This window comes from Loxodonta africana, chromosome 23 (genome assembly GCF_030014295.1).
Source record: "Loxodonta africana isolate mLoxAfr1 chromosome 23, mLoxAfr1.hap2, whole genome shotgun sequence".
Classification (NCBI taxonomy): domain Eukaryota; kingdom Metazoa; phylum Chordata; class Mammalia; order Proboscidea; family Elephantidae; genus Loxodonta; species Loxodonta africana.
In genome coordinates this window covers 26,442,453-26,730,810 of record NC_087364.1, presented here as the reverse complement: position 1 = coordinate 26,730,810, position 288,358 = coordinate 26,442,453, and positions in this window count along the sequence as shown.

Here is a 288,358-nt window from a genome sequence, read left to right as displayed (position 1 = left end):
GGCATAACAACCCAGATTAGTTAATGAAAGGATTAGCCCAGAAAAAAATAGCTTAGCCAAAACAATGGAAAGAACATTTTATACAGATTGCTGTACTGTGTACTATACAATTTACTATTCAGTAAATCCCTGGGTTATGAACATCTGATTTAAGGACAACTCGTGCTTGCTCCTTTTTTGTTTTATTTTTATTTATTGTATTTTAAGTGAAAGTTTACAAATCAAGTCAGTCTCTCATACAAAAACTTATACACACCTTACTATGTAACCCTAGCTGCTCTCCCTACAGACTCCTCTTCTTCACCCTGTATTTCTTGTGTCCATTCAACCAGCTCCTGTCCCCCTCTGCCTTTTCATCTCGCCTCCAGACAGGAGCTGCCCACATAGTCTCATGTGTCTACCTGAGCCAAGAAGCTCAGTCCTCATCAGTATCATTTCCTCTTATAAAAAGAAAAAAAATAGCCCAGTCAAATCCTTATCTGAAGAGGTGGCATTGGGAATGGTTTCCAGTCCTTGGGCTAACAGAGGGTCCAGGGGTCATGACCTCTGGGGTCCCTCCAGTCTCAGTCAGACCATTAACTCTGGTCTTCTTATGAGAATTTAAGGTCTCCATCCCAGTGTTCTCCAACTCCATCAGGGATTCTTTGTTGTGTTCCCTTTCAGGGCAGTCATTGGTGGTAGCCAGGCACCATATAGTTCTTTCAGTCTCAGGCTGATGTAGTCTCTGGTTTATGTGGCCTTTTCTGTCTCTTGGGCTCATATTTTCCTTGCGTCTTTGGTGTTCTTCATTCTCCTTTGCTCCAGGTGGATTGAGACCAATGGTACTTGCTCCTTAATGTTATGAAAATTTGCCCTCACTTTGAACTAATTGAACCAACCCCTATTTGCAACAAACTCTTCATTATAGCCTTCACTTGCTGCACATGCAACTTTTAAATCATTGAAAAAGCTTCAAGCCTTTTCTGACACTAAAGTAAGGCTAAGTAAGAACTGTATGCACCAGTTCTGACTTACCTACAAATTTGACTTAAAGACAAACTTAGGACTGGATCTCATTCTTAACCCGGGGACTGCCTGTACTGTTAACTTGGATATAATGAGGCAGTTTCAACATTAATTTTGATTTCTTTAGCCTCAACAAGCACATTATGAACACTCTTAGCTGGGTTTGGTTAAGGAATTAGACTTCTGATTTGGTCAAAGTTGTGAACCTTGGGTGGCCTGACTTTTGCTGAAATTATTTTTCTCCCATTCTTGTGTTATTTTCTTGTTTCAAAGCCCTTGTTACTCTCTGTGACTATCTCTAATCTTTCTAAATCCACTTCAATTCCAAATCTTTATCAATAGTATAGACTTCTTCTCTATAATACATGCTGCTTAGTGTTGTTAAAAAAAAAAAAAATTTTTTTTTTTTTTAGTTGCTATCAAATCAGATCCAACTTCTGGCAACCATGTGAATAACAGAGTGAAAAACGTTGCCTGGTTCTATGCCATCTTCACGATTGTTGGTATGTTTGAGTCAAATGTTGTAGCTATTATGTCAACTCCTCTCATTTAGGATCTCCCTCATTTTCACTGACCCTCCATGTTGTCAAACGTGATGTCCTTCTCTAGCGATTGATCTTTCCTGATGACATGTCCCAAGTAAGTGAGCCAAAGTCCCACTATCCTCACTTTTAAGGAGCATTATGGTTGTATTTCTTCTAAGATTGATTTGCTTGTTCTTTTGGCAATTCACAGCATATTGAGTTTTCTTCACCAATACCACAGTGCTCAAGGCCTGACGCTAATGTGTACTTCTGACAATAAGGCCTTAGCTGATCTGTGCTGCTCACCTCTCAGGCTCTGGGCTTAGTGCAAGCAGCCTCAGCCACAGTGCATTTTGCTTTCCATGTCTTTGCCTGTCTGAGAAATAGGAGGAGGACTCTTTCTCCCTTTTTTTTTCATATGGTTTTTGATCAGAAATGTAGCTTCCTGAATGGGGTAGACAGGTGTGCATTAACCATTGAGCATGGTATGCACTGGCTTACGGTAAGCAAGGTAGGCACCAGCTTAATTTTGTTTACTTACTTATTTGTAGTGAACAATTTCAGATGTGGTGAAAACCATGTGAAATTGTTCACTATGGATTAGTAATTAAACACAATTAAGCCCTCACTTATTGGGTAATCCATTCCAGGACTCAGTAGAAAGAGATATAAACAAGGACACTAGAACACCTCCCTTGTGATGCTGTGAAACATCCTCAGTGATGCTGAGAGCCTGACTGTTGATTGATTCTGTCTTCATCCCCAGTGTCCTGTGACTCTGACTTTATTCAGTTTCCAAAAACCAAACCCATTGCCGTCAAATCGATTTTGACTCATAGCAACGCTATTGGACAGAGTAGAACTGCCCCCATAGGGTTTCCAAAGCTATATATCTTTATGGAAGGAGACTGCCACATGTTTCTCCTGAGGAGCAGCTGAAGGGTTCCAACCGCCTACCTTTCAGTTAGCAGCCAAGCTCATTAACTACTGCACCACTAAAAAAAAAAAAAAAAAACAGTTTAAGAGCTATTTATTCTGTTTCAGACCTGTCTCACAAAGTTCCCTCAGTTCTGCCAGTTGTTTAGCCTCCTGGGTCCTACCTATTTCTGACCCAGTTTCTCCCACTTTGCTTTCAGTTGGTTTCTGTGCTCAAGCCAGGCTGTGCCCCGTTGCCATCCAAGGGTATGTACTGATACATACTACTCGACTCATATGCAGGCATTTGTGGTTCAGTGGTAGAATTTTCATCTTGCATGCAGGAGACCTGATTCCATTTACAGTCAATGCACCTCAAGCACAGGGGCCACACATCTGTCATTGGAGGCTTGTGTGTTGCTATGACACTGACTAGGTTTCAGTGGAGCTTCGAGGCTGAGATGGACTAGGAAGAAGGACCTGCTGATCTACTTTAGAAAATCAGTCAATGAAATCTTTATGGATCTCAACGTTCAATCTGCAACTGATCGTGGCAACGGCACAGGACCAGGCAGCATTTCGTTCCATTGTGCCTGGGGTTACCATGAGTTGGGGCCAACTCGACAGCAGCTAATAATAACAACAACCATTTGGCTTCCAGCTAAAAACCCTTTTGTGCTGTCTTTATTTTGCCTAGAGCTTATTCTCTGTGGCCTCATATCCTCTGAAGTGGAAAAGAGCCATGGATGACTCTCTCGTTAGTCTTCCATGGAGAGTTATATGCTTAAGTACATGTAATGGGTACTGGGCCCCGATATTTTCATTTGGTTTGAGATATTTCTCAAAAATGCTCTCTTAATGAACTATGTGGGAAAATAGATGTAATCACACCAGAATGTACCCAATGGCCTTATTTCCTTCAATTTTAAAGTAGATAGATAAAAAGGAAAAACAAGCTAAAAACAACTGTGGATTGAAATCTCCACTAACTGTGACTCAGGGCAAATTACTGAAACTTGCCTGTCCCTCTATTTCCCATATGGTAAATGGAGGTAATACCACCTTCTACTTTTCAATGAGGGGCTGATGGGCTAAAAACACTTTCGTACTAAAAAATGTGAGCCCACTATTAATTTTATTATTTGTTAAAGCATGCAATTAAGTTTTTCTCTGGGACTGGACACAACCTACAAGTTAAATTTTTAAAGTAGTTGTATATTTTATTAAGTATGTGCTATCTAGGTTCATGCTTCATTGAAATCATATACTTGCCATTTTTTTTTAATAAGTTTAAACTATTTTATTCAGATCTAAATGGCCAATTATAAAATGCTGGCCTGTTCTCTAGATATGATGCATTGAACACTAATGACCGAAGACCAGACGAGCTGTGGAATGATATCAAGGACATCATACATGAAGAAAGCGAGAGGTCATTAAAAACATAGGCAAGAAAGAAAAGACCAAAATGGATGTCAGAAGAGACTCTGAAATTTGCTCTTGAACATCAAGTAGCTAAAGTGGAAGGAAGAAATGAAATAAAAGCTGAACAGAATATTTCAAAGGGTGCTGGAGAAGACAAAGTAAATTATTATAATGACATGTGCAAAGATGTGGAGTTAGAAAATCAAAAGGGAAGAACACACTCAGCATTTCTCAAGCTAAAAGAACCGAAGAAAAAATTAAGACTCCAGTTGCAATAGTGAAGGATTCTATGGGCAAAATACTGATTGATGCAGGAAGCATCAAAAGAAGATGGAAGGAATACACAGAGTCACCATACCAAAAAGAACTGGTTGACATTCAATCATTTCAGGAGGTAGCATATGACCAAGAACTGATGGCACTGAAGGAAGAAGTCCAAGTTGCACTGAAGACATTGGAGAAAAACAAGGCTCCAAAACTGGCAGAATACCAATTTTGATATTTCAACAAATGGATATAGTGCTGGAAATGGTCACTCATCTATGCCAGGAGATTTGAAAGACAGCTACCTGGCCAACTGACTGGAAGAGATCCATATTTATGCCTATTCCAAAGAAAGGTGATCCGACAGAATGTGAACATTATCAAACAATATTGTTAATATCACATGCAAGTGAAATTTTGCTGAAGATCGTTCAAAAGCGGTTGGAACAGTACATCAACAGGGAACTGCCAAAAATTCCAGCCAGATTCAGAAGACGATGTGGATCCAGGGATATCATAGCCAATGTCAGATGGATCCTGCCTGAAAGCAGAGAATACCAGAAAGATGTTTACCTGGGTTTTATTGACTATGCATAGTGTGGATCATAACAAATTATGGATAACATTGCAAAGAATAGGAATTCCAGCACACTTAATTGTGCTCATGAGGAACCTGTACATAGATCAAGAGGCAGTCATTGAACAGCATATGCGTACACTGCATGGTTTAAAGTCAAGAAAGGTGTGCATCAGGGTTGGATCCTTTCACCATACTTATTCCCTCTATATGCTGAGAAAATAATCCAAGAAGCTGGACTATATGAAGAAGAACAGGGTATCAGGAGTGGAGGGAGACTCAATAACAACCTGTGCTATGCAGACGACACAACTTTGTTTGCTGAAAGTGAAGAGGACTTGAAGCACTCACTGATGAAGATCAAAGACCACAGCCTTCAGTATGGATAACATAAAGAAACATAAAGAAAACAGAAATCCTCACAACTGGACCAATAAGCAACATCATGATAAATGCAGAAAAGATTGACGTTGTCAAGGAATTCATCTTACTTAGATCCACATCAACACCCATGGAAGCAACAGTCAAGAAATCAAACAGTAATCATAAATCTTCCATATGGAAAGGAAGATATGGCGAAACAAAGAAATAAAAGTTAGGTTTAATTTTACAAAAATAAGCATAGATAATAAGGTAACCTCAAAGGAGACAAACTATTCTACTCATCAAAATACTATACAAGAAAAAATAGAGACTCAACAGAAACAAAATCAAGAACAACGAATATGAGGAAAGGACAATACATAAAGATAATATATTCAACACATAAAATTAAGTGGGAAAAAGAAACTGTCAACAACACACAAAAAAAAGACATCAAAATGATAGCACTAAATTCATGCCTACCATAATTACACTGAATGTAAACGGGTTAAATGCACCAATAAAGAGACAGAGAGTAACAGAACGGATTAAAAAATAAGATCCATCTATATGCTGCCTAGAAGAGACACGCCTTAAACTTAGAGACACAAACTAAAACTCAAAAAAAAAGGATGGAAAAAATATATCAAGCAAACAACAATCAAAAAACAGCAGCAGTGGCAATATTAATTTCTGATAAAATAGACTTTAAATATAAATCCATCATAAAGGATAAGGAGGACACTGTAAATGATTAAAAGAACAATATGCCAAGAACATATAACCATATTAAATATTTATGCACCCAATGACAGGGCTGCAAGGTACATAATACGAACTCTATCAGCATTGAAAGGTGAGATAGACAGCTTTACAATAATAGTAGGAGACTTCAACACACCACTTTCAGTGAAGGACAGGGCGTCCAGAAAGAAGCTCAATGAAGACACGGAAGATCTAAATGCCACAATCAACCAACCTGACCTCGTAGACATATACAGACCACTCCACCCAACAACAACTAAGTATACTTTGTTTTCTGGTGAACATGGAACATTCTCTAGAATAGAACACATATTAGGTCATAAAGCAAGCCTTGGCAGAATGCAAAACACTGAAATATTACAAAGCATCTTCTCTGACCATAAGGCCATAAAAGTGGAAATCAATAACAGGAAAAGCAGGGAAAAGAAATCAAACACTTGGATACTGAACAATACCCTGCTCAAAAAAGCCTGGATTATAGAAGACATTAAGGATGGAATAAAGAAATTCATAGAATCCAATGAGAATGAAAACACTTCCCATCAGAACCTTTGGAACACAGCGGAAGCAGTGCTCAGAGGTCAATTTATATCAAGAAATGCACACATGCAAAAAGAAGAAAGGGTCAAAATCAAAGAATTATCCCTACAACTTGAACAAATAGAAAGAGAGCAACAATAGAAACGCTCAGGCAACAGAGGAAAACAAATAATAAAAATTAGAGCAGAACTAAATGAAATGGAAAACAGAAAAACAATTGAAAGAATTAACAAGACCAAAAGGTGGTTCTTTGAAAAAATTAACAAAATTGATAAACCATTGGCTAAACTGACAAAAGAAAAACAGGAAAAGAAATAAATAACCTGAATAAGAAATGAGATGGGTGATATGACAACAGACCCAAATGAAATTAAAAGGTCCATATCAGATTACTATGAAAAATTGTACTCAAACAAATTTGAAAACCTAGAAGAAATGGATGAGTTCCTAGAAACACACTACCTACCTAAACTAACACAAACAGAGGTAGAACAACTAAATAGACCCATAACAAAAGAAAAGATTGAAAAGGTAATCAAAAAACTCCCAACAAAAAAAAGCCCTGGCCCAAAGGGCTTCACTGCAGAGTTCTACCAATCTTTAAGAGAAACCACTACGACTAAAGGTATTTCAGAGCATAGAAAAGGATGGAATACTACCAAACTCATTCTATGAAGCCACCATATCCCTGATACCAAAACCAGTAAAGATACCACAAAAAAAGAAAATTACAGACCTATATCACTCACAAACTTAGAGATGCAAAAATTCTCAACAAAATTGTGGCCAATAGATTTCAACATCATCAAAAAAATGATTCACCATGACTGAGTGGGATTCATACCAGGTATGCAGGGGTGGTTCAACCTTAGAAAAACAATTAATGTAATCCACCACATAAATAAAACAAAAGACAAGAATCACATGATTTTATCAATTGATACAGAAAAGGCATTTGACAAAGTCCAACACCCACTCATAATAAAAACTCCCAGCAAACTAGGAATAGAAGGAAAGTTCCCAGACATAATAAAGGACATTTATACAAAGCCAACATCATCCTAAATGGAGAAAGCCTGAAAGCATTCCCGTTGAGATCGGGAACCAGACAAAGATACCCTTTATCACCACTCTTATTCAACATTGTGCTGGAGGTCCTAGTCAGAGCAATTAGGCTAGGTAAAGAAATAAAGGGCATACAGATTGGCAAGGAAGAAGTAAAAGTGTCTCTACTTGCAGATGACATGATCTTATACACAGAAAACCCTAAGGAATCCTCAAGAAAACTACTGAAACTAATAGAAGAGTTCAGCAGAGTATTGGAATACAAGATAAACATACAAAAATCAGTTGGATTCCTCTACAGCAACAAAAAGAACATCGAAGAAGAAATCACCAAATAAATACCATTTACAGTAGCCCCCAAGAAGATAAAATAGTTAGGAATAAATCTTACCAGAGATGTAAAGGACTTATGCAAAGAAAACTAAAATAACCTTCTGCAAGAGACCAAAAGACACCTACATAAGTGAAAAAACATACCTTGCTCATGGATAGGAAGACTTAACATTACAAAAATATCTATTCTACCAAAAGCACCCTATACATTTATTGCAATTCCGATCCAAATTCCAACAGCATTCTTTAATGAGGTGGAGAAACAAATCACCAACTTCATATGGAAGGGAAAGAGGCCCCAGATAAGTAAAGCATTACTGAAAAAGAAGGAGAAAGTGGGAGGCCTTACTCTACCTGATTTTAGAACCTATTATACTGCCACAGTAGTCAAAACACCCTGGTACCGGTACAACAACAGATACATAGACCAATGGAACAGAATTGAGAATCCAGGCATAAATCCATCCACATATGAGCAGTTGATATTTGGCAAAGGCCCCCAAACAGTTAAATGGGGAAAAGACAGTCTTTTTAACAAGTGGTGCTGGCATAACTGGATATCCATCTGCAAAAAAATGAAACAAGACTCATACCTCAATCCATGCACAAAAACTAACTCAAAATGGATCAAAGACCTCAATATAAAATCTAAAATGATAAAGATCATGGTGAAAAAATAGGAACAAGGTTAGGAGCCCTAATACATGGCATAAACAGTATACAAAACATTGCTAACAATGCAGAAGTAAAACTAGATAACTTGGAGCTCCTAAAAATCAAACACCTACACTCATCCAAAGACTTCACTGCAAGAGTAAAAAGACTACCTACAGACTGGGAAAAAGTTTTTAGCTATGACATTTCAGATCAGCACCTCATCTCTAAAATCTACATGATACTGTAAAAACTCAACTGCAAAAAGACAAATAACCCAATTAGAAAATGGGCAAAAGATATGAACAGACACTTCACTAAAGAAGACATTCAGATAGCTAACAGATACATGAGGAAATGCTCTTGATCATTAGCCATTAGAGAAATGCAATTCAAAACTACAATGAGATTCATTTCACTCCAACAAGGCTGGCATTAATCAAAACAACACAAAACAATAAATGTTGGAGAGGCTGTGGAGAGATTGGAACACTTATACACTGCTGGTGGGAATGTCAAATGGTACAACCACTTTGGAAATCAATTTGGCACTTCCTTAAAAAGCTAGAAATAGAACTACCATACCATCCAGCAAACCCACTCCTTGGAATATATCCTAGAGAAATCAAAGTCTTTACATGAACAGATATATGCACACCCATGTATATTGCAGCACTGTTTACAATAGCAAAAAGATGGAAGCAGCCAAGGTGCCCATCAATGGAAGAATAGATATATAAATTATGGTATATTTGCACACTGGAATACTATGCATCGATAAAGAACAGTGATGAATCTGTGAAACATTTCATAACATGGAGGAATCTGGAAGGCATTATGCTGAGTGAAATTAGTCAGTTGCAAAAGGACAAATATTGTATAAGACCACTATTATTAAGAACTCAAGAAATAGTTTAAACACGGAAGATATTCTTTGAAGGTTACGAGAGTGTGGAGGGAGGGAGGGTGCGAGGGGGGTATTCACTAATTACATAGTAGATAAGGACTACTTTAGGTGATGGGAAAGACAGCACACAATACAGGTGAGGTCAACACAACTAGACTAAACCAAAGGCAAAAAAGTTTCTGGAATAAACTGAATGCTTCAAAGGCCAGTGTAGCAGGGGTGGGGGTTTGGGGGCCATGGTTTCAGGTGACTTCTAAGTCAACTGGCATAATAAAATCTATTAAAAAAAATTCTGTACCCCAGCTTGGAGAGAGGCATCTGGGGTCTTAAATGCTAACAAGCGACCATCTAAGATGCATCAATTGGTCTCAGTCCTACTGGATCCAAGGAGAATGAAGAACCCCAAGGACACAAGGTAATTACAAGCCCAAGAGACAGAAAGGGCCACGTAAACCAGAGACTACATCAGCCTGAGACCAGAAGAACTAGATGGTGCCTGGCTACAACTGATGACTGCCCTGACAGGGAACACAACAGAGACCCCCTGAGGGAGCAGGAGGGCAGTGGGATGCAGACCCCAAATTCTCATAAAAAGACCAGTCTTAATGGTCTGACTGAGACTGAAAGGACACCAGTGGTCATGGCCCCCAGACCTTCTGTTGGCCCAGGACAGGAACCATTCCCAAAGCCAACTCTTCAGACAGGGATTGGACTGGACAATGGGTTGGAGAGGGATGCTGGTGAGGAGTGAGCTTCTTGGATCAGGTGGACACTTGAGACTATGTTGGCATCTCCTGCCTAGAGGGGAGATGAGAGGGTAGAGGGCGTTAGAAGCTGGTGAAATGGACACGAAAATAAAGAGTGGAGGGAGGGAGCGGGCTGTCTCATTAAGGGGAGAGCAATTGGGAGTATGTAGCAAAGTGTATATAAGTTTTTGTGGGAAAGACTGACTTGATTTGTAAACTTCCACTTAAAGGACAATAAAATTTTTTAAAAAATGAAATCAAACGATGTACTGCATTGGGCAAATCTGCTGCAAAAGACCCCTTTAGAGTGTTAAAACGTAAAGATTTTTCTTTAAGGACTAAGGTATGCCTGACCCAAGCCATGGTATTTACAATCACTTCATATGCATGTGAAAGCTGGGCAAGGAATAAGGAAGACAGAAGAAGAATTGATGCCTTTGTGTTATGGTGTTGGCAAAGCTTATTGAATACACAATGGACTGCCAGAAGAATGAACAAATCTGTCTTGGAAGAAGTACAACCAGAAGTGAGGATGGCAAGATTTCATCTCATGTACTTTGGACATGTTTTCAGGATGGACCAGTTCCTGGAGAAGGACATCATACTTGGTAACATAAGAAGGTCAGAGAAAGAAAGGAAAGCCCTCAACTAGATGGACTGACACAGTGGCTGCAAAACAATAGGCTCAAGCATAACAATGATCATGAGGATGGCACAGAAGGGGGCAGTGTTTCCTTCTGTCGTAGGTAGGGTCCCAATGAGTTGGAATCAGCTTGACAGCATCTAACAACGGCAAGAGTTTCTAAAATTATCCAAGAAAGCTTGACCTTATTCAGCTTCAAACAAACAAAAAGAGCAAGAAGGAACAAACTAGTTTCCTTTGTATCGTCTGTTGCTTCCTGTCACACACTTTGGGTACCTGCACATAACTGCACGAAATTAAATAGCAATGTTGAAAAATGAAGCCTTTAAAATACTAAGACAAACTAGGAAGACAGGCCTAGCAATCTGCTTTAGAAAATCAGCCAATGAAAAGCTATAGATCACAACAGAGCATTGTCCAATATATTGCTAGAACATGAGCCACCTATGTTGGCAGGAACTTAAAATACACAGTGGCTGCAACCATGGACTTAAGCACACCAACAATCATGAAGATGTTACAGGACTGGGCAATGTTTTGTTGTATTGTAGCTGGGGTTGTCATAAGTCAGAGCTTTAAAATAACTATGAAGATAGACCCCAGAATATCTCTGCCTGCCCAAAGATTTCCTCATTTAAAAAATCTGTACGTCTTCATGCTCTATATAAGTAAGCTTTAAAAATGAATGTAAGGGTCAATAAAAAAATTAATAAACATCTTTACACACCTAAATTCCATCCAAACTCAAAACCTTGGCATGTATACAGTGCTTTCAGTTTTTAGTATCTTTTTCATTTGATCCTCACAATAGACCTGAGAGGAAGTCTGTTGTTTTAATACCCGTTTTATAGATGAAGATGCTGAGATTTATATAAACTTATTCAAGGTCACATAACTATGTGGAGGGAAGCTCGGACAAGGACCCAAATATCTATCTTGAGTTCTTCCACTCCTTTTATTATAGCCCAAAAGAGAATCACATTATGAACTTTCTCTATAGCCTGATACTTAGAAGTCTTCAGGTTCAGCCTGATTTCTAGGCATATACTGAGTTATCCTAAATTAATCAGAAGCGATTCTATTATAGCTGAATCTTTTTAAGGGTGATATCAGGTTCTGGAATGATTCTGTCTGGTTGCTTCTATTAGGCTTCAGCTTCGGCCTCTCTTTACAGAAGCTACAGACACGGAGTTGAGTATTTTGGTGTTACAGGAACAGGGTTGCTCCGGAGGATCTGTTCATTTTAACAACTGAGGATTAGAGTGTGGTAATTTATGCTTTGGTGCTTAGAAAGTTTATTTTCTGTTCTGCTATGCTCCGTTTACAACTAGCCACCTGAACGCTGAGGAGAGCTGTCGGGATGTTTTTAGAGCTTCGGTTTGGCACTTACTCTAAAGACTTTGGACAGACAGCAGCAAGGACTTGATTCACAGCAAATTTAGTGCAGTATTTTCTGGTCATAAAAAAAAATAACAACTTCTGAATACTCAGTTACTTTATTAGGTGATTTCAGAATCTTTACCAGGCATCATTAAGGTTCATGTGAACACATCTTTTATTAAACGCCCATTCACATGAACTGTAGACAAGAGACACGTAATCAGTGTATACGATTTCGATGTCTTCAGCTCTTGGGTTTCCTCATGACTGTGTGATAGTCAGAAATAAATCTTTCTCTTCTTTTTATGTACATGGTCATTGTGGAAGGAGGGTGTAATTATTCCTCTCCTGGGCTGCCTGAAATGCGGTCAGCAGCCTTCTTTAGGTTTCCAGTGCGTATTCCACACACTGTGGTATTTTATTTCTGAATGGACCCAGTGTTTGTTTTTGTTGAATTATGCAATTCATTTTCATTACACATTTGAATATGTTTCTTATTGTCTTCATTCACAACACATTTTTTGTTTTTTCAGTTCTCCCTCCAAATTTTACCTCTGTGTTCTTCTTCCTCCTCTTTCATTTGAACCTTTCCCTGTGAAATACTTGGGATTTTACACGTGTGAATTCTGGTGCCGCCATATCCCTTTAACCACTCAACCAGAAGCCAGCAAAGCTTCCTACAGTTGAGAGTTGCTTTAAAGGAGTCAGATGCAGGCTGAGGGTGTAGAGGGGGAGCTTTCCAATTACTGGTTCTCATCAACCTGACCACCCTAAGCCATTAAGCCACTGTAATCGTTTTGCTGATTTGATTTCCTGCACATAAACAACCTTTGCTGTGCTTTGAAGTCCTCAAGAAAGGTATGAGGAGTTTCGAATTGCAATAATTCAACTCCAAGCATAAGGCTAATTCATCTTTTTTTTCTTTAATAAATCAGTAAAACAGAAGTTAATTAAAGTGTAAACAATGGTCAGCATTGTGGCTGAGAGGCTCAGAAAAAGAACCTTTGAAATTCTTTGTGTAATGGATATTACCTGATTCTGCTCAGTGCAGGGTGGAGTTTACTGAAGGATCGCGTTACTGAGCTCCTTCTCTTCTTCCTCTTAAAAAAGAGTCACAAAAACAACAACAGATGCTTTTATTTTTTACTCACCGAGCTAGGTACTGGCTTTGTAAGCCCAAGCCTCCTAAGCAGTGGCGCCCATTCCTGGGGTGGCCTGTCCCTTGCCAGCCCCAGTGAGAGCAGACTCAATAGGTACCAGTGGGGAAGGAGTGTGGGTGGCAGGAGAAGTGGGCTTTCCCAGCAGCTCAGAGAGGACGTGCCTACAGTGTGATTAGCACCAGGGCAGGTTACACAGAGGGCAGGCTCCCTTCGTCCCTACTGTAGCTGTTCTCTTGGCCCCTGCTGAGGAAGGCAGGGCTCTGCCCTCAGCAACAGAGTGACAGAGCTCTCCCTCACTGAAGGCTTGGCTGAGAAGGGGCAGAGGGGGGAGATGTGAACAAAAGAACTGCAAAAACAGCGTGTCTCCAGACCAACCCTATTATTTTTGATCTTGAGAGAATACAAAGAAGTGTGCTAGGAGACAAGACAAAGCTTCTTCCAGCATTCCTGAGAGGGAACTCACACCAACCTCCTCCTCTGCCTGGAAGGGGAGATTGTCTCCTACGTAGAGCCTTGCAACTTCACTCATGTTCTCTTTGCAGAGCTGGTGCTGGCAGAAAATTAAATATTTTGCTTCAGATACAAAAATCCAAAGTTTAGTAATGTGATGTTGCATCATCACCTACCACACACTAAGCAGTGGTATCTGGTGGTCATTCAACAGTGTCATTACCTGTGTGTGTGGTGTGTGACGTGTTTGGTGGTGTGTGTGGTATGACAAGTGTGTGTGTGTCTGGTGTGGTAAGTGTGTGTGGTGTGTATGGGATGATGTATGTGTTGTGTGTGGTGTGTTTGTATGTATGTGTGTGTATATGTATATGTATATGTATATGTATATGTATATGTATATGTATATGTATATGTATATGTATATGTATATGTATATGTATATGTATATGTATATGTATATGTATATGTATATGTATATGTATATGTATATGTATATGTATATGTATATGTATATGTATATGTATATGTATATGTATATGTATATGTATATGTATGTGTGTGAGGAGTTTGTAAGGTTCCTGGGTGATGCAAACAGTTTGTGCTCAACTACTAAGGCTTTCAAGATGCAATTATTTTCTCCTCTGAATTTTTTGTTGATACTATATATTTTCACGGATGAAGGCATGCCGATTAAAGGACCAATTCAGAATTTTTGTTACGTGTTATGGATTTTGATACCCATTAACCCACCCACTGCAGTCGAGTCGATTCCAACTCATAGCGACCCTCTAGGACAGAGTAGAACTGCCCCATTATCTGGGATCATATTTGCCCCAGCAGATCCTGAACGATATAAATCCTGACAATATGAGACAATGATAAAAATCAGTTTATTTTATTTATTTTGCTTTATTTCTTGAAAATTTGCAAAACATGAAGTAAAACATGAAGGCACTTGGCAATGGCTGCACATACATTTTATCCCAGTCTCCTTTTTTCTTATGCTTTTAATTTTTTTCATGAAATATTTCAAAACATGGTAATATGCATTCTTCCCTACTGCAAAAGCAGTACTTATAGCCCAAATAAATAAAGCCAAAACACTTTTTGTCTCAGGAAAATTACCATTACTATGTATTCTGCATTACTAACAGCTAAGTAGAAACAGCTACCCTGGAATACTGCGGAATTGCTCACAGTGGTGCATTCCACCTGCTACACGTGAAGTCATTGTTTGGGTCCTAAGATTGAATTCAGGGTAAGAATAACTTATAGGAGTTCCAGTCTCTTGAAAAATATCACTGCAATGCAGTATTCTTTATTAAAAAAGCATTTTTTACTGTTCAGAAGCTAGAAAAGCAGAGAGCCAATAACACGTGGAAGCAATGAATGGCATCAAGGAGAAAATGGCCACTATGACTGAATGAAGACTGGCAATAGCTTATTTTCACAATAAGTGTATTTTCATGAGAGCATAGTAACCGGGAAACATATTGAGGAGACTTATCTCACAGAAATAAAAGATAATCTGTCAAAAATTTAGAAAATTCATACATCTGGGAGAAGAGTCATCACCTAAGACAATGCTCAATCTACACAAAAATGAGACTCCAACTGAGGGTTCTTGAGTTTCACTCATTTCAAAAGGCTCCCACCTTGAGGCTAAACACATTAAAATCAGTCAACCTCCATTCCAAAGAACCCCAGAGGCATTAAAGTGGGTGGAATATTGTATATCCCATGAGTCTTGTGAAAGGACTAACCTAAAGGTTGGCAGTTTGAACCGGCCCAGTGGTGCTGCAGAGGAAAGGTCTAGCAATAAGCTTCCATAAAAATTATAACCAAGAAAACCATATGGAATGCTTCTACTCTGTAAGATAGTGGGTCAACAGGTGTCAGAATTGACTTGATAGCAACAGGTTTTTAATGGTGTGTGTGTGAGTGTGGTGCATGTGTGTGTATACGTATGTGTGTATGGTTCATGTACATGGTGTATGAGGTGTGGTGTGGTGTGGTATGTGTGGTCTGTGTGTGTGATGTATCTGTGGTATGTGTATTCCTGGGAGTATATATGTAAATATTCATGTGTGGGTGCAAGTGTGTGTACATGTGTGTGTGTTTCTACATGCATGTATCTGCTGGGGGGACCTGACAGTGGGGAGAAGAGACTGCAGTGCTAGAAGCAGCCGAGACAAGCAGAGGAGTCAGTAGTCCCCCATGTGGTGTGCCTTAAGAGGTTCCAAGAAGCCTCCCAGCAAAACAATCCATTCCAGATTGTCCAAAAACTTTTAATTTCTCTACCGTCACTGATATAATTTTATGAATAACAAGAATCTCTTTTAATAGGAAGGGACTCCTCTTAAGTGGCTATAAGCCATTCATATCTTAGTATCAATTAGTCTAATGAAAAGCTTATCACATCAAGCTAAAAACATCAGTTTAATGGAGAAAATAAGCATCGGGTGTGAGAGGGATACAAGCCTAGAATAAAGGGCTCTGGGCACCTGCTCAGATGATGACCACCTGAGAAAGAAGGGGAGGAGGGGGTGAAAGCTGTGAACTAGGGTGATTTGGAGGACATGTGTCACTCAATCCCTATGTTTATTAAGGGTTCACATGGAAATTGGGCAATGGAGCCCAAGAAGAGCTCCCATAGGGAAGGCTACACAAGAAGGGGATGTCTCCCAATCAGGCGGGGGCCTGCCCTGTGCCTTCATCCACCTGAACAACTGCCAGGTGTCATGGAACTGGTAGGATTTTCTGTACAGTTGCTGGAGCAAACAGAGCTCCCTCCAGCTTTGTGCCTCCCTTTTCTGACATGATCTCTCACAGACCAGCCTTCTCAATGACCCAGACAAAAGCCCTGACACAGGCAGGATCTCTCACAGATCAAGCCTGACAACAAGAACACAAGCCTGCGTCCCAGATAAGATTGCCCACAGACCAACCTTCTTAATGAACCAGATACAGGCCCTATCCCAGACAGAATCTCCTACAGACCAGTCTTCCTGATAACTCAGACAAAGGCCCCATCCCAGACAGGATCTCCCACAGACCAAGCCTGATGACCCTGACACAAGTCCCTGTCCTGATAGGATCTCCTATCAACTGGGCATGATGACCCAAACACCAGGCCCCTTCCCAGACAGGATCTTCCACAGAACAGGCCTGACGACCCAAACTCAAGGCCTGGTGCCATTCAGCTATATGCATCCCCTCCTAATGGAGTCAGCTTTGCTCTTCCCCGAAGCATGCGAGGAATGAACTTAGGCTAAGGTACAAGGCCAGGAGTGGTGTGACTGGGCCAGTGGACAAGGCTGAGAAGCGCCTTAGCAACAAGAAGAAAAACATCTGGGCCTGGACATGAAGTCCCTGGGAATGCTGGCTGCCCAAGTACTTGGGAGGAAAAACAATAAGCCTTAGCCCCAGCTGTAACCATATATAGGCTTGTGTCCCCTGCCAGGCAGTTACGAAGTGCTAAACTGGTCCAGTCACCGCCCTGGTCCATCCTGTAAACAAGCTTCCCTGGTAAACCGTATGTCAGGGTCACTGGTTCCGGAGTCTTTCATTGGTCCCTTGGAGATACAGCCAACCTTGGGCCCAGACACCACTGGGTTGTTACTCAACAGCCCTATCCCAGACAGGATCTCCCATAGACCAGGCCTGACAACCAAAACACAAGGCCCCATCTTAGACAGAATCTCCCAGAGAGCAGTCTGCTCCAGGTCTGATGACCCAAACACAAGGCTGCATCCCAGACAGGATGTCTCACAGACTAGCCTTCCCCAGGCCAGAAGGCCAGAATATAAGTCTCTTTTCTGACTGGATCCCCCATAGACTAGGCCTGAGGCCCTGAGCACAAGGCCCCATCCTAATAGGCCTGTCATAGTCCAGGCCTGATGAACTGGACACAAGGGTCTGCCCTGGCAGGATCTCTTACAGACCAGCCTGCCCCAGGCTTGATGACATGGACACAAGTCCCCATACTAACAGGATTTCCCATAGACCTGGCCTGATGACCGGAACACAAGGCCCCATCCTGACAGGACCTCTCACAGACCAGGTCTGATGACCCAAACACAAGGGCTAGTTCCTGACAGAATCTTTCATAAACCAGCCTACCTCATGCCTGACAACCAGGACACAAGGCCTCTTCCTGGCAGGATCACCTATAGACCATCCTGCCCCAAGACTGATGGCCTGAACACAAGGCTCTGTCCCGACAGGATTTCCCACAGACCATTCTGCTCTGGGCCTAATGACTTTGAGGGAGCTCTGCAAATAGAAGTCACCTAAATGTCCAAGCTCTGGACTCTGTATTCTCCAGGGGTGAGAACCATCGACTTCTATACTTAAAAGTGTCTTTTAAAATATTCTAAACTTTAAAAACATATTTGTGGGTCTAAAAGCTTATCCATCAGCAAGTTTTTTCTTCTTTTTTTATATTTATCCTTAGCTATGAAATTTACTGTCTCTGGAAGAAAGTAGAACTGCATTTTTTGAAGTTAAAGGCCTATTATATCCTAAGTATGTCACAAATAGCATTTCATTCAATTTAATTAGTAACCTCTCCCAGTAAGTGCCATCGGTCCCATTTTATACATGAGGAAAACATGCAGCAGAACCGGTAAGAGTCAGAGCTGGAATTCAAACACAGATTGTCTGACTCCAGGGCTAGTGTTCTTTCAATATACTATACTGGCCATCTGAGAATTAATGCCTCAAACATTGTGCATACACCTCAAAGCTGTTGTCCACAGTTTAGAAACGTACTGACCTTTCTCAACAACATATGTAACAGAAGTACATTCTTTTCACGACCCTTTTCTCAATGTACGAATTGAAAACTGACATCGCTTTATAACCTTATGGGATTATAGAGGCATAGCTGAGAAGTGTGTTTCTCTGTTTGATTATTCACCATTGCCTGGGTAGATCAATGGCACATCCACATTTCAGGAACCCCAGCAAAACTTCTCACACTTCTCATGTGCAAACTAAACCTACGCACCTGCCCTTTCTCCTCATGATGAATCTGTCAGTAGTGTATCTGCCTGTGGTGACAGATACAAGAATGCTTTAGATTTTTCTCATGATGACTAGAGACCCTCAAGTAATCAACCTTTAAAAGACAGAAGAGCTAATCTTCAACAAGTAGGTTCTGTCTGTGGGACTGGAAACGAGGTCATGGGAACAGGCTTTGTAGCAGCTCCAATTGGTCCAGAGTGCCCAACCCTGCTGTGCTAAACCACAGCATATACTTGTGGGCACATCTGACCTGGTCTCTCCCTGCATGCAGCTTATAGTTCAGTGGGAGAGAAAGACAGTGCACTAGTATATAATTAAATGAACAACTTCGATGCTGTGGTACTGTGGCAAAGAACTGCAGTGGGTGATGGTGGCAATGGTATCATGATGGAGAGCATGTTCTGGAGTAAGCCTGCCTGACTTCAAATCTGAGCTCTGCCATGTGCTCGCTACATGACCTTAAGAAAACTCCTTAATGTTTTTGTGCTTCAGTTTCCTTACCCGTAAAATGAGAATAATGACAGTAACTGATTCATAGAATTGTTACAACAATTAAATAACTTAGTAATAAAGCTCTTAGAACAGTACTTGGCACACAGTGGTTGCTACATAAATGTTAATTAAGGAGACCTAAATGTTAAGAAGAACATGGCCATGGGAAAAGTGGAGGAAAGACAGTGTGAAGCAGTCAGAAGAGTATATGCAAAGGGCTTGGTGTGGAAAGGGCCACTATGGGAACAGAATCTTTTGTATGAGATTCTTTTTTTTCTTTTTAACGGATAGATAAAGCTTAGCCATTTAAGTACCAAAACTTTAATCATATTGAAAATGTTAATTTTTTTTAATTCTTATCTTAATAAATGTCATATGGATCATTTTAAGCTGTTTCTTAACTAGTCATTATGAATATCTTTGATTTACTGTAATACCAGTTAGATTGGAAGAACTGTTGTTCCCTGAACTACACAGCCCTGCAGTTTTTGCATTAGCAGCTAATTACCTTACTTTCTTGTTTTCCTGTCTGTGTCCACATGGGCAAACTCTAAGCTGCCCCTTTTTTGCACTGTAGCAATCTAAAGCCTTTCTGATATACTGTTTGTAAACTTGTTAGAGATGATAAAGCATGTAGCTCCACTTATATTTACATGGAAGAGACGGTAAAGAGAATCTGAGTGGGTTTGGGGGACCGGGCACTCTTTCCAGAGAAAAGTGCTCCCACTTAGTGAATAAATTCTGATGCTTCTATTTCTCTTACTAAGAAACACTGTTTACTTATTTTGGGGTCTCTTTTAAGTTCTGAACTATCTAAGAATGATGACTTTCAGGCAATTGGAACATTATTATGTGGATTCAATGTTTTATGGAGGTTAAAGTACTCCAATACGATGGGTTAAATATCCCTTACTGAATGTGCAGAATCTTGATTTGGGAAAGTAGCATTCCCTTTGGGGAATCATAGAAATGTAGAGAAATGCAATGTTAAGACAGAGGCTGGTGACTTGTCCAAGGTGCCAATATGACCGTGACCTTCAACTTCTGGCCTGTTCTGCCTAGCTGGGATGGCTTGATCAGTAATCTCTCATGACATTTGTGTCTAAAAATCTTTCTCCTCCTCCCCAGTGGGAATAAGTCCTGGTGGTTGTTAGGATGGGTCCCTGAGCTCCCTCACAGCCTCAGGAGTACTTCTTCCCATTTACCTTCCTGGCAAGGATGGAGTACTCAATAAGCAAGGTATGCACAGGCTTATTTGTGCTTACTTACTAATCTGTAGCACACAATTTCACCTGTTTTTCACCACATCAAAGATGCATGAAACCACGTGAAATTGTGCATTCCAGATTAGTAAATAAACACAATTAAGCCTGTGAGTACCTTGCTTACTAGTTAATCCACCCTTGCTTCCCAGTTTCTAAAACAGAAGATAAAACAATAGAAGGCAACAAAAGGCTGTGGCTTTGGAGTTTAAATAAACAAAGAGGTTAACTATAAAGCTGGTTTCAATAGAGCAGAGGCAAAATGGATTCCTCCAGCTGGAGGCAATTAAATGAAACCAGAAATGATTCTCACCCTCATACTACTAGACACGTTCCAGACACAAAAGGAGGCAGTTGTTGAAGGGGACACATCCTCGCAATGGCCCAAGACTAAGAGGAATAGGCCTTTCTCAGCACACCTTCTGAGATGAGCTTTTTTTTTTTTTTTCCCCTTGGTTGCCTTTCTTGTTACTACAATGGTGAAAATTCCCAGAGAAAATATTAACTCTCTGACTAGGATCAAACGATGCCAAATCTCAGCAGTACGGAGTTGCAAGTGACCTTAATATCAGCAGAATGCTGGCAAATGTTTAACAACAGCCTGTCCTTAAAAAAATGAAATAAAATAAAAACTCTTGCAGCATTTGCCAATTTCTGTGGTGTAAATACTCCACTAACGCTAATTTTAGCCCAAGTCCCTGATCTACTGATTAAGAAGTTGGGAAGAAGTTGTAACACTGAGCTTTTGTGCACAGGTGCAAGCCAGCTCAGCACATCATTGCTGACCATCTGAAAGTGATGGGAAAATGCTCACATCTTATTGTTGAGTGAGAAGAATTAGATGCAAACCCCTGTATATAGTGTGGTTTGAACTCTATTCATTTATTAATCTCCCTCCCTTCTTCAGTGTCCTCAGTTGTAAAATTAAGTGCTAAACTATACAAACAGTAAGAGTTTTTCCAGTTTTAACGTACTGTGGTTCTATTCATGGTATTTCATGGTATAGAGTTCCAAAGAAACACTTGATTCATGTCTCACTTAGGAATGTTTGTTTATTTGTGTTGGCGCAAGTGACCTTATTTATTTGTTATCGTAACACTCATCACCTCTCAAAATCTGGGGTATTCACCTGTTTATTGTGTGTTTTCCCCAGCCTGTGAGCTCCCTGAGAGCAGGGCCTTGCTTTATTTTGATCCCTGCTATGTCCCAACACCTAAAACAGTGCCTGGCACATGGCAGGTGCCTAGTAGATGTGCGGTGAGTGGGCAACCCAAACTCTTCCTTATGTACATAAGAAAATTGAGGCCTTAAGAAATGAAGTTACTGTCTTGAAGTCACACAGGAAGTTTGTGGCAGAGCTGAATATAGAACCTACATGTTGCAGTTTGGTTGTTTTCCCTAAATCCTTCTTTGGCTCGTCTCACAAAGTCTAAGGCCTGAGAAGAGACATGCACATGTTTTGAGATTGTAAATTGCGCTTTGCTGAGTTTCCGTGGCGTAAAGAGAGTCCTGATCTGCTTTTCCTGCTCCACGTGCTATCACACTTTCACCTCACAAGCCTTTTCCCTCTTCTAGTTCTGATGGGAAGGGTGGGAAAGGTGGCATCACTTCGCCCTGCTTTAAGTGATCAGATGGATTTATGGTCTGTGTATATCTCAGTGGACATGGAATCCTGGGGCATTTTTATTGATTGCTACTCTAGGGACCTTTTTCTTTAGGTCTCAGGAGAAAAGAGCACTGTGATCAGAAGACCTGGTCTTTTGCTTGTTTGTTCCAGCCCAAGTTCTCTTCAGTAAATATTGATACCAGGCACCATTTTAGGATCTGGAGACATAATAATGAATAATACAGGGCCCCTGATCTTCAGGAGTCTCCTGGGGGAGACTGATAAATAAAAGGGTAATTTCAGTACTAGGGCAGTGACATTACAGTGGTAGAATTCTCACCTTTCATGTCAGAAACCTGGCTTCAATTCCTGGCCAATGTACCTCATGCATAGCCACCACTTGTTTGCCAGTGGAAGCAGGTGTTGCTTGGTGTGTTGCTAGGAGCTGGTGATCTACTTCCAAAAATTCATCAGTGAAAACTCCATGGACTACAACGGTCCAAACCACAACCAATCATGGGGATGGCACAGGACTGGGCAGGCTGTTCAGTTGTGCATGGTGAGGTCGCCATGCTTCGTAGGCCAATTTGACAGCAGCTAACAATGGGTAAGGGCAAAGAGAAGTTTCAGTGCTGTGGGGTCCAGGGGAGACTTTTAAAAGAAATATTTGGATAATCACTAATCTGTCTGCTTAATAGTTTTTTTTTTTTAATCTCCGAAATGGGTAGTAGTTGTGAAAGTGGAGGTGCTTGCCTTCATATGGGGAAACCAAAAACAAGAGTGTCAAGTCCTATAGGAATGCCTCCTTATCATGATTCTTCTTCCAGATATATATAACACTGTTATGGATTGAAGTGTATCCTCAAAAATATGTGTTGGAATCCTAACCACTATTAAAAAAAAAACCACTATACCTGTGGATATAATCCCATTTTCAAATAGGGCGTTCTTTGTTATGTTAATGAGGACATACCAGTGTCGGGCAAGTCTTAAATCACATGACTTTTGAGACAAAGAAAGAACAGATTAGACACAGAGAGAAACAAGCAAGCACAAATGGGGGGAAGATGGATGCCACATGAAGATTGCCCAGGAACACAGGACTTTGGTGTTACAGAAGCTGAGACAAGGACCTTCCCCCAGAGCCAACAGAGAGAGAGCTTTCCCCAGACCCAGTGCCCTGAATTCGGACATCTAGCCTCCTGAACTGTGAGAAAATAAATTTCTGTTCTTTAAAGCCACCCACTTAGGGTTTTTCTGTTAAACTAGTGCTAGGAAACTAAGACAGACATTGTAGTCAGATGGTGGATCATATGGCCTGAATGTAAAGTGCCACTTGATGACTTAAAGGTACTATCTTGTGGCTGCTCCGATGTACCTCAGGAATGACTCCATACTTGTGTAATTAGTGAAAGATGGCAGTGACTCTTTAAAACAGCTCAGATTGATTAAAAAAAAAATTTACTGGATGGAACTTCAACCGACTGAGTCACCAAAACTATTCAGTCCCAATTAAATTACTTTAAGCATGGTGTTGTTACAAAGAGCTGCCGGTTTTACAAATTGCTGAGGGTCCACAGGTCCAGTGCTTTAAGTAAATTAGGGCTGGCTTAAAAGAACCTTAGCTATGGGCAAGTGTAAACTTTAATTAGATGTTAGAGTCAAGCATTAAACATCTTGAGAAATTGTCACTGAGTAGCTTCCTCTCTCTATTGCTTTTAGTCCTTTGAACTTTAAACAAATCCACAAAAAAGTCACTAAAAATAAAAGCGGTTCTGTGCTTCATGAGTCCTAAGTCATCTCAGGTAATGGTATGGTAGGAAAATGGTTTTTGTTTCAGCCCATTGATAATGGATTGAAGTTGCGCCCTGTGATGTCTGCCTCTGTGTTTTCCCTGGTGACAATTGAAAGGGAACACATCAACATTTACTTATCTCACTTAATGAATGTTATCGTGTGGAAAAGGTAAATCAATAACAGTGGAGATCAAACATACCAATCTCCTTTTGAACACACAATGCCCTCGTTTATATAAATCTTAGCAACTTGACGGGTTCCCCCATTTGAGCATATGAACTACTGCCTGGCTGAGAGGCCTTCCCTCCCTCTCCGGGTGCTGGTGTCAGCATTTCAGAAACTTAACTGTGAGCAGACTGACGTGCTAAGTAAAGCTACAATTCCATTTGTTCCCTAATTAATGGCTTAATTGAAACCTAGAACGGACTTGGGTTATTTGAGTTTTTAGCTCCTATTCCCTCCCCTCCTCCACAGCTCCCCACCTCATTTAAAGAAAGGTTAGAAGTGTCCTACTGGTGACCCCGAGGCAAAGGAGGCTGGGCAGAAAGGAACAGATTGTGATCTGCTTAATTAGGCTGCTCTGTCTTATTCTTACACCTTCAGCTTCAACATTTTTTCCCCCGAGGGTATGTTTCTGTGTGACGTTGTGAACAGTTTTCAAGAGAGTTTTAGAGCAACTTGGATAAGTTTCCAGCTTTCAGATGGTTCTGATAGATGGTCCCCCCTGCACTAAGTGCTCATTCATTTTCCACTTCCTTCTTTCTTGATCATTTTTCTCTCTCCCTTGTCAGCCCTTTATCAGATAGAAATGATTGTCTTTAGCTGGGGGACAGAGAGGACCAGTGAGCCTGTCTGAGGGAGCTGACTCGGGTGAGCCCCAAGCACAGTGCATGGTCTGGGTTTATTCACTCATTCAGAGGCTCCTTGTATTTGCTTATGTCCTCACCCCACTAGCAGAATTTCCAAGCCTGGCAGTTCTCCCAGCAGCTCCTCTTTGGGTTAGGTGGTCTTGATCAGTTGCTGATTCTTTTTGCCGTAACTCTTAATTGCCTTGGTGTTGTTCCTCATCCTGAAACCGTTAAACAGGGCTTCAGACTGGTTTGTTCTGGTTCCAGCTCCTGCTGATAATTTGCATTTCTAGCAAGTTCCCAGGAAGTTATACAGAAAAGTCATCTGGGGGTCTCCTTAAAATGGAGATTCTGATTCAATGTATCTCTGGAGTGGAAATGCAAATTCTCAGCATGGAACTTGTTAGAAACACAAATTATCAGCAGGAGTTTGAACAAGTACAAACCAGTTTGAAACCCTGACTTTAAAAAGTATCTCTGGACCACTTTTTACCTGCTTTTTTTCCTCGAAGGCACACAATGAGAGTTGGCCTGGTTATAAGGTCCTCAACTAGGCATGTGAGTAAATTTGAAAAGTCAGTATTGGCAAATAATTTTGCCTTAACCTCCTAGGAGAGTCCCTAGGTGGTGAAATGGTTAACACATTTGGCTGCTAGTCAAAAGGCTGAAGGTTTGAGTTTACCCAGAGGCACTAGGAAGAAAGGCTTGTAATCTCCTTCTGAAAAATCAGCCACTGAAAACTCTGTAGAGCATAGTTTTTCTCTGACACACATGGGGTTGCCGTGAGTTGGGGTCAGTTTGATGGCAACTGTTTTGGTGTTTTGGGTTTTAACCTTTCAGGATTTTAATAAACACCGAGCTTGAATTGGTGGCGCAGTGGTTAAGAGCTCAGCTATAAACCAAAATGTCAGCAGCTGGAATCTACCAGCTGCTCCTTGGAAACACCATGGGGCAGTTCTACTTTGTCCTATAGGGTTGATGTGAGTTGGAACTGACTGGATGGCAACAGGAGCTTGAATTATCAAAATTTAGGTAGGTTGGATTGCTTTTATCTCTGAATACAAGAAATTGATACATTCAGAAAGCAAAATGGTTATTTTAAGGGTTTTCTGTGTTTCTGAGGCAAAAACTCAAGAAATAAGGTATGTGCTTTCAGATTTGATACACCTATTAATTCAATTGCCTTGTACTGCTATGGTCCTCAACCAATTGTCCCTGCCCTATGAGTATTGTTAGTTGCTATTCAGTCGATTCCAACTCATGGGGACCCCATGTGTGTATGATGGCTTCACAATACTTTAAAACAAACAAAAAGATTTCTTGACTTAGAGTTTGAAAATATACCAGTAAATCTCAAAGATGCCCTGGTGAATCTTAGTTCAACAAAATGACAGATGGGTAGTGGTCACAGACTTTAGTGTTCCGAAACTAAAATGTTGATATTGGGGTCAAATTCCAGAAACTCCACTCATTTGGTATGGAGTAAGTTCTCAGAATTGCCTTATAAATCAACTCTAAATTCTGGTAGAAGGAGCCCTCGTGGTGCAGTGGTTTAAGTGCTCTACTGTTAACCGAAAGGTCAGCGGTTTGAACCCACCAGCTGCTCCGTGGGAGTAAGATGTAGGAATCTGCTTCCGTAAAGAATACAGCCTTAGAAACCCTGAGGGGCAGTTCTACTCTGTCCTAGTGGGTCACTGTGAGCTGGAATTGACTTGATGGCAGTGGTTTTTGTTTTCATTGTTGTACAGTCTCAGGGCCATACTGCTTTGACACTAAAAGAGAAAATAGCTTCCTATAAAAATTCGGACACTCTTCAAAGGAAATTTTATTTGTTTTTTTTTAGCAGTATTTAGAACTCCATCATAGGAAACAATGAATACAAATACCCTTATATGTATAGTATCACCTTTACAAATAGTCATTGACGCAAATAGTGATGCACAGTTGAGAAGTCAATCTCAGGGCTTCAAAATGCTCTGTGCAGGACCTGTGAAGGGGTGGTGCCAATTTGTCCACTCACATACTGCTGTATTCCCTGTCTAGGAGTCATGTTTGGCAGGACTGACTTGGTGAAGGAAGTCAACAATTGGTAATTGACACAGGGACATTTGATGTGGGAGCATTTTCACCTCATCACTGGCAGGATAAACTCCCTGTGCCTATCCTGGGTTCTCTGTGATTCGTCCCGTGCTTGCCTCATATACATATTCCTGTTCCTGAAAACTGTCATGCTTTCAAACACTGGCCTGTCTTTACACATGGTGTACCCCTCCCCTGGGCACTCCCGCCCGCCTGCCTACCTGACAGTTCTTCTACAGTCCCTGGACTCATTTCCAGCCTTGCATTGCTCCATCTCTCTCCTCCTACCCCAAGCAGATGTAGTTCCTCCTCCTCTGCACGATAATAGAGCACAGGCACTATGCAGGCTTCCAACCTTTATCCCCACTAGGCTGTCAGTTCTCTGAGGACCAGGACCATGCGGGTAGTTTTGTGTCTCAGCAACTAGATGGGGTCTGGCAATCAGTATGTGTTCCATGAGAATTTGTTGAAAGAAAGGATTTATTGAAGAGACTCAGAATGTGTTGGGGTTCACAGCCCTTCTCTGTTTACAGAACTCAGGGACCCCACCTTGGATATTTTATCTAAAATTCCATACAAAAAAAACTGAACTCAGAAGGGTCATCAGTTAACAAGCACGTCAATTATAAGGCAGAAAGAAAACTCAGATATTCACCAGTTGGGCCCTGAATCATATTGGGTGGGACATTTTAATGGTGAGACCAATATTAAATCGAGTGACTGTGATCTAGCTTCTGAGTGTAACTTATTTTGTAGGGTGTCACTTACTTTGTAGGGACACAGAGCTGTTTCATATGCCTTCCCGTTCTCATTCAGGTAGGTGAGCAAAGGACTCCAAAAGTCCTTTCTTAGTTTATTCCTCAATTCCTTGGATTCATAGTACCCTTTTATGAAAGAAAGAAGCCTGGTTGCCTAATGAGGTACACACATATATATATACATATATATGTGTGTATATATATATATTTTCTTTTTAAGGGAACAGCTATTTCTAAAATGATATCTGATTCATATCAACCATGTCATTAAGGACATTTTTTTTTTATTGTCATTGTTGTTAGTTACCACCAAGTCAGCTCTGACTCATAGTGACCCTATGTATAACAGAACGAAACACTGCCCAGTCCTGTGCCATCCCCACAATCATTGTTATGCTTAACCCCATTGTTGCAGCCACTGTATCAATCCATCTCATTGAGGGTCTACTTCTTTTTCACTGACCCTCTACTTTACCAAGCATGTTGTCGTTCTCTAGGGACAAATCCCTCCTGATAACATGTCCAAATTATGTGAGACATAGTCTCACTGCCCTTGCTTCTGAGGAGCATTCTGGCTGTGCTTCTTCCAAGACAGCTTTGTTCATTCTTTTTGGCAGTCCATGGTATATTCAATATTCTTTGCCAGCACCACAATTCAAAGGTGTCAGTTCTTCTTTGGTCTTCCTTATTCATCGTCCAGCTTTCACATGCATATGATGCAATTGAAAATACCATGGCTTGGGTCAGGTGCACCCTAGTCTTCAAGGTGACATCTTTGCTTTTCAGCACTTTAAAGAGGTCTTTTGCAGCAGATTTGCCCAATGAAATGCATCTTTTGATTTCTTGACTGCTGCTTCCATGGGTGTTGATTGTAGATTCAAGTAAAATGAAATTCTTGACAACTTCAACCTTTTCTCCATTTATCGTGATGTTTGCTTATTGGTCTAGTTGTGAGGATTTTTGTTTTCTTTATGTTGAGGTGTAATCCATACTGAAGGCTATGGTCTTTGATCTTCATCAGTAAGTGCTTCAAGTTCTCTTTACTTCCAGTAAGCAAGGTTGTGTTATCTGCATAACATAGGTTGTTAATGAGTCTTCTCCCATTCTCAATACCCCATTCTTCTTCACATAGTCCAGCTTCTCAGATTATTTGCTGAGCATACAGATTGAATAAGTATGGTGAAATGATCCAACCTTGAGGCACATCTCTCCTGGCTTTAAACCGTGCAGTATACCCTTGTGCTGTTCAATGACTGCCTCTTGATCTATGTACAGGTTCCTCATGAGCACAATTAAGTGTTCTGGAATTCCCATTCTTTGCAATGTTACCCATAATTTGTTATGATCCACACAGTTGAATGCCTTTGCATAGTCAAAAAAACACAGGTAAACATCTTTCTGGTATTCTCTGCTTTCAGGCAGGATCCATCTGACATCAGCAATGATATCCCTGGTTCCACATCCTCTTCTGAATCTGGCTTGAATTTCTGGCAGTTCCTTGTAGGTGTACTGCTGCATCTGCCTTGAATGATCTTCAGCAAAATTTTACTTGCGTGTGATATTAATGATATTGTTCAATAATTTCCACATTTGGTTGGATACCTTTCTTGGGAATAGGCATAAATATGGATCTCGAGTTGCAACATTGAAGGATTCCACAGGGAAAATATTAAATGACACAGGAAGCATCAAGAGAGGATGGAAGGAATATACAGAGTCACTACACCAAAAAGTATTGGTCAACGTTCAGCCATTTCAGGAGGTAACGTATGGTCTGAAACCGATGGTACTGAAGGAAGAAGTCGAAGCTGCACTAAAGGCATTAGAGGAGAACAAGGTTCCAAGAATTGATGGAATACAGATTGAAACATTTCAACAAATAGATGCAGCACTGGAAGTGCTCACATGTCTATGCCAAGAAATTTGGAAGACAGCTACCTTGGCAAATGACTGGAATAGACACATATTTATGCCTGCTCCCAAGAAAAGTATCTAACCGAATGTGGACACTGATACCACATGCAAGCAAAATTTTGCTTAAGATCATTCAAGGGCAGATGCAGCAGTACACCTACAGGAAACTGCCGGAAATTCAAGCCAGATTCAGAAGAGGATGTAGATCCAGGGACATCATTGCTGATGTCAGATGGATCCTGCCTGAAAGCAGAGAATACCAGAAAGATGTTTACTTTTGTTTTTTTGACTATGCAAAGGCATTCAACTGTGTGGATCATAACAAATTATGGGTAACATTGCAAAGAATGGGAATTCCAGAACACTTAATTGTGCTCATGAGGAACATGTACATAGATCATGAGGCAGTCGTTGAACAGCACAAGGGTATACTGGATGGTTTAAAGTCAGGAAATATGTGCCTTAGGGTTGGATCCTTTCACCATACTTATTCAATCTGTATGCTGAGCAAATAATCCAAGAAGCTGAACTATATGAAGAATGGATTACCAGCAGTGGAGGAAGACTCATTAACAACCTATGTTATGCAGATAACACAACCTTGCTTGCTGGAAGTGAAGAGGACTTGAAGTACTTACTAAAGAAGATCAAAGACCACAGCCTTCAGTATGGATTACACCTCAACATAAAGAAAACAAAAACCCTCACAACTGGACCAATGAGCAACATCATGATAAACAGAGAAAAGATTGAAGTTGTCAAGAATTTCATTTTACTTGGATCTACAATCAACACCCATGGAAGCAGCAGTCAAGAAATCAAAAGATGCATTTCATTGGGCAAATCTGCTGCAAAAGACCTCTTTAAAGTGCTGAAAAGCAAAGATGTCACCTTGAAGACTAGGGTGCACCTGACCCAAGCCATGGTATTTTCAATTACCTCCTATGCATGTGAAAGCTGGACGATGAATAAGGAAGACCAAAGAAGAACTGACACCTTTGAATTGTGGTGCTGGCAAAGAATATTGAATGGACTGCCAAAAAGAATGAACAAAGCTGTCTTGGAAGAAGCACAGCCAGAATGCTCCTCAGAAGCAAGGATGGTGAGACTATGTCTCACATACTTTGGACATGTTATCAGGAGGGATCTGTTCTTAGAGAAGGACATCATGCTTGGTAAAGTAGAGGGTCAGTGAAAAAGAGGAAGACCTTCAATGAGATGGATTGATACAGTGGCTGCAACAATGGGGTTAAACATAACAATGATTGTGCGGATGGCACAGGACTGGGCAGTGTTTTGTTCTGTTATACATGGGGTCGCTGAGTCAGAGCTGACTCGAGGACACCTAACAGCAACAACAACATGGATCTCTTCCAGTCAATTGGCTAGGTATCTCTCTTCCAAAGTTTTTGGCATAGAGTGAGCACTTCCAGTGCTGCATCCGTTTGTTGAAACATCTCAGTATTCCGTCAATTCCTGGAGTCTTATTCTTCGCCAATGCCTTCTGTGTAATACGGACTCTTCCTTCAATATCAGCAGTTTCTGATATTGTACCTCCTGAAATGGTTGAACATCGACCAGTTATTTTTGATACAGTGACTGTATATTCCTTCCACCTTTTTTTGATGATTCCTTCATTGTTTAGTATTTTCCCTGTAGAACACTTCACTATTGCAACTCAGGCTTGAATTTTTAATTCAGTTCTGTCAGCTTGAGAAATGCTGAGCGTGTTCTTCCCTTTTTGTTTTCTAACTCCAGGTCGTTATGGTACTTCACTTTGTCTTCTTGAGCATCCCTTGGAAATCTTATGTTCATCTTTTTTACTTCATCATTTCTTCCTTTTGCTTTAGCTACTCAACGTTCAAGTGCAAGTTTCAGAGTCTCTTCTGACATCCATTTTGGTCTTTTCTCTCTTTTTTTTTTATAATTTTTATTGTGCTTTAAGTGAAAGTTTACAAATCAAGTCAGTCTCTCACCTAAAAACTTATATACACCTTGCTACATGCTCCCAATTACTCTCCCCCTAACGAGACAGCCCATTCGTCCCTCCTCTTTCTCTTTTCATGTCCATTTTGCCAGCTTCCAACCCCCTTTATCCTCTCATCTCTCCTCCAGGCAGGAGATGCCAACATAGTCTCAAGTGTCCACCTGATCCAAGAAGCTCACTCCTCACCAGGATCCCTCTCCAACCCATTATCCAGTTCAATCCATGTCTGAAGAGTTGGCTTCGGGAACGGTTCCTGTCCTGGGCCAACAGAAGGTCCTTCTAGTCTCAGTCAGACTATTAAGTCTGGTCTTTTTACGTGAATTTGGGGTCTGCATCCCACTGCTCTCCTGCTCCCTCAGGGGTTCTCTGTTGTGTTCCTTGTCAGGGCAGTCATCAGTTGTAGCCGGGCACCATCTAGTTCTTCTGGTCTCAGGCAGATGTAGTCTCTGGTTCATGCGGCCCTTTCTGTCTCTTGGGCTCATAATAGGGTTATCTGTCTTTTTGTAGTTGAGTTTTTGCAGTATCATGTAGATTTTAGAGATCAGGTGCTGATCAGACATGTCACAGCTAAAAACTTTTTCCCAGGCTGTAAAAAAAATAGTCTTTTTACTCTTTTTGTGAAATCTTTGGTTAAGCATACGTGTTTGATTTTTAGGAGCTCCCAATTATCTAGTTTCTCTTCCTCATTGTTGGTAACACTGTGTATACTGTTTTTGCCATGTATTAGGGCTCCTAGTGTTGTCCCTTCCATGATCTTTTTTTTTTAATTAACTTTTATTAAGCTTCAAGTGGACATTTACAATTCCAATCAGTCTGTCACATGTAAGTTTACATACATCTTACTCCCTTCTCCCACTTGCTCTCCCCCTATTCAGTCAGCCCTTTCAGTCTCTCGTTTCGTGCCAATTTTGCCGTCTTCCCTCTCTCTCTATCTTCCCATCCCCCCTCCAGTCAAGAGTTGCCAACACACTCTCCAGTGTCCACCTGATACAAGTAGCTCACTCTTCATCAGCATCTCTCTCCCCCGCCGCTGACCAGTCCCTTTCATGTCTGATGAGTTGTCTTTGGGGATGGTTCCTGTCCTGGGCCAACAGAAGGTCTGGGGAGCATTGCCGCCGGGATTCCTGTAGTCGCAGTCAGAACATTAAGTATGGTCTTTTTATGAGAATTTGGGGTCTGCATCCCACTGATCTCCTGCTCCCTCAGGAGTTCTCTGTTGTGCTCCCTGACAGGGCAGTCATTGATTGTGGCCGGGCACCAACTAGTTCTTCTGGTCTCAGGATGATGTAGGTCTCTGGTTCATGTGGCCCTTTCTGTCTCTTGGGTTCTTAGTTGTCGTGTGGCCTTGGTGTTCTTCATTTTCCTTTGCTCCAGGTGGGTTGAGACCAATTGATGCATCTTAGATGGCCGCTTGTTAGCATTTAAGACCCCAGACGCCACATTTCAAAGTGGGATGCAGAATGTTTTCATAATAGAATTATTTTGCCAGTTAACTTAGAAGTCCCCTCAAACCATGTTCCCCAGACCCCCGCCCCTGCTCCGCTGACCTTTGAAGCATTCATTTTATCCCGGAAACCTCTTTGCTTTTAGTCCAGTCCAATTAGGCTGACCTTCCTTGTAATGAGTGTTGTCCTTCCCTTCACCCAAAGCAGTTCTTATCTACTGATTGATCAATAAAAAAACCTCTCCCTCCCTCCCTCATTCCCCCCTTCGTAACCACAAAAGTATGTGTTCTTCTCAGTTTTTTCTATTTCTCAAGATCTTATAATAGTGGTCTTATACAATATTTGTCCTTTTTCCTCTGACTCATTTCGCTCAGCATAATGCCTTCCAGATTCCTCCATGTTATGAAATGTTTCAGAGATTCGTCACTGTTCTTTATCGATGTGTAGTAGTCCATTGTGTGAATATACCACAATTTATTTACCCATTCATCCATTGACGGACATCTTGGTTGTTTCCAGCTTTTTGCTATTGTAAACAGAGCTGCAATAAACATGGGTGTGCATATATCTGTTTGTGTGAAGGCTCTTGTATCTCTAGGGTATATTTCGAAGAGTGGGATTTCTGGGTTGTATGGTAGTTCTATTTCTAACTGTTTAAGATAACGCCAGATGGATTTCCAAAGTGGTTGTACCATTTTACATTCCCACCAGCAGTGTATGAGAGTTCCAATCTCTCTGCAGCCTCTCCAACATTTATTATTTTGTGTTTTTTGGATTAATGCCAGTCTAGTTGGTGTGAGATGGAATCTCATCGTAGTTTTAATTTGCATTTCTCTAATGGCTAATGATCGGGAGCATTTTCTCATGTATCTGTTGGCTGCCTGAATATCTTCTTTAGTGACATGTGTGTTCATATCCTTTGCCCACTTCTTGATTGGGTTGTTTGTTTTTTTATGGTTGAGTTTTGACAGAATCATGTAGATTTTAGAGATCAGGTGCTGGTCGGAGATGTCATAGCTGAATATTCTTTCCCAGTCTGTAGGTGGTCTTTTTACTCTTTTGGTGAAGTCTTTAGATGAGCATAGGTGTTTGATTTTTAGGAGCTCCCAGTTATCTGATTTCTCTTCATCATTTTTGGTAATGTTTTGTATTCTGTTTATGCCCTGTGTTAGGGCTCCCAGAGTTGTCCCTATTTTTTCTTCCATGATCTTTATCGTTTTAGTCTTTATGTTTAGGTCTTTGATCCACTTGGAGTTAGTTTTTGTGCATGGTGTGAGGTATGGGTCCTGTTTCATTCTTTTGCAAACGGATATCCAGTTACGCCAGCACCATTTGTTAAAAAGACTATCTTTTCCCCAATTAACTGACACTGGGCCTTTGTCAAATATCAGCTGCTCATACATGGATGGATTTATATCTGGGTTCTCAATTCTGTTCCATTGGTCTATGTGCCTGTTGTTGTACCAGTACCAGGCTGTTTTGACTACTGTAGCTGTATAATAGGTTCTGAAATCAGGTAGAGTGAGGCCTCCCACTTTCTTCTTCTTTTTCAGTAATGCTTTGCTTATCTGGGGGTTCTTTCCCTTCCATATGAAAATGGTGATTTGTTTCTCTATCCCCTTAAAATAGGACATTGGAATTTGGATCGGAAGTGCGTTATATGTATAGATGGCTTTTGGTAGAATAGACATTTTTACTATGTTAAGTCTTCCTATCCATGAGCAGGGTATGTTTTTCCACTTAAGTATGTCCTTTTGAATTTCTTGTAGTAGAGCTTTGTAGTTTTCTTTGTATAGGTCTTTTACGTCCTTGGTAAGATTAATTCCTAAGTATTTTATCTTCTTGGGGGCTACTGTGAATGGTATTGATTTGGCGATTTCCTCTTCAGTGTTCTTTTTGTTGATGTAGAGGAATCCAAGTGATTTTTGTATGTTTATTTTATAACCTGAGACTCTGCGAAACTCTTCTATTAGTTTCAGTAGTTTTCTGGAGGATTCCTTAGGGTTTTCCATGTATACGATCATGTCATGTGCAAATAGTGATAGCTTTACTTCCTCCTTGCCAATCCGGATACCCCTTATTTCTTTGTCTAGCCTAATTGCCCTGGCTAGGACTTCAGGTACGATGTTGAATAAGAGCGGTGATAAAGGGCGTCCTTGTCTGGTTCCCGTTCTCAAGGGAAATGCTTTCAGGTTCTCTCCATTTAGAGTGATATTGGCTGTTGGCTTTGCATAGATGCCCTTTATTATGTTGAGGAATTTTCCTTCAATTCCTATTTTGATAAGAGTTTTTATCATAAATGGGTGTTGAACTTTGTCAAATGCCTTTTCTGCATCAATTGATAAGATCATGTGGTTTTTATGTTTTGTTTTATTTATGTGATGGATTACATTAATGGTTTTTCTGATATTAAACTAGCCTTGCATACCTGGTATAAATCCCACTTGATCAGGGTGAATTATTTTTTTGATGTGTTGTTGGATTCTATTGGCTAGAATTTTGTTGAGGATTTTTGCATCTATGTTCATGAGGGATATAGGTCTATAATTTTCTTTTTTTGTAATGTCTTTACCTGGTTTTGGTATCAGGGAGATGGTAGCTTCATAGAATGAGTTGGGTAGTGTTCCGTCTTTTTCTATGCTTTGAAATACCTTCAGTAGTAATGGTGTTAAGTCTTCTCTGAAGGTTTGGTAGAATTCTGCAGTGAAGCCGTCCGGGCCAGGACTTTTTTTTGTTGGAAGTTTTTTGATTACCGTTTCAATCTCTTTTTTTGTTATGGGTTATTTAGTTGTTCTACTTCTGAATGTGTTAGTTTAGGTAGGTAGTGTTTTTCCAAGAATTTGTCCATTTCTTCTAGGTTTTCAAATTTGTTAGAGTACAATTTTTTGTAGTAATCGGATATGATTCTTTTAATTTCATTTGGTTCTGTTGTGATATGGTCCTTCTCGTTTCTTATTCAGGTTATTTGATTCCTTTCCTGTGTTTCTTTAGTCAGTCTAGCCAATGGTTTATCAATTTTGTTAATTTTTTCAAAGAACCAGCTTTTGGCTTTGTTAATTCTTTCCATTGTTTTTCTGTTCTCTAGTTCATTTAGCTCAGCTCTAATTATTATTTGTTTTCTTCTGGTGCCTGATGGGTTCTTTTGTTGCTCACTTTCTATTTGTTCAAGTTGTCAGGACAGTTCTCTGATTTTGGCTCTTTCTTCTTTTTGTATGTGTGCATTTATCGATATAAATTGGCCTCTGAGCACTGCTTTTGCTGTGTCCCAGAGGTTTTGATAGGAAGTATTTTCATTCTCATTGCTTTCTAAGAATTTCCTTATTCCCTCCTTGATGTCTTCTATCACCCAGTCTTTTTTCAGGAGGGTATTGTTCATTTTCCAAGTATTTGATTTCTTTTCCCTAGTTTTTCTGTTATTGATTTCTAGTTTCATTGCCTTGTGGTCTGAGAAGATGCTTTGTAATATTTCGATGTTTTGGACTCTGCAAAGATTTGTTTTATGACCTAATATGTGGTCTATTCTAGAGAATGTTCCATGTGCACTAGAAAAAAAAGTATATTTTTCAGCAGTTGGGTGGAGAGTTCTGTATAAGACAATGAGGTCAAGTTGGTTGATTGTTGTAAGTAAGTCTTCCGTGTCTCTATTGAGCTTCTTACTGGATGTCCTGTCCTTCTCCGAAAGTGGGGTGTTGAAGTCTCCTACTATAAATGTGGAGGTGTCTATCTCACTTTTCAATTCTGTTAAAATTTGATTTATGTATCTTGCAGCCCTGTCATTGGGTGCATAAATATTTAATATGGTTATGTCTTCCTGATCAATTGTCCCTTTTATCATTATATAGTGTCCTTCTTTATCCTTTGTGGTGGATTTAAGTCTAAAGTCTATTTTGTCAGAAATTAATATTGCTACTCCTCTTCTTTTTTGCTTATTGTTTGCTTGATATATTTTTTCCATCCTTTGAGTTTTAGTTTGTTTGTGTCTGTAAGTCTAAGGTGTGTCTCTTGTAGGCAGCATATAGATGGATCGTGTTTCTTTACCCAGTCCGTGACTCTCTGTCTCTTTATTGGTGCATTTAGTCCATTTACATTAAGCGTAATTATAGATAAATAAGTTTTTAGTGCTGTCATTTTGATGCCTGTTCATGTGTGTTGTTGGCCATTTCATTTTTCCACTTACTTTTTTGTGCTGAGACGTTTTTCTTAGTAGATTGTGTGATCCTCATTTTCATAATGTTTAACTTTGTGTTAGTTGAGTCATTATGTTTTTCTTGACTTATGGAGTTGATATTCCTTTTTGTGGTTACCTTATTATTTACCCCTATTTTTCTAAGTAAAAACCTAACTTGTATTGTTCTATATCGCCTTGTATCACTCTCCATCTGGCAGTTCAATGCCTCCTATATTTAGTCCCTCTTTTTGATTATTGTGATCTTTTATCTATTGATTTCCATGATTCCCTGTTATGTGTATTATTTTGTTTATTTATTTATTTTTTAAATTAATCTTAATTTGTTTGTTTTTGTGATTTCCCTATTTGAGTTGATATCAGGACTTTCTGTTTTGTGACCTTGTATTGTGCTGGTATCTGATATTATTGGTCATCTGACCAAACAATCTCCTTTAGCATTTCTTGTAACCTTGGTTTGGTTTTTGCAAATTCTCTAAACTTGTGTTTATCTGTAAATATCTTTTTTTCTCCTTCATATTTCAGAGAGAGTTTTGCTGGATATATGATCCTTGGTTGGCAGTTTTTCTCCTTCAGTGCTCTGTATACGTCATCCCATTGCCTTCTTGCCTGCATGGTTTCTGCTGAGTAGTCTGAACTTACTCTTATTGATTCTCCCTTGAAGGAAACCTTTCTTTTCTCCCTGGCTGCTTTTAAAATTTTCTGTTTGTCTTTGGTTTTGGCAAGTTTGATGATAATATGTCTTGGTGTTTTTCTTTTTGGATCAGTCTTGAATGGGGTTCGATGAGCATCTTGGATAGATATCCTTTTGTCTTTCATGATGTCAGGGAAGTTTTGTGTCAGGAGTTCTTCGACTATTTTCTCTGTGTTTTCTGTCCCCCCTCCCTGTTCTGGGACTCCAATCACTCGCAAGTTATCCTTCTTGATAGAGTCCCACATGATTCTTAGGGTTTCTTCATTTTTTTAAATTCTTTTATCTGATTTTTTTTCAGCTATGTTGGTGTTGATTCCCTGGTCCTCCAGATGTCCCAGTCTGCATTCTAATTGCTCGAGTCTGCTCTTCTGACTTCCTATTGCGTTGTCTAATTCTGTAATTTTATTGTTAATCTCTTGGATTTCTACATGCTGTCTCTCTATGGATTCTTGCAACTTATTAATTTTTCCCCTATGTTCTTGAATAATCTTTTTGAGTTCTTCAACAGTTTTATCAGTGTGTTCCTTGGCTTTTTCTGCAGTTAGCCTAATTTCATTTGTGATGTCTTTAAGCATTCTGTAAATTAGTTTTTTATATTCTCTATCTGATAATTCCAGGATTGTATCTTCATTTGGGAAAGATTTTGATTCTTTTGTTTGGGGGGTTGGAGAAGCTGTCATGGTCTGCTTCTTTTTGTGGTTTGATATGGACTGCTGTCTCCGAGCCATCACTGGGAAACTAGTTTTTCCAGAAAATCCGCTAAAAAAAAATGCAGTCAGATCCCTATCAGAGTTCTCCCTCTGGCTCAGGCTATTCAGATGTTAATGGAGCCGCCTGGGGAGGGTGGGGGAGGGATCAGAGAGCTAGGAGTGTAGCACCTCAGAATATAGCCAGAGTTGTTTGTCTTACTTGGAATGACTCTTATATCTGAGATTTCCACGGGGCGTGTCGCCTATATGTACTGGCTGTGTGGAGATTGCCCCCTGGGGGGTCTGGCCTGCTGGAGTCATGGTCAGATCCTCCGCTGTCAGCCCCACCCCCAAGGTTAAGGCTCCCCTACTGGGACGGTGCACTCCCGTCTCCAAAATCAGTCACTGCCTCCTGGGGACTCCCAGTCCCGCCAGCCGTGTCGCGTGCCGCTCCCGCGAACTGGATGGGCTTCCCCCCCGGGGTCAGCTCAGGAGAGCGGAGCAGGTCCCAGCGCCTGAGTAGCGACTGCGCGTCCTAGTTGGGGCGCCGCTCTCCCTGCTCCAAGACCAGCCACTGCCTCTCGGTGATTTCTTCCACTGGCTGTTCAGCCACACCGCCCGCGCTAACTGGCTGGGTCCGCGCGAACCAGTTGGGACCGCCCTGGGGTCAATTCAGGGGAATGTAGCTGATCCCCGTGCTCACGCCCCGCCCGCGCCTGCCAAAATCCCGGCGGGACGGCTCCCCAGCTGGGACGCTGCTCTCCCCACTCCAAGACCAGTCACTTCTTCCTGGTAACTTCTCCCTCCGGCGCGCCGCGCTGCTCGCGTGAACTGGGTGGGTGCCACCCACACGAACGGCTGGCCCCCCCCTGGGGTCAATTCAAGGGAATGTAGCTGGTCCCCATGCTCACGCCCCTCCCGCGCCCACCAAAATCCCGGTGGGACAGCTCCCCGGCTGGGACGCTGCTCTCCCCACTCCAAGACCAGTCACTGCCTCCCGGGGACTTCTCCCACCGGCTGCGCCGCCACTCTGCCCGCGCCAACCGGCTGGGCTCCCTCCCGGGATGAGTTTGGGGGCTAGGGCTGGGCCCCTTGTCTGTGCCGTCTGCCCCCCTGGGCTCTGCCCCAAATCGGGCTCCGAAGGTCACCTGCCTGGTACGCTGGCTCCTGGCTCTGAAAACAATCGCTGTCTCCCCGTATTTGTTCGTTCTCCGTCTCTAAATCTGTGTTTGTTGTTCAGAGTTCGTAGATTGTTATGTATGTGATCAATTCACTTGTTTTTCCGAGTCTTTGTTGCAAGAGGGATCCGCGGTAGAGTCCACCTAGTCCGCCATCTTGGCCCCGCCTCCTCTTTTTTGTCTTTTTAATGACCTCTTGCTTTCTTAGTATATGATGTCTTTGATGTCATTCCACAGCTTATTCGGTCTTTGGTCATTAGTGTTCAATGAGTCGAATCTATTCTTAAGATTGTCTCTAAATTCAGGTGGGATATGCTCAAGGTAGTACTTTGGCTCTCATGGACTTGTTCTAATTTTCTTCAGTTTCAACTTGAACTTGCATATAAACAATTGATATTCTGTTCCACAGTCAGCTTCTGGCCTTGTTCTGACTGATGATATTGAGCTTTTCCATTATCCCTTTCTACAGATGCAATCAATTTGATTCCTGTGTATTCTATCTGGCAAGGTCCATGTGTCTAGTTGCTGTTTATGTTATGAAAAAAGATATTTGTAATGAAGAAGCGTTAGTCTTACAAAATCCTATCATTCGATCCCTGGCACCATTTCTGTCACCAAGGCCATATTTTCCAACTACCTGTCCTTCTTGTTTCCAACGTTTGCATCCCAATTGCCAGTAATTATCAGTGCATCCTGATTGCATGTTTGATCAATTTGAGACCTCAGAAGTTGGTAAAAATCTTCAGTTTCTTCATCTTTGGCCTTAGTGGTTGGTCCATAAATTTGAATAATAGTCATATTAACTAGTCCTTCCTGTAGGCATATGGGTATTATCGTATCACGGACAGCTGTACTTCAGGATAGATCTTGAAATGTTCTTTTTGACCTTAAGTGCAATGTCATTCCTCTTCAATTTGTCATTCCCGGCATAGTAGGCCATATGATTGCCTGTTTTAAAATGGCCAATACCTTTCCATTTCAGCTCACTAATGCTTAGGATATTATGCATTCCATTTCATTTTTGATGGTTTCCAGTTTTCCTAGATTCATACTTTGTACGCTCAACATTCTGATTATTAATGGATGTTTTCAGCTGTTACTTCTCATTTTGAGTCATGCCACATCAGCAAATGAAGGTCCCAAAACCTTGACTCCATCCACATCCTTAAGGTCAACTCTAATTTGAGGAGGCAGCTCTTCCCCAGTCATCTTTTGACAGCCTTCCAACCAGAGGCACTGAACTTCTGTCACTATATCAGACAGTGTTCCACTGCTCTTCATAAAGTTTTCACTGGCTAATTCTTTTCAGAAGTAGGCTCCTGGGTCCTTCTTCCTAGTCTGTCTTATTCTGGAAGCTCAGCTGAAATTTGTCTGCCTTGAGTGACCCTGCTGGTATCTGAATACTGGTGGGATAGCTTCCAACATCACAGTAACATGCAAGCCCACACACTATGTCAAAGACACAGACACATGGGGTTTTATGTGTGTATATATATATATATATATATATATATATATATATATATATATATATATATATATATATATATATATATATTCTACTTTTGGGATATAGGCTGGAAGTGGTCCTTGCCCTCTAGGAACTCAAGTTTTAGAGGGGTAATCTGAGCCTTTGTCAGCTTTTTTAGCTTTTGAGATAAGGAAAGTGAATCGAAGAGATTTCTGCACAAAGAAATTATTCCTTGTATCCTCTCCTTTTGCGGTAATAATCTCATCAGCAATATGTCACACCAGGATTGCAGTAATTTTAATGAGAACATTCTGTGATGCTGCCCTCTAGTAGTATTGATGATGAGGAGGGCAATGTATCAGGATTTAAGAGTACTTCTTTCTTCATTGAGATTTTACATAATGAGTATCAATCAGCAAACCTTTCTAGATGAAATATTCTATATATTTTCTTGTACCTCATAAGCTGTAACCATTTAGATAATGAGATAGCAAGGCTGTCACATACAACCACGTGGTTGTGCACTGCACTAATGCTGGAACCTCCTTCATAGGGACATGACTATAAGCTGTCAGCCTGTGGTTGTTCACTGCACGATCTCTACAGTCATCAATGGCAGCTCTGTGTTTTGGCATTTATCACTTGCATGGGGTAGAAGGAAACCCTTGTGACATACTGGTTAAATACTACAGCTGCTAATCAAAAGGTCGGCAGTTCAAATCTGCCAGACCCTCCTTGGAAACTGTATGGGGCAGTTCTACTCTGTCCTATAGGGTAGCTATGAGTCAGAATTGACTTGACGGCAGTGGCTTTTTTTTTTTTAAAATAGGGTAGAAACTATCGATTTTTGCCCGTGTATCTTCTAATCAAAGGATGGTACAGGCTGACATACAAGGTAATGTGTCTAGCCAATGTCAGTGCCCACAGTTGGCTTTTATCTCCCTGCCCCCAGTTAATATCCAAGAATGACCAGTTGACTGATTGCTCCTAACCTCTGCTTTGAGTCTTTCTGTCAGCATCCCCTGTGTTAGTCACTCTCCATCTGCCATTGGAGATTTATTCTCAGCTCTTCTCTGACATGCCCAGGAGGCTGACTTCTCACACCATGTCACCTATGCTCCTTTGTCCTTTGGCTCCTGGATGGGTTTGGTCAAGAGGGACACTGGCAGAGACTGGCAAGCTGGAGGAGAGACTTGGGATATTCATCTCTGTTGCTCTGTCCCTGCTGGGCTGTGGTTTTGGTGGTAGGTACTGCTCTCAAATTGTCTGCAGCTCCTACAGGGCAGTCCTTTTCCTGGGGCTTTTATGGGATTCCAGTAGCTCTGCCCTCTCACTCTTCCTGTACAGACCGAGTTGGTAATGGATTATCATTTTTGTTGTCCTTGGGTGCTTCACCTTGTTAGTCCCCTTAATCCTTCATAGAAAGCCCAAAATCAAATCAGCTGCTGTCAAGCTGACTCCAACTCATGGCAAGCCCATGGATGTCGGAGTAGAGCCATATTCCATAGTGTTTTCAATGGCTGATTTTTCAGAACTAGATCACCAGGTCTTTCTTCCAAGGCACCCCTGGGTAGATTCAAACCTCCAGCGTTTTGGTCAGCAAGAGAGTGCATTAAATGTTTGCACCATGCAGGGACTCCTTCCTATAGAACTATTAATGATCACTTTCTAAACCTCTTCCCAATTCCACCTTTGAAAGGGTCAGAATCATGACTGATGCAAACTATTTTATTTTTCTTCCTATTACCCACCTACGTCCTTAACATTGATTGCACCAAAATCAGATCTTACATCATCATTTCGTTTTGGACATCTTGGGTACTGTCTGTAGTCCTCGGGACAGGCCTACAGCCAGATAAGTTCTCCTTATCCCACAATTACGTAATTTTGAAAACCTTTTCTCCCCCACTGGTCTACTGCTGAGGTTCCATCACTGCCAAACCTGGTATTTCATTCAACCCTTTTATTAGAGTTTAAACCTCACAAATGAAGAGATCCTATATATCCATGCTTGTATTTTCCACAGCACTTAAAAGAATACTTTGTGTGTTAAATTTGCTCAACATGCATTCATAGCATTAAGTGGCTTTTGGGAGCAGTATTAGCCAGTATGACACATCTGTCATTGAACATCCTGATGGGCACGTATGTCTTCTTTCACGTGTATGAGTTAAAAATATTGATTTAGGTGAAATTGTACTATTCATGCTTATCTGACCTTGTTTTCATTAACAATGTATCTTTGAGAGCTGTCTTTGTCAGCGTGAAATTTTTAGTCTCTTTATTATATTGGTCTCTTTATTCTGAAATAGGAAATATTTATATATTTTTTAAAAAACCTATCTTTTGTAATAAAGTATTTCAGCATACAGAAAATACATGGAATAATATAAAATGCTTTCATCCAGATTTTAAGTGTAAACATTTTACTATTTTTGTTTCAATCTTTCTTTTAAATTAAAGGTAGTCTGTGACTTTCCCTATTTTTCTCTTTCTTCATTCCCTTCCTTTCTCTCTCCCTTCCTCCCTCCTCAGAAATAATCATTTTTCTGAAGTTAGTGAATCTTTCTTACCCATGATTTTATACTTTTACTACCTATGAATGTGGCCACAAATAGTATTACAGAGTTTTCTCATATGTTTAAAATTATCGTAAACTATAGTAAACTTGGAAACCCTGGTGGCGTAGTGTTTAAGAACTACGGCTGTTAACCAAAAGGTTGGCAGTTCGAACCCAGCAGGTGCTCCTTGGAAGCCATATGGGGCAGTTCCACTCTGTCCTGTAGCGTTGCTATGAGTTGAAATTGACAGCAATGGGTTTGGTTTTTGGGTTTATAGTAAACTTGCTTTTAGCATTTACCTTTTTGCTTGGAAATAATTTCAAACTTACAGAAAAGCTAAATGGATAGTACAATTAATTCCTATATACACTTAGCCCAGATTCACCAATTTTTAACATGTTGCCACCTTAATTTACCATTCTCTTCTGCACACACTTATGTGTGTGCACACCCCCACACACATATATTTGAGAGCAGGTTATATACATCATACTTCCTTACCCTTCCTTTTTAAGGATAAAAGCAAGGCTATTATCAAATTTAGAAAATTTAACATTGATACAGCATTTTTATCTAATCTGTACTTAATATACCAATTTCAGCACTTGTCCCAATAGTATCTTTTATAATACTTTTTTCTTGTACACAATCTAGTCCAAGTCAGGCATTGTATTTAATTAGCATGTCTCTTTTTCACCTTTGTATGCAATATTCCTCAGTCATTTGTCATTTTTATGATGTTGACATTTTTTAAAGAATACAGATCAGCTGTTTTCAGAAGTCTCTAAATTGGAGTTCTCTGATATTTCATAATAAATCTACTCAGGTTATGCATTTTGGGCAGCATAATCCACATGACTGATGGTGTGGATAAACTTCTCAGTTTATGCCATCTGCAAGCACGTCATCTCTGTTATGATTACAAATAGATCTAAATGTACTACCAGCATCCTTTCTCTCTTTCTTTCTGTAATCTATCTACCTATCTATCATCTGTCTACCTACCTATCTTTCTATTACTTTTTATTTAGCAAGCCTTCTCTTTTTGTTTTCTTCTCTAATGCATATTATTAGATATTAATCAGATTCTCTTTTTCCTCCTTTCCTCTATATTGGTTAATGTTACAGTCATTTTAAAATATATTTTTAGTAATCTTCAAAATTAGTCTTAATATCTTAACATAGTTGTCTAATATTTTTGTTCCTTTTTTTTATGCCATTCATTTATCACTCATTTGTAGGATGAAATACATATGCTCCATTCCTGATATTTCCTTCAATGAAGGAGCTGACATTTGTAACACCTGTGGCCTGTCTTTGACCTTTAACAGTCCACATCAGGTAAGGAGGCAAAACTCATATGACAAGTAACTGAAGAGAAATTGAACAGATAGAACAGATTCATCTTATATTTCTTCTCTGTGGGGTCTGGCTTCCCACAGAAGGATCATTCTCTCCTCCATTCTATACATTCTTCAAGGAAGCAGTGCCTGCAATGGAGCAGATGAGCACAATTAGGGAGTTCGGCCCAATGTTGCCATCATCTCACCCACTTTCTCAAATATCAGCCTTTTTAAGCAATAAAGGTTACATTTGATCTCCATCTGCTACTCTTTTGTCTTATCTGTTAACTACTTCAGTACTCAGGTGCAGGAAGTGAATGTAATTTATTTAGCTTCCTCAAACCTCACTTAATAGTAATTATTATTATTGATATTGTTACTACTACTTATAGTAACTTATTGTTACATGGTTATCTTTGTTTCATTATTATTATTATTAGCTTAATTTTGCTTTTTGAGCCATAACATTTCTTCTGGGGTCAATTTTCCATGTTACTGCAATATGCCCTTTAATCATTTTAAATGTTTTTAGTTTATAGTCTCTTTTAAGATTTTTCTATTATCTCAGGTTCTTGGAGTGTTCATTTCTTCTATTTGTTATTTTGTCCTTTTGTCTGTCATACTCTTTTGTTTCTTTTTCTGGTATGTAATGTCTTATGAGCCCATTCAAAGTAGCGATTGTTTTTCCATGAGAGTCTTGTGTGGTTGCCTCTAAAGGGCAGTTTTGCATTTATTTTTGTATGTTCCCTAGGAGCCCTGATGGCCCAGTGGTTAAGAGCTTGGCTGCCAATGAAAAGGTCGGCAGTTTCAATCCACCAGCTGCTCCCTGGAAACCCTATGGGACAGTTCTACTCTGTCCTATAGGGTCACGATGAGTTGGAATTAACTCGGTAGCAATGGGTTTGTTTTTTCGGGGTTTTTTTTAGGGGAGGTGTGGTTTGTAGTGGTTTCTAGGGAGCCCTGGTGGCACAATTGTTAAGCGTTCTACTGCTAACCAAAAGGTTGGCTGTTCGAATCCACCAGCCACCCTGTGAGAGAAAGATGGGGCAGTCTTCTGTAAAGATTTATAGCCTTGGAAACTTTTGGGGCAGTTCTTCTCTGTCTTATGGAGTAGCTATGAGTTGGAATTGCCTCAACTGCAGTGGGTTTAGGGTTTTCTAGAGGTTTCTTTACTTTTATGTTGTGTTCTCATATTGTAGTTCCTGTTACACACAGGTAGCATAAATATTGTTCCCCCAACACCCATGACTCATGCCTGGGGTTTAACTTCTCCCTTTTCTCTAACCTACTCTTTAATCAGACAGAAAGTTTCCTTTAATCTTTCTTGAGGAGTGGGTGGAGTTTTTCTAGTCACCTTTATGGACTAGCGAGCCCCTCAGTTACAGTTAGGTGCTGCTGTCTTGGCTTGTCCTAAACTGCCAGCACTTTGACCTGCCACTGTTTTGTACCATTGGTGTACACGTCAATACAGTGAAAAAGGCATATAGAGTCCTCATATCATTATAAAAACTAGCTTTAACCTCTCAGACCTGGTGTCAGGACCACACTTTGAGAACTGCTGTTCTAGTTGTGTGTAGAATGCTGCCCAAGTAGGTTCAGCAGTGAGTGAAGCATACTGCTTTGTTTCTCTGTTGATTTTTATACCAGCAAGGAACTCTCCAGGAACCTCTAAAAAGTTGGGCAGGTGGTTTTCTGCCAGGCTGGGAGACCTCTGGTGCCATTGTGACTTTACACATGCAGTAGAAAATAGAATCCATGATTGTTGCTGCAAACATTCAGTGAAATAATGGAATAATGACTCTCCCCCACCATCCCCAATCTCTAGAACTGTATGATCATGTCAAAACTCTACATTGATTTCTACCAAGCTGGGTTTGATTGACTGTGGCTGAATTTATTCAGTATGAACTTCTAAATTACATCAAACTTTTAATATACCTAAGATTTATTGAAAAAGCATCCACTGGAGTAGATTTAGATGTTTGACTTGATGCATTGTTGGATCATCTGTTCATTCAGCAAATAGGTAATATGTACCTCTCATAAAGACACCATAATTATTAAAACGAATAAGATAATTCCTGGCATCTAGTAGCTTACAGCCTACTAGATATTTTAATAAATATGTAAATAAATAAAGGCTCCTCAAGAAGTATAAGAGAAGTAGATACAATGCAGAGTGAAAATTCAAGGGAGAAAGTGTTCAATTCTGCCTGGAAAAAGGTGGGATCCAGAAAGGTCTCTTAGAGGAGATAATGCTTTAAACAGAATCTTAAAGAAGAGTAGATATTCACCAGGCAGTCAAGTGTGGGAAACAAAAGGTATTATAAGCATAGCAACAGTTTGTGAAAAGGCAAGAATGGCATAACCACATAACTCAGTATGGCTGGAGCTTTGCCATTTGTAAGAAAGTATTAGAAGCAACGAACATGGAAAGTAGGCAGAAGTCAGGTTACACAGGAATTTGTGTGTTACATAAGGACTATGGAGTTTATCCTGAAAACGATGAGGAGCCACTGGAATGCTTTAGGTAGAGGGTAAAATGGTGAGGTTGCATTTTAGAAAAGTCACTTCACCCTGGAGTATCATGATGGGGAGGGGAACAGCACTTCAAACAGAGGTGTGGGTTGGGAATCCATCACGGTAGTCTAAGAAGGAGATAATTTGGAAGGAAGTTGTGGGGAATGAAGAAAAGGACAGAGCTATTTTTCAAAAAATTGAGGGAGTTGTCTGTGCGGTCAGTTCATTATATGTGGCAAAATTGGTCAAAAGAATAATTAGAATGATGAAATCATTCATGCAAACTAATTTTCTGACACCATGTATGTTGGTTTTGACTCATTAACAGCCCAAGTTGGAGTTGACCTATTAGAATTTGTGGCTAGAATCCATGGGTTTCTGTTACCATAATTGTTTACATTATTTAAGTAATTTCTTGAACCTTAGAATGTAGAAATGACAGGTGTACTTTATTCTTTGTGGCTTATGACTGATCTGTACAACGCGCTCTACAGTATACGCCAAGAAATGTAACTAAAGACCTTTATAGTCTAGGCATTTTGTTCCTTTTATTATGTCACACTAGAACCTATAATCACAAAATTTATTTTAAATCACTAATTTCTGAATTAAGAATTTACCGTGATCTTGAAACCTAAGTTCCACTCCCATAATGCATTTTCATGAATGACACTTGGATTTTATTTCTCATATTTTTCTCCAACCTTGGAATTGTAACCTTAGGATTGTTAAATAATGTATGTACATGAATGTATAGTGTAATTAACATAGGCTTCTACTTCTTGAAAACTCTTGGTGACTTAGGCAGCAATAGCATAGTTTCCCCTGGCCTTCTAGTCAACACTGTCTATGAAGCTGGTTGACCTTGGTCTTTTTACATCCTGTGTTCATGCTAATTAAATTTCAGAGAATTGAACTTCTCTGATCAGAAAGTTGGGTAAATGGTTTACTTTTCATCACTTTCATCTAAATGTGGTATGATGTATGGGAAGATAATCTTTTATCACTCTGCATATAGAAACAACCAGGTATTTTCAGAGCAGTGTCTTTTCTTTCAAGGTTTGCAAATGGTGCAAACAGTTTGTGCTCAACCGTTAACCTAATGGTTGGGGGTTTGAACCCATTCAGTGTTGCATGGAATATAGGCCTGGTGATCTGTTTCCATTAAAATTACAGCCAAGAAAACCCTATAGGAAAGTCCTACTCTGTAACACATGGGGTTGCCATGAGTCTGAATTGACTCAATGGCAATGAGCTATTGGGTCTTTTCTTTCATTGCGGTACAGTTTGACCCTCATGCTGCTCAGCCAGTATGAACAAGTCAATAGAATCCCATGCACAAAGCTGCCTTATTATCTTCAAATATTCTTCAAAGCCTATCTTCTTCATCTTTGGGAAAAACCAAATGTGGTGGGAATTCTTGATTTCCCCAAACACTGGTGTTTTTATTTAACTTTTTAGTCCCTTAAAGTAGAAAAGAGGAAATTGTTACAGTGGAAACAGTCATCTATTCATTCCTCATGTATTTATTGTGTGCCCACTCTGGCACAGGCTCTGTGCACAGCTTTGGGGAGATAAGTATGAATAAAGTGTCATTCCTATCTTCAACATTCTTCTGTCTAAGGGGAAAGAAAGCCACCTCTCTACTTAACTGGACTGTGACAAGTACTACCAAACAGGTAGAAGAAATGTGGAGGTGAAAATGAAGGTTAGGGTTAGCACTGAAAAGAGTACAAATTGTGTCAGGTTAAGTTACAAGTTATTTGTACATCATGACAGTTTAAACTATTTTAGGACTGCTACAGAAACTACTATTATTTGATGATAAATGTAGGTCTTGGCTCATTTCAGGAAGCAATTGGGATGTTATAATAATAATAACAATAATAATGTTAATACTAATAGTCAAAAAGGACAAAATCATTCATAGTGGGCTTTTCCTCTGTGCCAGGCACTTGTGAGGTGTTTTATGGATGTATCACATTTGGTCCTTGAAATAAAATGAAGTCTTAGGAAAGCAGTATAGCACTGTGGTCAGTGAAAAGGTTGTAAATCTGACCTCCTAGGTTCAAATCCCTAAACTACCCATGGGACCATACACAAGTTACTTAACCACTCCAAGTCTCAGTTCTTTTCATGGGGAGAAAGTCAATGACTTACATAGAGGGTCGTTATGAATATAAAATGAATTAATTCACTTAGCACAATGAATTAACATTAGTTACTTGTGTTATTACTATTATTTTTTAACAGATGAGATGGTCTTGGCTTAGAGCAATTATATGTTTTCACATTGCACAGGCCAGGTTAGCAGCAGAGCTGAGTTTCGACCCAGACCTTCCCACTCCAAAGCCTGGATTCTGTTTTCACTTTATAGCACAAATCTTTGTTTAACAATAGTCTTGTTGATCATGTTCTAAATATAAAAACTTCTAGCTTCAACCACCACAATCTCTAGAAATAAAAGTTGGTTTACAGCCTCATTTTAGATTATAACTTTATTTATGCACTTTTCTAATAAGTCAAATTTTAGCTTTAATTAAATGACATAATTTTATGTGGTATTAAAAATGGCATGTCTAATATCCCATTAGCTGATATCAGATTAGATTTAGACAACTTTATGTTACTATTAAGATGTGTAAACACTTATCCACTAAGACATACAGAGTTCCCCTTCCTACCAGCTGCATGAGTGATGCTATCTTTAGTTTTATTAGTTTTGGAACAATTTGGAGAATGTGATATTACAGCTGAAGAGTGAAACGAATATTTAAGTAATGCTGACAGAGGAAAAACTCCACACACATGAAAAGCCTGTATGTTATTCTGTGTGCTGTCATCATTAATGTACAAAAAAGGAGCACATTAATAAGGGAGAGCTTGGCAGTCAAGGTGGAATGGCAAGGTTGGCAGCCACAAGGTGTGTGCTTCATGCTGCAAAATTTACAAAATTGCATTCCTGCCTCATATGCCTCATTTTTCTTGGAGTTCTGTTCTCCCATCTTAATGTGCAGCCTCATAATATTAAATAAGCCATAAATATTCTCAGACTTTCTTATAAGCTTTGGGGAAGGGAATCAGATTTGTATTTTATCATGTGCCACCACAACTTTCGTCCATGAAGGATGGTGTCTTAGTTAGCTAGTGGTGCTAGAGCAGGAATCCCACCAGTGAATGGCTTTAACAAAGGGAAATTCATTCTCTCACAGTCTAGTGGGCTAGAAGTCTGAATTCAGAGAGCCTGCTCCAGGGGAAGGCTTTCTCTCTCTGTCGGCTCTGAGGACGGTCCTTGTCATCAGTCTTCCTCTGGTTTAGGAGCTTCTCAGCACAGGCAACTCTTGTCCAAAGGATGTGCTCTGCTCCTGGCACTACTCTCTTGTTGGTATGAAGTCCCCAGCAAAATTGTCTTTTATGTTCACAATTCTACCAACAGTGTCTTCAAGGTAATCTAGGCCTTTACCATTAGACACTTTAAAACTCTTCCAATTTCTACCTGTTGCTCAATTCCAAAACTTCTTCCACATTGTAGGTATCTGTTAGAGCAGCACTTCACTCTCTTGGTATCAAATTCTGTCTAAGTATATCTAAAAAAAAGTATACCTAGTGCTGCTATAATGAAATACCACAAGTGGATGGCTTTAGTGAACAGAAGTTTATTCTCTCACAGTCCAGGAAGCTAAAAGTCCAAATTCAGGGTGCCAACCCCAGGGGAAGGCTTTCTTTCCCTGTTGGCTCTGGGAGAAAGCCCTTGTCACCAATCTTCCCCAGTCTAGGAGCTTCTCAGTACAGGGACCTTGGGTCCAGAGGACACAGTACTCTTCTGGCTGTTGTTTCTTTGTGGTATGAGGTCCCCATATATCTCTGCTCGCTTTTCTCTTTTATATCTCAAAAGAGATTGGCTTAAGACACAACCCAATATTGTAGATTGAGTCCTGCCTCATTAAGGTAACTACTGTTAATCCCACCTCATTAACATCATAGACGTAGAACTTACAAAGCATAGGAAAATCACATCTGATGACAAAATGGTGGACAATCACACAATACTGGGGGACACAATTCAATCCATAACACTTGTCATCAATTTTCCTCTGGTCTAGTTGTTTCTCAGAGCAGGGTTCCTGAGTCCAAAGGATGCATGGGCTCCTGGTTCTTTTTCTTGGCCATATGAGGTTCCTCTCCTCTCTGCTCGATTCTATTTTTTATATCTCAGAATAGATTGACTCAACACACAACCCAATGCTGTAGATTGAGTCTTGCCTCATTAATATAACTATCACTAAAAAAAAAAAAAAAAAAAATCACTAGTCCTGCCTTATTAAGATCGTATAGTAGGTAGGATTTACAACACATGGGAAAATCACATCAGATCACAAAATGGTGGACAACCACACAATACTGGGAATCATGGCCCAGCCAAGTTGATACATATTTTGGGGGGACACAGTTCAATCCATGACAGATGATGTAGATTTAATTTTCAGAATTTCTTTTTCTGTCTTGTGTCAGCTCAATCCAGGAGACTCTGAGGGCAGGTGTACGTAATTGGAAGATCCATTAAAGGAATAGCTCCAAGTTACCTTTTCTTTTTTCATGCGATGGTGAATGGAAACTTCTCTAAACTATACACAGAGGGAAGGATCCTAGCTCACCTAAAGGCATTATATAGACACTCACACCATGACCTCCTTTTTGCCTCTCTTTATCCTTAATATTGCTAGAGCAGAAGGAAGGTCATGATTGGACTAATCCATGACGTAGATTCAGTAGCTACTTATGGCTGAATCCACCTCAACTCCAGGAGTTATATCACCTAATTTAACCTCTATTGGATTTCTGTTTTCAATTTCTTTGGTTTCTGCTCTTTATTTTTTTCTTCCTTTTGCTTACTTTGGGGTTTTTTTGCTCTTCTTTCTCTAGGTTCTTAGAGTGAGAGGTTAGATTATTTATCTGGAACTTTTCTTATTCACTGATGAAAACATTGAGTGTTTTAAATGTTTCTCTCAGTACTGCTTTAACTGTGCCCTACACATTTTGAGGGAGCCCTGGTGGCACAGTGGTTAAGAGCTATGGCTGCTAACCAAAAAATCTGCAGTTCAAATCCATCAGCTGCTCCTTGGAAACCTTATGGGGAAGTTCTACTCTGTCCTGCAGGGCTGCTACAAGTTGGAATCAACTCGACGGCAACAGGTACACATTTTGATATGTTGTTTTCATTTGCATTCACTTCAACATATTTTTTAATTTTCCTTGAAATTTCTGAGACCCATGGATTGTTTAGAAATTCGTTGTTTAATTTCCAAATGTTTGGAGGTTTTCCTGTGATGTTTCTGTTACTGATTTCTAGTTTGATTCCATTGTGCTCATAGAGCACACTCTGTATAATCTCAGCCCTTTTAAGTTTGTCAAGGTTTGTTTAATGACCCAGGATATAGTCTATCTTGGTGTATGTTCTGTCCATGCTTGTAAAGAATGCTCATGGGAGGAATGTTTTACAAATGTCGATTAGATATTATTGTTTCATGCATTGTTGAGATCTTACAGAGCCTTTCTTATTTTTTGTCTGGTTCTATCAATTGTGGAGAGAAGGGTGTCAAAGTGTCTAACCTTCAATTTGTGTTTAACCATGTCTCCTTTCAGTTCTGTTAATTTTTGCTTCACATACTTTTAGCTTTGATTTGTGCATACGCATTTAGGATTGCTATGTGTAATAGATGGTTCTTTTTTTTTTTTAATACTATCTTAACCCAGTTTTGAGGCCTTGGCTAGAGGATGGTTGGCTCCTTTTCTTGAGCAGTTGGTTAAGTCCACATTGTAACCTCTTCCCTTATCAGGCTTGTGGCCACTATACACTTACTTTAGTCGCCCCAGGGCCAGCCTCTATGCCCTGGAACCCATGAAATCCACAGTGAACCTGCAAAACTTGGCTTGCCATACATAAGCCACTTCCTACAGCCCCAGCTTACTGTTACTCTGTCCCTGGGTACAACCTTTTGTGTAAACCTGTGTGGCATCTCTCATTTGGAGCTGTAAGTAACAAAAAGTTCTGCCTTTTATCAACCTGTCTTTTTGTTACATCCTACCAACAAAGAACTTCTGATCCTACCTAATTTCATTATGAAACATTATGCCTTGGTGTATTGACCCTTCTATGATTAGGTAATCTCCCTCTCTACCTCTGATAATTTCTTTGATCTGTATTCTACTTTATTTGGTATTAGTATAGCTACTCTGGCTTTGTATTAATAGTTACCTGATATAACTTTTCTCATCATTTTATTTTCAACCTACCAATTATGTTATACATGAATTGAGTTTCTTGTAGCCAACATATTCACTCTGCCATCTGTCTTTTATTTGGTGTATTTAGATCATTTATATTTAATGTAATTATTGATATGCTAAAGTTTAAGTCTGGTATTTTTTTCTTGTTTTCCATTTACTCTCCCTGTTTTTTGTTTCTCTGTTTTCTTTTTCCTGCTTTCCAGTGGGTTACTTGTACATTTTTTAGAATTCCATTGTGACTTGTTTATTATGTTTTTGAGTATAACCCCTTTGTATATTTTTTTTTTAGTAATTGTTCTAAGTATTATGTTATATATATATATAACTCATCACATTCTACTGATGTTGACATTTTAGTTCAGATGAAGTGTGAAGACTTCTTTTTGCATTCCTTTATCTTATCCCATTTATAGTATAATTGTGTTAAATTTCTCTACAGATATTTAGAAGCACATCAGACAGTATTATCATTTTTTTTCCTTGAGAATAAAACATAATTTAGAAACTCAAGAAGAGAAAGAAAATCTATTTTTATGTATTTTTACTTTTTTTGTTTGTTCTTTGTTCATGATATTCTAAGATTCCTTCTTTTATCATTTCCTTTCTGTTTAAAGAATTTCCTTTAAGAATTTTTAAGCTGTAAAAATGGTGTGGGGCAATGTCTGACCTTCTCTAACCTCATAAGGGGGGAGGAAAATCAAGATTAACAGCCCAAGACTAATTCCCATGAGGTGGAGGTCAAACATGCCTTCTGTTTCTGCTATTTTTGCCAACTCTGATACCAACTGTCCCTCCCACGATACTCTCTACTTCTCTGCTGGGTTTGATAATTCATTGCAATGGTCATACAGAACTCATAGACCCTACTCACAATTATGAGGTTTGTTGGAGAACAGGTTGTAATTTAGGCTCAGGAACACTCAAGGATACAGTTCTATCAGGACAGCCTCTTTAAAGCCATGCTTACAAGCATACCTCTCCCTAGCCCTATGCCTTTGCCCAAAGGCACACGGCTTTCTCTTTCTACGGGCCAGGAAGCCCACCAAGCTATCTCTCTGGTGCTGAGTCTCTGCTGCTGGGTCTCTGCTGCCTTTAGTGTTACAGTTCTCTCTCTCTCTGTCTCCTGGTTCCAAGACCTTCTCAGTACAGGGATCCTGGGTCTAGAGAATATACTGGTTCTTCTTTATTGGTGGTGGTGGAAATCCTCTCTCTCCTGCTTCTGGGGTGGCTTGTTTCAAGCCTAGCAGGGTGGCAAAACTAACCAATCCCCTTTGGTGGGCCAAAATTACCATATCTGCACAGTCTTGCCTAATCACTTGGGTGGGAATTACAAGACTATGGCTAAAAAGGTGATCTATGGCACCACACAAGCCACTGTTTGCTGGTGACAAATCCTATTAGTTTTCTTCATCTGAGAATGGCTTGATATCCCATTTATGTGTAAAGGATATTTTCACTGTATACAGAATTTGTGGGTGTCTTTTTTTTTTTTTCCTGCATTCGAAAAATGTTGTGCCTCTTCCTTCTGTCCTCTGTGATTTCTGATGAAAAAGCTGTCATTATTCAAAGTTTTTCCTTGTAGGTAATGTGTGATTTCTCTTTTTTTTTTTTTTTTCAAAAAAAATTCTGCATCTTTAGTTTTTAGAAATTTAACTATGCTGTGTATTGGGTGGATTTCTTTTAACTCTTAGCTTTTTTCAATCTGTATTATGACATCTTGTACCATATTTGGAAGGTTTCAGCTATTGTTTTTTTGAATGATTTTTCAGCCCTGCCCTCTTTCCCCTTTTCCTTCTAAGATTCCAATGATGTGATTGCTAGATCTTTTTATTAGAGTCCCATCGGTCCCTCATGCCCTGTTCGTTTTTATTATTATTATTGTTATTCGGTTTTCTCCCTGCTGTTTAGATTGGGTCACTTTTGTTGTTCTGTCTCCCAGTTTACTGATTCTTTCTTCTGTTCCCTTTTGTTGTTGAGCTAATCCATTGAAGTTTTTTTTCCCCCTCCAATTACTGCATTTTTTAGATCTACAGCTTCTTTGGTTCTTTAATAGCTTCTATCTCTTTATTGAGACTTCCTATTTTTTCATTTGTTTCAAATATGTTCATAATTGCTCGTTCAAGCATTTTTATGATGGCTGCTTTAAAGTCTTTGACAGATAATTCTAACATCTCTGTATCCTTTGATTGTTGTCTGCTGATCTTTTTTTTTATTGAAGTTGAGATTTTCCTGGTTCTTGGTATGATGAATGATTTTTTATTAAAACCTAGACATTTTGGGTATTATGTTTTGAGACTCTGGATCTTATTTAAACCTGTTTATCTGGTTTCCTTTGACATCACTTTTGGTAGGGGGGTGGGTTGCCTCATTATTGCCAGGTGAGAGTAAAAGTCCAGGTACTTGACCTCCACTGATACCTGAGGTAGCGAGGGCCTTTTTGTTACCGCTCAAAGGTTGTGGGAGTTCTGGCCCCATTAGGCCTCTGCTGATACCACCCTGGATGGGAGGGCAAGAGTGCCCCAATAACACTCCCAATATGGCCTCCACTGATACCACGGGGTGGCATCATGATCACTGGGTGATCGTAAAAGACCTGGCTTTTCACTAGGCTTTCTCTGTCACCACCACAACATAGTGGGGTTGGGAGCCTCACTACTGCTGGGTAGGGGTAGAAGTCCAGGCTCCCCATAAGGTCTCTACTGAAACTGTGGTGGGGGCCTCATTACTGTTTGGCAGGGATGAAAGTCCAAGCCTCCTACTCTGCCTTCTCTCACATCACCCCATTGGGGCAGGGAGGTTTTAATGTGTCATTAAGGCCTGCAGAAAGTGGAAGTCTAGGATCCCTTTCCATCTTTGGAGTCTTTTTTCTTCAGCTGGAGTATAGAAGTTATTTTCTAAAAGTTTTCTGTCTTACTAAGCTGACATTTTTCTGGCTCTTTGGCTAAAAAGGGCAAGTTTTTGTTAGGGCTTACTTTTGTCTGCAACTGTTGCCTGTTTTGGGCTGTGAGCTTCTCCATCTCCCAGTATAAGATATATGAGGCAAAAAAAGAAAAATCACAAAACCAAAAAACAACACGAGAACTCACCCCGGTGTTGTTCCTTCTCCTTCCAACTTCAGATGTTTGTTTTATAGCTAATGTCCAGAGTTTTTAGGTGTACTTAGCAGGAAGAATAAGAAAAGCACTTCTAGTCCATCTCTCTGTAAGCAGAAGTCCGAATTTGTTGATTTTTTACCCTTTGAGGATAATTCTTTGGTAAATAATAGGTTCCATATTTCTGTGACACTTGGGACACTGCACCAGAGGCAACTCTTGGTAAGGCAACTCTGTTAGTCATCTAGTATTGCTGTAACAGAAATACCACAAGTAGACGACTTTAACAAACAGAAGTTTATTCTCTCACAGTCTAGTAGGCTAGAAATCCAAATTCAAAGTGTCAGCTCCAGGGGAAGGCTTTCTCTGTTGGCTCTGGAACAAGGTCTTTGTCATTAATCTTTCCCTGGACTAGGAGTTTCTCTGTGCAGTAACCCTGGGTCCAAAGGATGCACTCTGCTCCTGGCACTGCTTTCTTGGTGGTCTGAGGTCTCCCTGTCTCTCTGTTCACTTCTCTCTTTTATATTTCAAAAGAGATTGGCTTAAGACACTATCTAATCTTGTAGATCTCATTAATATAATTGCTGTTAATCCATCTCATTAATATCATAGTGTTAGGATTTACAACACATGAGGAAATCATATTAGATGACAAAACAGTAGACTATCATACAATACTGGGAATTATGACCTAGCCAAATTGACAGATATTTTGGGGGGATACAATTCAATCCATAACCGCAACCTTCTATGGGTACAGTACATCTCGATGATCTACTTCAGACAACAATGCAGCAGTCAGTCAGGGCCTATGTGGTGAGAATGTAACTCTACACTAAGTCCATGAGAGGTGCTTTCATTTTATTGTGACAGCAAAATTTATTTAATCAGAAAAAAATAAGTAAACATTATGAGAACTATTTCTAATGCTATTGGGAAATTTTAGTATAATTTTATGTTGTTGTTATTTGCTGTTTGGTCACTTCGTATTCATGGTGGCCTTATGTACAACAAAACAAAATGTTGCCCAGCCCTGCATCATCTTCATGATTTTTGGTATGTTGCAACAATTGTGTACATCCACCTCATTGAGGGTTTTCCTCATTTTTCTTGGCCCTCTGCTTTACCTTTTATAGTGATTGGTCTTTCCTGATGATGTCTCCAGAGTAAGTGAGTCTAAGTCTCGCCATCTTTGCTTCTAAGGAGCATTCTGGAGGTACTTCTTCTAAAACTGTTTTGTTCATTCTTTTGGCAGTCTACTATATATTTGCTATTCTTGCATTAGTTCCTCATATGTGTTGAGGGAATAAGATTGGTAACAATTATTGCATCGTTTTGGGAATTAAATGACAATTTATGTTGAAAGAACTATATAATGGTACTCTATTGCTCCTGCTACTACTACTACTTCCACTGCTACTACTAACAAAGAACTGGTCTTTGGTCATTAGTGTTCAATGTGTGAAACCTATTCTGAGATAATCTCTAAATTCGGGTGGTATATGCTTAAGATCATACTTTGACTCTCATGGACTTATTTTAATTTTCTTCAGCTTCATCTTGGACTCACATATGAACAGTTGACTCTGTTCCACAGTCAGCCCATGGTCTTATTCTGACTGATGATTTTGAGCTTTTCCATTATCTCTTTCCATATATGGAGTTGACTTGATTCTTGTGTATCCATCTGGCTAAGTCCACATTTATAGTGACCATTTATGTTGTTGAAAAAAGGTCTTTGCAATGAGGAAGTCATTGGTCTTCAAAATTCTATCATGCGGCCTCCAGCCTCATTTCTGTCGCCAAGGCCATATTTTCCAACTACTGTTTCTTCTTCTTGTTTCCATCTTTCACATTCCAATCACCAGTAGTTATCAATGCTTTTTGATTGCATATTTGATCAATTTCAGACTGCAGAAGTTAGTAAAAATATTCAATTTCTTCATTTTGGCCTTAGTGGTTGGTATGTAAATTTGAATAATAGTTGTATTAACTGGTCTTTCATGTAGGCATATGGATGCTATCGTGTCACCAACAGTATTGTACTTCAGAATAGATTTTGAAATGTTCTTTTTGACGATGAATGGAATGTCATTTTTCTTCAACTTGTCGTTCCTGGAATAGTATACCATATGATTGTCTGATTGAAAATGGCCAAAACCGGTCTGTTTCAGTTCACTAATACCTAGGATATCGATGTTTATATGTGACATTTCATTTTTGATGATTTCCAGTTTTCCTAAATTCATATTCATACATTCCACATTCCAATTACTAATGGATGTTTGTGGCTATTTATTCTCATTTTGAGTCGTTCCACATCAGCAAAAGAAGATCCTGAAGGCTTGACTCTGTGTCATTATGGTTGACTCTACTTTCAGGAGGCTGCTCTTCCCCAGTTGTCTTTTGAGTGCTTTCCACCCGAGCGGGTTATCTTCCGGCACTATATCAAACAATGTTCCACTGGTAATCATAAAGTTTTCACTGGCTAATGTTTTCAGAAGTGGACCACAGGTCCTTCTTCCTAGTCTGCCTTAGTCTGGAGGTTCAGCTTAAACCTCTCCACCATGAGTGACCCTACTGGTATTCGAAACACCAGTGGCATAGCTTCCAGCATCACAGCAACACACAATCTACCACAGTATGACAAGCTGACAGACGTGTGGGTATCACTCATTATCATTATCAATAACATACACTGAATATGAACTATAAAAACATACATTTAATAGAGCCAGGTCAATGAAAGAAGATAAATACATACAGAAATTAGAGCAGATTTGGTTTTCTTAAGGATTTCTTAAGGATTTCACCAACTCCTGGTGTGTTTGAATTAGAAATTAATATCAGAATCTAGTGTTTATTATATTTAGTTTGGTATATAACACAGCCTTGCTTGTTGAAAATGAAGACAACTTGAAACACTTATTGATGAAGGTCAAAGACTACAGCCTTCTATGTATTACACCTAAATGTGAAGAAAATTAAAATCCTCACAACTATATCGATAAACGTCATGATAAATGGTAAAGAAATTGAAGTTGTCAAGGATTGCATTCTACTTGGATCAACAATCAATGCCCACAGCCACAGCAGTCAAAAAATCAAATGCTGCATTACATTGAGCAAATCTGCTGCAAAAAAAGACCTCTTTAAACATCTAAAAAGCAAAAATACCATTTTGATGGTTAATGTATGCCTGACCCAAAGAATGATCTTTTCAGTCACCTAGTATGCATATGAAAGTTGGAGAATGAAAAGGAAGATAGAAGAAGTGGTGTGTTAGAATTGTGGTGTTGGGAAAGAATATGGAATATATGGTGGACCGCCAAAAGAACCAATCAGTCTTAGAAGAAATACTAGCAGAATGCTCCTTAAAAGTGAGGATAGCAACACTTAGCCTCACTTACTTTGGAAACTTCATTAGGAAAGACAAATCACTAAAAAAGGTAAAGTAGTGGGCCAACGAAAGTGAGGAAAACCCTCAGTGAGGTGGGTTGACACAATAGTTGAAACAAATAGAATAAAACATACCGACGATCATGAAGATGGTGCAGAACTGGGCAACATTTCGTTTTGTTGTACATAAGGTCACCGTGAATAGGCAGTGACTCGGCCGCAACTGACAACATATAACTATACTGAAATTTCCCAATAGCACTAGAAATAGCTCCCATATCATAACGTTCAATTATTTTATTCTGATTAAATAAGTTTCATTGTTGCAATAAAGGGATATTAAGCAGCTTGCCCAAGTCCCATCAGCTATTAAGGGGTAGAGCTGGTGTTTAAACAAAGGTGGACGTGCTCACTTTCTGTTCCAGAGAATTTAGGAAAATTGCAGAAAATTCTTACTAAGTCTTTGAATTCTTCAGATTCTAACTGGAAGCACAATCTTTACCACTAACTATATTTCTAAAATGACTTCGATTTCTTCAAAATGTTTTTCAAAATGTCTTCCACCTGTTATTAATTATCCTGGAAATTGCCTCTCTATTTGAAGGGTACTTGTTGGGAGACACTGATTCAGGGATTTCTCATGCTCACCCACGTCTCACTGTGTATGTCAACGACACAAGTCTCTAACTTCTCTTTACGCAGGCCATCCTCAGGTTTTGGTTGCAGTAAGAGCAACCTTGAGGGATAAGGTAATGTAAAAAAGACCAGGCTTGCTTCTGTTAAATATTAAACAGTGAATCCCCCACACTCAGTTACTTGTCCTATATCTTGTGGTACAACATACCATGGTGGGTGCCAATGTCATCTGGCCTCCCATTCTCCTGTGGGAATTGACAGATTATGCTGACATTCTGACTACAGCTTTTGCTGTGAGTAGTAAAGTTTTTTTTTTTTTTTTGTCTCTGACTTGGAAAACTCATGTTTTCTGCCCGCATCCATGAAACTGTGGCAGGATAACTTGGTAAAAAAAAAAAAAATGGTAGGTAGGGTAAAATCTCAGACCCTTCACAGTTTGGACAATGTAGCAGGTCCACTCCTGCTTTTTAATCTGAATGTTCTGTAAGTGAGCTTAGCAAACTTAGTGGGATTTATTCTCTGACTCTTTATGCAGTAAGTTAAACATCGAGTCTTTACCATTCACAAGTGCAGACTTTCTGATTTTTCCCACGTAGCAGTATTATAAATCCTTCCTGATTATAGCACTTTACCATTCCATGCGCACAGCCACATAGACTAAATTGACCAAATGGTAATTTGCTATCTTATAGTAATAGCTCCATCTAACTACCCTAGGGGTAAATTCTAGCAGATACTGAGTAATGGCATGTGTGTTTTTTTGGTCAAGACAAAAAATAAAGTGAAGTTAGAGAAATGTGGTGAAAATAAAAGAGTTTATAAGTGAGAGAAGATAAAGTTCCAGTAAGAGATACATAAAAGAGATGAAATAAAAGTGGAGTATACTCAGTTGAAATTTATCATTTCAGACATAATGAATGGGAATATTTGCTTTTATTTCATTTAAATTTGTATTTTGCATCCCAAATCTGAAGCTTTTGAATGCTAATCTAAGATCATGGATTTCTTACCTGCAAGAGACATAGCCCAAATTGGGCTCCACTAAGTTAGTGTCTCCATAAATTGTATTTAACACTAAATGCCAGACACGATGGCAGTAATAAGATACTAGAACATAGCCCATCTCTAACCCCTGATGCAAGATTTGTGCAAACCATTTAGCTTATCTTTTGTGGAGAATGACTAGTACAGAAGCCTTGAAAGTTGTAGAGGATTTGCTATATAATAAGGCTTTTCTAATGATCTAAATAAGGTCTCAGACTGTTGGGAAATATTAGCAAATTAATGGTGCTATTCCTCTTCCATCACGGCTTTCCAGTCATTGCAGCAATACATACACACACACTCACACACGTACACTCACACACATATACAGATGTATCAACATGCACATCACCAAAGACATATACACATGTACAACACACGCATCACACATAGCAACACACACATGTACATAATGCACATATATGAACACACTCACACGTATATCAACACACACACAATTTCCACATGCACCAAAAGGTGAAGGGGGGAAATGTTTCTTCTAACAACTTAAGCCCAAGGGGCAACCTGGACAAGACAGTAATGAAAACAGTCCTGGATCTTAAGCTTTTTAGCTTGATTCCTCCCTTCTTAGTTTACTACTTATTTGAGTGGTATTTCCTAAGGTGGGAGCACTGTGGGGAAAGAAAGGCATTTTAGTGTTTTACTGTTCTACTGCTTCTCCTGTCTTCTGTTCTTTCTTTCCCCTGCCAATCCCATTTTCTAAATATGCCCATGCTGATTTTTTTCATAGTTTTCTAAATATGTCTTATATATGTTCTTTTTTCTTTAATTTTCTCTTTTTCCTCAGTTTTGTCGTTGTCTGATTGTCTGGACAATAGGCCCAGTTTTGTTTTCATTTCTTTTTGTGTCTATACTATCTTCAAAATGGTTCCTTCCTTTATAATTATTATTCTAATTCATTTATTTTCTCATCAGAGAATTGAATGATGTATAAGGGATCTCCCAGTTGATACTTCATGGTGATTGTTTCCTTCTGCCTCTATAAAAATATTCTCTTATGATGAAAGATGGGGCTTAATGTCTTCCTCACACACTTTACTGCTGAATAAAATGACTTTTTTTGGACAAACGTTCACTTCATTTTTCTTTCTCCTACTGAATCAGAGAGAAATTGCTCAGCATTATTCCGTGTGTGTGTGTGTATGCCTGCGTGTGGTACGGTTGTGAAGAAGAATGGTCTCTGTGTGTTTGTGTGTCTGTGAGTCTGTGTTCTTGAGTGTCATGTGGTATGTATGTGTAGAGGGATGCTGTGTCTGAGCGTTGGTGTGTTTGTATATTCGTGTGTCTGTAATTTTGTGTGACTGAGTGTGTCACTTGCTAAATGATTGTGTCACAAGTGTTGCTCCTTGTGTGACACCATGTTGTGTCGATGCATAAAAGAATGGTCTCCTGTGCTTTGGCATGTTTATTTTGGAATGTCATTTCCAATCAAATCTAACATTTATAACCTGCCTCCATTCATGGCTTTCTGTGCCACACTTTAAATGCCCAAGAATAAACATGTCAGGTCTAAATGGAAGATTATGGCAGCAACTAAGACAGATTTCTGTCTCATCAGCTGCTTAAAAATTAAAATTTTCTTCTGTGGTTAGGCTTACTTAAAACTATATCTATGGGCTGTGAAGAAAGTAGAAATTTAGTGAAATTAATGGGCTATAGGCCATGAGATGTTAAAATTGTGCAAAGTACATTGTCTCTCAGTAAAATATTGCCACAAAGAATACCAAGTGGAGCCAGAACACTTTTAAAGAAATTTCTCCCAAGCCACCAGAATCTAGTGTAGGAAGATTACATTTTGTAGTGAGATATGTATTAAATAGATATTAAAACCAAGAGTCACATATTCACATGTAAGCTAGTAAGTTTTAAAGATGCCTGGTTGCAAAGATAAGTGCAACTGAAGTTCTATCTTTCTATTTGAAAGTAGAGAATTTTTCACAAATAACTCTACTCAGCTTGCTGACACACTGGATTTATTGAGTAAAATAGCACAGTGTCAGAAGTAATCTGTGTGTGTCTTTGGCAGGTATGAACTTAATACATTTTTCACATTTAAGAAGCCAGCAGAAGCTGTCATCTGGCCAAAGGAGGGGGCAGCCCACTAAGTTGGGTTAACACCGTCAAATGAATGCTACATCAGTGGCGATGGCATATTGTGACTCTATCAGAGGCTTCCATTATGAAAGCTATGTACTTACCATGGTGCTTTCCTGGTTTCATATAAAATATATTGATTCCTACCCTCTGCCCTAGCAAATGAATATGCCTGAGAAGTTTCGTCAACAACTCAAAGGATTTCTTTATTGTGTAATTCTGGCCTTTACTGCTACTGCAAGTATGGGCCTTTTCAGTGAGATGAAACAATTTGCTAGATCCTCTCACAAACAAATAATAAGTTAGCAGTTTATTCTTTTTAAAAAGCAAACTGTGGCATTGGGGGTAGTGTTCGTGAGTAGAGCAATGACAGATCCATTACTGGTTGGAACTTTAATCTGAGAGGCCAGCAGAGAAGCAGCTGCTGACCTAGAAAGGTAGATCAATGCTCAGACCCATAGCCTGTACTAGTTTCCTTATCTTTGTCAGTTGAGTCCTATTGAGTTTCAAATCCGGCAACCTTTAATAGTTAGAACACTCCGGATCGTGGCACATGAAGAAGTCACTCAGTATTGCTTCCCTCTGTTTTGCTCACTAATGGGAAGCAGGGATGGAGATGAGCTAAGATTGATGTGTGCAGCCAACATAAGAAAGAGGACTCAACCCATGGTCATTTTTTAAGGAGCACTCACTTGCTAAATGATTGTGTCACAAGTGTTGCTCCTTGAATTACGTATGAATTGTTTGTAGACGAATAGCAAGAACTTATGTCCAGTTTTTCTTTAATATCATGCCTATGGTCACACAAACAAAATGAACTTAAGCAATACAGTCTTATCTGTATAATTCAAGTCCCCAACTTGTCTTTATCTGACTATTACAAGAGAGAAGTCTTGGTGGAGGTGAATAAAAAAAAAACATAACCTACGGGACGCAAGCTTTAGAAAAATAAACAAATAGAGGCATTTTATTATTTAATACAGATTACAAATTTGATAGTATAAACTGCAACATGAGCTATTCATAGGATTAAATGGTCCTCCTTAACCTCAACTGTCATCATTAGGCATAATTGTTTATATCTATAAGATTTTGACTCTTTGATTTCTATGATCTCTAAAAGCTAGAAAATTTTACAGTTTACTACTCTGTTGTCTTTAAATTTAAGTAATGCATTTGCAGGAGAAAGATGCACCAGTCTGCTTCCGTAAAGATTACAGCCTTAAAAACTCTGTGGGGCAGTTCTGTTCTGTTGTATAGGATAGCTATGAGTTGGAATCGACTGGACAGCAATTGGTTTGTTTTGGAATATATTTACAGATAATTTCTAACATCTGTGATTGTATCTAGAGTTTTCTGTGTCCATTACAAATGCACAAATATTTTTTTCTTCCATGATAACTGTAAAATAAAATTAGCCAATGCCTATCTAATGATATATATCTGGCAATCCTCTGGTTCCAGTAAATTTCACACATACAATACTTCGAGAAAACTCATTTGAATATCTCCTTCACCCCAGGAGAATGGCTTTACTATCTCAGTAATGCCCAGCAGATCAAGATATGGGTCAGCTGGTGAGCACATGTAGAATTATAAAGAAAATTGGTCTGGAACAACTCAAATTCACAAGTAAGCCATACCATGCAAGGTATTTTATTTACCAGGAATCTTAACAAACGCTTCCATCATAATTCTCTTCAAAGTACTCCTGGCACAGCTTGGATTTCCTCTTTCTTATAATCTTTATAGGAAACCCTGGTGGCATAGTGATTAAGAGCTACAGCTGCTACCAAAAGGTTGGTAGTTCAAATCCACCAGGCTCTCACTGGAAACTCTCTGGGGCTGTTCTACTCTGTCCTATAGGGTTGTTATGGATTGAAATTGACTCGACAGCAATGGATAATCTTTATAACTCTGAAGGCACAAACTGTGATATAGCAACAGGTTACTAACAGAAGGTAAATAATTTGGTAACTCTAAATAACCATGGCTAGGATCTGGATGAATAGCTAGTGAAATATTTGCTGTTAAATAGTGGATTAGCTCCAAGTCTAATGTCTTTAATACAGGAAATTCTTCCATTAAGTGGGTTGAGGCTTCCCTTATCCTTAAATGGCTCCTGAAAGGTCTACACATAGAGAATTAGGAAGACAATTCTGGAATCCTGGTATTTCTTGGTTGTTGTTAGCTGCAGTAGAACTGAGTTGTCCTCTGACTCATGAGTAGAGTTGGCCCCATGCATAACAGAAGTAAACAGTGTCCAGTCCTGTACGATACCTATGGGGGATTTGTTCAACATCATAGCAACATGCAAGCCTCCACTGACAGATGGGTGGTGGCAGTACTTGAGGTACTTTGGCCAGGAATGGAACTTGGGTCTCACTCATGGAAGATGAGAATTTTATCACTGAACCACCAATATCCTGTGGTGTTTCTTAGCAGTGTAGAAAGACCACTGTGTTTCCTTTATTAGTACCTAACATTTATCACACCCTTACTTTATGCCAGGTGCTTGGGCAGGTTCTGTGTTTTCAAAATAGTGAATACAAGGAGTAGTTCTCTTACAGTGAAAGGCAGTGGATAGAGATCTTAGTATGGCAACTAGCTAGTTTGAGTGTATCTCTGACACACAGCAAGAAAGAAGTAGTAAGTCACATATGTGTACTTGAGACCAAGTCAAGGGCACCAGAAATAGTGTGGAATTTATCTGAAGTTATTGAGAGACAATTTTGTTTTCTATCAAGCCAAAGCTTCTGTTTTTATGCTAATATATATATATATATATATATACCCCCACACATCTGTCAGTTTGTCTTAATGCATATTGTTGTGATGCTGGAAGCTATACCACCAGTATTCAAGCACCAGCAGGGACACCTATGGTGAACAGGTTTCAGCTGAACTTCCAGACTAACAAAAACTAAGAAGAAAGACCTGGTAGCCTACTTCTGAAAAAAATTAGGCAGTGAAAACCTTATAAATAGCAGCAGCACACTGTCTGATATAGTGCTGGAAGATCAGCCTAGGTTGGAAGACACTCAAAAGATGACTGTTGAAGAGCTGTCTTTTCAAAGTAGAGTTGGCCTTAATGACATGGATGGAGTCAAGCCTTCAGGACCTTCATTTGATGATGTGGCACAACTCAAAATGAGAAGAAACAGCTGAAAACATCCATCAATAATAGGAAATTGGGATGTACAAAGTAGGAATCTAGGAAAATTGGAAATAGTCTAAATTGAAACGGAATGCATAAACATTGATTATCCTAGCCATTAGTGAGCTGAAGCCGACTAGTACCGGCCATTTTGAATAAGACAATCATATCGTCTACTATGCTAGGAACAACAAATTGAAGAGGAATGGCTTTGCATTCATAGTCAAAAAGAACATTTCAAAATCTATCCTGAAGTACAACACTGTCAGTGATAGGATAATATCTATACGCCCAAAAGGAGACCAGTTAATACAACTATTATTCAAATTTACACACCCACGACTGAGGCCAAAGATGAAGGAAATTGAAGATTTTTACCAACTTCTGCAGTCTGAAATTGATTGATCATGCAATCAGGATGCACAGAAAATTGCTGATGATTGGAATGTGAAAGTTGGAAACAAAGAAAAAAGATCGGTAATTGGAAACTATGGCCTTGGTGATAGGAACTGTGCCACAGATCGCATGACAGAATTTTGTAAGACCAATGACTTCTTCATTGCAAATACCTTTTTCCACCAACATAAATAGTAACTACACATACAAATGGACCTCACCAGATGAAATACACAGGAATCAAATTGACTACATTTGTAGAAAGAGACAATGCAAAAAAAAAGCTCAATATCATGAGTCAGAACAAGGCCAGGGGCTGACTGTGGAACAGACCACCAGTTGCTCATAGGTAAGTTCAAGATGAAGCTGAAGAAAATTAGAACAAGTCCATGAGATTCAAAGTATGACCTTGAGTATATCCCACCTGAATTTAGAGACCATCTGAAGAAGAGATCTGATGCATTGAACACTAATAACTGAAGACCAGACAAGTTGTGGAATGATATCAAGGACATCATACATGAAGAAAGCAAAAGGTCATTAAAAAAACAGAAAAGAAAGAAAAGACCAAAACATATGTCAGAAAAGACTCTGAAATCTGCTCTTGAATGTTGAGTAGCTAAAGCAAAAGGAAGAAATAATGAAGTAAAAAAACTGAACAGAAGATTTCAAAGGACTGCTGAAGAAGATAAAATATTATAATGACATGTGCAAAGACCTGGAAATAGAAAACCAAAAGAGAAGAAGATGCTCAGCATTGCTCAAGTTAAAAGAACTGAAAAAGGAATTCAAGTCTTGAGTTGCAGCAATGGAGGACTGTATGGGCAAAATACTGGAGACACAGGAAGCATCGAAAGAAGATGGAAGGAATACATAGAATCACTGTACTGAAAAGAACTGGTCGAAGTTCAGCCTTTTCAGGAGGTAGCATGTGATCAAGAACCAATGGTACTGAAGAAAGAAGTCTAAGGTACACTGAAGAGATTGGTGAAAAACAAAGCTCCAGGAATTGACGGAATACCAATTGAGATGTTTCAACAAACAGATGCAGCTCTGGAAGTGCTCACTGGTCTATGCCAAGAAATTTGGAAGACAGCTATCTGGCCAAGTGACTGGAAGTGGAAATTATCAAACAGTATGATTAATATCACAAACAAGTGTGCTGAAGATCATTCAAAAGCAGTTGCAGAGGTACATTAATAAAGAGCAGCCAGAAATTCACCCCACATTTAGAAGAGGATGTGGAATGAAGGATATCATTGCTGATATCAGATGAATCTTGGCTGAAAGCAGAGAATACCAGAAAGATGTTTACCTGTGTTTTATGGACTATGCAAAGACATTTAACTGTGTGGATCATAACAAATTATAGATAAAATTGTGAAGAATGGAAATTCCAAAGCACTTAATTGTGCCCATGTAGAACCTGTGCATAGATCAGGAGGCAATAGTTCAAAGAGAACAAGGGGATACCATGTGGTTTAAAATCAGGAAGTTATACATCAGCATTGTATCTTTCACCATATTATCCAATCTGTACGCTGAGCAAATGATCCAAGAAGATGGACTGTATGGAGAAGAATGGGGCATCAGGACTGGAGAAAGACCCACTAACAATCTGTGATATGCAGATGATGTAATCTTGCTTGCTCAAAGTAAAGAGGACTTTGTACACTTATTGACGTAGATCAAAGACTACAGCCTTCAGTATGGATTGCACCTCAACATAAAGAAAACAAAAGTCCTCACCGCTGGGCCAATAAGCAACATCATGATAAACAGAGAAAAGTTTGAAGTTGCCAGGAAATTCATTGTACTTGGATCCACAGTCAATGCCCACAGAAGCAACAGTCAAGAAATCAAAGGACACATTACATTGGCAAATCTGCTGCAAGAGACCTCTTTAAAGTGTTACAAAGCAAAGAGGTCACTTTAAAGAGTAAGGCCATGGTGTTTTCAATCGCTTAATATGCATGCAAAAACTGGGCAATGAATAAGGAAGACCAAAGAAACACTGATACCTTTGAATTATGGTATTGGTGAAGAATATTGAATATACTATGGACTTCCAAAAGAATGAAAAACCTGTCTTGGAGGAAGTACAGCCTGAATGCTCCTTAGAAGCAAGGATGGGGAGACTTTGTCTCACATACTTTGGACATGTTATCAGGAGGGATCAGTCCCTGTAGTAGGACATCATACTTGGTAAAATAGAGGATCAGCGAAAAAGAGGAAGACTCTCAATGAGATGGATTGACATGGTGGCCACAACAATGGGCTCAAGCACAACAATGATTGTGAGGATAGGGGAGGACCAGGCAGGGTTTTGTTCTGTTATGCATAGGGTGGCTATGAGTCAGAACCAACTTGATGGCACCTAACAACAACAAGTATATCAGAACCAACTGGACAGCACCTAACAACAACTATATATATTTGGAAACCCTGGAGACGTAGTGGTTAAGTATTATACATATATATACACATATAAACCCATTGTATGTATATAAATATATATATATACATGGTCCTGGTTGCCCAGAGGTTAAGTGCTATGGCTGCTAACCAAAAGGTCAGCAGTTTGAATCCACCAGAGACTCCTTGGAAACCCTATGGGGGCAGTTTTACTCTGTCGTGTATATATATATATATTTTTTTTTTTTGATAGGGTCACTATGAGTCAAAATTGACTCCATGACAATGGATTTGGCTATGTATACATAAAAACCAAAAAAACCAAACCCAGTGCTGTCGAGTCGATTCCAACTCATAGCAACCCTATAGGACACAGTAGAACTGCCCCATAGAACATATATATATATATATATTTTTTTTTTTTTTCCATTCCAGGTGCCAATGCCCTGCTCTTCTCTTTCCTCCATTAGAGACAGAGGCTAAGCAAAAACATGAAGATCAATCTGTTCTTGGGAGTTGGCCTGACTGTTGACAGGAGAACAGGCCCCAATTTTATTTATCACAGACCAAAGATGTTGACATACTACCCACATCCAGACCAAAATTAAGAATATAACATTACATCATTACCATTATGAAAAGCAACATATAACTTGAGGCAAAGTATCTAAAATGCTATTAAGTAACACTTAATCATTTAATTTTTTCTTCTAGTTTAAACACAGTGATCGCTAGTTACTAGGCTCTACACTCCAAAACTCCAGTAGAGCCTTCCAGCTAGCTCCCATCCCTTCACTTTTTGCACATAACTTTTCTATTTTACTGAGATAAGGTTATATACATAAGATGTGAACCAACTCAGCATCCTCCCATACTGCTCTCCATGCTCAACCAACTTTCTCTTCTCTTTAGGTCTCTAGGTTTTTCCCAAGACTTCAGTGTCCTTAGTAGTAAACTTTTGTTCCATTATTGTGTATATGAAATTTATTCCCTGATTACTGATTTCTTTTCCTCAATCTATACAGATGGTCAAATAACCTATTCTTAAAGAAATTATTCCTTGATCCTGAATCATGCTCTATTTACTGTCCCTTCTCCTTTCTTTCTCATCCTCTGTCATTCATTCATTCAATAGAGATTTATCAAAAACCTATTACATGCCTGCCACTGTGCTGAACTTTTTTATTCTGTAATAAAAATAACAATTATTCTTTTTCAGATTAAAAATATACACTTTTTTAATTAGAAAAATATAGAAATTAATAAAGAATAAAATAGAAATCACAAGTAATCCTACTCCACACTCTAAACACTATTGGCATTAAAAAAAAAAAAGTTACCTTTGAGTCAGTTACAACTCATAGCAACCCTATAGGACAGAGTAAAACTCCCCATAGGGTCTCCAAGGAGCAGCTGGTGAATTCAAACACCCAACCTTTTGGTTAGCAGCCAAGATTTAACCACTGTGCAACCAGGGCTCCTTTAATATATAGTCAACCATTTATATATAGCTTCATATTGATAATATGTACTTTAGATACAGATAAACAGAAATAAAAAATGCTATTTATAATGTAGATATTGTTCCTTTTTATTTGTTTATATAATGAGATGGTTCTCATACTCCTGAATAGTCTTTGAAAGCACGATTACAATAGTTGACCAGGTTCCAAGTGGCCACCAAAGATTCATACTTTTATTCCATTCTATATAGTTGTTTCTGGGATGTGGCTACCCACCAAGGAATATGTTTCTCAACCCGTCTTCACTGAGTCAGGGTCATGGGACTAGTTCTCAGTGATACAAGTGATCTGTGTCACTTCTTTGCTGAAGTATTTAAGAAGTAGATACTTCTTCTCCAAGCTCTCTGACCTTCCTCATCTGTTGACTGAATATCAATGACCAAGGTTACTTTGGAAACCATGCTGAAGATTGGCAGAGCTTCTACTAAACTAGGTTACTGACTGACTCCACAGAGTAGAGCACATCTCAGCTTTCCCTACTGCCAGCTAAATATTATGTAGTGAGAAATAAAGTTCTTTGGAAACAAGCCATTGAGATATGGAATTTATCTTATAATAATTAGTGTGTGACTTCAGCTAATATGCAAACTATTACCTTGCATGGGTGCTGCCATGATAAAAACTTTAAAACATGTGACATTGCTTTATAAATCAGGTAGGAGACAATACAAACCTAACATTGAAGGTTGGGAAGATAGAGGCCCAACTTATGGGTTGACAAAACATTTGGTACAATTGTCTCTAGGAATAAGTTTAAAGACAATCAGTTTGCCTAAGGGAAAGGGATGAAAAATAGAATATTGGTAGTATAGGTTGGTTCAACAGGGACTGTATTAGTTTCCTAGGGCTGCTATAACAAATTGCCACAGATTGGGTCACTTAAAACAACAGAAATTGATTATCTCACAGTTCTAGAAGCTAGAAGCCCAAGATCAAGGTGCTAGCAGGGCCATGCACCTTTTGAAGGCTCTAGGAAAGAATTCTCCCTTGACTCTTCTAGCTTCTCGTGGTTGCCAGCAGTCCTTGGCATTGTTTGTCTTGTAGCTTCATCACTCCAATTTCTGCTTCCATTTTCACATGATCATCTTTCCTGTGTGTCTGTGTCTGTCTCCAAATCTCTCCTTGTAAGGGCACCAGTCATTGGATATAGGGACCACCCTAATGCAGAATGACTTCATCTTAGCTTGACTACATCTGCAAAGACCCTATTTCCAAATAAAGTCACATGCTCAGGTATTAAGGGGTTAGGATTTCAACATACTTTTTGGGGAATCACAATTCAACCCATAACATGGACCTCCAAAAATCATAAGAAGCAGGCAAACTTTACTTGTTTGCAGGCAAAAATGAAAGCAAATAGAATGAGTCCAGATGTTTGGAGTCTTGCATGTTGGAAAAGGTAGGGCTGTACTCCATTTGGTCATTTAGGGACCCAGACTGACCAGAGTATCTAACATCTTCATTGTATAGCTTCCAGGGTCATCGGGATGGAAATAATATACTCTGTATGTAGGAATAAGGAAAGACACAGAAGAGTGAATTGTGGCGGGGATGGCTAGCTGCTCACAAGCAATCATGCTCCCCTTTCACAACGTAAAACTGCCTATTCAGGGACCATATTTTTCATCTCTATTCATACCAAGGTGGGAATGGAATGGATGTGTTTCACCTCTACTTGGTTAACAAGTGGGTATGTTTCTCTATCCTTTCTTTCTTCTTCCATCTTCTGAGTAGGTGTCAATATTCAGGATGACTTTGGGATCCACAAAATGAATAGAGCCTCCTTCAGCCTGGATCATCATTAACGATGGGGAAATAAACTCATATTTCATTAAGCCACTGATATTGCAGGTTTTATCTCTTATGGCAATAAAAAGTTTTACATTAACCAACACATAGATGTTCCATAATTTATTTGAAATATCTTCTGTGGTTTGACATTTTAGATGTTTTTAGTTTTCCAATGTTAAAATAAGATTTATATAAGATGTTTTATATTCATCCCTGCTTATTTCTTTAGGATACATTACTGAATGTGAAACTTCCGAGTTATGAAAAGCTATGGATATCTGTTGCCTTCCAGAAACAATATTTCAATTTATGGTTATTTCTACTAGAATAGTATGGTCGTACCATATTTTTACATTCCTGCCAACAATACTTTACAAAAATTTGCCAGATTAACAGGAGAAAAAAACATATCTTGACTAAGCTTTCTAAGTGTAAATTGTGTGTGCTGTCATCATTTTGCTAACTTCCATTCATTTCTGAATCTATTACAGTTTGTCTCCCATCCCCACTAAGCAAATGAAAATCGACTTCTTTATAGGATCTGATGACTTCCTAGCTATCATATCAAATGGACACATTTAATTCCTCATCTTTATCTCTTTGTAGCGCTTGGAAAAAATTGAAGAGACCTTTTCTTCCTTTTTTCTAGTTTTCTCCTTATTTTACCATTTCTTTTCATTATGATGATGATTCTGTCTTTGTGACCATTGCCTCTTAGTTCGTTTTCTGAACACTTTTTCTTTGCCCAGTCCCTGAATGTTAGAGCTCCTTGATATCCCATCCTTGTTTTCTGCCCTCATATTTTCTACTTTTGCCCATGTCCCAAACCTGCCTCTTGTATGCTAATGGCTTTCATACCTATGTGTTTAGCCTTGACCTCTGTATCAGACTGCGTTAGGGCATGCCCACCTGGGTGACCTACAGAAACTCCAAACCAAACATGCCCAGAATTAAACTCCCCCCTCTTCCTTTCCCAAACATGTGCTATTTTCTCTATTCCCTGTACAAATGGGTAGTGCCACTATCCACTCATTCCCATATGTTGTTGGAAACATAGAATCTTCTTAGTCACACTCAAGTTGCCTCCAGTTACCAATATTCTTGATCTGCATTTTATAACTAAGTTTAGGTAGACATTCCATATAGAATGAACCTCCTTAGGTCTAGCTGTTTTCAGGTTCTCCTTTCCACATTGTCTCGCAATTATATTCTCTACAATAGCCCCATAATGATCCTTCTAAAATATAGCGTGATAAACTTTATCTTAATAAAGTTCTATTTTCACCTCTTAGCATAAAGGATCTTCTTAGCCCCATCTTCTTAACAAAGGCAAGGTCCTATCTAGGTTTCTGGCTTCATTGCCACAATTCCTGCCACCTCATAGTCCAGGGATGTCAAGCTACTCATTTTCCCACTTCAAATGATGCTTCATAATATTGCACTTAATGTGTTTTCCCTTTGGATAGAAGGCCATTCCTCAGTTATTATTATTATTATTTTCAGACTCCTAGTTATTCAAGTTACTTCTCGCTTGAATTGTAAAGGCTCCCTTCACATGACACTCTTCTCAGTATCACCGGTACTTTGTGCATATTGTGCTTCTATTACTGCTTATATCACATTGTACTATTCTGCTGCTTGGCATTTTGTCTGTCCTAGGAAACTCTGGTGATGTAGTGGTTAAGCACTACAGCTGCTAGCCAAAAAGATCAGCAGTTCGAATCTACCAGGCACTCCTTGGAAAGCCTATGGGGCAGTTCTACTCTGTCCTAGAGGGTTGCTATGAGTCGGAATCGACTCGATGGCAATGGGTTTTTTTGGTTACTAACCTTTGAGGCAAGATCTTGTATCCAAAGTATCCCAGCCCAGTGTCTGGCATAGAATTGACATGTTATAAATGTCTGTTGAAGTAACAAAAGCTCAGATCAAGAAAAATTAAAAGATGAATACTCTGATACATACAGCTTTCTTTTGCTTATAGGTCTCATAATTATCTTGTGAATCAAAGTTTCTTCCCAATTCTTAGACCAGAATACTTTTTAAATTGTAGGAAATTTATGCTTAAAGAGAAGGTAGAAACAGTTCAGTCAATTTTATTTTTATTTAATCAGATTAATCTCTATATACCAGGCATGTGGGAGGCAAAGAGGATACAATAATGGACATCATACAGTCAAGTCAAAATGGCAGCATTTATGGGGAAACTCTGTCACAGAGCAGCTTATTAACTTACCTAACTCATCCACCTGGCAAGTGATTAAGCCTAGTTTAGAATTCATGCAGTCAGATTCTAGAGCATTGCTCCTAACTACTGCACTGCATTGCCTTTATAAAGAAAGAACAATGGTGGAAATAATGTTTAGAGGCTGTCACAGAGGTCCAAAGCAGAATCAAAAATTGGAAATGAGATGGTGGAAGTGTAGACAGAAAGAGAAGATTTAAGTTGCCTTTGAGGTATAATTAATAGAAGATGGTGACTAGTATTTAGGGAACTTGGCTGGCATCTTCTGCCATGGTTTATAGTGATCTGATATTCACACCCTTATGTTATTCACTCCCCTAGAGTAAAGGCTGAACCTGGTGACTTGCTTCTAATGAACAGATTAGGCGCAAGATGAGATATCACTTCCAAGATTAGGTTACGAAAGACATTGACTTCTATCTTGCTGGTACCCACTTCCTGGCTCTTCCCCTGGGCTTACTCTGATGGAGACATGGGCATCCGGATAGACTCTAGGGCAGCCTCTGGCCAACAGCCAACAAAGAGCTAAGGCCCTCAGTCTAACAGCCTGCAAGGCATGAAAGTTGGCCAACAATTATTGAGAGAGCTTGAAGACAGAGTCTGCCCCAATTGAACCCTGAGATGACTATGGACCTGGGTGACACCTTGATTTCAGCCTCGAAAGAGACCCTGGATTGAAGGACACAACAAAGCTATGCTCAGCTTTCTGACCCACAGAAACTATGAGAAAATAAATGTGTGTTTTTTTTCAGGTACTAAAAAAAAATAAAAAATAATTTTTTTTTTTTTTAATTTTAGAGTTACATTATATTGCAATAGATAATTAATACAGTGGTTAAGAACATGACAAAAAAGTATTATTATACTAAAATTACTGAATTTTAACCTTTCAAATTTATGAACATTAATGAGGGACATACATGGCGATAATATTTGAATACCTCTTATTATGCATGTGTTAAAATGTCATAATTTAATTTTTATTGACCTCTTTGATGTGCCAACAATATTTTTCTTAAGCATGTTCATTCATTACTGGTATTTAACTATATGAAAGTCATAAATACATATCTAAAGCTACTTTGAAATGGTTAAAGAATTATTTAAATTTTGATTAATCATAAATGAATTAGAATACATGATAAAATCATCCTCTGTTATTTAGTCAATAGCTATAGAGAGTAAAAGCAAGGGCCCTTGACCTTTCCTTGTATTAACCTTTCCTACATAACGAAAAGCCCCAAATTCCTTGGGAATATGCAGTCTTGGTTCTTCCTAGGAAAATTTATGTTATCACTTAACACACAGACCAATATGGCGAATGGTTACAGTTCCCAGTACATTGGATAATTGTGTCTGTGTGTGACTTAATTTAAATAGCTGTCTTGCTTAATTCATTATCTTAATACCTTTACCTCCATCCCCCCCATACTTTAAATTACCTCCAGAATGAAATAGAATGCTATAATTCTAAGGATAGAAAAGCATTACTTGTGAGCAATTTTTCAGTCACAGGTCAATAATCTTGATAGCTGGTGTTTCATTTGCCTCATCTAGTGGATATAGTCATTCTGGGAGCTCAGAGAGACTCGCCAAAGTACTAAATACCACCCATAGGACAAAGACAAGCATCATTAAGAAGGGCAAGTATTGCAGCACATTTTATTGTGTGCTATGGCTTCATGATGAAGTTTGGTGCCCTGACAGGCATAAATCACATTCACAGATTAAACTCATTTTCTATGGCCTAAAGGAGCTTTTCTAGATTCAGTCATTAATTTTTTAGTCTAACCATTTTCATATGTGGAAAAAATTATATTTTCTTCAGAGATATAATCATTATCCCTACTCCTGAGAAATTTACTGCGTTCTATTGCTGAGGCTTAATAGAGATTTAGGTTTCATGTGGGGAATATACTGAAGATAAAATTTAATGGTGCATAGAAACCACAAAGGTAGACTGTCACCATAAGTCACACAAAAAAGCTGCAAGTGATGAGACTGGCTATCTTCTCACTGAAATAAAAATACGAAAAGCCAAATTTGAAATAATGCCATGTACCATAAATTTTTATTTCTATGTACCTTTGCCTGTCGCCAAGTATAGTAGAAGATCCTCCATTCTGAGGTATGTTGACTTTAAGTCTATATTTAACATGAAAAATGACAACAAACTAGTGTCCTGCTAACCTAAAATTTAAGAAGGCACATTTTTACCTCCTTGTACTTTGCCTCACTAGAAAATAAGCAGATGATTTAAATTATTTAGTACTGTGTCTCTCAGACTTGGGTCTCAAAACAAATCTACAGATATCCTGTATGTCCCCATAGAAATACATTTTTTCTCCTCATTTTCACACTGATAATTAACTAGCCTTTCTAGACAGCACCTTTTGCTTGTTACCTTTTCTGCATATTCTTTCCATAAAAAAATTTCAGCCCTCTGTTCTGTTCCTTCATGCTTTCCAGTTAATTTTTTAGAGCAGAGCTATCAAGTAAAACTTTTTGTGATGATAAAAAATCATCTATATCTGAGCTGGAATCCTTGGGTAGTACAAATGATTAAACATTCAGCTATTAATCAAAAGGTTGGAGGTTCATGTCTACCCAGAGGCAACTTGGAAGAAAGGCCTGGTGATCTACTTCAGAAAACTCAGCCATTGAGAACCCTATGGAACACAGTTTATTCTGACATACACAGGGTCGCCATGAGTTAGAGTTACTCCACAGCAATGGGTTTAGCTTTGGTTTACATCTAAGCAATCTGATATGGGTGCCACTGGGGCCCTGTTGGCACAGTGATTAAGAGCTCAGTGACCTATCAAAAGGTCAGTTGTTTGAATCCACCAGTTACTTCTTGGAAACTATATGGGGCAGGAGTACCCTGTCCTATGAGATGGAATTGACTTGACAGCAATGGGTTTGGGATTTTTTTTTTTTTAAGTCATTGATGCCTTTGAATGTGGCGTTGGTGAAGAATATTGAACATACATACCATGGACTGCCGGAAGAATGAACAAATCTGTCTTGGAAGAAGTACAGCCAGAATGCTCCTTAGAAGCAGGGATGACAAGACTTCGTCTCACATACTTTGGACATGTTATCAGGAGGGACCAGTCCCTGGAGAAGGACATCATTCTTGGTAAAGTAGAGGGTAAGCAAAAAAGAGGAAGATCCTCAACGAGATGGATTGACACAGTGGCTGCAACAATGTGCTCAAGCATAACAAAGATTGTGAGGATGGCACAGGACTGGGCAGTGTTTTGTTCTGTTGTACATAAGATCTCTGAGTCAGAACCAACTGGACGGCATCTAACAACAATTCATGTGTGGCTACTAGTCATCTGAAATTTGACTAGGGTAACTAAGGAGCTGATTTTTAATTTTCATAAATTTTTATTAATTAAAATTTAAGTAACCACATGTCCATATCACGGATAACCTAATCAAATGATAACACACTTATTTCAAATGTGTCATTCCTCTCATTATAAAGTTCATTGTGTTCCCTTAGCATTTTAGTTTGTTTTTCTGAATGCTTCTTATGTGCCAGACACTGTGCAATTTTTATTAACTTGGATGCTTTCCTGTATCTAAAGTCAATGTATTTCTAAACTCTAGTTGGCTACTGAGCTGCATAGGAAACTACCTTTGGCCCCAGAGTGGCCTGGGGAAGGTTCCTTTTCTTGGGGCTTCCACATAGAACACCAAGAGCTTCTCAGCAATAAAGCCGGGTGCTTTGTTTTATCTACCTCTTTATCAATCAGATGTCACTAGAATTATACATGTGATTCCATGAAAAATAAGTTAATAAAAGGGCCTTTCTCTCTTTCTCCCTCTCTTTGTCTTTTTCCAAAGTTCTTTTTGAGATTTTATGTTGAAAGAGTGAAATTTTCTTTTAATATAATAAGAACCTTATAGTGTAATGACTGTGGCATTTTCATAGATTCTCTGCAAACCAGATCCCAAATTCCTAAATACAAAAAGACACTGTTGAAAGCATTTTACTTTAAAGCATTCAGGTATTATAATAACCATTACGTAAATGTTTCAGAACATTTCTGCCTGATTGGATTAAGATCAAATTTATTAAAATATGTCTGAACCAATTAAGTAAATTGTGATATAATGTAAAGTACAAAACACCCAGCAATGATAATAATTTCTATCAACATTTCACATCTGCAGTTAACTTGAAGCAGATGCCATGAAACATGGCCCATTGTTTTATATTTGCATGGGACAACATGTTTTGATGCTTTCTTTTTAATTGTAACATCATGTAATATAGCTTTTTTAAAAGTACATGTGTGGTAAGTGTCAAAGCCAGAGTTAAATTTTTATTTCTAAACTCTTGTAGCATTTCTAGTGATCCTATGTTTTTCCACAGACTCCACAGGGATCAGCAGATTTGGATGGCTGCAAATGAAGGGATGGATTCCATACCTCAGTTCCCTGGTACACACACACTTTGCTTTTTGCTGTTTCCTGTAGACTAGATGGTGAATCAACACTGTCATTTTTTTTTTTTTTCCCCACAGAGGGAACTTCTCTATAAATCCTAAGAGGTGGTCTGCGGAGATCTGGCCTTTCAATGATGCTCCTGTGATTAATAAATCCAGAGATTATCTCTGATAAAATGTGACCAACTTTTACCACTAGAGAACAATTAGAAAAATTAGGAGAATCCTCACTTTAGGATTTTTTGCTTTCAAAAGTAGCTGGACATGGAGAAGAGAGAGAAGCTTTTAGAAAGATCTTCCAAGTGAGGTTGCCATGATCAACTCCATGGCAACAAGTTTCATTAATAAAAGTATTTATTTTCGTAAGGATTTATTAGTACAGAATTTGTTAAAATATAATGGTTTCCTTGAGAAAATTGAATGAGAAGCAAATTAGGAGAGAAGGATGCACAAACATTTGGCTAACATTTTTTTTAAAACCTTATCAAACTAAATACATACAGAAAAAAAAAAGTTGTCAAATCAACTCTGACTCTGGGTGGCCTGATGACTACGTGCTCCAGAGGGTTTTCATGGCTGATTTTTTGGAAGTAGATCATCAGGTCTTTCTTCAGAGGCACTTCTGCGTGAACTCGAACTTCCAACTTTTTGGTAGCAGTCAAATGTCTTAACCATTTTCACCACCCAGGAGAAACCATAATCTAAATAAGAAGTGGAAACAGAGAACAGGAAATGTGTGGACATGCAAATCTGGTGCCTTCTAGCCCATTTGTTTCCAATCTCTCTATAAATACTGTAATGTGCTGGCATTAATCCCAGGTGTGCTAGAGTACATACACAATTTCCTTTCTCATACCTTCCCCTCCCTCTTCCCCTCCCTCTTTCCTTCCTTGCTTTCTTCCTTTTTTCATCCAGCCCTTTTGAGACTCTTATGTGCAGTTACTTAGTAGCTGCTGTATGAAGGTCCATATTCTTCTCCTATCCACTCTTCCATTTGGGCAAGCAGCAGCTTGTGCCTGGATTCCAGGAGTGTTGCAGGTTCCCAGAGAGACAGAAACCACAGACAATGCTTAGTGTCAAAAGCAGAGGCACGACCCAAACACAGAGTCCAAAACCAGAGGTTCTCCGTAGATAGTTAAAGTGGTTCCCAGCAAAGGGATTGGAAGTAGGATCAGCAGGACAGTAGAAGATATTAGTTCAGAAAGCGCATAAAGAGAAGCGGGTGATACATCCAAAGGCTAACTTTGACTTCCATACTGTGTCCGCAAATTTACCTATGAGTAAGGAGGGATCTGTTAAGAGAACCTGAACCAGTCTGGAAAATAGGAAAACTGTAATACATTAATAGCCTCTATCATCAAGAAGCCTTTGGTCTAGAAATATACTGCTTGTTGCTAAGAAAAAAAAAAAAAACATTACATGTTAAAAAGATAATGACTAGATAGGATCTAGTTGAGGGAGGAATGATTATTAAGCCATTTTGTTGTTGTTGTCTGTCATTGAGTCAATTCTTACATATAATGACCACATATGACAAAGTAGAACTGCCCCATAGGGTTTCCTAGGTTGATTTCTTTCCAGGAGCAGATCTCCAGGTCTTTCTTCCACAGAACTACTGGGTGGGTTCCAACCACCAACCTTTCAGTTAGCAGCTGAGTGTTTAACCATTGCACCACCAAGGCTCCTCATTAAGCCATGGGGTGTAATTTCTTACAGAGTCTGATCACTAGTTCTTGACATTAATGTATTTTGTTCCTTGTTTTTCTCACAGAAGCAACTCCTGCATCAGTATTGAACTGCTATGTGGTTGATCCATTTGGAGTGTTTTTATAGTATTGGATGGTGTTGTAGTTTGGTCCTTCCAGCTCTTTTAACAAACGAATCCGATTGATTGGGCAACAAAGCATTTATGTGTACTGGCTTCTGTCATCACTACAGTTCACACACACGCACATGCACACACACACAGAGACACTGGCTGTGGTCTCATTAAGCCATAGTCTTATTAAATAGACTGATGGCAACCTTCTGAAATATACCTCCAAAAAAAAACAAACAAAAACCAAACCCAGTGCCATCGAGTCGATTCCGACTCATAGCAACCCTGTAGGATAGAGTAGAACTGCCCCATAGAGTTTCCAAAGAGCACCTGGTGGATTCAAACTGCCAACCCTTTGGTTAGCAGCAGTAGCACTTAACCACTATACCACCAAATTTTCCGAAATATGCCTCAGGAGTAAGGAAAAGGACTCTTCATCGCCACAGGGAGCTTATTAACAATATGAAGGAGAGAGTCTACTGGCATTCTTGTAAAAATACTCTAGGTTATTTCTACACTGTACAGGGGAAAGGACAGTTAGAAACTGGTTTGTGATTAAAAATCAAACTGGAGAAGGAGAATCCACCCTGTTTCACACGTGGAAATTAAAACTACCAACTTTCCCCAAATATATGTATGCTTCGTATATAAAGCTACTACACACACATATATATATTCTATAACATATGTGTGTGTATCATATATCATGTATTTTTGGCTTTCTTTCTCTAGCAATAATAGAGACACAGAATCATGCCAGAGAATTTTCTACTTTTTCTTTCCTTGTTTTCAATTAAAATGTATTAAGAATAATATTGTATTGAAATACAACAGGATGTGTGGCAGATTAAGATGGATTCTTTCTTGGTCACCCACTTTAAAAACTAAAAAAACAAACAAACAAACCCATTGTCGTCGAGTTGATTCCAACTCACAGCGACCTTGTAGGACAGGGTAGAACTGCCCAATAAGGTTTCCAAGAAGCAGCTGGTGGATTCCAATTGCTGGCTTTTGGTTAGCAGCCAAGCTCTTAACCACTGCACCCACTTTAGGAACAAGTTTTTGACACTTGTCAGCTAACTGCATTAGTTTTTAACTACTGGAGGCTCAGTGCCCTTTGAAAACTTAAAAATATGGACATGCCTCCTAGAAATATGTACATAAACCCACTTGAAACCTGGCTCTCGTATACCAAACCACACAACTTAGATCAGTTGTTCTCAAAGCGTGGTCCCCAGATTGGCAGCATCAGTCTCAACCGGGAACTTGTGAGAAAGGTACATTCTTGGGCCCCACCACAGGCCCAGCAATCTGTGCTTTAATAATGCGGCACTGGGTTTTCTGGGTAATGCATCCTAAAGCTTGGAACTGTTGTCTTCAGGGAAATGGTGGAGAGGAGCTAGGAGTAAAGCACTATCACTTCTCGACCAAGCCAGTGCCCCTAGACGGCATAACCTCTGGCCTCCCCTTGGGTTATAATTTCAGATGGATCAGGAGAAAGAATGCTGTTTTTGATGGAAAGAGAGAAACATACCTCTCTCTTATGACATCATTGTAGGCTATTAGAGATCAACTTTTGCTCCATACAGGAGGATCATCAGTTTAATATTCCTCACCTACTTCATACCGCATGTTAGACAATGCATTAAACATTTTTATCTTACATGGTCCTCCGAATGTTCTTATGAAGTAGACAATGTTACCTCCATTTTACAAATAAGGAAACTGAGGTCAGCAACATTGGCCACTCTTGGGAGCTTGTTAGAAGTACAGAATCCCAGGCCCCGACCCAGACCTACAAAATCAAAATCTGCATTTTAACAGAATCTTTAAGTGATTTATAATCTTATTAAAATTGAAGAAGCACTAATCTAGGATACTGCCTAACTCAAAACGACCACTTAAATATTTAACAAATTTGATCGTTATATAGCTATGTGTTTATGTATTCTTAAATTCAATCTAATGCTACAAAAATCTATGCCAAAAAGAACAGTACTATTTGAAATGTGTGGAAATAAAAACATTGGGACTCTTGAAATATAATCTAGATAATTATCAAAGCCCTGTAAGTTGTCTGATCTTAATATGTTGGAGTACCTTGACCATGAGTGTGGATTTCCACACTCTTTAGGTAGAGAGAGAAAAGCACAGAATTTAGAATATAAAGAGATTGGCTTAAACTCCAGCTCTACAACTCACTCTAGTTGTGTTACCTTGGACAATTTAAGCCTCAGTTTCCTTATTTGTAAAATGAAGGTAACGTTGTCTACTTCGTAAGAATGTTAGGAGGACCACGTAAGATAAAAATGTTTAATGCATTGTCTAACACGTGGTACGTATTGCTCAATAAACATGTTTTCTTCCTCCTTCCTCATCCAGAACATTTTTCTTCCCTTCATCTCCATCCTCTGCCCTTAGTCCAAAATATCAATTCTACTGTTCAGTGTTGATCTGATTGTTTCATTACATTAATTCACATTGATCGTTGGTATAACACTTCCAATGGTTCATTTGCACATTGTTATGGATAACTGAGGAGCCCTGGTGGCACAGTGGTTAAAGCACTTGGCTGCTAACCAAAAGGTCGGCAGTTTGAACTCACCAGCCTCTCCACAGAAGAAAGATGTGGCAGTTTGCTTCCATAAAGATTTACAGCCTTGGAAACCCTATGGGGTAGTTCTACTCTGTCCTATAGGGTCATTATGAGTCAGAATCGACTTAATGGCAATGGGTTTGTTCTGGATTGAATGATGTCCCCTAGAAATATGTATTGTAAAATCCTAAACCCCTATACATGTGTATACAATTCCATTTAGGAACAGGGCTTTCTTTGTTATGTTAATGAAACCATAACAATGTAGGATGTGTCTTACTGACCTTTGAAATGTAAAAGAAGCAGATTAGGTACACAGAAGGAAGTACGAATGGAGGGGAAGATACACACCATGTGAAGATCACCAAGGAACTGAGGTACAGAAGCTGAAAACAGATAAGAACCTTCCCCAAAGCCAACAGAGAGAGAAAGCCTTCCCCAATAGCTGGTGCCCTGAATTCAGACTTCTAGCATCCTAACTGTGAGCAAATTTCTGTTCATTAAAGCCATCCACTTGTGGCATATTTGTTGTGGCAGCACTAGATAACTGTGATTGTTAAGGCTGTGTGTCAACTTGGCTGGGCCATGATTCTCAGCAGTTTAGTAGTTAGCAGTTGTATGATGATGCGATCACTTCTGTGATGAGATTTAATATAATGTGATCACCTCCAAGATAGGGTCTGCTATGAGTATACAATCAATTGAAAGGGATTTTCCTTGGAGGTGTGTCCCGCATCAAATACAAGTGGACTTTCTGGAAAGCCTTGCGGGCCTTTGCTGGCTCTGGATCCTGCAGCTAGCTCCTGTTCGTCTGGCCTCTGGTTCTTGGAAGTTCAGCTTACCCTCTGTCTTGCCTGTCGATCTTGGGATTCGTTGATCTTTGCAGCCTGTGAGCAATAGCCCTGCTGTCTGACCTGCCGGATCTTGGGTTTGCCAGCCCCTGCAGCTACATGAATTAGAAGAAGCCTCTATCCTGACCCACAGACTTAGGAGGTTCCTGCCTCTGCAATGGTGTAAGACATTTCCTTGATGTAAATCTCTCTGCCTGTACATTTACGAGTTTTATTGGTTTTGCTTCTGTAGAGAATCCAGGCTAAGACAATAACTAAGACACATATTTATATGAGGAGCTTATTCAGAGTCAACTTTCCAGTAAGGCTCTGAGTCAGCTTGGTGCAATGCAATATTTGAGGGATATTTCTATTATTAATCCTTTAAAATAAAATAAATGCCAAATGTCTGCTCTATTTCTTTTCTAAATTCAAAAGTAGAGGCCTCAACTTTTTGCTTGCTGGTCTTACTGGGAGGAAAAGTAAGGACTTTATAATGCATTATCTTTATATCTCTACAAACTTTGTTCTTCCCTTATTCCTAGACAAACCAGGATTAACTCACTCCTTGGACATTACCTTTCAGTTGGAGTTGAAAACTTAGATCATTAAATCATTTTGCTGATATTAGATCTCTTTTGAAAATTGCTGTGGATAGAGAAAGAGAGAAGGTATCTGGACAATTTCTAGAATGCTTCTCAACACAATATGTCTATGAAAGTCTGAGATAATGGATCCTATTTTCTTTCTGGAGGGTTTTGTCATCTAGAATCTTGTAACTTAATACATGGTTCACAGGGACCAGCAACATTGGCCACTCTTGTGAGCTTGTTAGAAGTGCAGAATCCCAGGCCCCGACCCAGACCTACAAAATCAAAATCTGCATTTTAACAGAATCTTTAAGTGATTTGTAATCTTATTAAAGCTGAAGAAGTGCTAATCTAGTGTTTGTTTTTGACACTGAGTGAGTTCGTTGCATCTGGTTAGCTACTTGTGATAAATTTGGTATAATCTTCCTGGGCTATTTGAATTCACCTTCCATTTAATGGAAGGATGGAAAAGTCAAATATCATTGAGTACTTCCTGCAGCCTCATGACAGATCCAGGATTTGAAGTCCGCTTTGCTTAAGCTCCTATCATTAAAACATATGACCTGAGGGATATAAAGAGGCAAGATTTTTGAACTCAACGCATATAGAAGATATAACTCTAAGATGTGAAGCAGGTAGTTGGTTTAGGGTGTCCCTGCATCACCTTCTTGTAGACCTACTTTCCTATCCCATGGCCACACACTTTTCCTCCTTTAGGCTTTGCTCCCATCTAGCAAGTCTCTAAGCACTCACAGCAGCATATCCACTAATGCAGTTACTTTTTCTAGGAATTTTTTTAGAGGCTCTTTTTAATGAGACCTCCAAAGTCTTAAAATCCAAAGAAATGAAACTTTAACTGTGAGATCTTAGGCATCATCATGGGTTGAGTTTTGGGGGCGAGAACACCTGTCTTATACTCTTCAAAACACACTAAGGAAGGTGGCTGTTGTAAAGTCCATTTAAAACCCAAAAACTATATTCTGAGTCTTAGCTGTAGGGGAAGGCTGCCACATCAATGCCACTGAGAAGTATATTTTCTTCTTGGGTATACCATCTTGTAAGATTTTCCACCAACAGAGAGCTAAGGCATACCCAAATTTGCAATGTAGCTAGTGCCCCCTGCTGGAATAGGATCGCTTAAATTTACATCTTTTGGGTGTCTGTGCCAGCAACCCTGTTAATACACAGCCTTGCCAACATAGCCTACGGGTATCAGGGTAAGTCATTTAATTAACCTCCCTGCTTCAGTTCCCTGACATGTAAGAATGGGATAACAAGAGCAGCCAATCCTAAATTTCTTGTTGAAAGGTAGAATTAATTAGGGATGAGAGTAAACACTTTGTGGAAAACTCAGTACTGAATATTGATAAATGTTTGAACATGCCTCCAGTGTTACTACGGCAGGAAAATGACAGTGTTGTATGTATTATTATTAAGACTGTTGTTGCCAATTTTAACTCCTTTTTAATACTTCTCTTAAAGTTTAGATGCATATATACACCTTCACACACTCTAGTCAATATTATGTAAACTAAAGAATTTTGTTGAGAGTGCATGGGGTGTGGCAAAGAAAGTGATTCAGATGCAAAGCACAAAATAAATCAGAAAAGGCATAGATATATCATAGGTACAAAACTTTGGAAATATCTTCGGATGTGTACTCCTTTCTTGACAAGCAGGTTTCTCCCCACACACTAATGCCATTAAAAAAAAAAAAAATGCCATTAGAGTCCCAAAGAATGAATTCTACTTGAGAAAGAAAGATAGCACAAGGCTGAGAATAGCCCTTCCTGACAGAAGGAGAGTGAAGAGTCCCCTCTTTTTCTGGCAAGGTAGCTGAAGGGAGTGAGAAAAAAGAAAGAATTAGGGTGGAAAGGTCAATGTGTGTCCTCATTTTTCCCTTATTCAACTAAAACCCCAGAGGGGTGGTGGGTTTGCAGAAAGAGGTAGGGCAAAAACCCAAGAATATTTCCGGTTGGGGGGGTGGGGTATGCTATAGCTAGTAGGCTGTTCCTCTCCAGGAGAAGCTATGCTCACGCCTGCCCAGCCCGACACATTATTGGCACAGACACTGAGGGAAATAGGTAAGTGTGAGGTCAGTTTCCTGTTCCCACTGCCTGTGTGTTCAGGAGATACAAAAACCCCTGAAGGAAATCAGGGACTGATTGAGAGTAAAGTTCCAGCTTGCTAAATCTTCATGACATGGGGCAGGTGGCTAGGACCATGGATTTCATGAAAGGTACCTTCACAATGCCTAGATGGACGTGGGATCAGGCATACCACCCTGTCATTGGCACAGCGAATGGGCCAGATTGCCCACTCCACAGCAGAGACTGGAGAATATTATGGTATCCCAGGCCGCCGACCTGCAGCTCCTCAGGCCACATCAAGTGTACAAAGATTCTGCCTGAAAATGCCTAGACATTATCTTGGAGAAGAGCAGGAGGAGAAGGAGATATAAAAACAAAAAAATACCCTGTTGTCTAAGTCAATTCTGACTCATGGCAAACCCATATGTTACAGAGTAGAACTTCTCCATAGGGTTTCTTGGCTATAACCTTTATGGAAGCATATTTTCAGGCCTTTTCTTCTGAGGTGCCATTTGGTGGGTTTGAACCACCAACCTTTGGATTAGTAGTAGAGCACAAACCATTTGCACTACCCAGGGACCCAAGGAGATATAAAACACTGAAAATTTATCTAAAGAAATATTTAAATTTTTGGATCAGACCAAACTCACCAGATCGAAAAATCAGAGGAACTCCAAGAAATAAACAAGTACTATTTGCCTCTGCACATCCCACTTCAGTGTATACATTTGTGAACCATCTATATGACTCACAAATCATACCCCAAAAGACCCTTACTTCCACTGAAAGTCTAGTTATTTTAAGTACCAAAAAATTTTAGGAGTAGTAAAGCCAGCATTTTAGACCTTGTTACAAAGCATCTTGGCTATATCAACCTAATGGATTTTTAGGATCTCAGTGTAGTGAAGGGGCAATTATTGTGTGACATCATTTTAACAAAATTATTACAGGACAATATGAATAGAAGGGATATACCCATATAAGGCATAGGGATAAGAGATGGAGAAATCTTGGCTGTTTATTAGAAGAGAAACAATCCAAAAGCCAAATTTGTTCACCGTAAAAAAAACAGGTCTTAAGAACAAAAGAGAAGCCAGACTTACCAACGTTTAGACTAATAAGTGGGAGCTGTGTAATTCTCTGATCACTTTGTTGATGCTCACTTTACTATTGGCCCACTTTCAAATAAACTTAGAGAAGGAAAATGTGTCTTCTTACTTAAATCCATTGTCACTGAGATTGATATGAATGGCATCCCTATTGTGAGTGTTGTAATTTCATTTAATATTCACTCAGTTAACAAAACAACAGTGCAATGAAAGTATGGATTGTGACATAGAATTCTCCCAGGGCTTCTGGTCTGGACTAGATGGCGTGGACTTGGCTCTTCTGGCTCCTCCCTGCCAAGTACAACTATAGACTTTGAAAGAAAGCAACAGAATGCCAAAAGGAGGAACGCTAGGGACCTCAGAATTTGAGGAACAGCCTGGAGGGCTGATGTCTTAGGACCCTTCATTCAACAAATGAAGGCAACTCAGGCCTGGAGTCTCCTGCCACCAACCTAGCCACAGAAGACAGCATAGGTATGCTCATTCCTCCCTTGGATCTGATGCAAGTCCCACTGAAAACACAAAGTGGCCTGGCGGCACCAGCAAGGGGGAGGGTCCCTCTGACTGCAGCCACCAGGCCAGCGCTCCTTGTCTCTGCAGGCACCTGGAACACGGGTTGGCCTGTTGGCAGGGGGTCCTGCTATAACCAGACTTCCTCATCACCCTGAAACAAACGAAAAAACCCAACAATGATTAAAAATGGACAAAAGACTGATATTATTATGAATATCAATGCAAAAACTTTAAAAAATTAACAAGTAGGATCTAGGTGCATATTAAAAGGATAATATGCCATGATCAGTAGTTTTATTTCAGGAATGCAAGCTTGTTTAAATATTAATGAATCTATTAATGTCACATCCAGATAAATAAGTCTGAGCAGGAATATCATATGAAAATGTCTGTAGATATTAAAAAATATAAACAAATGCAATAGCCAATCTTGATAAAAAGAAAATTCTTAATGAAACAAATATAAATGGGTTCTTCATTGACATGATAAAATATATTTACAATAACACCAAAGCTAACCTCATAATTAATAAGGGAAAATATTAGAACTTTCCCATTAAATTAAGAAACAAGACCACGTTTATTGTCACTGTAATTTATCATTTTACTAAAGGTATAAGCCAATGAAGTTTGACAAGATAATGAAGTTAAAAAAATTATCATTAGAAAAATGCAAGGTACAATTTTATTTTTTGTCAGATTGGATAATATCCTGGAGAATTAACTAAAAACCTGTTACAACAATAGGTAGTTGCATTTGAAATCCACATACAGAGATTTACAGAATCTATATAGAACTCGCAATATAATACCAACACAGAAGATAAAATAATCTGAAGTAAATTTAATAAGAAACATACTCAAAACACCAAGGCTTATGTTTGGACTTAATATTCTGTTCCATTGATTTCTTTATCAATTCTCATGTCAGTTTTAATCATTGTAGATTTATATAATGTTTTAGTATCTCAGAGACCTACCTGCTACTACTGCCCATTGCCGTCGAGTCGATTCTGACTCATAGCGACCCTGTAGGACAGAGTAGAACTCCCCATAGAGTTTCCAAAGAGTGCCTGGTGGATTTGAACTGCTGACCTTTTGATTAGCAGCCATAGCTCTTAACCACTACTTTCCCTCACAGTCCTAGTTCTGCCTAAATATCCATCAATAGTAGGTTTGCTTTATTTATAACATACACTATACTCTTCTGCATTCATAAAAACCAATTATATTTTTGAAGTACTGATGTAAGAATATTTCTCTTCTGTTGTTGAGTGAAAGAAGGTGCACAATATTGTGAGCATTTGTGCAAAAACAAAAATAAAATGTACACATATTTTTATAATGGACAGAATATCTCCGGAACAATTAGCAAGAAATTGGTTAGCATTGGTTGCCTCTGGGGAGGGAACTTCGCGGCTGGGAGACGGGGCCAGGAGGGGGACTTTTCACCATACAAAGTTTTGGTTCTCTTGATTTATGAACTGTATGAATGCATCACTTATCCAAAAATAAGTAAATGCAAATTTTGAAAAATGGTAATAGTCTCTACATATGAAATCTTTAGCAATACATTTTAAATATATCTTCATCAAAATATTTTAATTCCATTATGCTTATTTGGATATTGCTTTATCCCTTCATATCTTTTCAGGGAAAATGACATAAACATTTTAAGAATTCAGACAGTAACTTTCTGCAGCACTATATTGCATTTTATTTTTCTAAATTAAATTAAAAAAAATTAATTCTTGCTTTGCCTTGTTTATATACAGATACCATTTTTAGTGAGGCAAGAGCAGTAATTGTCGTGCTGTTATTAGTCAGAAACTCCAGCCCCTATCAAGGAATTATCCCGTTGAGAAAATGAGATGCAACCTATCTCTCACACCTCCCTGGTCTGCATTCTCATTCTTTTCCTCTGCCCCAGGAGTCTCAGGTGAATACAGTATCTTATGCCACATTTTTCCCCATGTTACTTTTTATTTACATAGTGGCTGTTCATGGTGCAATCCCTCTAATTCACAGGACTTGTCCTTATGGCATCCGTATTGTTTTACCCCAGGTTATGAAGTTTCTGAGCACAAAATAAGCCCTACTGAAATTGTGACTTATACTTGTGTGATATTTACAAAGGAGCCCTTGGCCGGCCGTTAGAAGAAAGGCCAACATTTCAAACCCACCAGCTGCTCTGAGAGAGAAACATTTACCATTCTGCTTCCGTAAAGAATACAGCCTTTGAAACCCTGTGGGCGGTTCTACCCTGTTCTGTAGGGTCGCTCTGAGTCGAAATCTACTCGAGGGTATTTCGAGGGATGAAATTTACTCTTGTGATTTGTTTCAAATAATCTCGGAATATAATATATTCTTTTAATTAACAAGACTGATACGATTCTCAGGATGTAATATGTGAATTTTACACAGGAAAGTTAATATCACGATGCCTAAACGTTTTGTTGAATTTTTTGCCACACTGGGAAACTAGCTGAACTGTGGGTGGTCTTCCTTCTAGATCAGTCTCAGATAGCCTGCTCAACCCTAAATGCTCGGCTATGTTCTTTGGCCTGTCCATTAATTTAGATGTAAATTTTAAATCTTGAAAACTGATATTTTAATTTTAAAAGCTGTAATTTGATACTTTGTTCTTCTGTTTCCTTTTGTGTCTGTTACTCGCCTGTACACAATCCATAGAATCCCTGGGTGGCCTAAATGGTAAGCACTTCACTACTGACTGAAAAGTTGGTGGTTCAAACCCACACAGAGGCTACTCAAAAGACAATTGTGGAGATCTGCTCCCAAAAGGTCACAGCCACTGAAAACCTTACGGAGCGTAATTCTACTCTGATACACACGGGATCGTCATGAGCCAGAATCAACTTGACAGTGACTGGTTTGGTTTCTGGTTTTACCCAATTCAGTTTTCCCAATTCATACACCAGCCAGACACTATCTCTCCCGTTCCTGGAACAGGTCAGGGTGTCCCACACCCCCATGCAGGGAGCATCTAGGTTTTCCAGTGCTCTTTTCAAGAATGAAATATAAAAGAACATAAAGTTACAAATATAACAATTAGTACAAAAGTAAATACTTGTTCAAGAGAGAGGATTGACACAACAAATTAAAAAAAAAGCTACAAACATAAAATGCAGAAAAGTAAGATTCATCAGTTGCCTAACACACCTTTATAACATTTTGTTCTATAAATTGTTTGGCTTTTTTGTCTTTGTTTCATTATATGACAACTATTTTGTAAAATCACTGTCTAAAAAGAAAATAAAAAATAATAGTTTAGTATATTTTTCCAACGTGGTTGACTGAAATAATTCAGAAAAGTTAGTTTTAGCTTCGTTGTCATCACTGGTGATGTAAATTTTTAGGATTGCTGTCAAATTTGGGTGTCTATTTTATGAAGTTTCTTTCATATGTGAGCTGTAAGGGTTCCAGTCCTTGTAAGGGTTCTTGGATAGTGACTCACATTATATACGGTTTGAACTGTGGACACCCATGTGCTCATAGAGGTGGTGTCTTAAGAGTTTTTATTGTATCTGTCAACGTCAGCAAGAAATTTAAATATTGTTCCAGTATGCTCATATGATTTACTCTTTATCAAGTGGATTACCATGCAGCCCAAGAACCTATTCATTATCTCTTTTTGACATTGTCTCTTTCTCTAAATGAGTTGCAGTTTTTGGTATGTTCTGAATTTTTCCGTTGTTCTCACGCTTTGATGTCAGAATAATTTTTGCTAATTTCACTGCTGATCTTTATTGCTTTTGTTTTGTATTTCACTTTTTTTTTCCTGAATGTTCTTTCAATTCTTTAATAATAACTTTGCTGCTGTTGTTGTCAGTTACCGTTGGGTTGATTCTAACTCATGGCATCCCCCTGTGCACAGAGTAGAACTGGTCCAGAGAGTTTTCAAAGCTGTGATAATTCGGAAGCAGGTCACCAGGTCTGCCTCCCAAGATGTCTCCAGGTGGGTTCAAACCTTCAACCCTTCAGCTAGTAGTCGAGAACTTAACCATTCATGCCACCCAGAAGTAGATAATAATAACTTTAAAGATGTCAAAAGAAGTTATCAGAACAATATTTAAAAACACTATTCATATCATATAACCCATGCTTAAGACCTTTCAATAGCTTCGCAATTTAGTATTACCTTGTATTACCTCTTTTGTTTCCTCTCAGGGTACTACAACAGCTAATGCGTTTGGCTGCTAACTGAAAGGTTGGTGGCTTGAGTCCACCCAGGGGCACCTCGGAAGAAAGGCCTGGTGATCAAACTTTGAAAAATCAGCCATCGAAAACCCAAAGTAGCAGGGTTCATTAGTCAGTGTCTACTACAACTGGTTTCTTCTCAGACCTTACTCATTTCTTATCAATCCCCTTTCATTTCTCTCAGACTTCAGCTCCTTTGGACTTTCTTTCTGACTTTCTGTTCTTTAATACACTGGACTTGATCTCCTGTCAGGACCATTATACCTGCTCTGCCTTATATCCTGGAATGCTCTTTCTTCAGGTCTTTGCATTATGGACTTTTTTTTTTTTATGTACCTGTTGAGAGAGTGTTCCCTGATCGCTCTTTCTAAAGAAGCCAGCCCTTCCAATCAGTACTTCATTGAGCATTTTCTTTTCTGCACAGCACTGATCAAGAGTTTGTTGAATTTTTTGTTTGTTTACTGACTGTCTCCCCTGACTGGAAAGCCTGTTCTTTGAGGATAGGGCCTTGTCTGCTCAAGGCCTGTCTCCTCAGGGCCGTGGACAGTGCCTGCAACATGGCAGGAAATCCATGAGGACTTGTTGAATAAGTGTGTATGTTATGAAAGGCTTCTTTGGCCCAAATAAGCTTGGGTGATTCTTCACAAAGCTCCCTTTTAGAGATTGCCATTGAATGCTACTATATGAAGGTTCTGAGCATTTTACAGTAAATAAATCTGTTTCATTTTGTTTAACCCAGGTTTCATAAAATTATAGGATTCCTAAGACCAAAGAAACTCTACACTATTCCATAAAACTATTTAGGCAAGCATTCAGAGTAAGCAGACATTGGGTAATAACTTCTTCATAACTCTTATCTATTTATTCACTCATTCTATATTTTTTGATTGCCTCGTATGTACCAGACATGATGTAATATCCCAGAGATACCCTGCTCTCATAGAGCCCAGCTGATATGAAGTGGTGGGAGAAGCACGTTGTTCTGAGGGAGCACTCTGGAGGAAGGCCTATCTCAGTTCTGGGGGGTCTGGGAAGGCTTCTTTGATGAAGTGTCATCTCAGCTGAGACCTAAAGGATAAATAGATATTTGCCAGATGAAAAGCTGGGAAGAGCACTCCAGGGTTCAAGTACAGTGTATGCCTAAGGCTGGAGGCAAAAGCAGCATTGTCATATCTGAGCAAATTGGAGAAGTCCAGCATGGCTGAGCATTAACAGTGACAGAGAAAAGGTGGGATATGATGATGGAGGGGTAAGCAATGGCCAGGTCACACCGAAGTGTCCTGAAATTGTCGATTTGTTTATCTGTCATGCCAACCTGAGTATAGATTCATGGGGGTTGTTTTGTTTTTGACTTTGTATTTCTAGGGCTTTCCAGATCACTTGGCACTTGGTAAAGTTCTGTTAAATGGATGAAGTAAAACATATTCAAGACTAGAAGAATCTTTCAGCAATATTGCCAGTGGGAGAAATAGCTGCTATTGGATGTACTGTGATCAATTACTACTCACCAGTCGAACAACCTTCTAAGAGAACTAGGAAAACACAACACAGAAATGATAGCAATTGCAGGTTTTTCTGAGGGAGCAATTGGCAAGAGTTACTGTCTCAGCGAAAAGGAGCCATTCCTGACAGAGTTGGGAATATCCTCTTAGCTTTTGAGTAATTCTAAGTGTCAGGGTCATTTAACTTCTCAGAGTGTGCAATGTAAAACAAGTGGTGAAATTGGGGGAAAAGTCCAAGAGGAGAAAAAAAGTCGATTCTGCAGATTTGTTTCCACTAGTCGGTGGCCAATAAATGATGTCTAGACTCTATCCCATGCTGCCATCTGGAGAGTTCTGCTTTTCGCATGTAGTAATAAACAACTCGAGGGATAATGGTCACAGGTGGGAGAAACAGCAGGGTCTTCACATGGCTTCCCTTATGACTTCTTTGCCAACAGGAAGGCGACTGTTCTTACCGAGCCAATGAATACTTCATGAACAGTGCCTTTCTTATCCCAGTGACTAGCCAAGTCATTTTGGGTAGCTCAATACCCCTTATTTTGGCCCAGGCCCAGGACTTTCTTATACCCTGAAAATTCATAAGAAGTATATTATATGCACTTTCTGTGGCTATTCGTTTTTTCAAAGCTTGAAACCAAAGAAATATTTAACATTTTATTATCTCTTTATGGTGAGTATGTCTGGGTAACTGGTAGGACTTTTCTAGGAGGAGGAAAAATATAGGTTGTGGTGGGGAAAGGGCAGTACAGAAAGAGCTTCTTCTGGGAATCTACATCTGTGAGTACGTGAGACAAGCATGATGGTTTTGAAGAGAATGCCTGACTTCTTCCCGGATCCTGGACGGTTCCTTGTCTTCTGGTTAGATGACAGTATTTCAATGTTTTACAGAATTTTTTTGATACTCCGTTTTTGCCTAAAACAAAAATGGATCTTTTGGTTCTTGAATCCTTCATAGGAGAGAGGGCATGGTCGATGAGTCAAGGCACCTGGCAGCAAACTGGAACCTGGTTCTTTACACTAATCAAGAACAGATGCTTCTGGCATTTTCAACAGTTTTCTATGATTCCCTTCAACCCCTCCCACCTTCTGCATATTTAGATGGTTGGAAAGAGGGCAGCTATTGGAGGGTCTGAGAATCGTCCTTGGGTAGATGTGACAGGTTGTGGAGCTGTACTGTGTACCTAGGGTTGGCCTTGAGCCCTGGAGAGTGTAGTTGGAGTTTGTATTTATAAAGTATCTTATCTATAATACATCTAGGCTTCATCTGTCAAAAGACTACCTTGCCTTATGTTTTTATAACTCGGGGTTAATGGAGATTTATTTTCTCTGAATTGTACTCCAAAGCTTCATCAACATTCAGACACTTATTTCATGTCTATCAAGGAAAAAATAGCCAGCTTTCTTGCTACCCTAACTGAGGTCTCACTCCCTGGAAGCTATATGGCTACTTTGGTGATATGTGCTATAATTTGGAGGGGTGTGACAAAAAGCATAAAGCCCATACTCAGTTCTGTTCAAGTCACAAAACAGTAGGGCTCACTCTTCAGGTCCACAGACTTTGTTTCCAATTTGTATGTTTCTATGTTTGTTTGATGCTGGTATTTCCTCCGATGAGTCTAGAATAAGAAAGTATTTGTTGTTCAGAATTACCTGATCCTCTGAATTCTGGGTCATAATGCAAGTGTAAGTCCAGATGCTTCAGTTCACCACATCGCATTCCTGTTTTATAATATCCATCATCTCCAAAATCTTAGTATATTTAATAAGATCAACACCTATGATAATACTAAAATGTGTTGTGAGCTCACAAGTATGGACAGGGTTCCAGTCATCACTGAATTCCTGATATTTAGCCTGGAACCTTGCATTAAATAGAACTCAATAAAAAGTCATTGAAAGAATAAACAAATTGTGGTAGAGGAATACAATGGAATATTATTCAGTCATATAAAAAATAAGCTATCAAGCTATGAAAAGACATGGAAGAACCTTAAATACATATTGCTAAGTGAAAGAAACCAGTCTGAAAAAGCTACGTACTGTATGATTCCAAACATATAACATTCTGGAAAAGGCAAAACTATATAGAGACAGTAAAAAGATAGAGACAGTAAAAAGATCAGTAGTCACCAGGAGTTCATGGGGAAGAATGGAGAGACGAATATGTGGAACACAGGGCATTTTTAAGGCAGTGAATGGTGGACACATGATATCATACATTTGTCAAAACCCATAGGACTGTGTGATACAAAGAGGGAATCACGAGGTAAACTATGGACATCAGTTGTAACAAATGTACCACAGGAATGCAAGATGTTAATAAATGGAGAAACTACACAGAAGGAGAAACAGGGTGTAGGGGAACTCTATGTACTTTCTGCACATTTCTCTATAAACCTCGAACTGCTCTAAAAAATAAAATCTATTTTCAAAAAGTTATTGTTGTCATTGTTGTTTACTTTGTGTCTTCATTTAGGTTCCCCCAGAATCAGACACTGAGATAAGGATTTGATGTGTATAGTTTATTGGCAGGTGGGGGGTTTCATGGTCACAAGAAGGGGGATGGGGAAGTGATAAGGCAATGGAAGTTGACCAATAAAAGGTGCATTATCACAGTGGGAAATTGGAGTTTAAGCCCACAGGGAAACTCTGTGATGTGTTACAAAACATGGAGCTCAGAATATTTCCTCCCGACAGACGACAAAGCTGCTGTATTTAAACACTAAATTCTGAAAGTTGGTTCAGGGCTACTCATGGAGGGTTCCTTCCCTGTCCTTGGCAGCCTGCATTACCTATGCCCAGAGCAGCCTTCCATTGTCAGGAACTGGACACCCTTAGGAACAGATACAGATGTGAGCAGGTGGAAGTCCACCAGCCACATGGACAGTCTGAGGCATATGGGCAGGGCACTGGCAGTGTTTGCTCAAATTAACTTTTTTTTTTAATAAAGTAATTTTTATTAATTCCAATTCCCTTGGATGTAGTTTAAAAGATATTGACATTTTAATCAGTCATTTCAGTAACATAAAAAAAAATGGCATTTAGGAGATGGAGCCAAGATGGCGAAATAGACAGACGCTTCCGCAGAACCAACTTCACAACAAAGACCCCCAAAAACAAGTAAAACGAGTATATTTGTGATAAGCTGGGAGCCCTGAGGATCAAAGCCAAGCTTAGACAATGAACTGAGGGGCAAGGGGAGGAAGAGACAGTTCAGAAATGGAGAGGAGTTACCAGACCTGAATCATGGGGAGCCCTCAGGCACCATTCCCAGAACGGTGGCAGCGGGCCGGTACTAGCATTTGGCCACAGTTTCCTCAGGGAGAAGAAGCCAGCCACGCAGACTACTCACACCTCCGGAACCTGAGGAGAACGTCGCTCTCAGCAAAAGATAAGTACTTGAGTATATTTTACTGTGCCCCCCCCCCACCCCCAAGGTGGCTTCAGCGGCTGAATCCCTGGGCCTGAGATAGACCCTGGTGAGCACCTAGAGCCATCCTCCCAGACTTGGGGAAGGAAAAAATTTGCAACTGGGGGGAAAAATCATTGGCTAGCTCCATTAACTAGGGGAGCTCAGGACAGAAGTGGCTCCTATCCAGGCATAAACCATCAATGGACTTTGAGCACCTTTCTCTTCTGCATGGACCTGTGTGGGCCTAATTTGGGAGAATAGGCCCTTGTTGGCAAACTCTAACCATTTCAGCTGTGCGGTGGAGAGGTGGGTGTTTGACATTTGACATTGCTTTGCTTATTAAACAAGGTCCTCACCTACCCACATCAGGGACCTAAGGACTGGTAGCTCCACTCAGGTCAACCACCACCCGTGACAGGGGTCCAAAGATAACTGGTACCTCCCAATCCTTACAACCAAAAACTTTGGGTGCCCATGGTCCCCCTGCAGAAACCACCAACTGGTGTGCCCTAGGGAACAGAGATGCATTTTCCTCAGAGACACTTGGGGGTCGGTTCTCAGCTCCTGCCTTGTTCAGAGTGTGACCCCCTGCTGCAATCAGATACTGGTATATATGCCAATCATCTCTGCCCCTCTAAGACGGTAGGACAGAGCCTGTGCCACACACTTGATGATCAGCTACCTGGAAACCTCAGCTGAATTCATACAAGAAAACCGAATGGACTCCTACACTGATATACCTGATAACAGCTCTAGCCAGCTAGGGACAGGACGCCAGAGCTCCAAAAGTGAAAATAATCAAGCTAGCTCACTCAAGCAACCCATAGGGGTATACCAAAACAAAACAAAGCAAGCAGCTACGACACAGTAAGCAAACATAAACTAATACAATAACTTATAGATGGCTCGGAGACAACAGTCAATATAAAGTCACATAAAGAAACAGACCATGATAGCCTCAACAGGCTCTCAAAACAAAGAATCCAGGGATCTTCTAGATGAAAGTGCATTCCTGGAATTACCAGAGCCAGAATACAAAAGTTTAATATACAGAACCCTTCAAGACATCAGGAAGGAAATGGGGCAATACACAGAACAAGCCAAGGAACACACAGATAAAGCAACTGAAGAAATTAGAAAGATTATTCCGGAACATAATGAAAAGTTTAATAAGCTGGAAAAATCCATAGACAGACAGCAATCAGGAATTCAGAAGATTAAAAATAAAATTGATAAACCACCCTCCAAACTGACAAAAGAAAAACAGCAGAGGAAGAAAATAACCCAAATAAGAAATGAGAGGGGCGATATTACAACAGACCCAACTGGAATTAAAAGAATCATATCAGATTACTATGAAAAAATATACTCCAACAAATTTGGAAACCTAGAAGAAATGGATGAATTCCTAGAAACACACTACCTACCTAAACTAAAACAGAGGTAAAACAACTAAATAGACCCATAGCAAAAGAAGAGATTGAAAAGGTAATCAAAAAACTCCCAACAACAACAAAAAAAGCCCTGGCCCGGACAGCTTCACTGCAGAGTTCTAGCAAACTTTCAGAGAAGACTTAACACCACTACTACTAAAGGTATTTCAGAGCATAGAAAAGGACAGAATACTACCAAACTCATTCTATGAAGCCACCATAACCCTGATACAAAAACCAGGTAAAGACACCACAAGAAAAGAAAATCGTAGACCTATATCCCTCATGAACGTAGATGCAAAAATCCTCAACAAAATTCTAGCCAATAGAATTCAACAACATATCAAAAAAGTAATTCACCATGACCAAGTATGCAGGGATGGTTCAACATTAGAAAAACAATTAATGTAATCCACCACATAAATAAAACAAAAGACAAGAATCACATGATTTTATCAATTGATGCAGAAAAAGCATTTGACAAAGTTCAACATTCATTGATGATAAAAACTCGCAGCAAAATAGGAATAGAAGGAAAATTCCTCAACATAATAAAGGGCATTTATACAAAGCCAACAGCCAGCATCACCCTAAATGGAGAGAGCCTGAAAACATTTCCATTGAGATCGGGAAACAGAAAAGGATGCCCTTTATCACCACTCTTATTCAGCATTGTGCTGGAAGCCCTAGCCAGAGCAATTAGGCTAGATAAAGAAATAAAGGGCATCCATATTGGCAAGGAAGAAGTAAAAGTATCTCTATTTGCAGATGACATGATCTTATACACAGAAAACCCTAAGGAATCCTCCAGAAAACTACTGAAACTAATAGAAGAGTTCAGCAGAGTATCGGGATACTAGATAAACATACAAAAATCAGTTGGGTTCCTCTACACCAACAAAAATAACATTGAAGGGGAAATCAGCAAATCAATGCCATTTACAGTAGCCCCCAAGAAGATAAAATACTTAAGAATAAATCTTACTAGAGATGTAAAAGACTGATGCAAAGAAAACTACAGTATGCTTCTGCAAGAAACCAAAAGACACTTACATAAGTGGAAGAACATACCTTGCTCATGGATGGGAAGACTTAACATTATAAAAATGTCTAATCTACCAAAAGCGATCTATACATTTAATGCGATTCTGATCCAAATCCCAATGACATTCTTTAAAGAGATGGAGAAACATTTACCAACTTCATATGGAAGGGAAAGAGGCCCTGGATAAATAAGGCATTACTGAAAAAGAAGAACAAAGTGGGAGGCCTTACTTTACCTGATTTTAGAACCTATTATACCACCACAGTAGTCAAAACAGCCTGGTACTGGTACAACAACAGATACATAGACCAATGGAACAGAATTGAGAATCCAGCCATAAATCCATCCATATATGAGCAGTTGATATTTGACAAAGGCTCCAAAACAGTTAAATGGGGAAAAGACAGTCTTTTTAAAAAATGGTGCTGGCATAACTGGATATTCAACTGCAAAAAAAAGAAACAAGACCCATACCTCACTCCATGCACAAAAATTAGCTCAAAATGGATCAAAGGCCTAAATCTGAAACGATAAAGATCATGGAAGAAAATATAGGGACAATGTTAGGAGCCCTAATACATGTCATAAAGAGCATATAAAATATTATTAAGAATGCAGAAGAAAAACTAGATAACTGGGAGCTCCTAAAAATCAAACACCTATTCTCATCCAAAGACTTCACCAAAAGAGGAAAAAGACTACCTACAGACTGGGAAAAAGCTTTTAGCTATGACATTTCCAGTCAGCGCCTGATCTCTAAAATCTACGTGATACTGCAAAAACTCAACTACAAAAAGACAAATAACCCAATTAAAAAATGGGCAAAAGATATGAATAGACACTTCACTAAAGAAGGCATTCAGGTAGCTAACAGATACATAAGGAAGTGTTCACGATCATTAGCCATTACAGAAGTGCAGATCAAAACTACAATGAGATTTCATCTCACTCCAGCAAGGCTGGCATTAATCCAAGAAACACAAAATAATAAATGTTGGAGAAGATGTGGAGAGATTGGAACACTTCTACGCTGCCGGTGGGAATGTCAAATGGTACAACCACTTTGGAAATCGATTTGGTGCTTTTTTAAAAAAAGCTAGAAATAGAACTACCATACGATCCAGCAGTCCCACTCCTTGGAATATATCCTAGAAAAATAAGAGCCTTTACACGAACAGATATATGCACACCTATGTTTACTGCAGCATTGTTTACAATAGCAAAAACATGGAAGCAACCAAGGTGCCCATCAATGGATGAATGGATAAATAAAATATGGTATATTCACACAATGGAATACTACACATCGATAAAGATCAGTGATGAATCTGTGAAACATTTCATAACATGGAGGAACCTGGAAGGCATTAGACTGAGTGAAATTAGTTGCAAAAGGAGAAATATTGTAGAAGACCACTATTATAAGAACTTGAGAAACAGTTTAAACTGAGAATAAAACATTCCTTTGTGGTTACGAGAGAGGGGAGGGAGAGAGGGTGGGAGAGGGGCATTCACTAATTAGATAGTAGATAAGAACTACTTTAGGTGAAGGGAAAGAGCACACAGTACAGGGGAGGTCAGCACAGTTGGACTAAACCAAAAGCAATGAAATTTCCTGAATAAACTGACTGCTTCGAAGGCCAGCATAGCAGGGGCAGGGGTCTGGGGGCCATGATTTCAGGGGACATCTAAGTCAATTGGCATAATAACATCTATTAAGAAAACATTCTGCATCCCACTTTGAAGAGTGGCGCCTGAGGTCTTAAACGCTAGCAAGCAGCCATTTAAGATGTATCCATGGGTCTCAACCCACCTGGATCAAAGGAGAATGAAGAACACCAAGGACACAGAGTTATTACAGCCCAAGAAACAGAAAGGGCCACATGAACCAGAGACTACATCATCCTGAGACCAGAAGAACTAGATGGTGCCCGGCTACAACCAATGACTGCCCTGACAGGGAACACAACATAGAACCCCTGAGGGAACAGGAGAGCAGTGGAATGCAGACCCCAAATTCTCGTTAGACCAGACTTAATGGTCTGACTGAGACTGGAAGGACCCCAGTGGTCATGGTCCCCAGACCTTCTGTTGGGCCAGGACAGGAACCATTCCCGAAGCCAACTCTTCACACATGGATTGGACTGGACAATGGGTTGGAGAGGGATGCTGGTGAGGAGTGAGCTTCTTGGATAGGGTGGGCACTTGAGACTATGTTGGCATCTCCTGCCTGGAGGGGAGATGAGAGGGTGGAGGGGGTTAGAAGCTGGTGAAATGGACATGAAAAGAGAGAGTAGAGGGAGACAGCGGCTGTCTCATTAGGGGGAGAGTAATTGGAAGTGTGTAGCAAGGTGTATATGTGTGAGAGACTGACTTGATTTGTAAACTTTCACTTAAAGCTCAACAAAAAAAAATTTTAAACGGTATTTATTATGATGATTAGTCATCTTATCCATGGTCTTTTCAATTGCCTCATATGCATTTAAAAGCAGGACAATGAAAAAAAGAAGAAAGAAGAATTAATGCCTTCAAATTGTGGTGTGAGCAAAGAATACACCATAGATTGCCAGAAGAACAAACAAATCAATCTCAGAGGAAATATGATGAGAATGCTCCTTAGAAGTGAGGATGGGAGGCAGGACAAAATGGGAGAGTAGTCAGATGCATCCAGAGATCCCTCTTACAACAAAGACCAAAAAAAAAAAAAAAGTGAAACAATTATATTTATGACAAGCTAGGAACCCTGAACATCACAGGCAAAGTTAGAAAATGGACTGAGTGGCAGGGGGAGGGAGAGATGGTTCAGAAGCAGAGAGGAGTTACTGGACCTGAATCACTGGGATCCCTCAGGTACCACTCCTGGGAGCTGCTATCGCAGGCTGCTGGTAGCTTTCAGCCGCAGTTTCCTCAGGGAGAAACAGCCTACTCACAGCCTTCTCACACCTCTGGAACCAGAAAAGAATGGCGATCTTGGCAAAAGCTAAGTACTTGTGGATATTTTACTGTGCCCCCAGCCCTGAAGCCTGCTTCAGTGGCTGTCGATTTCTCTGGGCTTGATATAGGTTCTGTTGTGTGTCCTGAGTCATTCTCCCAGCCTTGGAGAAGGAATAAATTCAGAACTATGGGAAAAGATAATCTGCCAGCTCCACTAACCTGGGGAGCTCAGGACAGAAATGGTTCCTGTCCAGGCATAAATGGTCTGTAGCTTTTGAAAACCTTTCCCCCCTGGACGAGCTTGTGTGTGTCTATTTCAGGAGAATAGGCCCTTGTTGGCAGACTGCAACTGTTCCAGCTGTGTGGTGGAGAGGTGGATGTTTGTTGTGTGACACCACTTTGCTTATTAAACAGGGTCCTCACCTACCCACATCAGGGGCCTAAGGACTGGTGGCTCCACTCACATCACCCAACCACCTGTGACAGAGGTCCAAGGATAACTGGTACCTCCCAGTCCTTACAACCAAAAGCTTTGGGTGTCCATGGTCCGTCTACAGAACTCACCCACCTTTCCACTCTAGGGAACAGGGACATGCTTTCCTCACAGACACTTGGGGGACAGTTGTCAGCCCCCTGCCTTGTTCAGAGTATGACTCCCTACTGCAACCAGATACCTGTACCTACACCAATCATCCCTGCCCCTCTAAGACTGTAGGACAGCCCGTACCACACACTTGATGAACAACTACCTGGACACCTGAGCTGAATCCATACAAGAAAAGTGAATGGGTTCATAAACTCATATACCTGATAACAGCTTTAGCCATCTGGTGACAGGAAGTTAGAGCTCCAAAGGCAAAAATAATGAAGCTAGCTCACTCAAGCAACCTATTTGGGCATATCAAAACAAAGCAAAGCAAGAAGCTAGGATATGGTAAGCAAACATAAGATAAACTAATACAATAACTTATAGATGGCTCGGAGACAACAGTCAATATCAAATCACATAAAGAAGCAGACCATGATCACTTTAACAAGCTCTCAAAACAAAGAATCAAGGGATCTTCTGGATGAAGGTGTATTCCTGGAATTACCAGATGCAGAATACAGAAGATTAATGTACAGAACTCTTCAAGACATTAGGAATGAGATCAGGAAGGAGATCAGGCAATACGCAGAACAAGCCAAGGAACACACAGATAAAGCAGTTGAAGAAATTAAAAATGTTATTCAAGAAGTGAGGATGATGAGACTTCTGCTTGCTTACTTTGGACACATAATCAGGAAAGAGCAATCATGAGAAAAAGTCCAAGATGGACTCAAATATATCAAAAAACATGAAGATGGCACAGGACTGGGCAACTTTTTGTTCTGTTGTACGTAAGATCACCATGAATCGGTGCCAACAACTAGCAATAGCAGCAACAACGACATTCTGATGTTTCATGTATCCTGCCTTTTTATATTGGTTGGCATCCTTGTAGCTGTGATGATCCAATTAGATTTCATGTTTCAGTACCAAAAACAAGTACAATATTAACACTTGGATATAGCTAATGTTCTAAGTGAATTTGAGTTAACCATTATTTTCATGCATATTTTTGTAATGGTTTTGGTAATTACTAAAGAAGCAAAATAAATGTGTAGATTGGATAGCATTGCTAAACAGGAATGCCATATTAGTCCAGATCCCAATAATAATAATAATAAACCCAAAACAAAACAAAAAAGAACATATTCTTGATTAGTTCCTATGACAAATTACATAGGCATATTTTAGAAGAATTTTTTTTCTCCTGCAATAACCATTTTGAGAGTTGTTCTGATAATGTTTTTTACTAATTAGCTGTTGTGGCTGAGGTTTTTGCAGGGGTAAGTATGCTCTTCCAATTAAGTGTTTTAGTCCATTATAGGCTGTGGGGCATCAGAGGGCTGGGCTGGCAGAGTACTGTTGGCTTATACTGGGCATATGATGCTTTCAAAGCTGTGAAAGTTAAAAAGGAAAGTAGGATTAAAAAGTGAATGGTTTTCCTGTGTATATCATTTCAGTGTTACTAATTATCATTAGGTTTCACTGAACCAATGTTAACTTTGCATTCAAGGACACTTACTTGCACCCGGTTTTAGCATTAAGAAATTTAGTAAGGAATAGGATGCTTAAGTGAATTTAGATCAGTTGTGACCAGCCTACAGAAGGTTTAGGAGTATCCCTAGGTCCACTTCAAGCCCACCTGGTCAAAAGTGATACTTATTAAGTCACTTTATTCCAGGGCTTTGAACTAGTTCTTCTGGTTCAAACCCTGATGAAAAATTGCATTTCTATCCCAGATATACTGAATCAGAATCTACAGTTTAACAAGACCACCAGGTGGTTGTTACGCATAATAAATTTTGAGAACTACTGCTCTATTAGTAAGAAGCCTGGAGGTGCAGTGGTGAAAGCAATCAACTGCTAGCGAAATGTTGGCAGTTTGAAACCACCAGTGGCTCTGTGGGAGAAAGATTTGGAAGTCTTTTTGCTTAGATTTTTACAGCCTTGGAAACCCTATGGGGTTGCTATGAGTCAGAATTGACGGCAGTGGAGTTGGGGCTGGCTTTACTAAGTGTTTCTCAAAATTGATTCCTAACCAGAAGCATTAGCATAGCCTGGAAACTCGTTAGAGATGCAAATTCTCAGCAGGCATTTGAACCTGAAGGAACTGGTCAGAAAAAGCCCTGCTTTATTAATTAGGAAGCTGCCAATCTCATTTCTATTCATCAAAAGCCAGCTGTCTGATGCATCTCTGCTGTAAAAGTAAGGGTATTTGATCTTCTTGATGAAACCCACTAGGCGAACCAAGGGTGAAGGGGATAACCACCAATCAGTATCCTCAGCTTGTGTGGAACCCCAAATTCCTGGATCTGTACATGTGAGAGACTGCACTCTGACACTGTGATGATCTGAAAGCAATTCCCTGTGCTCTTTATATGAGGGAGAATGTTCCCTTCTATGAATCAAGCTCCAGTTATTGGAATTGTATTTATGGCTTTCAACTTGGCAGAGATGCTTTTAATAACTTTTTAATGTTTTACCTTGGCATATGGATTCCTGTCTGCCATTAAGACAAATTTTCCTTTTCTATCCAACTTTGTATTGATAGTGATTTCAGGATTTTTATCAATCTTCTTATTTACTGTTACCAGTGAAGAATGATGGCCAAATGATGCTGGACTATACTGACCCACATTAATACTGTATGTGGGATTTCATATTTGAATTAAAAAAAAAAAAAAAGAATTAGGTAGGTTTTTGTGTGTTTGCATATGTCATGTACAAATATTTTTAGACAGCTTAGAAACACAGAAATGAACATGGGAGAAAATTAGAATCAGTCATTGCTCTATTACCCAGATACAACAGCTGTTAAATTTTTTAAAATTTTCTGTCTACATAATTATACATTTTATTTATTTATTTTTTTATATACATATACATTAGAAACTTAGGTTCATGTTGTATGTGTAGTTTTGTATCTCACTTTTTTATTTAACAACAACAGTGAAGAAGGCATAGGGCTGGGCAGCATTTCATTCTGCTGTACGTAGATCACCACGAGTCAGAGCCAACTCATTGGCAACCAATAACAATACATAGAATGCATTTTGGTCATTTATATCTTTTCTAGTTATTAACTGAGTCTATGATGTGTTTTTGTTTCTCCTAATGGTTATCTTTAAGCTTTTGAAAAGTAATCTTAATCGATATATTTGTATTGTCTAAGTCAATGAAACAAGACTTTTTAGTACCTCCTGTGTAAGAAAACTAAATAAACACCGTTTTACTTCCCTACTCTATTATTTTCTTCAACATCCTGATCTTTCTTATTTAAAATATAGTATTGTAGGTAAAATGTATTTCAAATGAATTATTTTTAACTTATATGTTATCTTCTTTATGAATAATTAGTGGCACATGTTTTGTACCATCTATTCCCTTTATATTCAATGCAATATTATTTTGAGTTCAAATGTTCAGCTCTGGTATAAACATGTTGTTAGATGCCATCAAGCCGGCTCTGACTCATAGCAACCCTACATACAATGGAACAAAGCACCGGTCTTGCACCAGGCTCAAAATTGTTGCTATTACAGAGGTTTCCGGGATAAAATGAATGCTTCAAAGGTCAGCGGAGCAGGGGCGGGGGTCTGGGGAACATGGTTTGAGGGGACTTCTAAGTCAATTGGCAAAATAATTCTATTATGAAAACATTCGGCATCCCACTTTGAAATGTGGCATCTGGGGTCTTAAATGCTAACAAGCGGCCATCTAAGATGCATCAATTGGTCTCAACCCACTTGGAGCAAAGGAAAATGAAGAACACCAAGGTCACACGACAACAAAGAACCCAAGAGACAGAAAGGGCCACATGAACCAGAGACCTACATCATCCTGAAACCAGAAGAACCAGTTGGTGCCCGGCCACAATCGATGACTGCCCTGACAGGGAGCACAGCAGAGGACGCCTGAGGGAGCAGGAGATCAGTGGGATGCAGACCCCAAATTCTCATAAAAAGACCATACTTAATGGTCTGACTGCGACTAGAGGAATCCGGCGGCCATGGTCTCCAGACCTTCTGTTGGCACAGGACAGGAATCATCTCCGAAGACAACTCATCAGACATGAAAGGGACTGGTCAGTGGGGTGGGAGAGAGATGCTGATGAAGAGTGAGCTAATTAAATCAGGTGGACACTTGAGAGTGTGTTGGCAACTCTTGACTGGAGGGGGGATGGGAAGATAGAGAGAGAGGGAAGCTGGCAAAATTGTCACGAAAGGAGAGACTGAAAGGGCTGACTGAATAGGGGGAGAGCAAGTGGGAGAAGGGAGTAAGATGTATGTAAACTTACATGTGACAGACTGATTGGAATTGTAAATGTTCACTTGAAGCTTAATAAAAGTTAATTAAAAAAAAAAATTGTTGCTATTCTTGAGCCCGTCATTGCAGCCACTGTGTCAATCCATCTTGTTGAAGGTCTTCCTCTCTTTCACTGACCCTCTGCCTTACCAACCGTGATGTCCTTCTCCAAGGACTGATCCCTCCTGATAACATGTCCAAAGTACATGAGATGAATACTTGCCATCCTCACTTCTAAGGAGAATTCTGGCTGCATTTCTTCCATGACAGACTTGGTTCATTCTTCTGGCAGTCCTTGGTATATTCATAATTCTTTGCCAACACCATAATTCAAAGGCATCAATTCTGCTTCGGTCTTCCTTATTCATTGTCGAGCTTTACATGCATATGATGTGATTGAAAACACTGTGGCTTGGGTCAGGTGCACCTTAGTCCTCAGAGTGACATCTTTGCTTTTTAATACTTTAAAAGGGTCTTTGCAACAGATTTGCCCAATGCAATACATTTGATTTCTTGACTGTGCCACATCCATGGGTGTTGATTGTGGATCCAGGTAAAATGAAATCCTTGAAAACTTCAATATTTTCTCCATTTATCATGATGTTGTTTATTGGTCCAGTTGTGAAGATTTTAGTTTTCTTTATGTTGAGGTATAACATACAAATATTCATACCATAATACCCTCATTATAAAGTCTTTTTCTTTGTCAGCTTAAGCGCATCTTTAATCCCATTTTTGCTCCCAGGATTTTAAAAACCCTAGTAATTTTTTTTAATTGCCAGAATATGGCACAGCATAAGTCAATTTTCTTCAAATTTTCCTAAAACCCAATGAGCACCTTAAAATTGCCTAACTCCAGTATATTTTTTAGAAAATAAAAACAGGAACTTTTTATTATGACTGTAATTATTGTTTTTATCCCAATTGTCTTCCATTCTTTCTCAGAAAACCTGTAGTATTCATGTTGAATCTCCATTTCTTAGTCTTCATAACTGTCACTGTTCTCTTTTTCTTCTGCATTTGAAAAGCCTTTCAAATATATCCACTATACTGCTAATTAAATATTTGGTCACAGAATTGCACTCTACTCCTTCTTACATTATTTTAATTCTGCTATTTGTTGTTTTCATTTTCCTTGGAAATTTTTCTTATTGCTCCAAATACTATTTTCCTTTCATCTTCTTTACATTTTCTATCTCAGCCTATTCTTTCTTTATGATTTTCTGTTTATACTTCATAATGACATGTTTTCATGTTTCCCATTGGTGATAAAAAATAATAAAATTTTATTCCAATTTCTGTCATAAGTATTTTTCACAAATCTCAAGTTTTCAGAATCCTGTTCTGTTGTAGAATTTATTAGTACATCTTACAAAGAGCTGTTTTAAACCTTAATGCAGCATTACTGGTTTCAAAAGTGAATAAGAATAAACCAACAAATATAACAGGCATTTATAGAACACTCCACCCAACAGTAGTAGAATAAACATTCCTCTCAAGTACATATGGAACATCTTCAAAGATATGGTACAAATCAAATCTCAATAAATTTTAAAAGATTGAAGTCATACAAAGTATCTTCTCTGGCCAAAATGGAATGAAGGTAAATGTCATAACAGAAGGAAAACTGGAAAATTGATGAATGTATTGAAATTAAATGACATACTACTAAGTAACCAATTAGTCCAGGGAAAAATCACAAGGAAAATTAGAAAATACTTTGAGATAAATGAAAATAAAAGCACAACATACTAAAACCTATAGGATGCCACAAAAGCAATGAGCAAAGGGGAAATCTATAGCTATAAATGCCTACATTAAAAGAGAAGAGAGATTTCAAATCAATAATCTAAATTTGTACATTAAAGGACTAGAAAAACAAAAATAAACTTAACCCTAAATAACCTAAAGGAAGAGAACAGTGAAGATTAGAGTAGAAATAAATGGAATATAAAAGAGAAAAACAAGAAAAAGAATTGACAAAACCAAAAATTGGTTCTTTGAAAATATCAACAAAATTGACAAACCTTTAGCTAGACTAATGAAAAAAAAAAGAGAGAGAAGGTGCAAATAAATAAAATCAGATAAGAAAGTGGAGACATTACTACCAACCTTATAGAAATAAAAAAGGATTAAAAGATAATAGTATGAACAATTGTTATATCAACAAATTAGATAACCTAAATGGAAAGGTCAAATTTATAGAAATGCACTAATTATCAAACCTGATGAAAGAAGAATTAGAAAACCTGAACACACCTATAGCAAGGAAAGGGATTAATTCAGTAATCAAAAATATCCCATCAAAGAAAAGTCCAGGACCAGATGAATTCACAATCCAGATGAATTCTACCATGTTTTTAAACAGGAATTAACACCAAACCTTCCAAATTCTTCCACAAAATGGAAGAAGAGAGGATACTTCATTACTTATTCCAGGAGACCAGAATTACCCTGATGCTATAGCCAGATAGCATCACGAGGAAAGAAAACTATAGAAAATACACTTTATAAATATAGATACCAAAAACCTGAACATAATAGTAGCAAACAGAATCTAACAACATATTGAATTCTTCTTTTTTTTTTTTAGAATTTTTTTTGTGATGCCATGTTTTTCACTAATGAAATGAATGCTGAAGCTTTCTTTGTTGGTAGTTTTTTTATTATTTGAAAAAATGTGGTAACAATTGCAAGCCAGGCCATATCATCCCATGTTCCATGAAGTACATCACACAAATGTGGTACATATCAGTCCTATGGCCCAAGAAGTGCATCACAAACTGCTTTCAAGTAGGTGAGCACTTTATAAAATATGTCATCAGTGAAGTGAGCACTTTAGAAAACATGTCATCAGACAGGTGACTAAAGCACGTGGGCAATATCAGTCCCATGTTCCATGAAGCACATCACACATGTGCTACATACCAGTCTCATGGTCCAGGAAGTGCATCACAAAATTTTTCACCCAAAAAATAACGCATTTACTTGAATATTTCCAAATGCCAGTAACTGTACCTTCCCAACAACACAAAGGGAATAGTACACATACTTGCAAGCCTTATCTCACTGTACAGAAATCAAAAGACATAGAAGCTTCATACAATCACTCTAAAGGGAAGTATCCCCTCATATGAATGCTCTCAACACTCAAATGTGGTGCACACCAACTTTCTTCTTTTTAGGTAGTTGTAACAGTATCTGCCACAATGCCAGAATGTACTAACGTGGCTCAAACGTCTGCCAGTAAACCTCTAGGGGCAGAAAATGTAGCAGGAATATATATGTGAGAGCAACCTTAAAAAGGTTAAAAAGATTACGTACCCTGATAAAGTGGTATTTATCCCAGGAAGCAAAAGTAGTTTGACAGAAGACTGCCAATCAATGTAATATGCCACATTAATAGAACAAAGAAAGAAACACAAGAGACAAACATATGCTTGTCCCAATTGCTGCTGATGAAGTTTTTGACAAAAATACCCAGAAACTAGAATTGAAAGAAGCTTCTTAAACATGGTAGAGAGACTTTATGAAACATCATACTGAATGACAGGAAAAAGAAGCAAAAGGTATCCAGACTGGAAAGGAAGAAGTAAAATTATTGCTAGTCACAGATAACATGATCATATATATAGAAAATTGAAACAATACAGACACACACAAACTGCTAAAGCAAAAAAAAAAAAAAAACAGCAAAGTTGCAGGATGTAAGCTCAACACAGGTACACACACACACACACAAAAACGGTTGTGCTTTTGTACTCCAGCAGTGCATAATCCAAAAAGGAAATTAAGAAAACAATTCCATTTACAATACCATCTAAAGAATAAAATACCTAGGAATAAATGTAACCAGAGAGGTGAAAGACTTGTATTCTGAAAACTATAAAACATTGCTGAAAGAAATTAAAGAAAATCTAAATAAATGGAAAGACATTTCATGCTCATAGACTGAAAGACTTACTATTGTTAAAGTGACAATACTACTGAAAGTGAATTATAGTCAATGAAATCTCTGTCAAAATTCCAACAGCCCTTTTTTTTTTTTTACTTCTTTTTAAGAAATATAAAAGCTGGGAGCCAAGATGTTGAAATAGACAGACGCATCCAGTGAGCCCTCTTTGCAACAAAGACCTGAAAAAACAAGTGAAACGAGTATATTTATGACAAGCTAGACGCTCTGAGCATAAAAGGCAAGCTTAGAAAACAAACTGAGGGGCAGGGGGAAGGAAGAGACGGTTCAGAATCAGAGAGGAGTTAACAGACCTGAATTGCAGAAAGCCCTCAGGCACCATTCCTGGGACCGGTGGCCACAGGCTGGTACTAGCGTTCAGCCGCAGTTTCCTCAGGGAGAAGCAGCCAGCCCACAGCCTACTCACATCTCTGGAACCAGAGAAGAACAACTCTCTCAGTAAAAGCTAAGACTTGCGTATATTTTACTGTGTGCTTCAGCTCCTGAGCTGGCTTCAGTGGCTGACCTCCCTGGGCCTGAGATAGGCCCTGTTGAATGCATAGAGCCATACTCCTGGCCTTGGAGAAAGAATAATTTGCAATTGGGGGAAAAGATAATTTGCCAGCTCCATTAACTGGGGGAGCTTAGGACAGAAGAGGCCCCTGTCCAGGCATAAACAGTCTGTGGACTTTGACTAAATTTCCCCTCTGCATGGACCCGTGTGGGCCTATTTCAGGAGAATAGGCCCTTGTTGGCAGACTCCAACTGTTTCAGCTGTGTGGCAGAGAGGTGGCGGTTGATGTTTGACATTGTTTTGTCTATTAAACAGGGTCCTCACGTACACACATCAGGGGGCTAAGGACTGGTAGCTTCACTCAGGTCACCAGCCACCTGCAACGGGGGTCCTAGGATAACTGGTACCTCCCAATCCTTACAACCAAAAGCATTGGGTGCCCATGGTCCATCTGGAGAACCCACCCACCTGCATGCTCTGGGGAACAGGGACACACTTTCCTCAGAGACACTTGGGGGTCGGTTCTCAAACCCCTGCCTTGTTCAGAGTGTGACCCCTGCTGCAACCAGATACCAGTACCGACACCAATCACCTCTGTCACTCTAAGGCTGTAGGACAGAGCCTGTACCACATACATGATAATCAGCTACCTGGACACCTGAGCTGAATTCATACAAGAAAAATGAATGGAAGCCTAGACTGATACACCTGATAACAATTCTATCCAGCTGGGGACAGGACATCAGAGCTCCAAAGGTGAAAATAATCAGGCTAGCTCACTCAAGCAACCCATTCGGGCATAAAAAAACAAAAACAACAACAAAGAAAAAAGCAAGAAGCTATGATACAGTAAGCAAACATAAACTAATACAATAACTTATAGATGTCTTGGAGACAACAGTCAATAGCAAGACACATGAAGAAACAGATCATGATCACCTCGACAATCTCTCAAAACAAAGAATCAAGGAATCTTTTAGATGAAAAGTGCATTCCTGGAATTACCAGAGAAAGAATAAAAAAGATTAGTATACAGAGCCCTTAAAGACATCAGGAAGGAAATGAGGCCAAGGAACACACAGATAAAGCAATTGAAGAAATTAGAAAGATTTTTCAGGAACCTAATGAAAAATTTAATAAGCTGGAAAAATCCATAGACAGACAGCAATCAGAAATTGAGAAGTTTAACAATAAAATTACAGCTGTAGATAACTCAATAGAAAGTCAGAGGAGCAGAACTGAGCAAGTAGAAGCCAGAATTTCTGAACTTGAAGATAAATTGCTTGGCACTAATACATTTGAGGAAAAATCAGATAAAATAATTAAAAAAAGTGAATAAACCTCAAGAATCATGTGGGACTCTATCAAGAGAAATAACCTATGAGTGATAGGAGTTCCAGAACAGGGAGGGATAACAGAAAATACAAAGAGAATTGTTGAAGATTTGTTGGCAGAAAACTTCCCTGATATCGTGAAAGATGAGAAGATATCTACCCAAGATGCTCATCGAACTCCACATAAGGTAGATCTTAAAGTCACCAAGACATATTCAAACTTGCCAAAACCAACGATAAAGAGAGAATTTTAAGAGCAGCTAGGGATAAACTAAAAGTCACATGTAGAGGAGAGCCAATAAGAATAAACTAGGACTACTCGGCAGAAACCATGCAGGCAAGATGACAATGGGATGATTTATTTAAAAAATTGAAGGAAAAAAAAAGCAAGCCAAGAGTCATATATCCAGCAAAACTATCTCTTAAATATGAAGGTGAAATTAGTACATTCTTTCCAGATAAATAAAAGTTTAGGTAATTCATAAAAACGAAACCAAAACTATAAGAAATACTAAAGAGAGTTCTTTGGATAGAAAATCAATAATATCAGGTATCAACCCAAGACTAGAACACTGGGAAGAGCAATCAGAAGTCAACCCATTTAGGGAAATCAAAAAATAAAGCAAGATAAAAAAAAAAAGCTCTAAAAAGGGTAAAAGCAATGTTATTATATAAAAGAAGACAACATTAAAACAATAAAGAGGGGCTAAGAAATGTAATCATATAGCTTCCATATGGCGAGGGAAATATGACAATGCAAAGAAATAAAAATTAGGTTTAAATTTAGAAAAATAGGGGTAAATAATAAGGTAACCACAAAGAAGACAAACTATCCTACTCAACAAAATAAAATACAAGAAAAAAATAGAAACTCAGCAGAAACAAAATCAACAACAATGAATATGAGGAAAGGACAATATATAAATTTAGCCTACTCAGCACATAAAATTAAGTGGGAAAAAGAAAAAAAAATGTCAACAACAACACACAAAAAAAGACACTAAATTCATACCTATCTCTAATTACGCTGAATGTAAATGGACTAAATGCACCAATAAAGAGACAGAGAGTGTCAGAATGGATTAAGAAACACGATCTGTCTATATACTGCCTACAAGAGAGACACCTTAGACTTAGAGACACAAACAAACTAAAACTCAAAGGATGGAAAAAATATATCAAGCAAACAACAGTCAAAAGGAGCAGGAGTGGCAATATTAATTTCTGACAAAATAGTCTTTAAAGTTGAATCTGTCATAAAGGACACAATATAATGATTAAAGGGACAATACACCAAGAAGATATAACCATATTAAATATTTATGCACCCAATGACAGGGCTGCAAGATACATAAAACAAACTCTAACAGCATTGAAAAGTGAAATAGACAACTCCACAATAATAGTAGGAGACTTCAACACACCACTTTCGGTGGAGGACAGGACATCCAGAAAGAAGCTCAATAAAGACACGGAAGATCTAAATGCCACAATCAACCAACTTGACCTCATAGGCATATACAGAACACTCCACCCAACAACAGCAAAGTAGACTTTCTTTTCCAGTGCACATGGAACGTTCTCTAGAATAGACCACATATTAGGTCATAAAGCTAGCCTTAGCAGAATCCAAAACATTGAAATATTACAAAGCATCTTCTCTGACCATAAGGCCATAAAAGTGGGAATCAATAACAGAAAAAGCAGGGAAATGAAATCAAACACTTGGAAACTGAACAATACCCTGCTCAGAAAAGACTGGATTATAGAAGACATTAAGGATAGAATAAAGAAATTCATAGGATCCAAAGAGAATGAAAACACTTGCTCTCAGAACCTTTGGGACACAATGGAAGCAGTGCTCAGAGGTCAATATATGAATAAATGCATTCATCCAAAAAGAAGAAAGGGCCAAAATCAAAGAATTTTCCCTACAATTGAACAAATAGAAAGAGAAGAGCAACAGAAACCCTCAGGCACCAGAAGAAAAAAAATAATCAAAATTAGAGCAGAACTAAATGAAATAGAAAGCAGGAAAAATAATAGAAAGAATTAACAAGACCAAAAGCTGTTTCCTTGAAAAAATCAACAAAATTGATACACCATTGGCCAAACTGACAAAAGGAAAACAGCAGAGGAAGCAAATGCCCCAAATAAGAAATGAGATGGGCGATATTACAAAAGACCCACCTAAAATTAAAAGAATCATATCAGATTACTATGAAAAATTGTACTCTAACAAATTTGAAAACCTGGAAGAAATAGATCGATTCCTAGAAACACACTACCTACCTAAACTAACCCAAAGAGTTAAGTAAAACAACTAAATAGACTGATAACAAAAGAAGAGATTGAAAAGGTAATCAAAAGACTCCCAGCAAAAAAAAAAAAAAAAACCTCTGGCCCAGACGGCTTCACTGCAGAGTTCTACCAAACTTTCAGAGAAGACTTAACAGCACTACTACTAAAGGTATTTCAGAGAATAGAAAAAAAGGAATATTCCCAAACTTATCCTATGAAGCCAGCATATCCCTGATACCAAAACCAGGTAAACACACCACAAAAAAAGAAAATTACAGACCTATATCCGTCATGAACTTAGATGTAAAAATCCTCAACAAAATTCTAGCCAATAAAATTCAAAAATACATTAAAAAAATAATTCACCATGACCAAGTGGGATTCATACCAGGTATGCAGAGATGGTTCAACATTAGAAAAACAATGTAATCCATCACATAAATAAAGACAAGAATCACATGATTTTATCAATTGATGCAGAAAAGGCATTTGACAAAGTTCAACACCCATGCATGATAAAAACTCTCAGCAAAATAGGAATAGAAGGAAAATTCCTCAACATAATAAAGAGCATTTATACAAAGTCAACATTCAACATCATCCTAAATGGAGAGAGTCTGAAGGCATTCCCGTTGAGACTGGGAACCAGACAAGGATGCCCTTTATTGCCGCTCTTTTTCAACATTGTGCTGGAGGACCTAACCAGAGAAATTAGGCTAGCTAAAGAAATAAAGAGCATCCAAATTGGCAAGGAAGAAGTAAGATTATCTCTATTTGCAGATGACATGATCTTATACACAGAAAACCCTAAGGAATCCTCCAGAAAACTACTGAAACTAATAGAAGAGTTCAGCAGAGTATCAGGATACAAGGTAAAAATACAAAAATCAGTCGGATTCCTCTACATCAACAAAAAGAACATCGAAGAGGAAATCACCAAATCAATTGCATTTACAGTAGCCCCCAAGAAGATTAGTTACTTAGGAATAAATCTTACCAGAGATTTAAAAGACTTATGCAAAGAAAACTACAAGACCCTACTGCAAGAAACCAAAAGAGATCTACATAAGTGGAAAAACATACCTTGCTCATGGATAGGAAGACTTAACAGTATAAAAATATCTATTTTACCAAAAACAATCATACATTTAATGCAATTGCAATCCAAATTCCAACGACATTCTTTGATGAGATGTAGAAACAAATTACCAACCTCATATGGAACGGAAAGAGGCCCCGGATAAGTAAAGGATTACTGAAAAAGAAGAACAAAATGGAAGGCCTTACTCTACCTGATTTTAGAACCTGTTATACTGTCATAGTAGTCAAAACAGCCTGGTACTGGTACAACAACAGATACATAGACCAGTGGAACAGAATTGGGAATCCAGACACAAATCCATCCACATATCAGCAGTTGATATTTGACAAAGGCCCCAAAACAGCTAAATGTGGAAAAGAGATCTTTTTAATAAATGGAGCTGGCATAACTGGATATCCAACTGCCAAAAAAAAAAAAAAAAGACCCTTACCTCACTCAATGCACAAAAATGAGCTCAAAATGGATCAATGACCTAAATACAAAATCTAAGATGATAAAGATCATGGAAGAAAAAATAGGGACAGTATTAGGAGCCCTGATACATGGCATGGACAGTATAGAAATCATTGTAAAGAATGTAGAAGAAAAACTACATAACTGGGAGCTCCTAAAAATCAAACACCTATGCTCATCCAAAGACTTCACCAAAAAAGTAAAAAGATGACCTACAGACTGGAAAAAAGTTTTTACCTATGACATTTCCAATCAGTGCCTGATCTCTAAAATCTACATGATACTGCAAAAACTCAATTGCAAAAAGTCAAATAACGCAATTAAAAAATGAGCAAAAGATATGAGCAGACACTTCACTAAAGAAGACATTCAGGCGGCTAACAGATACATGAGGAAATGCTCAGGATCATTAGCCATTAGAGAAATGCAAATTAAAACTACAATGAGATTCCATCTCACTCCAACAAGGTTGACATAAATACAAGAAACACAAAATAATAAATGTTGGAGAGGCTGTGGAGGGATTGGAACACTTATACACTGCTGGTGAGAATGTCAAATGGTACAACCACTTTGGAAATCAATTTGGTGCTTCCTTTAAAAGCTAGAAATAGGACTACCGTACGATCCAGCAATCCCAGTGCTTGGAATATATCCTAGAGAAATAAGAGCCTTTACAAGAACAGATATATGCACACTCATGTTCATTACAGCACTGTTCACAACAGCAAAAAGATGGAAGCAACCAAGGTGCCCATCAGTGGAAGAATGGATAAATAAATTATGGTATATTCACACAATGGAATACTACGCATCGATAAAGAACAGTGATGAATCTGTGAAACATTTCATAACATGGAGGAACCTGGAGGGCATTATGCTGAGTGAAATTAGTCAGTTGCAAAAGGACAAATATTGTATAAGACTACTATTATAAGAACTCGAAAAATAGTTTAAAGAGAGAAGAAAATATTCTTTGATGGTTATGAGAGGGGAGACAGCGGGGAGAGGGTGAGGGGTATTCACTAATTAAATAGTAGATAAGAACTTCTTTAGGTGATGTGAAAGACATCACACGATACAGGCAAAGTCAGCACAACTGGACTAAAACAAAACCAAAGAAGTTTCCTGAACAAACCGAATGCTTCAAAGGCCAGCATAGCAGAGGTGAGGGTTTGGGGACCATGGTTTCAAGGGACATCTAAGTCAATTGGCATAATAAAATCTATTAAGAAAACATTCTGCATCCTACTCTGGAGGTCTTAAATGGTAGCAAGCAGCCATCTAAGAGGCATCAATTGGCCTCAACCCACCTGGATCGAAGGAGAATGAAGAACACCAAGGACACAAGGTAATTACAAGCCCAAAAGACAGAAAGGGCCACATAAACCAGAGACTACATCAGCCTGAGACCAAAAGAACTAGATGGTGCCTGGCTACAACCAATGACTGCCCTGACAGGGAACACAACATAGAACCCCTGAGGGAGCAGGAGGGCAGTGGGATGCAGACCCCAAATTCTCATAAAAAGACCAGACTTAATGGCCTGGCTGAGACTGGAAAGACCCCAGTGGTCGTGGCCCCCAGACCTCCTGGTGGCCCAGGGCAGGAACCATTCCTAAAGCCAACTCTTCAAACAGGGATTGGACTGGACAATGGATTGGAGAAGGATGCTGGAGAGGAGGGAGCTTCTTGGATCAGGTGGACACTTGAGGCTATGTTGTGATCTCCTCCCTGGAGGGGAGATAAGAGGGTAGGGAGAGTTAGAAGCTGACAAAATGGACAAAAAAGAGAGAGTGGAGGGAGGGAGCAGGCTGTCTCATTAGGGGGAGAGCATTTGGGAGTATGTAGCAAGGTGTATACGGGTTTTTGTGTGAGAGACTGACTTGATTTGTAACTTTCTCTTAAAGCACAATAAACATTTTTTTAAAAAAGGAAATACAAAGTCTGAAATGAAAATTTCATTAAAATTGAAAAAAAAATATATAAAGCTGATCCTCATATTTATAAGGAGTTGTAAAGGTCTCTGAATAGCCAAAACAATCTTGAAAAACAATAACAAAGTAGGAGGACTCACACTTCCCAGCTCCAAAATGTTCTGTAAAGCTACAGTAATCAAAACAGTCTGGTACTGGTATAAGAATGGAAATATAGGTCAATGGAATAGAATTGGGAGTTCAAAAATAAATTCATACATCTATGGCCAATTTATTTTCAATAAGATGCCAAGACCTTTCAATAGGGAAAGAATACTCTTTTCATCAGTTGGTGCCAAACAAGTAGATATCAAGACAAAAGAATGAAATTGAACCCCCACCTCTCATCATATAAAAAAATTAAAACTGATCAATGAACTAAATGTAAAAATAAAACCTATAAAATTCTTAGAAGTAAATATAGTTGAAAATATTCATGATATGGATTTGGCAAATAATTTGTAGATGTAACACCAAAGCATGATCAACAAAAGACAAAACAGGTAAGTTGGATCGTATCAAAACTAAAAACTCTCCAAAGGACAGCATCAAAAAAAGTTAAAAAAAAGACAGCACTATAGACAAAGTACCATGATGTCCCTCTGCAGCAAAGACCTGAAAAACTAAGGAAAACAACTAACAGACATTAATCCTGGAACTTTAAGTACCAAATGAAGGAATAAAGAACTCAATCAAGCACCGAATGGAATAAGAAACTAACAGAGAATGAGGAGAGCTACAGAGTGGAGGTCCCATACCAGCTAATGTGGCTTGATTCACCATCTTGGGCTACAGGCACCAAAGAACTCTGGACAGAGAGTATGGGAAGGCAACTCCACAGAGCTCCCAGCAGGAGAGAGAGCACCAGGAATACATGCTTTCCCAGCCCTGAACCTTCTTTCCCCTACAAAGTCCCCACTGCCTGCCAACAGGCCACAGTTGCTCGACCAGAATGACACTAGCTCCCTGCTGCTGGGGTCTTTCCTACCCCCACTGGCCACTCCCTCCAGCCCCATTTATTTATTTGTGTGTTTTGGTTTGTATTTTTGTTGGGGGGGGGAGCTTTTTTTTTTGTTGTTTCTTTAGCCCCATGTGCAATCCCCTCTCCTTGACAGGCTGTGATTTTTTGGTTTGTTGTTTTTGTTGTTTGTTTGTTTTGTGTGGTTTTGTTTGTTTTTTAAGTTTTTTTTTTTAACTTTTTTTGTTGTTTTTCCCTCACTCCCTTCCTTCGTACTCTTTCTCCTGCCCTGCTAGCCCTGTGTGCCATACCCTCCCCTTCTTGACAGGCTGTGATTTTTTCATTTGTTTACTTTGTTCTTTTTTCTGTGTGTATGTGGGTTTTTTTTTGTTTTGTTTTGCTTGCTTGTTTTTTGATATATTTTTTGGCTTTTTTGTTGTTTGTTTTTTGATATATTTTTTGGCTTTTTTGTTGCTTTTCTCTCTCTCCCCTCCTTCATTCTCTTTATCCCACCGAGCTAGCCCTGGTTGCCATTTCCTCCCCTTCTTGATGGGCTGTAATTTTTTTTGTTCGTTTGCTTTTTTTTCTCTTTCTTCTTTCTCTCTCATTTCCTTCCTGTCCTTTATCCCACCCACCCCAGCCTTGTGCACCACCCCCACTCCTTCTAGAGGGGCTATGCTGCACAGCTGGGTGGGAGAGTCACTGTGCACTGCCTCTCCAGGTCTGCAGCACCATCACCACCTGGCTCCCTCAGTGCCATTTCACTTATTTACTTTTTTTTTTTTGGTCTCCTTTTTTCTGTTTTTGTTGTTGTTGTCGTTGTTATTGTTTCTCCTCTCCCTTTCCCTTCCTTCATTTCCTCTCTCCTACCCATCCTGGCCTGTGTGCCACCCCCACCTTCTTGGCTGGAGAACCTCTGGCACAAGGCCCCCCTAGATCTGTGCTGCCCACCCAGGCCAACTCTCTCAACACCATATATTATGTTTTTCTTTATCTTCCGCCTTCTCCTTTTCCTTCTCCCTCCTACCTAGGACATTTGCTACCTCTGCCCCCTCCTGATGGGCCATGCTGTGCCACCCTGTGAGAGAGCCAACAGCTCACCACCACTCCAATTCCACCACACCTTCAACGGCCAGTGCAGCCACCACCATTTTTTCTATTTTTGTTTTGACTATTTTTTATTTGTTCCTTTGTCAGTTTCTTCTCTCTTTCCCCTCTTTCCTGTCTTTTCTTCCACCCACCTAGCCCCTTGTGCCACCCATGCTGCTTTGCAACAGGCCAAGCCACACTGCTCAACTAAAAGCCACCAGCACATGACCTTGTCAGGTCTGCCCCACCCCCACCAGCAGAATCCAACTCCACCACCATTGTATTTACTAGTTTTCTTTTTATTTATTTCAATTTTTGCCTTCGTTTCTGTCTCTTCTTTGACCCACCCACTCAGCTCTGCACATTACATCCTCTTCTTTCCATTCTGCTTATCTGCACTGTACCCCAAGTGCCATGCCCCTAAGTGGTACCAATGTAGTCCCTTGGACCCCACTCTGCACTGCCCCTCCCAGTCCCACCCTGTCACCCCCAGTTCTTATTGCAAACTACCCATCCCCACCCCCCACCCCCACTGGACCTGTCCTGCTGCATCATAGCTGAGTAGCTGTCCCTACTCACTTGGACAAGGTGGTGAGAAGCATCATGCCCACCAGCGTCCAAACAACAAAACACACACAGCCTGTCTGCCGAGACATAACCAAATTAAAAAACAGGTTGAAACAATCAATAAATGAGGAAAGTAATTCCTGAATGTCCCAGAGATGGCAAAAAATATCAAGACATATAAAAAAATAGGTGAAGATGTCACAGAAACTAACCAAAATAAAACACCAGATGACATTCTGCTAGAAGAAAAGGCACTGGAACTACCTGATAGGAAATTCAGAACTCTAATATTCAGGGTTCTCCAACAGATGAGGGAAAATGCAGACAAAGGTAAGGAAAAACATACACAAAATCATAGAAAATACAGGCAAAACTATGGAAAAGCCAGAAAAAAAAAAAAGGAAGAAATCAGGAAAATAATACAAGAACAAAGTGTAAAAAGAAATAAACAACTAGAAATCATACAAAAATAGCCATTAGAAATCCAAAAGATAAACAATAAGATTTCAGAAATGGACAGTGAAACAGGTTTTAGGACCAAATTTGAAACAATGAAAGACAGGATCACTGAAATTGAAGACAAACATTTGGATACAACTCTGTTTGAAGAAAAATCAGAGAAAAGGACAAATAAAAATGAAGGAACCCTGAGAATGACGTCAGATACAATCGAAAGCAAAAATTTGTGTATGGTTGGAGTTCCAGAACAGGAGGAGAAAATGGAAAACAGAGAATATCATTGAAGATTTACTGATAGAAAATTCCATAATACCATGAAAGACATAAAGCCAACTATCCAAGTTGCTCAATAAACCCCATATAGGATAGATTCCAAAAGAAAAAACCCAATACATACCATGATCACACTTGCTAAAACCAAAGACAAAGAAAGAATCCTGAGAGCAGCATGAGAAAAATGAAAAGTCCCATACAAGGGGGAAACACTAAGACTAAACTCTGATTACTCAGCAGAAACCATGCAGGCAAGAAAACAATGGAACAAAGATATAAAATCTTGGGGGGGAAAAAAAAACTTCCAACCAAGAATAATATATCCTGCAAAACTCTCACTCAAATATGATGGCAAAATTAGAACATTTCCAGATAAACAGAAATTAAGGGAATATGTAAAAACCAAACTAAACTTTTAATAATTATTAAAGGGAGTCCTTAGGTTAGAGAATCAACAACATTAGACAACAACCCGAATCTACCACATAAGACAGAATCAGCCAGATACCAATCTAGAAAATGAACTCTCAAGGATAAAACAAAACTAAAAGATTTACAGCAGGGAACCAGAGATGTCAATCTGTAAATGACAACAATGTCAGAACAATAAAAGAGGGAATAAACAGTGTAGCTATAGAAGTTTCAAATGAAGATGAAGTCAAAGCATTATCAAGTAATAAAAGACTGGTTTAAACTTAGGAAGACAAGGGTAAATTTTAAGGTAACCACAAAGAAAGTTAACAAAGCTACTCACCAAAATAAAGGAGAAAAACATAAAGTCTCAGTAAACACAAAATCTACAAAAATGAAACAAGCAAAGAAAAAAATCCACAAACAAAAGGAATTCAGCCCAGAAGAGTAAGATAAACAAAGAAAATGTCAGGACCACAAAAAAAGCACTACAAAGTGACAGCAAAAAACTCACAGATATCAATAATCCCACAAAATCTGAATGGCTTAAGTGCACCTATTAAGAGACAGAGATTGACAGAATGGATTAAAAATAAATAAATAAAACAAGACCCATGAATATGCTGCCCACAGGAGACACACCTTAGAAACAAAGACATAAATTTACTAAAAATCAAAGGGTGGAAAAAATGTGTCGAGCAACATCTACTAAAAAAGAGCAGGTGTGGCAATACTAATCTCAGAAAAAAATGGAATTTAGTAAAAGACAATAAGGACATTACATAATGATTGAAGGGACAATCCACCATAAAGACATAACCATAATAAGTATCAACACACCCAATGTTAGGGCTCCGAAGTACATAAAACAAACTAACAGCACTGAAAAGAGAAATTAATAATTCCACAATAATAGGAGACTTCAACACACCACTCTCGCTAAAGGACAGAACATCTAGAAAGAAACTCAACAAAGACATAGAAGACCTAAATGTCACTATCAACCAACTTGACCTCATAGGCATATATAGAACACTCCACCCAATAGCAGCAAATAGTGCCCAATAGCAGAAACATTATTTTCCAATGCATATGGAACACTTTTCAGAATAGACCACAATTTAGGACACAAAACAACCCTCAAAAAATCCAAAACATTGAGATAATACAAAGTATCTTCTGTGATCACAATGCCATAAAAGTAGAAATTAATAACAGGAAGAACAAGGGAAAAATCAAATACATGGAAACTGAATAGCATCCTGCTTAAAAATCACTGGGTAACAGAAGAAACGAAAGATGGGATCAAAAAATTTCCTAGTATCAAATGAGGATGAAAACACATTATACCAAAACCTTTAGGATACAGCAAAGGCAGTGCTCAGAGGTCAATTTAAGCAACAGATGAACACAGCAAAAAGAAAGAAAGAAAGGGACAAAATCAAAACATTGAACAAATAGAAAAAGAACAGCCAAAGAAGGCCACAGCCATTGGAAGAAAGGAAATAATAAAGATTGGAGCAGAAATAAATGAAATAGACAATAGAAAATCAATAGAAGGAATCAACAAAACCAAAAGTTGGTTCTTTGAAAGGGTCAACAAAATTGACAAGCCATTAGCCAAACTGACAAAAGAAAAACAGAAGACACAAATAATGCAAATAAGAAATGAAATGGGAGACATTACAACAGATCCAACTGAAATAGAAATACTCCAACAAATAAGAAAACCTAGAGGAAATGGACAAATTTCTAGAAAAATACTACCTACCCAAAATAACACAACCGGAGGTAGAAGATCTGAATGGACCCATAACAAGAGAACAGACTGAAAAGGTAATAATAATAAAAAAAATCCCCAGCCAAAAAACAAGCCCTGGCCTGATGGCTTCTCTAGAGAATTCTACCAAACATTCAGGGAAGAGCTTACACCAATACTACTCAAGAACATAGAAATCGAAGGGATACTTCTGAATTCATTCTATGAAGTCAGCATAACCCTGAAACCAAAACCAGTCAAAGGCATCACAAAAAAAAGAAAATTATAGACCAATATCTCTCATTAATACAGATGCAAAAATTCCCGACAAAATTCTAACCAATAGAATTCAACATCATAACAACAACAACAACAAAATACACCATGACCAAATGGGACTCATACCAAGTATGCAAGGATGGCTCAACATTAGAAAGTCAATCAACGTAATCCACCACATAAATAAAACAAAACAGTCATGTGATCATCTCAACTGATACAGAATAGGCATTTGACAAAGTCCAACAATTCCTCAATGAAAACTCTCAATAATTAAAAATATATATATACACACTGGAAGGGGAATTCCTCAACAGACTAAAGGGCAGCTATAGAAAACCAACAGCCAACATCATTCTTAATGGAGAGAGGCTGAAATCATTCCCAATGAGAACAGGAACAAGACAAGGATGCCCTTTATCACCACTCCTGTTTAACATTGTTTTGGAAGCCCTAGTTAGAGCAATAAGGCAAGAGAAAGAATAAAGCGCATCCAAATTGGTAAGGAAGAAGTAAAACTGTTCAGAAAACCAGAAGACTTCACAAGAAAACTACTGGAATTAATAGAAAGATTCAGCAGAGTGGCAGGATATAAGATAAACATACAAAAATCAGTTGGATTCCTATGTATCAACAAAGATAACGATGAAAAGAAAATCAGGAATACAATAGCATTTATAATATCCCCTAAAAAAAACTTAGAAATAAATCTAACAAAGGATGTAAAACGCCTGTACAAAGAAAACTGCAAAACACTAGAACAAGAAACCAAAAGAGACCTACATAAATGGAAAAATATGCCATGCTTATGCGTAGATAGACTCAACATTGTAAAAAAGTCAATTCTACCCAAATCAATCTATAAATACAATGCAATCCAGATCCAAATACCAACAGTATTCTTTAAAGAGATGGAAAAACTAATCATTAATTTTATATGGAAAGGAAAAAGGCCTCAAATACTTAAGGCACTATTGAAGAAGAATAAAGTAGGAGGGCTTGCGCTACCTGACCTTAGAGCCTACTATACAGCTACTGTATTCATAACAGCTTGGTACTGGTACTACGACAGACATGTTGACCAAAGGAACAGAATTGAGAACCCAGATGTAAATCCATCCACCTATGGTCACCTGATCTTTGACAAAGACCCAAAGTCCATCAAATGGGGAAAAGTAAGTCTTTTAAACAAATGATGCCAGCAAAACTGGTTGTCCACCTGCAAAAAATAAATGAAACAGGACCCATACCTCACACCATACACAAAAACTAATTCACAATGGATCGAAGACCTAAATATAAAACCAAAAACTATAAAGGTCATAGAAAAAAATATAGGGTCAATGCTAGAGGCGCTAATACACGGCATTAACAGGATAGAAACCATAATTAACAACACAAAAATTCCAGAAGATAAGCTAGATAACTGGGATCTTCTAAGAATAAAACACTTACTGAAAGACTTCACCAAAAAAAAGTAAAAAGAGAACCTACAGACTGGGGAAAAAACTTTGACCATGGCAAATCCGACAAAGGCCTAATCTCAAAAATCCACAGGAAAATTCAACACCTCTACAACAAAACCACAAATAATCTAATTAAAAAATGGGCACTGGATATGACCAGACACTTCACCAAAGGAGACATTCAAGTGATTAATAGATAAGTGAGGAAATGTTCGTGATCACCAGCCATTAAAACAAACTGGTTGCCATCGAGTCGATTTTGACTCATAGTGACCCTATGAGACAGAGTAGAACTGCCCCATAGGGTTTCCAAGGTGCACCTGGTGGATTCAAACTGCTGACCTTTTGGTTAGCAGCCATAGTTCTTAACCACTGTGCCACTAGGATTTCCCACTAGCCATTAGAAAAATGCATATCAAAACAACAATTAGGTACTATCTTACCCTGACATAAATAAAAAATAAAAAAAAAACAGAAAATAACAAATGTTGGAAAGGCTGCTGGGAGATTGGAACTCTTATGCACTGCTGGTGGGAATGGAAAATGGTGTAACCATTTTGGAAAATGTTATGGCTCTTTCTTAAAAAGCTAGAAATAGAAATACTATATGATCTAGCAATCCCACTAGTAGGAATATATCCTAGAGAAATAAGAACTGTCACAAGAAGAGACATACACAGGCCCATGTTCACTGTAGCACTGCTCACAACAGCAAAAAGATGGAAATTACCTAGGTGCCCATCAACAGATGAATGGATAAACAAACTATCGTACATACAAGCAATGGAATAGTATGCAACAATAAAGAACAATGGTGAAACTGCAAAGCATCTCACAACATGTATGAATATGGCGGGCGTTATACTGAGTGAAATAAGTCAATCACAAAAGGACAAATATTGTATGAGTTCACTACTATAAAAACTCATGAAAAGGTTTACACAAAAAAAGAATCTTTGATGGTTACGAGGGAGGGAAAAAGAGGAAGGGAAAAACACTGAATAGACAATAGATAAATGGTGACTTTGGTGAAGGGTAAGGCAGTACACAATACTGGGGAAGCCAGCACAAATTGTCCAAGACAAGGTCATGGAAGCTCCATAGACACATCCAAACTCCCTGAGGGACCAAATTACTGGGCTGAGGGCTGTGGAAACCATGGTCTTGGGGAATATCTAGCTCAATTGGCATTACATATTTTATAAAGAAAATGTTGTACGTTCTGCTTTTGTGAGTAGTGTCTGGGGTCTTTAAAGCTTGTGAGCAGCCATCTAACGTACTGCAATGGTCTTACCCTGTCTGGAGCAAGGGAGAAAGAAGAAAACCAAAGACACAAAGGAAAGATTAATCCAAAGGACTAATGGACCACAACTACAACAACCTCCACCAGGCTGAGTTCAGCACAACTAGATGGTGCCCAGCTACCACCACCAACTTCTGCTCTGACAGGGATCACAATAGAGGGTCCTGGATAGAGCTGGATACAAATGTAGAACAAAATTCTAACTCACAAAAATAAATAAATAAAAAGACCAGATTTACTGGTCTGACAGAGACTGGAGAAATCCTGCAAGTATGGCTCCTGGACACCCTTATAGCTCAGTAATGAAGTCACTCTTGAGGTTATCCCATAAACCAAAGATTAGACAGTCCCATAAAGCAAAAGGACACTAAATGGGCATGCCAGCCCTGTGGCAAGGATGAGAAGACAGGAAAGCTGGTCGTGGGGAACCCAAGGTCGAGAAGGGGAAAGTGTTGACATATCATGGGGTTGGCAACCAATTCACAAAAGAATATGTGTATTAATTGTTTAATGAGAAACTTGTTTGATCTGTAAACCTTCATCTAAAATACAATTTAAAAAAACTTAAAATAAATAAATAAAAGGAAACGTCAGCAGTTGAAGTTCACCAGTTGCTCCTCGGAAACCCTATGGGACAGTTATTCACACACAAAAAAGAAAGTTAAAAAAGAAAATCCACATATTGGGAGAAAATATTTGCAAATCATAAATTCAATAGGAGACTTGCATCTAAAATAAATTAGGAACTCTTACAAGTCAACAACAAAAAGAGAAACAACCCAATTTAAGAATGGTCAAAGGACCTGAATAGACATTTCTCCAAAGAAGATATACAAATGTCCAACTAGCAGAGAAAAGGTGATCAACATCACTAGCCATTGTTTTTATGTAGGGTTAAGTTGATTCCAACTCCGAGTGACCCTATACGACAGAGTAGAACTGCCCCTTAGGGTTGTAAGCTTTATGGCCAGGTCTTCTCTCCCGTAGAGCAGCTGATGGGTTAGAACCACTGGCCTTTCAGTTAGCAGTTGAGCATGTAACCTTTGCACCACCAGGGCTCCTCCATCAGTCATTAAAAAAAAAAAAAAACCCATGGCCTTCAAGTCAATTCCAACTCAGCAGTCATTAGGGAAATGCAAACCAAAACCACAATGAGATATCACTTCACACTCATTATGATGGCTATTATAGATAGAGATAGACATAGATGTATAAAGGAAAATAGCAAGTTTTTTAGAGGACGTAGAGAAATTAGAACCTCTGAGAATTACTGATGGTACTTGAAAATGATTCAAACACTGTGGAAAACAATTTGGTGGTTTTTCAGTAATTTAAACAGACTTGGCATATAAGCCAGTGTTTCTACTCCTAGGTGTAAATGAAAAGAATTGAAAACAGTGACTCAAACAGACACCTGCACATGAATATTCACAGGAACATTATACAAAAGCTAAAAAGTGGAAACAACTTAAATGTCCAATAACGATTGGATGCATAAGCAAATTGTGGGATATATACATACAGTGTAATATTATGGAGCCATAAAAAGTAATGACTTACTGATGAGTGCTACAACATGGATGAACCTCGAGAGTGTTACGCTAAATAAAAGAAGTCAGACATCTTAGGTCACATATTATAGGACTCTATTCATATAAAATGTCCAGAATAGGTAAATCCTTAGAGACAAAAGACAGATTAGTGGTTGCCAAGGGGTGAAATAGAAAATAACTGCTTTCATGGGTACAGTGTTTTATTTTGGGATGATCAAGATGTTTTGGAAGTAGATAGAGGTGGTAGTTGCACAAGATTGTAAGTACACTGAATACCACTGAACTATTCACTTTAAAGTGGTTAATTTTCTGTTATATGAATTTCACCTCAATAAAAAATAATTTTTTTAAAAAGTTAATGGGATCTGTTGAATTAAAGATTGTGAGTGTATATTATCCTTTCAAGACACTTGTGAATAGAAGGGGAAAGACAGATGATAGTTAAAGGGAGGCATATGAGGTCAAGAAAGGATAGTTTTAACTGGATAGGACAGCTTTGGACGTTATATATACATTTTTTTTCTTTTTTATTGCTCATTTGTGTAAAAGTTTACTGAGCTAATTAGTTTCCCATTCAATAGTTTGCTCATAAAGTGTCCCATAACACTGGTTTCATACCCCACAATGTGCCAGCACTTGCCCCATTTCCTTTTGTCCTGATTTTCTGTCTCTTCCTGCCTTCTCATTTTTGCTTTTGGGCAGATGTCACTCTTTTGATCTCCTGTAATTGATTGTTCTAAGGAGCACATTCCTCTCAGGTGTTGTTTATTTTGTGGGACTGTCTGTGGTTTGGCTGAAAAGTGGTCTCCAGGAATGGCTTCAACTCCAGTTAAGAAGGGTGTCTTAGGGCCGTAGTCTCAGGGGTTCTCCCCGTCTCTAACAGGCCAGTAAATCCAATCTTTTCGTGAATTTGATTTTTTGTTCTACAATTTTTCTCCCACTCTGCCTGGAACCCTCTGTTATGATCCCAGTTAGAGTAGCTGGTAGTGGTAGCCAGGCACCATCTACTTCTTCTCGTCTTGGGGTTATGTAGGCTGTGGTTCATGTGGTTCATTAGTACTTTGGACTATTTGCCCCCTTGGGTCTACAATTTTCTTCACTCTCCTTTCCTCTGAACAGTAAGAGACCAATAGATGTATCTCAGATGGCTTCTCACAAGCTTTTAAGACCCCAGACACTACTCATCAAAGTAAGATGCAGACTTTATGAGCTATGTTGTGCCAATTGACATAGATGACCCCCAATTCTATGGTCCCTCAACTTTGAGCACATGAACTTTGTCCTGCAAGATGTTTGCTTATGTCTAAGAACTTGCCCTGACTGTGGCCTTTCTCTGCCCTATTGTATATATTAAGACATAAGCAGCACATACCATTATGTGTGTAAAAATATTCACCACCAGGCCTTTATTTGTAGGTGGGTGTGTTCTCTTACCCCCTCCCACACCTCTTTGTATACCTATCTGCCTATGTATCCATTCATAAATTAGTGTTTCTAATACTACTCTTGCAGGTTGTCTCTGATATAGTAATTTCCAAAATAACACCAAATACAAGTGGTTTAGATAAAAGAAAAAAATTATATTTCAGGCTCATAGCACATGGCCAGTCTGGGCTAGCTCTGCTCCATATGGTCCCTTGGGCACTCAGGCTGAGGAACTCCATAGTCTTGTGATGCTGACCTTATAACGTGGGGTGTTAGGGTTGGCATGGTAGAGTATGAGAGCCCAAAGAGATGCTCAGCAGTTTGAAACATTTCTCTGCTCATATTTCATTGACCGAAGCAAGTCATGTCACTACCTCTACCTTCAAGGGTGTTGTTAAGACACACAGTTTTCCAAATGTGGAGGGTGTGCATGCGGTGAGGAGGACAGAAGTATTTGTGATAATTAAATTTGGAGCCCTCGTGGCTCAGGGGTTCAGAGCTCAGCTGTTAAGAAAAGGTTAGGTAGTTCAAATCCACCAGCTGCTTCTTGGACACCCTGTGGGACAATTCTACTCTGCGCTATAATGTCGCTGTGAGTCAGAATTGACTCAACAGCAAAGGGTTTGGTTTCGGTTTACACATAATGGAATACTAAGCAATGACAAAGAACAATGATGAATCCACGAAACATCTCACAACATGGATGAATCTGGAGGGCATTATGCTGAGTGAAATAAGCCGATCACAAAAGGACAAATATTATATGAGACCACTATTGTAAAAACCTAAGAAAACATTTACACACAGAAAAAAAAAAAAACAATCTTTGATGGTTATAAGGGAGAGCTGAGAAGTGTTAACTTTGGCGAAGGAAAAGACAGCACACAATATAGGGGAAGTCAGCACAACTCAACCAAGACAAAGTCATAGAAGCTTCCTAAACCAAAAACCAAACCTGTTGCCATCAAGTCAATCCTGACTTATAGTGACCCTATAGAAGAGAGTTAAAGTGCCCCATAGGGTTTCCAAGGAGCAGCTGGTGGATTCAAACTGCCAACTTTTTGGTTGGCAGCCAAACTCTTAATCACAGTGGCACCAGGGCACCAAGAATCTTCCTAGACACTTCCAAATGTCTTGAGGGATTGCATTACTGGGGCTGAAGGCTGGGGACCATGGGGTACATTAGGTCAATTGGCATAGCATAGTTCATGAAGAAAATGTTCTACATTCCACTTTGGTGAATAGCATCTGAGATCTTAAAAGATTGTGAGCAGCCATCTAAGATGCATCTAGAGGTCCTATCATGTTCAGAGCAAAGAAAATTGAAGAAAACCAAAGACATAAGGAAAATAATAGGCCAAAGGACTAAAGGACTGCATGAACAACAACCTCCACCAAAATGAGCCCAGAAGAACTAGATGGTGCCTGGCTACCACTACGGATTGCTCTGACAGGGATCACAATAGAGGGTCCCAGACAGAGCAGGAGCAAAATGTGGAACAAAATTCAAATTCACAAAAAAAAGGACCAAACTTACTGGCCTGACAGAGACTGTAGGAACTCTCGAGAATAAGGCCTACGAATACCTGCAAACTCAGAACTGAAGTCCACCTTTCAGCCAAAGATTAGACAGCCTATAAACAAACAATAATATACATGAGGAAGTTCTTCTTAGTTCAATTAATTATTGGAAACCAAATGGGCAACACTTCCCCAAAAGTAAAGACGAGAAGCCAGGAAGGGACAGGAAAAGTAAACAAATGGACACAGAGAACCCAGCAGGGGCGAAGGGAAAGGGGGAGAGTGCTGACACATTGCAGGGATTTCAATCTCTTGTTGTGGGTCTGTTCTGTTTTACTACTTCAGCTTGTATTAGTTTATATACGTAATGTGTTTCTAGAAATTTGTCCATTTCTTCTGGGTTCTCAAATTTGTTGGAGTACAGTATTTCATTCATTCATCCATCCTTTTTATTTCAGTTGGGTCTGTTATAACATCCCCATCTTATTTCTTATTTGGGTTATTTTCTTCCTCTCTTTTTCTTTTGATAGTTTGGCCAATAGTTGGTTGATTTTTATGATCTTTTCAAAGAACCACCCTTCGGTCTTGTACACTCTATCCCCTTTCTATTCTCTATTTCATTTATTTCTGCTCTAATCTTTAATTTTTTTTTTAATCTTTACTATTTCTGGTGCCTGTGGGCTTCTTTTGCTGTTCTCTTTCTACTTGTTTGAGTTATAGGGCTAACATTTTTATTTTGGCCTATTCTTTTTTATGTGTGCATTTATTGCTATAAATTGGCCTCTGAGCACTGCCTTTGCTGTGTCCCAAACGTTTTGGTATGATATATTTTCATTCTCATTTAATTCTAGGAATTTTTTTTACTCCATCTTTGATTTTTTCTGTATCCAGTGGTTCTTAAGCAAAGTGTTATTCAGTTCTTATGTATTTGTTTTCTGTTTCCTTGTTCTTCCTGTTAATGATTTCTATTTTTACAGTGCTGTTATCATAGAGAATGCTTCATGTTATTTTGATGTTTGGGTTTTGAGGGTTGCTTTATGGCCTAAAACATGATCTATTCTGGAGAATGTTCCATGTGGGTTGGAAAGAATGTATACTTTGCTGCTATTAGGTGGAGAGTTCTATATATGTCTATGAGGCCAAATTGGTTGATTGTGGCCTTTAGCTCTTCTTATCTTTGTTTAATTTCTTTCTAGATGTTCTGTCCTTTATCGAGAGTGATGTGTTTAAGTCTCCTGCTGTTATTGTGAAACTACCTATTTCTCTTTTCAGTGCTGTTAGAGGTTGTTTTATGTATTTTAGTGCCTTGTCATTGGGTGCATAAATATTTATTAAGGTTATATCTTCTTGGTGGGTTTTCTCTTTACTCATTGTATAATGTCCTTTCTTGTATTTTATGGTTGATTTTGCCTTAAAGTCTGTTTGAGATTAGTATTGCCACTCCTGCCCTTTTTGGTTACTCTTTGCTTGATATATTTTTTCCATCCTTTGATTTTTAATATATTTCTGTTTCTCTATTGTGCATCTCTTGTAGACAGCATATTGATGGGTCATGCTCTTTTATCCATTCTGCCACTATGTCTCTTTACAGGTGCATTTAAGCTGTTTGCATTCAATGTGATTATCAGTATTTTTATAAGTTTATTGCTCTCATATTGTTGTGCTTTTGTTGTGGTGCTGATGATTTTCTTGTTCTTACTTTCCTGTGCTGAGTTCCTTTTGTGTGTGTGTGTGTGTGGATTTCCTTTCATGGTTTTTCTTCTTTTTTATTCTGCTAAGTAGGTTTGTTAACTTTCTTTGTTGTTACCATGAAATTTACCCTTATTTTTCTAAGTTTAAAAAAAGTTTGAACCAGTCTGTTATTACTTGATATCACCTTGACTTCCTCTCCATTTGAAATTTCTATACCTACACTGTTTATTCGCCCCCTTTTATTGTTCTAATGTTGTCATTTACAGATTGATGTCTCTGTTTCCCTGTTTTAAGTCTTTTAGCTTTGTTTTATTATTGAGAGTTCTTTACCTAGATTGGTATCTGGCTGATACTGTCCTCCAGTTGCTGACTGACATTGCTGGTTCTCTAATCTAAAGACTGCCTTTAATATTTCTTGTAAGTTTGGTTTGGTTTTTATGAATTCCCTTAATTTCAGTTTTTCTGGAAATTTCCTAATTTTGTCATTGTATTTGTGAGAGGTTTTTGTAGGATATATTACTCTTGATTGGCAGGTTTTTTTCCTTTCAAGGTTTTATATATGCCACCCCTTTTACTTCTTGCCTGCATAGTTTCTGCTGTGTACTCAGAGCTTAGTCTTATTGTTTCCCCTTTGTAAGTGACATTTCGTTTTTCCCAAGCATCTCTGAGGATTCTTTCTTTGCTTCGGTTTTGGCAAGCATGATTATGATATGCCTTGGTGACTTCCTTTTGGGGGTCTATCCTATAAGGGATTCATTGCAATTCTTGAAGAGTCAGCTTTGTTCTTTCATATTTGGGAAGTTTTCTGCCAACAAATATTCAAAAATGTTCTCTGTGTTTTCCATTTCTCCCCCTGTTCTGGAACTAGATCACGTGCAAATTTTTGCTCTTGATTGTGTCCCATATTGTTGCTGTTGTTGTTAGGTACCGTTGAGTTGATTCCGACTCATAGCAACCCTATGCACAACAGAATGAAACATTGCCCGGTCCTGCACCATCCTCACAATTGTTGCTATGCTTGTGCCCGTTGTTGCAGCCACTGTGTCAATCCATCTCATTGAGGGTCTTCCTCTTTTTCACTGACCCTCTACTTTACCAAGCTGGATGTTCTTCTCCAGTGACTGATCCCTCCTGATAACATGACCAAAGTACCTGAGACGTAGTCTCACCATGCTTGCTTCTAAGGAGCATTCTGGTTGTACTTCTTCCAAGACAAGTTTGTTCATTCTTTTGGCAGTCCGTGGTCTATTCGGTATTCTTTGCCAACGCCACACTTCAAAGGTGTCAATTCTTTGGTTTTCCTTCTTCATTGTCCAGCTTTTGCATGCATACGAGGTGATCGAAAACACCGTGGCTTGCTTCAGGCACACCTTCGTCCTCAAGGTGACATCTATGCTTTTCAACACTTTAAAGAAGTCAATGTAATGTGTCCTTTGATTTCTTGACTGATGCTTCCACAGATGTTGATTGTGGATTCAAGCAAACGAAAATCCTTGACAACCTCAATCTTTTCTCCGTTCATCATGGTGTTGCTTATTGGTCCAGTTGTGAAGATTTTTGTTTTCTTTATGTTGAGGTGCAATCCATACTAAGACTCAGTTCTTTGATCTTCATCAAGAAGTGCTTCAACTCCTCTTAGCTTTCAGCAAGCAAGTTTGTGTCATCTGTGTAACACAGGTTGTTAATGAGTCTTCCTCCAGTCCTGATGTTCCCTTCTTCATATAGTCCAGCTTCTTGGATTATTTGCTCAGCATACAGATTGGATAGGTATGGCGAAAGGATACAACCCCAATGTACACCTTTCCTGACTTTAAACCATGCAGTATCCCCTTGTTCTGTTCAAATGACTGCCACTTGATCCATGTACAGATTCCTCATGAGCACAATTAACTGTTCCAGAATCCTACTCTCTGCAACGTAAGCCATAATTTGTTATGATCCACACAGTCAAATGCCTTAGCTTAGTCAATAAAACACAGGTAAACATCTTTCTGGTATTCTCTGGCTTTCAGCCAGGATCCCACATAGTTCTTCATTTTTTTCTCTGATTTTTCCTCAATGTGGCATCCATGGATTTGTCTTCAATTTAGCTGATTTTTCCATTGTTTCAAATTTTCTCCTTATATCTTTTATTGGCATTGGGTTATCTTTTATTGAATTGTTGATTTCTGACATATTGTTGCTCTTCTTTTGGATATCTAGTTGTTGTTTCGTATGGTTTCTAATTATTTGTTTTGACATTTTGTTCTTGTATTATTTTCCTGAATTCTCCTATTGCTTCGTCTGTGTCTTCCTTGATTTTGGCTATGTTTTTGTTGGTTTTGTCTGTGTTTTCCATGACTTTGTCTATTTTTTCCTTGGTTTTCTCTGATCTCTTTTCTAATTTCTTGAAGAGCCCTAAGTATTTGTCTTCTTTTTTTTTCTATATCAGGTAGTTCCACTGCCTCTTCTTCTACCAGAAGTTCATCTGATTCTTTATTTTGGTCACTTGTTGGAGTAATCTTGTCCTGCTTTTTTATGCTTTGATATTGTTTGCTATCTCTGAGACATTAATGTATTATTCTCTTTATTTATTGATTTTGATTTTATGTTTGTTTAATCCTGCTTCTTTCTTTTGTTTTTATGCCAGGACTGGCAGGCCAGGTATGCTTTGCTGCTTGCTTATCTCTGGGCATGGTAGCTGTCACCATCTTGTCAAGGTGGGCAGGGCAGCAGCAGGCAGAGTGAGCCTGCTTTACTGTAACTGCTTTGGCAAGGTGGCTGAGGGCAGATGGGTGGGCACTGTCTGCCTCCTGATGTTTGTCAAGTGGTGTGGGAGCATTCATACCCCCTCACCAGTTCAATGGGGGGTGTTAAATAGGGAGTAGGGTGGACTCACTTCCCTCTGTTCAGCAGCTGGTTGAGTGGTGAGAGAAGACCCGGTGTGGCAATGGGCTGAGCCAGGGACAACATTAGCATGGTAAGGGTTGTCGGGAAGAAGTAGTGGTGTACAAGGCTAGGTGGGGGAGCAAAGAAGAGAAAAGAAAGACAAAAAGGGTAGATGGTGAGTGGGTGGGAGAAAGGCAGACCTGGGGGCCAACATGAAGATGGGAGGCTGCATATGTGGGTAGGTGGGAGGAAGAAAGAAAGAGAAAAAAATGGCATGGCATGAGCTGGCAGGTGGGGGTGGGACACCTGGGGCAGTGATGAGCTTGTCGCTCTCTACCCAAGGCAGTGCAGCATGGTCCAGTGGGAAGGGTTAGATGTGGCATATGGGGCTATGTTGAGGGAAGAAAGGAAAGGAAGAAAGTGAGAAAAAAATGGCAGAATCTGGTATATGGGGGTAGCTGGAGCTGGGCTGGTAAAGGGCTGATGTTTCTCTAGCCAAGGCAGTGTAGCTTGGCCTGGCAGGAAGAGGTAGAGGTGAGGTACAGTGCTAGGTGGGATGGAAAAAGAAAAGAAGGAAAGGGAAAAAAATAACATGGCAGGAGCTAGCGGGGGGGGGGTAGGGCAGACCTGGGCTGGCAGTGGGCCAGTAGCTCTCTACCCATAGTGATATCACATGGCCTGGTGGGAAGAGGTAGAGGTGTGATTTGGGGCTAGGCAGGACAGAAGAGAAAAGGAAAGGAGGAAAGGGGAAAAAAATGGTGGCCAGCAGGTGGGGATCAGGGAGACTTGGCTGGTGGCAGGCTAGTAGCTCTCTACCCTTGGTGGTGTGATATGAACTGGCGGGAGGGGGTAGAAGTGGTAAAAAGGGACAGTAGGAGGGAGGAAGAACAGGAAGAAAGGGGAAAAAAGCAGCATGGTAGGAGCCAGCAAGTAGAGGCAAGGCGGACCCATGCTGGCAGTGGGATGATAGCTCTCTACCTAAGACAGCACAGTGTGGCCTGTCGGGAAGGGCTGCAGATGACATACAGGGCTGAAGGTTGAGGGGTGGGAAGGCATGTTTCTCTGGTTCCCGGAATGCCTGTCTCCTGTTGGGAGCTTTGTGAAGTTGCCTTTCAGTACTCCCTGTTCACGGTCATTGCTGATAGCACTCCAAGATGATGGTGCTGTGCATCTTACTTGGCAGGGACCTACATTCTGTATTTCTCTTCATTCTCTGTTTTCCCTCAGTTTCTTCTTTCATTCAGTGTTTGATCTAGTTCTTTATCCTTTCATTTGTTGCTTAGGGCTCCAGGATTGATGTTTGTATCTGGTTTACTTAGTTTTTTGGTCTTTTCTGTAGAGGGACGACATGATACATCTGTCTAGGGCGTCATATTGGCACCGTCCCTCTGTTCTTCTTTTTGATATGTGCATTTATTGCTATAAATTGACCTCCTAGCACTCTTTTGCTGTGCGTTTTCATTCTCATTTTTTATTCCGTCTTTGATTTCTTCTATTACCCAGTGGATTTTAAGCAAGGTGCTATTGAGTTTCCATGTATGTGATTTTTTTCTTCCTTGCTCTTCCCGTTATTTATTTCTACTTCTATGGCATTGTGATCAGAGAGAATGTATTATTTCAAGGTTTGGAGTTTTGTTAAGGCTTGCTTTGTGGCCTAAAATGTGGCCTATTCTACAGAATGTTCCCTGGTGTGTTGGAAAAGAATGTATACTTTACTGCTGTTTGGTGTAGTTTGTATCTATCGCTGTAGCTTGCATCTATCTAAATTGGCTGATTGCACCATTTAGGTCTTCTGTATCTTTGTTGAGTCTCTTTCCAGATGTTCTGTCCTTCAACAAAAGTGGTGTTTTGAAGTCTTCTGCTATAATTGCGGAACCATCTATTTCAATTTTCAATGCTGTTTCTTTTATGTATTTTGGAGCCCTGTCATTTGGTGTCTATATATTTATTATGGTTATATCTTCCTGGTGGATTGATCCTCTAATCATTTATAATGTTCTTCCTTATCTTCTATGATAGGTTTTTGCCTTTAAGTCTATTTTATCAGAGATTAATATTGCCACTCCTGCTCTTTTTTGTTTACTATTTGCTTGATATATTTTTTCAACCTTGAGTTTTAGTTTGTTTATGTTTGTTTCTAAGGTGTGTCTCTGGTAGACAGCATATTGATGGGTCATGGTTTTTTATCCATTCTGCAACTCTTTGTGAATTTATTATTTTTTTTCCACATTTGGTGTGATTATCAATAGGTATGAGTTTACTGCTGTCATTCTGTTGTACTCTTTTGCGTGGTGTTGACTATTCCTTTGTTATGCTTAATTTTCTGTGCTGAGTTCTGCTTGTGGGTTTTCTTTTGTTTACTGAGTCTTTATGTTTTTCTTTATTTTGATGAGCTGTTGTTGTGTGTTGTGTTGTTAGATGCCATAGAATTGGTTCTGACTCATAGCGACCCTATGTACAACAAAACGAAACATTGCCTGGTCCTGCGCCATCCTCATGATCATTGTTATGCTAAGCCCATTGTTGTAGCCACTGTGTCAGTGCATCTCATTGAGGTTCTTCCTCTTTTTTGCTGACCCTCTGTTTTACCAAACATAAAAGTCCTTCTCCAGGGATTGGTCCCTCCTGATAACATGTCCAAAGTATGTGAGATGAAGTCTTGCCATCTTCACTCCTAAGGAGCATTCTGGCTGTACTTCTTCAAATACAGACTTGTTCTTCTGGCAGTCCTTGGTATATTCAATATTCTTTGTCAACACCATAATTCAAGACATCAATTCTTCAGTCTTCTTTATTCATTGTCTAGCTTTCACATCCATATGAGGTGATTGTAAACATCATGGCTTGGGTCAGGTGCACCTTATTCCTTAAGGTGACATCTTTGCTTTTCAACACTTTAAAGAGGTCTCTTGCTGCAGATTTGCCCAATGCAATACATCTTTTGATTTCTTGACTGCTGCTTTCATAGCTGTTGATTGTGGATCCAAGTAAAATGAAATCTTTGACAACCTCAATCTTTTCTCCATTTATCATGATGTTGCTTATTGGTCCAGTTATGAGGAGTTTTGTTTTCTTTAGGTTGAGGTGCAATCATACTGAAGACTGTAGTCTTTGATCTTCATCATAAGTGCTTTAAGTTCTCTTCACTTTCAGCAAGCAAGGTTGTGTCACCTGCATAACACAGGTTGTTAATGAGTTTTCCTCCAATCCTGATGTACTGTTCTTCTTTATATAGTCCAGGTTCTCAGATTATTTGGTCAACATACAGATTGAATAAGTATGGTGAAAGGATACAATCCTGATGCACACCTTTCCTGATTTTAAATGATGCGTTATCCCCTTGTTTTGTCTGAACAATTGCCTCTTGGTCTATGTGCAGGTTCCACATGAGCACAATTAAGTGTTCTAGATTTTCCATTCTTTGCAAAGTTATTCATAATTTGTGATGATCCACATGGTCAAATGCATTTGCATAGTCAATGAATCACAGGTCAACATCTTTCTATTATTCTCTGTTTTCAGCCAGGATCTATCTGACATCAACAATGATATCCCTTGTTCCACATCCTCCTGGATTTGGCTTGAATCTGGCAGTTCCTTGTCGAGGTACTGTTGTAACCACTTTTGAATAATTTTCAGCAAAATTTTACTTGCATGTGATATTAATGATATTGTTCGATAATTTCCACATTCTGTTGGATCATCTTTCTTTGGAATAGGCATAAATATGTATGTTTTTTCCAGTCAGATGGCCAGGTATGTTCAATACACAGGAATCAAATTGACTACATCTGTGGAAACAGACGATGGAGAAGCTCAGTACAAGGCTAGGGGCCGACTTTGGAACAATCAGTTGCTCATATGGAAGTTCAAGTTGAAGCTGAAAAAAATTAGAACAAGTCCAGAGAATCAAACTACAACCTTGAGTATTTTGATGAATAGGTTTGTTAAATTTCTTTGTGGTTACCTTGAAATTTACGTTTTTTCCCCTAAGTTTAAATCAGTCTTTTATTTCTTGATATCAGCCTGATTTCTTCTTCATGTGAAAGTTTTATTACTACATCATTTATTCCCTCTTTTTTTTTTGCTTTGAGATTCTCATCATTTACAGATTGATGTCTCTGGTTTCCTTTTTTCAGTTTTTAGCCTTGCTTTATTTTTGAAATTTTTTTTATCTGGATTGGTATCCATTTGATGATTTGTTGTGTCCTAATCTCAGGTTGTTGTCTGCTTTTGTTGGTTCTCTACCTGAAGGACTCACTTTCATATTTCTTGTAAGTCTGGTTTGGTTTTTACAAATTTTCCTAATTTCTGTTTGTGTGGAAATTTCCTAAATTTAGCATTGTATTTGAGAGAAAATTTTGCTGGTTACGTAATTCTTGGTTAGAAATTTTTTTCTTTCAATGTTTTATGTATGTCACCCCATTGCCTTCTTGTCTGCATGAGTTCTGCTGAATAATTGAAGTTTAGTTTATTGGTCACCCTTTGTAGGTGACTTTTCGTTTTTTTTTTTTTTCTGACCTGCTTTCAGGGTTCTTTCCTCATATTTGGTGTTGGAAAGTTTGATTATGACATATCTTGGTGACTTTCTTTTGGGGTCTATCCCGTATGGCGTTTGTCGAGCTTCTTTTATGGACATCTTCTCATCTTTCATATTAGGGGAGTTTTCTGCCAGCAAATCTTTCACAATTCTCTTTGTGTTTTCCATTGCCTCCTTCTGTTCTGGAACTCCAATCACACGCAAATTTTTCCTCTTGGTAGTGTCTCACATAATTTGTAGGCTTTCTCCATTTGTATTTATTCTTTTTTTTTCTGAATTTTTGTAATCAAGCCAATTAGTGTCAAGGGATTTGTCTTCAGTTTCACCGATTCTGTCGTCCATTATTTCAATTCTGCTCCTACATCCTTCTATTGAGTTGTGTATTTCTGAAATTTTATTGTTAATCTTTTGGATTTCTAGTTGTTATTTTTGTGTGTTTTCTAATTGTCATTTTATCATTGTGTTGTCTTGTTTTCCTGGATTATTCTATTGCTCTGTGTTTTCCTTCATTTTGTCTGTGTTTTTCTTGATCTATTTCTTCATCTCTTGGAAAGCCCTGTATATTCATTTTTTAAATTCTTTATCAGGAATTGTCATTTCTTCCTGTAGAAGGTTTTGTTTCTTTATTTGGATCACTTGCTGGAGCCATCTTGTACTGCTTCTTTACACGATTTGATATTGTCTGTTGACTCTGAGGCACCAAGACGTCATTCTATTCATTTAATTATTATATGTTTGTTTGCTATGTCCTGAATTTATTTTTGTTTTATTTTATTTTGATATATCTGAGTAGTCTGTGCATGTGTGCTACTCTGGTTACTAATCTGGCTGCCTTGAAACTCTCACCTCCTGTCTCCAGGTGGGTGGGGGAGTGACTGGGTATGTGATTGCAGGCCTCTGTTTGCTATTCTTACAGAGCTGCCAAGAATGTAGTTGGCATTTCTGGTGAGGTGATATATCTGTCCAGCCAGTCACCAGGCTGTAGGTGCAGGGGGCATTCTCCCTGGGCTCTGGATTGGATGTTGTGCATGCACTGTGCTGATTGCTGAGTGGTTGGGGTAGGGATGCTTGGTTTGTCGGTCACTGGGTAGGTGGTGTGGAAACTTTTACCAACAGCCCTGGGTGGGCAGGACTGTGCAGGAGTATTCAGAGCAAGCACAAGCCTATGGTTTGGGGGGGGCTATGTGGGGACAAGGCAGAGGGATGTCACTTGTCCACTAGGGGAAATGTAGCCTGTCCAGATGTTGCCAGTTAGAGGACACGCCCTTGTCTGCCAAAACACGTTGTGCGGGCTGTTGCGCAGCTGTCCTCGGGCTCCCACTGCAAGTGACTGGAGGGAGTGGCAGGCACTTTCAGTGCTTTATGAGGCACTGTTGGACTGTGGACCCCTGGAGCAAGTAGCTGGAGGGAGTGAAGGCTCTGCCGGTGCTATAGGAGGCATTTCAATACTGTAGGCCCCCAGCAAGAGTGGCTGGAGGGAGTGGGAGGCACTTCCAGTGGTTTATGAGAAACTGCAGGACTTCAGGCTGAAAGCATGTGTGGCTAAAGGGAATAAGAGTTTCCACTGATGCTGCGGGAAGCATGGCAGAACCTCAGGCCCCTGGTGTGAGTGGCTGGAGGGGTGGGAAGCTCTGCTGGTGCTGTTGGAGGGACCACAGAGTTGTAGGCTCCAGATGTGAATGGTTGAGCAAAGGGATAGGCACCTCCGGTTCATAGGCTCCCAGCATAGGGCACATTTGTGGGTAGAGGGGTGATTAATGAGGAAGGTGGAGGTTCCCCCAGGCCCGAAGGTTTCCAGCTCTGGGGACTGGGGTGGGTATGGTAGATGTGGTGCATGCATTTAGCTTTTGCAGAGTGGGAAGCACTCTTGCCTGGCTCTGGAAGTGAGTGCAGAATTGCTCCCCCTTGGCTGCACCAGGTGATAGGGGTTTCAGCTAGTAGTGCTGTTTACTTTGTCTCAGTATGGCCTCGATGTTGAAGTTCAGGTAGCAGAGCTCCTGCAATCCACAATTCTTGGTGTCTATTGCTTCTGCACTGTCTCGCCTTTCACCTGGCACTCAGTTCGATTCTATAGCCTTGTCTTTTATGTTCAGGGTTCCAAAGTTGCCATCTATATCTGATTCATTTGTTTTTTTGGGTCTTTGTTTTAAGAGGGACACTATGAAGCATCTGACTACTCTGCCATCTTGGGCCACCCCCGATATGTTATATTTTGTGGATAAAATAATTAATTTTAATAGTTACTGTATTTTTAATGTCTTAGGCACTATGCCAAGTGAAAGGCAAGATAATGCAGTGGTTGAGAGCATAGATGCTGAAACCTGACTGCCTGGGCTTGAATCCCAGGTCCACCATTTATCAGCTATGTTTCTCATCTTCTGTGTAGAGAGAGAAAATAGTCACTATTAAGTGACTCATTATTTGTGAAATGCTGATGCTTGGTATATACCCAACAACACCCATTGCCATTGAGCCAATTCCAACTCATAGTGACCCTACAGGACATAGTAGAACTTCCCATTGGGTTTTTAAGGCTGTAATCTCTATGGAAGCAAACTGCTATGTCTTCCTCCCATGGAATGGTTGGTAGGTTGGAACTGCTGACCTTAATCCCTACACCCAGGGCTCCTTGTCTGGTACGCAGTGTTTGACAAAATCTTAAACACTAAGTGCTTTTTTGCCATTTTTCTCATTTCATTCTCACAACAAACATAAGGAAATATTTAGAATTATCCCTCTCTTGCCGATTAGGCTTAGGGCATTTACCTTATGAATCCCCCCTCATCCCTTCTTTTCTGGATTTCATATTGGAGCTCCAGGGAAGACACCTTTGACTTCTGGTCTTGATTTAGTCTCCTGTTGTTCTATTCAGACTTTAAGTTCTTTTCACTTTTCCTATACAGCACTTATCACAATTATAATTAAATACTTATACAACCCAAAATAACCTGGCTTCCATGGGCTCTCATCCAGTCTTATAGGTTATAATATTCAAACTAGACATATGATTCCAAAAGAGTTGCAGCCCAAACATACCTTTATTGATGGCTTCTGGAGGAGATAGGGAAGGAGGATAAATTGGCCATTACTCAGCAAAACTTACTAAAAATCATCTTTAAACATATTCTTCTTATCCCAAATAATTTCTCCTTTAACGTAAATGCCCCACTTCTCTCTCTCCAGCCCCCCGTCCTCATAGTCCTCTTTCTCCTTCCAATCATGTTGGCCTATAGGCTGTCCTTACTTCCCCTTCCCCATCTCTCTAGGTTCATTCTGTATTGTTTCTGTGACGTCCTGCTACACTTTCCCTTATGTCTTCTTTATAGGCATTATTGTCATGACTTATGTTGCTGTTAATTTTCATATTCTAGGCAAGCATAATGAAAGTAGGGGTTCCTGAAGACAACTAAGAAGGAGGGAAGATAGTAAATACACACAAATTAATATATTTTTCCTGTTCCACATAATGACGCAAACATTATTTTCTTTATCTACCACTATTCTATGGGAACAGTAGTGGTTCAGTGGTAGAATTTTCACCTTCCATGTGGGAGAGCTGGGTTCGATTCTCAGCCAATGCACCTCATGTGCAGGCACTGCCTGTCTGTCAGTGGAGGCTTGTGTGTTGCTATGATGCTGAAAAGGCTTCAGCAAAGCTTCCAGATTAAGATAGACTAGGAAGAAAGGCCTGCAGATCAACTTCCAAAAAACTTGGCAGTGAAAATCGTATGTATCCCAATTAATTTGCAACCACTCATGGAAATAGCACAGGAGCAGGCAGCATTTCCTTCCATTGTACATGAGATCGCCATGAGTTGGGGGCTAATTCGGTGGTAGCTAACAACAGCAAACCACTATTTTTTAAGTACTATGTAGGCAAGGACAATGTCCCCAGTGCCTGGTTTGGTGGCTGAGAGTATCAGAAAATATTTTGAAAGAATGGATAAATGAATGAAACATGTCCAAAGACGTGTAGCTAATATGTAGAAAAATCTTAATTCAAACTTGTCTGTCTGATCCCGGAGTTCTTGGTTTTTCTATTTAATTTCTGAAGTAATGATGGAAAGTTTGGAGACTTATGGAAGGTTGAGTTTTGGAGCAAATTCCACAAGAAAATAGAGGGCGATGAAATCCAAATGACATGTATAGGCATCGACCTTGTATGAGAGTGTGAACACTTAGTTTTGCAGGTAGTGGAGGAGGAATCTGAGGGAGATATTACCTAGAAGAATTTGATTCTCTCAGTGAGCTTGGAAAAAAAAAAATCTACCAAAAATTAGAGAGGAAGTAATGGTGCCACAGTGGTTAAAGCACTAGCCTGTGGAAGAACAGACCTGACAATCTAAACCCTGTGCCACCGAGTTGATTCAACTCACAGCGACTCTATAGGACAGAACAGAACTGCCCCATACAGTTTCCAAGGAATGCCTGATGGGTTTGAACTGCCGACCTTTTGGTTAGCAGCCATAGCACTTAACCACTACGCCACCAGCCTGGGAAACCGTACGAGGAAGGTCTCTTCTGTCTTATAGTGTCACTGTGAATCGGAGTCAACTCGATGGCACATAACAAAAACAATGGTGAAGTATTTAGTTAATGGGGTAAATGTAAAATGATTGGTAGATAACTGGTTATTGATGTTTAGGAAAAGATGGCTGGGCAACACTGAAGACTACGGATTAGTAGCAGAACAAACCCACCAAGCTTCCTCAGCAGTAGGATTTAATAGTTTAGTATATAGAAGGAGATAAGTAAAAAATGAGTTTCTCCTCTTCAGCTGAAGATTAGACAGGTCTATAGGGCCAACAATAACACACAGGAGGGACATGGTTCATAGTTCAATCGTGTATATGAGACTAACTGGCACACCAGCCCCAAAGCAAAGACAAGAAGGCAGGAACAGTCAGGAAAACTGGACAAATGGAAACAGGGAAACTGGGATGGAGAAGTGGAGAGTGTTGACACATACAGCGTTGGCAACCAAAGTCACAAAACAATTTGTGTATTGACTGTTTAACGAGAAACTAATTTGCTCTGTAAACTTTCACCTAAATCACAAAAACAAACAAAACAAAAACGGGTTTCTCTATGGTTTGGGTTTTGCACCTAGGTTAAATGAAAGAATGATGATTTAACAGAATTGGTGATTACAGCCATGGGGTAAATGCAATGAGGGCTAGTGTGACCAGGACCAGTTAGAGACTGAAGCAAACCCTGAAGGGACTTTGAGTCATTAAACTGTTTGACGTCAGGTAGATTTTCCACACTGAGGAGCTGAACTTCTTGTGGCCACTGCAGGATGGCAGGCTCTCCCCTGAGAGCAAAATGGCACTGCGAATTGAAGAAGTAACAGATCATCATGGGCACCCTGGGGACAAAATAGCAGACACTTTGGACTGCAGATGCCAAACCAGATAAGGAACAAGAGTTCTGGGGCAGAAATTCCTCATCCACTGAACCACAAAACTTCAGTAATATAATCCAATGCTATGTGCGAATTTCCAACAATCTGAATACTTAAATAGTCTGGAAGGAAGCTTTATGCAGTACTTTTCTTATTGTGCATTCTGTTTTCCCTAACTTGACTTTTAATTAACCTCATCAATTCAGACTTGAGGAATCCCTTCAAAGAGTTTTAAGAAGATGTTCACAGGTTAGGCCAACCTAATTGTTCAGTTCAACAAACATTAAGAAACTATTTTTCCTGCCAGACATGAAAGACATAGAAATGAAAAAGAAACATCCTTGCCCTTGAGGAGTTTATGGACTCACTTTCAAATTATGTAGACATGTTTTGAAACTTGTAGTAAACCATAGAGTGATGGGAATTACTATGCCCTGAAGATGTGGTGTTCAAGTCCCCTCTCTCCTACTTCTGGGAAGGGCTCATTCAGCCTGTGCCTGAGCACTGCTGATCGGGGAAAACCCACTGCATCCTGAGAAAGCTTGAAAAGCAGGATTGTCCCAGGAAAAGGGGAATGCGTTCTGTATCCCAGGGTCATGTTAGAGTGGGAGATAACTTCCATCTGCTTTGGAGCTTACGCAAGTAAAGTGTGAACTGAAGACTAGGCAGTAGAAATATCAATGTTTCCTTCAGGCTTTGAGGTCTGTGATTGTCACACTCACTTTTATCATCTTTATGTTTTTTTGAGTCATGTAATCAAAAGGGAAACCTTGGTGGTGTAGTGGTTAAGCGCTACAGCTGCTAACCAAAATGTTGGCAGTTTGAATGTACCGGCCACTCCTTGGAAACCCTATGGGGCAGTTCTACTCTGTCCTATAGGGTTGCTAGGAGTCAGAATCAACTCAACGACAACAGGTTTTTTTGTTTTTTTTTCAGGTATCAATAGTCAGCAAAACTTATTAAACTTACTAAAAATTCTCTTTAAACATATCCCTTGTTCCTCCAGTTTTCTCTCTTACTGGCATCACCAGAGTAGAGAATATGTACCTTAATTGCGAAATTGCTAAAGAAGCGAATGAGTGCCATAGACCTTTAGGTTATTCAAGCTCACAGTCATGACTACAGGCTGTTGAACAACACACGTCTATTAGCAGTGATTGCAAACAGGGTGTTCTTAAGAAAAAAGAAGAAAATGATAAGATGGAAAAGAATAAGAGACTCAGAGAAATAATTGATCTTATGCTGAATTTCTTCATATCAAGCTAAAGTAACTTTTGCTGTTGTACATTATACATTTTTATTTGAAGCATGCATATTTAGGAACCGAGAGCAATTATTTTTAGATGCATTTTGAAAAATGTAATTGCTTTTTATGCTAAACACACTTTGGCAAAGCAAGCTGAGATTCTAATTTGATTTTTTATTATTCTTTTTTTTTTTAAAAAAATAGCTCAAATAACTTCCACATGTAGAAGTGAGACACTGTCCTTTTCATACAGCTATTGGCTGCCATGTTTATCATTTCCCCAGTCTGCCCACTCTGTAGAAAAAGCATACTGCTACTCTAACATAACAATTTTCATTTTTATGACATTCTTTTGCTTCATTCTCCTCCCATCTCTTGGTCAGGATCCCAGTTCTATTTCAGAGCTACTCCTTCCCTAAAGAAAGCACTTAAATTACTTCCTAGTCTAGTGAATTGTTCATTTCTGTCTTTGAGTTCCTGGTGCCCTTAATGTTTTTCCTCTCTTGTTCTTCCTTTCCCTACCTATCTTCCCTAGCCAGGTTTACTCTGACTCAGGAAGCAGTTAAGAAGATCCCTCTAGTGACCCTGTCTTAATTAACCAGGATTATCAAGGAAAAGAGGAGTTTTTTCCTTGGGAGTATCAGAGGGTAGCTGGGGGAATAAGATATCATTAATTTTCCAAAGAATTGCTGAGTTCTCTGGAGCATCTCTTCCTTAAACAGACTAACCTCTTATCTCCTATTAGCAAGTACCTGCCTCATGTCACCCATCTCCTGCCACCACTACTTCAAGGCAGTGTATGACACTCTCCCCTTTCCCCAATATCCTATCACTTTGATTTGGTTCAAATTTCTTTTTCCTTTTTTCAAAATCATCTTAAATCTGAAATATCTTATTCAGCAGGATTGTCAGCCCTGTCATGATATTGTCAAGATATTTTATATTATCTATTCCAAAAAAATAAGCCAAGTTTGTTGCTGTCCAGTCTATTCCAGCTCATAGCAAGCAACCATGTAGAACAGAATAGAACTCCCCATAGGGTTTTCAAGGAGCAGCTGGTGGATATGAATTGCCAACTTTTTGGTTAGCAGCCAAGCTATTAATCACTGTACCATCAGGGCTCCTATTATTTATTAGAGAGGTATGAATGGAGATATAAGTCCCTGGATGGTGTACACTGTTAAGCACTTGGCTATTAATTTAAAGGCTGGTGGTTCAAATTCACCAGAAATGCCTCCAGAGAAAGACCTGGTGATCTACTTCTGAAAGATCACAGCCATTGAAAACACAGTAGAGCATGATTCTGTTAATAGGATTAGGAGAACACTAGAGATAGAACTAGGGTTTCCTTCTTTGCAAAGAAAGCTCGATTAGTATAACAATCCTGACCACTTTAATTGGGAGAAATAAACTGGGCATACTCTGCTTAGCTATTTCCTTGTTCCACTTGAAAGAGTCTGCCTTCAGACAGCACAATCCACACTAAGTCTATATCCTAAGTATTACTAAGGTAGCTCCTCACTCTTGTGAAGAAACTAGCTCAGTTCAGTGTTGTCAGTAAATGAGTGGATAATTCTGTTAACATGCCCCTTTGGCTTTCGTACTGAACCGTATGTTCTAACTTAGTCCCCACATCCCCTTCATCTTATTTAAACATAAATTCAGAAATTAGGCAAGGAAGAGGGTTGTTATTTATTGGGTCCTCTAAAAACCCTGGTGGTGTAGTAGTTAAGAGCTATGGCTACTAACCAGAAGGTCGGCAGTTCAAATCTACCAGGCACTCCTTAGAAACCCTATGGGGCAGTTCCACTGTGTCCTATAGGGTTGCTATGAGTCAGAACTGACTCAATGGCAATGGTAAGGGTCTAAAAACCCCTAACATTAGTTAAGTCTTATCTAAACTCATCATTTTTGTTACTCACATGGGGAAAATTGGGATCACATCTAGTTTTTACACACCCACCCATGCCACTGAGATGAACATACATGATTATTTCCCTCTATAGAAATGGGAGTGATTCACTCATTCAACAACTATTTCTTTTGCAACTTCTATGAAACAAAGTTGTGGAGAACAGAGACACAGACCCTGTTTTATGGTGTTTATAGTTACTCGGGGATACTGATATTAGATAAATTATTTCTATCATAAAAAATGCTATAAAGAAGAAGTACCAGGTCTACATGGAAGAAAGCAGGAGGTCCTGCCCTATGAAGGGTAGCTATAGAGGAAAATGTGGGGGTGAGAAGAATCTAGCATATGCTAATATCTAGACTGCATTCTCCAAAATGAAAGCTGCATGTGGCTACTGAAATTTACTTTCCTCAGTTTCAATAGTCACCTTTCAAGGGCTTAATAGACACATATGGCTATTGGATACCATATAGGACAAAACAAATATAAAACATTTCCATAATCTTAGTCCCATTAGGTAATTCTAGACCACATAGGAATCAGGTCCAGGATCAGAATTACACTATGTGATATCATTTATTACCAATCCACTCCAACTTCCGAAAAATCAATGACCAAGTGTTTAGTTCTTTGGTTTAACCCTCTATATGTTGCTAGTGAACATGCGCACTATTTAAAACTAATGAAAGCAACCTAATTTAAAAGTGAATAAAAATAAATATAGCATCGCCCCTAGTAATCTATGTTTACCTATTTTCTAAGTATTAAGGTTTGTTATTTAAATTAGAAAGAGAGAGTCGCTATAAGTCAGAATTGACTGGATGGCAACAGGTATACACATGGTTTGATTATCAATATTTAAAGACCTTGACCTAATTTCAGGCTAACTGGGATAATTATTTTGGAATTGACTTGAATGCAATGGGTTTGGTTTAGTTTTTGGTGGGATATTTATTCAGTTATTAAGCAAATGTTTATAAAACTCTTCTATATTTCAGACATGGTTTCAGGCGGAGAGGATATAGTAATAAGGAAAATAGTTCAAATCCCTGTCCTTGGGAAGCATAATCAATAATATAGAATCAGTATATTGTATGTCATGTAGTAAAAAACTGATATGAAGAACAATAAAGTAAGGTAAGAAGATGGTGATTAGTGTGAGGGATGAGTTGTTTGCATGCTATTTTATTATGTTTTTATTGATGAACTGATCCTTTCATTATTATGAAATGTCCCACTTTATTTTAGGTAATACTTTGTCTTATATTAGTATACCCACTCAAGCTTTTTAAAACTTAATATATTCCCTTTTGCATTCTTTAGCTTTTAACCTGTCTATGTATTTATATTTACAGTGTATTTCTTATACTCAGCATATAGTGAGGCCTTATTTATTTATTAAAAACAGACTGACTGTCTCTGCCTTTTAATTGGAACATTTATTCCATTTACATTTAATATAATTATTTATGTAGTTTAAGAGTACTATTCTGTTATTTCTGTTTTTTCTATTTTTTTTTTCTGTTGTTTAGTTTGCCTTCTTTTGGACTGAGTATTTTAGTATTCTATTTATCTTCTTTGTTGGCTTATTGGCTATACCACTTTGTTTAAATGTTTTGGTGCTTGCCTAGGATTTAAAGATGTATCTTTAATTTATCATGGTCTAAAAACCATGGTCTAGCTCCAAATAATATTAGACGATCACTTCATACGTAATGTAAGAAACTATACAATACACTTCTGTTCCCCTACCCTTTCTTTGTGCTGCTGTTGTTGTTATACCTTTTAGTACTACATATGTTAGAAATCTCATACTACATATTATTATATTACCTTTAAACAGTTAATTATATTTTAAGGCATATTTTAAAAGTGAGAAGAATTATTTTTTACCAACACAGATGTTTACCATTTCTGGCATTTCTTTGTTTAGATCTGTATTTTCTTTAACATTTCATATAATACAGGCCTACTGGCCATAAGTTATATCACCTTTTGCTTGTCTGAATATGCATTTATGTCACTTTTGGTTTTGAAAATATTTTTACTGGACATATGATTCTGGGATGACTAGTTGTTTTTTCCTCAGTATTTCAAAAATGTACCATTGTCTTCTGGTTTGCATTGTTTTGATGAAGTATTTATTATTGTTGTTCCCCTATATGTTACTCATAAGGTTTTCATTGGTTAATTCTTTTCAGAAGTAGACTGCCAGGTCCTTCTTCCTAGTCTGTCTTAGTCTAGAAGCTCAGCTGAAACCTAATTTCAGGCTAACTGGGTGACCCTGCTGGTATCTGAATACTGGTGGCATAGTTTCCAGCATCATAGCAACATGCAAGCCACCACAGAACGACAAACTGAAAGACACATAGGGGACATGCAAAGAGCTGGAGATAGAAAACCAAAAGGGAAGAACACACTTGGTGTTTCTCAAGCTGAAAGAACTGAAGAAAAATTTCAAGCCTTGGGTTGCAATAGTGAAGGATTCTATGGGGAAAATATCAAATTATGCCAGAAGCATCAAAAGAAGATGGAAGGAATACACAGAGTCATTATACCAAAAAGAATTAGTCGATATTCAACCATTTCAAGAGGTAGCATATAATCAGGAAATGATGGTATTGAAGGAAGAATTCCAAGCTGCACTGAAGGCATTGGTGAAAAAACAAGGTTCCAGGGATTGATGTAATATCAATTGAGATGTTTCAACAAACAGATGCAGCGCTGGAAGTGCTCACCCGTCTATGCTAAGAAATACGGAAGACAGCTACCTGGCCAGTTAACTTGAAAAGATGCATATTTATGCCTATTACCAAGAAAGGTGATCCCACTGAAAGTGCAAATTATCAAACAATATCATTAATATCACATGCAGGGCCTGTCAGGAAGGGGCAGAGGCAGCCCAGGGCCTAGGTGGGAGGGAGAAGGAAAAGAAGGAGAAAGATAAAGAAAAATAAAAAATATGGCACTTAGGGAGGTGGCCTATGGGGCAGGACAAACCCACAAAGGCCATGTGCCAGAGGCTCTTCAGCTGAGGCATACGTCACAGCCCATCAAGAAGGGGGGGCAGCATATGGGGCTGGGTGGATGGGAGAAAGGAATGGAGAGAGAGAGAAGGAAGAGGAAAAAAAGGTGCAAAGTAAGCAAACCAATAAATCACAGCCCATCAAGAAGGGGAAGGGATGACACATGGGACTAGCTGGGTGGAAGAAACGAAAGGAAGCAAGAGAGAAAGAGAGACGCAACAAAAAAGGCAAATACATACATATATACATATATGTATATATACCAAATAAACAAAAAAAAAAAAAAAAGAAGAAGAAAAAAGCAAATAAACCAAAAAAATCACAGCCCATCAAGAAGGGGATGGGATGGCACATGGGGCTAGCTGGATGGGAGAAAGGAAAGGAAGGAAGGGAGAGAGAGAGAGAGAGAGAGGAGCAAAAAAAAAAAAAAAAAAAAACAAAAACAACAACAAAGAAATGACACTGAAGGGGTAGGGTGGTGGGGCAGGGTGAGCCCTGGCAGAAATGACCTGGTGTCTCTCCAGCCAAGTGACCATGGCCTGTTGGAAAGCTGTGGAGGCCACATAGAGGGAAGAAGGGAGGGAGGTGGGAAAGTGTGTATCCCTGATTGCCAGTGCTCTGTCTTCTTCTGGGAGCTCCATGAAGTTGCCTTCCCATACTCCTTGTCATAGTCCTTGGCAGCTGAGGTCCAAGATGGTGAATCTGGGTGGCAGTGAGCTGGTATCTCTCTGGCAGAGTGACTGTGCACCTTTGGAAAGTGGCAGAGGCCTTGTATAGGGAAGAAGGGTAAGGGGTGGAAAAGCTTGTATCGCTGGATACTGGGTGCTCTGTTTCCTGTTGGGAGCACCACAAAGTTGCTTTCCTGTACTCCCTGCCTGTGTTCTTCGGTGGCTGTAGTCAAGATAGTGAATCCGTGCTGGTAGTGGACCTCCACTCCATAGCTCTCCTCATTCTCTGTTCTGTCAGTCTCTTATTCCATTTGGTGCTTGATCAAGTTCTTTATTCCTTCATTTGGTGCTTAGTGTTCCAGGATTGAGGTTTGTATCTGTTTTATTTAGTTTTTCAGGTCTTTGCTGCAGAGGGACGTAGTGCTTCTTTCTATAGCGCCATTTTGGCTCCACCTGTCTCATGGAATCTTAACTTGTGAATACAAAGCTAAAAAGTCAAGGGACCCCTGAACAAATTTCTGACTCTCTTTCCCTGCATAGCTTCCTTCTGTGCAGCACTGTCCAGTACCGTGTTCAGTGAATAACTATCTCAGGGTTCTGGAAATTCCAGAACACTTAATTGTGCTCATGAGGAACCTGTACATAGATCAAGAGGATACTGCACAGTTTAAAGTCAGGAAAGGCGTGAGCCGGGGTTGTATCCTTTTGCCGTAATTATTCAATCTGTATGCTGAGCAAATAATCCAAGAAGCTGGACTATATGAAGAAGAACGTGGCAATAGGAAGAGAAAGACTCATTAACAACCTACATTATGCAATGACAAAACCTTGCTTGCTGAAAGTGAAAAGGACTTGAAGCACTTACCGAAGAAGATCAAAGATTACAGCCTTCAGTATGGATTACACCTCAACATAAAGAAAACAAAAATCCTCACAACTGGACCAATAAGCCACATCATAATAAACCGAGAAAAGATTGAAATCGTCAAGGATTTCATTTTACTTGGATCCACAATCAACACCCATGGAAGCAGCAGTCAAGAAATCAAAAGACCCATTGCATGAGGCAAATCGGCTGCATAAGACTTCTTTAAAGTGTTAAAGAGCAATGATATCACCTTGAAGACTAAAGTGTGCCTGATCCAAGCCGTAGTGTTTTCAATGGCCTCATACGCATGTGAAAGCTGGATGAGGAATAAGGAGGACTGAAGAAGAATTGACACTTTTGAATAGTGGTGTTGGCAAAGAATATTGAATATACCATAGACCACTAAAAGAAGAAAAAAATCTGTCTTGGAAGAAGTACAACCAGAATGCACCTTAGAAACAAGGGATGGCGATACTACCTCTCACATTCTTTGTCCGTGTTGTCAGGAGGAATCAGTTCCTGGAGAAGGACATCATACTTGGTAAAGTAGAAGGTCAGTGTAAAAGAGGAAGACCCTCAGTGAAATGGATTGACACAGTGGCTGCAACAATGGGCTCAAGCATAGCAGGGATTGTGAGGATGGCACAGGACCAGGCAATATTTCATTCTTTCGAACATAGAGTTGCTATGTTCGAACATAGCTGACTCAATGGCACCTAAGAACAACAATAACTGGGACCACAGTCTTGCACTGTGTTTTGTCAAACATCTAAAAAACTTGTTTCATGTATATTTTCTAGTTTTATAATTGTTTACAGGGGGATAGGTACTTCAGTAGAAGTAGGGTGATGTGATAGAGAAGGCTTGAGAGGAGGTGGGTGGAGCAATGTGATCTGATTTGGAACTGCTCCGTGGTGAAAGTAATACAGGTTACAAAAGGGAAGCAGTAGAAGTGAGTAGTGGAAATGGAACTGGAGAAAAAAGTAAAAGGTTTGGAACTTATTTTGACGTGAGGTTAAAAGAAACTTACTGTCAAAAGTGTGGAAAAGGGAATAATCAAGGGCAAGTTCTAGTTTTATGTTTTTATTTTGAACTTTTTATTTGGAAATCATTTCAAATTTACAGAAAAGTGTAAACAATAGTAAAAACAAAACCAATTTACACTTTACCTGTATTTTTTCCCATCTGCTTTTTTGCTCTCTCTCTCTGGAGATGGAGATAGAAATAGAGAGATAGATTACCTATCTACTTTCTTTTTAACTTTTTCTCTCTACCCACATGCACACACACACACACACTTATTATTTTTATGAGCCAATTGATAGTAAATTGCATCCATCATGGCCTTTTACCTTTAAATACTTCAGTTTAAAATTCCTAAGAATTATAATTTTTTTTACATAACCAGAGAATGGTTTTCAAAACCAGGTGATTAAGCATTGATGTAGTTTTTTTTTCTGATCTACACTTAATATTCCATTTTTGTCAATTGGCTCAATAATTTTTTTTAATAACATTTTCCCCAATACAGGATACAATCTAGAATGATGTATTTAGTTGTCATAGCTTCTTAATATTTTTTTCATAAACCTTTCTCCCTTAATTTCACAATCTTTCTTTGTCTTTTAGGATATTGGCGTCTTTTTAAGAATACAGTTCTTTTTAATTAAAAAAAAAAAAAAAACACTGCCATTGAGTTGATTCCAACTCATAGTGACCCTACAGGACAGAGTAGAACTGCCCTGCAGGGTTTCCAAGGAGCAGATGGTGGATTCAAACTGCCGACCTTTTTGTTAACAGCCGAGCTTTAACCACTGAGCCACCAGGACTCCAATCTCTAAATAGAATGCTCTTTATTTTGAGTCTGTTTGATATTTCCATTTGATTAGATGTTGAAGATCATGTACCCCTGGCCAAAATGCTAAGTAATGTTGCTGTATCCTTCCTCGGTTATCACGTCTGAAGGCACAGGGTGCTAGTTCGCCTATTATTTGCGATGCTAATTTTGACCAGGAGGTCAAGGTGTTGTAGGATTTCTGCACTCTAAAGTTCTTATATTTTCTCTTTCTACAAATAAGCAATTTGTGAGGAGATACTTCAATACCAAAACGAGCCCTGATAGCGCACTGGTTAAGCACCAGGTTGCTAACCACAAAGTCGGTGGTTCCAACACACCGATCGCTCTGCAGGAGAAAGATGTGGCAGTCTGCTTCCGTAAAGATTACAGCCTTGGAAATCTTATAAGGCAGTTCTACTCTGTCTTATTGGGTTGCTATGAATCAGAATCTACTTGATGGCAGGGAGTTATGGGAGATATACAAATCCTCATAAAGATTTCCCTTCGGATATAGCATCTACTGATGATTCCTGCCTGAATCAACCTATACCATCATTGTACAATGATCATTTTCCAACTCCACCATTTACCAGGCAGTACTCAGCATTCTACTGTAAGCAGCAGCCCTCCCTTCCAGTTTCATTCTTTCGTTATTTATCTCTTTATTATATATTCACAAATTTGTGAGAATGGTGCAGGCACCCTTTCGTTCTGTTATCCATAGGGCCGCTATAAGTTGGAACCAACTCCACGGTGCTTAACAATTGATTGCTGTCTTTAATATTTTGGTGCTCAAATTGTACCAAACATGATCACTGGGAGCCCATTTAAACTGACTTCTGTGTTCTTGTGACATGCCACAGTCATATAACACTTCCTTACTTTCTAGCTTAACAGAGTATCCCAGGGTCATCAGATATCTTCCTCCCACAGCCTGAAATCAAGCATTTCTCCATGGAACTCTGATTCCCTTTGGTGAAGAAGGCTATTAGAAACAGGTGTGGTAGAACTCCTAAGTTTTTGGTATAAAGTAATGTGCGATCTTGGCACAAATGGGGGAAAAAGGAGAAGGATTAGATATTTGGGGCAGGGAGGAATGAAAAATCCCACTATAGACAGGTTAACTATAGCCTCCTAGTAGACGTCTAATTGGAGTTCAAATATATAGATGTACAAGCAAATCTGATTCATAGGGGAGAGAAATCAAAGCTAATGATACAGTTTGGGAGTTACCAGCATATATTAGAGTAAAAAGCTATAGCACTAGATGAAGTCACTGTGACTTCGAGCATCAACAGAAAAGAGAAGAAGCCCAAGATGGAGCTCTCTGGTACTTTAAAATTTGGAGGTCACATCATGCAGAAGCTATTTATTTCTTATATATTTAAAAGGAGACCCTGGTTTGTCCTAGCATTATTATTTCTAACCAAAAATTTAAAATAATATAATACAGCTGGTGTGTAAATCCTGTCATTGACTAAAGTCTGACATGCTGGGAAACAAATTTTGGGGTTCTAGAAGCATAATATATGATTTTTGTATATTGATCTTATACCCTGCCATCTTGCTGAACTCAGTTATTAGCTCTTGAAGTTTTTTTTTTTTAATATGTGAATTCCTCAGGATTTTCTATATACAAGACCATGTCATCTGAACATAGACAGTTTTACTTCTTCCTTTTGAATCTAGATGCCTTTTATTTCTGTTTTTTGCCTAATTTTCCCGACAAGAATCTCCAGTATAATGTTGGATAGAAGTGGTAAGAGTGGGCATCCTAGTCTTATTCTTGATCTCAAAAGGAAAGCAGCCAGTCTTTCACCATTAAGTATGATGTTAGTTGCGAGTTTTCATTAATGTCCTTTATCGGGTGAGGAAATTCCTTTCTATTCATAGTGTCTTTATCATGAAAGGATGTTGAATTTTGTCAAATGCTTTTTTTTGCATTTATTGAGATGACCATGCTTTTCTTTTTTATTCATCCTATTGATGTGACGTATCATCTTGATTGATTTTCTGTGTTCAACACACCTTGCATTCCTGAGATAAATTCCACATGGCCATAGTTTTTAGTCCTTTTTAAATGCTGCCGAATTCAGTTTCCAAGGCCTTTTTAAAGGAGTTTTGTGTCTATATTCGTGAGGGGTGTTGACCTGTAGTTTTCTTCTTTTGTGATACTTTTTTCTGGTTTGGGTATCAGGGTAATTGTGTTCTCCTAGAATGAGTTAGGAAGTATTTCCTCCTTTTCTATTTTTTTTTTTTTTTTGGGAAAAATCTGTGAAGGATTGGTGCTGATTTTCTTTAGGCGTTTTGTAAAATTCAGCAATGAAGTGATTTCATCCTGTACTTTTCTTCACAGGAAGTTTTTTTTTGATTACTAGTTCAGCCTCTTTACTTTTATCGGCGGTTATGGACTGAATTGTGTTCCCCAAAAGGATATATTGGAGTCGTAACCCCTGACCTTGTTTGGGGAAATACTGCCTTTATTGAGAAACTTTATCAGTTAAATCATACTGGAGTAGAGTGCATCCTAGTCCTAATCCCTTCTGAGTGATGTCCTCTGAAAAGGGAAAACAGACACAGAGTGACATAGAGGGAAGACGCCATGTGAGGACCTGTGTACAAGCAGTGAAAGCTGCTAAAGATTGCAGGCAGCCACCAGAAACTAGGAGAGGCAGGGAACAATTCCTCTTTCAAAGCCCCCAGAAGGAGTCAACATAATCGATGCCCTGATTTGGACTTGCAATCTCCAGAACTGCGGTGAAACAAAAGTAAAAAAAAACTAGAAGTAAAAATGTGTGGAAATAGAGCACTTCACTAAAGAAGATATTCAGGCAGCTAACAGATGCATGAGAAAATGCTCTCGATCATTAGCCATTAGAGAGATGCAAATTAAAACTACGATGAGATTCCATCTCACTCCAACAAGCTGGCATTAATCCAAAAAACACAAAATAATAAATGTTGGAGAGGCTGCAGAGAGATTAGAACTCTTATACACTGCTGGTGGGAATGTCAAATGGTACAACCACTTTGGAAATCTATCTGGCATTTTCTTAAAAAGTTAGAATACCATACAACCCAGAAATCCCACTCCTCAGAATATACCCTAGAGAAATAAGGACCTTCACACAAACAGATATATGCACACCCATGTTTATTGCAGCTCTGTTTACAGTAGCAAAAAGCTGGAAGCAACCAAGGTGTCCATCAATGGATGAATGGTTAAATAAATTGTGGTATATTCACACAGTGGAATACTACACATCGATAAAGAACAGTGACGATTCTGTGAAACATTTGAAAACATGGAGGAACCTGGAAGGCATTATGCTGAGTGAAATTAGTCAGAGGCAAAAGAACAAATATTGTCTAAGACCAATATTATAACATCCTGAGAAATAGTATAAACTAAGAAGAACACATACTTTTGTGGTTACAAGGAGGGGAGGGAGGGAGGGTGGGAGAGGGTTATTTACTGATTGGTTAGTAGATAAGAACTACTTTAGGTGAAGGGAAGAACAATACTCAATACAGGGAAGATCAGCTCGACTGGACTGGACCAAAAGCAAAGAAGTTTCCTGGATAAACTGAATGCTTCAAAGGTCAGCGGAGCAAGGGTGGGGGTTTGGGGACTATGGCTTAAGGGGACTTCTAAGTCAATTTGCGAAATAATTCTATTATGAAAACATTCTGCATCCCACTTTGAAATGTGGCGTCTGGGGTCTTAAAAGCTAACAAGCGGCCATCTAAGATGCATCAATTGATCTCAACCCACCTGGAGCAAAGGAAAATGAAGAACACCAAGGTCACACGATAACTATGAGCCCAAGAGACAGAAAGGGCCGCATGAACCAGAGACTTACATCATCCTGAGACCAGAAGAACTAGATGGTGCCCGGCCATAACCGATGACTGCCCTGACAGGGAGCACAACAGAGAACCCCTGAGGGAGCAGAATATCAGTGGGATGGAGACCCCAAATTCTCATAAAAAGACCAGACTTAATGGTCTGACTGAGACTAGAGGAATCCCGGCTGTCAGGGTAAACAAACCTTCTGTTGGCCCAGGACAGGAACCATTCCCGAGGACAACTCATCAGACGTGGAAAGGACTGGACAATGGGTTGGAGAGAGATGCTGATGAAGAGTGAGCTACTTGTGTCAGGTGGACACTTGAGACTGTGTTGGCATCTCCTGTCTGGAGGGGAGATGGGAGGGTAGAGAGGGTTAGAAACTGGCAAAATTGTCATGAAAGGAGAGACTGGAAGGGCTGACTCATTAGGGGGAGAGTAAATGGGAGTACGGAGTAAGGTGTATATAAGCTTATATGTGACAGACTGACTTGATTTGTAAACTTTCACTTAAAGCACAATAAAAATTATTTTTTTAAAATGTGTGGAAATAGAAGAGAAGGGGAATAAGTTCACAAGTGTGCAAATTTTAAAATGAAAACAGAATTTTCTATTTAGTTAATGGACTATATTTTGAAGATAGAGTGTTCCAATATGGTAAAGTAATGAATAGTTTACTCAGATAATGTAGAGATGACATGAGTAAATAAATAAGGTCAGTTTGCAAGAGCTCTAAAGAGATGAGTTATTGAAGAGGGAAAGTTAAAGCAGACAACATCTGGTCCAACACGTTCATTTTATACAAGAAAGAATGAGCTGTAGAGAGGTTAAAACACTTGATCAAAGTTACATATTAAGGAATGGAACTAAAATTTAGTATTTTAGACTGTAGGCTAGTGTCTTGTAATTTTACTCTGCCTCCTTCTTTCAAACCCCACATATAATAACTTACAGTGCCTATCATCCTGTGGCTAATTTACCATAAAATTTTCCAGGAACATTTAGCCAGAACCTGTATTTCTGTTGGAATTGGCCTTTAGCATTTCTTCTTTTTCTCCTTCTTCTTCTTGATCTTGTGTCCTTTTCCCTCTCCCTCTCCTCCTTCTTTTTCTCCTCCTTCAACAAAGACTTTCTTATTCATTGAGAAAACACTATAAATTCTATACGCTTTGCTGGACAGTAGGGACACAAGCATAAATAAGTCACAGCCACTACCTTAAAGCACTTTGCAGCCTAGTGGGAGAAACAGCTGTTTAAACCAAAGAATTACACAATAAGATAGTGAGTGGTGTTCCTTCAGTATAGACAAAAATACTGCAAGAGCAACGAAGAGTCTGAAAATGCTTAAATATGAAACCCACATTTTAATTGATTCAGGAAACAGGAATTGCAGAGTTTTGTAAATGAGAAAAAGGCAGGTGATGAACAAAGGTAGTGGGCCAGGCAGAAAAGCACTATGGACAAAACATGAAGTAGTGTTGAGACATGGTGTGTCTCTTTGTGATTTACAGAGGACGTTAAAGAAGGCAGTGATGAGAGATGAGGCTGGAGAGATCAGATTAGGCCCTAGTCGTGAGGGTTACTATAATCTCAGCTAAGAATTGTGGCTGCTGTTTCCCTTCAGGGCTGAGGTCTCATTTCCAGTACAAGTTCTTTGAATGTTGGCAGCTTTGCCTGAGGCAGAAGAGGATCTCCTTTCCTAAGGCTGCACCCCCTACCTGGATGTAGCCTTTATCCAATGAGGGTCCATGAGGGTAAAGAATCCTACCGTTTCCTATAAGATATGTCCAGCTCCAGAGTGACCCTGGCATCTAGTGAGGACTTTGTTGTGACTGTCTTGAAAGTGAGCCACTCCCTTGCCCAGTCCTACTCCCTTACTCCCCAGCAAACATTTAATACCTAACACACACACTGCACACAAATTCCTGTCTCAAATTCAGTTTCCTGGGGAATCTGACCCAAGGTAGGAGTTACTTTCTCTCGTTTAGGGAAGTTTTTAATCACATACTAATCAGTAAAACATTTCTGAAAAAGCTTTTCTAAACTGTTTATACTTATTTATAACCTAATTATATATATTAAGGACAAGCACATAAATAAAATTAAGAACTATATGATAAAAAAGCAAATGCAAATCCATAAATAAACGTAAGTTCTAATTTTTTTCCTATACTCCAATGAATAATTTTGCACACTCCCTGGGTACGCAACAGTCTCCGCTGTTCTTGGTAACAGGGAGCTGTAGAGGAAGAATAATGGCCCTCCATAATGGTCATGTCCCAATTGCTGGAAACCGTGAATATGTTTAGGAGCCCTGGTAGTGCAGCGGTTAAGAGTTACTGCTGCTAACCAAAAGGTCGGCAGTTTGAATTCACCAGCCGCTCCTTGGAAACCCTTTGGGGCAGTTCTGCTCTGTCCTATAGGGTCGCTATGAGTTGACATCGATTTGACAGCGACAGGTTTTTGTTTTGTTTTGTAAATATGTTTAGTTAACATGGCAAAGAGGAATTAAGGTTGCAGATGGAATTACATTTGCTAATCAGCTAACTTTAAATAAAGGAGATTATTTTGGATTATTTGGGTGGGTTCAATGTAGTTGCAAGGGTCCTTAGAAGTGTATGAGAGGGAAAAACAAAACAGAATAAAGGGAAAGAGTGATACAATGTGAGAAGGGCTGGATCCCAGCGTTGGCGTTGAGGATGGGGGAAGGGTCCCCAGCCAAGGAATGTGATGGCCACTAGAAGCTTGAAAAGACAAAGAAACAGAATGTTCTCCAGGAGACTCGAGAAGGAACCAGCCTTGACAACACCTTGATTTTAGCTCAGTAAGTCCATGTTTATATCTATACTGTACAACTCTAAGAAAATGAATTTGTATTGTTTTGCATTGTTTTAAACCATTTTTTAAAGTAATTTGTGACAGCAGCAACATAAAATTAATACTTGAGCCAAGAAAAGACTTTAGGAAAAGACAAAGTCTGATGCAATGTCTTTGTTTTGGAGAAGATAACTCTGGTGCTAATGTGGACGGTGTATGGAAATGCAGGGAGACCACCTGCCAGGCAGGAGTTTGAGAGCTGAACCAGGGCTGCATGGCCTTGAGGGTGAAGAGGGAGGCACAGAGTTAGAAGATACCTCTAGTAAAGAACTGATCAAGTAATTAAGAACAATTTAATACTTTCTGATCTGTCATCTATCTTTGATTCTCTGACAAAAACAAAAACTTCTGAACTGCTCTTATTGGGTGGACAGTTTTTTGATAGAGAACATTCTGGCCTAAAATCATATGAAGTAAGATTGCAATCTAGTCCCTTTTTTTCTTTTTTTAATTGTGTGATCTGCCATGCATACGTAAGAGTATATATAAAGTAATCGTACTGTTAAGCATAAAGTGAAACCCCACGTACCCAGTTCTCTGCTAAAGCAACAGAATGCTACCAATACCTTTGAAGGCCCTATGTGCCTCTACCCATTTTCATTGTCCTCCAAACCTGTACTTTTTTTTTAAAATCAGTGCTTAAGTCTATGCATTTCCTTTGACATACCGATTTATATGATACACACACAAACACACACAAAGTTTTGCTATGCAGTGCTTTCATTATCACTCAATTTTACCATTTTTAGAATTTTCTTTGTGATTTTTTTTCTGGGCAATATAAAATGAACTTTAAAATTTTCAAAACTTCCCAAAGTGTTTTCTAAGCTATTTATTTTGTTTCAATTTCTAACTCATTGCTTCATCAGAAGAATATGTCATTTGCATGATGTTGAATTTATATTATTTGTTGTGTCTGTGGAAGGACTACTATAAAATCACTTTTTATAAATATCATATTTCTCATTTCTTTTCATTGTGGTGAAAATACACACAACAAAACACTTGCCAGTGCAACAATTTCTACATGTATAATTCAGTGCCATTGATTACATTCTTCATATTGTACAATCATCATGACTTTCCTTTTCCAAATTATTTCACCACCATTAACCTAAGCACAATGCCTCCCGAAGCAAAAACTCCCTTCTTCCCTCTCCCACCCACACCTGGTAACCACTAATAAGCCTCGCTTTTTTTTTTAATGTACATATTTGCTTATTTCATATAAGTGAGAGCATACAGTGTTTGTCCTTTTGTAACTGACTTATTTTGTGTAGCAGGATGTTTTTAAGGTTCATCCATGTTGTGGCATGCACCAGGACTTCGTACCTCTTTCTGACTGATTAATATGGTATGTATGTACCACATGTTGTTTACCTATTCATCTGTTGATGGACATTTGGGTTGTTTCCACCTTTGGGCTATGGTGAAAAGTGCTGCAGTGAACATTGGTGTATAGGTTTCTGTTTTCGCTCCTGCTTTCACTTCTTATGGGTATACACCTAGGATTAGGATTTCTAGGTCATATGGTAGTTCTATTTTTAGCTTTCGAGGAACTGCCAAACTCTTTTCTATAGTGGCTATACCATTTTACATTCTCATCAGCAATGGATGAGGATTACAATGTCTCCATAATCTCACTGACACATGTTGTTTTTGTTTGGTCGTTGCCATTCTAATGGAGGTGAGGTGATATCTCATTGTGACTTTGATTTGCATAATGAGTGGGAATCAACTGTACTGCAAGGGTTTTGTTTTTTGTTTGTTTTTAATGGCTAATGAAGGGTCCTGCTGGTGCAGTGGTTAAAGAGCTTGGCTGCTAAATAAAAGGTCAGCAGCTCAAACCCACTAGCCACTCCATGGGAGAAAGATGTGGCAGTCTGCTTCTGCAAAGACTGTAGCCTATGAAACCCTATGAGGCAGTTCTCTGTCCTATAGGGTCTGCATGATTCATAATAGACTTGGTGGCAACAGGTTTTTTTTTTTTGGTAATGGCTAATGAAGGAACTCTGGCGACAAAACCGTTAGGCAGCTCAACTGCTAACTAAAATGTTGGTGGTTCGAGCCAACTCATTGGCTCTGCAGAAGAAAAGACCTGGTGATCTGTTCCCATACACCTATGGCTTTTTGGAAGAAAACCCTGGCAATCTACTTCCAAAAACTCAGCCTTTGAAAATCCCCTATGGAGCACAGTTCTTCTACAACACATAATGGAGTCACCATGAGTTGAAACTGACTTGATGACAACTGTTGTTGATATGTTTAGGTCACTAAATATAAATATATAAAACTCAACAAAACTGTAAGAATAAGGATAAAATTATAAGCGTCTCAAAAAAGTTATCTAACAAATGATAGTCACTAATTCTTGAAAAAAGATAACTATTTTCTTGATGCAATAATTTCTAAGCATACTTTGTATTTGTATCTCATAATCCCAATATTGGAGCCCTGTTGACTTGGTGGTTAAAAGCTTGGATGCTAACCAAGAGGTGGGCAGTACAAATTCATCAGCTGCTCCTTGGAAACCCTATGGGGAAGTTCTACTTTGTCCTATAGGGTCACTGTGAGTTGGAATTGACTCAACGGTGACAAATTTGGTTTGTTTTTAATCCCAATATTGGCAATCTGTGTTAGTCTAATTCAGTTTTATGTTGTTTCTTGTTGACTCTCATTCATACTGAATTTTTCTCTAATTTGTTTTGTGATTTTTTTTTAATTTTCTGCATATGATTTTTTAAATTTTATCTGTGAAAATTTTTTGAGGCCTGGGTTTCAGAGACTTTTTTTGTTGTTGTTTTTTCCATAATTCATCTGGGAACATCACCAATCTGGGACAATCAGAAACTAAATATTGTGCTTTGGTTTTTAGAAGGTCACAGAAATAGTGTGTATTCTACCCCAGGAAGGGCTGCTTCTTGTTTGGAAATTCCAGTGAAATCTACTTGTATTTCTCCTAATAAGCCAGATCCTGTCTTATGCCTCTGCTTTTGCTAATTGCTGCTCTCTACGACTCTTTTTCCAGTCAAGGGAATCCTTTTTTTGTTTTGTTTTTTAAATTAACAATTCCTAGCCTCAGATTAGTTTAGACATCTTTAGACTGGTGCATTACTTTTTTTCTTGCAGTTACAACACTATATTTTAATCAACTGAAAGCTTCCTGAGGGCAAGGACTACATATTTTCTATCTTTGTATCCTCAGAGCTGAGCGTGTTCTTTTACACATTCTAGACATGAACTAAATCTTTGTTGAATATGTGAATAACTGTCCTTCAAATTAATAAAAATAAAAAGGTAACACTCCCTTCTTTGTTGATGAGTTGATCTTAGAATCACATTTCAGCCTAATTGCAAAGAATAATTAAACCTATTTACTAATTCCTGTCATTAACCAAAACCCCATTGCTGTGCAGTAGATTCTGCTTCGTAGCAACCCTATAGGACAGAGTAGAACTGTCCCATAGGATTTCCAAGGAGCAGCTGGTGGATTGGAATTGCTGGTCTTCTGGTTCGCAGCCAAATGTTTAACCAATGTGCCACCAATGATCCATTTCTGTCATTAAGAACAGTTAAAGACAATTTGCTGCCTAAGTAAAAATAGTTGATATTGGCAGAGACTCTTCACCATTATACAAATGGGTAATACTAAACAACATAGTCAACAAAATTACTCCTCTAGTAATGTGGGGATGATGGAATGTGCAGCTTAATTATCCCAGTGGATTCATCTGCAAGCAGTTCTTTCCAAAATCCAAAGCTCATTGCTTGTAGAAAAGAACAATTAGAAACTCCTGTTCTCAGAGATACCCTGAACTTCATTCTCATCCCATGTCTTCCGCACACAATTCTTGGGCTTCAAGGGGGAGGCTTGTTGGTGCATTTTAGCAGGTTTTAAATTTTTCTGTTGGGGAAGTATGAACTCGGCTTGTTGGAGATTTTGCTGCACAAATCCGTAAGACCTGGTACAAATATAAGCCAGGCTCCTTGATTAGCATCAATTTGTCATCTACATCTTTGGCATCTGAAACTTTGACTCTTCTTTTGATCCATAGCACAAAATACTTGTACTCCAATCACTTTTCAGCTTTTCATCTTTTGCCAAAAATGCAACTAAGAAAATGGATGTTCAAAAGGAAAAGCATGCGTGAGACATGTTGGCAATTCATTCTTTTAGATTCCAAAGTCTCTATCTCTAGATCACATTAGAGTATCAGAAAGTTATTTATGTGGATTTTATTACCTTGGAGTACCATAGAAAAGCTTTTATAGAACCCGTGTTCAGCAATCTATCCTTGCTTTTTACTGAAAATCTGTATAAGAAATGGACATATGAAGAATATCTTTTGTTGTTGTTGAAGCCTCTAATTATTCTAAATCCACCCAATAAATTGCTTTTTATTTGTTCAAGGGATATTTACTGAGCACTTGTTGTGCCAAGAAAACGAAAGTTTCTTTTTTCAAGACCTAGTGAGCTATCACTTATTAGATAACTCTTTTTTGAGGCACTTATTATTTTATCCTTATTCTTACAGTTTTTTTTTTGCGTTTTATATATTTACATTTAGTGACCTAAACATATCAACAACAGTTGTCATAAAGTCAATTCCAACATGGTGATCTCATGTATATCAGAGTAGAACCGCGCTCTATAGGGTTTTCAATGGTAGGTCACCAGGGTTTTCTTCCAAGGTGCCTCTGGGTGGATTCAAACTGCCAACCTTTTGGTTAGTAGCTGAGATCTTAATTGTTTGTACCACCCAGAAGGGGATGACCTAATCTTAAATAGGGTTATATATAATAAATACTAGTGCGGTAGGATAACACTTTATTTTTTATCAATCAGGAGTCAAGTTCTTAAAGTCTTAAGAAGTCTTAAAGATCATGGTGAAACATATCAAGCATTTCTGGCTTATACAGCAAATTCAATGTATATCTGGGCCATGCAAATTCAAACTCTTGAGCAATGAATCTATTTTAAAAGGCTTAATAGCTGTCTTTTCCTCAGTCGTGCTGTATTATGGCGTCAGATGAAGGATCTTTGGTGAAATGCTGCCCATGGTTGACTACAGCATGACAAAGGCTATCTGCCTATGCCACCATCTCTGGTCCAGTAAAAACAGCTCAGCCATTAAGAAACTCTTTTTTTTTTTTTTTTTTAACCACTTGAAGATGATGGTAGAATGGGTTACTTAAATTTCTATAGCATGTTAAGTTAAAATAAGACTGTGTCAATATTAATGTAAAGGCATTTTTTTTTTAAAATAAAGGCCCATTTCTATACCATATGCTAGCAAAGAAGGTACGATAATGATTTATTGAAACAAACTCTTAAATTATTTCAAAGCAATAACAATAGGCTTACATTGCAGCATAGCCATATAAAAATCAAACCCTCTGCCATCAAGTCAATTCTGATTCCTAGTGACCCCATGTGTGTCAAAGTAGAAATGTGCTCCGTAGAGTTTTTAGTCGCTGATTTTTTGGAATTAGATTGCCAGGACTTTCTTCCAAACAGTCATAGGTGTAGATGGATATTTGAGAAGAAAGATAATAAATATACTACTTTATAAGCATACATGCCATATATATATATATATATATATATACACTAAATATAGAACATTCACACAATTTCTTTCCTTCACTCATCGCCATGTTGTGAGGTAGCCAGGGCATGATTATTACCCAAGACTCTGAGGCTCAGAGAAGTCAGTTTCAGTTCTAAAGTCTCTGACACAACTGTTAAAGTAAGTAAACTAGATTCACTTGCATCAGCATGTGCACTTGACTAATGCAATAAATAATAATTAATAAAGGCAAATTATAGTGAATAAGAACATACCTTAGCAATAGTGATTATATTTGGGGAAGGTGGACAGTGAGTGAGGTAGTCATTGTATCTGTAACAATTTTTTATTTTTAATAAATAAAATATATAAAATAAACATGGCAAAATGCTAACATTTCTTTAATGTAGATTGTGGGTGCATAGGTGTCTATTCTAATATTTTCCTGATGTTCAAATATTTCATAATTAAATTTTTTATTAAAAATTCTTTATATCTTTGTAATTTTATGAATCATCCATGGCCACATTGCAGTAACGGATTGTAGTGGGTTGAATGGTATCCCATTAAAAGGTATGGCCACCCAGAACCTTATCGGGATAAGGGTATTTGCAGATATAATTAAAGTAAGGATCTGGGGATAAGATTATCTTAGATTAGGGTGGGCCCTAAATTCAATATCAAATATCCTTATAGGAAAGAAAAGGAGAAAGCACAAAGACACAAGCGAGAAGGCCATGTGAAGATGAAAGCATTGATTGGGGGAGATGCAGCCGCAAGCCAGTTAGTGGCTGGAGCCACGAGAAGCAGGAAGAGCCAAAGGAAGATTCTCCCTGAGGGCCTTCAGAGAGATAGTGGCCCTGCTTACACTTTGATTATGGACTTATGCCTACAGACTGTGGGGGAATACATTTCTGTTGTTTTAAATCTTCAAGTTTATAATAATTTGTTACAGAAGCCCTAGGAAACTAATAAAAAAACAAACAAAACAAAAAAAAAAAACAGTAGTTGTCAAGTTGACACCAACTCATGGGGACCCCACGTGTGTCAGAATAGAACTGTGCTCCATAGTGTTTTCAAAGGCTGATTGTTCAGAACTAGGTCACCAAGTCTTCCTTCCAAGGTGCCTCTGGGTGGATTTCAACCTCCAACCTTTTGGTTAGCAGCTGAGCCTGTTAACTGTTTTCACCACCCAGCGACTCCTGGAAAAACTAACACAGGTCTAAATTTAAGACATCAACTATGTTTCCAGACTCTAATCCATCTTGCTTCTAATTATTGAGAGATTTCTGGAAGCTGAAGGAGCAAAGATGCAGGCTTTGCCAAGATCTCTTACATTGTGTTTCATGTATAGGTATAAAAATATATAATAAAAAAATACAGGTATAGAGAGGCATTTTTAAATACAGGAAACAATGCCTTTCCCAACAGCAATAAAGACAGATGGTTTCTTGGAAGATGGTGAGAAAAGCGAGCTCTTCATTTCCATTTATAAGATCAAAAAAAAAAAAAAAGAATCCATATGTGTCAATTATCTTCTACCATTTGTTGTACTGATAACAGAAATTGAGCTCAGGTTGCCAGGTGAGCTCTACACTTGAGTGAATTCTGTCCTGGTGGGGAAGATGAGATATGGGTCTTGTAGTCGGTTTGACATGGACTCACTGTCATATTGAACACTAAACTTAGGAAGAGGTGCAAATGCTTCAGCTCTGGCCAGGATGTTTCCAGATCCTGTGAACCTGGACACAGGCTGGAGGTATGGCAGGGCTATCTGTGGGTTACTTGACTCTGTTGACCCCTCACCTGGCAGAGATAGTGCTGATGTTGGAAGCCTACAGCTCAGCACTCCAACTTCTCCACATCTCACAGCTGAGGATGACATGTGTGTACTTGGCCGCTGCCTGCTCAGGGCTGAGCCTCAGCTGGCACTGCCAGAGAGGCTTGTCTTGTGCCTCCCCACTTTCTTGGCAGGAAAACCAGAGAAAACATCAGCTTTGGAACAAGTTGTGCACTGGCTTAGAGTAGCTCACTGCTGTGTGAACAGCAAATCATTTTTCCATCTGTTTATGAGGCTTGCATGTGTGCTGCAGGTTGGTGGGTATACCCAATCCACCCTTATTTTGGTCTTGGTTCCACAAGTATTTGGTGTTTCTGGGGATGCCTCAGGTCTCTCCTTAAGGCACTAGTATTCTAGCCAAGGGAGACAACTTTTTTTTTCTTTTTTTTCTTTTTCTTCCTTCCTTCCTTCCTTCCTTCCTTCCTTCCTTCCTTCCTTCCTTCCTTCCTTCCTTCCTTCCTTCCTTCCTTCCTTCCTTCCTTCCTTCCTCCCTTCCTCCCTTCCTCCCTTCCTCCCTTCCTCCCTTCCTCCCTTCCTCCCTCCCTCCCTCCCTCCCTCCCTCCCTTCCTTCCTGTTTTTTCCCTCCCTCACTCCCTCCCTCCCCCCTCCCCCCTCCCTTTTCTTCCTTCTTTACTTCACTCCTCATTTTTATTCCTTTTTCTCTCTGTTCTCCTCTCCTTCTTTTTCTGGTGCCAGTAAATAGGTCTTAAAGTGCGGTGGAGGATGGGGATTGAAGGACCTTGAAGTTGAGAGGCCCTCAAAATGTCATAGATTAAGAGTCTTTTCAAAATATTAAACAATATTTTAACTGTCCTGAGGCAATGATAAATGGAGAAAAGATTGAAGTTGTCAAGGATTTCATTTTACTTGGATCCACGATCAGCACCCACAGAAGCAGCAGTCAAGAAATCAGACTATGTATGGTGTTGGGCAAATCTACTGCAAAAGACCTCTTTAAAGTGTTGAAAAGCAAGGATGTCACATTGAGGACTGAAGTGTGTCTGACCCAAACCACGGTATTTTCAGTCGTCTCATAGGCATGCAAATGCTGGACAGTGAATAAAGAAGAAGGAAAGAGAATCGATGCCTTTGAATTATGGTGTTAAAGAAGAATATTTAATATACTATGAACTGCCAGAAGAATGGACAAATCTGTCTTGGAAGGCATACAGCCAGAATTTGCCTTAGGAGCAAGAATGGTGAGACTTTATCTCACATACTTTGGACATGTTATCAGAGGGGAACAGTTCCTGGAGAAGGATATCATGCTTGGTAAAGCGGAGGGTCAGCAAAAAATGAGATGGATTCACACAGTGGCTGCAACATTGGGGTTGAGCACAGCAAAGATTGTAAGGATGGTGCAGGACTGGGCAGTGTTTTGTTCTGTTGTACATAGGGTCACTATCAGTCAGAAATGACTCGACAACATTGAACAACAATAAGGCAGTGGAAGCTATGAAGTCTGAACAAGACAACTCAGTTTCAACATGAGGTTATTTACTGGGGATCTACAGCATGAACACTGCCCTGCCAGTTTTTCTGGGAAGTTAGAACACTTGTGTCATTTTGTGAGTGTGAACTTGTAGAGGTAATGTCTCCTGATGCTTGGCCTGTGCTAGGGGGAAGATAGAGGTCTTGCTTGCAGACATATACAGTATTATTGAGCCTACAAGGGGATTTCGCAGAGGGAAACAGACAAAGAACAAAGTATGTGTGTAAAAATTTAGAGGAAAGGAAGAACGGCTTGAGTAAGGGTCTATTTGCATCAGAAAAGTTTTCTGAAAAGGAATCTTCGGTATAGGTAGAATATGATAGTTACAGAGTAGATTGAAGAGTATTCCAGTCCTAAGGAGTAAGCAGGAGAATATAATTCTGAGGAAAATGTGGACTGTGGCTTGACCAAAGCCCAGCCTTCATGCTAGGCAGTGGTAGAAAATGAGCTTGGGTAAGTAGATTTTAACAAGATGGTAAAGCTTGTCACTTCTTTGTATTTGGCTTTATTCTAGGTGGACACTGATAGTCTCATTTGTTGACCAAACATGGCCAGGAACATGGGGTCAAGATTTTGATTGTAGATAAGCATTTTCTCTTGCTTTGAATTTCATACAACATGCTATCTAGCCTCAACTTGATTGCTCAGTAACATTCTTACCCACTCTCATTGATTCCTGTGGAATCTCCTATGGCTATAAACATATTCTAGCCTTAGCTTGATTGCTTGGCAACATTCTTATCCATTCTCATTGATGCCTATGGAATCTTCCATGGCTGTAAGCATATTTTCCTCTTCAGGTTCTCTCCCACTTTCACACACACCTGCAGGAGGGCTATCGCTAGCCTGCTTCTCTACCTCCATGTACAGCACCTCTTAGCTCTTCTTTCAGTCAGTCTCCGGAAAAGAAGTACTAATTATTCTTGTCAAACCTAAGTCCAATGACCCTAATATTCCCTATTTTTTCAAGAAAATAGTCCCTTTAGTCATCCCCACGCCTACCCCCTGGTTTCATTCATTTCTACCTTTCAAAAGATACTTATTGTTTGTCATGGTTTTCCACAAACAAACAAAACTTCCTTATTTAAAGAAAAAAATCAAACAAAAGAAGAGGGACATAAAAAAAGAGAGTTATCTTTTGTGTAATTATTCTTCAAAATATTGTCCAATCTCACATATTTGATGAACCAAAATTTTCAAAGAAATTCACCCTTATTGACTCAAAATTTTTTACTCCTTTTTTCAGTTTCACTTCTTCTCTACCACATGACGGAATCATTCCCACAAATGTCATGAATGACCTCCTCTTTTCAGTTCTCACACTTTGCCCTTACTACATTTCACATTATTAACCATTCTCTTCTTGACTAATTCCCAGTTCCCTCTCCTTTCTCTGAGTTACAGTTTTCATCTTCATCTCTGAGTCCTCTTTCCTCTTCTATTTTTAATTAGGTGGGTCCACTAGGATTTTGTGTGTTTTTCCTTTTATCCGTCTCACTCAGACTAGAACCTCTCTGTGCCTGAACTCAACTCTTGATCGACCAATCTCCATTTTTCCTCTAATTTTGAACTCATACCCCGTCTCTCCCACTTTGCCTCCTGTTTAATGCAGTGGCTCTGAAACTCGCCTCTTTATTCCTCCAGGCATGTCAGTATCTTCTCTTAACTGCTCTATTTCTGGAAGTATGGACTGGAAACATCTGTAAATTTCCTTATTCCCTAAACTGTATTAGTCATCAGTCCCTAGTCTGGAAAAGTATTTTTTATCTTTCTTTATTTTAGATTCCCACTGCCCCCAAATATGTCACTTTAAGATAGTTAAGAACTAAGGTGCAGCCTACCCAAGTCATGGTATTTTCAATTGCTTCATATGCATGTGAAAGCTGGACACTGAATAACGGACACCAAATAAGAATTAATGCCTTTGAATTATGGTGTTGGTGAAGAATATTGATTATACCATGAACTGCCAAAAGAACTAACAGATCTGTCTTGGAAGAAGTACAGCCAGAATGCTTCTCACATACTTTGGACTTGTTATCAAAAGGAATAAGTCCCTGGAGAAGGACACAATGCTTGGTAAATAGAGGGCCAGAGAAAAAGAGGAAGCCCCTCAATGAGATGGACTGACACAGTGGCTGCAACAATGGGCTCAAGCATAACAAGGATCATGAGGATGGTGCAGGATAGGGCAGTGTTTCGTTCTGTTGTACATAGGGTCACTAGGAGTTGGAACTGACTTGAAGGAACCTAACAACAACAACAACACTGCCCCCACCTCATGTCTCTCTTATTACTATTTGTCGCATAGCCTATTATGAGAATCGACTAACTGATCTTCCTGTTTTTTAATATTTCTTCCTTTATATATCCATCACACTAATGCCATATTCCCTTACCTAAACATATTTTTCCAGTCAACAGCATTCAGTGGCCTCTTAAAAAAAGGTCTAGAATCTACTGGCCTATATAACCTGTCACTTTTTGGGCCACAATCTACTTTACCTATAAATGGAGAGAATAATATTATCTACCTCAAAATATTGAAAAGAATAGATAATATAATACATGCTTAGCACAGGTGCCTAACACATGTTGTGTAATCAGCAAGTGTTCATTTTTATGAAGTAATATTATCCTATTTGCAGATGAGGTAACTGAAGTCTGAAAAAGGTAATAAACTTAATCAAGACTAATTGGTTCACTTAACCAAGACTAATTGCTATGTTGTGCCAGAGTCCCACTTTAAGCCAGAGTCAGGTTTAACTGACCTGACCCCCCTTAATTGCTCTATTATTACACGTAGAATTGTGAAATAAGGATGATTCAGGCCCCAATGAGACTCTGATGGCCAGACTAAGAGTCCAAGAGGGATAGATCATATCATGGGACATCAGTCTCGTGTTGTAATATCCAATCTTTTCTTTAGTCCTACATCTAAAGTCCCGCCTTATACTGATAACCCCATATTTCATGCCACCTTCCTAGAACACTGGAAAAACTGTGTCTTAATTCAATGCCTGTTTTAATCACATTAATAAAAAATATGCTTTGTCTTATATTCTGACTTCACATGCAGAAAATCGTCCTTCTCAGGTGTGTGGATCTTCATTTACTTCCTCCTACTACACAGACTTATGGGGGCAGTGGTGGTTCAGCTTCCCATGTGGGAGGCCAGAGTTTGATTCTCGGTCAGTGCACCTCATGTGCAGCCACTGCCTGTCTGTCTGTGGAGTCTTTCGTATTGTTATGATGCTGACAGGTTTCAGTGGACTTTCCAAACTAAGACACACTAGGAAGGCAGGCCTGGTGATCTACTTCTGAAAATCAGCCAGCGAAAACCCTATGGACTACAACAGTCCAATCCACAACGAATCGTGATGATGGCACAAGACCAGGGAACATTTTCTTCTGTTGTGCATGGGGAAACCATCCATTGGTGGTCGACTGAGAGGATGGCAGCTGACAACAACAACAATAATAACAACTTTGGTTCACTTTGATTGCAGTAGCCTCAGTATCTTTTTTGTTCCAGTCCTCTACTCTTTCTTTTTGAATATTCTTCCATTTCTGGTTACTCTCCCCTTATAACCCACCAAAGTAGTTTTCTTTCATCTTTCAAATTGTTTAATGAAAGCAATTTTCTTCAGCAAGCATCCTAGCTCTGATGGCTTACCTCCCAAACCAAAGGCAACTGGTCAAGAGGAATAATCAAAAACACAAAGAAAAAATGCAATCAGAAAAGGCAATAACCTTTGATTTACAATATTTATCTCCTCTCCCCCGATGTTTTTAAAATCTTTGTCTAATTTAGGTGATAAGCCTAAGGGATAGAAGCAGCTCTGTTTTCTAAGTTTACAGCAGCTCCAAGTATGCTGTCAGCATTTAATTATTAACGCATGATAACAATAAAAAACCATACCAACAATGACAGGCAGATACCACCATCTGCTACTGCTTCAGGGTTAACAGGCATGCACTTTCAAGGCCAGTTTTTCAGGAGGTACTTTACATTTTTTGTGCCACTCGTGTTCAATTTAAGGGCACAGGGGCTGAGAACATTTTCTCCTACCAACATAGTATTAATTTCCATAATATCATTTTATGGCTCTAATATTGTAATCTATGGCTTAATATTGTAGTCTCTATGTCATTTTTGTATTTGTCTTGAATCTTTTTTTTTTTTTTTAGCTTTCCCCATATCCTTTTTACCCAGTGGGGATTAGAATTGCAAAAGGGGTTCCAGATGCATTCCCACCATCATTGCTTCTTCCCCAGCCTCACATGTGAGTTCCCTGGCAAAGACCCGAGACTGCCCTGCTGCTCCTGCAGACAGACCACCGCCAGCCCATGGGAATGCGGAGCATGGAGGTGTAGACCAGCCTGGTTCCAAATCAATAGTATCTGATGCTTGAACTCCTGGATGTAGAGCAAAGATGGCTTTTCTTTCGATATCTTCATTAAAAGTCAAGTGAGCTTTACTTTTTCTCTTTTTTATCTAGTGTTTCATACACGGTCCCACTGCAATCCAGGCTATTTACTTAGGCTGCTTCTAACTAAAAGAGGAAGCCAATTGGTGGCAAATTTTCTACCTTTTTAATCTGTTTTAAAACCCATCACTGTAGAGTAGATTCTGACTCATAGTGACTCTGTAGGACAGAGTAGAACTGCCTCCCAGGGTTTCCAAGGCTGTAATCTTTACAAAAGTAGACTGCCATGTATTTTTCCCATAGACTCACTGGTGGGTTCCAACTGCCAACCTTTTAGTTAGCTACCAAGCTCTTAACCATCGAGCTACTAGGGCTCCTTAATCTGTTTTAAGAGGGATTGAGTGAATAATTTATTAAATCTCCTTCCAACAATTTTTTTTCTATAAATGCTACAATAAAATGTGATTCTGCTGTGAATTAAGCTGTTGTTCTTAGCTGCCATGAAGTAGATTTTAACTAAAAGTGACCCCACATGTGCAAACAAAACAAAACAAAACAACTACTCCATAGGATTTTCAATGGTTGTGCCATTTAGACAGCAGATTGGCAGGCCTTCCAAAAAAAAAAAAAAAGCTTTTACCATATCAAAAGCCTCTCCTCAGTAATTCTAGCATGATTTCTGCACAGGACTCTCAATGTATTCTTTTCCTAGCCTTCTAGCTCTTCCTTGTCGATGTCCTTCCCAAAGTAGTCTTCCTCTGATCATTTATTTAATTCAGCTGTCCCCAACATTCTGTCTTGGACCATTGCTATGTTTTGTACCCTCCTTGGACAATTTTATATCCTTCCATACCTTTGCTGTTATGGAAACTGCACACTCTTGAACTTTATGCCTGAATACAGAGATAAATACACTGAATGTATCTGCCACACAAATGTTAAGTGCACCGTCTGAAAAACAGATGTGTGAATATCTATTTTTCTACATATTTTTCCAATTCTCTTGATTCACTCCAAACTTTAACTAGGTTGCCTTAAAGCCAACTGTGCCTCACTGAAATAAAATCATCAGTTTGCCAAAATGACAGTTTTTGGGAATGACGGCAGGAAAAGGATCATAAATCTTTAGAAAAGTGATGACGTTCCAGTATAAGACATGACTTCTATTGACCTTTCCTAAATATAGAATAGCTGAAGGAATTAGATGTGTCCTCTGAAGACCTGTTTCTGTGAGAATCTCTTTAAAAAGATATACTAGAAACTCAGATGTGAGCATTTTTTTTTTCAGTAATGCATTTTTTTCTACACGAACCAAGGTGGCTACAAGAAACATCCAACAAGAAATGTTTAAAATTTAGACAATTGTAAAGTCTTTCAAATATTGGGCATCACTTAAACAAAATATCTGAATTGGAGTCCAGAGTTGTTTTAACCCATGAAGTAATAGGTTATACACTGTCAAAGATACCAGCCATCCATGTTAAAACATAAGAAGCATAATGAAACCTAGATAAGATTTTAAAAATTACATATTTGTTATATAGTAACACTTTGATGTGATTTGAAAATCTTCTAACATACAAAAGTTTTAGAAATATGTTCTAGGATTGAGACAACTGACTTATAAACTATTATTTGTAATTCACTTACTAGGAATGTGATTGAGATACACATGCATTTTTGGACTGGAGTGGGGTTTCCCTTTTAAATGTCTAGGGAAAATATTGTTAAAAAATACATAGAACTTGAATTAAGGCAAAATACTGAAAGCATATTTTTCATTATTGTCTAACAGGTCTACCAAAGAATTATTTGGTTGAATTTTTTTTTTTATTGATTAGTTCCTAGATTCTATGAAGTTACATGTTATAAAATTTTGTTCAGTAAAGATACAAATAGTTTCTGTTTTGTAAAAGAAATATATATATGTGTGTATATACATATAAAACCAACAAAAAAAACCCAACCCATTGACGTCAAGTCAATTCAGACTCATAGTGACCCTAAAGGATCCATAGGGTTTCCAAGGAGGACCCGGTGGATTCAAACTGCTGACCGTTTGGTTAGCAGCTGTAGTTCTTAACCTCTATGCCACCAGGTTTATATATAAATGTATATATATATATATATATGTATATATACCAAAAAAACCACATTGCTCTCGAGTTGAGTCTCACTCATAGTGACCACATAGGAAGGAGTAGAACTGCCCCATAGGGTTTCCAAGGAGTGGCTGTTGGATTTGAACTGCCAACCTTTTGGTTATTAACCAAGCTCTTATGCCCTACAGGGCAATAAAACTGTAACATTGAGCATTAATATATAATTATACTATATAATATTATATATTGTTGTTGTTGTTAGGTGTTGTCAAGTTGGTTCCGACTCATAGCAACCCTGTGTACCACAGAACGAAACACTGCCCAGTCCTGTGCCACGCTCACAACCGTTGTTGTGGTTGAGATCGTTGTTGCAGCCACTGGGTCAATTCATCTCACTGAGAGTCTTTCTCTTTTCCACTGACCCTGTACCTTACCAAACATGGTGTCCTTTTCCAGGGACTGATCCCTTCTTACAACATGTACGAAGTACGTAAGAGGTACTCTCTCCATCCTTGCTTCTAAGGAGCATTCTGTTTGTACTTCTTCCAAGACAGGTTTGTTCACTCTTTTGGCAGGCCATGGTGTATTCGATATTCTTCACCAACACCACAATTGAAAGATGTCAATTCGTCTTCAGTCTTCCTTATTCATTGTTCAGCTTTCACATGCATAAAAAAAAAAAAAAAATTTTTTTTTTTTTTTAAAATACCATGGCTTGGGTCAGGTGTACCTTAGTCTTCAAGGTGACACTTTAAAGAGGTCTTTTGCAACAGATTTGCCCAAAGAATGCATCTTTTGATTTCTTGACTGCTGCTTCCATGGGTGTTGATTATGGATCCAAGTAAAATGAAATGCTTGACAATTTCAATCTTTTCTCTGTTTGTCATGATGTGGCTTATTGGTCCAGTTGTGAGGATTTTTGTTTTCTTTATATGGAGGTGTAATCCATACTGAAGGCTGTGATTTTTGATCTTTCTCAGTAAGTACTTCAAGTCTTCGTCTTCACTTTCAACAAGCAAGGTTGTGTCATCTGCATAATGCAGGTTGTTAATGAGTCTTCCTCCAATCCCTATACCCTGTTCTTCATATAGTCCAGCCTCTCAGATTATTTGCTCAGCATACAGATTGAGTAGGTATGGTGAAAGGATAAAACCCTGACACATGCCTTTCCTGACTTTAAACCTTGCACTATCCCCTTGTTCTCTCCGGACAACTGCCTCTTGACCTATGTACAGGTTCCTCATGAGCAGAATTAAGTGTTCTGGGATTCCCATTCTTTGCAATGCTATCCATAATTTGTTATGATCCACACAGTCGAATGCTTCTGCATAGTCAATTAAACACAGGTAAACATGCTTCTGGTACTCCCTGCTTTCAGCCAGGATCAGCAATGATACCCCTGGTTCCACATCTTCTTCTGAATCTGGCCTGAATTTCTGGCCGTTCCCTGTAGATATACTGCTGTAGCTGCTTTTGGATGATCTTCAGCAAAATTTTGCTTGCATGTTGTATTAATGATATTTTTTGATGATTTCCGCATTTGGTTGATCACCTTTCTTGGGAATAGGCATAAATATGGATCTGTTCCAGTTGATTGGCCAGGTAGCTGTCTTCCAAATTTCTTGGCATAGATAAGTGAGCACTTCTAGTCATGCATCAGTTTGTTGAAACATCAAAAGAGGAAGCATAAAAAGAAGATGGGAGGAATACACAGAGTCATTATACCAAAAAGAATTCGTCAATGGTCAGCCATTTCAAGAGGTGGCATATGATCAGGAACCGATGGTACCGAAGGAAGAAGTCCAAGCCCCACTGAAAGCATTGGCAAAAAACAAGGCTCTAGGAATTGATGTAATATCAATTGAGATGTTTAAACAAATGGACTATATTTTATAATATATGAGTAATATGTAATGGTAAACATTACAATTTTAGTGCCCTGTAGGGCATTAATCAGCTTTGCATCTAATTTAGCAACCTTACTCCAGCTTTCTTTTCTTTCAGTATCTATATATAATTAACCCTCTGGTTCTCCATTGAACCAGTTTTAGAGTCTTGATGGTTCATTCCTTAATGAGTTAAGTAATTTTTGACATGTGCATGCTTTATATTCATAAAAGATTTGTGCCTTTACTTTTAAAAGCTCTACTTTGAGAATACCACTTAAACCTAATGAAAGTATATTCAAATGCTATTACCCTGTGCTCTAAGACATTTTTAGATTTATACATAATAAGATAGCACTAAATAAAGTTTGTCAAACTTTGATGTAGGATTCTAGATCTGGCAGAAACATTACTAGAATATGGTGTGTGCTTTATTTATTTTTACATACTAAAGAACAAAGCAAAATCAAACACCGAATCCCCATAATGATAATTTATCTGCACCAGGTCAAAAAGTAAATAATGATGGAATCAAGACTCTTATCTCTACACTCTAATGTTGTATTTTGTTAAATAATTAAATTATTTATTTTCATATTCAAACTCATTTATTTTATTTTAATTATATTCTTAAAACCTTGTGGGTACTGAAAACAATAAGGTGAAAAAGACTGTTCCCTTTCTGGTTTGAGAGTTGATGCTATGTGTGTTACTTCCAGGGTGTGTGTTCTTAAATGTAAAAGAGTATGTCCTCCTCTCCTTCCTTATCTTCCCCCCAGTGACTGGAATGCAGACATGGTAGTGGAAAGGAGAGCAGCAGTATTACTCCATAGAATGAAATCGTATCTTGTGAAGGACAGAGCAAAAAGGTAGAGCTGAAACCTCTAAAATGTGGAGTTTCTAAGTTTCTATGTCAATCCTAGTCTTTGTGTAAGACGAATGTTTCAGTCATTTAAAAATGCTTTAAAAAAAAAAAATCTTTGCTTTTAATACAGAAATTCAGTCAGAATTTGGTGATGGTAGAGGGGTACTGCCTTAATGAACAATATGTGTTTTTGTTGTTAGGTGCTCTTGAGTCTGTTCCAGCTCATAGCAACCCTATAGACAAGAGAACAAAACACTGCCCAGTTGTGGACCATTCTCACAATGACTGCTATGTTTGAGCCCATTGTTGCAGCCACTGTGTCAATCTATCTTGTTGAGGGTCTTCCTTTTTTTCACTGACCCTCTACTTAACCAAGCATGATGTCCTTCTCCAGGGACTGGTACCTCCTTATAACATGTCCACAGTACATGAGACAAAGCTTCTAAGAAGCACTCTGGCTGTATGTCTTGCAAAACAAATTTGTTCATTCTTCTGGCAGTCTATGGTATATTTAATATTCTTCACCAACGTCATAATCCTAAGGTGTAGATCCTTTTTTGGTCTTCCTTATTCATCGTCTAGCTTGTGCATGCATATGAGGTGATTGGAAACACCATAGCTTGGATCAGGAGCACCTGATCCAAAGTGATGTACTTGTTTTTCAACAGTTTAAAGAGGTCTTTTGTAGCAGATTTGCCCCATGCAATATGTTTTTTGATTTCTTGACTACTGCTTCCATGGGCATTGATTGTGGATCCAAGTAAAATGAAATTCTTGACAACTTCAGTCTTTTCTCCATTTATCATAATGTTGCTTACCGGTCCAGTTGTGAAGGTTTTTGTTTTCTTCATATTGCAGCACAATCCATACTGAAGGCTATAGTCCTTGATCTTCATCAGTAAGTGCTTCAACTCTTTCTTTTCAGCAAGCAAGGCTGTGTTATCCGTATATCACAGGTTATTAATGAGTCTCCCTCCAATCCTAGCGCCGTGTTCTTCTTCACATAATCTGGCTTCTCAGATTATTTGCTCAGCATACTGATTGAATAAGTATGGTGAAAGAATACAACCCTAATGCACTCCTTTCCTTACTTTAAACTGTACAGTATCCCCTTGTTCTGTTAGAATGTTTGCCTTTTGGTCTATGTACATGTTCCTCATGAGCACAATTTAGTGTTCTGGAGTTCCCATTCTTTGCAATGTTATCCATAATTTGTTATGATCCACACACTCGAATACCTTTGCATAGTCAAGGAAAATGTTGAACATCACTCTGGTATTCTCTGCTTTCAGCCAAAACCCATCTGACATCAGTAATAATATCCCTGGTTCCACGTCCTCTTCTGAAGCCAGCTTGAACTTCTGGCAATCCCCTGTCAATATACTGCTGTGACTGCTTTTGAATGATCTTCAACAAAATTTTACTCCTGTGTAATATTAATGATTTTGTTCAGTAATTTCCACATTGTGTTGGATCACCTTTCTTTCAAATGGGCACAAATATGAATCTATTCCAGTCAACTGGCCTGGATGGTTGATCGTCAACAAATTCTTTTCGGTACAGTGACTCTGCACATTTCTTCCATCTTTTTTTTTTTTTTTAGTGTACTTTAAGTGAAAGTTTGCAAATCAAGTCAGTCGCTCATACAAAAATTTATATACACCTTGCTACATACTCCTAATTGGTCTCCCCCTAATGAGACAGTCTGCTCCTTCCCTCCGCTCTCTCTTTTCGTGTCCATTCCATCAGCTTCTAATCCCCTCTACCCTCTCATCTCCCCTCCAGATAGGAGATGCCAACATAGGCTCAAGTGTCTACTTGATCTAAGATGCTCATTCTTCACCAGCATCTTTTTCTATCCCATCATCCAGTCCAATCTCTGTCTGAAGAGTTGGCTTCAGGAATGGTTCCTGTCTTGGGCTAACAGAAGGTCTGGGGGCCATGACCACTGGGGTCCTTCTAGCCTCAGCCAGGCGATTAAGCCTGGTCTTTTTACGAGAATTTGGGGTCTGCATCCCACTGCTCTCCTGCTCCCTCAGGGGTTCTCTGTTGTGTTCTCTGTCAGGGAAGTCATCAGTTGTAGCTGGGCACCATCTAGTTCTTCTGGTCTGAGGCTGATATAGTCTCTGGTTTATGTGGCCCTTTCTATCTCTTGGGGTCATAATTACCTTGTGTCCTTGGGGTTTTTCATTCTCCTTTGATACAGGTGGGTTGAGACCAATTGGTGCATCTTAGATGGCTGCTTCCTAGCTTTTAAGACCCCAGATGCTGCTCTCCAAAGGGGGATACAGAATGTTTCCTTAATAGATTTTATTATGCCAGTTGACTTAGATGTCCCCTGAAACCATGATCTCCAAACCCCTGCCCCTGCTAGGCCAGCCTTCAAAGCATTCAGTTTATTCAGGGAACTTCTTTGCTTTTGGTTTAGTCCTGTTGTGCTAACCTCGCCTGTATTGTGTGTTGTCTTTTCCTTCACCTTAAGTAGTTCTTATCTACTATCTAATTAGTGAATACCCCTCTCCCTCCCTCCTTTTAATTTCAGAAAATATTCAGAAAGAATATTTTCTTTTCTGTTTAAACTATTTCTCAAGATCTTATAATAGTGATCTCATACAATATTTGTCCTTTTGCAGCTGACTAATTTCATTCAGCATAATGTCTTCCAGACTCCTCCATGTTATGAAATGTTTCACAGATCCATCTCTGTTCTTTATCTATGCATAGCATTTCATTGTGTGAATATACAATAATTTATCTGTTCATCCATTGACGGGCACCTTGGTTGGTTCCATCTTTTTACTATTGTAAACAGTGCTACAATGAACATGGATGTGCATATATCTGCATAAAGGCTCTCATTTCTCTAGGATATATTCCAAGGAGTGGGATTGCTGGATTGTATGGTAGTTCTATTTCTAGCTTTTTAAGGAAGCACCAAACCAATTTTCAAAATATTTGTACCATTTTACATTCCCACCAGCAGTGTTTAAGTGTTTCGGTCTCTACGTGACCTCTCCAATATTTATTATTTTGTGTTTTTTGGATTAATTCCAGCCTTGTTGGAGTGAGAGGAAATCTCATTGTAGTTTTGATCTGCATTTCTCTAATGGCTAATGATCATGAGCATTTCTTCATGTATCTGTTAGCTACCTGAAAGTCTTCTTTAATGAAGTGTCTATGTCTTTTGCCCATTTTTTAATTGGGTTATTTGTCTTTCTGTACTTGAGTTTTTGCAGTATCATGTAGATTTTAGCGATCAGATGCTGATTTGAAATGTCATAGCTAAAAAACTTTTTCCCAGCCTGTAGGTAATCTTTTTAATCTTTTGGTGAAGTCTTTGGATGAGCATAGGTGTTTGATTTTTAGGAGCTCCCAATTATCTAGTTTTTCTTCTGCATTGTTAGTAATATTTTGTACACTGTTTATACCACATTTTAGGGCTCCTAATATTGTCCTAATTTTTCTTCCATGATCTTTATGGTTTTTTTTTTTAATATTGTCCTAATTTTTCTTCCATGATCTTTATGGTTTTAGATTTTATATTTAGGCCTTTGATCCATTTTGAGCTCATTTTTGTGCATGGTGTGAGGTATGGGTCTTGTTTCATTTTTTTGCAGGTAGTTATCCAGTTATGCCAGCACCATTTGTTAAACAGACTCTCTTTTCCCCATTTAACTGATTTGGGCTTTTGTCAAACATCAGCTGCTCATATGTGGATGGATTTATGTCTGGATTCTCAACTCTGTTCCATTGGTCTATGTATCTGTTGTTGTACCAGTACCAGGCTGTTTTGCCTACTGTGGAGGTAAAATAGGTTCTAAAATCAGGTAGAGCGAGGCCTTCCACTTTGTTCTTCTTTTTCAGTAATGCTTTACTTATCTGGGGCCTCTTTCCCTTCCATATGAAGTTGGTGATTTGTTTCTCCAACTCATTAAAAAATGTCGCTGGGATTTGGATTGGAATTGTGTTAAATCCATAGGTCACTTTTGGTAGAATAGACATTTTTACAATGTTAAGTCTTCCCATCCATGAGCAAGGTATGTTTTCCACTTACGTAGGTCTCTTTTGGTTTCTTTTGTAGTTTTCTTTGTGTAAGTCTTTTACAATTCTTCTAAGATTTATTCCTAAGTATTTTATCTTCTTGGGCACTGATATAAATGGTATTGATTTGGTAATTTCCTCTTCAATGTTCTTTTTGTTGGTGTAGAGGGATCCAATTGATTTTTATATATTTATCTTGTAGCCTGATATTCTGCTGAACTCTTCTATTACTTTCAGTAGTTTTTTTGAGGATTCCTTAGGGTTTTCTGTGTATAAGATCATGTCATCTGCAAATAGAGATACTTTTATTTCTTCCTTATCAATCTGCATGCCCTTTATTTCTTTATCTAGCCTAATTGCTCTGACTAGGATTTCCGGCAGAATGTTGAATAAGAGTGGTGATAAGAGCATCCTTGTCTGGTTCCATTCTCTAGCGGGATGCTTTCAGAATCTCTCCATTTAGGATGATGTTGGCTATTGGCTTTGTATAAATGCCCTTTATTATGTTGAGGAATTTTCCTTCTATTCCTATTTTGCTGAGAGTTTTTATCATGAATGGGTTTTGAACTTTGTCAAATGCCTTTTCTGCATCAATTGATAAAATCAGGTGATTCTTGTCTTTTGTTTTATTTATATGATGGATTACATTAATTGTTTTTCTAATGTTGAACTATGCCTGCATACCTGGTGTGAATCCCACTTGGTCATAGTGAATTATTTGATGTATTGTTGAATTCTATTAGCTAGAGTTTTGTTGAGGATTTTTGCATGTACGTTCATGAGGGATATAGGTCTATAATTTTCTTTTCTTGTGGTGTCTTTGCCTGGCTTTGGTATCGGGGGTATACTGGCTTCATAGAATGAGTTTGGGAGTATTCCGTTCTTTTCTATGTTCTGAAATATCTTTAGTAGTAGTGTTGTTAACTCTTCTCTGAAAGTTTGGTAGAACCTTGCAGGGAAGCTGTCCAGGCCATGGTTTTTTTTTGAGGGGGGCCGTTTTTTGATTACCTTTTCAATCTCTTCTTTTGTTATGGGTCTGCTTAGTTGTTCTACCTCTGTTTGTGTTAGTTTAGGTAGGTAGTGTGTTTCTAGGAATTCATCCATTTCTTCTAGGTTCTCAAATTTGTTGGAGTACAGTTTTTCATAGTAATCTGATATGTTTCTTTTAATTTCAGTTGGGTCTGTTGTGATATCACCCATCTCATACTTATTCGGGTTATTTGCTTCCTCACCAGTTTTCCTTTTGGCCAATGATTTATCAATTTTGTTGATTTTTTCAAAGAACGACCTTTTGGTCTTGTTAATTCTTTCAATTGTTTTTCTGTTCTATTTAAAAAAAAAAAAAATTTTTTTTTTTTTAGGTCTGCTCTAATTTTTATTATTTGTTTTCCTCTGGTGCCTGAGGGTTTCTTTTGTTGCTCTCTTCGTGTATTTGTTCCTCTCTTCTTGTATTTGTTCAAGTTGTAGGGGTAATTCTTTGATTTTGACCCTTTCTTCTTTTTGCATGTGTGCATTTATTGATATAAATTGACCTCTGAGCACTGCTTTAGCTGTGTCCCAAAGGTTCTGATAGGAAGTGTTTTCATTGCCATTGGATTCTATGAATTTCTTTATTCCATCCTTAAAGTCTTCTATAATCCAGTCTTTTTTGAGTGGGTATTGTTCAGTTTCCAAGTGTTTAATTTCTTTTCCCATTACTGATTTCTACTTTAATGGCCTTATGGTCAGAGAAGATGGTTTGTAATATTTCAGTGTTTTTGATTTTGCTAAGGCTTGTTTTATGACCTAATATGTGGTCTATTCTAGAGAATGTTCCATGTGCAGTCGAAAAGAAAGTCTACTTTGCTGCTGTTGGGTGGAGTGTTCTGTATATGTCTACGAGATCAAGTCGGTTGATTGTGGCATTTAGATCTTCCATGTCTTTATTGAGCTTCTTTCTAGATGTCCTGTCCTTCACCGAAAGTGGTGTGTTGATGTCTCCTACTATTATTGTGGAGCTATTTCACTTTTCAATGCTGATAGAGTTTGTTGTATGTATCTTGCAGCCCTGTCATTGGGTGCATAAATATTTAATATGGTCATATCCTCCTGGTATTCTGTCTCTTTAATCATTATATAGCGTCTTTCCTTATCCTTTGTGGTAGATTTACTTTAAAGTATATTTTGTCAGAAATTAGTATTGCCACTCCTGCTCTTTTTTGATTGCTGTTTGCTTCATATATTTTTTTCCATCCTTTGAGTTTTAGTTTGTGTCTCTAAGGTGTGTCTCTTGTAGGCAGCATATAGTGGATCTTTTTTTTTTTTTAATCCATTCTGCCACTCTCTGTCTCTCTATTGGTGCATTTAGTCCATTTACATTCAGTGTAATTATGGATAGGTATGAATTTAGTGCTACCATTTTGATCTTTTTTTGTGTGTTGTTAACAGTTTCTTTTTCCCACTTAAATTTTTGGGCTGAGTAGGTTATTTTTTTATATTGTCTTTTCCTCATATTTGTTGTTGATTTTGTATCCGCTGAGTCTCTATTTTTTCTTGTATTTTATTTTGATGTGTAGGATAGTTTATCTCCTTTGTGGTTACCTATTATTTACTGCTATTTTTCTGAATTTAAACCTAACTTTTATTTCTTTGTATTGTCTTGTCTTCCTCTACATATATAACAGATCTATGACTACATTTCTTAGTCCTTTTTTTTGTTTTAATGTTGTCTCCTTTTACATAATAACATCACTGTTTCCCTGTTTTGAGCATTTTTTATCTTGATTTATTTTTGTAATTTTCCTGTCTGGGTTGACTTCTGATTGCTCCGCCCAGTGTTTTAATCTTGGGTTGATACCTGAGGTTATTGATTTTCTAACCAAAACACTCTTGTAGTTTTGGTTTGGTTTTGATGAATTTCCTAAACTTCTGTTTATCTGGAAATGTCCTAATTTCACCTTAATATTTGAGAGACGGTTTTGCTGGGGATATGATTCTTGGCTGGCAATTTTTTTCCTTCAGTTTTTTATTTTAGTCATCCCATTACCTTCTTGCTTGCATTGTTTCTGCCTGGTAGTCTGGACTTACTCTTATTGACTCTCCTTTGTAGGTGACTTTTAGTTTACCCCTCTCTGTTCTTAAAATTCTTTCTTTATCTTTGTTTTTGTCAAGTTTGATTATAATATGTCTTGGTGACTTTATTTCAAAATATACTTATGTGGAGTTCAATGAGCATCTTGGATAGATATCTTCTCATTTTTCATGATATCAGGGAAGTTTTCTGCCAACAAATCTTCAACAATTCTCTCTGTATTTTCTGTTATCCATCCCTGTTCTGGTACTCCAACCACTTGTAGGTGATTTCTCTTGATAGAGTCCCACATGATTCTTAAGTTTTCTCAATTTTTAAAAAATCTTTTGTCTGATTTTTCTTCAAATATATTGGTGCCAAGTGCTTTGTCTTTAAGTTCACAAATTCTGCCTTCCACTTGCTCCTTTCTGCTCCTCTGATTTTCCACTGAATCATCTAATTCTGCAATTTTATTGTTAATGTTCTGAATTTCTGATTGCTGTCTATGTATTTTTCTAGCTTATTAAATTTTTCATCATGTTCCTGAAGAATCTTTTTAATTTCTTCAACTGCTTTTCTGTGTGTTCCTTGGCCTGTTCTGCATGTTGCCTGATTTCCTTCCTGGTGTTCAAAGGGTTCTGTATATTAACCTTTTGTATTCTGCATCCAGTAGTTCCAGGAAGGCACTTTCGTCTAGAAGATCCCTTGATTCTTTGTTTTGAGAGCTTTTTGGGGCAATCATGCTCTGTTTCTTTATGTGACTTGATATTGACTTTTTTCTCCAAGCCATCTGTTATTATTCGAGTTTATTTTGTTTTTGTTTACCGTATCCTAGCTTCTTGTTTTGTTTTGTTTTGATATGCCCAAATGGGTTGCTCGAGTGGGCTAGCTTGATTATTTTTGCCTTTGGAGCTCTGACAGCCTGTCCCCAGATGGCTAGAGCTGTTATCAAGTATATCAGTCTAGGAGTCCATTCACTTTTCTTGTATGAATTCAGCTCAGGTGTCCAAGTAGCTGATCATCAAGTGCACAGGCTCTGTCCTACAGTCTTAGAGGGGTATGGGCGATTGGTGTATGTACTGGTATTTGGTTGCAGCTGGGGATCACACTCTGAACAAGGCAGGGGGCTGAGAATCATCCCCCAAGTGTCTCTGAGGAATTCGTGTCCCTTTTCCCTGGAGCTTACAAGTGGGCGGGTTCTTCACACAGACCATGGGCACCCAGTGATTTTGGTTGTAAGGTCTGGGAGTTATCCTTGGGCCCCATCACGGGTAGCTGGGTGACCTGAATGGAGCCACCAATCCTTAGGTCCCTGATGTGGGTAGGTGAGAACCCTGTTTAATAGGCAAAGCAATGTCAAACATCAAACACCCACCTCTCCACTGCACGGCTGAAACAGTTGTAGTCTGCCAACAAGGGCCTATTCTCCTGAAATAGGCCCACACAGGTCCATGCATAGGGGAAAGGTTTTCAAAGTCCACAGACCATTTATGCCTGGTCAGGAGCTGCTTCTGTCCAGAGTTCCCCCAGTTAGTGTAGCTGGCAAAATATCTTTTTCCACAATTGCAAATTTATTCCTTCTCCAGGGCCTGGAGGATGGGTGTAGGTGCTCACCAGGGCCTATCTCAGGCCCAGGGAAATCAACAGCTGCTGAAGCCAGCTTGGGGCTGGGGAGACACGGGAAAATATACATAAGTACTTTGATTTTGTCGAGAGTGCTATTCTTCTCTGGTTCCGGAGGTGTGAGTAGGTTGTGTGGCTGGCTGTTTCTTCCTGAGGAAATTGCTGCTGAATGCTAGTACCAGCCTACCACAGCTGCTCCTGAGAATGGTACCTGAGGGCTCCTACAGTGTTTCAGGTCCCATAACTCCTCTCTGCTTCTGAACCATCTCTTCCTCCCCTGTCCCTCAGTTTGTTTCCTAATCTTGCCTTTGATGTTCAGGACTCCTAGCTTGTCATAAATATTCTCATTTCACTTGTTTTTTCATGTCTTTGTTGTAAAGAGGGCTCACTGGAAGCGTCTGTCTATTCTGCCATCTTGTCCTCACCTCTCTCGCATCTTGTTTTGACATTTTCTGGATCATTCAACATTATATCCGTTAAAAAAAAAAAAGTTGCCTGCAACAGGATTCCAATTTTTTATAGGATACAGTAGAACTGCCCCATAGGGTTTCCAAGGAGTGATTGGTAAATTTGAACTGCCAACCTTTTGGTTAGCAGCTGTGCTCTTAACCTCTGTTCCACCAGGGCTCCAATATAGAATCCTTCAATATTTCAGCTTGGGTCTTGAATTTTCACTTTGGTTCTTCCAGCTTGAGAAATGCCAAATATGTTCTTCCTTTTTGGTTTTCTAACTCCAGGTCTTTGCACATTCAATTATAATACTTTAATTTGTCTTCTTGAACCATCCTCTAAAATCTTCTGTTCAGCCCTTTTACTTCATCAACTCTTCCATTTGTTTTAGCTAATTTATACTCAGGAGCAGGTTTCATGGCTTAATGGTTGAGGACAGACAGAGAGGACACAGATATTACTGTGTTAAAATATTTGGTGAAATCTTCATATGCAATTCCTTGGAAGACGGATGATATGTATCAACAAAACCTGCAACTTCATGTGATAGTTTGGAAAATCGCAGCATGTTGGTGGGTATTGGTTACTTGGTTACTACTTAACAATATTTCAGTGAAGTTTTATGAGGAAAATGAGCTCAGATTGTTAAAATAAGGTTTTCTCTAAAACCTTTACAGTAGATAAAACTTTGATTTCAAGCTCTTCTCAAGGATGGCTTGTTAAGGCTTCTCCGCCAAACACTGGGAGTTAACTCAGTAGCATAAGATCGGATTAAAGTTGTTGCCTTACAACCTCAAGGCATCCACTATTAAATTTGGAAAGCGAGAGACAAGAAATACATAGAAACATGAACGATAAAACTTTTCAGAGTCAAGATTATATCTAGTGATAAACATTGGTTGTGGTTAGGGAAACAGTAATGGATCAGAAGCAAAGAGGCCAGAAGCCTAGTAAGTTTCAGGTGCGATTATATTGTCAAAGTAACCACAGTACTATGTTGCAAGAACTTCTGATTGTTCAATAAGTATAGAAACCCCTCCACCAGTACGAAACATGAAGTGAAAGTTTAGTGACTCCAAGAAAAAGGAACTACTAAATAAGGGCCATTTTACATGTGGCTGCAAAGGACAATGAACAAGAAACCTCCTAGATGACAAAGGCAGGCACCAAGAGACTATCACAGGGGCTAACACAGGAACATATTCCCCTTGTTAATTGGAGGTTTTTCTCAGTTCCTTCCCAGAGTGATTTGATAATTGCTATGGACCAGTGACTGCTATTTTTTTCAAATCCTTTCCTTTGTCCAATGGGAGATTTTGTTGTGCTTATCCTACTTATTCTTTCATTGTATACTAGATGTTTGAAGGGCAGTTGGCTTGTCTTTTAGATCACAGGTCACAGGAATTTGAGGAGGTACATCTAATGAAGAAGATGGAGGTACTGAAATTTGAATTAGATGCAGAACCTGGATGAGAGGCTGGGATTGTTTTCCTTGAGACAGGCGTGAGCTTGTTCTGTATGTGTAAATTGGGATGTCCATGGATATCTAAGTGGCCAAAGTAACAGACTTTGACAAAGTCTGCTAGCTGAGCCACTGTATCTCTTCTCTTTCTAATATTAACAGAGGTTTTAGCTAAACTAACAAGCTCTCAACTAAGCATAGATTTCCAAGTTTTTCTTGCATTTTTGGTGGCCGTGTGACTAGGTTCTAATCACTGATCGATGAATAGAAGTGATGTGTGCAACTGGAAGCAATAAAAAGAAATGAGCTATTCATGCAGGCAATAACATGAATGAAACTCAAAGTAATTATTCTGAGAAAAGAAAACAATGACGGGAGTACATACTGTATGATTCTATTTTTATAAGCCTGGAAAATGGAAACTAATTCATAGTGACAGAATGTAGATGGGTAGTTGCCCAGAGAGGTGGGATGGGAGGACAAGAGGAAGAGATTATAGAGAGCCAAGAAGAATGCTTTTGGAATAATGTTTTGATTATGATGATGAATTCAAGGATGAATATATGTGTCATAACATTAAATTGTGCAGTTTAAATATGTATGGTTTAATCTATATGAACTCTTCCTCATTAAATCACTTAAAATTTAAAACATGTATATTCATGAACTAAATACTGCATTCAAAAGGCAGATATGGTCAGACTGTATAATAAGTGAAGGTTCAATTGTATGCTTTCAACAAGAGAAAAACTTGAGATTCAAAGACACCAGAAGGTTGAATGTAAAAAGATGTTAAGAGCTATATCATGCTAACCATACCATGGAGCCCTGGTGGCACAGTGCTTAAGAGCTTGGCTGCTAACCAAAAGTTCTATAGTTCCAACCCAACAGCCATTCTTTGGAAACCCCTACGGGGCAGTTATACTTCGTCCTGAGTAAATAATTGGAGAAATTGGACTATGTGAAGAAGAATGTGGCATCAGGACTGGAGGAAGACTCATTAACAACCTGCCATATGCAGATGACACAATTTTGCTTGTTGAAAGTGAGGAGGACTTGAAGCATGGATTCATGAGAATTGACGAGGACTTCAGTAGGGATTACACCTCAATATAAGGAAAACAAGAGTCCTCACAACTGGACCAATAAGCAATAGTATGATAAACGGAACTTGTCAAGGATTTAATTTTACTTGGATCCACAATCAACACCCATGGAAGCAGCAGTTAAGAAATCAAACAATGCATTGCATCAGGCAAATCTGTTGCAAAAGACCTCTTTAAAGTGTTAAAAAGCAAAAATGTTACCGTGAAGACTAAGGTGCGCTTGACCCAAGCCATGGTGTTTTCAATCACTTCATATGCCTATGAAAGCTGGACAATGAATAAGGAAGACCAAAGAAGAATTGATGTCTTTGAATTATGGTGTTAGAGAAGAATATTGAGTATACCATAGACTGCCAAAAGAACAAACAAATCTGTCTTAGAAGAAGTACAGCCAGAATGCTCCTCAGAAGCAAGGATGGTGAAACTATGTTTCACATACTTTGGACATGTTATCAGGGATACCAGTCCCTGGAGTCGGACATCATGCTTAGTAAACTAGAGGGTCAGCAAAAAAAGAGGAAGACCTTCAACCAGAAGGGCCGACACATGGGCTCAAACATGACAACAATTATGAAGATGGTGCGGGACTGGGCAGAGTTTCATTCTGTTGTAGATAGGGTTGCTACAAGTCGGAACCAACTGGATGGCACCTAACAACAACAACATGAGCCTAACAACAAAGCCTCAAATTACGTGAAGCAAACATTTTCAGAACTGAACAGTGAAACTGACAATTCAACAACTATATTTGGAGATATAAATACACCTTTTTCAGTAATTGATAAACTAAGCAGAAAATAAATAAGAATGTAAAAGAGTTGAATGACAGCTTCAGCCAACTTCATCTTTCTTTTATAGAATATTTAAATGACATATTTATTATTATTAACACATCATTAATAATAATAATAGCAGCATAAACGCATATTTTGTTTACACACATTTTTCAATTGCATATGGATCATTCTCCTGTAGCCAGCATATGCTGGGCTATAGAACAAAATCAGTAAGCTTAAACCAATTTTAACAATGTAAACTGTTTTCTGAACAAGCAGAAACTGAACAACTGAAATAAATTTGGGTATTACTTCAAATTATTTTGAAATTAATCAAAATGCTTCTAAATAGCCCATGAGTCAAAGGAGAAATCACAAATTTTTTTTTATTGTACTTCAGGTGAAGGTTTACAGAGTAAACTAGTTTCTCATTAAACAATTAATACACATATTGTTTTTGTGACATTGGTTGCCAACCCCATGACGTGTCAACACTCATCCCTTCTCCATCTTGGTTTCCTCATTACCAGCTTTCCTGCTCCCTCACGCCTTCTCTTTCTTACCTCTGGGCTGATGTGCCCATTTAGTCTCATTTTGTTTTATGGGCCTGCCTAATCTTTCGCTGAAGGACGAACCTCAGGAGTGGCTTCATTACTGAGCTAGAAGAGTGTCCATAGGCCATACTCTTGGGGTTTCTCCAGTCTCTACCAGATCAGTAAGTCTGGTCTTTTTTGTGAGTTAGACTGTTGTTCTACATTTTTCTCTACCTCTGTCCCAACTCTCTATCGTGATCCCTGTCAGAGCAGTCAGTGGTAGTAGCTGGATACCATCTAGTTGTACTGGACTCAGTCTGGTGGAGGTTTTGGTAGTTGTGGTTCATTATTCCTTTGGACTAATCTTCCCTTGTGTCTTTGATTTTCTTCATTCTCCCTTGCTCCAGACAGGGTGAGATCAGTACAGTATCTTAGATGGCCTCTCACAAGCTTTTAAGCCCCCAGACACTACTCACTAAAGCAGAACATAAAATATTTTCTTTATAAACTATGCTATGTCAATTGAGCTAGATGTTCCCAAGATCATGGTCCCCACAGCCCTCAGCCCAGTAATTTGGTCCCTCAGAGAACTTGGATGTGTCTATGGGGCTTCCATGACCTTGCTTGGACAGGTTGCGCTGGCTCCCCCAGTATTGTATACTGTCTTACCCTCACCAAAATTACCACTTATCTATTGTCTATTTAGTTTTTTTCCCTCCCACCTCTTCCCTCCCTCAGAGCCATTAAAAATTGTTTCTTATTGTGTGTAAACCTGTTCATGAGTGATTATAGTAGTGATCTCATAAAATATTAGTCCTTTTGTGATTGCCTTATTTCACTCAGCATAATGTCCTCCAGATTCATCCATGTTATGAGATACTGCAAAGATTCATCATTGTTCTTTATTGTCGTGTAGCATTCCATTGTGCGTACGTACCATAGTTTGTTTATCTGTTCATCAGTTGATGGGACACTAGGTTGTTTCCATCTTTTTGCTTTTATGAACAATGCTGAAATGAACATGGGTGTACATATGTCTATTTGTGTAAAACTCATATAGCTCTAGTATATTCCTAGAAGCGGGATTGCTGGATCATATAGTATTTCTATTTCTAGCTTTTTAAGGAAGTTTCATGTCATTTTCCAAAGTGGTTGTGCCATTTTGCATTCTCACCAGCTGTGCAAAAGAGGTCCAATCTCCCTGCATCCTCTCCAACATTTTTTATTCTCTGTTTTTTTGATTCTTGCCAGTAATGCCATGGTGAGATGTTATCTCATTGTAGTTTGATCTGAATGTTTGTAATGTCTATTGATTGAAAGTGTTTTCTCATGTGTCTCTTAGCAGCTTGAATGTCTTCTCTGGGGAACTGTCTGTTCATAAACTTTGCCCATTTTTAATTGGATTATTTATCTTTTTGTTGTAGAGCTGTTGGATTTTCCTGTAGATTTTAGAGATTAGACCGTCAATGGATTTATAATAGCCAAAAATTATTTCCCAGTCTATAGTTCTCTTTTTACTCTTTTGGTGAAGCCTTTTTTTTTTTTTCTTTTTAATAATTTTTATTGAGCTTTAAGTGAACGTTTACAAATCAAGTCAGTCTGTCACATATAAGCTTATATACACCTTACTCCATACTCCCACTTACTCTCCCCCTAATGAGTCAGCCCTTCCAGTCTCTACTTTCATGACAATTTTGCCAGTTTCTAACCCTCTCTACCCTCCCATCTCCCCTCCAGACAGGAGATGCCAACACAGTCTCAAGTGTCCACCTGATACAAGTAGCTCACTCTTCATCAGCATCTCTCTGCAACCCATTGTCCAGTCCCTTCCATGTCAGTTGAGTTGTCTTCGGGAATGGTTCCTGTCCTGGGCCAACAGAAGGTTTGTTTACCCTGACAGCCGGGATTCCTCTAGTCTCAGTCAGACCATTAAGTCTGGTCTTTTTATGAGAATTTGGGGTCTGCATCCCACTGATATTCTGCTCCCTCAGGGGTTCTCTGTTGTGTTCCCTGTCAGGGCAGTCATCGGTTGTGGCCGGGCAGCATCTGGTTCTTCTGGTCTCAGGATGATGTAAGTCTCTAGTTCATGCGGCCCTTTCTGTCTCTTGGGCTAATAGTTGTCGTGTGACCTTGGTGTTCTTCATCCTCCTTTGATCCAGGTGGGTTGAGACCAATTGATACATCTTAGATGGCCACTTGTTAGCATTTAAGACCCCAGACGCAACATTTCAAAGTGGGATGCAGAATGTTTTTATAATAGTATTTAGCCAATTGACTTAGAAGTCCCCTTAAGCCATAGTCCCCAAACCCCGCCCTTGCTCCGCTGACCTTTGAAGCATTCAATTTATCCCAGAAACGTCTTTGCTTTTGGTCCAGTCCATTTGAGCTGATCTTTTTTTTCCGTGTATTGGGTATTGTCCTTCCCTTCACCTAAAGTAGTTCTTATCTACTAACTAGTCAGTAAACAACCCTCTCCCACCCTCCCTCCCCGCCTCGTAACCACAAAAGTATGTGTTCTTCTCAGTTTATACTATTTCTCAAGATCTTATAATAGTGGTCTTATACAATATTTGTCCTTTTACCTCTGACTAATTTCACTCAGCGTAATGCCTTCCAGGTTCCTCCATGTTGCGAAATGTTTCACAGATTCATCACTGTTCTTTATCGATGCGTAGTATTCCATTGTGTGAATATACCACAATTTATTTAACCATTCATCCGTTGATGGGCACCTTGGTTGCTTCGAGCTTTTTGCTATTGTAAACAGAGCTGCAATAAACATGGGTGTGCATATATCTGTTTGTGTGAAGGTCCTTATTTCTCCAGGGTATATTCCGAGGAGTGGGATTTCTGGGTTGTATGGTATTCTAACTTTTTAAGAAAATGCCAGATAGATTTCCAAAGTGGTTAAACCATTTTACATTCCCACCAGCAGTGTATGAGAGTTCCAATCTCTCCGCAGCCTCTCCAACATTTATTATTTTGTGTTTTTTGGATTAATGCCAGCCTTGTTGGAGTGAGATGGAATCTCATCGTAGTTTTAATTTGCATTTCTCTAATGGCTAATGATCGAGAGCATTTTCTCATGCACCTGTTAGCTGCCTGAATATCTTCTTTAGTGAAGTGCATGTTCATATACTTTGCCCACTTCTTGACTGGGTTGTTTGTCTTTTTGTGGTTGAGTTTTAACAGAAGCATATAGATTTTAGAGATCAGGCACTGATCGGAGATGTCATAACTGAAAATTTTTTCCCAGTCTGTAGGTGGTCTTTTTACTCTTTTGGTGAAGTCTTTAGATGAGCATAGGTGTTTGATTTTTAGGAGCTCCCAGTTATCTGGTTTCTCTTCGTCATTTTTGGTAATGTTTTGTATTCTCTTTATGCCTTGTATTAGGGCTCCTAACGTTGTCCCTATTTTTTCTTCCATGATCTTTATCATTTTAGTCTTTATGTTTAGGTCTTTGATCCACATGGAGTTAGATTTTGTGCATGGTATCAGGTATGGGTCCTGTTTCATTTTTTTGCAAATGGATATCCAGTTATGCCAGCACCATTTGTTAAAAAGATTATCTTTTCCCCAATTAACTGACACTGGGCCTTTGTCAAATATCAGCTGTTTATATGTAGATGGATTTATATCTGGGTTCTCAATTCTGTTCCATTGGTCTATGTGCTTGTTGTTGTACCAGTACCAGGCTGTTTTGACTACTGTGGCTGTATAATATGATCTAAAATCAGGTAGAGTGAGGCCTACCACTTTCTTCTTCTCTTTCAGTAATGCTTTACTTATCCGAGGCTTCTCTCCCTTCCATATGAAGTTGGTGATTTGTTTCTCCATCACATTAAAAAATGTCATTGGAATTTGGATCGGAAGTGCATTGTATGTATAGATGGCTTTTGATAGAATAGACGTTTTTACTATGTTAAGTCTTCCTATCCATGAGCAAGGTATGTTTTCCCACTTATGTAGATCCTTTTTAGTTTCTTGCACTAGTACTTTGTAGTTTTTTTGTATAGGTCTTTTACACCTTTGGTAAGATTTATTCCTAAGTATTTTATCTTCTTGGGGGCTACTGTGAATGGTATTGATTTGGTGATTTCCTCTTCGATGTTCTTTTTGTTGATGTAGAGGAATCCAAGTGATTTTTGTATGTTTATCTTATAACCTGAGACTCTGCCAAACTCTTCTATTAGTTTCAGTAGTTGTCTGGAGGATTCCTTAGGGTTTTCTGTGTATAACATCCTGTCATCTGCAAATAGAGATAATTTTACTTCCTCCTTGCCAATCCGGATGCCATTTATTTCTTTGTCTAGCGTAATTGCTCTGGCTAGGACCTCTAGCACAATGTTGAATAAGAGTGGTGATAAAGGGCATTCTTGTCTGGTTCCCGTTCTCAAGGGAAATGCTTTCAGGCTCTCTCCATTTAGAGTGATGTTGGCTGTTGGCTTTGTATAGATGCCCTTTATTATGTTGAGGAATTTTCCTTCAATTCCTATTTTGCTGAGAGTTTTTATCATGAATGGGTGTTGGACTTTGTCAAATGCCTTTTCTGCAGCAATTGATAAGATCATGTGGTTTTTGTCTTTTGTTTTATTTATATGGTGGATTACATTAGTGGTTTTTCTTATATTTAACCAGCCTTGCATACCTGGTATAAATCCCACTTGGTCATGGTGGATTATATTTTTGATAAGTTGTTGAATTCTTTTGGCTAGATTTTGTTGAGGATTTTTGCATCTATGTTCATGAGGGATATAGGTCTGCAATTTTCTTTTTTTTTTGATGTCCTTGCCTGATTTTGGTATCAGGGATATGGTGGTTTCATAGAATGAGTTAGGTAGTATTCCGTCATTTTCTGGGCTTTGAAATACCTTTAGTAGTAGTGGTGTTAACTCTTCTCTGAAAGTTTGGTAGTACTCTGCAGTGAAGCCATCCGGGCTAGGGCTTTTTTTTATTGGAAGTTTTTTGATTACCTTTTCAATCTCTTTTTTCGTTTTGGGTCTATTTAGTTGTTTTACTTCTGATTGTGTTAGTTTAGGTAGGTAGTGTTTTTCTAGGAATTCATCCATTTCTTCAAGGTTTGCAAATTTGTTAGAATACAATTTTTTGTAATAATCTGATATGATTCTTTTAATTTCATTTGGATCTGTTGTGATGTGGCCCATCTCGTTTCTTATTCAGGTTATTTGTTTCCTTTCCTGTTTTTCTTTAGTCAGTCTAGCCAATGGTTTATCAATTTTGTTAATTTTTTCAAAGAACCGGCTTTTGGCTTTGTTAATTCTTTCAATTGTTTTTCTGTTCTCTAATTCATTTAGTTCAGCTCTAATTTTTATTATTTGTTTTCTTCTGGTGCCTGATACATTCTTTTGTTGCTCACTTTCTATTTGTTTAAATTATAGGGACAGTTCTCTGATTTTGGCTCTTTCTTCTTTTTGTATGTGTGCATTTATCAATATAAATTGACCTCTGAGCACTGCCTTTGCTGTGTCCCAGAGGTTTTGATAGGAAGTGTTTTCACTCTCGTTGCATTCTATGAATTTCTTTATTCCCTCCTTAATGTCTTCTATAACCCAGTCTTTTTTTAGGAGGGTATTGTTCAGTTTCCAAGTATTTGATTTCCTTTACCTAATTTTTCTGTTATTGATTTCCACTTTTATGGCCTTGTGGTCTGAGAAGATGCTTTGTAATATTTCGATGTTTTGGATTCTGCAAAGGTTTGTTTTATGACCTAATATGTGGTCTATTCTAGAGAACGTTCCATGTGCGCTAGGAAAAAAAGTATACTTTGCAGCATTTGGGTGAAGTGTTCTGTATAAGTCAATGAGTTCAAGTTGGTTGATTGTAGCAATTAGGTCTTCCATGTCTCTGTTGAGCTGCTTACTGGATGTCCTGTCCTCCAAAAGTGGTGTGTTGAAGTCTGCTACTATAATTGTGGAAGTGTCTATCTCACTTTTCAATTCTGTTAAAGTTTGTTTTATGTATCTTGCAGCCCTGTCATTGGGTGCATAAATATTTAATATGGTTATATCTACCTGATCAATTGTCCCTTTAATCAGTATGTAGGGCCCTTCTTTATCCCTTGTGGTGGATTTAACTTTAAGTCTATTTTGTCAGAAAATAATATTGCTACTCCTGCTCTTTTTTGCTTATTGTTTGCTTGATATATTTTTTCCATCCTTTGAGTTTTTGTTTGTGTCTCTAAGTCTAAGGTGTGTCTCTTGCAGGCAGCATATAGATGGATCATGTTTCTTTATCCAGTCTGTGACTCTCTGTCTCTTTATTGGTGCATTTAGTCCATTTACATTCAGTGTAATTATAGATAAGTACGTGTTTAGTGCTGTCATTTTGATGCCTTTTTATGTGTGTTGTTGACAATTTCAATTTTCCACTTACTTTTTTGTGCTGATTCGTTTTTCTTTGTAAATTGTGTGCTCCTCATTTTCATAGTATTTGACTTTATGTTTGTTGAGTCGTTACGTTTTTCTTGGTTTTTATTTTGAGTTATGGAGTTGTTATACCTCTTTGTGGTTATCTTAATATTTACCCCTATTTTTCTAAGTAAAAACCTAACTTGTATTGTCTTATATCGCCTTGTATCCCTCTCCATATGGCAGTTCTATGCCGCCTGTATTTAGTCCCTCTTTTTGATTATTGCGATCTTTTACATATTGACTTCAATGATTCCCTGTTTTGAGCATTTTTTTTCTTTTTAAAATTAATCTTAATTTGTTTTTGTGATTTCCCTACTTGAGTTGATATTAGGATGTTCTGTTCTGTGACCTTTCGTTGTGCTGGTATCTGATATTATTGGTTTTCTGACCAATTTCCTTTAGTATTTCTTGTAGCTTTGGTTTGGGTTTTGCAAATTCTCTAAACTTGTGTTTATCTGTAAATGTTTTAATTTCACCTTCATATTTTAGAGAGAGTTTTGCTGGATATATGATCCTTGGCTGGCAGTTTTTCTCCTTCAGTGCTCTATATATGTCATCCCATTGCCTTCTTGAGTGCATTGTTTCTGCTGAGTAGTCTGAACTTATTGATTCTCCTTTGTAGGAGACCTTTCTTTTATCCCTGGCTGCTTTTAAAATTTTCTCTTTATCTTTGGTTTTGGCAAGTTTGATGAAAATATGTCTTGGTGATTTTCTTTTTGGATCAATCTTAAATGGGGTTCGATGAGCATCTTGGATAGATATCCTTTCGTCTTTCATGATGTCAGGGAAGTTTTCTGCCAACAGGTCTTCAACTATTCTCTCTGTGTTTTCTGTTATCCCTCCCTATTCTGGGACTCCAACCACATGCAAGTTATTCTTCTTGATAGAGTCCCACATGATTCTTAGGGTTTCTTCATTTTTTTAAATTCTTTTATCTGATTTTTTTTCAGTTATATTGGTGTCAATTCCCTGGTCCTCCAGATCTCCCACTCTGCATTCCAATTGCTCAAGTCTGCTCCTCTGACTTCCTATTGCGTTGTCTAATTCTGTGATTTTATTTTTAATGTTTTGGATTTCTGAATGCTGTCTCTCTATGGATTCTTGCAACTTATTAATTTTTCCACTATGTTCTTGAGTAATGTTTTTGAGTTCTTCAACTGCTTTATCAGTGTGTTCCTTGGCTTTTTCTGTAGATTGCCTTATTTCATTTCTGAAGTCGTCCCTGATGTCTTGAAGCATTCTGTAAATTACTTTTTTTATATTCTGCATCTGGCAATTCCAGGATTGTATCTTCATTTGGGAAAGATTTTGATTCTTTACTTTGGGGAGTTGTAGAAGCAATCATGGTCTGCTTCTTTTTGGAGTTTGATATCGACTGCTGTCTCAGAGCCATCAGTAAGATATTGTAGTGATTTATTCTGTATTTGCTCACTAAGCCTTATCTTGTTTTGTTTTCTTTCAATATACATAGACGGGCTACTAGACTGTGCTGTCTCGATTGTTGTAGCCCTTGAGTCACTTATGTCCTATTCCCAGCTGGTTTGGGCTGTTACGAGATATATAAGCCTAAGAGTCCATTCACTATTCTTGAATAGAATCTGATTTGGGGTCATCAAGTGCGTGGTGCAGACTGTCACCTATCCACCTAGAGAAGTAGTGGTGATAGTTTTGTGCAGCAGGTTCTAGTAGCAGCAGGGGTTCACTCTCTAGGTGTGGCAGGATGCTGACAGGCTTCCCCCAAGTGCCAGTGAGGTAGGTGTGTCTCTATTCCTAAAGCACTTTGGTGGGTGGGCTCTGCAGCTGTACCTTAGGCCCCAATGCAAGTACCTCTACAGATTGGTAGGTGTCACCCTTCTTAGACCGCTAAGGCAGGAGGCTAGGTGGTCTGGGGGGAGCTTCAGTCTCAGTTCCCTGTTGTGGGTCAGTGAGGGCTCTGTTGAATATGCAGAGATATCATACCTGGGAAACTTGTCTTTCCAGTAATCTGCTAAAACAATTGCAGTCAGATCCCTATCAGAAATGCCTTTGCATTATAATAGCCACCTTGTTCCCTGTAGGGATGAAAGCCCAAGTCTATGGATCACATATGCTTGGCTGGAGCTGGTTCTGTGTTTTTAGTCCAATTAGGGAAGGATTTTTGGTCCCTGGGTTTTTTGTAGCTGCTTCTCTCAGGCCAGGAGAATGGGTTAGGAAAAGACCAAAAAAAAAGAAAAAGAAAGAAAAACTGCAGCACAGTTCACCCTCTGGCTCAGGAAATTCCAATGTTAATGAAGCTGCCTGGGAAGGGGAGTGGAGGGTTCAGATAAATAGGAGAGAGTAGCACCCTGGAATATAGACAAAGTTACCTATCTTGCTTGGGATGACTGTTTTATCTGAGATTCTCGAGGGGCGCGTCGCCTGTGTGCGCTGGCTGGGTAGAGATTGCCCCCGAGGGTTAGGCCCACATCCAGTGCTTGCGCTGTCTCAGAAGCCGCAGTTAGTTCCTCCGCTCCCAGTCCAAAGCCCAGCGCCAAGGTTCCCCGGCTGGAACGCCACACTCCTGGCTCCAAAACCAGTCACTGCCTCCCGCTGACTTCTCTTTCTGTCAGCCGTGTTGCTGTGCTGCCTGCGTGCACTGACTGGGCTTCCTTTGAGGTCAGTTCAGGGGGCTAGGGCTGCGTCCCATTTTTGCGCCATCTCAGGATGCTCTGCTCAGCTCCACTGCGCCCAGTCCAAAGCCCGGTGCCAAGGTTTCCTGACTGGGACGCTGGCTCCAGGCTCCGAAAACAGTCGCTGCTTCCCCGTGGTTGTTCATTCTCAGTCTCTGTCACTTAGGTCAACTCTTTAGATCTGTGTTTGATGGTCAGGGTTTGTAGATTGTCATGTATGTGATCGATTCACTTTTTTTTCCTAGTCTTTGTTGCAAGAGGGATCAGAGGTAGCTCCTACCTAGTCAGCCCTGTTGGCCCCACCTCTTGGTGAAGCCTTTTGATGAGCCTACCTGTTTAATTTTTAGAAGATCCCAGTTATCTAGCTTATGTTCTGGTGTTTGTGTATTGTTAGTTATGGTTTGTATTCTGTTAATGACTTGTATCAGGGCCTCTAGAGTTTACCCTTTTTTTTCTGTATAGTTTTGGTTTTATATTTAGGGCTTTGATCCACTTTGAATTGTTTTTTGTGTACGGTGTGAGGTATGGGTCCTGTTTTTTTGGTCAACATTATTTGTTAAAAAAAGACTGTGTTTTCCCTATTTGATGTACTTTGGGCTTTTGTGGAAGATCGGGTGACCATAGGTGAATGAATTTACATCTGCGTTCTCAATTCTGTTCATTTGGTCAATGTGTCTGTCACTGTACCAGTACCAAGCTGTTTTGATCACCATAGTTGTAAATAGTAGGTTCTGAGGTCAGGTATTTCGAGTAGTCCTACTTTATTCTTCAATAGTGCTTTACTTATCTGGGGCCTCTTTCCTTTCCATATAAAGTTAGTGATTAGTTTTTTTCATCTCTTTAAAGAATGCTGTTGCATTTGGATTGGGGTTGCATTGTATTTATAGGTTGCTTTGGTCTTATTGACACTTTCACAAAGTTATTTCTACCTATCCATGAGCATGGTATGTTTTTCCATTTATGTAGGTCTGTTTTGATTTCTTGGAGTAGTACTTTGCAGTTTTCTTTGGAAGGTCTTTTACATCCCTTGTTAGATTTATTCCTAAGTATTTTATTTTTTTATGGGCTATTATAAATGTTGTTGTTTTCCTGATTTCCTTTTTGTAATTCTCTTTATTGGTGTATAGAAAGCTAACTGATTTTTGTCTGTTTATCTTGTATCCTGCTATTCTGCTGAATCTTTCTATTAGTTCCAGTAGTTTTTTCATGGAGTCTTTTGTGTTTTCTACGTATAGTATCATATCATCTGCAAATAGGGACTGTTTTATTTCTTCCTTATCAATTTGGATGCCTTTTATTTCTTTTCCTTGCCTTATTGCTCTAGGTAGGTTTTCCAGCACAATGATAAATAGGAGTGTTGAGAAAGGGCATCCTTGTCTTGTTTCTGTTCTTTCAGCCTCTTTCTATTAAGAACAATGTTGGCTGTTGGTTTTGTATAGGTTTCCTTTATTATGTTGAGGAATTTCCCTTCTATACCTATTTTATCAAGAGTTTTTATCAGGAATGGGTGTTGGACTTTGCTGAATACTTCTTCTGTTTCAATTGAGATGATCATGTGATTCTTTTATTTATATGGTGGATAATGTTGATTGATTTTCTAAAGTTGAACTATCCTTGCACACCTGGTGTGAATCCCACTTGGTTGTGGTGTATTATTTTTTTTTTAATATGATGCTGAATTCTATTGGATAAAATTTTGTTGAGAATATTTACATCTATATTCATTAGGGATATTGTTCTGTAATTTTCTTTTACTGTGGTATCTCTGCCTGGTTTTGGTATCGGGGTTATGCTGGCTTCATAGAATGAATTCAGAAGTGTGCTTCCATTTCTATGTTCTGAAATAGTTTGAGTGATACTGGTGTAAACTCTTTTCTGAATGTTTGGTAGAATTCTCCAGTGAAGTCATCTGGGCTGGGTTTTTATTTGTTAGGAGTCTTTTTTTTTTTTTTTTTAACGTTTTCAGTCTCTTCTCTTGTGATGAGTGTGTTCAGATTTTTAACTTCAATTTATGTTATTTTGGGGTAGGTAGTGTTTTTCTTGAAGTTTGTCCATGATTTCTAGGTTTTCAAACTTGTTGGGGTATAGTTTTTCACAGTACTCTGTTATGATTCATTTTATTTCAGTTCAGTCAGTTGTAATGTCCCCCACTTCATTTCTTATTTGGGTTATTTGCATCCTCTTCTTTTTTTTTTTTTTTTTTGTCAGTTTGTCCAGTGGTTTGTTGATTTTGTTGATCCTTTCAAAGAACCAACTTTTAGTTTTGTTGATTCTTTCTATTGTTTTTGTATTCTTTTTTATTACCTTCATTTCTGCTCTGATCTTTATTATTTCCTTTTTCCTGGTTTCTGTGGGCTTCTTTTGCTGTTTTCTTTCTATTTGTTCAAGTTGTGTAGCTATTTTTTTTCCTTTCTTCTTTTTTGATGTATGCATCTATTGTGATAAATTGACCTCTGAGCACTGCCTTTGCTGTATCCCAAAGGTGTTGTTTGATGTGTTTTCATTCTCATTTGATGGTAGGAAGTTTTTTATTCAATCTTTGATTTATTCTATTGCCCAGTGAATTTTATGCAGGGTGTTATTCATTTTCCATGTAATTGATTTTTTCCTTGCTTTTCCTAGTGTTAATTTCTACTTTGACGATGCTGTGATCAGAGAAGATACTTCTTATTATCTCAGTGTTTTGAGTTTTGTTGAGGGTTGCTTTGTGGCCTTAGATGTGGTCTGTTCTGGAAAATGTTCCTTGTGTGTTGGAAAAGAATGTGTATTTTGGCATCGTTGAGTGAAGTGTTCTGTATATGTTGGTGAGGTCAAGTTGATCGATTGTGGCTTTTAGATATTCTGTATGTTTATTGAGTTTCTTTCTAGACTTTCTATCCTTTATCCTGAATGGTGTGTTAAAATGTCCTACTGTTATTGTGCAACTATCAACGTCTCTTTTCAGTGCTGTTAGAGTTTGTTTTATGTATTTTGAAGCCCTGTCATTGGGTGCATAGACATTTATTATGGTTATGTCTTCATGGTACGTTGTCCCTTTAATCATTATATAATGTCCTTCTTTTTCTTTTATGGTGGATTTTGTTTTAAAGTCCATTTTATCTGAGATTAGTATTGCCACTCCTGCTCTTTTTTGGTAGTTGTTCGCTTGATATATTTTTACCATCCTTCAATTTTTAATAAATTTATGTCTGTGTTTCTAAGGTGTGTCTCTTACAGACAGCACATTAATGGGTCCTTGTTTTTTTAATCCATTCTGCCACTTTCTGTATCTTTATGGGTGTATTTAAGCCATTTATGTTCAGTGTGATTACGGATAGGTGTAACTTTATTCCTATCATTTTGTAGTGCTTTTTTCGTGTGTGTGTAGTGCTGACTTTTTCTGTTTCTCTTACTCTTCTGTGCTGAATTCTTTTTGTATATTTTTTTTCATTTTTATAGATTTTGTTTTTACTGAGACTTTATGTTTTTCTTCTTTATTTTGATGAGTAGGTTTGTTAACTTTCTTTGTGGTTACGTGGAAATTTACTCCTATCTTCTTAAGTTTATGGTGGCATAGTGGTTAAGTGCCACAGCTGCTAACCAAAAGGTTGGCAGCTCGAATCCACCAGGTGGTCCTTGGAAACTCTATGGGGCAGTTCAACTCTGTCCTATAGGGTTGTCATGAGTCTGGTTGTCTTAAGTTTAAGCTTATTTATTACTTGATAATGTCTTGCCTTCCTCTCCATTTGACAGTTCTATTTATTACCTCTTTTATTGTTTTGATGTTGTTATCATTTACAGATTGGCATCTTTAGTTTCCTGTTATAAATTTTCTAGTTTTCTTTTATCCTCAAGAGTTCATTATCTAGGTTGATATCTGGCTGATGTTGTCTTATGTGTGAGATTCAGCTCATTGTCTGATGTTCTTTCTCTGGACAAAGACTCCTTTTAATAATTCCTGTAAGTTTGTTTTGGTTTTTACTTATCCCTTTAATTTCTGTTTATCTGGAAATGTCCTAATTTCACCATCAATTTTGAGCAAGGGTTTTGCAGGATACATTATTCTTCGTTGGCAGTTTTTTTGCTCCAAGATTTTATATATGCCTCCCATGCTTTCTTGTCTGCATGCTTTCTGCTGACTAGTCAGAGTTTAGTCTTATTGTTTCCCCTTTGTATGCAACTTTTAGCTTCTCTCAAGCTGCTTTCAGGATTATTTCTTTGTCTTTGGTTTCAGTGAGTGTGATTGTATGTCTTGGTGCTTTTCTTTTGGGGTCTATCCTATATGAGTTTTGTTTGGCTTCTTGGATAGTCATGTTTTCATCTTTCATGATATTAGGAAAGTTTTCTGTTAGCAAATCTTCAATGATTCTCTGTGTTTTCTGTTTTCTCCTCTTGTTCTGGAACTCTGATCACATGGAAATTTTTGCTTTTGATTGTATCCCACATCATTCTCAGGGTTTCTTAATTTTTCTTCATTCTTTTCTCTGATTTTTCCTCAAACAGATTGGTATCCAAGGATTTGTCTTCAATTTCACTGATTTGTCTTCCATTCTTTCAAATTTGCTCCTAAAACTGTCTATTGCACTGTCCATTTCTGAAATCTTGCCTATCTTTTGGATTTCTAATTGCTGTTTTCATACAATTTCTAGTTGTTTATTTATTTTGACATTTTGTTCCTGTATTATTTTCCTGATTTTCTTCATTGTTTTGTCTGTCTTTTTCATGATTTTGTCTATTTTTTTTCCTTATTTTTATCTGCACTTCCTTCTTCTGTTGAAGAACCCTGAAGATAAGAATTCTGAATTCCCTATCATGTAGTTCCAGTACCTTTTCTTCTAGCAGAAGGTCATCTGGTGTTTTATTTTGGTTGCTTTCTGGAGCCATCCTCTCCTGTGTTTTTTTTTTTTTTTTTAATGTTTTGATATTGTCTGCTGGCTCCAGGCCATTCAGGAATTATTTTCTTCATTCATTGATTGTAGATTTGATTTTTTTTCCTGATTTTATTTTGTTTCTTTTATTTGGTTATGTCTGGGTAGGCAGACTGGGTGTGTTTTATTGCTTGCTCACCTGTGGGCACACTTCTTACCATCTTGCCCAGGTGGGCAGGGCCAGTCACTCAGCTATGGTGCAGCAGGGGGAGTCCAGCATGGGTGGAGGGATGGGAATGGGTAGTTTGCTGCATGAACTGGGGAATACAGGGCGGGGCTGGAGGGCAGTGCAGGATGGGGTCTGGAGGACTGCATTGGTACCGACTGGGGGCATCACGTTGTGCCCTGTTGTAAACTAGCAGAGGCCATGTAGAGGGAAGAATGGGGCATGGGAAGGTATGTATTACTGATTACCAAGTGCTCTGTCTTCTGCTGGGTGCTCCATGGAGTTGCCTTCCCATACTCTCTATCTGCTGTACTTAGTGGCTGAGGTCTAAGATGATAAATCCAGGATGCAGTGAGCTGGTATCTCTCCAGCAGAGTGACCATGACCTGTTGGCAAGCAATGGAGGCCTCGTACAGGGAGAAAGGTGGGGGCTTGAAAAGTGTGTCTCCCTGGTTACTGGGTGTTCTGTTTCCTCTTGGGAGCTCCATGAAGTTGCCTTCCTAAACTCTTTTTCTGAGGTTTTTGGTGGATGTAGCCCAAGGTGGTGAATCTGGCCGCTTTAGCTAGTATGGGAACCTCCACTCCATAACTCTCCCCATTCTCTGTTTTCTGTCAATGTCTTATTCCATTCAGTACTTGATCAAGTTTTATTCCTTCGTTTGTTACTTAGGGTTCCAGGATTGACATTTGTATCTATTTCACTTAGTGTTTCAGGTCTTTGTTGCAGAGGGACAGCATGGTGCTTCTGTCTATAGCTCCATGATGACTCCACCTACCTACCAAAAAATATTTTCAATTGAATGGAAATGAAAACATAACATATCAAAATTTATGAGCTGCTCTTAGAGCAATGTTCAGGAGGAAATTTAGAACTTTAAACATTTATATTAGGAAGCAAGAAAAGTCTAAACTCAATAATCTAATCTTGTACCACGGAAACCCTGGTGGCATAGTGGTTAAGAGCTATGGCTGCTAACCAAAATGTTGGCAGTTCAAATCCACCAGGCACTCCTTGGAAACTTATCGGACAGTTCTACTCCATCCTTTAGGGTCACTATGAGTTGAAATTGACTCAATGGCAATGACTTTTTTAATCTTGTACCATAAGAAGCTAGAAAAAGAAAAGCAAATCATATGCAGAGTAAGTATTAGGAAGGAAATAATAAATACCTTAACAAAAATCACTGGAATAGAGAAAACCAATAATGAAGAACAATAATAAAATCAAAACTTAGTTCTTCAAAAACTGCAAGATCATTGATAAATATATAGTTTCACAAAAAAAAAAAAGTGAGAAAATGTATTAAAAGCAAGAATAAAAGAGGAGGTATGACTAACAACTTTCCAGAAATTAAATGGATTAAGTTAGAAAACATAGATGAAATGAGCAAATCTCAGCAAGACATACATTACTCAATGTGATGAAAAAAGAAGTAGAAAGTCTTATATCTATACACAGATTAATGAAATTGAATTAATAAGTTAAATCTTCTCACAAAGAGAAGCCTGAGCCCTAATAACTTCAGCGATGAATTCTATCAGATTTTTAAGGAAAAATAATAAGGTCCTGCATAAACTCCTTTAGAAAATAGAATAAGAGGAAATAACTTTCCAACTCAATATATAACCCTGACATAACCAGTAAGCATTGTTACCAAAGCCAAAGACAGAACAGAAGAAAATTACAGACTTATATACCTCTTGAACTACTCGTAAGCCTCCTTAACAATTTTTTTAGCAAACAGAATCCATCATATAAAAAACAATTATATATTATATAATACAGGGTTAATCCCTGTAATGCAAGGTTGATTTCGCATCTGGAAACTACTGTCATGCACTACATTAGTAGAATAAAAGGCAAGAAACACACGATCATGTCAGTTTACACATAAAGTAGTTGACAAAATCCAACACTTTCATGAAAACACCTCTTGACAAACTTGGAACAGAAGCAAGTTTCCTTTATCCAGCAATGTAGATCTTTGAAAAACTTACTGCTAACATTACATTTAGTGCTGAGAGACTAAATGCCCTCCCCTAAGACTGAGAATAATGCAAGGATACTCATTCTCAACATTTCTATGCAGCATGTCACCGGAGATTCTGTAGAGTACAATGAGATGAGAAATTAATGGTATATGGATTTAAAAGGAAGAATTAAAATGGTCTTTATTTGCAGATGGCATGATTCTGTGTGTTGTAAATACAAATGATTTTACAGAAAAACTACTTGGACTAATAAATAAGGTTAGCAAGGTTGTGGGATACAAGACCTATATATAAAAATCTATGGTATCTCTATATGTTAGCATCAAAATTTCAGAAAATAAAATAAAGAACATTATTACATTCACAATAGCTTTAAAAATAAAAAAATACTTAAGAAATAATTTTAATTTAAGTAGTACAAGGGCTTTACACCAAACATTATAAAATATTGTGGAAAGAAATTAAATAAGATCTAAATAAATGAAGAGACAAAAATTCACAGATTAGAAGACTCAATATTGTTTAAATGACACTTCTTCCCAAATTGAGCTGTAAAAGTTCCATAAGATACCTAACAAAATCACAGGGGGCATTTTGTAGAAATTCACAAGCTGATCTAAATTTTATATGGAAATGAAAAAACACCTAGAAGAGTAAAAACAATTTTGACAAAGAAAACAAGGTTGAGGACTCATACTACCTGATTTGTAAACACACTACATTGTTACAGTAATCAAAATTGTTACATATATACATTTAACAATCTTGATTTTATATATATATGACAGATATACACACACAAACACATACATATATACACCTATCTATATATTTTTTATATATATTGTAATATATAACCTGTTGCCATTGAGTCAATTCTGACTCATAATGATCTATGTATTTTTTATATATATTGTAATATATAACCTGTTGCCATTGAGTCAATTCTGACTCATAATGATCCAATAGGACACTGTAAAACTGCCCCATAGGGTTTCCAAGGACTGGCTGGTAAATTCGAACTGCCAACCTTTACAGGCCTGGCAATCTGCTTCTGAATGAAAGCCCTATGGAGCAGTTCTACTGTGCACAAATGGAGTTGCCATGAATCAGGATTCATTTAGGGACAACTAACAACAGCAAAAATACATAGTAATAAACAGTACATACATAAACTCTGAAGTTTATGGTCAGTTAATTTTTTTGAAGGTTTCAAGCCTAACTCAATGGATGAAAGAAAGTCTTTTTTTTTTTTCAATAATTTTTATTGTGCTTTAAGTAAAAGGTTACAAATCAAGTCAGTCTGTCACATATAAGCTTATATACACCTTACTCCATACTCCCACTTACTCTCCCCCTAATGAGTCAGCCCGCTACCTCCTTCCAGTATCTCCTTTCGTGATGATTTTGCCAGTTTCTAACCCTCTCTACCCTCCCATCTTCCCTCTAGACAGGAAATGCCAACACAATCTCAACTGTCCACCTGATACAAGTAGCTCACTCTTCATCAGCATCTCTCTCCAACCCATTGTCCAGTCCCATCCATGTCTGATGAGTTGTCTTTGGGAATGGTTCCTGTCCTGGGCCAACAGAAGGTTTGGGGACCATGACTGCCAGGATTCCTCTAGTCTCAGTCAGACCATTAAGTCTGGTCTTTTTATGAGAATTTGGGGTCTGCATCCCACTGATCTTCTGCTCCCTCAGGGGTTCTCTGTTGTGCTCCCTGTCAGGGCAGTCATCGGTTGTGGCCGGGCACCATCTAGTTCTTCTGGTCTCAGGATGATGTAAGTCTCTGGTTCATGTGGCCCTTTCTGTTTCTTGGGCTCATAGTTATCTTGTGACCTTGGTGTTCTTCATTCTCCTTTGATCCAGGTGGGTTGAAACCAATTGATGCATCTTAGATGACCGCTTGATACCATTTAAGACCCCAGACGCCACACTTCAAAGTGGGATGCAGAATGTTTTCATAATATAATTATTTCGCAAATTGACATAGAAGCCCCCTTAAGCAATAGTCCCCAAACCCCCACCCTTGCTCCACTGACCTTCGAAGCATTCAGTTTATCCCGGAAACTTCTTTGCTTTTGGTCCAGTCCAGTTGAGCTGACCTTCCTTGTATTGGGTATTGTCCTTCCCTTCACCTAAAGTAGTTCTTATCTACTAACTAATCAGTAAATAACCCTCTCCAACCCTCCCTCTCTCCCCTCTTCGTAACCACAAAAGAATCTGTTCTCAGTTTATACTATTTCTCAAGATCTTATAATAGTGGTCTTATACAATATTTGTCCTTTTGCATCGGACTAATTTCACTCAGCATAATCCCTTCCAGGTTCCTCCATGTTATGAAATGTTTCACAGATTCATCACTGTTCTTTATTGATGCGTAGTATTCCATTGTGTGAATATATCATAATTTATATAACCATTCATCTATTGATGGACACCTTGGTTGCTTCCAGCTTTTTGCTATTGTGAACAGTGCTGCAATAAACATGGGTGTGCATATATCTGTTCCTGTAAAGGCTCTTATTTCTCTAGAATATATCCCGAGGAGTGGGATACCTGGGTTGTATGGTAGTTCTTTTTCTAACTTTTTAAGAAAACGCCAGATAGATTTCCAAAGTGGTTGTACCATTTGACATTCCCACCAGTTTATAAGAGTTCCAATCTCTCCGCAGCCTCGCCAACATTTATTTTTTTGTGTTTTTTGGATTAATGCCAGCCTTGTTGGAGTGAGATGGAATCTCATTGTAGTTTTAATTTGCATTTCTCTAATGGCTAATGCTCGAGAGCATTTTCTCATGCACCTGTTAGCTGCCTGAATATCTTCTTTAGTGAAGTGCGTGTTCATATCCTTTGCCCACTTTTTGATTGGGTTGTTTGTCTTTTTGTGGTTGAGTTTTAACAGAATCATATAGATTTTAGAGATCAGGTGCTGGTCGGAGATGTCATAGCTGAAAATTTTTTCCCAATCTGTAGGTGGTCTTTTTACTCTTTTGGTGAAGTCTTTAGTTGAGCATAGGTGTTTGATTTTTAGGAGCTCCCAGTTATCTGGTTTCTCTTCATCATTTTTGGTAATGTTTTGTATTCTGTTTATGCCTTGTCCCTATTTTTTCTTCCATGATCTTTATCATTTTAGTCTTTATGTTTAGGTCTTTGATCCACTTGGAGTTAGTTTTTGAGCATGGTGTGAGGTATGGGCCCTGTTTCATTTTTTTTGCAAATGGATTTCCAGTTATGCCAGCACCATTTGTTAAAAAGATTATCTTTTCCCCAATTAACTGACACTGGGCCTTTGTCAAATATCAGCTGCTCATATGTAGATGGATTTATATCTGGGTTCTCAATTCTGTTCCGTTGGTCTATGTGCTTGTTGTACCAGTACCAGGCTGTTTTGACTACTGTGGCTGTATAATATGATCTAAAATCTGATAGAGCGTGGCCTCCCACTTTGTTCTTCTTTTTCAGTAATGCTTTACTTATCCGAGGCTTCTTTCCCTTCCATAGGAAGTTGGTGATTTGTTTCTCTGTCACATTAAAAAATGTCATTGGAATTTGGATCGGAAGTGCATTGTATGTATAGATGGCTCTTGATAGAATAGACATTTTTACTATGTTAAGTCTTCCTATCCATGAGAAAGGTATGTTTTTCTACTTAAGTAGGTCCTTTTTAGTTTCTTGCACTAGTACTTTGTAGTTTTCTTTGTATAGGTCTTTTACATCTCCGGTAAGATTTATTCCTAAGTATTTTATCTTCTTGGGGGCTACTGTGAATGGTATCAATTTGGTGATTTCCTCTTCGATGTTCTTTTTGTTGATGTAGAGGAATCCAAGTGATTTTTGTATGTTTATCTTATAACCTAAGATTGCCAAACTCTTCTATTAGTTTCAGTAGTTTTCTGGAGGATTCCTTAGGGTTTTCTGTGTATAAGATCATGTCATCTGCAAATAGAGATAATTTTACTTCCTCCTTGCCAATTCAGATGCCCTTTATTTCTTTGTCTAGCCTAATTACTCCTGCTAGGACCTCTAGCAAAATGTTGAATAAGAGCGGTGATAAAGGGCATCCTTGTCTGGTTCCCATTCTCAAGGGAAATGCTTTCAGGCTCTCTCCATTTAGAGTGATGTTGGCTGTTGGCTTTGTATAGATGCCCTTTATTATGTTGAGGAATATTCCTTCAATTCCTATTTTGCTGAGAGTTTTTATCATGAATGGGTGTTGGACTTTGTCAAATGTCTTTTCTGCAGCAATTGATAAGATCGTGTGATTTTTGTCTTTCGTTTTATTTATATGATGGATTATATTAATGGTTTTTCTAATATTAAACCAACCTTGCATACCTGGTATAAATCCCACTTGGTCATGGTGGATTATTTTTTTGCTATGTTGTTGCATTCTATTGGCTAGAATTTTGTTGAGGATTTTTGCATCTATGTTCATGAGGGACATAGGTCTGTAATTTTCTTTTTTTGTGGTGTCTTTACCTGGTTTTGGTATCAGGGATATGGTGGCTTCATAGAATGAGTTAGGTAGTATTCCATCATTTTCTCTGCTTTTAAATACCTTTAGTAGTAGTGGTGTTAACTCTTCTCTGAAAGCTTGGTAGAACTCTGCAGGGAAGCCGTCCGGGCCAGGGCTTTTTTTTGTTGAGTGTTTTTTGATTACCATTTCAATCTCTTTTTTTGTTATGGGTCTATTTTGTTGTTCTACTTCTGATTTCGTTAGTTTAGGTAGGTACTGTTTTTCTAGGAATTCATCCATTTCTTCTAGGTTTGCAAATTTGTTAGAGTACAATTTTTCGTAATAATCTGATATGATTCTTTTAATTTCAGTCGGGTTTGTTGTGATGTGGCCCCTCTCGTTTCTTATTCAGGTTATTTGTTTCCTTTCCTGTATTTCTTTAGTCAGTCTAGCCAATGGTTTATCAATTTTGTTAATTTTTTCAAAGAACCAGCTTTTGGCTTTGTTAATTCTTTCAATTGTTCTTCTGTTCTCTAATTCATTTAGTTCAGCTCTAATTTTTATTATTTGTTTTCCTCTGGTGCCTGATGGATTCTTTTTTTGCTCATTTTCTATTTGTTCAACTTGTAGGGACTGTTCTCTGCTTTTGGCTCTTCTTTTTGTATGTGTGCATTTATCGATATAAACTGACCTCTGAGCACTGCCATTGCTGTGTCCCAGAGGTTTTGATAGGAAGTGTTTTCATTCTCGTTGCATTCTATGGATTTTTTTATTCCCTCCATAATGTCTTCTATAACCCAGTCTTTTTTCAGCAGGGTATTGTTCAGTTTCCAAGTATTTGATTTCTTTTCCCTGATTTTTCTGTTATTGATTTCCACTTTTATGGCCTTGTGGTCTGAGAAGATGCTTTGTAATATATCCATGTTTTGGATTCTGCAAACGTTTGTATTATGACGTAATATGTGGTCTATTGTAGAGAATGTTCCATGTGTGCTAGAAAAAAAAGTATACTTTGCAGCTGTTGGGTGGAGTGTTCTGTATAAGTCTATGAGGTCAGGTTGTTTGATTGAAGCAATTAGGTCTTCTGTGTCTCTATTGAGCTTCTTACTGGAAGTCCTATCCTTCTCCAAAAGTGGTATGTTGACGTCTCCTACTATAATTGTGGAGGTGTCTATCTCACTTTTCAGTTCTGTTAAAGTTTGTTTTATGTATCTTGCAGCCCTGTCATTGGGTGCATAAATATTTAATATGGTTATATCTACCTGGTCAATTGTCCCTTTAATCATTATGTAGTGCCCTTCTTTATCCCTTGTGGTGGATTTAACTTTAAAGTCAATTTTGTCAGAAAATAATATTGCTACTCCTGCTCTTTTTTGCTTGTTGTTTGCTTGATATATATTTTTTTCCATCCTCTGAATTTTAGTTTGTTTGTGTCTCTAAGTCTTAGGTGTGTCTCTTGTAGGCAGCATATAGACGGATCATGTTTCTTTATCCAGTCTGAGACTCTTTGTCTCTTTATTGGTGCATTTAGTCCATTTACATTCAGCGTAATTATAGATAAGTATGTGTTTAGTGCTGTCATTTTGATGCCTTTTTGTGTGTGTTGTTGACAATTTCATTTTTCCACTTACTTTTTTGTGCTGAGACATTTTTCTTTGTAAATTCTGTATTCCTCATTTTCATAGTAGTTGAATTTATGTTTGCTGAGTCGTTATGTTTTTCTTGGTTTAAGAAAGTCTTTTTTAAAACTGCTTTAAAAAAAAAGGGTATCCACATAGCGAAGTGTGAAGTTAAACACCTTAAAGCACAAACTGAAATTTCTTTAAAATTAATCATAAGCCTCTTTTTATGTGCTGAAAGTATAGAATTTCTAGAAGTAAACATCTGAGAAAATTGTTTTAACCTTGGGTCAGGGAAAGAGTTTTTAGATAAGACATGATGACATATCCAGCAAAGGCCTGATCTCTAAAATCTATAGGAAAATCCAACAGCTCCACAACAAAAAGACAAATAATACAATTAAAAGTGGTTAAAGGATATGAACAGATACTTCACCAAAGAAGACGTTCAGGTGGCTCGAATAGACACGTGAGGAAATGCTCACAATCATCAGCAGTTAGAGAAACGAAAATCAAAACTACAATGGGATACCGCTTCACCCAGACATTACTGGCATGAATCAAAAAAATAGAAAATAACAAATATTGGAGAGGTTGTGGGGAGATTGGAACTCTTATGGACTGCTTGTGTGAATGCAAAATGATACAACCATTTTGGAAAACAATATGGTTCTTTCTTAACTAGAAATAGAAATATGACATGATCCAGCAATCTCACTTCAAGAAATATAGCTTAGAGAAATAAGATCCGTCACATGAATAGACATATGCACACCCATGTTCCCTGCAGCATTATTTGCAATAATGAAGAATGGAAACAACCTAAGTGCCCATTGACAGATGACTAGACAAACAAACTATGTTACATATACACAGTGGAATACTACACAGTAATAAAGAACAATGATGATTCTTCAAAACATCTCACAACATGGGTGAATCTGGAGAACATTATGCTGAATGAAACCAGTCAATCACAAAAGGACAAATACTCTATGAGACCACTATTATAAAAACTCATGAAAAGGTTTACACAAGGAAAGAAACAATCTTTGATGGTTATGAGGGAGAGGAGGGGTGGGGAGAGAAAAACACTAAACAGGCAATAGATAAGTGGTAACTTTGATGAAGGGTAAGACAGTACACAATACTGGGGAAGTCAGCACAACTTGACCAAGGAAAGGTCGTAGAGGCTCCATAGACACACTCGAACTCCCTGAGGAATTGAGGTACTTGGCTGAGACCTGGGGACCAGGGTCTCCAGGGACATCTAGCTCAATTAGCATAAAATTGTTGATAAAAAAATGGTCTACATCCTACTTCAGTGACTAGCATCTGGGGTCTTAAAAGCTTGTGAGTGGCCATCTAAGATAATCTACAGGTCCCACTCCATCTGGAGCAAGGGAGAATGAAGGAAACCAAAGATACAAGGAAATATTAGTCCAAAGGACTAATGGACCACAACTACCACAGCCTCCACCAGACCAAGGCTAGTACAAATAGATGGTGCCCAGCTAACGCCACTGACTGCTAATTAATAGACAGAATACCAACTGAGATGTTTTCAACAAACAGATGCAGCACTGCAAGCACTGACTCTTATAGGGAAGAAATTTGGAAGACAGCTACCTGGCCAACTGACTAGAAGAGATCCATATGTATGCCTATTCCAAGGAAGGTGATCCAACAGAATGTGGAATTTACCGAAGAGCCAAATACTGGAAACAAACCAAATGTCCATCAACAGGGCATAAAAACAAACTGTGATATTTCCTTACCATGGAATACTATTCAACAGTAAAAGTGAGCGAGCTACTGATACATGCAAAAATAAGAATTATTCTAAAAAGTATGCTAAGTGAAAAAAGCACTATAAAAAGACAATATATTGTATGTTGTTGTTGTTAGGTGCCATCCAGTCAGTTCCGATGCATAGCTACCCTATTTACAACAGAATGAAACTCTGCCAGGTCCTGTGCCATCCTCACAATAGTTTTTATGCTTGAGTCCATTGTTGCAGCCACTGTGTCAATCCATCTCATTGAGGGTCTTCCTCTTTTTCACTGACCCTGGACTTTACCGAGCATGATGTTCTTCCCCAGGGACTGGTCCCTCCAGATAACATATTCAAAGTATGTGAACCAAAGTCTTATATCCTTAATTACAAGGAGCACTCTGGCTGTAATTCCTCCAAGACAAATTTATTAATTTTTCTGGCAGTCCGTGATATATTCAATATTCTTCATGAACACCATAATTCAAAGACATCAGTTCTTTGGTCTTCCTTATTCATTATTCGACTTTCACATACATGTTAGGTGATTGAAAACATCATGGTTTGGGTCAGGCACACCTCAATCTTCAAAGTGACACCTTTGCTGTTTAACACTTTTTAAAGAGATCTTTTGCAGCAGATTTGTCCAATGCAATGCGTCGTTTGATTTCTTGACTGCTGCTTTCAGGTTGATTTTGTATCAGGTAAAATGAAATCCTTGACAACTTCAATCTTTTCTCTGTTTATCATTATGTTGCTTATTGGTCCACTTGTGAGGATTTTTGTTTTCTTTATATTGAGGTGTAATCCATACTGAAGGATGAGGTCTTTGTTCTTCATCATTAAGTACTGCAAGTCCTCTTTACTTTCAACAAGCAAGGTTTTGTCATCTGTGTAATGCAGGTTGTTAATGAGCCTTCCTCCAAATCTAATGTCCCATTCTTCACGTAGTCCAGGTTGTGGGATTATTTGTTTAGTGTACAGATCGAGTAAGTATGGTGAAAGGATACAATCCAGACGCATGACTTACTTGATTTTAAACCATGAGGTATTCTCTTGTTCTGTTGGAATGACTGCCTATTGGCCTAAGTACAGGTTCCTCATGAGCACAATTAAGTGTTTTGGAATTCCCATTTTTCATGATGTTATCCATAAATTGTTATGCTCCCCACAGTCAAATGCCTTTGCATAGTCAATAAAACACAGGCAAATATCTTTCTGGTATTCTCTGCTTTGAGCCAGGATCCGTCTGACGTCAGCAACGATATCCCTTATTCCATGTCCTCTTCTGAATCCAGCCTGAATTTCTGGAAGTTCCCTGTTGATGTACTGCACAACTGCTTTTGAATAATCTTCAGCAAAATTTTGTTTGTGTGTGATATTGTTCTTAATTTCTACATTCTGTTTGATCATCTTTCTTTTGAATGGGTACAAATATAGATCTGTCTCTTCCAGTTGGTTGGCCAGATAGCTGTCTTCTAAATTTCTTGACATAGATAAGTGAGTGCCTCAAGCACTACATCCCTTTGTTGAAACATCACAAGTAATATTCTGTCAATTCCTGAGCCTTGTTTTCTGCCAATGCCTTCAGTGCACCTTCCTTCAGTACCATCAGCTCTTGATCATATGCTACCTCCTGAATTGACTGAATATTGACCAATTCTTTTTGGTACAGTGACATTGTGTATTCCTTCCACCTTCTTTTGATGCTTCCCGTATCATTTAGTATTATCCCCATAGAATCCTTCAATATTCCAACTCGAGGCTTGAAATTTTTTCTTCAGTTCTTTCAGTTTGAGAAATGGCAAGCATTTTCTTCCCTTTTGGTTTTCTATTTCCAGGTCTTTGCACGTTTTATCATAATACTTTTGTTTGCTTCTTGAGCTGCCCTTTGAAATCTGTTCAACTCTGTTACTTCATCATTTCTTCCTTTCCCTTTAGCTAGCTTACATTCAAGAGCAATTTTCAGAATCTCTTCTGACATCCACTTTGGTCTTTTCTTTCCTGTCTTTTTAATGACCTCTTCTTTCTTAATGCATGATACCCTTGATGTCATTCTACAATTGATCTGGTCTTTGGTTATTAGTGTTCAATGTGTCAAATCTATTCTTGAGATGGTCTCTAAATTCACGTGTGATATACTCAAGTTTGTAATTTGGCTCTTGTGGACTTATTCTAATTTTCTTCAACTTGAATTTGTGTACGAGAAGTTTGTGGTCTGTCCCAAAGTCGGCCCCTGGCCTTGTTCTGACCGATGATATTAGCTTTTCCAACGTCTCTTTCCACAGATGTAGTCGATTTGATTCCTGTATGTTTCATCTGGCAAAGTCTACATATATAGTTGCCATTTATGTTGTTGAAAAAAGGTATTTGCTGTGAAGAAGTCGTTGGTCTTGTAAAATTCTGTCATGCAATCTCTGGCATCATTTCTATCACCATGACCATGTTTTCCAACTACCAATCTTTCTTATTTGTTTCCAACCTTCATATTCCAAACGCCAGTAATTGTCAGTGCATCTTAATTTCATATTTAATCAATTTCAGACTGTAGAAGTTGATAAAAATCTCCAAATGCTTCATTTTTGGCCTTAGTGGTTGGTGCATAAATTTGAATAATAGTCTTATTAACTTGTCTTCCTTGCAGACGTGTGAATATTATCCTATCACTGACAGCATTGTACTTCAGGATTGATCTTGAAATGTTCATTTTCATGATGAACTAAACACCATTCCTCTTCAATTTGTCATTCCCATAATAGTAGACCATAAGTTGTCTGATTCAAAATGATCAGTGCCAGTCCATATTAGCTCACTAATGCCTAGAATATTCATATTTATGCATTGCATTTTTGGCAATTTCCTATTTTCCTAGGTTCGTGCTTTGTACATTCCACATTCTTATTATTAATGAATGTTTGCAGCTGTTTCTTCTCATTTTGAGTTGTGCCACATCAGCAAATGAAGGTCCTGGAAGGTTGACTTCATTCATGTCATTGAGGTTGCCTTTATTTGAGGAGGCAGCTCTTCGCTAGTCATATTTTGAGAGCTTTCCAATCTGCGGGGCTCATCTTCCAGCACTATATCAGACAATGTTTCACTGCTCTTCATAAGATTTTCACTGGCTGATTTTTTCAGAAATAGACTGCCACATCCTTCTTCCTATTGTATGGTTCCATTCAAATAAATTTCTAGAAAAAGACAAATCTATAGAAACAGACCAGTGTCTTCCTGGAGCTGAGTGTGAAGATGGGAGTTGACTCCAAACAGGCATGAGGTAACCTTGTGTGATGATAGAAGAATTCTAATATATGATTGTTGTAATTTTGGCAAAACTTTATACATTTAATAAAAATCATTGAATTGTACACTTACAATGGATGATTATTTTTGTAATTAAATTAAGTGGCTAAAAAGTCTTTTGTTCTGCCACTTCAAAAATTCAGCAAAATTTGAGATAATACACCAAAATGCTTAGTGTGCCTACTAACAACAAGAGTAGCAACAAGTTGCATATTAAACTTAGAAAATTGGAAGGGAGGGTCTTTGTACTTTTGATTGATATTTAACAAACAGAAAAATTGTCACCTTAAGGCATAGATTAGCCATGAATTTCAAATTATACAACTAAATGAAAACCAATAACATCATTGCTGTTACCAGAAAACCAAACCCACTGCAGTGCAATCAATTTCTACTGACGGGAACTCTATAGGACAGAGTAGAACTGCCCCATATTGTTTCCGAGACTGTAAATCTTTATGGGAGCCAACTGGCACATCTTTCTCTCACGAAACAGTTGGTGGATTTGAACTCTCAACCTTTAGCTTAGCAGCCAAGGTCTTTAACCACTGCACCACCAGAGCTCCCCTATTGTTGTTGTTGTTGTTAGCAGCCATCAATTCGGTACTAGATTTATGGCAACCCATATACAACAGAATTAAAGGTACTGTCCTGTGCCAACCCCATGATTGGTGGTGGATCAGACTATTTTGATCCATAGGGTTTTCACTGGATGATTTTTGGAAGCAGATCACCAGATCTTTTTCCCTAGTCTGTCTTTGGTTCAATGGTAGAATTCTTGCCTTCTATATGTGGGAGGACAGGATTTGATTCCTGGCTAATGCACCTTAAGCACAGCCACCACCCATCTGTCTTTGGAGGCTTGGGTGTTGCTATGATGCTGAACAGGTTTTAGTAGAGCTTCTAGAGTTTTTTTTTTTTAGAATACCGTCATTAGTTTCTCTTTATTGAGTCATATTCTGTTGATCTCATCACACACTCTCTTTATCATATGGAAAACTGGAAGACTAAGTTATAATACAATGAATTCATGACTTCTTAGTTTCTTCTACCCTTAGATGTCTTGAATTTTTCAATAAATATTGCCATATATACCTAAAAATAAATTTCTGTATATTTGCAAAGTGGTAATATGAATAAAAATAAATATTTATTTAAAAACATGATGAAAAGCTGAAAGCACATTTATCTGAGCAATATAGATACCATTTATCTAAAAGCTGTAAACTTAAAGTAATTTATTCACAATTTCATAATTAGTGGTAGATTCAGATCTAGAACATTCCATACAAGGGTTTTATTAACACATATTCGCAATATTTGACTTTGATTTGGTGCCATATTTAAAAAATGTGCTAGTCTAATGTCTTTTAACCTGTGGCTCATGGTCCACTTATAGGTTGTGAAATTAATTGAGGAGGTTGTAAATATCAATTTTTAATGAGATAGAATTTTAGAATAGATAACAGTGAGAATTCTAGGTAGTAAACCATGTTAGACAATATTTTTTGTTCAGTGTTCTTCTTTCTCACCCTTGCCATGACTGGGCCTTTGACTTTGGCCTTGGACATGCAATGTGCTGTGACCTGTAGAATGTAGGCAAAAGTGGCAGTATGCAGTTCTAAGCAGAAGCTTTAAGAGCATTATGTGTCACCATACATGTTCTCTGTATACTTTCACAAAGAAGTCTCTAGTGCAGGAATGAGAAGAATCCAGCCTAATCACAGCTTTCAATCTCAAGCCAAATCCAGCAGAGTCACAGCAGACACACACGTCCATGTCTGAGAAAGAAAGAATTGCAATTAGAAGCCATTAAGATCAGGTTGTTTGTTATGTAGCATTATTACAGCAAAAATGACTGTGTTCAAGGGTTGGTATTGTATTTTTTTTTTTTTTTTTCTTACGAAACAATTTTTTAGCCACGTATGTATTTATATGTTTCAGGAAATGGACCATTCCTACAGTGGTGATGAAAAATATATTATGAGTGCTTGCTCAAAAAATTTAAAAGCTATTTGGCTTAACTTACTGAAAAGTGATAGCTGCCTTTGCGTCGTGTTTACCTAGTGGTCAAACTTCAAAATTTTGTTTTTCTTTAAAATATCTGGTCTAGTACAGCCAAGAAATAGTAAGGCGAGGGTCAGCTGAAGTCAGAACAATTATGCCATCAACAGTCAAGGTCCTACAGGAGAAGAAATCATTCAAGTGAGTCATAAACCTTTCCTTCCTGTTAAGGGGGTGGCTGGGGAAGCTACTGTGGCTTGTTTCAAGTGCAGGAACTAAGGATACGTGAAAATGGTATCTGTTGATGAAATGTGGCTATATTGGGCCTCTGGGTTGGGGTGTTCCAGAAACTGAACCACAGAAGCAATGTGACCAAGTTGAGTAACTAGGAAGAGTCTTGAGATGCAGGATGTGAGTAAGGAGATTTCATCCTCTTTCTGATTCATCTCAGCCCTAAGTTAGAGGTTGTTTGGAAAATTAAAGTGATAATTTGTACCCAGATAGACTAGGTTTTAGAGAAGAATTCAATTAATTCTTTTTTCCTGGAGTAGCCCAAAGGAAAGTAGGATTTGTATAAAGTGTCAGATCTTAAAGTCTGATTCAAGGAATCTTAAGTATAGAATAGTTAAGATGTATGAGATAAAGTAGATATAACGTTTCAAACCTGTTTAAGCATGACAACATGACCCAGTTTTTGCAAAAATAAAATAAAATGTACCCATGTAACTCTCAGTGTAAAAACTGAATAAGGAATTCACAAGAATCTAGAGAGAAGACAGAGTTTGGTTTTAATTTCTGATATTTTCAATTTGCCTGAGGAAGAGGTGAAATTATAGTTAAGTTTCTTTTTTGACACACATGGTTCTCAGCCTTGGCTGCATAAAATGGTCACTTGGGGAGCTTTTAAATTCCTAATGACCATGCCTTACCCACCAAACAATCAGAGTCCCTGGGGTGGGACCTCTGGTGATTTCTTACCCAACCCAGGTTGAGAATCACTTGTTTAGATATGCTAAACAAAGTTGTAGAGGAGTACTTTATCATGTCCGTAAAATGGGAAAATGACTAAAAAACATGACATTGAGGTTTTATCATTTTTTTCTGAAGTGGGGTTTTATCATTTTTTTCTGAAGTGGGGCTGGCAAGACATTACATTTAAAAAGAAAAAAACCTTTATTGCCCAGCAAATAAAATATTAATACCCAAACATATGTTTTCTACACAATTATTGTGAAATAATGTTATCAATGTCAAATAAAATATTAATTTTCTTCACTTGCTTCTACTCATGTCTTCAACACCAATTCTTCATTTCTTCATCCCAAAATATTACATGCTACACTTGAGAAAATGAAGAATTCTTAAATACCATGGTTAAAAAAAAAAAAAATGGTTAAGGGCCTGAATATTCATCCACAGCTATCTATATAGGATGTAATTTTTGATTCCACTTATAACATGCAGTTGTGGTCCTAGTGGATTTTTCATAGCCATCCTCTGACAAATTTTTGGAGAATGTTTATCATGACGACCTTTATACATCTTCAAAACTCAGGCTTTTTTGCATCTTGAAGAGCCCAGCTGCGGGGTCCAAAGTCTAGGTCTCCAATGCCCAGCCACATGGGAAGGATTCCTCTAGCATCCTCTCACTCAGCAGCCACGTGGGAAAGCAATATTTAACTGCTGACTAAACATGTTTCTAAAATAGAATGGCGCTCTAGTGTTAGAGTACTTCTTGTAGGTACCTCAGATCCTCTAGATTTTATCATTTTTATTCAGACTGAAAAATTATTCTGTCTTATCAATGACCTGAGTTCTCTGATAAAAATACATAAGTATTGTAAATAGATGTAAAATGATGGTAAACACTAAGACTCATTAAAATGTTTGACTCATTTTGGCAACCTATTTCCTATACTTAAAGACAATGTATGTGTGTGTGTGTGTGAGTGAGTTTGGTGGGATGGGTTGCTATTTTATGGCTACTAAGAGATAATTTTTAAAAATGTATTTCCTATTAAGATTTTATAAGTAACATTTTGATATTTTTCAAATGATATATTATCACATTCCTTTTTATAGAATCACTGGGAGTTCTGGATATTAAATTTTAATTACATATTTTTAAATAATTACAATATTGACTTTAATATTAATATAGGTTTTTTTACTTTGTAATATTATCTTATTCATGTATCAGTTTGTTTATTTGTTGTCTATCTCCTGGCCCATAGTAAGTGCTTAATAAATACCTAAGTGAGGAAACAATAAGTCCATGCTAGTCTTTTAATGGTTGACGTTCACCCATTTCAGGAGGTAGCATAGGATCAAGAACTAACGGTACTGTAGGAAGTACAAGTTGCATATGAAGGCACTAATGAAAAACAAGCCTCCAGAAATTGATGGGATACCAATTGAAATCCTTGAACAAACAAGATGCAATGCTAAAAGAGCCCACTTGTCTATGCCAAGAAATTAAGAAGACAGTTAGTTGGCCAGTCGACTGGAAGAGTTCAATAGTCATGCACATTCCAAAGGAAGGAGATCAAACAGAATGCAGAAATTATCAAACAATATAATTAATATCACATGGTAGCAAAATTTTGCTGAAGATAAAAAAAAAAAAAATGACTACAGCTGTACATCCACAGGGAACTGACGGAAGTTCAAGCCAGATTCAGAAGAGGACATGGAACAAGAGATATCATTGCTGATGTCAGATGGATCTTGGCTGAAAGCAGAGAATATCAGAAACATGTTTACCTGTGCTTTATTAGCTGTGCGAAGGCACTCAGCTGTGTGGGTCATAACAAATTATGGATAACTTTGCAAAGAGTAGAGATTTGAGAACACTTAATTGTGCTTATGAGGAACCTGTACGTGAATTAAGAGGCAACTTTTCAATCAGAACAAGGGGGTGGTACGTAGTTTAAAACTGGAAAAAGTGTGCTACAGCCTTGTATTGTTTCACCTTACGTCTGAATGAGAAGAAAATGAAAATCCTTAAAACTGGATCAATAAACAACATTCTGACAAATGGCAACCTTGGAAGAACAATCGATGTCCATGGAAGCAGCAATCAAGAAATCAATGACATATTGCATTGGGAAAATCTCTAGCAAAATATCTCTTTAAAATGTTAAACAGCAGAGATGTCACTTTGATGACTAAGACACTTGATTCAAGCTATGGTATTTTCAATTACCTCATATGCATACAAAAGTTGGACATGAGGAATTCAAAGAAGAATTGATGCATTTGATTTGTGATGTTGGCAAGCAATTTTGAATATACCATGGACTGCCAGAAAAATGAACAAATCTGTCTTGGAAGAAGTACAGCCAGAATGCTCCTTAGAAGCAAGGATGGCAAGACTTCCTCTCATTTACTTTGGCTATGTTATCAGGAGGGACCAATCACTGGAGAAAGACATCATGCTTAGTAAAGTAGAGGGTCAGAGGAAAAAAGGAAGACCCTCAACACGATGGATTGACACAGTGGCTACAACAGCGGGCTCAGACATGGTAACAATTGTGAGGATGGTGCAGGACTGGGCAATGTTTTGTTCTGTTATACATAAGGTTGCTATGTGTTGGAACTGATTCAATGGCATCTAATAATAAAAGCAACAGTCTTTTAATGAACTAAATGAAATATTCTAAGTTATTTTTCCTAATAATAACTCAGAGAACTCTCATTTTTTCTCTCTCATTCACTCTCTCCAATTAAACAGTAAATTGAATATGCAGGAACTGTTTGTGTTTTGGGAGTCCCTGGGTGGCCCAAATGTTTAACATCCTTGGCTGCTAACCAAGCTGGAAGTTTGAGTCCACCCAAGGGTGCCTTGGAAGATAAGCCAGGTGATCTACTTCTGAAAAATCAGAAATTGAAAAGCCTATGGAGCACAGTTCTGCTCTGACAGATCTGGATTCTAAGGAACCTGAGTTGACTCAACAGGAACTTTTTTTTTTTTTTTGATTTATGTCTTCAGCCATCCTTTTAAAATTTACTCAATGAGAGAAATTTGTCTTTTGCTGAAGCCTCTTTTTTGATTTGAGGTGAAGGGGAAAATACCTCTTACCAAAGAAGTTCTCTCCAAAGTCTTCCATTGGATTTCTAAGACTTGTCTCTCACCTTTTTTTTTGACAGGTTGTAAGCTAGTCTGAAATTTCATAGCTTTGTACCTTGGTTCTCAGAAACTTTCCATTAATATCTTATCGCATATTCTATGTATCTGTGTATATGAGTGAAAACCCTGGTGGCATAGTGGTTAAGTGCTATGGTTGCTAACCAAAAGGTCAGCAGTTCAAATCCACCAGGCTCTCCTTGGAAGCTCTATGGGGCAGCTCTACTCTGTCCTATAGGGTCGCTATGAGTTGTAATCAACTCAACGGTAACGGGTTTTTAAAAATTTTTTATGTGTGCAAAAACCTAATTGTGCCTAAATAAAACAAATTACCTTTTCATGTGATATCTTACTTAAAGTAGAAAAAAATGTAAAACAAATCCTAGTGATAAAAGAAAAGAATTTCTTCTCTAATTACTGTCCGATGTATACATAAAAGGGATTAATCCTCTTTAGGTAGTAAGGGAAGGATCACTGAAAGGATCACTTGAAATAAAACTGGGTATGGAGACAAGCCAAAGTTAAAAATCTAAGCTTCCCCCAAGTGTTATAGCTGAAGCCTAAAGAAGAATGAGCTCTTGTTAACTTCAGCCCAATTTTATCTCCAAAGTATTATGTTCCATGTTAATTTTCATTTTACTTCACAAAAATGTCAAGAAAATATCTATTAAGTGAAAATGTACCCTGCATTTTTTTCCACCATGGCTAATGTCTATCAATATAAGTGAAAACATGATTTCTCTACTGTCTGCACTCAGATCTTAACAAATCCTGTTTTACTCCACATACAACTTTTTGATTCAGAGTTATGTTAATTAAATTTTTGAGTAGCAGAAACTTCTCCATAATCAGATGAACTATAGGTGTCTTTATAAAGAACTAATGAAGGTAAGATGGCAGAGTAGTCAGATGGTTCTGGAGAACCCTCTTACAAAAAAAAGACCTGAAAAAACAAGGAAATGATTACATTTGTGACAACCTTGAAGCCCTGAACATCAAAGGCAAAGTTAGAAAATGGACTGAGTGCCGGGGGAAAGAGAGATGGTTCAGAAGCAGAGAGGATTTGCCAGAAATGAATCATCAGGAATCCTCAGGATGCAGCGGGCTGATGGTAGTGTTCAGCTGTAGTTTCCTCAGGGAGAAACAGCCAGCTGCACAGCCTACTCACATCTCCAGAACCAGAGAAGAACAGAGCTTTCCACAAAAGCTAAATATGTGCATGTATTTTACCACGCCCCCAGCCCCCAAGTCAGCTTCAGTGGCTGTCGATTTCCCTGGGCCTGAGATAGGTTCTGTTGTGTGCTCTGAGCCATTCTCCTGGCCTTGGAGTAGGAATAAATTCACAATTGAGGGAAAAAATAATCTGCCAGCTCCACTAACCTGAGGAGCCTGGGACAGAAGAGGCTCCTGTCCAGGCATAAATGGTCCATGGACTTTGAATACCTTTCCCTGCTGCATGGACTTGTGGGGGCATATTTCAGGAGAAGAGGCCCTTGTTGGCAGACTGCAACTGTTTCATTTGTGCGGTGGAAAGGTGGGTGTTTGATGTTTGATACCACTTTGCCTATTAAACAGGGTACTCACCTACCCACATCAGCGGCCTAAGGACTGGTAGTTACACCCGGATCACGCAGCCACCCGTGACAGGGGTCCAAGGATAACTGGTACCTCAAAGTCCTTACAACCAAAAGCATTGAGTGCCCAAGTTCCATCTGCAGAACCCAACCACCTGTGTGCTCTAGGGAACAGGGACAGTCTTTCCTCACAGACACTCAGGGGATGGATGTAAGCCCTCCACCTTGTTCAGAGCAATACTCCCTGCTGCAACCAGATGCTGGTACCTGCACCAATTACCCCTACCCCCCAAGACTGTAGGAAAGAGCCTGTATGACACATTTGATGAATAACTACCTGGACACCTGAGCTGAGTCCATACAAGAAAAGTGAATGGATTCCTAGGCTCATATACCTGGTAACAGCTCTAGCCATCTGGTGACAGGATGTTAGAGCTTCAAAGGCGAAAATAATCATGCTGGCTCACTCAAGCAACATATCTGAATATATCAAAACAAACAAAGCAATAAGCTAGGATACAGTAAGCAAACATAAAATAAATTAAAACAATAAATTATAGATGGCCCTGAGTCAACAGTCAATATCAAATCACATAAAGAAGCAGACCACGATTGCTTCAACAAACTCTGAAAACAAAGAATCAAGGGACCTTCAGGATGAAAGTGTCTTTCTGGAATTACTGGGTGCAGAATACAAAATATTAATATACAGAACTCTTCAAGACATCAGGAATGAGATCAGGACAGAGATCAGGCAATATGCAGAACAAACCAAGGAACATACAGATAAAGAAGCTGAAGAAATTAAAAAGGTTATTCAAGAACATAATGAAAAATTTAATAAGCTGCGAGAATCCAAAGAGTAAGAGATCAGAAATTCAGAAGATTAACAATAAAATTACAGAATTAGACAACTCAATAGAAAGTCAGAGGAGCAGAATTGAGCAAGTGAAAGGCAGAATTGGTGAGATTGAAGATAAAGCATTTGGCATCAATATATTTGAAGAAAAAAACAGATAAAAGAATTTTTTAAAAATGAAGAAAACCCAAGAATCATGTGGGACTGTATCAGGAGAAATAATGTACAAGTGATTGGAGTACCAGAACATGGAGGGATAACAGAAAATACAGAGAGAATTGTTGAAGATTTGTTGGCAGAAAACTTCTCTGATACCATGAAAAATGAGAAGGTACCTATCCAAGATATTCATCAAATGCCACATAAGGTAGATCTTAAAAGAAAGTCATGAAGAAATATAATAATCAAACTTGCCAAAACCAAATATAAAGAGAATTTTAAGAGCTGCTAGGGATAAACAAAAAGTCACCTACAAAGGAGAGTCAATAAAAATAAGCTCAGACTACTCAGCAGAAACCATGCAAGCAAGAAGGCAGTAGGATGACTTACATAAAGCATTGAAGGAAAAAAAATTGCCAGCCAAGAAACATATATCCAGCGAAACTGTTTCTGAAATATGAAAATGAAATTAGGACATTTCCAGATAAACAGAAGCTTAGGGAATTTGTAAAAACCAAATTAAAACTACAAGAAATACTAAACAGAGTTCTCTGGTTAGAAAATCGGTAATGTCAGATATCAACCCAAGGCTAGAACACTGGACAGAGCAATCGATATAAAGAAATAAAAGTTAGGTTTAAACTTAGAAAAATAGGAGTAAATATTAAGGTAAACATAAAAAAAAGGAGACTAACAATCCTACTCATCAAAATAAAATACGAGAAAAAAATACAGACTCAGAAGAAACATAATCAACTACAGTGAATGAGAGGAAAAGAGAATATATAAAGATAAACTGCTCAGCACAAAAAATTAAGTGGGAAAAAGAAACTAAACAACATACAAAAAAAGAAATCAAAATGATGGCACAAAACTCATACCTATCCATAATTACGCTGAATATAAATGGACTAAATGCACCAATAAAGAGACAGAAAGTGGCAGAATGGACTAAAAAACAAGATCCGTCTATATCTTGCCTACCAGAGACACACCTTAGACTTAGAGACACAAACAAACTAAAACTCAAAAGATGGAAAAAAATATATCAAGCAAACAACATTCAAAGAAGAGCAGGAGTGACAATATTAATTTCTGACAAAATAGACTTTAAAGTTAAATCCACCACAAAGGATAAGGAAGGACACTATATAATGATTAAAGGGACAATATACCAGGAGGGTACAACCATATTAAATATTTACGTACTCAATGACAGGGCTGAAAAATACATAAAACAAACTCTACCGGCATTGAAAAGTGAGATAGATAGCTGCATGATAATAGTAGGAGACTTCAACACACCACCTTTGAGGAAGGACAGAGCATCCAGAAAAACCAAAAAACCAAACCCAGTGCTGTCAAGTTCATTCTGACTCATAGCGACCCTATAGGACAGAGTAAAACTGCCCCATAGAGTTTCCAAGGAGCACCTGGTGGATTTGAACTGCCGACACATTGGTTAGCAGCTGTAGCACTTAACCACTATGCCACCAGGGTTTCCAGCATTCAGAAAGAAGCTCAAAAAAGTCACAGATCTAAATACCACAATCAACTAATTTGATCTCATGGACTTATACAGAACACTCCGCCCAACAGCAGCCAGGTATACTTTCTTTTCCAACAAACATGGAACATTCTCTAAAATAGTCCACATATTAGTCATAAAGCAAGCCTTAGCAGAATCCAAAACATTGAAATATTAGAAAGCATCTTCTCTGACCATAAGGCCATAAAAGTGGAAATCAATAACAGAAAAAGCAGGGAAACAAAATCGAACACTTGTAAACTGAACAATTCCCTGCTCAAAAGTGACTGGGTTATAGAAGACATCAACAATGGAATAAAGAAATTCATAGAATCCAAGGAGAATGAAAACACTTCCTATCAGAACCTTTGGGACATAGTGAAAGCAGTGCTCAGAGGTCAATATATCAATAAATGCACACATCCAAAAAGAAGAAAGGGCCAAAATCAAAGAATTATCCCTACAACTTGAACAAATATGAAGTGAGCAACAAAAGAAACCCTCAGGCTACAGAGGAAAGCAAATAATAAAAATTAGAGCAGAATTTAATGAAATAGAGAACAGAAAAACAATTGAAAGAGTTAACAAGACCAAAAACTCTCTCTTTGAAAAAATTAACAAAATTGTTAAACCATCAGCCAAACTGATGAGAGGAAAACAGGAGAGGAACCAAATAACCCAAATAAGAAATGAGAGGGGCCATATCACAACAGACCCAACTGAAATTAAAAGAATCATATCAAATTACTACAAAAAATTGTACTCTGACAAATTTGAAAACCTAGAAGAAATGGATGAATTTCTAGAAACACACTATCTACGTAGACTAACACAACCAGAGGTAGAACAACTAAATAAACCCATGACAAAAGAAGAGAATGAAAAGGTAATAAAAAAAAAAAAACTCCCAACAACAACAAAAAAAAGCCCTGGCCCGGACGGCTTCACTGCAGAGTTCTACCAAACTTTCAGAGAAGAGTTAAGATCACTACTACTAAAGGTATTTCAGAATATAGAAAAGGGCGGAATACTCTCAAAGTTAGTCTATGAAGCCAGCATATCCCTGATACCAAAACCAGGTAAAGACACCACAAAAAACGAAAATTATAGACCTATATCCCTCATGAACTTAGGATAAAAAAATTCTCAACAAAATTCTAGCTAATAGGATTCAACAACATTTCAAAAAATTAATTCACCATGATCAAGTGGGATTCATACCAGGTATGCAGGGATGGTTCAACATTAGAAAAAACAATTAATGTAATCCATCATATAAATAAAAGACAAGAAGCACATGATTTTATCAACTGATACAGAAAAGGCACTTAAGTCCAACACCCATTCATGATAAAAACTCTCAGCAAATTCAGAATAGAAGGAAAATTTCTCAGCATAATAAGGGGCATGTATACAAAACCAATAGCCCACATCACCCTAAATGAAGAGAGCCTGAAAGCATTCCCCTTGAGATCGGAAACCAGACAATGATGCCCTTTATCACCGCTCTTATTCACCATTGTGCTGGAGGTCCTAGCCAGAGCAATTAGGCTACATAAAGAATCCCCAAGAAAACTACTGAAACTAATAGAAGAGCTCAGCAGAGTATCAGGATATGTGATGAACATACAAAAATCGGTTGGATTCCTCTGCACCAACAAGGAGAATGTTGACGAGGAAATCACCAAATCAGTAAGATTTACAAAAGCCCCCAAGGAGATAAAATACTTAGGAATAATTATAACCAGAGACGTAAAAGACCTATATAAAGAAAGCTATAAGACTCTACTGCAACAAACAAAAAGAGACCTACGTAAGTGGAAAAACATACCTTGTTCATGGATAGGAAGACTTAACATTGTAAAAACGTCTATTATATCAAAAGCTATCTGTAGATACAATCCAATTCCGATCCAAATTCCAATGACATTTTTTAATGAGATGGAGAAACAAATCACCAACTTCATATGGAAGGGAAAAAAGGCCCCGGATAAGTAAAAAAAAAGTAAAGTATTACTGAAAAAGAAGAACAAAGTGGGAGGCCTCACACTCCCTGATTTTAGAACCTATTATACTGCCAAAGGAGTCGAAACAGCCTTGTGTGGGTACAACAACAGATACATAGTATATGGAACGGAATTGAGAATCCAGACATAAATCCATCCACATATGAGCAGCTGATACTTGACAAAGGGCCAAAGTCAGTTAAATGGGGAAAAGACTTTCTGTTTAACAAATGGTACTGGCATAACTGGATATTCATCTGCAAAAAAATGAAACAAGACCCATACCCCACACCATGCACAAAAACTAACTCAAAATGGACCAAAGACTTAAATATAAAATCTAAAATTATAAAGGTCATGGAAGAAAAAACAGTGACATTGTTAGGGGCCCTAATACATGGCATAAGAATATACAAAACATTACTAACAGTGCAGAAGAGAAAATAGATAACTGGGTGCTCCTAAAAATCAAACACTTATGCTCATCCAAGGACTTCACCAAAAGAATAAAAAGATTACCTGTAGACTGGGAAAAAGTTTTTAGCTATGACATTTCTGATCAGTGTCTGATCTCTAAAACTTACATGATACTGCAAAAACTGAACTACAAAAAGACAAATAACCAATTTAAAAATGGGCAAAGGATACGGACAGGCACTTCACTAAAGAAGACATTCAGGTAGCTAACAGATACATGAGAAAATGCTCATGATCATTAGCCATTAGGGGAATGTAAATCAAAACTACAATGAGATTTCATCTCACTCCAACAAGGTTGGCATTAATCCAAAAAACACAAAATAATAAATGTTGGAGAGATTGTGGACAGACTGGAACACTTCTACACTGTTGGTGGGGATGTAAAATGGTACAACCACTATGGAAATTGATTTTGTGCTGCCTTAAAAAGCTAGAAATAGAATTACCATATGATCCAGCAATCTTACTCCTTGGAATATATCCTAGAAAAATAAGAGCCTTGACATGAAGAGATATATGCACACCCATGTTCACTGCAACATTGTTTACAATAGCAAAAAGATGGAAGCAACCAAGGTGCCCATCAATAGATGAAAGGATAAATAAATTGTTGAATATTCACACAATGGAATACTATACATCGATAAAGAACAATGATGAATCTGTGTAACATTTCCTAACATGGAGGAATCTGGAAGGCATTATGCTGAGTGAAATTAGTCATTTGTGAAAGGACAAATATTGTATGAGACCATTATTATAAGAACTTGAAAAATAGTTTAAACAGAGAAGGAAATATTCTTTGATGGTTACAAGAGTGGGGAGGGATGGGGGGAGAGGGGTTTCCACTAATTAGTTAGTAGATAAGAACTAGTTTAGGTGAAGGGAAAGACAATACACAATACACAATACAGGAGATTTCGGCACAACTGGACTAAACCAAAAGCAAAGAAGTTTCCTGAATAAATTGAACACTTTCAAGGCCAGCGTAGCAGGGGCGGGGGTTTGGGGACCATGGTTTCAGGTGACAACTAAGTCAGTTGGCATAATAAAATCTATTAAGAAAACATTCTGCATCCCATTTTGGGGAGTGGCATCTGGGGGCTTAAATGCTAGCGAACAGCCATCTAAGATGCATCAATTGGTCTCAACCCACCTGAATCAAAGGAGAATGAAGTACACCAAAGACACAAGGTAATTATGAGCCCAAGAGACTGAAAGGGCCACATAAACCAGAGACTACATCAGCCTGAGATGAGAAGAACCAGATGGTGTCTTGTTTCTATTATTTTCTTTAGCCTGAAGTGGTGAAGTTAGCATGGAGAGTTGGAGATGTTCAGCAGCTCTAGGTGAAAATGGTCCTGTACCATGCAGACAATCCTATAGGTGTCAAATAAAATACAACAAGGATCTTCACAGAAATGTGCATTTTCCCCCGAGTGGTAGTGCTGGAAAGGACAAGGACACGTTCTGGGTCAGAGGATACCTCCTTGCTATTGTATCCAGGAAAGCTTTTATGGGGTGGGTAGTTTGTAATCTGCCGGTTGGCAGTCAAAATTGGTCTGTATATCCTATGTGCCTTTTCCATCATGAGTACCTTTTAAGTTCAAATGCATTGTTCTAAGATCAGGAAAATGATTTGATTGTTTTCGACACTCTACACAGAGGTTTCCTTGGGGCATTTCAGCAGAGCAGCCTGGCACCTCTAATTTTAGCTAACTGGATACTCTCTTGCATGACAAGCTTTTTAACACCTCTTGGTTTTAAATCCAGATGTATTTTTCAAAGAACACCCTGTATGGTAAATGAGAGTATTTTTTCCATAACTAATGGTTTGTGGCTGACAACATGGGAACTAAGACAGCTATTATATTAAGTGACGAAGTATGTAAAGCCTCTCCCATTCTTCTTCTTATGTGATTGACCTCTTTGTCATCTTTGCTTTTTTTGGACCAGGATTTACTGGGCACCAATGAATCTTAATACTAGGAAATATTAATTTTATATTTTTCCTCAAAAATGTGTCTTTGAAGTGTTTTTTTGGGTATAACCATATGTAGGAAACCACTTTGCAAACTAAAGACTAACACCTCTTGGTAACGGTAGTAGTAATAGGTGAAGACACAAAAAACTTTTTGATATGCACCGTTAAAAGAACAAAGTTAGGAATATTTTATTAGTTTCTTAGGCCTATCATAACAAATTACTACAATCTTGGTGGCTTAAAACAATAGAAATTTATTCTCTCGCAGATCTAGAAGCTAGAAGTCCGAAATCAAGGTGTCAGCAGCGCCATGCTTCCACCGAAGTCTCTATGGGAGGTTCCTTGCCTCTTCCAGTCTCTGGTACCTCCAGGCATTCCTTGGCTTGTGGTACAGAACTCCAATATCTGCCTCCTTCACATGGTCTCCTTCTTTGTGTCTCTGAGTTTCAAATCTCCCTCTGGCTTTCTTTTATAAGGACATCTGTTACTGGACTTAAGGACCGAATTAAGTCCATAATGATCTCATCTCAGGATCTTTAATTATATCTGCAAGCTTTTTTTTTTTTTTTTTAATCTAAAATCCTTATTTCAAATAAGGTCATACTCACAGGTTTGGAGTTTAGACATGGGCATATATTTTTGAATACCGCCGTTCAACCCACTACAAACACAACGTCTGGTTCAGCAGACTTGTTTCATTACAGTAACAAGAGTTTGGAGGTTTACATTTTCCACTACCTTTCAAATTCCTCCAAATTTGACCATTTTTTAAGGCCTAGTTCTTACGGACACTGGCCCAGTTCCTTTCAGCTCCTTGTTTTCTTTTATCTATAAACTCACATTTTTTTATTGAATAGAATGCTTATTTGGCAATTATTATTTTGTCTTGACATTTGTTGTTGTTGTTTTTGATGCCTGATGGTGTTAGTAAATTGTTTTCTATGCATTAGGTCTCTTTATTTGAATCAGAAAAGTCAGATTCTTGAAGAAAATGTCTGTGCCTTAATATTTCTAAATACTTGATGTAGAATATTGCACATGGAAGGATTTTTTTTTTTTAATTGTACTTTAGATGAAGGTTTACAGAACAAACTAGTTTCTCATCAAACAGTACACACATTGTTCTATGACATTGGTTAACAACCCCATGACATGTCCACACTCTCCCTTCTCAACCCTGGGTTCCCTATTAACAGCTTTCCCGTTCCTTCCTACCTTCCAGTCCCTGCCCCAGGGCTGGTGTGCCCCTTTAGTCTTGTTTTGTTCCAGGGGCCTGATCAATCTTTGGCTGAAGGGTGAACCTCAGGAGTGACCTCATTACTAAGCTGAAAGGGTGTCCGGAGGCCATACTCTCAGGGTTTCTCCAGTCTCTGTCAGGCCAGCAAGTCTGATCTTTCTTTTTGAGTCAGAATTTTGTTCTACATTTTCCTCCAGCTATGTCTAGGACCCTCTATCGTGATCCCTGTCAGAACAGTCAGTGGTAGTAGTTGGGCACCATCTAGTTGTACTGGGCTCAGTCTGGTAAAGGCCGTGGTAGATGTGGTCCATTAGTCCTTTGGACTAATCTTTCCCTTGTATCTTTAGTTTTCTTTATTTTTCCTTGCTCTCAAAGGGGTGAGACCAGTGAAGTATCCTAGATATTCGTTCACAGGCTTTTAAGACCCCAGACGCTGCTCACCAAAGTAGAATGTAGAACATATTCTTTATAAACTATGTTATGCCAATTGAACTAGATGTTCCCCGAGATCATGGTCCCCACAGCCCTCAGCCCCGAAATTCTATCCCTCAGGGATTTTGGATGTGTCTGTGGAGCTAACGCATGGAAGAATTTTATGAATCATTTTTAAAATTCATGGATGTGGGTGAAAATCAATGATCTGATGTGGGCATCTTATAGCTGTATCTCAAATGAATCACTTTATTACCCTTTGAGGACCTGTTAGTTGCCTTTTCTGAAATATGAGAAGTGGATTTTTTGTGGAACCTGGAATCACATAATTTATCAAGTTCCCTAACTTAGGGGATGGCCATTTGGAAGAAAGTGCATAGCAAATATAACTTGTAAATAATCATATAAGAGAGCTAAAGGTACCATTGTGTTCACAGTGCAATGTATAGTAGAACTTTAGTAAGGTAAGTAAGTCTAAGAAGTTAGTCTTACAATTCTTTCTCGAGTGATCTGTTGGTCCTATTTTTTTTTTTTTGTTTTAACAAGTTGCTACTTTTTGCAGTGCTCTTTCTGGACCTCTACAGATGTTTTGCTCTCAGTTTTAATAAGTGATTATATAAGTTAAATTATCCTATTTTTATGCAAATAACATGCCCATTTTAGGTTTGTTTGCCAACCACTCCCTCCCTCCATGAGGTATTTTCATAAGCACCTATGCTAATATTTTTCTACAGCAACATGTAAAAAAAAAAAAAAAAATTGGCAAAGTGATGTTTATGATAATACCTCATGGGGGGCATGCACAGTTGGAAAACAAATGTAGAAGGTGCACATTATTTACATAAAAATATGGTAAATTTATTGTTGCATTATAAAATTGAATCAAAGCAACTAAATTTTTGATTTGTATTAATTTAATATAACTAATATTTAATGACATCTTATATTCCACTTACAATTTCTAAACAATATTATTCAGTTTCTAAATAATATCTTCCCAATCACAAAGAGAAGGACGTAGAATAAATTATTAAATCAAATATAATTGTTGTATTATTCTGTGAGACTAAGGTAAATATTCTTCAAACTCATCCATCTTATGTATAGTTAACTTTTTTTGTATTATCTATCACTTCACAATTCTCTTAAAATATTTTAAAATGTTTGGTATGTTTTTTATATAATAAGGAGAACTTTTGAAGTATAACAAAATGATGTTCTACTATTTTGCTGGCTTGTTTTCATGAGCTTTGTAGTTTTCAGATACGAATGCTTTGATAATAATGAATGATTTTTAATAATAGTCATATTTTCATGTTAGTTTTTATAAGTTCCAGCATTCAGAAATTCTCAATAAGGAGAAAAAATTACTATAAAATGTAATTTCTGTAGGGAATTTATTTGGTCTAGCATTCACATACATACAGCCATTTTCATCTTGGAGGTGGTCATCAGGAATAGGAAGGCTTTCTTAAATGTAGAATTAGACAAGTACATCAACTAAACTAATATGTAAACAACAAAAGTAAGTGAACATACTTAAAAATAAGAGAAATATGAATCAATACTTACAGTGGATAAGAGGAATTACAGATTTCACCCTAGAGGAGGGAGTTCCAACATAGAATATAGGGATCTGATCATAGAGCTGCTTCTCACACAAATCGTGTTTCAAATCAAGCAGTCTCTTGATTAATAGATGATACTCTGTGAATCAGTTTATGTTCCAAGGCATTCTCTCTTTGCTGCCCACACTCATGGGTAAAGCACCTCCATTTTCTTCTCTTAAGCTTAATTACATTTTAGAAAGAAAAATGAGTAGACAAATAAAAATCTGATGAAAAAATCACTTATTTATGAAAGTAATAGTAAAAATATTTTCATTTATAATTGAACAATACTAAATTACCAATGTTAAAATATATGCAATGCATTCACCAAATTGTTGGGCATACAGCCTAACTACATCTCCCATCTCCTTGCAGTTAAGTGGGCCCATGTGACTGAATTCTGGCCAATGACATGTGGGCAGACACTATGTCTGCCGCTGACCTACCATGTCGTTTCTCTGTGCTTACTAGACAGCAAGATGCTGAAGATCTAGTGAGGACTCCAGAGCCCGGCAGAACTCCAAAGTCCCAGGGCATGACAGAGCCACAGGATAGAAGTGGCCTGGATCCTTGAGTCACTTCGTACAGCAAACTGTTTAAGAATGCCACTCAAATAGGAGCATCTGCACTTAACATTGTGGAAAAAAAAATAAACTATCACCATGTTAAACCACTGTGGTATTGGGTTTATTTATACAGAAGTTAGCCAACACAAAACCAGCAATTCCTTTTTTACCTCTTGAAATATTTGAAATATAATGGCCTTTGGGGAGAGGTGTGTATATATATTTGTATTTTATGTAGGGCTCCTAGTCATAAAGCTTTCTTCGTTTGAGATTTTAATCAACTTTGAAAAGGCTTAGCTTATAAAATGGGGCACAGATTTTGCCTTGACACTTAAGCTAAGTTGCAGCAGTGTCAACCCACTGCTATATCAGGGTGGCATAAGGTGCAGAAATAAGAGCCTCAGCTGAATTATCTGATCAATTATTTTCAGAAGCAGTCTGTTTTTGTGCAAGATTGCACCCAACTGCCAAACCTATTACACAAAGAGATTGCTTCTTTTTTTCTTAAATTCTGTCTGACCAGAATCTTAGAATATTCAGAAAGTGGCAGGGGGACCACCCCAATTATTGAAAGAAAACAGTCTAATAAAATTTTTAAACATTCCAGCATCTGCCGCCCACACTTGTAACAATAGTGGCAGAACCTAGAAGATAATTAGCTTCCCAAGCCATATCATGTCTCACGGCAAGTGAAACTTGCTGTATATTTAATTTTTAACCACTTGATTCCTAAAATATTTTTTTGGCAGTAATATTTCTAGGGAAGCCTGCTTGTTTTATATGCTAATAACTGGTTCCCATATATGGGCTCTATCTATGTGGGGGGTCTGCTCCACTCAAGAAGTGCAGAATAAGGCTGTTTAAACGTAGGTTTGGGTTTCTTAATAGCAAAACCAGGACCCCTGGGGGACATGTTTCAGTGACTTATGCCCCCAGAATCAATCAGGACAGCCTTGACTGAGGGGAAGTTTCTGGTTGAAATGAATCTCTCCTAGGTGGGTAATGAATGCAGCTGCCGTGGTCTTTTTAGTCTGGTGCTTGGGCCTCCTCATTGGATGTCTAGGAGTGTAAAACCTGCCAGTGGCCACTGTGAGCCTTCAGAGAGCATGTATCACGTTACTCACCACTTGGGGCTTCCACAAAGGTCATTAAGTAAAAGGTGAAGAGTCCTGTCTCTTTTTCCTTCTTTTTCTTGTTCAAATCACTAACCTGTTCTCTTTAAAAAGTGCTTATTTACATAATGTGCATATAATTCTCCCTGTCGAAATGAAACAAGATGCCTCTCATATTGCAATAATTGTACATTATCCCATATTACATCTTTGCCTCGTTGGATTATATTTCCTTTAGGTCAAGAACTACTATGTTTATTTCTTTATATTTATGTATAAATGTACTGATGAATTAGTATAGATTCTGATGGTGGAGGCAAGAGAGTAGAAGGCTCAAATTTGGAGGAAATAAAAAATTTGAAGGAAAATTTAAAACTAATGTTAAATAATATGACACATACTATTGAAATGTCATGTAATATATGAGAATTTAATATAAGAGATTAAAGAGAATGGAGCCAGGTATTTGGTAGCTTGATAACAAGCATCCTCTAAGTTTGATTTTTCTTTTATTTCTTTTTTTCTGCCTGATAGAGATTTCTGTGTTTGAAATAAAATGCTTTCTTGCTTTTAGTCAGTGAAGGAGAGAGTCAGTAAAACTGAAGGCTCATAATTAGGACTGAGGAGTGTCATGAGAAGGTTTTGTGGGTGCTTTTGAAACCTATTTCTATGTAGGATATATACTATATAGTTTCTTTTTAGGAAAGGATTGTATTTCTAAGAGAAGTGCTAAGGAGTGTGTCTTTCATACTTAAAAATGTACAATCTGAATGAGACTTACCCTAAGTCTTATAACAGCTTTTCTTTTCTAAATGCAGCAGAGAAAACTTCCCCAAACCATCTATATAATACTACTTCATTTCTCAAGCTGTTTTTCTATGATTATACATCTTTTGCTGTCGTATTTATTGATATTATTTCCCAAAATTAGGATTTCCTGAATCAACTAGAGTGTTAGATGCTGTAGGTTTTAAAGAAAATATGTACTAGTGAAGAAGTGGGAAAGCTAGTTTGTGCTAGCAGAAAAAAAAAAATGTTTGAAGCCCTCTTGAAACTTCAAGTAGCTCAAGAACCCCCACTTGACTTGACTATTTAAAACATGGTCTTCTCTGAGAAAATCATAACTGTCCACCATATGTCTTTGCCATTCCTGTCTGTAGGATGACAGTTCCCAGGTCTGGAAAATTCTTTGCATATAGGAGTAACAGAAGTATGATCCATCAATATATAAAGGACAAACATGACTTTGAGGATCTAAGTTAGCCCTTAAAAACAATTAAGTAGAAGAAATATTTTCATATTTATTTTGAAGCATCTGGATAAGCCCTCAACATGAACTTAACCATGATTCCCTTAGAGAGAAAGAAAAGGTGTGTATATGTTTGTGTGTGTGTAAAAGTACATTTTAAGGTACTCTGAAGACTAGCACTTTTTCCAGTGCTGGAGATAGGATGATTCAAGAAGCAACAGGATAATCTCCCCTTACCTCTAATTAGCTTCTTATCAAAATAATTTCTTCAGATGGATGTTTAACTTACTAATTTTCAACCTTTTGGGAGTTGTTACTTCAAGGAGGACATAGAAGATACTGCAGTGTCTCACTGCAATAAATAGAAAAAGGTAAATTACCAAATTCATATTTCTAAACACAATGTGGAGCTATGGACACAAAGAACACAAAGAGGACTAGGTAGATCAAACCTTCAGAGAAGGAGCCCTTCCTATTTGAGCTCAGAATGAACAGCATTTTTCCTCTGAGGCCTCTTGCTTGTTCCATACATGGGCCAAGGATTAGGCTTGTCATATGCAATAGGATTCTATCAGAATAAAGAGAAAGCGGTGGAAGCTTTGGGATCAGGCTTGCTGGCACTGACAGAAATCTAGAGAGGCTCCAAACTTATGGCCAGTTTTTCTTGTGGCACATTTGCTGAGTTTGGAGACAGAGCAGGAGTGCGAGGCTGAGGCAGAAAGCCAGAGTGAAATCTCCTGCAGTTTATCAGTGCCTAGGAGGCAAAGTCACACCATAGGAAGGGTCTGCTACAGGTACGATGTCAGTTTCATGCTCATGACAGTTAACTGTATTTTGAATCTGTGAGGCAGGATGCTACACAACTAAACTTTGATGCTCCAAAAAGCAGAAATTTTACGATGAGATAGAGAGAAATACTCTAGCCTCTTAACTAAAAGTACAAAAGGGCTAGTCACAATGATGGCACTGGGTTGAAAATGATAAGTCCAGACTTGAGACATTAAAAAAAAAAAAGGTGGAAAGACTAAAGCTACAATCCAAACTCATCCACACACAAATTCAGATTGCATTATGATCAACCCTTCACATTATCTACCTAACAGAGAAAAATAACATCAGATACAGTCTCTACAGTTATTTTATACATAGTGTCTAAGTTATAATAAGAAAGTAGGACACACGCAAAGGGTCAAGAAAAATGTAACTGATAATCAGGAAAAAAAATGTGTTAGAAACAGACATGCAGTGAGACAGAAAAATGTGAAAGATAAAAATAGGTTATGGGGCAAATGATCCAAATGTATGAGTTAGCAAACATGAATTCTATAAATATGCTAAAGAAAAATTAAACGTAGTCAAAGAGAAGCATTACTTTATTTTAAAGGAAAAATTAAAGGGAAGACATGACGATTTCAACATAGAATTGAAATCTATTTTTAAAAAAGTCATGTCAACATTCTAAAACCAAACCCAGTGCCATCGAATCGATTCCGACTCATAGCGACCCAATATGACAGAATAGAACTGCCCTACAGAGTTTCCAAGGAGTGCCTGGCGGATTCAAACTGTCTACCCTTTGGTTAGCAGCTGTAGCACTCAACCACTACCCCGCCAGGGTTTCCATGTCAACATTACAGAATTGAAATACACAAAAACCCAATTGCTGAAGATGCAATTATTGAACTGGACATTGGAAGAAAATATCCTGAATGAAGCAGAAAGATTAAAAAATACAAAAAACAGGGAAATATATAGAGGGCACTTGTATGAGATTTGACATAATTTAATCAAAGTACTGAAAAGAAAAGTGGAAGAGAGAAAATATTTGAAGCAATAACAGCTGAAAATTTTCTAGAAATGTTTAAATGTATCAACTCACAGATTTTAGTCCAAAATCATAAATATAAAGAAATCTGGACTTAGACATATCACAATTAAAGTGCAGAAAACCAAAGTGAAAGCAAAAAGCCATATAAATGCCCGGAAGAAAAGAGGAATATGACTTTTAAAGGAACAAAGCTCAGCCTGAGAACTAACTTCTCAAACATAACAATGAAAACCAGGGGAAAAAAAAAGCTTAAAGAAAATCCATGTCAACCTAGAATTCTGTACCTAACAAAAGTATCAGATATAAATAATTTAAAGGCATTATTTGAGGAAGAAAACTAAGAGAATCTGATCTGCCACCAGTGGATTCATACTGAAGGAACATTTAAAGGGCTTTCTTCAGGCAGAAGAAAATTGATTCCAGATGAAAGGTCAGATGAAGAACACAATGACAATCAATGAAAGTGGTAGCTGTGTGTGTAAGTCCAAAAGAACACTGATTATTTAAATAAAATATACACAGAAATCGCATAAAGGTTGGCCGAATGACAAAGATACTGAAAATGTTCTAAAGTCCTCACATTATCTGGGAGAACAATAAGAATGATTATTGGCATCAGATTTCGCTAAGTCAAGAACAAATGTAATCGCTAAGGTGATCGCTGAAAGACTAGAACAAGAGGGTAAAAGCATCAAACTAATATCAGGAAAAACAGAAAGATAGAATTTTTTTTCTTCAGTCTGAAAATGGAACAAAGGAAAGAAAAAGGAACTCCAAAGTGGAAAGACAAAGAGAACGAATATAGCATGATGGTAAATTTCATCCCAAATACATAAGTAATTACATGTAAGTGCATAATATGCTTCTTGTAAAAGACAAAGATTGTTACAATGGATATGATAAAAAGCCTAAAGATATGACAAACTTACTACAATATTATCTAAAGCATAAGAAAAAAAGGGTTGAAAGTAAAGATTTGGAAAATGTATGTGGTGCGAATATTACCAAAAGAACCGGTATAGTGATACTTCAGAAAAAACAGTTTATAATAGAAAGCATTACTACAGGCAAAGAGTGTTACTACATATTGATAAAACATTGTGAAGATCTATGCCCTCAAGAACACGACTTTATATTATAGTAAAAAAGTAAAAATTAATAAATCTACAATCGTAATGGGAGATTTGAATACAACCCTCTCAAGAAGACAAAAAAAAAAAAAAAGATAAGGAGTGAAAAGATTTGATCATTATGATTAACAAACTTGACCTGCTGGCCTTATATAAACCACTGCAAAGAAATGTTTAATACACATTTTTTTTTCAAGCACACACAGAATGTTTACAAAAATTGGCCACGTACTATGCCCTAAACTTTCTCCAAAGTCCACAACATTGAAATCATGTAGGCTATATTACCTGATCACAATTTAAGTATGCTAGGAAATAATAACAAAAAGATAAATAGAAAATGCCCATATTGTTGTAAATTTAAACCCAACCAAAAAAAAAAAAAAACTAAAAATAAATAAATAAAACAAAAACAAAATATTAAAGAAGCAGTATAAAGGAAACATGAAAAATGAATAAATACATGCCAAATGCTCAAACTTACTAGTAAAGGAAATGTACATTAAAAGAACAGGAACATACAAATTATGTCTCTGAATTCTTCAAAAAGAATCAGGTAAGATATTCAGTATTAGACTGATGGGGAGACAGATACTTTCACACACTTTTGGTGAAACATTGGTATAGCATTTTTGGCATATAATTTGGTACCATTTATCAAAACACAAAGAGAATAAACTCTGATTCATCAAAGAGCTACTAACAAGGATTTACAAGGGTAATTTAAGAAGGATGTGTGTTGCAGCATTGATTAAATAGTAAAATACTTTATACACTGCAGGGCGAATACAATACAGGCGGGAGTCACCGGAGGGTACCCAGCTCTGCGGGGCTTTGAATGGGAGCAGAGTGTGAAAGAAAGGATCAGAGGACACGAAGCAGACAGTTGCCTACTTCACAGTTCTGCTGGCCTAGAGGATAGCATAATGGTCCAAAAATCACCAAAATGGCTGTATGGTGAGGATGAAGTTTCCCTGAAACCTGCCTTCAAGAGTTTCTAGAAGTACAACTGCCTTACCATCAACGTTTGTTTTCGTTTTTTTTTTAATCAAGGGAAATCTACACCTAGCCTAACCAGTTGCCATAGAGTTGGCTCCAGTGCATAGAGACCTCGCGTGTTAGAAAAGAACTGTGCTCCATAGGGTTTTCAGTGACTGAGTTTTCAGAAGTACATTGCCAGGTCTTTCTTCCTAGTTATTTCTGGATGGATTCAAACCACCAACCTTTGGTTACCAGCCAAACATGTTCACCATTTGTACCACCCAGGGATGTCATGCCTAGCCTTTGCGGGTAATAATTACAGATACTAATCCAAGCATTGAGAGTGATTTCCTGAGAATTTTTAATTTGATATGCATATCTCCACAACCATTATTTAACTATTATTTCAACTTCTTTCTTTATACAGACAACTGTGTAAAGCCTGGCAGAGTTACTGATGATAGGTCAGGATGGTAAAATATTGACTGTGCCCCAGGAATAGATAGAATTTTTAAATTATCCAACATCTTCACAGTGTTGCTTGCATAGGAAGATGTTATTGATGTCCTGATATTACAAACAAGCAGGGTGGGATTTCCGTCTAGTACTGGTGATAAGTTTGTACTGACTTGGGTCCTTCCCCCAGATCCTAGTGACCATGCATAGAAGTCTGAGATTTCTGCCAGCAGCCAAACTGCCATCTGTGGCCACAGAACATCGAGAATCTGACATGTCCAGACATGACTTACACGCAAAGCTCCAATCTCATTAAAACCATTGCCTATCTCTTGAGCCAGCCAACAAGAAATAGCCTGCTTAAGCCAAACATCTAGAAACTCTCCACTGTGATGATACACTTTCCTGAGAAGGAACAACAGACACCCTCTGATACAAACAGAAACAAAATAAAATTTGGGCTGATAAATTTCATGCAAGTGTTCACAGCAGGAAGGTGTCCTGTGAGTCTTAAAATGATGCTACTCTATGAGACAATTATGGGATAACAATATAAGTGAAATTGCAGCCCAACAATGCCTTTACTGACTGCAGTAATTTGAGTAGAACTTCCAAATTTAAATCTTTTATGCATGTGGATGAACAAGGAGGCTTTGACAAACCAGTTCTTAATTTGGATGCCTTGTTCATAATATAATATTCTTGTCAGGCTCTTTTTGAGAATCAGAGAGTTTTCACAGACAGGTAGCCAAGCAAAGGCAGAATATATGGGGAAGTGGTATTTTCCAGGTGAAACCCTATCCTACATACAGGATTAAAGTCTGTGATACTGTGAAATTTTCATGGGCCTTGCTAATGATGAACATGTTTTTCCTTCTCAAAAATTTGGTTACCGCACAGGAATGTAGCCATTAATTATAGTGTAAAAGCTTGCTGTTTCCTGATAGTGCTGTAGATAGTACAGTTGGCACATTAACATACCTCAGCTCTCTGCCAGATACCCACACAATAACCAATGAATTGTAATGACAGAAAGATTACATGATTTTATTTTCTGGAGAACTGCAAGGAGATCTGAGAATGTCAGGTAACATGGTAATTATGTTAAAGTAACTTGATAATTTAATAAAAAATATTACTTAAGTAATCTGCTGAAACAGGCAGCTGTTTGTGGCTACATGTCCTTTTCCATTATGTTACCACAGAATTATGGGTTAGAATTTGTATATCTACCTTTTTTCCCTCTCTCAACAAAAGATGGGAAAGCTGAAAACGTCATGAGGAAGGTGATGAGTCCTTCTCTCCATGTTACAGTGGCCAAAAGAACAAATCTTTCGAGTGCGACTTAGAGTATAATTTCTTTTGAGAAGAAGTTTCTGAAGCCAATATCTCTGCAGAGCAGCGAGGCTCTCTGGAAGATTTTTTCTCATTTTGAAGCTGGCATCACATTCCGCTGATGAGGAAGGAAGCAAGAGAAAATGTCATTCAAGCACTCTTTGTCACGGCCATCTGGGACTTCATCTCAGGCTTTGCGGGGGGAAAAAACAATCCTCTGGCCATCCTCAACATTTCTGGTTAATTCTAAGCTTCTAGTCTCTGCAGAGATTCTAAATCATGAAGAGGAGAAGGCTGAGCTGATTGCAAAGTGATTACCCAAGTAGAGGGAATGAATCAGACCTGCATTTGGGAAAGGGGAATCCAAGGGATAAATAAATAAACTCTACAGTTCTGAGGTTTGTTGTTGGGAAGTAACGCAGAAAGGCAGGCAGCAGGCTGGTAAAGTCCCTGGTAAGAACTGTGTTCTACTATAACGTGGCAGCTAAGAAGTGTGACCTAAGCACTGCTACGTTAGTGCTTGGCACTATTATTGATGATGTTTCTAGAGTAGAAAAAGTCAGACATGTTAGCCATCTGTTCTGAAAAGAAGTCCCATACATTTTAGCAAAATTAAATATTTACTAAATAATGATTGAAATGTTTATCAATTTTAATGATCTAAATACTAAAAAACAGTATAAACAGAATAATTATTCTTGGTCTCTATCCATGTTTTAAAAAAGTTTTGCAGCTGTATCTGCTTGTCACTGGTGTATTCCTGAAGAAAATTTTCACTTTTCTGATAATATTTTCTCTACTCTGTTTTGGCATTTAATTTTATGGCTAAGACTTTTGAAATGGTTGACACCTTCAGCTGGTGATTCTCTGAGACCATATGCTTTGGTAAGAAAATTCTCTTCCCACCAGAGCTGAGATGACTAGTGAACTCAGTGCAGATTCTGCTAAATAAGCTATCATAATTTTTTGTTTTAATTCTAAAAGTTAAATATTTTATCTCACATATTTTCACAGGCTCTATGTTTTTTATTTAATTCAGAATACCTACTGTCAATAAATATTGTTTATGAGGCAAAAAGAATGTTTTCCCAAATTTAGATGTTTCAAAACTGTAGGCCTTTTCAATGTCATTCTTTTTCAAATAGGAAACATAAATTTATCTAATTAAATATATGAACTCCATCAAAAAAATTTTCCCACAAGTCAAATATTCCAAGGCACAATTTTAGAATTTCATAATTAAATTGTACATACTCTAATTACTCATAACTTAATTCAGTTAGTTTCTCCCTTCCTCATTTGGAATAAATTTTAGTGTCTCTTTTTTTTTTACTAGCTTTCTTTTAAATAATTACATATTTTTAAAAGCATTAGATGCTGAACTTTTAAGTACTCCATGGAAACATTAAATATATCCCCATAATTTTTGAAAATAAAATAAACAATTTAAAGCATTGTTTAAAAAAAATTCCAATGTCTTAGGAAACTTTAGTTGATATAAAAGTAGTTTTTCCATGGCTGAAACACTTCTAAAATTCAGTTGATGAAGGGAGGTAAAAGAGAAGTATGCTGTTGTATTTTATCTATTTGATTTTGTCTTCAACATCTGTTTTGTCATAAAAATTGTATTTATCACTATTTGTTTTATAAATAGATATTAAGTAGTTAAGTAAGTAGGTAGGTAGACAGGTAGATGGATGGATAGATAGGTAGGTAGGTAAGCAGATGGGTAGGTAGGTAGATATGAAAATGTATAAATGGTTGTTGTTGTTAGGTGCCATCGAATTGCCCCTGAGTCATGGTGGCTCCATTCACAACTGAACTAAATGATGCCAGGTCCTGTGCCATTCCCATGATGGATTGGATCAGACCATTGTAATTCATGGGATTTTCACTGGCTGAATTTCAGAAGTAAATTGCTAGGCCTTTTTTTTTCACTGTAGTCCATCTTAGCCTGGATGTTCCACCGAAACCTGTTCAGCAACATAGCAACATGCAAGCTTCCACTGACAGACGGGGTGGCCGTGCATGAGGTGCATTGGCAGGAAATCAAACCTGGGTTTCCCCCTTAGAAATGAGAATCGTACCACTGAGCCACTGTTGCCCCTATGTAGATGCATATACCCTTTGCCTCTGGTCAATTCTAACGCATAGCAACCCTATAGAAGAGGGTAGAACTGCCCCATAGGGTACCAAGGCTGTAAATCCTTAAGGAAGCAGATAGCTGCATCTTTCTCCCAAGGAGCAGCTGGTGGTTTCAAATTGCCCACCTTTCAGTTAGCAGCCAAGAGCTTTAACCACTGCACCACCATAGCTCCTTATATACATATATAAATGTATAATAATATTGTATATATACTCTTTAATATGTATATATTTCTAAATGATGAATAAATCACACATTTCAAATTATAAAATACTACAGCTTGTTTAAATGCAATTGTAATTATGTCTTTATCACCGTCTAGTGAAGTATCTGGCATATTTGGCACCTAAAAGAAATTATTATTTTTAAATTTTATTGTTGAAAAATACATATTACACACAATTTTCCATTTTATCCATTTTTGAGTGTATAAGTCAGTAACATCACTTGTATTTATCATATTGTAAAACCATCACCGCTGTCTAAAGCTTTTTCATCACCCCAGACAAAAACTCGGTACCCATTTCCCCCTCCCACCCATCTCTGGTGACCACTAATAAACTCTTGTCTTAATGCATTTGCCTATTCTAGGTATTTCATATAAGTGAGATAACACAATATTTGTCCCTTTGTGCCTGATTTAGCTCATCTAGCATTATGTTTTCAAGGTTTACCCATGTCAAGAATACATGTCATAGCATGAGATTATTTTTTATAGCTCTCGTTTCTGTATGACAAAATGATTTTCTATATGACAAAAAGATTTTCAGTAATTAACATATAAAACTTTTCTTGATTCATCCTTTAGTTTTAAAACAATTAGCAATTTGACAAAGAAGCATAACTTCCAATCTTCAAGATATTATTCATAGTCACGGATTGAATTGTGTTCCCCCAAAATATCTGTCAACTTGGCTAGGTCATGATTCCCAGTACTGTATGATTGTCTACCATTTTGTCACCTGATGTAATGCAGTGGATTAGTGGCAGTTATATTAAATCTGGAGAGTGTGGTCAGTACCTAGAGCCTGGAGGGCAGGGCTGTCGTGTGAGTGGTCTCAGAGAACAGAAGATTATTTTCAAAGCCTTGAGGGCTAATGTAATGTGTTCTGCTGATTTGCTTGGTGCCTGTTGTGCCTTCTTTCCCTCCAATTTCTCCCATTTGTAATGGGAATATCTACCTTGTGGCTGTTGCACCATTGTACTTTGGAAACAGATAACTTATACTCTAGATTTCACAGATGAAGAAGAAATTTTGGATTTTGGACTTGGAGTTGATTTAAGACTTTTGCTATGATATGATGGGGTGAATGTTTTTACATGTGGCAAGGACATGAATTTTTGAGGACCAAAGGGTGGAATGTCATGGATTGAATTGTGTCCCCCCAAAATACCTACCAACTTGGTTGGGTCATGATTCCCAGTATTGTATGATTTTCTACCATTTTGTCATCTGATTTTAGTTGATTTCATTATTGTTTTTAAATTTTCTACGGACAACGTACCCTATTATCACCTACATCCAGAGCATACTACTCTCAACCCCATAGCCACTGAGTCAACGCCAACTCATAGCAAACCTATGGGACAGAGTAGAACTGCCCCATAGGGTTTCCAAGGATGTAAATCTTCATGGAAGCAAACTGTGACATCCTTCTCCCATAGAGCAGCTGGTGAGTTCAAACCGCTGACCTTTCATTTAGCAGCTGAGCACTTTACCACTGTGCCACCAGGGCCCCTTATACTACTCCCACCACCTCACTATTATTAGTCCATATTGCCACAATCAAACTCAAGTGCATTTCTACTCCAAGAAAAAATTTTTTGATTATCACGCAATGCTCCACCAAAATTTTGTTTTTACTATCACCCTCTTCCCCTCTAAAATTTGTCTTTAAATTCAAAGATGTTAATCGAATTTACAAAAGCATTCACAAAAAATGTCAGAATTTTCATCTTCAAAATGAATACCTGAAAGCTTTAATTTTATGAAACAAAAAAAGCAGAATTATTGTTGAAATTTATTTAATAATAGCTTATTTGAATCAGTAGATGACACTGATATAAAAGTTGTATCTTTATTTAAAAACTCTTCTAACGGAGTTAACAAATTGACAACTTTTTGCACATTCACAAAAAATTATTTTAGAAAATAAGTGTAATTTAGAAGAACAAATTTGGTCTAAATAACAAGGTATATTTCCTAAAGTAATACGTAAACACAGCTGCAGGCACTAAGTTGTCATTTTTAAACGAAGTCTGTAAAAGTAACTACTAACTTTTGAAGCAGATGCTGGTGCTGCCCCAGTAGGTTTCTGTCTTTTTGATTTTCACGTGATCATTGATATCACTACAGCCCATAGTTTATGGTAACGGCACTGGGTTTAGTAACAAATTCTTTGTACAAGTTTATTGTCTTTCTGAAAAATAAAAATTCAGTATTTTCCAAGTAAACATTAACCATTTTCTGTCTCTCTTTTTCTTTCTTTGCTCGTTAGCTCATTTCTTCCAAATAGATTTCTTGCAACCTCAAAAAGAATTACTAAATAATAAGTTAAATAAATTGATGTCAATTTATATCATACAATGGATGACAAAATAGCCCGTTGTTGTTGTTGTTAGTTGCCATTGAATTGAATTCAACTGATGGCGACTTCATGTGTAACAGCACAAGCATTGCCCAGACCTGCGCCCTCTTCATGATGGTTGGTACGTTTGAGTCCGTTATTGTGGCTGTTGTGTAGCTCCATCTCACTGATGATTTCCCTCATTTTTGCTGACCCTTTACTTTACCAACCACAGTTTCCTTTTACAGTGATTGGTCTTTCCTAATGACATGTCCAAAGTAAACAAGAAGTCTCGCTAGCCTCACTTCTAAGGAACAGTCTGGTGGCATTTCTTCTAAGATTTTTTACTTGATTCTTTTGGCAGTCCACAGTACATTCAATATTCTTCATCAACGCCGACGTTTGAATGTGTCCATTCTTCTTCTGTCTCCCTTTTTCATTGCTCAGCTTTCACATGCATATAAGGTAATTGCAAATACCATAACATGGGTCAGGTACACCTTAGCCACCAAAAATCTTTGCTTTTTAAAACTTTATAGAGGTCTTTTGTAGCAGATTTGCAATATGTCATTTGATTTCTTGACTGCTGCTTCCATGAGTGTTGATTATTGATCCAGGTGGAATGAAATTACTGACAATTTGAATTTCTTCTCCATTTATCATGATGTTGTTTATTGGCCTAGTTGTGAAGATTTTTGTTTTCTTCTAATTCAGGTGTAATCCATACTGAAGGCTGTAGTCTTTGACCTTTCCCAGTAAGTGCTTCCAGCCATCTTCAGTTTTGGCAAGCAAGGTTTTTAATGAGTTTTCCTCCCATCTTGATGTTGAATTCTTCCTCTTTTAATTCAGGTTTATTGATTATTTGTTCAACATACAGATGAAATAAGTAAATTAATAATATACAATACTGTCACACACTTATACCAATTTTGAACCACACAACATTCCCTTGCTCTGTTCAAATGACTGCTTCTTGATCCATGTACAAGTTATGCATAAGCACAAATAAATGCTATAAAATACCATTTTCCTTAATGTTATCCATAATTTGTTATGATCCACACAGTCAAATGCCTTCACATAATCAATAAAACACAGATTAACATCTTTTGGTATTCTCTGCTTTTGGCCAACATCTAACGTCAGCAATAATATCTCTTGTTCCACTTATTCTTCTGAATTTGGCTTGAATTTCCAACAGTTCCTTGTAGTCTATGGCTGCAGTCATTTTTAAATTATTTTCAGTAAAATTTTGCCACCATATGATATTAATGGTATTGTTCAGTAATTTAATGATAGTTGTTATGAAATGAGTTGTGTTCTCCAAAAATGTGTGTCAACTTCGCTAGGCCATGATTCCCAGTATTGTGTGGTTGGCCACCATTTTGTGATCTGATGTGGTTATCCTATGTTTTGTAGATACTAACTTCTATAATGTTAATGAGGCAGGATTAGAAGTCGTTATGTTAATGAAGCAGGACTCAATATACTTAATTGGGTTGTATCTTGAGTCAATCTCTTTTGAGATATAAAAGAGAATTGAGCAGAGGGGAGAGGGACCTTCTATCACCAAGAAAACAGAGTTGGGAGCAGAGTGCATCCTTTGGAACTGAGGCCCCTGGGCTGAGAAGCTCCTAGATTAGGCAAAGATTGATGACAAGGACCTTCCCCCAGAGCCAACAGAGAGAGAAAGCCTAGATCTCGCACCCTGAATTTGGACTTCTAGCCTCTAAAACTGTGAAAGAATAAATTTCTCTTTGTTAAAGCCATCCACTTGTGGTATTTCTGTCATAGCAGCACTAGATAACTAAGATGATAGTAAACACAACTATAGCTGATAATACATGTAAACATATATATGTATATGCATAACTAGCAGCATTTAATATCATTAAATTATCATATCAATATCAATAATATCACATTAGCAAAATTTATATATATATATATATATAAACAACTAGTAGCAAGAGAATTTATATGCTCTGTGCCTGATTTCTCAGCCTCTATTACCTGCCCATACTTTATCCACCAAATCTAAAATCTCTTTTATGTCTCATTATGATAGCTAGTCTCCAAGGATGGCCCCCACTCATGCCTCTCAGCTCCCCTGCTCTCATATAGTTCTCTCCTACATTGAACCGGAGCTTGTTCTGTGATTTGCTTTAATCTTTAGAATGTGATGGAAGTGATGCTATGCTATGCCATTTCCAGGCCTAATTCTTAAGAAGGCCTAGCAGCATCTTCTTTTGCCTCCTTGGAGTTCTGAGCTGCCATATAAGAAGTTTAGGCAATCCTGTTAGAAAGAGAAGCCATGGAAAAGGCCTTGGAGAGACACCACACAGAGAGAGGCCACGTGAAGAAACACGTGAAAGAGGAACTCATCTTTCATATTCCAACCCCCATCATCATTTAAATGTAATCATGTTAGAGACCCCAAGAGAGACCAGCAAAAACCCACCAACTAAACCCCAGCCATCCCACATAGTCATGAGACACAAAACAATGGTTTCTGTTTTAAGTCACTAGGTATTGGTGTAGTTTGTTGTTTGGCATTACATAACGGAAATGAAAGTTGGTACTCAAAAGTGGAGTATGCATAACGAAAACCTAAAATATGTGGTATTGGCTTAGTGTTAGGTAACAGGTAGAAGAGGTTCCCTGTTGGAGTAAATGGTTAAGCATGTGGCTACTAACTGAAAAGGTTGGCCATTCTAACCCACACTGATGTGCACCTAGGAGGAAAGACCTGGTGTTCTCCTTCTGAAAGGTCACAGACTTGGAAACCCTATGAAGCAGTTCTGCTCTGCAACGCGTGGGCTCACCATGGGTCAGAATTGACTCGATGGAAACATTTTTTTTTTTTTAGTAGGTAGCAGCTGCAAGGGCCCGTAGGAAACTGTTAACAAAGGCTAGAAGGAGAGGGAAGAAATATAGATGGGAAAAGGTAACTTGTTTCATGTATTGGTGGAAAGTTTGGCAATACCGTCATCTGTAGTGACATGGAAGATATAAACGAACCTAATTAAATTGTGTATCTAGCTAAGGAGATTTCCAAAAATAATATTCCAGGCTTCTATTAGGTGGTTATGATAAAGCATGGGAAAATGTAGATGAGTAGAAGAAGGAAGTCTTCAGTTTTCAAGCAGAATTGGGAGGGAATATAAAGGAACCAGGACTTGCTGTGTTTGAAAATACAAACCCTATTCTCAGTATTTCTTAGATAATGATACTCAAGGTAAGAAATGACTTCAGAACAGTGATCAAATCTTGGGTGCTTCCAATAAAATGTGGTCTTAAGGTCAAGTTATCACATGCAGTTCTAAGATTCTTTCTTAAGAACTTTAGAATATTTCATGTAGTTATCCCTAGGCCATCTCAGTTAAACAAAAGGGCTTCTAAGAATCTGACTAGTATATTAAAGGCATTGTCTTACAGAAGTCCAAAGTAAAGAGGAGTCTGTCTTAAAGATATACATAGCTGTGACTTTTGTGTAATAGAATGAATTTTTAATTTGCTACATAGGAAACCCACAGAGCTTTAAAAAGCATTATAATTTTGTACATTGCAAGGGACAGAGACCAAAATAAGAAGACCACTGGACCCTCAAACGTTTATGTGCAGAAAGCAAGTTGAGAAAGCCATGCAGCTGTAAAAATGATCAATTTTCTACAGAAAAGAAAGGATGCCAAAATACCAAAGAATGCATTCAGAACCCTGAAAAAACCATTTCCAGAGGGTCTTAATCAAATTACTGGTGATAGTTACCAGCCTGGATTTCAGAATTTGTCTCCTAATGTTTTCTTTTTAATACAACTAACTAAAACCTTAATAAAATAAACTGCTGTGAGGCATATTTATTAAAATCCACCATTCTCAGTAAATACATTGTCATTTCTTTGACATGTTAAAAAAGTATTAAAAGTTTATTCATGAGCTTATGAAAACTGTTGCCTCAACATTATGTACACACATAAATGATATACCAGCAAGGATCAAGGCAATTGCAAATGGAACTATTTCCATTTTTTGCATAAATTCATATATTTGAAGAAATAGTCTAAAAGAATGAGAGAACATGCAATGAATTGGAAATATTGGGAAATCTTTTACAGTACATATTTGAGAAGAAAATATATGACATGGTAGTGTTGCAGTAGACATAATGTATCTGTTTCCAGTCCATCGTCTGAGTAGTGGTCAGAGTTGAGGGTTATTACAGGAAGAAATATTCCTGGTGTAGTGGAGAGAATTGGGTTAAACCTGGAGGACATAACGAAGTTTTGTTCCAGGGTACATTTAGCTAAACATGGAAAGGTAAAGACATGCTTAAGGTCATAGAGTTGGTTCTATTTGAAAATAAGAGACAAGAATGTGTTTAGGAATGACAGAACAAAACATGAAATATATGATATGTTGAACAGGTTTTGACCTGGGAATTCAGTAAAATGAGTGTGGAGGTTGAGGGAAGAGATAGGTAAATGTGTATAGAGTAATGATCCATGTAATCCAGTCCTGGAACAGTGCTATAGTCAAAGACACTCAGGCCAAACAGAAATTTCAACTTTATTCATGTTATCCTCAAATAATTTATTGGAGGGAGTCAAAGTAAATAGTCCTTGAAGCTTACTAAATTTTCCTTAATTTTTCTGTTCTTTATCACCCAAATTCATTCTTATAAGACAGAAAAAACTAATGTTCTTATCAATGTAGTCCTTTTTTAAAATTTTTTAATACCACCCCTCTCTCACCTCTTCTTTCCAAATAAGCTCCTTTTATACACTGTCTTATACTTCATTGTGGGATACTTCTTTGTAGTATGCTCAACACTCCTACAACACTATCACCCTGATACACTAGACTTCTGGGTTGTAGAATTCTTCCTCTGCCCTGTTTGCACTTTATCTTTTCTCATAAGATTCTGTTAATGTAGAATCCTTACACTCTTTTCTACAAGTTGGGATGGCATGGGAACCCTAAGTAGACAGATCCTAAATGTATATGCAAAGGGTGGATGGCCATGGACACTCATGTTGAATAATTTTTATCTTGTCAGAGAAGGAATAAACAGCAGAAATAAGTACATTCACACATTGTTTTTACTGAAACCTTGGTATGTACTGTCTGGTAGGTTAATATCCAAGATTGTGAAAAACAGAAAATAGGTTCAATGTCTTGACCCTCTATTAACTAATGATTGTCCAGATCTTTAAACAACTCAGGGGCCACTTATTTATCTGTAAAGTTTATTTTATAATAACAAATTCCTAAAATAGTTGTGCTAACTAAATTAGACATTAAAAGTAAAAATTATTTGTAAACAGTAAAACACAAATATATGTTTTCTTTAATAACTGCCTAATCTTAAAAGCATTGATCATTTCAATTTTCCCCTTCAATACATTATGTATGATATCCCATTTAGTTTCTTATACCTAATTATGTGAACTGCAAAAAAATAATTTAAAGTAGAAGAATTGGCCAGAGAGAGATTGGACTTCGGTTGAAAGCACTGAAAAATGTCTGGATAAAATCAAGAAATTTGAAACTGATATATATATATATCAGTATTATACGTATATTATATATGTATATATATTATAAATACCAGGTGGGCATCATTAAACTATTCATTTATTCATTCATTTATTCCACAAACTATAAGTAAGTGCTGATTGAAACCAAGGAACTCCTGTGGAGGGAGGACTTACTTTCCCCTCTCTTTGTGTTTCCACATGGGGGGACTTCCATCTGAATTATTTATGCCATTTCTCCTTCTCCTTCTCACTGGAAGTAACTAATTAGATTGCCTGATTCAACTTCTTCCTCACCCTATCTCTGTGCTTTTCTTCTCCCATTGGGAAGGCCTGTGATTATTCACTGTTAGACTAGGTGGATAACTTCAATTCTAAGGATCAATACTAACCAGCTCGCTTAGCTAACAGACCGAAATCCATGTTCTTCAACCTAGACTTTATCAACAATAACAAGAAAATTTTAGCTTCCATTTTTCTGACTCACTTGTTTCCTACCTTGGTTCAGGAAAAGGGGTGTTTCTTGTTGGGTAACCCTCACAAATCAAGTCGCTATGCAAGAAGAGTATGACAAAATGTGACCTTAAAATATTTTTTTGTCTAATAGGTAAGATGAAAGAATGAACAGAAATAAAGGTAACTTAAAATCGATGATTCAGAAACCTGAGTTTTGATTCTTAGATTTGCCACTGACCAGCCGTGTGGTAGGACGCTCTGGAGGAGGAGTGGTTGAGCGCTCGCCTGCTGGCCGAAAGGTTGGCAGTCGAAATTCACCAGGCACTCCTTAGAAGCCCTGTGGGGCAGTTCTACTCTGTCCTATAGGGTCACTATGAATCCAAATCAACTTGACAGCAATCTGTTTGTCTTTTAGCTGTGTGGTATGGTGGAAATTTGGCTTAATGCTTTTACAATTCAGTTTCCTTATCTGTAGAAAGATATTAATAATCCCTGTCTCTCAGAGATGATATAAAAATCAGCTATAACTATTGAAAACCGTTTGCCTTGGGGTTGATTCCAGCTCATAGCGACTCCATAGGACCGAGTAGAACTGCCTCATAGTTTCCAAGGAAGGGCTGGTGGATTCAAACTGCCTACCTTTTGATTAACAGCTAAATTCTTAACCATTGTGCCATGATGGCTCTATGAGTCACAATCAACTCAACAGCAAAGGATTTGGGTTATAACCATTGATGTGAAAATATTTTGTAAATTCTAGTGCTAAAAAAGGACCTGTGTTATTATTATTGTAACTATAAGAAGTGGGCTCCTAACTTGTATTCCTTATGTCAATCACCCCACACACAGCCAGCTGAGTCCCTGTTAGTTCTTCCATTGTTTCCAAACATGGATTGGACCTATGTCCCTGAACTCCATTGTCTAAAGTTGGCATCACAACAAACTGACGTCAGTCCTAGATTTTGTATATCATCTGTTATCTGTCACTGTCCTCAGTTTGCCTACTGGGTTTCACCCAGAGAGTTTCTGTCATTGACCATCTCTTGCCTGGATCTCTGACTATAGCTGAATGTCATATTTACCTAGCTTGTGTTTTCCGTATCTACCCACACATATGCCTATTTTTGGTGCTTAATAATTTTCTTGATTAGCCTCCTTGAATGTGTCTTGGTGGCTGTATCTAGGATCTCTATGCATATATTATAAATTCTTTCCTGTGTTGCTCTTCCTAGAACCTAGACCCTTCCTGGTCACACACTGTATGGTGGATCCTGGCCATCCTAAATACTCATTCCTATAATGTCTCCATCATGTAAGGGAGCCTTCATAGTGGTTAGGCTCTGGAGATAGACATGCCCCATCACTTATGAACTGGGTGCCCTTGGTTACACAATTTTAGCTTCCTATGCCTCAGTCTCCTTAGCTGGAAAATAGAGTAATAGTATCTAGAACACAATATAGTTATCTTTAAATAAAAATAAATGGACTAATGCTTACTACTATTTTGTTGTTAGATGCTGTTGAGTTGGTCCTCACTCATAGGGACCCTATGTACAACAGAAGGAAATACTGACCATCTTTGGCCATCCTCACAATCCTTGCTACATTTGAGCCCATTTTTGCAGCCACCGCGTCAATCCATCTCGTCAAAGGTCTTTCTGTTTTTCACTGACCCTCTCTATGTGGGATGATGTCTTGCCACCCTCACTTCCAAGGAGCACTCTGACTGTACTTCTTCCAAGACAGACTTGTTCATTCTTCTGGCAGTCCACGGTATATTCAATACCCAATACCATAATTCAAATGCATCAATTCTTGTTTAGTCTTCCTTATTCATTGCTCAGCTTTTGCGTGCATATGAGGTGATTGAAAATATCATGGCTTGGGTCAGAGGCACCTTATTCCTCAGAGTGATGTCTTTGCTTTTCAACTCTTTAAAGGGGTCATTTGCAGCAGATTTGTCCAATGCAATGTATCATTTGATTTCTTGACTAGACGGCACAGGGTTTTCTTGACTACTGCTTCCATGGGCATTGATTGTAGATCCAGGTAGATGAAATCCTTGAAACCTTCAATATTTTCTGTTTATCATGATGTTTCTGGTTGGTCCAGCTTACTACTATGCTAAGCATATATTTAGTTCTCAATAATATTACTTCGTATTCTTTTTTATGGTTGTTAGTGTTATCATCAACTAAACTAAAATATATTTCTGTTTTTGACAGCCTCTCTGTTTCTTCCAATTTAATAGTTAGGCAATATTAATAATAATATACTAATGGTAGAGAAAAGAGCAAAGAGGTTAATAACCTTTTTTAGCCTGCTCTAATTTAAAGTCTATCCAATAGAAATTGATACAAATCTACAGGATTTAGATGTACAAATGTGTAAATGGAATACATATATGAGTGTTTCATAATGTTCAGATGGTAAAATGTTGAATTTTCTTTCTTTTTCTATTTTATTAAAATGGATGATATGATGGTTGAATCCAACCTCTGTAGTAATAGTTCCAAATAAAAATTTATGGCCTTAGAACCTTATAATCCAAGGCACTCTTGGTAAAAGCAGCTGAAAATTCCATTTATAGAACTTATTTAGAGATTTTCCAGATAATAAGGATTGAAGAAAAACACCAAAGACCGAACTAGAATAGCAACTAGGGCATTTCATTTGACAGCTGTAGCAGACATAGTGGAACTTTAAATCAGTCTCAAAACTGAATTGAGGCTATGAAACATGACTAGCTTGCTAACAATAGTGTATGGTGTTGAGCAATTGCTAAGGGGAAAAATACATAAAAGAGAAAAAAATAATACAGCCTGTTATTCATATTATTTGATGACGCCCGTAAGTCACTAGAGAGAAAAACCATGAGAAAACACTCAACTTTTCACATGTGAACCCTATTTCTAGTTAAAAAAAAATATTGTGGTTCTATTATTACTGAAAGTAGATGCAATAGTAGATATGTTTTGAGAGTACAACTATCTTTTATCTTTGTAAACTCTCTTGAATGAAGATACATATGCTCCATCTACATGAGGTCAGTTTTTCCACCTTTGCTGTATAATTTGGCACCAACAGAGGGAGGGAAGCTGTTATTGATGACAGGATGATAACAATCTCTGAGATCTAATGTGGAAAGCGATCCCAGCCTTGACCTTGTTCATGCATGCCAGCATTTATCAGTCCTCACTACCAGGCTTTTCAGTCAATTGACTTGCTCTGTCCTCAGGCAAGATGGAGGTTGGTTAGGTGCCACCCTATGAGAAGAGGCCTGTTATCCCTGGAGAAGATTTCAAACATATACGTGGGCTCCACCAAGTGGAGTAGCTGATTGGGAAACACCTCCAAGTCTTCTCGTGTTTTAACCCTCTCTGTTTGGGTTTTTTTTTTTTTTTTTTAGGGATATGGGTTGTGTGCAGAGATGATGTTGTTAAAACAGAGTCCAGAAGTTATATTTTCTATGTTTTCTAGATCTTTGAGCCAAGGGGTACTATAAATGGAACTAGATTCATTTGATTTCAAAAATATAAGAGAAGGCAATAAAAGGAGAGTATGATTTAAGCTGCAGAAAACCCTTCTGAAGGAAGACAAAATTCAGAAGCCTTCACAGTCAAGACTGTTAGGTTTATCTACATCAAAATAGAAACTCTTGGTTGGGAAAAATACTATAAATAAAATAAAAACTTAAGGTGAATTCTGGAAGAAAATGATAAATATCCCTAATATACAATATACAAATAGCTATGACAAATCAATAAAAGACATATAAACAACTCAATAGAAAGATGGAGAAAATATATAAACCAGTAACTAATTCATAAAAGAAAAAAATGTAATAAGGACATTAAATGCCAATTATAGCTACCTGGGCACAAGGAAATTAAAACAATCATATACTATTTTTTATTTATCGCATTTCTAAAATAAACAAAAGAACACAAACAGTTAATGAACAAAATGATTTTAACATCTAAGCTTATCAAGGGTGTAAAGAAACAGACTATCAGACATGGCCGTTGGGACTGTATTTCAGTATAACTAACCTAGGGAATTCTTTGGATAAATCTGACAAGCTAAAAAATGAACAAATTTTATTATTCAGCAATTTCAGATCTTAAAAATCATCACACAGAAATACTCATTTGTATAATGATTTTTACACTAATGTGTCCAATCTATACTATTTGTAAGTACAAATACAAAAGAAAGCAATGTAAATAATAATCAATAGAAGAATTTCTAAATCAGTGTGATAAAACTGTACAATGTACCACTATGAAGCTGTTAAAAAGGACCACGGATTGAGGAAAATTTTTCATGATAAAGTATAATAAGAAAGTTGTCTGGCAATATGATACCATGTTTATAAAATACATTGTGCAGCGTGTGTGTGTGTATAAAACAGGAAAAGCTGTAAATGATACCAACCAACTTTCAATTTGGTCACATCAGCTGGGGGAATAGGTTGTGCTATACTTCTCTCTCTCTTACTGTCTAGAAATATGTAAAATACGAGATACTTTGTCATCATTTTTTAGTTTCTCATATCCCCATAAAATATTTTCAAATGTAGAAAATGTAATTATACAGTGTTAAATTTCGAGTTTCTTAAAACTGCAATTGATTTTTATAATTATCATATAAAAAGAATTTTAATCATGTTATTAATTATTTTAATAATGTTAATTCTAACATCAGGGTAACTTGGAAAGACAGTTGGTATGATATATAATACTAATTATGGTAAAAACAAATATTAAATTAAGAAACATAAAAATAAATATGTTGTAGGAATTTTTACTGCTATAATATCAGACATCATTCATACACAGTGGAACTATAGTAAAATATCTCATATAGTGTATTCTGAGACATTTAAAGAAGATATACCTACTCCTCACTTATCAACTATCTCATTATCTGACGTTTTGCATTTACAACAATACCAAAAAAGCTACTATCCAACTATTTTGCATATTAACAACAATGACTGGCAGTAACGAATGCTGAGTTCTGAGGCAAGAGTAACACTGGCTGTGATAGTTAATGTTATGTATCAACTTGGCTGGATCATGATTCTCGGTGGTTTGGAAGTTATGTAATGATGTCATCCTCTATTTTGTGATGTGATGTGGTCATCTCCTATGCTTGTATAACACTGATTTTCACATAACAACTTGGTCTTTGGAAACTAACCATGTCGATAAGTGAGGAGTGGGTGTATTCTTGTATCAGAAATATCAAATTGAAAAGATTAACTAGAAGATTCTGAAATATTCAGCTTTCTCATTTTGACAATACCAAAATTAGTGTTTAGAGCACTGTTGTTGTTAGGCACCATTGAGTCAGTTCAAACTCATAGCAACGCCATGTACTACAGAATGAAACACTACCTGGTCCTCTGCCATCTTCACAATCCTTCCTATGTTTGAGCCCATTGTTGCAGCACTGTGTCAATCCACCTCATCGAGGGTCTTCCTCTTTTTCACTGATCCTCTCTACCTTATGAAACAGGATGTCATTCTCCAGGGACTTGTTCTCCTGATAATGTATCCAAATTACATGAGATGAAGTCTCACCATCCTCACTTCCAAGGAGCACTCTGGCTGTGCTTCTTCCAAGACAGATTTGTTCATTCCTTTGGCAGTCCATGGTATAGTCAATATTCTTCACCAACACTGTAATTGAAATTCATCAGTTCTTGTTCGGTCTTCCTTATTCACTGTTCAGCATTCGCGTGCATATCAGGCGATTGCAAATATCATGGCTTGGGTCAGGTGCACCTTAGTCCTTCAAGTGGAATCTTTGCTTTTCAACACTTAAAAGAGGTTTTTTTAAAGAGATCTTTTGTAACAGATTTGCCCAATGCAATATCTGTTTTGATTTCTTGACTGCTGCTTCCGTGGGTGTTGACTGTGGATCCAAGTAAAATGAAATCCTTGACAACTTCAATATTTTCTTCATTTATTGCAATGTTGCTTATCGGTACAGTTGTGAAGATTCTTGTTTTCTTTATGTTGAAGTGTAATCCATAGCGAAGGCTGTAGTCTTAGGTCTTCATCAGTTAGTGCTTCAAGCTCTCTTAATTTTCAGCAGGCAATGTTGTGTGATCTGCATATCACAGGTTGTTAAATGTTCTTCCACCAATCCTGGTGCTACATGCTCCTTCACATAGTTCAGCTTCTCAGATTATATGCTCAGCATAGAGATTGAATTCGCATGGTGAAAGGATACAGTGCTGACACAAACCCTTCCTGATTTTAAACCACTCAGTGTCATCTCATTCTGTTCAAATGATGGCCTCTTGGTCTATGTAGTTTCCTTGTGAACACAATTAAGTGTTCTGGAATTGCCATTCTCCCCAGTTATCCATAATTTGTTAAGATCCACACAGTTGTATGATTTTGCATAGTCAATAAAACACAGGTAAACATCTTTCTGGCATTCTCTGTTTTCAATCAAGATCTATTTGACATCAACAATGATTTTCCTTGTTCCACATCATCTTCTGAGTCTGGGTTGAATTTCTGGCAGTTACCTATCGATGTACTGCTACAGCTGCTCTTGAATTATCTTCAGCAAAATTTTACTTACATGTAATATTAATGATATTGTTCAACAATTTCTTCAGTCTGTTGGATCCTCTTTCTTTGGAATGGGAACAAATAAATATGAGTCTCTTCCAGTTGGTTGGCCTGGTAGCTGTCTTCCAATTTTCTTGGCATAGACGAATGAGCACATCCAGCATGCATCCATTGGTTGAAACATCTCAGTTGGTATTCCGTCAGTTCTGGAAACCTGTTTCGCACCAGTTTCTTCAGTGCAGCTTGAACTTATTCCTTCAGTACCATGGATTCTTGATCATTTGCTACCTCTTGAAATGGTTGAAAGTCGGCCAATACTTCTTCTACAGTGACTCTGTATATCCCTTCCATCTTCTTTTGATGCTTTTAATATCAGTATTGATGTATTTGAATTTACTTGTATCATTTTATCTTTTGTTTTCTATATGTCTCTTTTTGTTGTTACCTTCTTCTTCCTTTGCTCCTGCTTTACCTTAAGTGAATATTTTCTAGTAGACCCTTGTATTTTATTTACTGCTTTTTTTACTACAGTTTTTGAGTTTTTGTTTTTTTAATACCTTGCTCTGTTGTTATTGTTAGGTGCTGTCGAATCGGTTCCAACTCATAGCGACCCTATGCACAACAGAACAAAACACTGCCCGGTCCTGCACCATCCTTACAATCTTTGTTATGCTTGAGGTCATTGTTGCAGCCACTGTGTCAATCTACCTCATTGAGGGTCTTCCTCTTTTCCGCTGGCCCTGTACTTTGCCAAGCATCATGTCCTTCTCTCCAGGGACTGATCCCTTCTGACAACATGTCCAAAGTATGTAAGACTCAGTCTCTCCATCCTTGCTTCTAAGGAGCATTCTGGTTGTACTTCTTCTAAGACAGATTTGTTCGTTCTTTTGGCAGTATGTAGTATATTCAATATTCTTCACCAACACCACAATTCAAAGGCATCAGTTCTTCTTTGGTCTTCCTTATCCATTGCCCGGCTTTCACATGCATATGATATGACTGAAAATACCATGGCTTCGGTCAGGCGCACCTTAGTCTTCAAGGTGACATCTTTGCTCTTCAACACTTTAAAGAGGCCCTTTGCAGCAGATTTACCCAATGCAATGTGTCTTTTGATTCCTTGATTGCTGCTTCCATGGGTGTTGATTGTGGATCCAAGTAAAATGAAATCCTTGACAACTTCAATCTTTTCTCCATTTATCATGATGTTGCTCCTTGGTCCAGTTGTGAGGATTTTTGTTTTCTTTATGTTGAAGTGCAATCCATACTGAAGGCTGTGGTCTTTGATCTTCATTAGTAAGTGCTTCAAATCCTTTTCACTTTCAGCAAGCAAGGTTGTGTCATCCACGTAATGCAGGTTGTTAATGAGTCTTGCTCCAATCCTGATGCCCTGTTCTTCTTCATATAGTCCAGCTTCTTGGATTATTTGCTCAGCATACAGATTGAATAGTTATGGTGAAAGAATACAGCCCTGACACACTCCTTTCCTGACTTTAAACCAATCAGTATCCCCTTGTTCTGTCCGAACAACTGCCTCTTGTTCTATTTAAAAGTTCCTCATGAGCACAATTCAGTGTTCTGGAATTCCTATTCTTCACGATGTCATCCATAATTTGTTATGATCCACACAGTCAAATGCCTTTGCACAGTCAATAAAACACAGATAAACATCCTTCTGCTACTCTCTGCTTTCAGCCAGGATCCATCTGACATCAGCAATGATATCTCTGGTTTGTCGTTCTCTTCTGAAACTGGCCTGAATTTCTGGCAGGTCCCTGTCAATATACTGCTGCAGCCAATTCTGAATGATCTTCAGCAAAATTTTGCTTGTGTGTGATATTAATGATATTGTTCTATAATTTCCACATTCGGTTGGATCACCTCTCTTGGGAATAGGCATAAATATGGATCTCTTTCAGTCAGTTGGCCAGGAAGCTGTCTTCCATATTTCTTGGCATAGACTGGTGAGCACCTCCAGCCCTGCATCTGTTTGTTGAAACATCTCAGTTGATATTCCATCAATTCCTGGAGCCTTGTTTTTCGCCAGTGCCTTCAGAGCAGCTTAGACTTCTTCCTTTGATACCCTCAGTTTCTGTTCATATGCTACTTCTTGAAATGGTTGAACATTGACTAATTCTTAGCTTGCTCTAGGGTTTACAATATACACCTTAACTCATCAAAATAGCTTCCAGTTTATCCCAGCTTAATTCCAGTGGCAGATAGAAACGTTACTCATGTATAGCTTTATTCTCTTTCCTTTTTTTGTGATGTTATTGTTATTTATATTACATTATATAACATTCCAATATACATTGTTATAATGATTGCTACCATCTGTAGTCATTTATTTAGCCCATTTCAGTTTGCTCCAGTGCACATCATTTGTGTTATTGGCAAATATATTATACATACATGAAATTTTTATATGCTATAGGCCCAAAATTCCATTATATACATATTATTTTATACAATTACCTTTGAGAAATCCAGAAAATGCCCATTTTTCTGGCCTAAAAGGAGAAAAAATATGCTTTATACTTAAAAAAAATTACGTAATTTTCTTTACCAGAATTTTGTGGGTCATTTTTTTGGATTTGAATTACTGCATGGGGTCACTTACTTTTAGCCTGAGGAACTTTCTTTAGTACTTCTTATAAGGCTAGCTTGTAAGCAACAAATTATCCCAGCTTTTATCTGGGAAATTATTTCACGATCATTTTTGAAAGATAGCTTTACTGGATATAAAATTCTTCGTTCACAGCTTGTTTTTTTTTTCCTTTGAGTACTTTATGCTATCCCATTGCCTTCTGGCCTCTATTATTTCTGATGAGAAGTCAGCTGTTAATCTTAATGGAGTTGCTTTGTAAATAACAAGTCAGTTTTCTCTTGCTGCTTTCAGGATATTTTCTGTTTGTGTTTGACTTAGCATTTTTACTATGATATGTCCGTTTGTGTATCTCTTTCTGTTCATCCCATTGCTGTTTTGATGTCATCGAGTTTATTCTGATTCACAGCAACCTCATGTGACAGAGAAGAACTGCCCCCAAAGAGTTTTCTTTGCTGTAATCTTTATGAAAGCAGGTTGCCAAATCTTTCACCTGCAGAACCACTTTGTGGGTTTGAACCATCAACCTTTCTGAGAAAAGCTGAGTGCTTAATTATTTTGCCATTGGGCCTCCCTATGTTTACCTTACTTATAGTTTATTGTTTCCGGCATGTGTAAATTATTGTTTTTCAATATATTAAGGGTTCTTTTAGTCATTATTTCTTTAAATATTTTTTCTGCTCCTTTATCTTTCTCTTCCAGCATTCCCATTAAACATGTGTTGTTGCACTGAATTGTGCCCCACAAATCCGTGCTCTCTCTTCATTATACTTCACATTTTTTTTCTTCTTCTTTTTTTTGCCTTGCATAATCCCTATTTATTTATCTTCAGGTTCACTAATTATTTCCTCTGTCAACTCAAATCTACTGATGAGCCCATCTAGTGAATTTTTAACTTTAACTTTTTAAATTTTTTAAATTTTAAAAGTTATTGTACTTTTCAACTCTAGAATTTCTCTTTGAGTTTTTTGAAATAAATTTCAATCTTTTATTTCTCTATTTGATGTGACAGTGTCACCATATCTCCCTTGCTTCTTTAATCATGCTTTTCTTTACTTCTGTGAATATATTTTTAAGACTATTTTGAGCTTTTCTGTTATATCTGACATCTTGTCACTGTCACAGGCAGTTTATTTGCTTCTTTTCTTTCCGGAGTCTGAGTCAAACTTTACCCTTTGTTTGCATTCCTCATATATTTTGTTGGAAACTGAACATTTTAATAAAATATAGTAGTATCCTCACTCTGGGGCTTGTTATTTTAATTTGCTTGTTTATTTTGTAGTGACTGACTGGATTATTTTAGTGAAGCCTATTTCCCCTTCTCAAGGACGAGCTTCTGATATTGCTGTTTGCCTTAGTTATCTAGTGCTGCTGTAACAGAAATACCACAAGTGGATGGCTTTGTTGTTGTTGTTATGTGCCATCAAGTGAGTTCCAACTAATAGTGGCACTGTAGACAACAAAACAAAACACTGTCTAGTCCTGTGCCATCCTCACAATGGTTGCTATGTTTAGCCTATTGTTTCAGCCACCGTGTCATTCCACCTCATTGGAGGGTCTTCCTCTTTTTTGCTGACCCTCTATCAGATTGCACTGGGTCTATCAAGCATGTCCTTCTCCAGGGACGTATCACTCCCTATAACATGTCCAAAATATGTGAAATGAAGTCTCACCATCCTTGCTTCTAATGAGCATTCGGCTGTGCTTCTTCCAAGACAGATTTATTGATTCTTCCATTACAAATGGCAGTCCATGGTATATTCAATATGCTTTGCCAATACCATAATCCAATGCATAAATCTTTTTCCAGTCTTCCTTATTCATTGTCCGGCTTTTGCATACATGTAATGTGATTGAGGAAACCCTGGTGGCATAGCGGTTAAAAGCTATGTCTGCTAACCAGAAGGTTGGTAGTTCTAATCTACCAGGAGCTCCTTGGAAACTCTATTGGGCAGTTCTACTTTGCCTTATGGGGCTTCTGTGAGTCAAAAACTACTTGATGGCAATGGGTTTTATTTGGTTTAATGTAACTGAAAATACCTTGGCTTGGGTAAGGCACACCTTAGTCCTCAGAGTGACATCTTTTCTTTTCAACATTTGAAAGAGGTCTTTTGCAACATTTGCCCAATGCTTTGCATTGTTTGGCTTCTTGACTGCTGCTTCCATTGGTGTTGATTTGGATCCAAATAAAATTAAATCCTTGAAAACTTCAATCTTTTCTCTGTTTATCATGATGTTGCTTATTGGTCTAGTTTTGAGGATTTTTGTTTTCTTTATGTTGAAGTGTAATCTATAGTGAAGGCTATAGTCTTTGATCTTCATCAATAAGTGCTTCAACTCCTCTTCAATTTCAGCAAGTAAGGTTGTGTCATCCACTTGCCGCACTTTGTTACAGTCTTCCTCCAATCCTGATACTGCATCCTTCTTCCTATAGTCCAGCTTCTCAGATTATTTGCTCAGCATACAAATTGAATAAGTATAGTGAAAGGCTACAGTCCCGATGTGCACTTTTCCCAGTTTTAAACCATGCAGTATCTCTTTGTTCTATTAGAACAACTACATCTTGATCTATGTACAGGTTTCCACATGTGAGCAATTAAATGTTTTGGAATTCCCATTCTTTGCAGTATTATCCATAATTTGTTATAATCTACCCAGTTGAATGCCTTTGCAAAGTCAATAAAACACAGATAAACATATTTCTGGTATTCTTGCTTTCAGCAAAGATCCATCTGACTTTAGCAATGATGTTACTCCATGATGGCTTTAAGAAACAAAAATTTATTTTCTTGCAGTTTAGAAGGCTAGAAGTCCGAGTTCAGAGTGATGATGCAAGGGAAAGTCTTTCTCTCTCCATCAGTTCTAGAGGAAGATCCTTGTCTCTTCAGCTTCTGCATCCTGGTTCCTTGTAGCTCTCCATGTGTCTTCGGATCTGTCTTACCCCACCTTGCCTCTGCTCTCTTGTTTAATCTCTTTTATACCCCAAAAGACATTGGCTCAAGATACAACAACACTAATTCTGCCTAATTAACATAAAAAAGGCACCCATTCCCAAATAAGATTATAACCACAGGCATAAAGATTAGGATTTACAACACATATTTTGGGAAGACATAATTCAGTCCACAATATCCCACCCTTTGTCTCCCAAAGTTCATGTCCTTATCACATGCAAACTACATTCACCCGATCACATCATCCCAAAAGTCTTAAATCAACTCCAAGTCCAAAATATCATCTTCTGAATCATCTAAATCAAATATGGATGAAACTTTGGCATATTCCATCCTGGGACAAATTCCTCTTCATCTATGAACCTGTAAAATCTAAAATACAAGTTATCTGTTTCCAAAGTACAAAGGTGGAACAGGCACAAGGTAGACATTTCCATTGCAAATGGCAGAAATTGGAGGGAAAGAAGGGATAATGGGCACGAATCAAGTGCAAAACCCAGCAGAGCTAATTACATTAGCTCTCAAGGCTTGAAAATAATCCGTTCTTCTCTGAAACCATCTGGGCAATGGCCATGCCCTCCAGTCTCTGGGTGTTGGTTATGCTCTTTGGATTCTGGGTAGAATCCCTCTGCCCTAGGCTTCAGCTATGCTTTTCAGGCCCTCTCTGATGGCAACTCAGCACTTTTGGCTTTAGGCAGCCCCTGTTCTATTAGTCTATCTGAGTGGTGACCCTAGCCCCTCAGCCCCAGCAGGCCCCATTTTGCTGTCCCTTGGGTATGGCAGACCCATCCCCTCAGCTTTAGGTGGTGACTCCATTCCCCTGACACACCTTAATGGTGGCCCCACACTCCGGAACCGAGTTGGTGAAGATTAAACTCTTTGTAAACTAGGAAGCTATAGCCCCAGCCTTTGAGATCCAAGAGATTGTGGCCCTACCCTTAGAAACCAAGAAGGCTCTGCTTTCTCTGTCCTTCCAACAGTTTTGCTGATCTTTGAACTGCTCAAGGGATGGCTCTTTCCTTTTCTTGAGAACAACAGACATCCCTCCTTTGGCCTGCTTCCTGCCTATAGAATTCTCAGAGACAGACAGCATTCTTTCCTTTCATTCTTACTCTGTCCTCTTTGGTCTAAGTTGATGGGCTTTCTGTTGTGGTAGTTGGTTAGATCCATCAGTCAATGGCTTAATCTCTCTAACAAAAGATTGTGTAACCATGTCTTTGGTGAACATTCTAGGATACGTGTCCTTAGTTTGTAGAACAGAATTTTCCATATCTTTAAGTTTCTCCCTTGTACAATCACATGTTCATCAATTTTCTTTTAAAGCCTCACCAGAAGAACAATTTAATGTCCACATTTCTAGAAACATTCAATTGCTGGTGCCATATGTATTCTCAAAGACAAAAGAGATATTTTGTATAGCTCTTCTCACTTCCTTCTAAGTCCTCACTAGAATTCCCTTTGATGTCCATAATTCTACCAACGATCTCTTCAAGGCAATCTAGGCTTTTACTATTAGGCACCTTAAGACTCTTGCAGCCTCTACCCATCACCCAATTCCAAAAGCACTTCCACATTTTAGGTATCTGTTAGAGCAACAGCCCATTCTTTCCGTACTAAATTCTGCCTTAGTTATCTAGCGCTGCTATAACAGAGCAGAGCAGAGATGGAGTAACATAGATGTTAATAGAGATGGAGATCTCCAAGGAACCAAGAATAAGAAGCTGAAGAGATAAGTACCTTCCTCCAGAGCCAACAGTGGATGGCTTTAACAAACAGAAATTTATTTTCTCATAGCTTATGAGGCTAGAAATCCAAGTTCAGAGTGATGGCTTGAGGGGAAGGCTTTTTCTCTCTGTTGGCTCTGGAGGAAGATCCTTGTCTCTTCAGCTTCTTATTCTTGGTTCCTTGGAGATCTCCATCTCTATTAACATCTATGTTACTCCATCTCTGCTCTGCTCAGTTTTCTATATCTTAAAAGATATTGACTTAAAGTATACCCTACACTAATCCTGCTTCATTAATATAACAAAGACACCCCATCCCCAAATGGAATTATAACCCCATTTATAGAGATTTACAACACTTATTTTTGGGTGACAAAATTCAGGTGCAGCTTTGGGCATGTCCACGGTCAACCTGGCATGAGGATGGTTTTGGTAGTGTTCTTTTTCTCTCTTTCCCTCACCACACCGAACTGATAAACTCCACTAATTAAAGACATGGGGTCACTGTGAGTTGGAATCTACTTGATGGCACTCAACAACAACAGCTATTAAAGACTGATTATTCTACAGTTTTTACCATATTCACTGGAACATAAATTGCTTTACAGTCTAATCCTATAACTTGCTGTCTATTTGATAGTAATAATTTCTGAGGTTAATGTTTGATATTTGTTCTGACCCCAGGAGAGTGCCTCCCAGCTGTCTTATTCCCTGGTTCTCTCCTGCTAACAAGCCAGCCTACAGTCTAGACTGTTTCTTCATTAGATCCAGAAATCTCCTCCCATTTGTCATTCACCACAATTTTTACTGTTCCCAAGAGCGTACTTAGGTTTTTACTTCTCCCCAATCTGTTGCAAAGGAAGTTAGTTCCTTCAAGAAGAAAATAGCAGCTATCTGTTTTTCAGCCTGTTTACTCTTTCCCCAGGGCAGATCTCTGAGCCAAAGGCTGTGGAGCTGGTGGTGGGGACAATGGCAAGCTTCTTTCTGAGTGACACCCCCATTCTAGAACCTGAGCTCTCAGTGGGGAAGGGTGGTGGCAGTCCAAGCTCGTCTTGGCTTGTCTGTTCTGTAGTGGAACCATTCCCTCTTGAGCCAAAACAAGGGTGATCAAAGCCCCAGTATTCTCAGGACACTGCACCCAAGGTAGAGCCTCTATCCCATGAGTTGTGCTGGGCAGAAGAAGGGAGTCCTCACATCTTAACTGCACTTGCCCAAGGCTTTGCCTCAGCAAGAGGCATCTGGGGGTGAGATGAGAAATGCTGAAGCCCTGCTCCTCCTGGGAATCTCAGGAGAGAGTGAACCTTGTGTTCTTGGCTATAGCAGTCTGCAATGGAGTCTCTGCCTTGCTAAGTTAAAAGTGGGGAGAATGGGAGCGATCTTGGTTCAAATACCACAGACTTATGCCCTTCTTACCGAATTTTCATAGCTGTTCTGGAACAGATATTTCTCCATTTGCTATTTGCTCTTGGGATCATTTCCAGAGGGTTTAAATGGTTGTTATTTTATATTTCTTATCACTGGGGACCAGGTCAACAGGGCTCACTGTCTTCTAGAAGTTGATTTCTATCAAACTTTTTGTTTTTCTAATCTGTGAAAAATGTTATGTTACAGTTTTAATTTGTATTTCTCTTGAGATGAGGGAAGTTGATCATATTTTATCTTCGAGCCACTTGTACTTCCCTTTCTGTAATCCACCCATTATGTTCTTTGCCTGTTTTTCGCTTAGGTCCCTCCCTTTTCTTTAATTATTATTGATTTATAGGAGCTTTATTATGAAGGAAATAAGACCCATGCCTGTGGCCAATTTTTTATTTATTTTACACTTCATTAATGGTATTTTGTGTCCTACAAATACTTTTTTGTATTTTAATGAATAAAATTTAACTTCCTATTTTTCAGTTGTGTCATACTTATAAAAGCTTCTCCCTCCATGACTATTAAAAAACAAACAAACAAAAAAAAAAATAGCAACTTCTTCTAGCATTTTATGGTTCGTTTTAAATTGTTTAAACCTTTGATTCATCTGGAATTTATTATTTTGATGAGGGAGTGAAATAGGGATCCAGTTTTTTTTTTTTTTTTCCCAGATGACTACACAGGGCTCAATATCATTTACTGAATAAGTCATCTCTTCCTCATTAGTATTCAAAAACCTCTTTATTGTATTTATTATTTCTTATTTAGTTCTGGTCCTGAATTTTTTTTTTTTTACTCATCTTTTTCTTTGTGTTCTACTTACAGTGTTTTAATTTCTGTAGCTTTATAATGCAGTTTAATACCTAATTGGACTGGCGTCCTCATCTTCTTTCTCAGGATTTTCCTGGCAGTTAATGGACACCCTGAGTTTTTTTTACTAAGCCTACAGAGTAATTGGAAGGCCTACCCTTCTGAGTCTTCTTTACAAGATCCAGACCCTTAGAACATTGTTTAGAATCTCTGCAGTTTAAAACAATATTCCTTTACTCTTAATAATAGGGCAGTGATGGTTCAGTGCTAGAATCCTCAGCTTCCAGTCAGGAGACCATGGTTCAATTCCTAGCCAAATACACCTCATGCTCAGCCACCACTTGTCTGCCAATGGAGGCTTGTGTACTGTTGTGATGCTGAACGCATTTCAATGTAGCTTCCAAACTAAGACAGGCTAGAAAGAAAGATCTAGTGATCTACTTCTGAAAATCAGCCAGTGAAAACCTTATGGATCACAATGGTTAGATCCTGTTGTGCATGGGGTTGCCATAATTCAGCGGCTGACTTGACAGCAACTAACAACAAAAACACTCTTATAAGGAGTCCCTGGGTAGTGCAAATGGTTAACGTGCTCAGCTGCTAAACAAAAAGCAGGAGGTTTGAGTTCACCCAGAGATGTCTCAGAAGAAAAGGCTGGCAATCCACTTTCAAGAAGTTAGTCATTGAAAACCCTATGGAGCACAGTTCCACTCTGATGCACATGGAGTAACCATGAGTTGAGGTTAACTCGATGGCGACTCCCCCCTCCCCCACTCCTAAACATTTACATTCAGGTAATGAAAAAGTGCAAGGAAGGGAGAAAATCTGATGTCCGCTCCCTCCCCAGTGGCCTGATGGAGCACAGCTTTGAAGGTACTCTGTGCTGGACTGGCCCTGGGTGTGCAGTGGCCCTCTGGCCTTGCTAGGAACTTGAAATCCTAGGCATTGAGAAAAATAGAGTCTGAAGCCCAACTAGCCGCTGTGCTGCTATGTGCTCCAACAATATTCGCTCTTTGGTGCAAAAGAGAAGAATTGAAATTTGGGAGCTACCTAATTTAATTTATTTTTGTATTCATGATTCCTGTAGGAAGCCATCTGTTCATACAGAGTTTTCAGAGACCACTGTATTAACGTAAGAAGGTGGTGTATAGTCACACACACTTGACTAACTTTCTCTCATGGGCCACTCTGCTGATGGGCAACTTGAAACAATGAACATATTTTCATTTCTACTCTGTACACTCAAATGTCATTTGGGTTTGTTGCCATTTGTAGATCTCATTTAAAAAGAAGGAAAGAAATTTACTCTATTTTCTAGTGTTCCAAATCCAATATGTTTACATCTTTCTCTATTTTTAGCATTGCATTACATCTTTCAGGTATGTAGTTGATCTTTGCATATTTTTTCTTTTTATAGTATGCCAGTCCTATTTCAGCTTACCTTACATTTGCATTCATGTTCAACTAAACTGACTGAATTTCTACTAAGTATAAGGGACTGTGTGAGACCTTTTCATGTAATTTGTATGACTGGAGCTGTATGATATGTGAGGTAGATATTACTGACATATTATCAGATATTATGGACATGTTATCAAGAGGGACCAGTCCCTGAATAAGGACATCATACTTGGTAAAGTAGAGGGTCAGCAGAAAAGAGGAAGATGCTCAATGAGATGGATTGACACAGTGGCTGCAACAATGTGCTCAAATATAACAACGATTGTGAGGATGCCGCAGAACCAGGTGGTGTTTTGTTTTATTGTGCATAGGGTCACTATGAGTCAGAGACTACTTGATGACACCTAACAACGACAATAACAAGATGTTATTACTAGTTTGAAGATGGAAAATGTGAGTCTCATAAGGAGTAACTGTGTTTTCCAACATCCAATAGCTAGTTATTGTTGGAACGAGACATTTTAGGTAGTTATGAATGAATCATTACAAATCATGAGCTATATAGTAGTACATATTAGGAGTCCTAGTGGCACAATGGTTAAGCACTTGGCTGCTAATTCCAAGGTTGGTGGTTTTAACCCACCCAGCAGCACCATGAAAGAAAGGTCTGGCAATCTGATCCCATAAAGATTAAAGCTAAGAAAACTCCATGGGGAAGTTCTACTTTGTCACATGGAGTCAATATGAGTCAAAATCAATCTGATGGCCCCTAACAACAATTGTATCTATCCCTCTCACCTCATCTTATCTCACACCACTTTTCTCTTCTCCCACTAAGCTCTGGACTTAATAGTTTCATTTCTGCTTCTGAAACATTCTGAGCCTTTCTCGTCTTAAAGATTTTGCACTTGTTCCAGCTGCCTCATATGCTCTTCACAATGTGTGGCCTGTTCTTGTCATTTGCATCCCAGTGTAAATATTCCCTTCTCCAAGAGTTCTTCCTAAGCTGAAGTAGCCAAATACACAGTAACTCTCTCTCATATCACCTTAGTTTAAATCTCAGCATAACTCTTATTTACTACATTCCCTGCTTGTTTGTTCATTATCAGTCTCCTCAAGTTAAAATACAAGGTCAGCAAGAGTACAAACATGGTATTGTTCAACACTGTCCCTCTCAACTAGATCGTTGCCTAGAAGGCGTTCAATAGCGGTATGATGAATGAATGGATGACTATCTTTAACTTGTCCAGATAAAGCTAACTAGAAGAGGAGGTTTAGGGTACAAGAAAGTCATAAAGCCCAGTCCTTGCCCTCAATGATTTGTAATTTTTTTTTTTTTATGTGGTATGTTATTATACAGAATGAAGAATGTGGGCCTAGATTTAGAAAAAGTCTGTGGAGCTAGATTTATCAGCTATAAAAATAAGTATCATATACATACTTGGGGGCTAGCATGTCCATTCTAGATCTTTAAACTAATTTTATACATAGACATATGTTTATAATATGCTGTCTTAATAAAATACCGCATATCAAGAAATTGTCGTGGTGGTTGTTAGGTGATGTCAAGTAAGCTCCAACTCATAGTGACTCTGTGTATAACAGAACAAAACACTGCCCAGTCCTGTGCCATCCTCACAATCATTGCTATGTTTGAGGCCGTTCTTACAGCCACTGTGTCAATCCATTTCACTGAGGTTTTCCTATTTTTAGCTCACCTTCCTTCTCCAGGGACTGTCACTTCCTGATAACACGTCCAAAGCAGGTGAAATGAAGTCTTGCCATACCCACTTCTAAGGAGCATTCTGGCTGTACTTCTTCCAAGACATGTGTTTGTTCTTCTGGCAGTCCATGGCATATTCAATATTTTTGCCAACACCGTAATTCAAATGCACCAATTCTTTTGTGGTCTTCTTTATTCATTGTCCAACTTTCACATGCATATGATTGAAAATACCATTGTTTTCATCAGGCACACCTTAGTCTTCAAAGTAACATCATTGATCTTTTAAATATTTTAAACGGGTCTTTTACAGCAGATTTTCCCAGTGCAATATATTGTTTAAGTTCTTGACTGCTACTTCCATGGGCATTGACTGTGGGTCCAATTAAAATGAAATTATTGACAAAATCAATATTTTCTCTATTTATCGTGATGTTGCTTATGGGTCCAGTTGTGAGGATTTTTTTTCATTTTCTTTATGTTGGTGTACAATCCATACTGAAGGCTGTAGTCTTTGATCTTCATCAGTGAGTGCTTCAGGTCTTCTTCACTTTCAGCAAGCAATGTTGTGCATCTACATATCACAGGTTGTTGAGTGTTCCTCCAGTCTGGATGCTGTGTTCTTCATATAGTCCAGCATCTCAAATTATTTTGCTAAGCATATAGATTGAATAAGTATAGTGAAAGGATACAACCTTGATACACACCTTTCCTGACTTTAAACCACACAGAATCCCTTTGTCCTGTTCAAAAGACTGCCTCTTGGACTATGTATAGGTTTCTCATGAGCATAGTTAAGTATTCTGGAATTCCCATTCTTGCCAATGTTATCTATAATTTGTTATGATCCACACAGTCGAATGCCTTTGTGTACTCAATAAACATGGAGAAATATCTTTCTGGCATTCTCTGCTTTCTTCCAAGATCCATCTGACAGCAGCAATGATATCCCTCACTCCATGTCCTCTTCTGAATCCAGCTGGAATTTCTGGCAGTTCTCTGCTGTTGTACTGCTTCAATGGTTTTTGCATTATCTTCAGCAAAATTTTGCTCACGTGTGATATTACTCATAGTGACACGATAGTGGGAATCGACTTGGATGTTAATGGTATTGTTCTATAATTTCTGCAATCCATTGGATCATCTTTCTTCAGATTGAGCATGTAGATGGATCTCGTCCAACTTATTCATTGGAAATACCTTTTATGAACAACATAAATGGCTGCTATGCACGTGGACCTTACCAGATGGAATACACAGGAATCAGATTTACTACATTTGTTGAAAACAATGATGGAGAAACTCAAAATAATCATTTAAAACAAGGCCAGGGACCAATTGTGGAACAGACCGTCAACTGCTCATATGCAAGTTCAAGATGAAGCTGAAGAAAATTAAAACCAGTCCATGAGAGCTAAAGTATGACCTTGAGTATATCCCACCTGAATTTAGAAACCATCTTAAGAATAGATTTCACTCATTCAACACAAATGACTGAAGACTAGACCAATTGTGGGATGACATCAAGGACATTATACACAAAGAAAGCAAACGATCATTAAAAAGATAGGAAAGAGGGGTGGGGCCAAGACGGCAAAGTAGTTAGATGCTTCCAGTGATCTCTTGTACAACAAAGACCTGAAAAACAAGTGCAATAATTATATATATATAAAGCTAGGAGCCCTGAACATCAAAGGCAAAGTTAGGAAATCAGACTGAGTGGCAACGGAAGGGAGAGACAGCTCAGAAATGGTGAGGAGTTGGCAGACCTGACTCAAGGGAAACCTGCACCCCTCAGGCACTAGCCCCTGGAGCAACTATGGCAGGGCCAGAGGTAGTGTTCAGGACGCAGTTTCCTCAGTGAGAGACAGTGAGGCACACAGTCTACTCATACTTGTGAAACCAGAGAAGAACAACACTGTTGGCAAAAGCTAAGTACCTGCATTTATTTTTCCAAGCCCCCAGCTCCCAAGCCGACCTCAGTGGCTTTTGATTTCCCTGGGCCTGGGATATGTCCTGCTGCATGCCCTGAGCCATTTTCCTGGCCTTGGAGAATGAATAAATTAACAATTGGGGGAAGAGATAATCTGCCAGCTCAGGCGAGAAGCAGCTCCTGTCCAGGCACAAACGGTCTGCAGACTTTGAATACCTTTCAACCTTGCATGGACCTGTGTGGGCCCATTTTAGGAGATTAGGCCTTTGTTGGCAGACTGTAGCAGTGGATGTGCTTGAGATCTGACTTCAACTGTTCCAGCTGTGTGGTGGAGAGGTGGGTTTTTGATGTTTGACACTGCTTTGCCTATTAAACTGGGTCCTGACCTGCCCGCATCGGGGTCCTGGGAACTGGTGGCTTCATCTACATCACCAAACCACCCACAACAAGGGTCCAAGGATAAGTGGTGCCTCCTAGTCCTTACAACTCAAAGCATTGGGTGCCAATGATCCAGCTAGAGAGCCTACTTGCCTGTGCGTTCCAGGGAACAGAGATGCACTTTCCTCACAAACACTCAGGGAACAGTTTTCAGCCCCCCTGCCTTGTTCAGAGCCTAGCCCCCTGCTGTAACCAGACACCTGTGCCTGCACCAATCACCCCTGCCTCTCTAAGACTGTAGGGCAGAGCCAGTACCACACACTTGATGACCAACTACCTGGACACCAGAGCTGAATCCATACAAGAAAAGTGAATAGACTCCTAGGCACATATATCTGGTAACTGCTCTAGCCATCTGGTGACAGGAAGTCTGAGTTTCAAAGGCACAAATGATCAAGCTAGCTCACTCAAACAGCCTATTTGGGCATATCAAAACAAAACAAAGGAAGAAGCTAGGATACAGTAAGCAAACAAAATAAACTAATACAATAACTTATAGATGGCATGGGGTCAACAGTCAATATCAAATCACATAAAGAAGCAGACAATAATCACTTCAAAAAGCTCTCAAAACAAAGAATCAAGGAATCTTCTGGATAAAGGTGTATTCCTGGAATTACCAGATGTAGAATACAAAAGGCTAATATACAGAACCCTTCAAGACATCAGGAAGGAGATCAGGCAATATGCAGAACAAGCCAAAGAACACATAGATAAAGCAGTTGAAGAAATTAAAAAGGTTATTCAAGAACATAATGAAAAATGTAATAGGCTACAAGAATCCATAGAGAGAGAAAAATGAGATATCCAGAAGATTAAAAATAAAATTACAGAATTAGACAACTTGATAGGAAGTCAGGGGAGCAGAATTGAGCAAGTGGAAAGCAGAGTTGGTGGGACTGAAGATTAAGCACTTGGCACCAATACATTTGAAGAAAAATCAGATAAAAGAATTTTTTAAAAAAAGGAAGAAACCCTAAGAATCAGGTGGGACTCTATCAAGAGAATTAACCTATGAGTGATTGGAGTACCAGAACAGGGAGTAGAAAGAGAATTGTTGGCAGAAAACTTCCCTCATATCATGAAAGATGAGGAAATATCTATCCAAGATGTTCATCAAAAAGTCACCAAGAGATATTATAATCAAACTTGCAAAAATCAAAGATAAAGAGAGAATTTTAAGAGCAGCTAGGGATAAAGGAATAGTCACCTACAAAGGAGAGTCAATGAGAATATGCTCAGACAACTTGGCAGAAACCATGTAGACAAGAAGGCAATGAGATGACTTATATACAGTATTGAAGGAAAAAAAAATTGCCAGCCAAGAATCATATATCCAGCAAAACTGTCTCTCAAATATAAAGCTGAAATTAGGACATTTCCATATAAACAGAGGTTTAGGAAGTTGGAAAAAACAAACCAAAACTACAAGAAATACTAAAGGGTGTTCTCTAGTTAGAAAATCAATAATATCAGATGTCTACCCAAGACTACAACAATGGACAGAGCAATCAGATGTCAACCCAGATAGGGAAATCATAAAAATAAACCAAGGGAAAAAAAAAAAAAAACTCAAAACACGGAAACAGTGATGTCATTATGTAAAAGAAGACAAAATTAAAACAATAAAGAGGGAATAAGAAATGTAGTCATAGACCTTTCATATGGAGAGGAAGACAAGGTGATATAACAAAATAAAAGTTAGGTTTAAACATAGAAAAATAGGGGTAAATATTAAGATAACCACAAAGGAGACTAACAATCTTACTCATCAAAATAAAATACAAGAAAAAAATAGAGACTCAGCAGAAACAAAATAAACAACAATGAGTAAGAGGAAAAGATAATATATAAAGAGAAACTACTCAGCACAAAAAAATTAAATGGGAAAAAGAAACTGCCAACAACACACAAAAAAAGACATCAAAATGACACCTCTAAAGTCTTACCTATCCATAGTTATACTGAAAGTAAACAGACTAAATGCACCAATAAAGAGAGAGTGGCAGAATGGATAAAAAACATGATCTGTCTATATGCTGCCTACAAGAGACACACCTTAGACTTAGAGACACAAACAAACTAAAACTCAAAGGATGGAAAAAAATATATCAAGCAAACAGCAATCACAAAAGAGCCAGAGTGGCAATATTAATTTCTGACAAAATAGGCTTTAAAGTTAAAACCTCCACAAAGGATAAGGAAGGACACTATATAATGACTAAAGGGACAATATACCAGGAGGATATAACCATATTAAATATTTATACACTCAATGAGAGGGTTACAGGATACGTAAAAGAAACTCTATCAGCATTGAAAAGTGAGATAGACAGCTCCACAATAATAGTAGGAAACTTCAACAAACCAGTTTGGTGAAGGACAGAACATCCAGAAAGAAGCTCAATAAACACATGGAAGATCTAAATACTACAATCAACTGACTTCACCGCATAGACATATATAGAACACTCTACCCAACGGCAGGCAAATATACTTTCTTTCCCAATACACATGGAACATTCTCTAGAATAGACCACACATTAGGTCATAAACCAAGCCTTAGCAGAATCTAAAACATTGAAATATTACAAAGCATCTTCTCTGACCATAAGTCCATAAAAGTAGAAATCAGTAACAGAAAAAGCAGGGAAAAGAAATCAAACACTTGGAAACTGAACAATACCCTGCTCAAAAAAGACTGGGTTATAGAAGAAATTAAGGAAGGAATAAAGGAATTCATAGAATCCAATGAGAAAGAAAACACTTCCTATCACAGCCTTTGGGACACAGTGAAAACAGTGCTCAGAGATCAATTTATAGCAATAAATGCATACATATAAAAAGAAGATAGGGCCAAAGTCAATGAATTATCCCTACAACTTGAACAAATAGAAAGAGAGAAACAAAAGAAACCCCCAGACGGCAGAAGAAAGCAAATAATAAAAATTAGAGCTGAATTAAATGAAATAGAGAACAGAAAAACAATTGAAAGAGTTAAGACCAAAAGCTGGTCCTTTGAAAAAATTAACAAAATTGATAAACCATTGGCCAAGCTGACAAAAAAAAAAAAAAAAAGGAGAGGAAGCAAATAACCGGAATAAGAAATGAGAGGGGTGATATTACAACAGACCCAACTGAAACTAAAAGAATCATGTACGATTACTATGAAAAATTGTACTCTAACAATTTGAAGACCTAGAAAAAAATGAATGAATTTCTAGAAACTCATCACCTAACTAAACTAACACATCCAGAGGGAGAACAACTAAATAAACACAAAACAAAAGAAGAGATTGAAAAGGTAACCAAAAAACTCCCAACAAAAAACCCCTTGGCCCGGATGGCTTCACTGCAGAGTTCTACCAAACTTTCAGTGAAGAATTAACACTACTACTAAAGGTATTTCAGAGCATAGAAAAGGATGGAATACTCCCAAACTCATTCTATGAAGCCAGCGTCACCCTGATACCAAAACCAGGTAACGACACCACAAAAAAGAAAATTACAGACCTATATCCCTCATGAACTTATATGCAAAAATCCTGAACAAAATTCTAGCCAGTAGAATTGAACAATATATCAAAAAAAAAAAAAAAAATCACTATGACCAAATTGGATTCATACTAGCTATGCAGGGATGGGTTGACATTAGAAAAACAATCAATGTAATCCATCACATACATAAAACAAAAGACAAGAACTACATGATCTAATCAATCAATGCAGAAAAGGCATTTGACAAAGTCCAATACCGATTCATGATAAAAACTCTCAGCAAAATAGGAATGGAAGGAAAATTCCTCAACATTATAAAAGGCATTTATACAAAGTCAGTGGTCAACATTATCCTAAATGGAGAGAGTCTGAAAGAATTCCTCTTGAGATCAGGGACCAGACAAGGATACCCTTTACCACTACTCTTAAGCAACATTGTGCTGGAGATTCTAGCCAGAGCAATTAGGATAGATAAAGAAATAAAGGGCATCCAGATTGGTAAGAAAGAAGTAATAGTATCTCTATTTGCAGATGACATGATCTTATACACAGAAAACCCTAAAGAATCTTCAAGAAAACTACTGAAACTAATAGAAAATTTCAGCAGAGTATCAGAATACAAAATAAACTTACAAAAATCAGTTGGAGTCCTCTACACCAACAAAGAGAACGTCAAAGGGGAAATCACAAAATCAATACCATTTACAGTAGCCCCCAAGAAGATAAAATGTTTAGGAATAAATATAACCAAAGATGTAAAAGACCTATACAAAGAAAAGTACAAGAAGCTACTGCAAGAAATCAAAAGACACCTACATAAGTGGAAAAACATACCTTTCTCATGGATAAGAAGATAAAAAATGAAACAAGACTCATAACTCACACCATGTACAAAAACTGACTCAAAATGGATCAAAGCCTTAAATATAAAATCTAAAATGATAAAGATCATGAAAGAAAAAATAGGACAAGGCTAGGAGCCCTAATATGTGGCATAAACAGTATACAAAACATTACTAACGATGCACAAACACCAGAAGAGAAAGTCGATAACTGGGAGCTTCTAAAAATCAAACAACTATGCTCATCCAAGGAGTTCACCAAAAGAGTTAAAAGGTTACCTACAGACTGGGAAAAAAATTTTAGCTATGAAAATTTCAATCAGCATCTGATCTCTAAAATCTACATGATCCTACAAAAACTCAACAACAAATAGACAAATAACCCAATTTAAAAAATGAGCAAAGGATATGAACAGGCACTTCACTAAAGAAGGCATCAGGCAGATAACAGGTACATGAGGAAATGCTCATGATCATTAGCCAGTAGAGAAATGCAAATCAAAAGTACAATGAGATACCATCTCACTCCAAAAAGGCTAGCATTAATCCAAAGAACACAAAATAATAAATGTTGGAGAGGTTGTGGAGAGACTGGAACACTTACACACTGCTAGTGGGAATATAAAATGGTACAACCACTTTGGAAATTGATTTGGCACTTCTTTAAAAAGCTAGAAATAGAACTACCATATGACCCAGCAATCCCATTCCTTGGAATATATCCTAGAGAAATAATAGTCTTTATACGAACAGATATATGCACACCCATGTTCATTGCAGCCCTGTTTACAACAGCAAAAAGATGGAAGCAACCAAGGTGCCCATCAATGGATGAATGAATAAATAAATTATGGTATAGTCACACAATGGAATTCTACGCAACGATAAAGAACAATGATAAATCTGTGAAACATTTCATAACATGGAGGAATCTGGAAAGCATTATGTTGATGAAATTAGTCAGTTGCAAAAGGCAGATATTGTATGAGACCACAAGTATAAAAACTCACAAAATACTTCAAATAGAGAAGGAAATTTCTTTGATGGTTATGAGGGTGGGGAGGGAGGGAGCGAGGGAGAGGGGCACTCACTAATTAGATAGTAGACAAGAACCATTTTAGGTGAAAAGAAAGAGAACACACAGTACAGGAGGGGTCAGCCAAACTGGACTAAACCAGAAGCAAAGAAGTTTCCTGAATAAACCAAACTCTTCAAAGGCCAGAGTAGCAGGGGTGCGGTTCTGGGAACCACTGTTTCAGGGGACACCTAAGTCAACTGGCATAATAAAATCTATTAAGAATACATTCTACATTCCACTTTGGTGAGTGGCATCTGGGATCTTAAACACCATCTAAGATATATCAATTGGTCTCAACCCACCTGAAGCAAAGGAGAATGAAGAACACCAAAGGCCCAAGATAATTATGAGCCCAAGAGACAGAAAGGACCACATAAATCACAGAGTACATCAGCCTGAGACCAGGAGAACTAGATGGTCCTGGCTACAACTGATTACTGCCCTGACAGGTAAAAAGACAGAGAATCCCTGATGGAGCAGGAGAGCAGTGGGATACCAATCTCAAATGCTCATAAAAACGCCAGACTTATTGGTTTGATTGAGACTAGAAGAATCCCAGAAGTCATGGACCCCAGACCTTCTGTTAGCCCAAGACTGGAACCATTCCCAGGCAGGGATTGGACTGGACTATAAGACAGAAAATGATACTGGTGAGGACTGAGATTCTTGGCTCAAGTAGACACATGAAACTACGTGGGCAGCTCCTTCCTGGGGGGGAGACGAGAAGGCAGAGGGGGACAGAAGCTGGCTGAATGGATACAGAAACACAGGGTGGAGAGAAGCAATATGCTGTCTCATTAGAGGAAGAGTAACTAGGAGTACATAGCCAGGTGTATGTAAAGTTTTGCAAGGAA